The 203,791-nt window shown below is 40.6% G+C and overlaps 2 protein-coding genes and 1 long non-coding RNA gene across 11 annotated transcripts; all 3 read right to left on the bottom strand.

Moving 5' to 3' along the window:
- Positions 1–56,056: 56,056 nt before the first annotated feature.
- On the bottom strand, positions 56,057–66,652 carry LEPROT. Of its 2 annotated transcripts, none has more exons than XM_032494498.1 (4): positions 66,511–66,652; positions 62,578–62,653; positions 61,328–61,514; positions 56,057–58,327 (listed from the first exon to the last, which is right to left on the bottom strand). In XM_032494498.1, the coding sequence occupies exons 1-4, from the start codon at positions 66,524–66,526 to the stop codon at positions 58,211–58,213; spliced, it is 396 nt and encodes a 131-aa protein (XP_032350389.1). In that variant the 5' UTR covers positions 66,527–66,652; the 3' UTR covers positions 56,057–58,210. The 2 variants fall into 2 exon arrangements, with proteins under 2 accessions (XP_032350389.1, XP_032350390.1); XM_032494499.1 differs by lacking the exon at positions 66,511–66,652 and adding an exon at positions 65,848–65,875.
- A 4,180-nt stretch (positions 66,653–70,832) lies between these two features.
- Positions 70,833–202,598, bottom strand: DNAJC6 (DnaJ heat shock protein family (Hsp40) member C6). Of its 8 annotated transcripts, none has more exons than XR_004325126.1 (20): positions 153,880–154,096; positions 112,258–112,408; positions 111,117–111,166; positions 110,862–111,010; positions 104,100–104,222; positions 99,781–99,914; positions 99,068–99,262; positions 97,892–98,009; positions 95,433–95,512; positions 94,370–94,563; positions 94,189–94,269; positions 91,523–91,957; positions 88,587–88,721; positions 85,548–85,616; positions 84,380–84,499; positions 78,826–79,089; positions 76,526–76,668; positions 74,310–74,486; positions 71,812–73,158; positions 70,833–71,060 (listed from the first exon to the last, which is right to left on the bottom strand). XR_004325126.1 is itself a non-coding variant. In XM_032494497.1 (20 exons), the coding sequence occupies exons 3-20, from the start codon at positions 112,389–112,391 to the stop codon at positions 73,057–73,059; spliced, it is 2,703 nt and encodes a 900-aa protein (XP_032350388.1). In that variant the 5' UTR covers positions 112,392–112,408; positions 170,346–170,466; positions 198,536–198,648; the 3' UTR covers positions 70,833–73,056. The 8 variants fall into 8 exon arrangements, 7 of the variants coding, with proteins under 7 accessions (XP_032350388.1, XP_014411842.1, XP_032350386.1 ...); XM_032494497.1 differs by lacking the exon at positions 153,880–154,096 and adding exons at positions 170,346–170,466; positions 198,536–198,648 and having other exon boundaries at positions 70,833–73,158; XM_014556356.2 differs by lacking the exon at positions 153,880–154,096 and adding an exon at positions 202,519–202,598 and having other exon boundaries at positions 70,833–73,158.
- On the bottom strand, positions 128,205–142,979 carry LOC116668058. The gene is made up of 3 exons (XR_004325127.1): positions 142,307–142,979; positions 135,440–135,444; positions 128,205–128,215 (listed from the first exon to the last, which is right to left on the bottom strand). It is a non-coding gene; the product is annotated as an uncharacterized LOC116668058 (long non-coding RNA).
- Positions 202,599–203,791: the final 1,193 nt, after the last annotated feature.

The raw sequence follows: 203,791 nt of genomic DNA, 5'->3' as shown, positions 1-203,791 counted from the left end.
GGAAAAGACCAGAAGCAGTGAGGTATTGAGTTTCCTGTCACCAAGACTGTTTCGGCTGAACATAGTTATGCTTGTCAGGAAGCCTAAAGAGTGCACACATGCTTCTAGTGAGGGGTTGAACTACATGACCACTTCTCTTTCAATCTTGGGATTCAATAGAATTTGACATAGTAAGGAAAAAAAAAAAATCCGTCCTTAAACAGTCTGATTCCAACCCCAAAGTAATAAGCACTTTCTTGCTCTCCAGTCAAAATGTTTACACATTGGTTTGTTTATTTAGTAATATACTTTTACTGAGGACCTACTATGTGCCAGACTATATGCTAGGTGCAGTTATTATTGAACTTGGAGTTATGACAAGCAAGTATTCATATAATTACTGTGTGATGGGTGAGATGAAGGAAACCAATAGGGTGAGGAAGAAAGAAAATTGAACTACTCTAGATTGGGTGGATGGTTAATTTTCAAAGATCTCTAGAAATGAACTTACCTGACACCCTCATAGAAAGAGACATTGGAAACAGAGAGAACCTAGCCCAGAGATGCATAGAACTAGAAGCAATGTCTGCCTGCTCCTAGACCCTGCCACTTGGCCAACCTGTGAAACTTTTCCCCCAGACGAAAATCCTTCCAGGAACAATGTCACCTAATAAAAACAAACGTCTTCATTGGATGAAAGCAAGAATTGGAGTAGATACTGACTTACCCAAATTATTGTGATATAAAATAACACAGCAGAATCCTTAATTAGACAGCTGGTATGAACTGGCATATAGTTTTCTAGGGCTGTCTTAAAAAATGACCACAGATTCAATGCTTAACACAACTGAAATGTATTTATTCACTCTTCTGGAGGCCAGAAGTCCAAAATCAAGGTGTCACCAGGTCCAGACACCTCCCAAAACCCTACGAGAAAATTCTCCCTTGCCTCATTCAGCTTCTGGTGGCTCCAGGAATCTGTTGGCTTGTGAATTCATTTCTCCAATCTCTACCTCCATCTTCACATGGCCTTCTCCATGTCTTTGCCTTCTTCTCTTCTGTCTCCTGTAAGGACACTTTTCATTGGATCTGGAATCCATCCAGATAATCCAGAATGATCTCAGCTGGAGATCCTTACTTAATTAAATCTGCCAAGACCCTTTTTTCCAAATAAGGTCACATTCACAGGTTCTGGAGATTACGATGTGGACATATTTTAGGGGGAAGCCACCATTCAACCCACTAGGTTGGAAAGCTAGGAAACTAATGGGGACCAAAATCATTGTCTACTGTGGTATCAGGGTGTCATTCCAGCACCATCATTCAAAACTGTATTAATACTATGTATGTTTAATTATTTCACTGTGAACTGCTAAAAATAAATGTCCTTAAACCTGGGGGGAATAATTATAATAAGGAAAAGCAGTACAGAGGCCCAAGACTTTAATTAATGTTTGAGTCACAGGCAATATTTGAAGGTCAAGCATGGCTCCCCAGAAGCTATCATTGTTAAATTAATACAGAAATACACCCCACATCCGTATGTATGGACTTCTGATAATGTGATCCAGTACTGAATGTCTGCTGGGCACCAGGCTCTGAGTCATGAGCTCCTGTGGAGCTTACATTCTAGGTTAGGGGACACCTTTGAATCTCATTCCCTCTGGCACAATGTGTGCTGCATATCTGAGTTCTAATAAAAAGTTGTTGAATAAATAGATGAGTGAAAATAAATCACTACAAATCAGGTAGGCAATTATCACCACATTGAAAAACATCTCCATAATAAGCAGATAAGCTTTACTAGAGCAAAACATATTAACACCCTGACTCATTCAGTATTTTCTTAAGTGAGAAAAAAAAAAAAAAAAAACCCTGAAAGGAAACCTTTGATTTAAAAGAGAAAATAATGAGATTACCTGTCTTCTCTTTCTAGAAAACATCAATATATGCCTATTTACACAGATACAAATCCTGCTGGGAATAGTCAATCATAAGTGAAGTTATAGTTCCTTAAAGTGAATAAAATAATTTGTCCAAGTATTTTGGTTGATAGTTTCAACTATTAATTTCATAGTATTGATGCATGTCTTCTTGAAACTCTTTACAAACAGTAAGTTCATGACTCCACTCTCTCCTGATTCACCTCTTCCCTCTTTGAGTTTCCTTCTTACTCTTCCACTCTTACAAGTATAAACAATCAACCAATATGTTAACATCTACCAAACTGAGTCTCATTCATTGACTTACTTGGGTCACAGGCCTGTCTCTGAACCAGTCATGGTGGCCAATGAGTTAGAATATAATGACCATACAGGTGTGAGTTATTTGTAAGTTACTTGGTTAGGGTGAGATCAACTCTCTTCCCATCCCTTCTTTTCCAAGAGTGCACAGGTGACTTACACCTGTACAGTCATCACGTCCTAAGTCATTGGTCACCATGATAACTCAGAGTGAGCGGAAAGGGTACCTCAGAATAAAATTAGGGTGATCTTCCTGAAGGAGAAGTGGGCAAAGAAGCCCAGATATCTACTACAATAGACACCTAAAAAGTTTTGTTGTGAGCTGAATACAATTTTAATTGAAACAGCACTTCAACCTATTTGTGGTATTCTAAATGTCTTCTAGAAAGTTATTTTTAATGAAATGATAATTATAACTTGATTGTATATCTGATTACCACACAAATCTTCAAGTTTTAAGTTTATAAAGGACTTTGAAAAATTCTTTGGAGGCCGTATAGTCAAGCACAGTGGGCTCTAGAATCTGATTGCCTGAGCTTTTGTGCTCACGTATTATGAGACCGTGAACAAGTTCCTTATCCTCTTTCTGCCTCCATTTCCTCTTCTGTAAAATGGAGATGATAATAATCAACTCTCTGAATCGTCATCAAAAGTCATGAGATAACAGCTATGAACGGCACTTGTTACCTAGGACTCCATTGCGTTTGCTTACTGTTCATCTCCTTTAGTCGTCAGGCATCTCTGGGAAGCAATCTGGTAGTCACACTTTGATCATTTACTTTTCTCTTAATAGATAATCAGTCTCTGTCGTGTATCAGGGACAGTTACCAAGATAAACAGCATGGGTTCTTTATTCCCGAAAAGAGTCAAGTGAGGATTCTCAAAGTTCAACCACTCCAGGCTGGGGAACAAAGTGTGAAAAGAAAGGCACCGAGGAGAAAAGGCGTGGCACCTTAGGGAAATGTAGGTAGTGTAGTGAGAGCTCAGGGTATGTTCAGAAAAGTGTGCCCAGAAAAGTACATAGACGTCTATTAGGAAGACCTTTGAAGGTCATGTGGGTTTTGAAGGTCATCTGGACTTTAACCTTTATGCGTGATGAAATGTTGGAAACTTTTAGACCCAGGAATTAGTGTTTTCAGGTTTGTAGGAAGGAAAGCGCATCATGGGTATGTGAAGTATGGCAAAAAAAAAAAAAAAAAAAAAAAAAAGATAAGCCTAAAGCCAGAGTAACAGGAAACTAAGCAATTGCAGTGGACCAGTGTTTCTCAGACTTCAGTATGCAACTGAATCGAACTTGGGAGACTTGAAATACAGCTTCTGACTCAGGAGTGTTGGGGTCGGGCCCCGGAGTCTGTATTTCTAATAAGCTCCCGGGTGATGTCAGTGCTGCTAGTCCAGAGTAGGGCAATAGACTATTTAAATGCCACCAATGCCATTGCCAACAAAAAGAAATGTATATGTAATATATATCAACCTTTTAAATCCTCACGGAGAAATAATTTGCAGCTTGTAAAGTTGCAACTGCTGATTGAAGAACTATTATGTACAACCAGCCAATAAGAAATATTTTATCTTAATCCTTAAGATATCTCTGAGAATAAATCCTTTTATAGCCTGAACATGCAAATGAAAATTACTAGGTTATATGTGAAGAGGCAGCTGTGGTTAATGGACGAAGCATAATACAGGACACAATGATGGTCTTCTTGATGTGTCAGCTTGGCAAGGCTACGGTCCCTCGTTATGCAACCCAACATTAATCTGTGTTGCCATGAAGATATTTTGTAGATGTGATTAAATTTAAGTAAGACAGGTTATCCTAAATAATCACGATAGATCTGTTTTACTCAGTTACAAGGCCATAAAAGTAGAGCTGGGGCTTCTCTGAAGAAAAAATTCCACCTGTGCACAGAAGGTTCAGCCCATGACCAAGAGTTCTAGCTTGCCTTTCCTGATAGTCTGTTCTATGGATTTTGGATTTGCCTAGCCAGTCCCTACAATCACATAACCCTTGCAATAAATACCTTAGTATTTATCTTCTACTGGTTCTGCTTCTCTTGTTGAACCCTAACAAATTTTGGTAACTGGAAGCAGGGTGCTCCTATTAAAAAGACCTAAAAATGTGGAAATGGCATTGGAATTGGGAAGTGGGCAGAAACTGGAGGAATTTTGAAGGACATGATGGAAAAAGCCTATCTTGTCTTAAACAGACTCTTAGTAGAAATACGAATGTTAACAACTCTGCTAGTGAAGCCTCAAAAGGAAATGAGGGAAATGGGCCAGCCATAGAGTTAATGAATAAAAGCCTCATGTGGAGATGAGATGGGGAAACAGAACTCTGTATTCTAACAGGCACCCCAAATGAAATTGGAGAAAATTAGCTTTAAAGGAAGGCAAGAATCATAGTTTATTTCAAACACTGGAAAGACACCCCTCCTTTAGCCTTTACCCGACACCATCATGTGCTGGTTGAAATCCCAGCCATACACCAAGATCCAACTAAACTGACCATTTTTGTAATCTCCCAAATTGAAGCTCTGCTATCTATGGTCTATGATCATTTGGAAATTTAGTCTCTATTTTATAATGAAACACTTTCTGATTAACCTAATGATTAGCTGTGCATATATGTATATAAAATGCTCTGAGGATAAAGGTTATATCTTATAAATGTTTTGTTTTGTTTTGTTTTTAATACACTAAAGTGATTATCACAGTATTTCGGATGTAGAAATTGCTCAATTAATATACATTGGACTGAAATATCAAAAGCAAATCTTACAGTTTTCCGTCTGTATAATTAAAAAGAACAAAAATAAAAATGCTTTCTATGAATAAATACTTTACAAAGATTATTTACCTATAGTACTGTTTAAATTCACATACCAAAGAGAGATTTTTATTCTAAATTTCCATAGCATATGTGTTATAGGAGTTATGTATATACAGCATAATTTTAGTGGGATTTAAAAACTATATATGCATAGGGAAAAAATGATGAAACATACACCAAAGTGTTGCCAGTGACTATCTTTGGACTGGGGAATAATCAATGAGTTTGTTTTGTTGGTTATGTTTATCTTTCCAAGTTATCCACAATGATTACATGTTACTTTCACAGTCAGAGGAAAAAAGTTTTAAGAAGGTACCTACATAAGATCATCTGTTCTTTGAAACTATGCCTGGGAACCAGAGCCATTTAGATGCCCCTTGAGGCCTGGGGTGGCCCAGGCGCTATCGGGCAGGCTCAACTTGTAATCCATTTAGGTTCCTAATCTCTTGAATCATCTTTCTCTACTCTTTAAAAAGCAACTAGTATGAATATGGGAGAATTATATTACCCTGACTACCTAAAAAGCCAGATAGCACCAGTGAAACTCACAGCAACTATTTAAATTGCAACCAAGAAGTCTTTGGCATCAGGGTGGGAGGAGTATGGAGTGAAAAGATAAATTGGGAGTTCAGGATTTGCAGATACTAACTACTATATATAAACTAGATAAGCAGCAGAGTTCTACTGTATAGCACAGGGAACTATTCAATATCTTGTAATAGCCTATAATGAAAAAGCATATGAAAAGGAATATATATATGTATAAATGTATCACTAGGCTGTACACCAGAAATTAACACAACATTGTAAACTGACTATACGTCAATAAAAAAAAAAAATTTAGAGTTGAAAGGCAAATCAATTAGATTATTTGTTTACAATTTAGTACCAAGAATAAAAATCACTTCACTCCAGGCTTAAAATTAGTACCAGAACCTAGACTAAAATATGACTTTTTTTCCAAGGAATTTATCTTTTACTTTTTTTTTCAGTACTTCCTGCTCTTTCTTTTTTATCTATTTACCTCTTCTTCAGCAGCAGTGGGCATCAGCGTGTAAGAGAAATTACAAAGTTCTCCGAATTTTATACTTAAGCCAAAGTAGTTATAATTTCCTTGCATCCGAAAGAATACAATAAGAAGTAAAGTTAAGGGAATAAATGTGGAGAAGTTACTCCTGGACAGTTGCCTGAAAAGCCTGCTATGAATGAACAGTTGACTAGAATCATTTCAGAATCATGCAGCTAAATGAAGTTTTCATAGAAATGCGTTTCAGCTTTAAGTCCCTATGGACCTTAGAGGGAAGTGGCCAATATTTCTAATAATCCTGATGATTCGGTACACACATGCTATAAACCAATTTTCACATAGCACAAAGCACGTTGTTCTCCACAGGAGTATAATGGGATTTGAGAGCAAAAAGCGCCAGGGCTACTTGCTGGCCTGTAAGCCAAGTCTCATAGTTAAGCTGTTGCAAAGTTTACAAATTTACAATGAAAAGACTGTGTTGTGAGATTTTTTGCTTGTTTGTCTTTTTCAGAGCCCAGGTACTAGTTCTGAACTAATAGGTTGTATAAGACAGAGGCAGCATCCTATTAATTATTTTAGTTACTTGCCTTGATCATATCAATGCGACATTACAGAAACCTTTATTAGTATGGTCCTACCAGGCAGATACTCAATACACAGGTTATAGATGACACTATTTGTCAGCAGCTCCCCTTCTCCTCTTTCTGATCAAAGCATTTCCTTTTGGCTGAGGAACAGCTTCTCCTGGACTCCAGGCACATGGATCTCGTTGGGGCTGTCAGTTACAGCATCCAGGCTTCAGAGGCTACACAACACGTGGTCCAAGTTGGATCTATCATAGAATCTTATTCGTCATTGGTCCATGGGACAAGAGCATGACTAGAGGAAGGCCATTCAAACATGAGCTAGGATGGAGTCCAGAAGGTGGAGTCCCCTTTGGGGTAATAAAGAGCTTTTTTCCCTCACAGTGGTGAATCTGTGTGGTTGCAAGCTGCCACTGCCAGCAGTCAGGTTCTCCGTAATACGGATGAATACAGTCTGCCGTAAAAAATAGAATTTGAATTTCAGGCCGCACAAGCAGGTGTTGAGAAAGTGTGCCTTAATTTTTTTTATGCCAGGAAACTTAATTTCTTCAGTGAGATCTTGTTTTACCAACAATAGAAGCTAAACCTCAATAAATTCCTGTTCCTATTTCTTTTCCTTAAGTTTACTTCTAATTTCTAAGCAGGAACCAATGGGCAGGAAAAGAAAAGCAGGGCCCAGGATAAACAAAGGTTCTGATCCTTGCTCATCTGTTGAATTTGGCATCTAACTCTTCGTCCTGTCTGTTTTTCAGGTGTTGATCTACATGGGTCCATGCCAAAGGTTACTTTAGAATCAATGACTTTCCTCACTTGCCCCTAACACCTTTCTGAAGCTCTCCAAACACCGCTCTAGGCTCTAGGCACCTTGGTGAGGCTTTACAAGGTCCAGACCCACAACTACGCTACTCTCAGGAATTATTCTAAGGCTCCTACACCTTGAGTCAAGTTGGAACTCTATGAGGCTGCTTTAGATTTGACTGCCTTCATCACACAGTCATTCCTATGTACTGTCCCACGCTGCCCGAAGTTGCCAAAAGCCCTAAGGTTTTCTCTCCACCCCTAGTTCTATCTAGGTTAAAGGGCAATGACTCCTTCTACTCCGTGACTCTCTTGGCTCTTGGATTTCCACCAGATTCACTGTGAGTGTCTGTTGCTGCTCCCCTATAGGGTTCAGTCCCGGATATAAACTTCATAGGGTGCTTCAAAATTTTTGTTTCAGTTGTAGATTGTCTGTACTTGATGTGATGAAACATACTCAATTTAAAACAATGAACACAAATGGCCACTGTGTGCAGCTTTGTGATGGAGTCACCTACTGGGTGCAGAGCCTCCTTCTCAATGACGCTCCTTGCTTCCTTCTTGACATTCTTCTTTTCCCCCTAACTTGGGATACCTCTCTTAATATTCAGAGCTTGAAATGGCTCCTGGTTAGAGTTTTTGAGGCTCAAAATACAGTCTGCTATGACATCTTCTTCTGTGTCAATGGACACAAAAATGCTCATGAATGGAAGAGGGTTATGAGGTAAATAAATGAAAGTGCTGGGGAAAAGACACAGCAGGTAACATATCGAATTATTCCACATGAAGGAAACTTGAGTCCTGATGGTACCTAACTCCTGGCCGTAGGTTCTGGGTCCCTCCACAAATGTCTGCTCCTGCCTTCTAGAAGCTTCATTGATCAACTTTAATTCTGCAAGCTACCTCAGGTCTTTTCTTAAGTCCCTCTTTTTATTTAAGTTACTTCAATCTTAATTAGCTAACTCAACCTAATAATAACTCAGCCCAAAGGGGGAATTTTTATTTCTGGAATCAGGTAGAACTGAACAGTCAAAAAACAGGAAGAGCAGACATAACAGCTAATCTTCAAGAACTCTGAAAACCACCAGTAACCTTCTCTGTCTCTTATCTCTGCTTCTCAACATGAGTGAGCGTCCTTCCCTCGTACTGACTAATTGGCTCCACACAGTAGGAAACATACTGACTGACCATTCCCAGGCTTTTCATCGATTGGTTTTCACCACCAGATAGAGGAGAAAATATATCAAGGTTTAAAGTTTCTATTAAGTTGTTTCAGTAGTAGAAATGCAAAGAGAAATAGTTCTTGAGTTGACCAATTCTTCTTTCATGCTATATGGACAGCAGTTCACGTTTGGATTGTAACCTCTGTATGGCAAGGCTATTTAATCCTTCTAGAGCTCCCTTTTCAAAGTACATAAAAGAAAGAATGAATTTTAAAAGATTGCTTTGTGCCTTTTCTGATGCTAAATGAAGAAAAGAGAAAGTAAGGAAAATAAAAACAAAAGAATGTTTTTAAACAAATGAAAACAAACAAGAAAACCCAATCCCGTGTTAATGCCTTTGCAGTCAAAACCAAATGTGATATTGTTGCCAGAGAATAGCTTCCTGCCTTGAGCAGGAGAGAATTCAAGAGCAAGGTATAGAGTGAAGGCAAGTTTATTTAGAGAGAGAGATACATACTCCATAGACAGAGTGTGGTTTGTCTCACTCAGAAAGGAGATACGCACTCCGTAAGCAGAATGTAGGCCATCTCAAAAGACAAGAGGTAGAGAGAGGCTGAAAGGTGTGGACTGTTTAGTTTAAAGTAAAAGTAGATTCACACTCTATAGACAGAGCGCGGGCCATCTCAGAAGACGAGACAGACAGCGACCACAAGGTGCGAGGTTGTTTTTATAGGCTCGGGAATTTCAAATGCTAATGAGTAGGAGGATTATTCCAGCTATTCTGGGGAAGGGGCAGGGATTTCTAGGAATTGGGCCCTACCCACTTTTTGACCTTTTATATAAGTCAGCCTAGGAACCGTCATGGCACCTGTGGGTGTGCCGTGAGGTTCAAGGTCTACTGGAAGTCAAATCTTTTGCCATCTTGGTTCCAACCAGTTTGTCCTGTCCTCAGATGCTGTGTCATTCCTTCAATGGTTGTGCTCCTTCCCTCCTGTCTCAGTATAATGCAACAAAGAAGGGTATCACGTTCTCCACATAGAATAATTGTAAAGTCAAGGAGACTGAACTGTGGTAAATATATACCCTATGTTCCTCTACCTTACCCAAGTGTAGGGCACTTCAAAGATTTTGTTTCAATTGTAAATTGGTTGTACTTGACATTATGAAACACATTCCATTTAAAACACCAATAAACACAAATGTCCAATGTATGTTGCTTAGTGATGGAGTCATCTATAAGTGAGCCTTTGTAATAATGTCTAATAAAAAAAAAAAAACTTGGAACAGTGCAAATACAAGTGTTTCTGGATCTGTGAATATGGAAGTTGTAAATCACTGTCACCAAAACTTCACAATTCATGGAAGAAGAGCCCTCTCAACTTCTTGCCAAAACTTCCAGATGCACTCATATCTTCTTCCATATCCCTTCCCCCATCAGATCTCCAGAGACATGCAATCCTGAAAGAGGCAGAAAATAAGCACTTTAATTTTTTAAACGCCTTCGGTTTTCCCCTGATACCATTTCCCTCTTTAACAGGAGTGGGACAATCAGTTACCCAAACATCTGAATCCCAGTAACCTGAGCGCCTGCCACAACTTTCACATTGGCAACTTTCACTAGATTTGTAAGATTCTTGTGGTTAAATTAATTACAGCTGAATTCCCTGAATATTTCAAATACTCATTTAGATCAATGGTTCCCAGACTCTGGATTTCAAAAGTGAAATTTCAAAAGTGTGTGGTGAACCAGCATAAGTTTGCCAACTCTCTCTTCTGCCAAGTAAGGATTTATGGAAAATTATGTTCTCTACTATCCTGATGCTTTCACAAAATAAAGGGCATTTTTAAGGCCAAAGAAGTAAGCAGGACATTATCTCTAGTTTTTTTTAAAAAGGGGGAGGTAGTTATCATTTCCAAGTACAAAGAGTGGACAATTGCACACGGATTGTTTGTGTCATAATCCTGACAGGAAACAGATGGCATCTTCTAAGGGTTAAACTAAAAATGTTTCAGTGAAGAGACTATTTATAGAGGTGCAGGCAAATTTTTTAAAAATCCAACAAAGGATGGTGAGTTACCCTGAGACTAGTCACAGTAGAAAGCCATTACTTCCCCGGGGCCTGAAGAGGTAAGGAAAGGGAATGGTGTTTCCAGAGCCAAGTGAGAGCTGGAGGACACAGGAACTGGACCTGGGACAAACACAGCTACTGCCAGAACCATGACGAGGAAGGGAAAAAAGTTGGGCTAAAAATACCCCATCCATCTCTTCATCCTGCCTGAACCCAATTGGAAATCAGAGAGTAAGGGGCCCTGAGGGTTGTAATCCACAGAGTTAGCCTCAGGGAGCACAGAACAGGTCATAAAAGGGTGGAAAACAGATCCAGGGTCGGAGTCCACTAGAATGTGTTGATCATAGCCTGGTGAGGTGGCCTGGGACCAGACAGAGGAAAGAGTATGCCTGCAAATATCCTTTTTCATTTCAGTTGCAGAAATTTACAAGAGAAGTTTTATTTTAAGATATAATATTGTTTGTAATTAAATGCTTGACACAGTTGTCAATTAGTGGCTCAGTAGTCAACAGTGTAACATCAAGTGGTGCTCAAATGGGCAGCTTGTTCCAGGACTTTATTTTTACCACATTCATTATTAAAAATTCCACTTCACGTAGGTATAAAATAGAAGCAACCTTCAACACTTTTATTTAGTTTGGAACATTCTGAGCGAATTGAGGAATGCCAAAATATGACAGCCTCCATGCCTCAGCGACTTTTACCCCAGAGATTCCCAAACTTTGCTGCACATTGTTACCACCTGGGATCGTCAAAAAAAAAAAAAAAGTACTGATGCCTAGCTCGGGGCCAAGATGTTCTGATTTAATGCTGCAGAGTGAAACCTGGAGTAGGAATTTTGAATTCACTTTCTATTTTAGTTTTAGATTTAAAGAAAAGTTGTAGAGATGGTAGAGTTCCCACATACCTTGTACTCAGTCTCCCCTATTATTAACATCTTACATTAGTATGATCATCAGTCACAATCAATGAGGAAATATTAATACACATTTTTTTTCACAGTAGAACTTTTAATTCAGGGTGTATCATGAACCATTGTTTCATCTACAAACACTGCACAGCTTTAAGAATTTTCTGAAACCCAACTATTCTCACTATATGTGATAAGTGCAAAGTCTGATTACAAGCATTCAAATCCTAGCACCTAACTGAATTGAGTGAATAGATGGTCCCAATTTTACACAATTTTTTTTTTTAATGGAGGTTCTTGGGATTGAGTCCAGGACCTCATGCATGCTAAGCAGGTGCTCTACCACTGAGCTATATCTACCCCCCGATACACAATTTTTAACTAAAGTTCATACTTTACTCATATTTCATTAGTCCTTAATGTATGCTCATTTTTTGTTCCAGTATTCCATTCAGGGTAGACATTATAATTAGTCACCACATCTCTGTATTCTTCTCTTGGCTCTGATAATTTCTCAAAATTTTCTTGTTTTTGATGGCCTTAGTATTGAGGAGTATTAATCAGGCATTTTGTACAATATCAGATCTGTCTAATGTTTTTGTCAAGCTTAGAGAATGGTTGTATGCTGGGGGGGGGGGACATCACAAGTAAAGTGCTATCCTCATCACATCATATCAAGAGTACACACCACCAATATGACTTCTCACTGTAGATGCTGATCACCTGGCTTACACAGTGTTGATCAGGAAGGAGTAGAGAGTAATGTTCTACCTCTCCAAGGACAGAGGATCTACACAGATTATTTGAGATTTTGCATGGGAGATTTGTCTATTCTCTTATGATTATTTACTTAATCATTTATTTATATTAGTATGGATATTTATTTTTTTCTGGATTGTAATCCAATGTTATTTACTTTATTGCTCAAATTGTTCCACCTTTGGCCATTTAGAACTCCTTTCACTGGCTCTTGTCTCCTTCATATGCCCCATCATTGTGGGTATTTTTTTTTTTTTAGCACTTCCATATTTTCTTTCTGGCACTATAAGATACTCCCAGCTCATCCTGTGTATTTCCCTGTAATCAGCCACTTTTCCAAGGATTCCTGGTTCCTCTTATTGGAGAGTAGTATTAGAAACAAATTTATCGGTGATAGATGTGATCTTGCTTCTATTTTGGCTGACAGAACACAATAATAATAAAATATATGTGCACATAGCTAATTCATACATATATACACACATATGTGTGTGTATATGTAAACATCTGTATCTGTGGTAAGGTAAGCATGAGTTCATACTGATGTCTCCAACTCTAATCCATATCCACGGGGATCATTCCTTCCTTCTCCCCTTGCTTAACTATAAGCTCCCATTTCAACAGTAAGAAACCTGGCTCCTACTATCTGACATCCATTTACTTAATTTTTTAGTTCCAGTATGCAAGTATAGTAGTTTCAGAATTGTCAACCCATTCCTTTATGGAAGATTTTATCAACTAGAATGTAGTGGTAACAAAAACATACATATGGGTCAATGGAACAGAACAGAGAGCCCAGAAATAAACCCACACACTTACAGGCAATTAATCAAAGGAGGCAAGAATATGCAATGGAGAAAAGACAGTCTCCTCAGCAAGTGGTGTTGGGAAAGCTGGACAGCTGCCTGTAAGTCAGTGAAGTTAGAACACTCCTTCACACCATACACAAAAATAAACTCAAAATGGCTTAAAGACTGAAACTTAAGACAAGACCCTACAAACCTCCTAGAAGGAAACATAGGCAAAACATTCTCTGACATACATCTCATCAATGGTCTCCTAGGGCAGTCTACCCAGACAGTAGAAATACAAGCAAAAATAAAGAAATGGGACCTAATTAAACTTACAAGCATTTGCACAGCAAAGGAAACTATAAACAAAACAAAAAGACAAACTACAGAATGGGAGAAAATATTTGCAAATGATGAGACTGACAGGGCTTAATTTCCAGAATATACAAACACCTCATAGAACTTAATAACAAAAAACCAAACAACTCCATCAGAAAATGGGTAGAAGACCTAAGCAAGCAATTCTCCAATGATGACATACAAATGGCCAATAGGCACATGAAAAAATGCTCAAGATTGCTAATTATCAGAGAAATGCAAATGAAAACTACAATGGGGTATCACCTCGCACTTGTCAGAATGGCCATCATTAAAAAGTCTACAAATGATAAATGCTGGAGAGGGTGTGGAGGAAAGGGAACCCTCCTACACTGTTGGTGGGAATGTAGTCTAGTGCAGCCACTGTGGAGAACAATATGAATATTTCCTTAAAAATACTAAAAGTAGAGTTACCATATGATCCAGCAATACCACTCCTGGGCATATATTCAGAGGGAACTCTAATTCAAAAAGAATTAGAATAGTTCATAGAAGCACTGGTTACAATAGCCAAGACACAGAAACAACCTAAACATCTATCAACAGATGACTGACTAAAGAATTTGTGGTACATATTTACAGTGGAATACTACTTAGCCATAAAAAAGAATAAAATAATGTTATTTGCAGCAACATGGATGGACCTGGAGATCATCATTCTACATAAGCCAGAAAGAAAAAGAAAAATACCATATGATATCACTTATATGTGGAATCTTAAAAAAAAAAAAAAGACACAAATGAACAGACTCACAGACATAGAAAACAAACTTACTGGTTACCGGGGCGGGAGGAAGAGGATGGGAAGGCATAAATTGGGAGTTCGAGATTTGCAGATACTAACTACTATATATAAAATGGATAAACAACAAGTTTATATTATATAGTGCAGGGAACTATATTCAATATCTTATAGTAACCTACAGTGAAAAAGAATATAAAAAGGAATATGTGTATGCATATGTATGACTGAAACATTGGGCTGTACATCAGAAATGACACAATATTGTAAATCGACTATATACTTCATAAAAAGAAAAAAAAAGAATAGAGTGCTTATGTACAGTTGCTTTTTTTTACTCCACTCATTTCTAAAGCTATTTAGATCAGCCAACTTCTCCCCTAATCCTTACAGTGAGGTTTTATCCATATATTTGTAACAAAAATTATTTTGTCATGTTCTGCATTTCACCCTGAGATCCTGCAACCTCCTACATAATTTTTTTTTCATTTGCATACATTAAGGCTCATTCTTTGTGCTTTAGAGTTCTATGGGTTTTGATAAATGTGTGATGTCAGGTACCCACAATTACAGTATCATACAGAATGGTTTCACCAGCATTATTCTCTTACTTCACCTATTCAACCTTCCTTTCTCTCCAAACTCCAATAATGACTGATCTATTTATTGTCTATTTAGTTTTGCATTTCCAGAGTGTAAATAAAGTCATGGAGTATGTAGCCCTTTCAAACTAGCTTCTTTCACCTAGAAATATGCATTTATCATTCATCAATAACTTGTGTGACTTGACAGCTCATTCTTTTTTATCACCAATAGTATTTTATTATATGTATGTACCACAGTTTGTTTATCCACTTACCCACTGAAGTACATCTTGGTTGTTTACAGATTTTGCTGATTGTAAGTAATCTGCTATACCCTTTGCAGGTTTTTGGGTGGACATAAAGTTTCAGATTCACTGAGTAAATCCCTAGGAATTGATTTCTTGATCATATGGTAAGACTGTATTTAGCTGTGTAAGAAACTTACCCTAATCCATCCTACACCTCATGTTGCAAATTTGGGGCTATTCAGAAAATTTATTAAATGAGACTCCGAATGTTTTTCAATTTAGCACAGCCCCTTCCAGAAAGGGAAGAATATTGTGAAAAGACAGCAGTTCTCTTCGGGAAATGAACTATGTTCTTGGATTGCAGTTGGTTTGCCATCTATTGCCCTCCCCCCATCTTTCCTAGCTTCTAAAAAGTTTCCTAGCTCCAATGTTTCACTATCATAAGCATTTAATAGCTTTCTTTTTCCCTCTGGTACCCGAAGGCATCAGGTGCATTTTGACATAGCAAAGGGAAGTACCCCTTTTGAACCATCAATGAAGTGCAGCTAGTCAATACATGTTGATTTTCCTTTTAAACTAGAATCACTTAGTGTTCCTCTGTCACACACTCACTGATGACCATTTAACCTTGAGACATACATGAATGAATCAGACAATTCTTTAATGTTACCGAAATGGCAATAAACCGTACCTCGATTCCTACTTGCAAGTTTATTGTATGAAAATAAAAATACACACTTTTAAAGAGGGCATTCTGTGCTTGACAAAATAGGACAGAAGCTATCCTTTGATGAGCTTTTAAAGAAATCCTAGATTTATTTATTTTTAACAGTAAAATACTAAAGTCAGTGCATACCTGCATATTTTGGGCATTTAAGCAAGTGATCAATGTCATTACAAGGTAACTGGCTGCCATCTTTTGAGAATCTAAACTAAACCCAAAACAGGAGAACCAGAGGATTCGGAAAGAAGAGCACAGAGACCAAATAATTGTCTTTCCTCCTTCTGTTTATATAATAAATACACTTACTGTTGCCATGGCAAAAGAGCCAGTCTGTTTTGCCCATTCCTCTGTTTCTAACCTTTATTATATCCAACACCAGAAAATGTCATATTTCACCAACATCCATCTTGGATCATTATGTTTACCCATGTACTCTGCATTTACTACTATTCCCACGGTCTTTTCCATAGTTAATATGTACTTAAGAGAACTAGTGATTTCAGGTGAGGGAGGTGGTTTCAGACAGAGTTAGAGGAATCAGGGAGCAAAGAACGAAAGGAAGGAGATGGGGGGAAATCCCTGGCAGTGTATTTAGCCAGGAGAGCATTCCTAATCTTGGAAAGCCCCTCAGATCCAAAAGGAAAAAAGAAAACTCTAAAAATGCCCTTTAAAGCAAATTCCACCTTGTTGCTAAGCTAAATCAACTTTGTAGAGTTCTATTAGGCTTTCTAAACACAGGTAACCATAATGATCGGGGTCATAATCTATTTTGTCATTATTGAGCTGACCTCATCAGCACATGAAGTCCAAATTAGGGGAATAATACCACTACTCTAAAATAGTCATGTAACACATAGAGTATGATGCCACATTTTGTGATGCCACATTTTGTCAGAGACAATAACACACTAATGTGTTTTCGAGAGATGGTGACCAATTTCTCAAAAAGTTCCCATTCCAATCCTGCCATGCAAGAGGGTAGTTAGATGTTTGTGAATAGGGTGTTTTTAGTTCAGAAAAGGGAAGACTGAGTTTGAAGAACTGTCCCTGAGAAGATAGTAAACTTAGGAAAATGCCACAATCTATAGGAAACAATCAGTAAGGGTGAGAAACGTGGTTTTATCCTCTTTATATGCCCTGAAGCGTGAGTGCATGAATAATCAGCTTAAATGTTCTTTCTTGTTCATTGCTTTCCACCAATCACGAGGGCAAAGGGATGAGGCAGCCTGCCTTTCCTGTCATAAATGTTTCAGTTACAGACTGACACTCTTGTTACAACAATCCTGCAGGACAGAGATACTATGGGAAAGCTCAGGACAGTAACGGTTCCAGCCTTAACGATCTAAGAGTCCAGCTAAGGAACAACTTGGATTCTGCCTTCAAACATTTGAACAGCTGTCTTGTGGAATAAGGAATAGATTGCATTTATGTAAAGTTACAAGAAACTAAATTGAGACTAATGAGTGGATACTGTAAAGAATAAACTTTCAGGTTGATATTGTAAACCAAAAGTCCAGGGCAATACTTCTCAAATTTTAATGTGCAGATGAATCACCAAAGGACCCTGTTAAATGTAGATTCTAATTCAGGTCTGGTGTGGGGCCCAAGATTTCTTCATTTCTAACAAGATCCCAGGTTGTGCTGAGGCTTCTGGTCCCAGGACCACATCTCATGTATCACTGCTCTAGAATTCTCTGACAATAGGGCTCATTAGGACAGATGGGGTTGCTAGTCACTGGAGCTATTCAAGTAGAAGCTGAATAACTATTTGTCAGGACTGAATCAGAAAGGATTTCTGCAACACATGGGAGAGCAGGCTAGATGTTCTCTTTTAAATCTAAATGATTTGACTCGGCTTTTCATAAAAGAATTAATTTTACATGTGATTGTTTCTTTTAAATATTAAAATACTTGCACATAGATAATGAAGAAATTAAAATGAGTCTTTTCTTCCCACTTCAATAGATGTGGAAACAGAATCTTAGGCATTAAGTGACTTGTCCAAAATTCACTCTGTCGTATAATTATTGAGCACTTACTCTCAAGCCGAGACCTGGCATAGGGCTGGGTAACCAGCAGTGAACAAAAGAGACATGATCTCTGCCCACCAAAGGTCACAGCTGAGCTGAATAGCACATAACACACCTCTGTGATAAATTTCATTTCCTGTTAGCCCAGTGAATTGTCACACAAAGACTCTAGGATCAGGAAAAACTGATTATAATGACAGTGAGATTGAAAAGGTGAGGGAAACAATGGATCATTTGAAGTGTCAGGTGCCAGGGAAGGGCATTGCTAAATTTTACAAGCAGTTTTGGCTGTATTAGGATGGACAACATGACTCTGACACTTGGACAGGCCAACCTTTCACCCCACCCCAAGAAAGTATGATATTAGCAAGGATTGAAGCATTCCAATGTCTACAAACAAAACAAAAACTCTCAAACTCCCACCTACTCCCTTCCCCACCAGCTGACCTACCCTCTCCACCTCCTGCTTTGTAGGACAGAATAGAGACTTCCCATTAGACCCTCTAGCATTCTTCATGCGGCAAAAATAAGCAAACTGAGAAAGGGAAATAAATACCCACCAAGATGCTGCAGGCTGCTAACACTCGTGTGTTCAGTTTTGGTGTAAAGTTAACGTAGAAATTTCTTTCTTTCTTCAACAATCTGGTCCATTCACCACCTCAGTGTTACTCTCTTTCAGTCCCCTCAGTTATTCCCTGGATGATATCCATCATATTTTATCTGTTTCTTCTAAGACTCAGAGTATGGCTAGGCCCATTTTGGATTAATGTCCTCTGACTTTTGTCTCATTCTTACCGCAGATTCCAATACTTTAATTGTTTCCCTATATCATCTTTATCTTCTATCTTTCAACCTACCATTCCTGGAAAGAAAATGAGTAATTCTGGACCTGGAGTAGGAAATGTACAAGATAGACCAAAATATCTTTTAATGCCAGAAAATGAGAAGGTCCTAAAACATTAAAAAGTCCAAAAACAATAAATGCTGGAGAGGGTGTGGAGAAAAGGGAACCCTCCTATGCTGTTGAGAATGTAGTCTGGTGAGGCCACTATGGAAGACAGTATGGAGATTCCTTAAAAAAACTAAAAATAGACTTACTCTATGATCCAGCAGTCCCACTTCTGGGCATGTATCCAGAGGGAACTCTAATTCAGAAAGATACATGCACCTCAATGTTCATAGCAGCACTTTTTACAGTAGCCAAGACATGGAAGAAACCTAAATGTCCATCAACAGATGACTGGGTAAAGAAAATACACACACACACACACACACACACACACACACACACACACACACACACACTGGAATACTACTCAGTCATAAAAAAGGAATTAAATAATGTCATTTGCAGCAACGTGGATGGACCTAAAGATTATCATACTAGGTAAAATAAGTCAGTCAGAGAAAGACAAACGTCATATATCATTTACATGTAGAATTTTTTAAAATTACACAAATAAACTTATTTACAAAACAGAAAGAGACTCATAGACATAGAAAACAAACTTATGGTTTTTGGGGGGAACGAGGGGAAGGAAGGATAAATTGAAAGTTTGGGATTGGCTGATACAAACTACTATGTACAGAATAGATAAACAACAAGAACTCACTGTATAACACAGGGAAATATCTTCAATGGGTTGTAGTAACCTATAATGAAAAAGAATATGTATATGTGTGTGTATATATATATATAGAGAGAGAGAGAACTGAATCACTGTGCTGTACACCAGAAATCCAAAAAAATTAAAATTGTAAATAAAAATAAATGAATAAATAAAAGAAACAAACAATAATTTAAAAAAAAAAAAAACCTACAATGATAGCAGTATGTCAAAGAGAACCAGGAACCCAGGAATCCAAGGTAAAACTCCCAACGACCAAAGCTTGAACAATTTGAGCAACAAAATAAGTAGAATTGGATTATAGCCCAGACCATAAAATAAATATCCATGCATCTATACTAATATAAATAAACAATTGAATAAATAAATTTATGAGAGAGAAGAGACAAGTCTACCATGCAGAAGAACTCTGAATGATTTATTTAGCTCCTCTAATCTCGAGGAGGCGGGGCAAATTCCCCATTCCTTAAGTGAGGGCTACACACAGTGGCTTCCTTCCAAAGAATACAACATGGGAAGGAGGGAAAAAGAGTAACTGTGCTGTGGGGAAACCTGATAAACACTAGCTCAGCCAAGTGATCAAGGTCAACACCTACACTCATAAGTCACATTGATGAAAACCATGCTTCACCTTTGTGATCTTCCTCCAAGAAACAGATAACTCCAGAGTAGTCATGAGAAGAATATCAGACAAATCACAACTGAGGGACACTCTACAAAATACTGGACCAGTATTTGCCACCTCAAAAGTAAGTTCACAGCTGTGAAGAGTCTAAGAAGACATGACAACTAAACATAATGTGGCATCCTGAGTGAGCTCCTGGAGCAGAGAGGGGACATTAGGAAAACATTAAGAGACTTTGAATAAAGTATCCATTTAAGTTATAATCATATATCAGTGCTGGTGCATTGAGGGGTGGATATAGCTCAATGGTAGAATGTGTGCTTAGCATTCACGAGGTTCTAGGTTCAATCCCCAGTACCTCCATTAAAAAAAAAAAACAAAACTGGTGCATTGATTGTGACAAATGAGCCATACTAATGTAAAATCTTAATACTCAGGGAAACTGGGTGCAAGGCATATTGAAATTCTCCATACTATAGTCACAATTTCTTTTTAGAGCTAAAATTTTTCTAAAACAAAAATGTTTTTAAAACTAAATTCTTTTTAGGAAGATAATTATCTTTTTAGTAAAAAGAAACAAACAAAAAAATTTGGCCATTATAATAATGGAATGATAGTCCCAGGGCATAATAGATAGAAATTTGGGCAAAATAAGCAGAAGATGAGGGGTGGGAAATAGCTCAGTGGTAGAGCGCATGCTTAGCATGCACAAGGTCCTGGGTTCAATCCCCAGTATCTCCACTAAAAAAAAATTAAATTAAATTAAATTAAAAAAATAAAGAGCAGAGGACAAAATTTGGTGGGATTGTGATATTCCAAGAACTAACTAGCAGAAGGAGATTAGGGGCCTGGATATGAGCAATAAAGGAAGTGGAAAGAAATCAGCAATATTGCAGGAGACCCTGGAAAGTGAAGAGTGAGGTCGGTCCCCCAAATATTTTCAGTGGTAAAAATGGCTAAGAAAGTTTAAGAACAATTTGCCTAAAACCCAATTTTAAAATGTTTTGCTCTATTATTATGATGGAAGGCAACCTCCACCTTTGTGCTACCTCTTTCTCCACTTAAATATCTCTTCTAGACAATTACCTTAAATAAGTGGTGTGTTTGAGAAATCAACGTAAATGGGTTGCTTTGGGGCACATGTTGGGTAGAGGATAGAAAACAGCCACCAGAGCCAAAATGCAGACAAGAAAAAGAATTCCAGAAGCAGCAAATCTGAACTAGAGGCAACTATAAGAGACAGAAGCCCTCAGAGAACCTTCGGAGAGATGGAGGGGGAGTAGGGAGATAATGGGTTTCGCCTAAGTCTGGAGAACCTAGGTGATGTGTGCAGTATAATACCGTGAGGCGGTTACGTAAAGAAATACATTACTAGTAGAGTATAAATCATTGAAGTATTTGTCACTTGGCCAATTTCATGAGTGTAAAATATTAAACTCCAGTTCACATCAACTGTTTCAAACAAATGGAAGTTGCAAATTATTTGTTACCATCTTAGTTAGAATAATAATATGCCAGCACAGAAACATCCTTTCAGTTATGTGCTCCTGGCTTCTTGCCTTCTTAAAACAAATAAAACAGCTTTCCCACCTCCCAGAACAAAAACAACAGCACCACGTAACAGTTAAGCCAAAAAGCAAAACCTCCTAAACAGATGCAGTATTGCTCAGGCCAACTGCTAACCCTGCTGACACTCATCTGCCTTGCTTACATAAGTGGAAATGTTTTCAAGATGCACCCTGTTTCATTGACTGGTCTGTTAGCGGAGCAGGGTTCCTGTGGAGAGGACATTAGATGAGAACATAGGGGAAACTTGGGTCAATTCAACTTCGTGAAGCAATTATTTGTTGATTATAACAGGGAGTTTGATAAGGGATACAAAAGTCAGCAACATAGCCTTGGTCTCAAGAAATGTTAAGTATAATAGGCAAGGAAAAGCAAGCAAATAAATGACTAATTAAAAATACAAAGGAAGTTCGGAGGGGGTATAGCTCAGTGGTAGAGTGGAGGTTAGCACGCATGAGGTCCTGGGTTCAATCCCCAGTACCTCCACTTAAAAAAAAAATACAAAGAAAGTTTGCAAGATGGAGAGAGTTCTGAAGACTAGTTGCACAGTGACATGAGTATACTTAACACCACTGAACTATACACTTAGAAATAGTAAAGATGGTAAAATTTTATGTTATATGTATTTTCCCATAATTTTTTTTTAATTTTAAAGAGGAAAATCAGTTTTAAAAAGGATAATTGAAACCGACAACATAACGCCATTTGCAGCAACATGGATGTTCCTGGAGAATGTCGTTCTAAGTGAAGTAAGCCAGAAAGAGAAAGAAAAATACCATATGAGATCACTCATGTGTGGGATCTAAAAAAAAAAAAGAAAATACAAAACAGAAACAGACTCAAAGACATAGAATACAAACTTGTGGTTGCCAAGGGAGTGGGGGGTAGGAAGGGACAGATTGGAATTTCAAAATGTAGAACGGATAAACAAGATTATACTATATAGCACAGGGAAATATATACAAGATCTTGTGGTAGCTCACAGTGAAAAAAAAATGTGACAATGAATATATGTATGTTCATGTATAACTGAAAAATTATGCTCTACTCTGGAATTTGACACATTGTAAAAAGACTATAACTCAATTAAAAGAAGTTAAAAAAAAAAAAAAAGATAATTGACTGACCACCCCCCTGCCTTGGGAGAATAGAGAGGGGAAGGTTGGTGTTGGTTTGGCCCCAGGCAAGATTGGTCTTTTTTTTTTTTTTTTGGCATTCTTTTATATTGAAGTATGGTCAGTTTACAATGCTGTGTCCATTTTTGGTGGACAGCATAATGTTTCAATCACATATATTCATACATACATTTGTTTTCATATTCTCTTTCATTATAGGTTACCACAAGATAGTGAATATAGCTGGATTTTGAAGAGAGTAGAATAAAAGCAAGATCTTACCCAAGAATATCCATTTTAAGGAAAAAAAGCACACAAACTAGTTCAAAATCCACTATGGAGAATCAATCATCAAATGCTAAGAGAAGAAGTAGAAATACCTAAAAACCAGGATTGGTGTGGAGGTGCGGGGAAAAAAAGGACAAAGATGGGCAAAGAAGTGGCAGAGTCCAAGGAGAACAGGCAGAGTACACCAGTGTACCAGGAATGAGAGGGCAGATGCTGGAGCAGCTGCTGACAATCGCTTTGGGCAAGTCTAGCGCCCTCTCTAGGTTGCTAGGTAAGCAATTCAGAATGTGTAAGCACAGAGCCTGGATAGCCAGAGAGTAAGGAGCAAATCCCAAGGATCTGCCAAAGAGGAAGGAGGAGGGAGAGCAGGGAAACCTTCCTGAAAAAAGTGATCATTAAAGTGAGCTTTACGAGTGGATGGATTTTTGTCGTATGGGATACGGGGTGGGTGGGTGGGGGTGCATTCCATATGAAAAGAACAGCATAACCGCTGAAACTGGGAAAGGTAGTATACCCCGCAGATGAATTTGTCCAAAGTATAGGAAAATTAGAGAGTAATGTGAGATACCCCTGCAAAAAATACTAGGGCCACACTCTTAGTCTTGCAGGCCAGAATGAAGCATTAAACAAAATTAAACTGGCAATAGTGTTTTTGACGTAAGGCAGGGAGAGAGAATACATAAAAGACCCATCTGAAGGTAAGAAGCTTATAACCAACATGAGATTTCAGCTCAATTATTGCTGGTATTTTCAGCTGCTAAATTCTAATACAAAGTATGTAAATAATAAATGTTTGTTGAATGAATAAATTAATGCATAATAAACATTTAATGAATGAAGAAAGAAGGCTTGGGCTAAGATAATGACAATGGTAGTGGAAAATGGGGAGCAAACAGAAAAAATACTAAGACAAAATTAGTATGATTTAATATTAGATTAGAAGTGGAACAAGAACTAATACAACGTTGTCAATCAACTACAGTTCACTAAAAATGTTTTTAAAAGTCAAGAAAAATCATCACTGGAATTATTTCAAAAATATTTTTTAAATGAAGTGGAGAAAGAACATATGATTTTGAAGTCAGGAGCCTGGGTGCTTTGGGGATGAAGGGAGAAGATAGTGTCTTCCAACCCCACCTGTGCATAAAAAGACTTTTTACTGTCAGTCTTTCTCATCTGAGGTATAAACTATGGTTGAGTTTGGTAAATACCCACGGCACAGAAAGGAGCTTAATAAGTAGATTATAATTGACCTGCAATTGAATTTACAAATTGTCTAGCTATACTTTTTAGAATGGCTGTAAACAGCGTTCTTAGCTAACCTAAAAGGATTCTAAGCAACCTGGATGCTCCAGCATCCCACTCCATTTTTCTCTGCAGCAAATACAAAAAGAAAAAGGCCAGTTAAATAGAAATGCTGCCCTATAGCTCATCTCATAATTTTAGAAGCAATCCATTTGACTTTAACTACACCTAACAGGTACTTTCTAAAAGGCAAGAATACCAGTAAAAATGAAGCTCAGCGTTCCCAGCTCATAATGTTTCCATCTCTGCCCGAATGGACGGTAAAATAAGCAAGATGATCTACATCCTCCCTACGGTCATACTTGGCTATTTGCTAAAAAGGATGTTTGCTCTTTGCACCGGGAATGTCCCGAGGCTCCCCTAGGCAGTCAATCAGAGGACAAAAGGGGCTCTCTCCTAGCAGAGGAAGTGAATCACACTGATAAATCTGGCCACACTTCTCTTTGAAATCTTAAACTAAAGCGCACATAAAGGCTGATCCTTGGTTATCTGAACAGGGGATTACTTAGCAATAGTGAGCTATTCACTCAGAAATCTCATTTCTTGCTTCAGAGTAACATGAGCATTGGAGAGTTTTCTGAAGGTTTACAGGCTAAGCACAGACAGACGCAGACCTGTGAGCTGGAAAGGGGGCTTCTTCTGAAGTTCTTTGATTTCCTTAATACATTCTGGGTATGTGAGAAATTAATTGCCTGTGCCATTTTACCATAAAAAGATTTTAAGTACATGACAAATATTAGCCAATTCACAGTTGAACTAGCAGCAGCAAATTTTGAAGACCAGACTGATTCCCCTGCCAGCAGCAAGGACTTATATGGGGTAAGAAAACAGAAGCATATCACACACCCATACGTACAATTGTAGATTGTTTTCTCTTGGAATAGTAACTTCATGGTCACTTGGTCTAGCCAACCCCCTGCTTTCCAAAGAGTGTTCTAGTATATTATTAAAAACCAGCAGGCACCTAGCTTCCTCAGCCTCCCCGACAGGTTTCGTCCAGTCTTCCAAGAACTTGATCAATGACCCACACGTCTGAAATCAGCCGTATCATCACGGTCCTTACCAGGTCTTTGTTTAAGTCTGAGGAAACGCACTCAGGCATTAGATTGGGAGCTACGTCCACAAGTCACCCAAGAGGATGGAGACCAAAATACAAAGCACTTCACCTTTAATGGCTTAGCAATTGGCTAGAAAGAACTTTTCCTTAGATCCAAGGATTGACAGAAAACACACAGGACAGGCCATTTTCCACAAAATGTCCGAGGAGGACAGTATTCGGTGTAAAAACTGCCATTTCTCGTCTCTTTCCTCTAAATACCATTCTTGCCGCAGACCCGATTAAAGCTACTCAGATTGAAAGGGGAAACGTTGAGAAAACCCACAGTGCATTAGGGAAAATAACTCTCTACCAAGAAAACAGAAATTTAAGAAGCACGGGGGAATCTGTTCTCACAGAAAAAGAAGCTTGGGGTAGTCCTCTTAGGAGAATTCATGTGATCTCCCGGACGGGCCTCCAGATAAATGGTGTTACCACTGACACATTTTTAAGATTTTTTTAAACTAGAGCCAGGATTATCAGGCTTTTATACATTACTTCTCTCAGTACTCTACCTCACACGTTGTCTTCTGTGTTCCTCTTTAGGGGCATAGACAGCAGAATCTCACAGTAATAAAAATAACAATAAAAGCCACCATCTATTGAATACTTACTGTGTGCCAGGCATCATGTTAAATATTTTATAGACTTTAATAAGTCTTTTAACCCTCACACCAATTCCTGTAAGTTGGTGGTGGTGACCTCATTTCAGATACGAAGAAACTGAAGTGCAAAGAAACTGAGAGACCTGCGAAAGGTTGCACAGCTGAGAGGCGGCAGCGCCAGGGTCAGATCCCTTACCCGAGCGCTGTACTCTCCTTGTTGCTAATGAAAACGGACGTGGACCGGTTTCAGGCACTGCCATTTGGACTACAAAAAGGTCTTCCTCCTCATGTCCCCTCTTGCCCCTAAAACTGAACCCACAAATGACGGGGGCCAGGAGGGTCCCCTACAAATTGGAATTGCCGAAAAGCAGCTTGGGGATGGGTTTTCAGTGGTGGTTAATTTGATCAAAGTAAAGAGTGGGGTGGAAGAGATGAAGTCAAAGCCCAAGGAATGGCCAAGTTTAACCTTCAGTTTTACTCACGGTGCGTAATCAGGAAAAGTCTCTAGTACATCTGCTGGTCCGTAAACGTAACCAATTTTATTTACTTACGTGATCGAAGTTTCCTCATTGTTGCATTCCGGTAGAAACTCTACTCAGTGTTTCCCTAGCTGTGCCCATATATTTAGACAGAAGTTTATATAAAGTATGTGTGTATGTATGTATGTATAAAACCACACGTAACACTCCAGTTATCCACTATTTATTTACTATACCTTCAACAACCCAGAATCTAGGAGGAAAACAGAAAGTAGGCAAAATGTTCTCTTTGCACCCAAAATAGCTAGAGTCAACATCATGTACTTTGAGCCCTGCGTCATCCTCGCACAAGCCCACACTAAGAGCTTCTGATCTCCCATTCGGCTTGTTCCTGCTCACGACCTCGGCATTTGGTAAACTGTTTGTATTTTTTCCAGTGCTGATAAGAAGCAAATAGGAAAGGAAGGTTATTAGAGGCCACGGTCCTTGTCAGTAGCAAGCAGTGACAAGTGATAGGCAAAAAGCTAAACTATAAACAGTACATTCACATATAGTAGTTGCTTAAGATGCAGCTCCTGCCGAATGAATGGATGAATGAGCAAACTTCCAGAAAAATCTATCGCACTTAGAACTGCTGAATTTTAGCAGGAGTTCATGTGAAAAACCTGGACCTTTTAGTTATCTGTGTGCAGAATATGAGCCAAAAATTAGTGTTATATTAGGTTGATATAAACTGTTACTAGGCAATGATAGTTTGATTGGAAGGAATAGAACCTAAGCAAACTTCAACAAAGATGTGTGTGTGTGTGTATGTGTGTGTGTACGTGTGTGTGCATGTATGTGTGTGCGTGTCCCTCTGTCAGTGTGGGACAGTGATTATTGTAAAGATTCAGCGATCTCACAAAGTGGAGGCAGCTGACCCTTATGGAAACTGGAGCCAGGTATTTGGGGGCCACGTGGTTCATAGGCAGGTATGCGGGCCTTTTCTCAGTAGCGCTGTGTCTCTCCTCTGCGCTTCTCCCTGTGGAACTGCACTGTTGTTCTTGGCCCTGTTCCATGGGGCTGTAACTAGTCATGTCTTTACTTTCAACCTCAATGCCAGACCTTTCAGCTCCTCTCCTGGGAGATAGGCCTTTATTCCAAATTCCCGGGAGAGGAATCTAACTGGCCCAAATAAAAGCAGATATTTAGCATTATTCCAACAAGTTGTGGCCAAGTGTGATAGGGTCAAACATTATACTATAACTGCCTAGAGCAGCCCTTATGCATTTATTCATTCAACGGCTCACTTATCTGTTTATATATAATACATGGCCCCCGCATAGAGCTCACACTTAAGAAGAGTTAATGGTCACATTTCATGTTTCACAGTCAAAGAAATAGAAAGATATCAAGACACTAGACGATGTTCATAGATGGATCACTAAGTCTATGAGAAATTTAGAAGCCATAGCTCACGAAGAATTGTTCAAGACTTAGAAGCTGCTAGTGTAGAAAAGAGAAAACTCATTCAGCCATTCATCAAGAAATTTCATGAGTGCCTACTTTATTTCCCACACTGTTCTAGATTCTGTGCTTATAATGGAGCACAAAATGAGACCCAATTTTCTCACATAGGAAACCTGCCTCAGGAAGGAAACATGATTGCTGTCTTCAAATTTTAAAGATTTGCTGTGTATAAAATACACACTTATTCTATGCTGCTTTAGAAGGCAGAACTCATCAGAGAGTGAAAGTTACAGAAATGAAGATAGAAGAATGAATTAGCTAATTATTAGTGGAGTCTAGCAATTGTGAGGAAAGAATTAGATCAGTGGTAGAGCTCATGCTTAGCACACCCGAGGTCCTGGGTTCAATCCCCAGTACATCCATAAAAAGAAGAAAGAAAGGAAGCAAGCAAGCAAGCAGGAAAGCAAGAAAGATCCCAGGAGATTACGCCTCTCTCCCCAACTACAGCAAGTGGTGATAACTCTCAGGAATATTGTCCAAGTGATTCTGGCAGAGGAGAAAGGTTGAACTAAGGTACTCGCTAAAGTCCCTTATAATTCTAAGATTGCAAAATGGAGTGGAGTTCAGAAACATAATACGAACATCTGAACCTCCAGTTTACCTCAGAGAGAGGGCTTCCCAACAGGCTGAATTATTCCCCATCCTCATTCTTCCCAGATGTACTCTTTGCACAGATGGCATTGCAGATATGTTCAAAGAGACCCACGGTGGCTCCAAAAGAACATTTTTATGAGTAGCGTTGTAAGCTGACTGTACAAACTGGTAATAGAAGCACTATAGGATCTGTTGTCATGAATCTGTTTTTAGAACAATATTCAAAAATGACGCAAGTCTCAACCAGAAAGGGAAATAGGCTGGCCCTGAGTGTGTGATTGTGCGTGTGTGTGTGTCTGTAATGTCAATAAAGGATTTATGTAAGCAGCCTTGAAGGTCATCTGTATCCCCCTAAGATGCAATGCTTGCTATGGCAACAGTGGGAGGCAGTAAAGACAAGAGCTTTACATGCAGACTTCGGAGCCTGCCAGATAAGGGTTTGAGCTCCGACTCCCTCATCCCTATGCCTGTTTCCTCATTTGTAAAATGGATATAATCACAACACAGGTGATTAGAAGAGATACTAATACACCTGTGGCTCCCAGCCCAGTGCAATGCCTGGCCTGTAGTAAGCACTCAATGTACAGTAGTGACAAAATTTACATGACAGTAAACAGGGAGTGAGTGTTCCTTTACATGCCAGCCAGTGTGTTGACTGCTTTGCACACATTTTTTCATTGCTTTTCTCTAGTTTTATAGATAAGAAAATTGAGACTTAGAGGAGTTAAGTAAATCGTTCAAAGTCAGACAGCAAGTGACAAAACTGGAATTTCAACCCAGGTAGTTTTAAACCAAGAGCCAAAATTCAACTCTAGCTCCACTGAATATAGCTCCACTTCAAGTGCACGCTGTCTGCCTGGCGTCTTTGATACCAGGCTTCTGTCTGAAATAGTATCTCCTTGTGGTGTTAATTTGCATCTCCAAGGTTACTAATGAGTTTGAGTTCATTTTCATGTTTTTTTTTTTGTCTTTCTCTTATTCATTTGTAGAAATACTGTATATTCCAAATACTAATTATAAAATTAATTGCCAGATACACACACACAAATACATGTGATGTATATATATGAACTATGTATATATACATATATAGTGAAATTACACATTAACATAACATAATATATAACATAAGATTTGCCACAACAGTTTGTGTGTGATTTCTTACAGACCAGATAACTTTATGAGGCAAATAATCTTGTATCAATTCTTTCATATTTTTTTATGAAAGGAATTAAATGTTGTAAGTAGTTGTTTAAAACCAAGCTCCCAGGGGGTGTGTGTGTGTATGTGTATAGAATTGCTGCTGTAAATAGAATTGTATCTTTTAACTGGAACTCCTTTCCTAAGTTTTTGTTGCTATTGTACAGAAACACAATAGATTTTCTATATTAATTTTTATTCAACAACTTATCTAAATTGTAATCCATTTTAGTAATGAATTTTTAGACTGTATAATCATAAGTTCCTCATAATTATAATTTCCTCTTTCCTTCTAATTCTTATACTACTCTTTTTCTAGTTAGTTTATTTTCTTCTGTTTATTTCTAGCATTAAAGACCTAAAAGCTAATGTGTCTAAAGTTGTACCATTAAGTGTGGTTTGCTGTAAGTTTTGGGGAGATACCCTTTATCAGGATATGAAAATTTCCCCTATTCCTAGTCTTATACGAGTTTTTTTTTTCCCAATCATGGACAGATATTGAATTTTATCGAATGCTTTCCCTACACACATTGAGACAGTAAAATATTTCTCTTCTGATTTGTTATTGTGCTGAGTTTTATTAACAGACCTTTCCAAAATTGAAGCATGTTTATATTCCTAGAATAAATTGTACTTGGTCATGATGTATTAATGTCTTATATACATTGCTGTTTTTTTAAAATATGTATATATGATATACTGTTTGGGATTTTTGCACTTAGTTTTTTGCACCTTGGATGATCTGAGGAAGATTCAAGGAAGTGGGGAGTCGTTCTAGATGGGGTGCTTCCAGGAAGTAGGGTCAATTCTATGACTGTACATTTTTAATATGCAATCTATGGGGAACTGGGTCAAAGACTCCCTCCTTCCTTACATGTAACCCTGGGTACAATTTTATTAACCCCTCTGTGACTCAGTCTCCACACCTACATAAAGGAGATACCTACTTCACTGGGTTATTATGAGGCATAAAAAGAATAATCCACGTAAAGGACTTAGAACCATGACCGGCTACAGCAAACGCTTCATCAGTAGTAGGCAGTATCATTACTATTGTCTAACCATGCTCTTACCTTGTGATAACCTTTAATGAAAAAGAATATGAAAACGAATATATGTATGTATACGCATGACTGGGGCACTGTGCTGTGCATCAGAGATCGACACATTGCAACTGGTGGTGCTTCAAAAAAAAATAAGTAAATAAGGCTGCTGTTGTGAAAAGTGCTGTGTTCAGATATAAATCTATTTCTATCTCTTTCAGCTAAATAATTTTCCTGCCCTTTCTATTGAGATATAATTGGCACACAGCTTTGCATAAGTTTAAGGTATACAGCATGATTTGACTACATACATCATGAAATGATTGCCAAAATAAGTTTAGTGAACATCCATTGTCTTACAGAGGCACAAAATAAAAGAAAAAGAAAAATGTATATTTTTCCCTTGTGATGAGAACTCTTAGGATCGACTCTCTTAACAGCTTTTATGTATAACATAAAGCAGTTCTAATTATATTTGTCAGGTCGTACAGTACCTCCCTAGTACTTATTTATCTTATAACTGGAAGTTTCTACCTTACAACTTTGAGCTTTATTTTCTTCTCTGCACCTTAATTTTCTTGTTTGTAAAATTACGGTGTTGGGATACATAATCTTCAAAATCCTGCCTATCCTGACATAGTAAGATTCTGTGGAAGCCATAGCAACGCTTTGTTTCCTGCGTCCTCTGGGAACGGAGATCCTTTATAAGAAGTCTGTTTTAAACAAACACAAGTCTTTAAATCCCACAGAGCAGAACTGCGCCTGGCACAAGTACTTTAACACAAAGATCTGTTTGTTCCAGTGGCCCTGATCAAACATATGATGCTTTCGCAGGGCATCTTTTCTTCTTCTTCTTCTTTTTTACCTCCTCTCTGAGGATCTTTCCCGCTGTCCTAGTCAGCTTGGGCCACGATAACAAAATAGCATAAGCTGGGTGGCTTATAAACAGCAGAAATTTACTTCTTACAGTTCTGGGGGCTGGAAGTATGAGATCAGGTGCCCACGGTCAGGTTCTGGTGTGTGCCCTCTTCTGGAGGGAAGTTTGCCACTTCTCCTCATGCCTTCACATGGAGGAGAACAGAGGGGAAGCAAGCAATCTCGTGACTCTTATAAGGACACTAATCCCATTGGCGAGGGTTCTACCCTCATAATCTTATCAAATCCTAATTACCTCCCTAAGCCCGGTGCCCCCATAATGCCATCACATTGAGGGCATTGGGTTTCAACTTGTGAATTTCAGGGGGCACATAAACATTCAGCCTATAACATCCTTCATTTCAAATTCCTGGGTCCTTTTCCTTATCAACATGCTATTCCTCCCCTCCAGTTGACATAGTTCCTATATGAATTGATTCATTGACTTTATGAATAATGCTTGCTAGGCATGCACTCTACCACTGATCTATACCTTCAACCCTCCACATAGTATGAACACTTTAGTCATACGATTACATCAAAATTTTCTCATTCACTATACAATGTAGAGTTTTGTTTCCCTGGTAAAAAAAAATCCCAGGCACCACTAAATAGGTGTGCAAGGTATTTGGTAATGGAAAGAGATGAAAATAATCTTACAAATCATACACATTTTTATAATTTCTCCTACCAAGATGAGGCTTTATCCTCTACATTACCTATGTCAGGGCCTGACCCCATGACATCAGAGTATTTTTTACCAGGTTTGAGCAGAACCTATTGCGAGACCACTCAGCCAGACTCTGCCTGGTCCAAACTGCCAGAGCCCACTTCTTTACTTTCACTGCCTTAGCACAGATTGTACCACCATCTTCACTTCCCAGAATCATAACTCAACTCCATTACAACCTACTGTCTACTGCAAGAATTCCAGATACTTGAAATAACTTCAGAACCAGGAGTCAAAGGAGGATCTGTCTGATCCAGAGCCAGTGGCCTTGATCATTCTTCACTGCATACTTGGGATCTGCATTTCCCAAAGTGTATTCAGCAAATGTCTAGTTCCATAAAGTATAAGTGGGCTTTGTGAAGGAGTATAGTGAAAGGTACTATGGTCACAAAAATTTGGGAAGCACTATGCTTAGCAAGATCAAACCAGTTTATTCAGACCAGGAGTTCGCAGAACCTTTAACATGCCATTATGTACTGGGAGTATCTAAGAAATTCCCAAGCACTTCGAAACATGTTCTCATTTTTTTCAAAGGACATCTGTGAAAGTTTGGGTTAATATTTAGCAAACAGTCACTCCCTTTGCCCCCACTGTAGGAGAAGTACACTTCCCAATTCCATTGACATTGGGCTTGGCCACGTGACTTGCTTTGGTCAATGGAATGACAGAGGTGTGATTAGAACAGAGACGTTCAATTTTCTTGCATAGATTAATTTCTCTCTTGCACTTCTGCCTCTGCCCCGAGAACCTATCTTGGTTAGCCACATGTCCAGAATCATGAGAGACACATAGAGAAGGTCTGAGCCCATGTCTGTGAGTCAGTAGCTTGGAACCAAGCCTTAGTGACTGCAACTTTGAAGCAGAGCCACCCAGAAGAGACCAACCTAGATCAACTGAAGTGTGGCTGAACCGCAGACAATAAGTAGGAACATGAATGCATATGGAGGATAAGCCACTGAGATACTGAGGTTGGCAGTCAGCAAAAGCTGACCAAACACATCTCACTAAAGTAGTGCTCCATGCAAAACAGTTTGAGAAAATGAGCTCTAACGTCCTGCAACATCCCCTCTTCTACCATTCTACCATCATTGTCCAATGCTTAAGGAAATTAGTGCAGCTTTTTAGATGTAATATAATTTTGCAGTCTTCGTTGTGATTCACATTATGTAAATATACATGTGGAGAACTATAAAGTTTCCCCAAAACCAAGCTTATGAGTTAGGATGAGCAGCCCTGTTTCCCAAAAAATGGGGGACTTGCAAGGCGAATAATGGGCAGAGATGCCTGTGGGACCCAGATCTCCTGAGTCTTGCCTTAGTGTTTTTCCACTAAACTTTGCCACCCCTCTTAATTTTTATAAAAAGCCCTTCATGATCTTCTGCGTAATTAGTTCCAAATTTCTATTTTCAGGCTCTGATTTGGAAATTCTGTAATTAAAGACTGACTTCAAAACATCTCCAGCTGAATAGTATGAATGTGGGTTGCATGTTTTGAACATCAATAATACCAAGAAGCCTCCTATTTATTTAGTTGCACAAAAATAGTCATCCAATGTACTCTAACCAAAATGACCCAAGTGCCTTTAAAAGCTACTCTAAAGGGATAGAGAGCTGTGGGAACTGACTAAATAGCACTGAAAGCAGTACTCTCCTCATAAAAAGTTCAAAAATTAGGCAATCTGGGTGGCAGAAAGAAGTGAACTAAAGGAATCAGAACATAGTTCCAACAAGTCTCCAAATTTATAATGTGGACGAGTTACGTGCTCAAGTGCTGAAACCCACAGCTGGGCATGTTTTTTAAAGTACTCCTGTTGAACTTGTTTCAGGGCAGGTGGTCTCTTCAGCATGGCGTCGGCCTCGTGTGTGGCGCCCTCTATTGGCTGAGTGGCGCCAGGTACCGCTCGCGGCTTTAGGGTTGCAAGACTCCTGGCTCCTGAACCCCTCCACAGAGATCCTAGGAAGTCTTCAAGCAAGACCTCATGGTCCCACACATCAAAAAAATTTCTCTAACGTAGACACTGCCTTATACTTCTTGTAGGAGTGGAAATAATGCAGCATTCTTGAAGAACAATTTGGAGATTTCATTCATTCATCTCTCCATCATTCAACAAAGCAATATTAAGCTCCCTCTCTGTGCCAGGCACTCTTCTAGAGGCTGCAGATACAGCAGTGAACAAAGCAGACAAAACTCTCTGCCCTTTTGGAGCTGACATTCTAGTGGTAGGGATGGGAGGTACAGCGGGAAATCAGATGTGCTGGGAGAGAAAAATAGGTGAATTAAAATGTCATTAATAAGTAGAAGGTAAGAAATTAAGTTTCTCTATGGAAAAAACTTAATTATAATGGGGAAGGGAATGGAGATAGGTTATAATTTTAAATAAGGTAGTCAGGGACGATCTCAAAGTTAAGGTGACGTTTATCCCAATATTATATTTAAGATTTTGTAGTTGCAAAAAAGAAAGACTGACTGGAAACATGCCAAGTGCTATTTGTGATTATCTTAAGAAGACGAGATTTGGGGTAAACTTTTGGGTGCTGTGTTCTGTCTTTGTGGGCTTGTGTGTTTTTAGCTAATTTTTTTAAATTGAGGTATAATTGATTTACAACGTGTTGATTTCTGGTTTACAGCATGATTCATTCATACATATATATATGTTTCTTTTCATATTCTTTTTCATTATAGACCATTACAAGGTACTGAATATAGTTCCCTGTGCTACACAGTAGGACTTTGTTGTTTATCTATTTTATATATAGTAGTTAGGATCTACCAATCCTGAACTCCCAGTTTATCCCTCCCCACCCACTCCCCCTTTTCCCCCTGGTAACCATAAGTTTGTTTTCTATGTCTGTGAGTCTAATTGAAATTTTTGAGAATGTACTTAGACACTTCTGTTATTTAAATGCACACCCAAGGCAATTCTGATGCACAGTTAGATATAAAACTCTTCTCTTCCCACCCTATATTTTAGATTCTATAGTCAAAAAGATCTCAATAATTCTGAGCATTTTGAATTCAATATTTTAAATTAAATTATTTATTTTTAAATTCTTCCTGAAATCCCCATCAACTAGATTACTAGAGTCATACATAAATACCTCATAGTGCAACGTGACAAATAGATGACATAATCCAAGTGAAGAGACTGGCCACTGCTCAGTAGACGTTTAGCTACCATCACTGTTGTTATTATTGTAAGAGGCTTAATGGAGAATAAGCTATTTGATCTGGACCTCGAAAAAAGACTGGGATATGGGTCAAGGGTAGGTAAAGGATGTGGTTAAAGGTCAGATATTGGATTTTCTAGGCAGGAGAAATGCATGGCCAAAGACATCGGTGATGAGCCGACTGAGCAAAGGCAACTCTTCCTTTCGTTCCATATACATTACTGGGTTATTAGACCACAAGCATCCACAAGTGCTGGGACTGTGTTCGCCTTGTTCACAGCTTTATCCCAGAACTTGACACAGCACGTTACACAGAGATGGAGACATCTGTTGAATGCTCAAAGTATTTTAACCAGAACTGAAAGGTGTCCATTTAGGATGCATCCTAAAGCCATTCTATGACATCAGTCATCATTTTGCTAAGGTGCTAACCAGAGAGTCATGCTGAGAAAAGGAGATAACCAAGATACATTCAAGGTATAAAAATAAAATGTAATCATTTGTTGGATTTGTATGCAATAATAATTCAATTTATCTGATGTGGTTAGGAAATCAGTAAACTCTTTTTATTTTATTTTATTTTATTTTATTTTATTTTATTTTATTTTATTTATTTATTTATTATTCTTTTAAAGTTGAAGTACAGTCAGTTAGAATGTGTCAATTTCTGGCGTGCAGCACAGTGTCCCAGTCATGCATATATAAACATATATTCATTTTCATATTCTTTTTCATTAAAGGTTATTACCGAATATAGTTCCCTGTGCTATACAGAAGAAATCTCCTTTTTCTCTAATTTTATACATAGTGTTTAACATTTGCAAATCTCAAACTATTTCTTTTTTTTTAACATTTTTTATTGATTTATAATCATTTTACAATGTGTCAAATTCCAGTGTTCAGCACAATTTTTCAGTCATTCATGGACATATACACACTCACGGTCACATTTTTTTCTCTGTGAGTTATCATAACATTTTGTGTATATTTCCCTGTGCTATACAGTGTAATCTTGTTTATCTATTCTACAATTTTGAAATCCCAGGCTATCCCTTCCCACCCTCCACCCCCCAGTAACCACAAGTCTGTATTCTCTGTCTGTGAGTCTATTTCTGTCCTGTATTTACACTTTGTTTTTGTTTGTTTGTTTTTGTTTTTGTTTTTTAGATTCCACATATGAGCGATCTCATATGGTATTTTTCTTTCTCTTTCTGGCTTACTTCATTTAGAATGACATTCTCCAGGAGCATCCATGTGGCTGCAAATGGCATTATGTTGTTGGTTTTTATGGCTGAGTAGTATTCCATTGTATAAATATACCACATCTTCTTTATCCAGTCACCTGTTGATGGACATTTAGGCTGTTTCCATGTTTTGGCTATTGTAAATAGTGCTGCTATGAACATTGGGGTGCAGGTGTCATCCTGAAGTGGAAGGAAATCAGTAAATTCTTTAGAATGGAAATATCCCTTTAATGCTAAAGCTTTTTAATTTTATTTTGACAAAGTTGAATGGAAATATTTAAAATTTTTATAAAGATACATGCATCCCAATATTCATAGCAGCACTATATACAATAACCAAGACATGGAAGCAATTTAAATGTCCATTGACAGATGACTGGGTAGAGAAGTTGTGGTGTATATATACAATGGAATACTACTTAGCCATAAAAAAGAATAAAAGAATGCCTTTTGCATCAACATGGATAGACCTAGAGATCGTCATTCTAAGAGAAGTAAGCCAGAAAGAGAAAGAAAAATACCATATGATAGCACTAATAATGTGGAATCTAAAAAAATAAAAAATAAAAAGGACACTATGAACTCATCTATGAAACAGAAACAAGACTTGCAGACATAGTAAACAATCTTATGGTTAACGAGGAAAGAGGGTGGGAAGGGATAAATTTCGGAGTTTGAGATTTGCAAATGTTAGCCACTATATATAATAATAGATTTTTTAAAAAAGTTTCTTCTGTATAGCACAGGGAACTACATTCAATATCTTGTAATACTTTAAATGAAAAGGAATATGAAAACAAATATATACATATATATATATATATATATATATATATATATGCATATGCATGACTGGGACATTGTACTGTACACCAGCAATTGACACATTGTAACTGACCGTACCGCAATTAAAAAATAAAATTAAGTAAATAAATAAAATTTAAAAATTTAAAATATAAAAATATAAATAAAAGAAAAGAAAATTTTTATTACAAATACCTGTCACATATAGAACAAAAATTGAGCCTTTCCTTTAATGAATCTTTATCAGGTATGAATCACAAATTGGGAGCAGCCAAAAAAATTCCTTGGGTTAACTTAAGCAAGTTAAATTTCAAATTCCTGCAAGAAGTCAGCTCAACCAACTCAGCTGCCCAGCTTGGATGATGTGCTCAACCTTATCCAAGAGAGAAGAGAACATCTTAAGTGAAGTTTCTGCTGGAACTAAGTACCTCTTGGGAAAGGTAGTTTTCCAAAGGAAAAGCACAGTGTTTCTTCCAAAAACGAACAGGATGAAAGCTGGACACGTGGAAAGACAGAGGTCCAACACAAGAATTAGTGATCATTTTAAACATCAAAGGTAGTACTAGATTATAATCCAGTGATGTTCTTGGAATCTAGTCAGCTGTTCAAGGCTACTTTTCCTCTTTACTTAATGGTCTCAGACTTCTGTACTTTTGGGGTTTCCAATTTTTACAATTTTTTTATCTCCCTTTTTCTTTTAAAATGGTTGTTTCTTGCTACTTTCCTTTCACCTACTTTTGGTGCTTTCAATTTACCTACCTCACTACTTTTAATGTATCTGCCTTCCCCACTTGGCTACGGACTAGGAAATGGAAGAACCAAGCTTGTTGGACATATGTGCACAGTAAAGCTGTAAGTGAGAGTAGGTCCTCGAGTAAATGCAGACTTGGTGTCATCTGCATTGCTGCTCAGAGACTTATCTTGCCAACGTTTAGTTGTTCAGCTGATCTGATGGTGACTAAGATGAGGAATTTCTCTATAAATGGTAGGCTGCCATTTTTTAAGAGCACAATGTTCTTTTATAATTATTTTTTATTTCATCTTCACCATAGCACTGAAAGGAAAAAGGGGGCAAATATTTGCTCAGTTTCACAAGTAGACAAATGGAGCTGCAGAGAGTTTGAAGCACATGGATGGAAAGGCTGGTGCTAAGCCCTAGGTGTCCCAGTTTCCATTCTAGAATTTAGTTAATAGATTCAGCTATGTCAATATCAGGAGATCTACTGCGTCATAGGTCAGAGGCAGCTTAAAACTCAAGGGATCACTAAGGGACATAACAAGTGTATGATGCAGACAGAAAAGCACAGGGAAAATTCCATATGTTGCTGCTGAACATGGGCAAACTCCTGAGACCAGTGTACGTAAGTGGAAACAAATATAGAACAGTGCAAGTTAACTAAAAGGGAACAAACAAGGTCTCATTGTGCAATCACTTTTAGCAACAACTTGGATGAAATACTGAAAATATGTTTACCAATTTTCAGGTGACATAAAACTTGGAAGTATTACTAGTATATCAAATAACAGAAACAAGATTCAAGGTGGAACTATTGGCTAAATGAAATTTAACATGAATTTTTAAGAACTTCTTATATACGGATATCTACAATTTAAATGTACAAACATGGTATGAGGGAAGCCTGGCTTGACAACAGTCATAGGGACTTTGGTTAACTGCAAATAAAGAAATAATACTAATATTTACCACTTATTGAACATAATGGTAGACATCATATGAAGTCCTTTACATGTATTACATCAATTCTCACAACAATTCTAACAAGTGGCCATTAGCATTGGCAGCATTATTATCATAATCCCCGTGTTATAGGTGAGAAAAGGAATAATCTGGAAAATAAAATGCCCAAAGTCCAGCAGCTTTGTCTGTGTTAAAACCAGGAGTTAAACCTACCTAAATCCATGTCTTAACTAGTATGCTTCTGTTCTTGTTTAAAAATAAATTCCATTAATAAAAGACTCGAGGAAGTCCCTTTGCAATGTTCACATCTCTATTGGAGCACTGTGTGCATTTTTCTGGGGATCAAAAACTTTTATTTTGATCTATATTTACCTATTATAGAGATACAGTCACAGTTGATCCTGAAAGCACTAGAAAGCATGCATAGAGGATATGAATGAGGAAACTAAGAAGAGTTTAAGAGATGCTTTAAAATACACAAATTTGAAACAAGAACTATGCTTGGTGTTGAGGAAGGGGACTCGGTGTTGGATTTAGCCAGACTGGGTCCACCTTTCTGACCTGTGTGACCTCGAGTCAGTTTCACCATCTGTAAAATGTGCATGATGGTCCCCTCCTGCCACTATTGTTGGGAGCCCTAGAAACGACGCCTGTGAGGCTCCTTGGCGTATCTCTGGGACAAAGATGTGCTCGAGAGATAGTGTCATGACTGTTCTTTAAAGGAAAATGGGCTTTACCTTGATATTAGGGAGAACCTTTAAAGACGGCCGCTGTCAGCAAGAGAATTAGCCGCCTCATGAAATAGTGAACTGTCATCCTGGGGAGGCGGGAGGCGGGTGGGGAGTGGACGGACGGCACTTAGTCAACGTATAGATGCGCTTTAGGGGAATGGCGCACTGGGTGAGAGGAGTTTTTGGATTAAGTGTTCTCCGAGGTCCCTCTTACGGCTGAGATTCTGAGTAAGCACAGACGTGCTTTCTTCCATCTACAAAACGTGCTGACCAACCAGCGGGGGGACCCATACTTTGAGATGCAGCCGAGGGGTGAGAGTACACGGAGACACTGTCACCACCTTCCCTACTCCCCACGGGCTCAAGGACACACGCTTTCCAGAAGTCTATCAAAATAAAGGATCGTTTGTAATCCCAGGTTAGCAAGTACTCTTTGTATTATGAAGCAGGTGACTTTGGTATCAATCATGGTTAAATATAAATAAATATATATACATCGGATTTTAAAAATATTTACATAGCTATATGTAACTTACAGCCACAGCTAAATGACCCAGAGGAGGAAAGCTAGTAAATAGGGCAAAAATGGAAAAGGGAAGGACAGACTGCATGGCTGCATGTGAACTGCTTTGGCCACCCTTCACCCTTCTCCCAGATGACAGCTCTGTTTGTGAATTACAGCATCTGGTCTGAGTTGCTTCACTTTACTATTTCACACTAGCATGTCATGGGAGTATTGATTTTGCCCCTTTTGTTTTTAATGACCGTTTGGGAGTGCCTCATTTTTACACAATGTTTTGAAGACCTGAGTTGATCTTTGCTTTATCTTTTGAGCCAGATTTCATAGTAAGTGTCTTTATTTACAAAGGCAGAAAAAAAACATTTACTAGGTTACTAAAGTCTGGGAATTCATCTGGGATGATGATAAAGAGTAATTACAAACTGACCTCAAGTGCTGGGGAAGTGTTCTGAGCATTTTGTTTATAAGCCAGAGAAATGGAATCGTCCCCTTTGAAGGTTTCTTCCTGACACTTTTCTGGCCAGTCTCAAGTAAAGTGATGAGATTTTCTAATACCATGGGAGGCTGAATTTCTATTTTGGACTTTGAAAATATTTCACAGAATGAAACTTACTAAAGTCAAAATATGCTCTGTCCCATGCTGCTCCTCCTGTCCGGGAATGGCTTCCCCTCACTCTGGACCTGACCATTTTCTACTTATTCTTCAGGTCTGCCTTAGAGATACCACCTCCTCATAGAGCCTTCCCTGTCTACCCTGCAGTAGCTCTTTCTGTTCCATGCTTTCACGGCACTCTTCCATTTCCTTCTCTTGATGACATTAAATAAAAGAAAAATAATTCAGTGTTAATTCTCTAATAGGATAAGTCTCCTCTAAAAGTTAAAAGTTCCACTCATCCCCTCACTACTCTCAGCTTTTTGTTTTTTCAACTTTAATCCACGTGTCTTACTCTAAAAGCATGACAGTATAGAATTTTATTTGTAAGTAGATCCTTCTTGAAAACATGATTCTCTGTTTGTCCATCAAAGAGTCAGACAAAAGTCTTTCAGAAAAACAGGCCAACCAGATCATTTTTTGACTGGCCATGCAGTCAAAAGTATTCTTGCACAAAGGTCATGAGCAAGACAAACATTATAGATGGAGAACTGCCACAGTTTCTTTACTACTTTCCCTAATATCTCCTGGGACTATATTGTTGTCACGATAATGTTTTGGGGAAGAGTAAAATTTAATTCAAAATATGGGCATGTTTAACCAATAGTAGTGGTTTCCAGTTTGCCTCAAAGATTTCTTTTTGTTTTTTTCCACATGCTGACCTCATAGCCCCACTCTTACTATAGATCCTTGAAGGCAGAGACCAAGTTCACAGTGTTCTTCATCTTACTCTCAGTGCCTGGCACAGAGAAGGTGCTCAGTTAGTAATCACTGAGTAATGAGTAGATCCTACCACAACCACAAGTATGTCTCCTTGCACAGAAGCAAATTAAAGCATGATCAAAACAAGAAATGATTCCACTCCAGGGTAAATATCCAAAAAAAAACCCAAAACCACCAATTCGAAAAGATACATGCACACCAATGTTCATAGCAGCACTATTTACAATAGCCAAAATATAGAAGCAACCTAAGTCGCCTTCAACAGATAAATGGATAAAGAAGACGTGGTATATATATTTGCAGTGGAGTACTACTCAGCCATAAAAAAGAATGAGATTTTTGCCATTTGCAACAACATGAATGGACTTGGAGGCTATTATGCTTAGTGAGATAAGTTAAATACAGAAAGACAAATAGTGTATGCTATCACTTATAAGTGAAATCTAAAAATAAGACAAACTAGTGAATGTAACAAAAAAGAAACAGACTCACAGATATAGAAAACAAACTAGTGGTTACCAGTGGGAAGAGGGAAGTGGAGAGGGGCACAATAGGGGTAGGGGATTAAGAGGTACACACTACTATGTACAAAATAAATAAGCTTCAAGGATCTATTGTACACACAGGGAATATGGCCAACAGTTTACAATAACTTTAAACAGAGTATAACCTTTAAAAACTGAATCACTATGTTGTACACCTGAAACATACAATATTGTAAATTATACCTCGATAAAGCATAATAATAATACTAAAAATAAGTAGAAATGTTTATATCAGCAGGGAAGTTTGATTATATAGTAGGTAGCTCTTTAATCCAGCATTACGTGATTACCAATCACCGTAAGTATTGTATCTCTTTACTACCACTTACAAAAAACACGTTGACAGTTCCTCTGTGTGAATTCACATAGCCTTCAGGATCTGTTTTTGAACCTCATTAAAAAAAAAGACTGTCTTGCAGGGAGGGTATAGTTAAAGTGGTAGAGCCCGTGCTTAGCACGCAAGAGGTGCTGGGTTCAATCCCCAGTACCTCCACTGAAAAACCAAATAAATAAATAAATCTAACTACCTCCCCTCTGCAGAAAAAAAAATTTTTTTAAAGATTGTCTTGATTATTTCTTGTACCCTGTTTACTGCCCTTAAAAGATGATCAGATGTCTCAATCATCTACTTTAGTCATCATACTTGACTTCAAATAGTCCTTGATAAGTGTTCCCAATTATTTAATGAATACAAAATATTTTGGACATTTTTTAAATAAGGGTAGGATCTTTTCCTCATGCTATTGCTTGGAAATAGGAAACACTCCTTTAGATATCAAGAATGCTCATGATTTAAGTTTTTACATGAAGTTTAATGCTATTACATGTACATAAATAAGTTGTCATTGTAAATACAAACAGCAACGTCGTAAGCAACTTTGGGTTATCAGTGGTAAATCACTGTGACTAAAATCAGAATTTTTCCTCTGTTTGTTTGGTAAGGAAGCAAGTGGTTAGAGAGCCCCATTAGGGATTTACACTATTCATTTAGAACTTTATGAAGGTTGCTAATAGTTGCTGTTATTTAATAAATGATCTTTCATAGACTGGAAATGAAATTAGAGCTGCTCTGAGTTGCCTCAATGGACAGAACCAGAACCAATGGGTGGAGTAACAAAACACCAACTTTAATTCTTTTTCAGAAAGGACCAGCCAACCATTAGCACAATTCCACCAGAAACATGTCGCTGCCAGTTTCCCGGCCTCTGGTGTTTGTGCTCTCACCGCAGTGAAAGGGTCTTATCATAAGTCCTAGAAATGACATTTGATATCCTCCGTGATGGCGGTGAGGTGAGAGTCGTTATTTCAGCCTCTGGTGCGCTATAAAAAGGCCAGCATGAGAACAATAATAGCTTGAAACATAATCCTATTGTTTAGGGAGGAATGTGTCCATCTAATGGCCCCGTGGAATTTGAAGAGTTTAAAATAAAAATTATGGGCTAGAATTTAGGGGAAAGGATGCCTGAGGGAGGGTAAGAAGGGACAGCCAGGCAGAGAGGGAAATGTTTCCCCCAAAATAAACTCTTTTTTATTTTGTTAGCTGTATGCTATACTCAAGAAGGCTCCCTAGCTGAGTCGGACCTAATCTCACAACAAATATCACTGCCGTGTGCTGTGTGCACAGGTCAGGCATGGCTTTCTCCATTTCAGCAGCTCTGGATCAGCACAATAGCCCTTGGAGAGGTTCAAGAAACACCAAGAGAGGAGTGAGAATTAGAATGAATCTAGTGTTTGCTTGTGTTATAAACGGGGTGCCCACGGGAGCTGTTCCACATGGGCCAGCCTAGCCCAGTTGGAAAGGTCATATATGCACTACATAAAGTCACATACATACACACATTCTCTTGGGCTAAATGTTATTAACAGCCACTCTCACCTGAACCCAATTACTCTAACTGACTCAGCATATTAATTTACTCTTTGTTCTTCTGGTTGGAAATTCCAGCTGTTAACATCAGATTTCTCAGTATAGTGCCTGACTTCTGCTCTGGGCTTTTCCAGGACAACCTGGAGATAGTCATTGGTTGCCAACAGCACAAAGTCCACATGCCCAGGCTCAACATAATCTAGCTCCCACCTAACTTTCTAGCTCGGTAACCTCTCTTCATGAATCTTTTCCCCCAATCGTCCAGTTCCCTAAACACACACTGTGATGTTCTAACCCTGGACCTTTGCTCCTGCTACATGCCACCAATACCATCCAGCTGTGCTCTCCATCGTCCAAAACTTTCAAGAACATTAGACATTTATGTCCATTCATTGATCTAGTCACAGCCCAAGACACAGACCAACTCCATGCTTTATGTCACACAGACAAAGCTCTGGCTCCCCAGACTGGTCCAGGTTTATAGACAGAGACCAGGTCTATGGACAGGAGTTACCCGGAGTGTGAGGACCATGTTTACAGGAGTATTTCCTTCAGCACAGTTTGAGTATGCACGATGTTTAACAAAAACTATCGGAATTAGTTGCCAACATTTAAAAAGTAAGTGAGTTAAATAAATGCAATCCAAATACTAATACTAAGAAATCACTTTCCTTTTATTGATAGTTTAAATGTAACCAAGCGTGAGCTCTGACAGCAAATATACCTGAATCACACCGAAGTCAACTTACAGGATCACCACAAGGGGGCGGTAACACCAAAGCATTTGTACGTTTCTGGACTATGTCCCACCCACCCCCACCGCGGTATCCCAGCCCTTGCTGCTAAATCAAATGTTAACATCCTCAGTCTTTGTGCCTCAGGAACACACAACGCGCTGCTGGGGATGTGGAACACCAAATGCCACATTATTAAAATATAGTTTGGGTTATTTTGGTTTTATACAGCATTCTTTGCCAACTTTACTGAAAACATGTTTTCATAAGAACCCATCTCATTCCACCCACTGAGGGCTAAATTTATCTCCGCAAAGTTTAACAACATGGAATGATTAATTAGGGACCAAGCCATTTCCTGAGTACTTTGGACATAACTGATTCTGTGACTGTGATTCATCCTCATTGCTTTAGCCATCTGTCCCTGAATAAAATGCATTTATTTATGTTTCCTGTGGTTTGTTGATCTCTTTTTCCCTTCTTTCAAAGACAACGCAGTTAATTTGGAAAAGCAAAATTGTTTATTCCTCTCTTTAAAAAACAGTTTAATTAAAACACAATAAAGGAATCCCATTAAGAGTTGTCCTAGCACATCATGTTACTTCTGCTCAAGTCCCTCTAGTGACTTCTCATCTCTAAGCAAAAATCATATCCTTACAATGACCCATAAAGCGCATAGGATCTGTCTAGCCCTACACACACCATCTTATCTCCCTCCACTTTCCCCCTGAGGGCTCAGCCAACAGGCATGCTCTACGTCAGAACCTTTGCACCTGCTTCTTCCTCTTCTAGGATCATCTTCCCCCAGTGCCACCCCCATAACTGCATAAGTCTTCCTTCATTTCCTTCAAATGTCATCTTCTAAGTCTTTCCTGTCCTCTGTATCTTAAATGAAAACCACCACCCTCGCCCATACATGTATGCACACTCATCTCTCTGTCCCCTTCCTTTATTTTTTGCCTTAGCATTTCCAGTAACATACCATACCTTCTACTTACTTATGAAGTTTATTCTTTGTTTCTCTACAAAAAAAGTAAGCTGCCTGGGGGTACGCTTTTAAAATATATTTTATTCACTGCTATTATTCAGCATCTAGAGTAACATTTGGCTTATAGTAGGAGCTCAACAAAAATTTATTGAAAGGATGAATAAATAAAACAAACAAACAAAACCAGAACCACACACTAAAAATAGTCTTAACATGTTTGTTTCTTCTCATTATTCACATCTCTGCTCAATAATCATCTGTATCTACCCTTTTAAAGTAGCCCTTCTTGCAAATCATTTTCTATGCCTTTAACCTGATTTATTTCTCCATAGCATTCACCATTGTCAAGTTTTATTACTCAAATATTTGTTTTACTTTAAGCAAATTAATTATTTGTCTTATCTGTGAAATCTAAGAAAATGAGACAAATGAACATATTTACAAAACAGAAACAGACTCACAGACATAGGAAACAAACTTAGGTCACCAAAGTGGGAAAGCGGGGAGGGATAAATAAGGAGTTTGGGTTTAACAGATACAAACTACTATATATAAAATAGATAAACAATGACGTCTTACTGTATAGCACAGGAAACTATATTCAATATCTTGTAATAACTTATAATGAAAAGGAATATGTATATATATATATGACTGAATCACTATGCTGTACACCAGAAACTAACACAACATTATAAATCAACTACACTTCAATAAAAAATAAAAATAAAAATAAATAAATAAAAATAAATGGGCAGAAGAAAAATAGACTTTTTTTTTTTCCCAAAGAAGACATTCAAATGGCCAACAGGTACATGAAAATGTGCTCAACTTCACTAATCATCAGGGAGATGCAAAATAAGACCACCATGAGATATTATTTCACACCTGTCAGGATGACTATTATCAAAAAGACAAGAGATAACAAGTGTTGGCAAGGATGTGGAGGAAAGGGATCCTTGCCAACATTGTTGATAGGAATGTAAAATGGTGCAGCCATAATGGAAATACCATGGTGGTTCCTCAAAAAATTAAAAAGTGAACTATCGTATGATGCAGCAATCCCACTCCTGAGTGTGTATCCAGAGGAAATGAACTCAGTATCTCAAAGGGATATCTGCACACCCATGTTCATTGTAGCGTTATTCACAATAGCTAGGATATGAATGGATATAGATGTGACATATATGTGATGGAATATTATTCAGCCAGGAGAAAAAGGAAATCCTGACATTTGCAATAACATGTATGAACCTGGAGGACATTGTATAAGTAAAACAAGCCAGGCAGAGAAAGACAAACACTGTATGGTATCACTTATATGTGGAATTTAAAAAAAAAAAAAATCAAAGGCATAGAAACAGAGAGTAGAATGTTGGTAACCAGGAACTGGGGGCAGAGGAAGGAGTGCAGGGGAGAAATTAGGATATGTTGGTTAAAGGGTAGAAGCAGTTATAAGATGAATGAGTTCTGGAGACCTAATGTATAGCAGGGTGGCTATAGTTAATATTACTGTGTTCTATACCTGGAATTCGCTAAGAAAGTAGATCTTAGTGTTACCCACCCCACCTCCTCCGCACAAATGGTTAACACTAGGAGGTGATGAATGCGTTAATTTGTGGTAATCATTTGCACAACACACACATATATCAAAACATCCCATTTTACACCTTAAACATATAAAATTTTTATTTGTCGAAAATAAATAAATTTTTTAAATCAAAAGAAAAGAAATCGTTATGCTAAGTGCAAGCAGCCAGTCACAAAAGATGATATATTGGATGATTCCACTTATATGAAATATCCGTGGTAGGCAAATCCATAAAGACAGAAAGCAGATTACTGGTTTCTTAGGGCTGGGGAGAGTTGGGGCAGGGGTGTGGGATGAGTGACTGCTGTTACGTACAAGATTTCTTTTGGAGTGATGAAAGTGTTCTAAAATTGATTGTGATGATGGTTGTACAAGTCTGTGTGTATGCTAAAAACTACTGAATTGCACAGTTTAAATATTAATTAGGTGGTATGCGAATTATGCCTCCATAAAGCTGTTTTCTTAAGAAAATCAAAAAGACAGCACAACACATCATATATATATGTGTGTGATTAATTTAATTCACTTATCAATTCAGGCGCTATTTATTCCCATGTTGCTAAGAGTCTGTCAAACCCAAGCAAGCTACAAAGGAAGAATTTGAGAATTTCTCATTGGGTTAAAAGAGGCAAACTTAAAAAAAAAAAAAAAAAAAACCTTTAATAAGAAACCACAACCCTAAATTGCCAAGGACTGAAAACAGGGCTCAAATATAGGTCACAAACTAAACACTTTAAACAAAATAAACCAATTTTTTTGCTAAAGCTATTTGATCTTACTCCACTACCCTCTGTAAGAGACTCCTTATCAATTAAATTGCCATTTCATATTGAGTTCCTTCTGTGTGCTAGCTCTATTTGTCCAAATTAAAATATTTCTCAGTCCAAATAAATCCAAACCAAAATCAAGGTCAACTGAAGAAACAGGTGAAATTAACCTTTTCTAACTGCTAATGCTGCCTTCAGATAGAAGAGCTGAGCCTTTCTCTGAAAGCTTTTGAGCACCTGGATAATCATTTGGGTTATTGTAGATACAGTGGGGTTAGAAATCCAACTGATTCGGTTTAAAAGAGCCTGTAAGAATTGACTGTTTTTAGCAGTTTCCAACCAGCAGGAGGATAATTTCAGAGAAAGGAAAAATGTATTAAGAGTAGAAAAATAAAGAAGAGAAAGAAAACAAAAACATTTTCTTGTCTTGTCACTGACTTACTTAGTCCTATAAGTTAATAGTCACTGCTGCAGCTGCTACTGCCTGTTCGTCTGTAACAACCACCTTATTTCCTCTCCAGCTCAACCCTCTCTTCTCTTTGGATGCCCGTAGCCTGGCCAGCACGACTAGCACATAACTCCACTTTTTCAATCAAGAGCTATTCTGTTCATACTTTTTATTTCTCAAGCTGTAAATGCCAAAGCTAGTTGGAATTGTTTTTTTTTTTTTTTTTGAATGAAAAAAGGAAAAAGAAAAGGTAGTGCAAATTTATTCTACCAAATTTTAAAATGTTCTTATATATAAAGCTACACTTTTTTTTTTTTAATGTGGTACCAGTTCAGGAATACATAAGTCAAAAAGAACAGAAGAGAAAATCTGGAAATAAACTAGGTGGATATAAACTTCTCCTATATGTCAAAGGTGATATTTGAAATTAAATGATTTAAGCAAGTTACCAGCCAGCTGAGCTACCTGGCTAAAAATATCAGGGGAAATACTCTTACTTGATCTCATTCACCAAAGTAAATTCTAGGTGAATGAAAGATAAATGTTCTTTCAACGAATCCATTGCTCTAGGAGAAAATATTTTTCTTCTCTTGGAATAGAGAAGACATTTCCAAGAATACATACAAATTCAAATTTTTAGAAAAAAATTAATATATTTGGGTACACAAAACTCAGAAAAATTCTGCAGGTAGGAAATTCACAGGACTACCTTTTGCTGGTCTATTATCTGATATTATCTGATTAAAAATATATATTTGTAAAAAGAAGTGTTTAGAATCTTAATATGTAAAGAACTCTAACAAATCAATAAAAAAATGATGAAGGCCCTAAAAGAAAATATGTAGGCAATCCATAAATGAGAGAAAATGGTATTAGAAAAAAAATATGAAAAAGAATTCAGTATCACCAGTTTTCAAACATACATTTAATTAAAAATAACAATGAGGTTGGGATGTTTTTTCCTGAAAAAATTAGTAATTCTTTTGAAATATAAAAACATATTTTTCTGGAAGAAAGAGCATTCTCAAGGACTGCCGAGCAAGAACATGATCTGGCACCATGAGAAATACTCTTTAACCCAACTTGGCCCCTCTAGAAAAGCATCTTAACTAATCAAAGATGTGCTCAAAGATGGACTCATCCCTCAAACCCACACAGCTCTCTTGCTCACCTTGTGTGGGTCAGCACTCAAAAGCCTTTTCACAGTGAGGCAAATGCTGCCTGTCCTACTCACTCTCCTTCTATATTTTCCCCTGTGCCACCCATCGTATCATGTATTTTACTTTTTACCTAGTTTTTATTCTTTTTCCACTGGAATATGAGTTCTCGATGGCAAGTATTTTTGTCTCTTTTGATCACTGCTATGGCCAGGGACAGGCCTACATTTTCTGACGCACAATTTGGGGGCTCTCCTTAAAAAAAAGAAGTATTTTCAAATAAATTTTAAAATTTCAAATTTTAAAAATCTGAGAAATAAAATATATATTATAAAACCTAGAAAAATGATAATTAATGCTGGCAAGTTAATGCTTATAATTTGAATTATTTTGATATTGGCTGGATTCCTAGAGATATTTTCCCACTAAGCCTGGGAATAACTGATACACCTTTTTTTTTGTAGTTCAAAGAGTTCACTCATTCATCCATTCATTATGTTTTGCTGGTTTACTGAAATACAACTCACATACCATAAAACTCACCCCTCTCAAGTATGTAGTTCAGTAGTCTTTAGCATAGTCAAGAGTTGTGCAAATGCCATCATGATCAATTTAGAACATTTTTATCACCCAAGGTAAGTTTGTACTACACTTTTCAGTTGATAGACATTCAAGTTGTTTCCAGTTTATTTGTTTGTTTGAGTTTTAGTTTTCTGTGTTTTTTTTTTTAATGGAGGTAAAATTTACCTGCTACACCATTCACCCTTTCAAAGGGTGCAGTCCAACGGCTTGGAGTATATTCAAAATTTGTGCAACTGCCACCACTAATTCCAGAACCACTGTCATCTCCCCAAAAGGAGACTCGTACCCATGAGCAGCCATTCCTCATTTCCGCTTCCCTCAGCCCCTGGCTATGTATCTACACTCTACTTCTACAGACTTGTTTATTCTGGACATTGTATATAAATCGAATTATAAAATATATGGACTTTTGTGACTGTTTTTCCCCACTTAACATCATGTTTTTAAGGTTCATCCATGTTGTAGCATTTATCAGTACTTCGTCATTTTTTATGGATGAAAAATATTCCATTGTACGGATGGACCACATTATGCATTCATTAGTTGACAGACATTTGGATGGTTTCCACTTTTGGACTATTGTGAATAATGCTGCTATAAACATTTGTATACAAGTTTTTGTGTGATATATATTTTCATCTCTGTTGGGAATGTGCCTAGGAATGGATTTGCTGGGTCATATGGTAACTCAATGTTTAAAATCTTGAGGAACTTCCAAAATTTCCTGCAGTGGCTGCACCATTTTACATTCCCACTAGCAACTTACAAGGGCTTTTTCCAATGCTTGCTAACACTTGCTATTGTCTATCTTTTTTATTTTGCCATTCTAGTTGCTGTGATGTGATATTTATTTTTTTTAGTAATTTTTCTTCTTTTTTTTAAGCCAGCATTTTATTTTATTTGGTGTTTGTTTGTTTGTTTTTTGGTGGGAGGGAGGTAATTAGGTTTATTTATTTTTAGAGAAGGTACTGGGAGTTGAACCCAGGACCTCGTGAATGCTAAGCATTCACTCTACCACTTGAGCTATACCCTCCCCCTGTGACGTGGTATTTCATTCTGGTTTGGATTTGCATTTCCCTGATATGTAATGATGTTGAGCACCTTTCCATGCATTTATTGGCCACTTGTACATCTTTGGAGAAATGCTTATTCAAGTCCTTTGTCCATTTTTCAACTGGGTTGTGATTTTACTATTAAAGTGAGAATGAGAAGTCAGTGGAGCAGAAGGGTGACATGATCTGATTTACATTTTACAGGCTCACTCTTACTGCTCTGTTGAAACTAGCCCGGAAGAGGAAAAGGACAAAAGCAGGGAGACTAGTTAGGAGGCTAGTGAAATAACCCAAGTAAGACCACAGAGTCTTGGACCACTGGTAGCAGCAAAGGTAGGAAAAGTGTTCTGATTCTGGATACATTTTGAAGCTAGAAGCAACATGCTTTCCTGGTGGAGGGCCTGTGGGATGTGAGTAATGAGGAGTTCTGAAACACCAGGTCTTTTGTTCTGGGGGACCAGGAATAATAGGGGCTGTCAGGAGTTTTGATTGTGGACATGCTAAGTTTGAGATGCCTAATAGGCATCCAGGTGGAGAGGTGATGCTGGTAGTCAGATACACAGTTCTGGGATTTAGAGAAGTCTGGGCTGGAGATTAAAACGTGTGAGTCAGCTGCCTGCAGAAGGTAATTAAAGCCATGAGACAGCATAGACAGCATGAGGTCAGCAAGTCAGTGAGTGTAGATACAGAATGGGAAAGGTTTCTGTTGAATAAATGAAAAGTTTATGCTTGATTATTATATATATATATGTACAATTTTCTGCTAATTAAATTTGTGGGAAGTATATTAATTCTGTAGCTACTTATGCCACTAACTAGCCCTCATAAATATGTTTTATGTGACACCTTGCATTCATCTCTCAAAGATGTGTCAGAAAGTCCCACCTTCAGCCTGTGTGTCTGCCCCACAATCTTCAACTTCCTCTTATTGATAAGCTCTGGAAAATGAGGAGATAAATGTTGATGCCAGTGCTTGGTGGGGACCCTCTGTTTCTGGGCCTCTAGCTAGATGGTCTCCGGGTGACAGAAAACCTCCAAACAGGAGACATACGCCCAGAGAAAGTGAGCAGATGACAGAAGTGCTCTGTGGCACACTGCTGGGATGTGGGTTAGAGAGCTTTGGCTTAGGCACCACTGCAAGAGTCACAGCGGATACTAAGAGTGGTACCTTGCATAAATCAAGCATCTGATTAAAACCTGTGTTTAAAGCTCATTGGACTCATTTCCATCAGCAGCAAGCGGATTTGAGCATAGAGCACCGCCAAGGACCCACAAATGGCGAGGCCGCAGCAGTGAGAGCTGGAGGTGCTGGAGAATTCTGGAGTTGTCGGCGGAGCGAGCACACGGGTTTGGGGGGAGGACTGTAAGAACCATGAAATTTTATAGAATGTGGCAATCAAATTTGTTTCTCAACAGCAGAGGACATGACAGTATAGAGGCAGAAGCACAGATGCGTGTATGCTTTAAATAATTCAATGAAATAATTATCCAGCTGAGGTTGAATTGATGATTTGATTATTTCATTATTCTGAGAACGAAAGAAATGAATGCACAACTTTTGATTTAATAACAGCTAATAATTAATTTGGAAGTGTGTGAAACAGCTATAATTATCCAATTTTGATAAAAAGATAATCAACAGTGAAGAGATACTGCGCCAAGCCTTCAAGTGTGTTCTTTCCCAAGTGAGCAAACTCAAGACCAAGACCACTTTGCCTGTATGCCCAGTACTGAAGATGAATATTTGTTTCAAAATGGTCAGTTATTAGTCTTGTGCTATTCTGGGTGACTACAGAGAAATGGAAAGGAACTGAAATTTACTTTCTACGAGGGTACACTTTTTTTAAACGTGGGGAAAGGATTGAAATTTAAATTCTTTGTCAACTTTAGTGCTTAAAAAAAAAAGATAATTGTCTTCTACTTCTGCAAAAACAAGGAAAAGGAGAGTGAAACTTGACTGATAAACCAAATAGAAAATTTTAAGAGCCACTGTAGGAAGCACAGAGGAGAAAATAATTTCCCAATTACAATTACTGGATACTGGCTAAGACATTTTTATTTACATTCAGCTCAAAAAAAAAAAATAGGGAAGTTTTTTTTTTTTAATCTCTAGACAGAAGATGCTATGTTTCAATATTAGGTACATGATTTCTCTAGATACATCCATTCCTAGCCCTAGACGAGGTGCCTTGATGCACCTAGCATGCTTTCTAAATGAAAGTGCATACATACAAACCCTTGAACTAGAGACGTTCCTTTGGGAACTGTTTTTTTCTTAAGGACATTTTATAGTTATGTTGGTGTTACCCAATTTAGTAAGAGTTTAACTTTACGCTTAGTTGAGCAACATAATGAAATATCTAGCTCGGTTTCTTTATAATCCGACTGCCTAAATCCACCTGCAAAACTCAGATCTTCCCCAGATGTCCTGAGAACAAGGAGGACATTTACTCCTTAAGCAATGCTTTACATGTGTGTTTTCTTTCCTGTCGTGCACAAAACGATTCTTTAGAACATGCACAGCTACTTTTTAAACTGTTGAATTTATCTCCCTTTTCCAAGACAGTGAATTCTTGATGAACCCTGCCCCCCACACCCACCTCCAACCCTGGGAGTATTGGCAAAGCTGTAATTAGGGACTGGATTCCTCCCAGTTACACATGTTCCTGGACTGCTTCTCTTTAACTACAACAAATATAGGCTCAAAACTAGTGAAATTCTCCAAATTTGATTATTAAGATTATCCAAACAAAAACACTGGGAAAATAAATCTGCTGGTCTCCTTTCCAAATATAAAGCATCCCAAAGCAAAGTATAACCATTTTAGTTTAATAAGGTATGTAAAGTCTTTGTTAAAGCACAGGTGACAAGTTTCATTGAAAAACAAATCACCCTGGTCAAACGCAGACAATGCATTCTGAAGCAGTCTTGCAGATCTTTCGCATCATGTTTGGGGTTACACGTGTCACTGCCCTACTCCGGAAGCATGGCCACTGGAAAGCAGATTGTAACTCATGAGTTATTACACACTGGGATCTTTGCAAATAAGGTACTTCATGAGGCAGAATGGCAAAAAGAAATTTAAATGCACAACTTACATTCATTTACAGAAAGAATATTTCCCAGTTGTGAATGAATTACTTACTTGGAAAATGTTAGCATCCTCATAAATATTTTGGTCAAATTATGGTACAAAATCTGAATTTTGCAAACTTGAAAAAGGCACATTTTTGTAACATCTCCTAAGTATTTCTCTGGGAGCCTAAGGAATGCTGTTCACTGAGTGAAACATTTCAGCCTCAAGAAGCATCTTCATCAGGAAGCTACCTCAGAGGTAAAGATTTCCTGGGGACTGTAAGAAAAATCTGTGGGTTCCTAAGTCAGGGAAAAGAAACAACTATGAAATGTAGGACCAGCTGAGAATTCACCCTGAGGAAGGGATGAGATGTGAGGCAGTTGCCACTGGCCCCAAATATTATCCTTCTGTAAACTGCTGGAATGCTTTTTTCACTTTACTTTGAAACACTGCCGGCTTCTGTGATGGGCCACAAGACCTGCCCTCGTGAGAAGGCAGCGGCGGCACCACGAGCTGACGGTGCTCCAGCTGTAGGGACGGGGATCAGTCATTCTCCCTGGGAAACAGTAGGACCAGACTGCTCGCTTCTTAAACATCACACGCTATCAGCTATACTAAGAAAACTGACTGGTCGGAGTAGGAAGGTGGGTGACTTTGGAATAAGAAGAACCTGGGGAGGTGGGGCAGGCGAGGAGGAAGCCTCGAGTCCAGAGAGGAGGCCAGCAAACCACACACGTTTAATGGACCCCAGGGCATTAGGCGATGGAAAGGGCTGCAAAAATTGAAGTAAGAAAGACCCTGTTCTTAGGAAAAGAGGTGGAAATTTACACTTTCCTTCCTCTAAACTGTCCACACCACCCTGTTTCCAAGACCCAAAACTCAGGAGCGTCCCTTGAGTCTGCTAAGTCAGGGTTTCGCCCTCTCCAGAAGGCGTGGCTTGGTAACCCCCTAACCAACTCATGACACCGTTTCTGTGGGAAAAATGTTTCAAAGTGTAAGCCAATTGTTTGTAATGTGATAATCTCTTCATAAGATTACTCGCTGTGGGCAATTTTTCCTGTCCATTCTCAGTTTTAGAATGGAATCAATGTGCTTGGAATCTCCGAAATATATTCTATGGTCTTTGGGGAAAAAAAAATGAAACTTTTATAAGGAAGAAAAAATACCCAAAATTTGTATTACCAAGAACGAAGCTTTTGTATTGCACATTCATATTCAGCAATATTTCCTACTGACACTGATTACCTAAATCATACTTTGGCGCTGCAGAATAAATGCCTCTGTTTCATGACACGTAGCAAATCCAATAATCTACCATTTCGATAAACCATTCCATTAACAGGGAGTAACTACAAATATTCTATACACAAGTACTTCGTATCATTCTGGAAATACAATCAAGAGGCAACACTTGAAGGCCACATATTAAGGCTATCTTGGTTATTTAAAACGTTTATAAGCAACAAAGACACTTTTGCAAAAGATAGTACAAAGTAAACAGCATTTCCATCTTAGGAAAAGAAAAGCCATTATAAAGCCAACAACACATCCAAAAGGTATCTTACAACTTATTGCTATTATTCTGATGCAGGACAGATTATTGCTTAAAACTGCACATTTCAGAACAGCAAGAAATTTTCTTTTTTTGTTACCTTTTAAGCAAGGCGACATCAGAAGAAAGAATTTTAAAATTAAACTCTTCTTTTGTGTTAAAAGTGAAATTTATTACAATATGGTAAGTGCAAGTATTAATTAAAAATGTTGGTTAAAATTACAAAGTGTCTATAGAATTTTTCTAATATAAATATTGGAAATAACCTTAACAATTCTATACACACATAGAATATTGAAGACATAAACTTGTGCACAAGGCTAAAGTATCACTTTTATTTTCTCCTGATCCCAGCATCATGCCAGAATCTGAAGGGGTTACAGTTCAGAGTTTCAGTGTTTTGAATGTACGTCAGTCTTTACACATTAACAAGGCTTTACAATCATTCCTTATGTTTTAATTAAGCAGTTCTATTTCCTATATTTCCCTTTCTCGATAGGTCTTGGATAAAAAGTTGAACTAGAAAAACTGTGATTACGGGACCCAGCCTGACATGAGTTCTCAAAGATTCATTTAAAAGTGGCACAAAGTATTATATATATATTTTTAAAGTCCTACAGGACAGGAAAGACAATAAGTACACCAACATGTAAATAAAATTAAGCAGCTCACCTTCTGCTTGCTTACTTGGTTCCAGGTCTCTGTTGAAAGAAGCCACAGCCACAAAGAAGTGAGGGCAAATTAGACTGCTGGGAGTGTGTGTGTTGGGGTGGGGGTGGGTGGGGTGGAGAGCAGCCCGGGGGAAGGAACTGGGGAGAAACGTCAGATTATAAAGGGAAATTAAACACAGTGTTACGTATCCATTCTTCCCCCTCCTGCTAAAGCAGGGGCTGGTTCCAGCCCAGCCCCACTCCCCTGATTCCCAGTGGGGGCTCTGTCCCCCCAGCACTGTGAAGACAACCACTGCCTTTCAGACACTGTGAAGCCACAGCTGTTCCCACTTCACAAATGTGAGGAACAGCCTATATATTATAGGTTCGGACACTTCACAAATACCAAAGAGAGGCTGAACTGGGCCTCAACATGAGGGGCAGGTGAAACAATGTTTACAAATGAGCAGCTAACGCCCAGAGAGGTTAAGTGGTCCGGCCAAGGGGAAGCAATACTTATTCCTCCATGACGGCGCTTCTCTGACTTTAACGTGCGTACGATTCGCTTGGGATCTCATCAGAATGCACTGGCTTGGGGGCAGGGCCTCAGATCTGCTTCTGTAATAAGCTCCTAGGAGATGCTGGTGCTCTTGGCCTATGGACCACACTTTGAGAAGCACGAGTCTGCAACACGAAGAGGGAGCCACCTCTGTCTCCCCGGGCCACAAGTGTATCTTGGCAGTCCTGAGCGGAACTGAGACAGCCCCAGCGTTCCGTGCCCGCCCAAGCACATCCCCGGGCCTAAGGTGGCGAGGCAGCGCACAGCTGTCTACAAGCCTGTGTTTGTGAACATATCTTCTGAGAGCACCGTTGTTGACTATACGAACAGCTAAACAAGTAACATAATTCAACGGGATGGAGAGGTCATTGGCTGGGAATAAAACTAACCTTTTTCCCATGTAGTCCTCCTAAAAGTGAACCTGATTACAAAGGTATAAAAAACCAGCATATTAAATTTCAGAGTAAAAGGCCACATGTGCACATGTATACATATAGTATGAATTCTAAGATTAAATGCATTTTGTCAGAATAAAGTGCGTGCTACCACTGCTCCCAGCTAAAATCATCTCCTCTTCCAAATACAAGGTAAAAACCTTGAATTGTAAGGAAAATGACCGCATTGCCTGCCAGCACCAGGCCACAGGCTCCCCATTTGATCTGAAACACAAGAAAAGAGGATTAAATCTTACTTTCTTCACATTGCACCTTTTGCATATCTATTTCCTGCATTAGAAACATGCAATGAAATATTACATAAAACTGCTAAAAGGCTTGATAACGTAATAGGCAGAAGACAGTGAACTGTTTAGTAATTAGTCCAATTATTTCGTGATGCTTGTTAATGAAGTCTAGTATCGTCCTTAACATTTTCCCCATTAGACGTATTTCCCTACTTGTTTTCAGTAGACAATGGTGATCTCAAGTAAAATACATGAAGCAAGATTACAAAGGCTCCAGTTACAATACTGGGCACTGAAAGTCCTGTATGCTTTGCCTTCTTTCACAAAAATAGGAATTGGAGAGTTATGGGATGATCTGTTTCTTTTCTAGGCAAGAAAAGATTTTAAATAACAATCTGCATGCAAACAAAAAGAGCTTTCCAGTGTGGCAGATGGTTTCACAGAGGCACAGCTGGGGGTGAGAGTACCCTCTAGTGGGCATTTGTTTTGTTTTGTTTTAATTCAGCCAATAGAAAACAATGAAAGTTTCTTCATAAAATGTGGTAGGGTACTGAAAGGTAAAAACAGAAATCTTTAGAGCAGAATTTAAGTACTAGTCTAAGGTACAAGAAGAGTAAGATCATGACAATCTTACATTCAAAAACCTTCACTGCTTCTCTGTTATCTGACAGAGTCCAAACTGGCATGGCCTTCCAGACCCTTCCCAGCGAGGCTTCCCCAGCCTTCCAACCTCAGTTTCAACCACTCCCTTTTTGCTCCATCATATTGGACTGTTCTTTATTCCATGTATTTCATTTTCGCACTTGGGTACCATTCCATATAATAGCCTTCCCGACTTCAATCAAGACCCTATTTATCCTTAGAGGGGCACATCAAATCCCAGCTGTAATTTCTCTCTTCTTCATGCTCCAGTGACATTCTGATCATTTTTTAATTACCACACAGAGCACATTTATAGACCACTTACCCATCAGGCTAGTTTCTGTGCTCTCTGAGAACAGAGACAGTATCTGGTTCTTATTCCCAGTGTCTTATTACAAATAGCATATGTTCCAAAGATGTTTACTGTATGAATAAATAACACTTGTGCAGATCTGATATTCAGTGACCCACACAAGAGTTTCATGAAATTGAAACAGTATGTAATTGGGTGAAATAAAAGCAAATAGTATGAAAGACAGTGAACATCAAAGAACTTTATAAATTATACCCATAATGTGTGTTTTAGAGATGAAAGAAAAATTTTTATATTGGATATTGGTGAAATAAAATGCACATTTTATGGCAAGACAAGAAAAATTAAACATAAAAATTTTCTCTGCCTGATTGTGTCTTCTCTTTCCCCTTTAGTGCTTACTGTGCATCTGCATTAACCAGGCCTCCTTAGGAGATAACGTTCCTTCTTAATCTCATAAAGGGTTACAACTGCTTAGAAGATAACCTTCCATCTTGTCAGGGGCCACGATGACCCATGACCCACTACTTGCTTTATACATGCCGATCTGGATTGTGTAAACTGTCAATAATACGTTATTTGACGTATAACCCTTTATCTCAAAACCTTTGACCTGGAACAGGTGGAACAGATGGAACTTTCTTTTCTGGAAGACTGTCTCCCCAGTTATAATCCTCAGGTCAGCTCGAACACAATTTTCCATTTCTTTCTTAGGTTGACTATTGATTAATTTTTTTCATCAACAGTATGAAGATGTTCTTATTCATTGTATTTTCTAGTTGCTATACAGTTTTCCCTCAGCATATGCCTATTGTGTTGAGAACTGTGTCCATGATCCTATTTGCAGGAGAAGAATTTGATATGATGTTGAGATGTTGTGATTTATAATTAGAAATATATATTTGGTCTTTGTCCCCATTTCTTAAACAAAGCTTCTAAAACCCTTGGAATTTCCTAAGTGATGAGAGTAATAAAGGTGACTTTTTTTTCTGTGAATGAGGTGACTTTTGGAAAGCACCTAAGGATGGAAGCCGGTTGCAGGAGACAACCACGTGACTAGAGAGTTAGACCTTTCAGTCTCAGCCCCTAATCTCTGGGGATGTGAGGGGAAAGGAGGTGTAGGAAAAGGAGAGGAAAGGGGCAGGGGGTTGACTCGATCTCCAACGGCCAATGGTTTGCTCAGTCATGCCTGTGTAATGATGCCTCCACAAAAACTCAAAAGGATGGCACTCGGAGACCTTCCAGGTTGATGATCTGGTGATCTGGGGAAAGTGGACGTGGACGCTCTGTGCCCTTCTCCCACACCTAGGCCCATGCATCTCCCCAGCCTGGCTGGTTCTGAGCCATATCCTTTTACAATAAACTGGTAATCTAGTGAGTAAACAGGTTTCTTGAGTTTTAGCAAATTATCGAACCCACCGAGGGGGTTACCGGGAACCTTTTTATAGCCTGTCAGCCAGAAGCACAGGTGACAACCTGGACTTGTGATTGGCATGTGAAGAGGCGGGCAGTCTTGTGGGACTGGGCCCTTAACCTACGGAATCTGCTGCCTCCAGGTAGACAAGAGTCAGAGCTGGCGGACACCCAGGTGGTGTGGAAGAATTGTTCCATCGTGGTTTGGAGAATACCTCCGCATCACACACACATGGGCACATGTATGTGTACACACACACACACACACACACACTGGAACTAGGTAATCAGGACTCATTTTGATGTTTGTTGTGGAGGTATAAGAGTACTAGTCTCTGGATTGCCCTAAGATCAGAGGCAAGGGTTTCAGAACAACTCCAGAAAATAGGATACTATAGAAAAAGCAAGAAATCCCTTGGTCAGGCTAAAAGCAGTAAGGGAAACAAAGAAAGCACTCTGAAAAACACGGGCAGGATGCTGACAGGGAGCTCTAAAATGGGGGATCAGAGAAACCAAAAACAGTGATGGAAATAAAACTGTGGTTCCAGGCACAGGCCTTTGACGGAAACTCAGCAATAACTGGGCAAAACAACAGACAACCAAACTTACCACAGCCACCCGGGCAAGAATAACAGGAAATCCGAAGGCAGAAACAACGATTCCAGTAGTGAAAAAATAGGCCAGTTCCCGACAGGCACTGCTTGTTGCATCGGAGTCATACGTTGCTCTCTTGGCGATGAAATAGGGAATGGGAGAGATGGCATGGAAGATCAGGACGAACAAGGGCCAGTAAACGCTGTCCGTTGGACCCAGAAGAAACCCAAAAAGAAAAGATGCAGTTATATGATATTTAAAGATACATTACTGTTTCAAAATTAATATTATTTTAAAGGTCCAGGTCAGAAATTATTTATTCAGTTGTCAATATGAGTACATAAAATGATTTCTACCAGAAATAGATAAGGAGTGATCATTAAAAATTACTAATCCATTAATGTGTAGATAGCTTACATTGTGTGAAGGAACAACCACACAGTGTAAAATCTAGACTCTATGGGTTTCTGTATTACTGAGCTGTAATTTCTTTAAGGGCAGAAGCTTCCCTTAGTTATCTTTGCCGTCTCTATAGAACACAGTACAGTGCTTTGCACACGCTGGTTCAGTAGTGATCTTTGGAGTGTGCACACATTGGAAAGCTTTCAGATGTTTGGAATAAAACCCAGATGCCTTATCCTGGCATACAAAGCCTCACATGATCTATAAGGCCAATTTCTTCCATTCATGCTGGGCCATCTTCCCTCCATTCGCTTAAACTGTAGCCACAGCAGCCTTTCTGTTCTTCGAACGCTCGGAGCCCATTCCTTTGTCTGGAATGCCCTCCCCCTAACTCATCAGCCTGATAAATTTATTCATCCACCAGGTCTCAGCTTAAAGACAACCTCTTCCCCGCAGCCCTCCCTGACGCTCCCTGGGGAACTCGCTGGCTTGAAGCTCTCACTGCACTTGGTACATACCCTCCACCAGAGCTGACTTACTAGCTGGACTGTTTGCCTGTCTCTCACTCCCAACTAGAACTGTAAGCTCCCTGAGGACACGACTCTGTCTCTTCATTCTTGAATCCCTACTGGTCCAGAGGAGGTTTTCAATAAATGCTCATTAAGTGTTTACATCAGTTTTAAAACGAGCTTTTCTGTGAACAAATACAACTCACCCAGGATGGGACTTGATTCAAAATTTGGGCTTCATTAACTCATTGGTTAGAGCTCAGTGCTACACTGACCAAACACTCTAATACCCACAGTATTGGTAATAGTGACAAAGACACAAAAAGAATAGTTCTTTTTGAAATGATAACTTACCCATAATCCTCTAAGGCACATCCCAGCATAAGAAAAGTCAGCCCAATAGCCCCACTGAAGGACAAAGCCACAAGAGCTGTGAAAAATAAAGCCAAGAGTTGTTAAGCCCCAGTGGTTGCCAGGGGCTGAGGGAGGAGGGGAGGAATGGGGCGGGACTACTACTTGGTATAGAGTTTCTTCTGCGGATGATGAAATGTTCTGCAATTGGAAAGTAGTAATGGTTGCACAACCTTGAAATCTACTAAAAATCACGGAATTTTTCACATTTTAAAAAGGTTAATTTTATGGTATGTGAATTCTATCTCAATTTTAAAAATTAATTAAGAAAATAATAAAAGGTCCTAAATTGAAGTAAGAGAAGTGATTTCCTTATTTCATTAGTTGATGTTACATCTGACTAGCAAATGACCACCTGCGTCCGTCACTTCTGACTCATCAGGTGGAGAAAGAGCTCAAGCACGCCTAGAACTCAACCCCTATCTAATGGGTGGGTTCCCCCCACGTTTGTGACAAGAGCCAGCCAGCCAGTCGATGTAACTCCAGTGAAGGGAAACTCACTACCACCTGAAGCAGGCCATTTCATTCTGACGGTTTTTAAAAGCTGAAAACCCTCTTTCCTTAAATTGCAGCCCAAACTGCCTCCCTGTAATATACACCCTTTGATCATTTTGCCTCCCCAAACCACAGTGCTTCAGGTGTCTGAAGACTGCGTTCATGGCTTCATAGAAAATGCTTCCCAACTAGTAGCCACTGAATATTCATGTCCCCGCATCTGTTGGACATTAATCTTTGATAGGGTAGGAACATGTCCGTTTTGTGCTGCTGAGTGGGAGACAATATGAGAGTTGTTAAAAAATCTTGAGCTCCGAGTCACCAACATGGGTCCAACATGGGTTCAAATCTTAACTCTCACTGACTGGTTGTATGACCTTGGGTAGAAGCTTTAAAGCTGCTTTTTTTCACCTGTAAAATGGGAATAATGGTGCCACCTTATTAGGGAGTGTGTGGGAGTTAAATGAGACAATCTACGCAAGGTGCTCAGTAAGCAAATGTTGACTGTGGCAGGAATCTGCTCACTTTAGCAGTGTTCTTTGATAAAGGGAGAAATCAAAAGCACAGGACACTGAATTACCCAAAGATTCTTCTGAAAAAACTCCTTAATACTCAAAATTAGTAACTGATTAAACTAATTAACGCTTTGAGTGCTTCCTTTCACTATAAGAGGCAATTTGTGGAGACTATTATAGGAAGATACTAAGGTTCTTTTTACAAATATCTGGGAGTGTACAGACATTAGGAGGCAAGGAAGGACTATCAGTTTCATATATTATTTTCATTTCATGTCACTTTTGAAAAAAAAAATGTACAAAAGTAACTTTCCCCATATTGCTTCCTTGTAGACAATCTTTCCCTCAGTGGCTTTGTGCCCAACCATCTGCACGACTCCCTCCTCTAGGCCATTCAAAGCTAGGAACCCTACACCTCTTCTGTGACACCAGTCTCTCAAAGTTCACAACTCTATCCCTGGTTGATGCTCTTTACCCCCTTGCTTTTTCAGGAATTGCATCTTCCACCATCTCTTAAACTTGGAGCCAAGCAGGAATCCAACTTCATCTCTCCTGTCACTCCACACTCTTGCTGGGACATTGTATTCAACCCACAGCTCCCCAGTACCACCAGGGCCCGGCCACAACTGATGTTGCAGCCCAGAGGAGGTCCTAAGAATTAGGCCCGTGCCTCCAACTCCAATCTGGACTTCTCTGTCTGGGGAGCCAACAAGGACCTCAAATTCAACCTGTGTAAAATTGAAACATCCCCACCTTCTCCTCCAAAACACACACTTCTTCCCTTCGAAGGTTCTACCTTGAAAGATTGACACCAACTCTATACTCTGTTTTCTAGAAAATCAGTAAGTCAAGGTGACTCAATCTCCCAGACCTCATTCAAAACCACTGCAAAAGATGGAGTGACTTTGTCCCACCCCCCTCAAATTCGTATATTAAATCTTAGCGCCCAGTGAGATGGTATTAGAAGGAGATTAGTTCATGAAGGTGGAGCACTCATGAATGGGATTGGTACTCTAATAAGAGGGACCCCACAGATCTTCCTCGTCCCTTCCACCATGTGAGGACCTGGAGAAAAGACAGATGCCTAGGAACCAGGAAGCAGGCCCTCACCAGACAACAAATCTGCTGGCATCTTCATCTTTGAGATCCCAGCCTCTAGACCTAAGAAATAAACGTCTGCTGTTTAAGCCACCCAGCTGACAGCAGCCCTAAGGGACCAAGAACCACCTCTTCCCTCGCCTGCAAACTCAGCCCAAATTTCCCTTTTCTTATAAGGACACTAGTTACTGGATGAGAGCCCATCTAATCTGGTATCATCCTGGCTTGATTACAACTGCAAGACCCTATTTCCAAATACCATCAAATTCACATATACTGGGGAGTTAGAACTTGAACATATTTATTTGGGGGATACATTCAACCTATAACACCACCTAGTGCTCCCACTGTATCTGAGCACACCCCCTTTAAACAGTAACAATTATTTCTAGCTCTGTTACCCAACAATAACCTCCCATTTATCCTTTTATTCCAGGCCTCAGGCATACAGTAGTCCTTTAAAAGTTGCATCAAATTGTCTGTAAAAAGCTTCCATTCCTTAAGCCCTTTTCCATTTCACAGCCTATCTTTCTTTCTACTACATCACAATTTCTAACACATTCTCACATAAACATCATTGTTTGATAGTTTCTGAGTATGACTAAACACTGTGTAGTGCTCTCACTTGTCATCTTTTTCTGCATTGGCTTCAAATGGATATATTACACAAGGGACACTGTCCAAGTAAATCATGTTTTCTAAATTAATGCTGAATATAAAAGTCAGCCAGAAATAATTTTAAAATGTGTCTGCTACTAACAGCTTACACATTCAGATAAATTTCATAGTGAACACACGCATGCGGAGAAATATATCCACACTCATGTTTATAGCACATGTTGATCAACTGGAGAGGGAAGATCTTTGGGTACAAATGTCAAGGATAGGAACTCCAACATGGAAACAAGTTATGCTACTCTATTCAAAAGATTAGAAATCTAACGGTGTCCTACGAAACCAACAGGAAGCCTTCCAATAACCTCTCCCACCGCTGCCGGCCACCATCCCTCTGAAGGCACACCGATGAGGGAACTGGTGTGCTTGGTATCCCCCCTTTTTTTAATCAACTGTCCCATTCAAAAACACATACTACACAAAACACTACCTTCTTTGTCCATAAATGAATAAACGCTGATGAGAGCAACGATAAAATCCCACCTAATCTACTCTCCCCAATTACGAGAAAAACAGCATTTCAGGGGGCTTCCCGTTGACACCGCCTGCAAACTCTGCCCAACTGGAAAAGCCATCAGGAACAACAGATGTCGAGAAGACTGGAGACAATGGCTCCTTTGCAAGAAATGGGAAACTCAGCAAAGTGGCAGGAAAAGGAAGGAGAGGCGTTAGAGTGGACATGTCAGGAAGTGGAAATCCAGTTTGAAACTCGACAGAGGAGGGGGTGAGGGACGATCCAAGGAACTGAGAAGGAGCCGGGAGGTGATGCCCTCCGGGGCTAGCCCGGGTCTCCCAGGGAGGGACCGCTCCCGGCGCGGGCTCCGCCTGGAGCGTCCGGGAGACGCCGGGAGAAGGCGTGAAGGCCAGCAGCCTCGCAGAAAAAGGAGTGAGGTTCCCCGAAACACGCCTCCACCCGCACCCCAAGGGGCGATGGGAGCAAGAGAGCTCCTTCCCACCCGGAGAGGCGGGGAGGGCGGCGGGTCTCAGGGAGGCCGGTCCCCGCCCACGCGCTGAAGGCGCAGCTCCAGGATTAACCCCGAGCCGAGGCGGCGACCTCACCGCAGGACCAGCGAGCCGGGGACCTCGGAGGTACCTTTAACGCCCGCCATGTCTCCCAAGCTGGAGCCGCGGCTGCTTCCGGCTTCCTGCCACGGCCCGGGCCCCCGCCCAGACCCGGCCCCGGGCCGCGAGCCCGCCCCGCCACGCAGAACCGCGCCCCTGCCGGTCCGAGCCCGCCCCGGCCTGGAGCCCCGCCCGGCAGTGGCGGGGGCTGGGGTGGGGGCACGAGAGGGGAGCCCCAGAAGAGCTCGTTGTTTGCATGGGCTTGCCCGGCTTAATACCAACTTTAGCGCTTTCGAACACTGGCATTTTCTCCTTCACACCCTGGTTTATCTATACAGGTTTTCACAAACCTTTAAATAAATAGCTATTATTTAAAAATCTGATGTAATCTGATCTCCCCCAGCCTAGCCGCTCAGAGCCCCGCCCCCGCTTTCAGAGTCCCGCCCCTACCGGTCCCGAGCCCGCCCCGGACACTCGGAACCCGCCCCCGCCGGTCCGCATCTCCTCCGGCCGCGCCACTGCAGAGCTCCTGCCCCAGCTAGTTCATAGCGCCGCCCTTACCCGGATCGCGCTGCCGGGTCCTCCCCGCAAACCCGCTCTCAGGGTAACGTCGACGCCCGAGCACCACTCCTAGTTCCTGAGTTTGCAGAAGCCCCAAACCAGCCCCACGCTCCTCCCTTCCATCGGTCTGCTGGGACCTCGGCTCCGCCGAACCTCTGCGTTCGCGGGCCGAGTCCCTTCCCCGCAGCCCACTCGCGGGAGACCCAGTACCGCGCTTCCTGGCTACAAAGAATCTCTGTGCGAGGGCGGAAAAAATGGAGAGGGGAGGGGAATTACTATCGGTGGAGGAGGAAGGGATACCCAGTTACTCTGATGTTACATTCTCAGCCCCAACTGCGCTTGTGCGCCTGTTTGCGTTTCCGTAGCAGCGGCTGCTGCGGAGGTAGGGTTGGGGCACCAGACACCAGAGAAGAGGCCCGGAGAGATCCCCTTTGTATGAGCTTGCCTTGCTTAATACCAACTTTAGCACTTTGCGAACACTAGCATTTTCTCCTTTATACGCCAGGTTATCTATAGAGACAAAGACCAAAGTATGTGCCTGAGGCTTTCATGAGCCTTTAAATAAATAGCTCTTATTTTTATACCTCAAGGTCTGCAGGTAACCAAGGCCAATTTAGACTTCACAGGGCAATTTAGCACTTTCTTCACAGGAACGGAGAGTTTTGTCTTGGCGGAGACAATCTGAAAAAGACGTTAAAAACCACCTGGTCCAAGTGCTTCTTTATTTTACCTCTACAGCGAAAGGCTCAGAAAGGACAGAACTTGCCTGCTTCACACACGTCTTTGGAGGAGGTTGGATTATGGGCCACTTACCCTTATTCTAGCAGACAACCCTTTCACCTTATGCTGCTGCTCCTCTTGCTTTTTCCTAATTTTCAAAAGGGCTGAAAGATAAAGGGGTTCGTGGGAATCCAGGTTCCCTTGGCTACGTAAGTACAATGTCTCACCATCACCACCTTTCAGGATCCCTGTTCAGTTTCCTTTTTCAAAACCACACTGAGCATATTATTGTCTCAACGCATGTTTAATTACTTGTGAGTTTATCTTCTAGCTCCTCCCACTTCTCATAAATGGAAGGTACACTCACTAAGAACATTGTGTTGCCAATCCCTGGCTCACTGCAGAGTTTACAGATCCAGAATCACACTGCATTCTTTATTTTGTAGTCTTCAATCTATTCAAGAGCGCTGATAACTTCTCTTTCCCCACGTTGAGTTAAAGCACTCAGGGGAAACTGCCTACCACCCAAACCCTGGAAGCCTGGTGTTTTTTTTTTTTTTTTTTTAAGTTTCCTTCCTGAAGTGCAAAGCTGCACCCATGAGGAAGACTCTACCCTTAATTGGTGAGGATTTATGTGCAAATTTCCCTTGCATTTCCCCTCCTTTACCCCTCCATTCCCAACCACCCAGCAGGTGTCTAGAAAACCATATTTAAGGGTTTGCTGGAGCCTTCCACGTCAGTGTGAGGCCCGTCCCATGGAAGGGGAATGGTTCTGGAAAAAAGTGACATGACTTCAGAGGCACAGTTTGGTTTGAGAGCCTCAGGCTTAGCCATAAGAAACTGGAAGATGGCGAGGAGCACAAAGATAAGGTGTTTGCCCCAGGGTAATGTCTGGAATCAGAAAAATGCAGAGACAGTATTTGTCTCCAGCAACTTTCCTGCCCACACCAGCTGTCTGTTCCAGTTTTTAAAGCACCTGAAATTTAGCCATCTTGCCAGAGGCTTTAACCATCTACTGAGACAATCTGCATTTCTCTTGCCAGATGTCCACTGGAAAATTGTTCTTCCACATAACCCATTCTATGTATCCTCAAGAATGAAAGAGTTACCAAAACCAGGAAGTAAAACTTTGGAAGCTGAATCCTATCCCCAACTTGCGGTCAGTGTGTTACTTGGAAGTATAAGGCCTGTGTCCTTTGTCACACTGCCCAGGACTCCACAGGACTTATTTGGATAAATTTTTATATTCTCTCCTTGCATTCAATTCTCTCACACTATGAACTAGGTTTTATTATGTTCATTTTACAGATGGGAAAACTGAGGCTGAGATAGTAATTAGTGAGTAGGGAAGCTGAGATCAAGCCCCAAACAGTTTAAATCTGAAGTCAGACAGTCAGCACTTCAACCATTCCCCATAGTAGATCTTACGCACCAAGAAGGCAGGAACCATCATAGTAATCAGAAATAACCCCTTATTGTTTAACAGGGCAATCAAATCCATTCATTAATTTAATTTCCCCTTACATCTCTGTTAGTATCTTGTATAAAGTATACACAAAATATCAGTCAAATTCACAAATATTAATAAAGTTCACCATATATAGTATCATATCTCCCTATACTACAGAAAAAAATCTAACCTCAAACTTCAGCTCTGGCAATCTCTCCATGCTTCCATTTCCTGAGCTAGGATTTACAAAGTTTGCCTCTCAGAATTTTTTGAAAATTAAATGAGAAAATGAATATATATAATAGCACCTAAGGGCAGTACATTCAAGATGGAGGCAGTGGCATCCTGTCCGCACTGGGGTGGCTCTCACGTTAGCGCTTAAGTTAAATGCAAGTATCATGCAGCACTACTGAAATCAGTCAGTGTTAGTTTTCCTCCCTAACTCTCAACCACCACTTCTTTATACATAGCCATTCCCTTTACAGAACCTACAATGTAAGTCTACCATTCTATGCAGACAGATTTCTGTTAGTCCAGAGAGAAAAAAGGGCCAAGGCACACTTTACTTTTGGTTGCCTTTTCCTACTCACTCCCCACAACCTGAGGGTTCAGTGTAATTCCAGCCCCATACTGACCCCAATACCTATCGGCAATAGGCTTAAATTCTCCCCGCTGGGGAGGGGACATATATACTCTGTCTTACTGACTATCAGTTACAGTAACTAGTTACTATTTAGTGAGTACCCACTTGATTACAGATGGTTTATATACACAATCCCCAATTCCTCCATTGCAGGGTTGTTAGAATCGTCTCTGTTTTACAGGTGATAAAATTTAAGACTCAGAGAGTTTAAGCAGCTTGCCCAATATGATAGTCCTTAAGTGGAAAAAACAGGATTCAGATCCAGTCTTTTGGTCTCCAGCCAACACTGCATCACAACGCCCAAACATCATGATTTATGTGTAGAACCGCCAAAGCCTGTCTACTTGACCTGAATTTCCTGACAGACGTTTCCAGCAGGAACGGTCCTGTTGCTGTGATAACTGGTTCTGGAATTCCACCTGTGTGTTCACTCCTTAAACAGCAGGGTTTCATCGGCAGCATTAGGGTCCAGTTTGAACGTTCTTCCAGACAGAGACACAACAGTGACAGTTCAAATGCTTTTCATTTGCAGCACTTGCTTCCAAATGAACATGCTGCTTCTCTTCTTAAAGACCTAAATGATCTGTTTCCTATGACAAAGTCTCGGACTCCCAGGCTCAATCCCTTTGCCTCAGCACACAAATGCATCTTTGAAAGTCCTGCAATGGAGGAATTGGGGATTGTGTATATAAACCATCTACTATCCTAGCTAGAAGACCGGGATTTCTATGCTGATTGTTTCTGAAACATAGCATTCATGCAGCATTATCCAGTGTGTCTACACATGAGGGAAGAGTGGCAGTGGGGGTGGTTAAAGTATAAACCAAGGAATCCTGCCAGATTATATTTTGGTGCAAATGTAGTACATGCTTCTCGTATTCTTGCCCCATAACTTCTTAAAAGTGAATCTGACAGAGGGTGTAAGTCAAGCTTGTTGTTACATTCCTATGAAGGCAAAAATAACTTACGTTTCTACAAATATTTTTGAGCCTTTTAATATACATTACAAATATTTTAGACCAATCACATTTTGTTGAGTGTAACATATTTACAAAACAAAAAGTATATTACAATAAATATGAATGAAACAGTGAATCTGATCAACAGCGAGCTCTGTCACAACCAGATGTTTAGAAGGGATGCAAAAACCTGCTGGTCAGCGTATGTTAAGAGTTTTGATAAATACGGGTCCAGAATTATAATGTATCTGGAAAAGAGATAAGGGACATCCCAAATGTAAGTTAGGTAAGATTCTTTCTCATTGCTAATTACGTAATGTTTAATGATCTTTTAAATTCTGAGCATTGATGAATTATGCAAACATGGTACAAAGCTAATACAGTTCTATCATCTCAAAATGTACGTGACATTCACATAATATCCTTTTAATTATTATCATTATATACTGTAGTTCACGCAGTATCTACAAATGTGAATGAGAAAAAAAATCACAGCAACATGTCTCACATTCCAATTTTAAATAAGACAAGCACATACGGCATCAAACATTATTTTATAATATGTTAATAAATAACATCTAGTTTGTTATGGTTACTCTGAACAGTTTACAGCTGTATATTTAAAAAGAACATTTTCTGCGAGTTTCACATTGTCAGCAAAAGGTAAAATAAATAATGAAGCTTTGTAACAAAAAGAAAAAGAGAACAAGAAAGAAAAGGAGGGAAAAAGAGAAAGAAAGAGAACGAATATAGAACATAAAGTATTTTTGACATGCTGCTTTTCCGGTACAGTTTGTCACGAGAAAATAAAAATAGAAACCAAAAACATGATTGTCTTTTAAAAACAACTTTTGAAAGCTTTTCAGGATATTGAGCATGAACCTTTTAAGATTAGCATGAAAATCGTTTTGCCATCTGCTTTGCATATATCTACTCTGCGCACTGTGGACGTGCACACCAGGAGAGCTTTACTAAAGTCGCAGGACAGCAACTGCTTACCCCTCCAAATGAGAAACAGCCAAAAATGAACCGAAATCCAACCAGTCTGAAGTCTGCGAAGGTTTCATTCTTGCGTTGCTTTCACAGATATGCCTGTGTGGACCCCCAACAACTTTTAAAACAATAAACTCCACTGCAGTAATCCAAGGGGTCCAATTTCATCAGGTGGGAAGACGAACCTCAAAAAAGCAAATCCTGCCAAGCCATCTGACTCTGTCTGAAGTGAGCGTGGCGCTGTGGCTGCAGCTGCACCTGTCTGGTTACCAGCAGTCAGTGCGGTCTTCTCTTCCCACAGCCCTTTGCAAACCCGGAGGACCGGGAGTCCATACTAAACATCCTTCCTGATCAACTGTGAATGTGCCAAACTGCCTTCCAACCTGCTCCCAGCTAAGAGCATTTTCTCTGCTAAACAAAAAGAAGAGCATTAAGCCTTATGGCAAAATTAGAAGTTTCTTTTAAATCAGGTTTAGGGTTGTTATGGTATTAAGACTTTTTCTTCAGGCAACCACAGTTTTTTTAAAAGGAGAAGAAGGTAGCAGCCCAACTTTCCGACCAGGAATACAGATTTCTACATCCTCAGAGTCCCTGTTTTCTTTAGTCAGCATTTTCACTAAATTTTAGCTCATCCAGGAAGCGTTGGTAGTAATCACTGGATTGTAGTCTAATTACTTTCCACAATCCAGGTTCTTTTACATTGGTTAGTCCTCTTGACCAAAAGAAGTGAACAGTATTATGCTACAGACCATAGTAAATTTCCACTAAAAAAAAAAAAAATACTTGGTGGTTGTGTTCCTGGAGTCTATGTAAAGCCATTGCTCAAATTACATCTTTCCAAGAAAATCTAAAAACCATTCGCTAAAATCCATTGTGTAATCCTACCATAACTTTTGCTCGTTAATCCTATCCGCAGACAATGAGATGGGTGTTATGCCTTTGGTGGCCTCTGTTTTCCATTTCCCAACAAAATGCTAAGTAGGCTCCCCAAAGGGCAGGCTGGAATGTTGTAAAACTCTGCAAGGTCATCTGACTAAAAGTTCCTCTCCTGCTTTGGACCTTTTACGGTGGGGACTTGAGAAAATAAACATCCACATTCCTTATCAATGAGGAATTAATTCACGAGTTACTTAACAGTTTAGTACTGGATACACGTTACTGGAGTTTTGGGTTCACCTGTGAAAACCTCAGAACTGTGACACACACTAAGCATTAACACAGGTCTGTAGCAGAAATGGAAATGCTCGTAAGTTAATACAAGGGCTTTTGGCCTTGATTTTCAAATTCAGACCAGGCGTCATTGAGCTCCATGAAAATCATCTTTGCGTATTGTTCATAGGGCTGCCCGGTAGCCTACGGAGGAAAAATAAAACACGCGTTAAATACCACAGACCAAAGTTTTTTTATATTAAATTTTTCACTGCCACTGTGTGGGCTCTAAATAATTGAAATGTTTTTCTATTAGGCTACTTCTCTTTTTTACAGCCCAATCCACCTGGCCCTAATGACTATGACCCCCACAGAAAGCTCACCATTCACATATGGCAGCAGGAAACAGTCACAGAGCAGATACCAAAGGCTTGTTGGGCAGCGCAAGATGCACCTGCATTCTCTAGAATTACCCCCCAGACGACAAAGGTTCATGACTGCCCATCTCCAATGGATTGGCTGTCTTTCAAAACACCCATTTTTCCCATTTCTAAAAGAAGTTAAGTTCCTGGAGACCCAGAACGCAGGTATACAGTTTGTAGAGTTCTCTGGGTTGTTTCTTTTCCTCTTTGATTCATTGAAACACATTGTTTTGTTCATTCTATGCAGATCAGTCACAAAAAGTGTGGCGAGATGAAAATCAAACACGTTAGATTCAAGCATGTGTTCCCAAGCAGGACGCCAGTCAGAGCCTCCCATCACAGGACTGGGATGTTCCACACAACAGCAAGTGGCCCAGTTCTGCCAGGGAGGGTTCTGTGTATTATGGTATTCTGTGCATTAGTCGAAGTTTCTGACGATGTACAGCATGTTTATGTGTAGGTACGTCAACGAAAACATAAACTAGCATACTCAATATAGTGACGAATTTAGTTCCATTTTGAATATTTGGCTGATCCTCACCAATTCTGCCAACTGCATTCTAAAGCTTTGTCACTATAATCCCGGCTAAAGATTCTACTGTATCTCTGTAGGAGAGTATTTTCCTCTGTCCAGCTCTTAGCCCATCCTTATTATTGTAAGTCAGGACACAATTTACATCTGATCCCTAAAAATTAGTCAGCGGTGAATCTGACACCTGTCTAAGGAAAGCCCCCAGTCCATTATTTGTAATACATGGTTTGGTTTATTTCCTTCTGCTTCATAAAGTGTAACTATTTGTTTAGCCCATAGACTATTTTATCACATAAAAGGCCTAATAACCAGCAAGCTGAAAGCCTGACATTTTGACACATGCTGATGAACCCAGGACAGGAGGACCAGACAAGCGATGCGTGCAGGCAGGTTCTACTCACTTTATCCGGGTGCACCACCAGCACGGCCCTCCTGTACACCTTCTTCACCTGCTCCGGCGTGACCAGGTCTGCCATGCCCACTGGTTTCCATTTAGTCTCCCCAGCCCACAGCACGGTGTGCATCGTGGACAGAAGTGCTCGGATATTTCTCTCTTTGCCTTCAATCCATTCCAGAATCTGCAAACACAAGGGGAATGAAGAAATTCAGATGCTTTGAAGTCCAGACGGTCTCCACTGAGACCCTGGAAACCTCTCCTGCTCCAGCAATAATCGAGAACTTTAATGCTCCAAACCTTCCCTCCACCTGGAATGCTCTTCCTCCGCCGCTGCCTGCCTTGTCTTTGTGGTTAACACTTCATCATCATTTCAAAAGCTTGCTCAGAAATTTCATTTGCCTTTGAGAGTTTGAATTCCTTCCTCCTGGCCCGCTGAGTTAATTACTCCTAAAGTATAAACTCCATGAGGGCACAGACCACATCTATTCCGGTCCCAGCTATCTGCTCTGTCCAGTATGGAGTCTGACACATAGACACTCAAAAAATACTCCTTGAAAAAAAGAATAGATTTCTCTGGGCTACCTTTTAAACATGTTTCTCTCATGATATGTGCCATATTTTATGGTAATTGTGTGTTTGTCTTTCCCTGCCACCAGGCAGACCTGTTTGAGGAAAGATACTGCTTCCCCCATATCACTATGACTCAGCTTCCCCCATATCACTATGACTCAGAAAGTGAACAACATGCCTGGCACGGAGTAAAGCTCAAAAAGGTGTGTTAAATCAACAAATACACTTAGTCGTTCATTCAAACTGCAAGCATTCATAGTTTGAAACTTCATGGTTGGAACAAACGAGGTGATTAAACCGAAAGGTTTGGAACAATATGCATCGGCATTTAATGCATAACAGGGACTCAGTCAAGGTCAATGATGGCCACTCTCCCATATGGTTAAGTACCTTGGACCAACCAAGCAACCAAGCATGGTTTAAAAGACATAAATGACTTTCTTTCATAGAAAACTGTCAGAGTTTATCTAATGAACAAAGGTTCTTGAGAGGGAGCACAGTATTTTTGGAAAGAATAGGAAACCTTTGTGCTGATGTACGGTGTGAAAAGGAAATGCAGACAAAGGATCCTGCATCGTGCACCAAACAGTATCAACGGGTCTGTGCACCTTCGACAGATGTCCGCATCTGGGAACACGCAGGGAAATCTTGGAAGACAGTGGTGTATTTTTTTCAAAATGTGTAAGCCTGACTGGCTGTGCTAGTCCTGGTTTTGGAGTAACAGACTAGATCCTCGCCTTCCTCATCTGTCACAGGGTCGCTTATTTTGTCTTCCGCCCCGTGGGAACTCAGCCTCTCTGTCTGCGACGCATTCCAGTTCCCCTGATCCGCACAGTGTCTTTCACCACCTCACACCACTCATCACCATAACCACCCCCTTGTTCCAAAACGAACCACCCTCCTCATACCATCCGCATGTACGAAGTAACGTCTCCATTTTCTCAGCTATGAAACAAGGGGGTTAGAGTCACTGGTTTGCAAACTTGAAAAAGAAAATGGGGAAACATGCTTTTTCCCCAATCAAATCTTACCTACATTTCCAGAATCAAAGGCAGATCAAAGTGGAAATGTTCTGCTTAAAATGGAAGGAAGCAGTGGGGAAGCCAGGAACCCCCTCCCTCAGCCTCCCTCTCAGCCACCTTCCCAGACCTCCAGGTCTAGTGGTGCAGGAGCGAGTCATCCCCACGCACATCTATATTTCTCTCTCTATCAGCAAAGAAGAGATCCTGGGGGCTCCGGTCAATCTGCTCTAATATAAAGCTCTCAAGGCAGAAGGAGAACATAAATAATGAAGTCTTCTCACCACCAAATCCTGACGACTCACCTGTAGCTCAGAATGCCATCGGAAGAACAAAATCACCTCTTAAAGCATGCCATTGCTTATTTGAACACACAAAGAAAATCTATACTACTATGCCATGGAATAAAGTGCAATTTATGACAGAAATGAAACAGCATATGTAACACTCCCCAAAACTACTTTGCTATTAAAGGACACAGATGTCCTCCAATCTCAGCTGCAGGGACCAAATGAAAGCCCGTGGGTGGAGAAACCCAGCGTGGCGCCCTCTGTTGGTTAGTCCCACACCGACAGCTCCACACGCCACCTTGTCAGACAGGATAATCACACCGGGTCAGGGGCTCACTCACCTTTAATTTCTCAGGATCCATTTCCTTAGCCATTTCCTCCTTTCTCATCTCAGCTATTGTTCGAGGCCCCTTTTTGTCTTTGTGAGCGTTAAAACCTTGACCAGAGAGCAGGTCTTCAAAGTCAGCTGCTTTTTGTTTCCCTTCTACAACATATTTGAAAAAACATGACAGTTTTTATTCTTCAACATAATATCATTATGTCACAGCACTTAGTGTCTTCAAGGTGCTTTCACGTGCATTAAGCCCCTTAGTCCACGGGGTGAGTGGGGTATGGGAACGTGGGTCATGTTCATCTTACAGAGGAGGAAAGTGAAGTCTGGAGAACTTACAAGATCTGTTCAGAGTCATATACTGTGTCCATGGCAAAGCTAGGACTCGAGGCTGGATTGCTAGACTAAATCTAATTGTACAATTTCATTCCACTGGTCCATCTTTTTACAGGGGAAGATACTCTTGATTCTACCCTCTGCTCCCTCCCAGCCCCTGTCCCCCAGGCCCCAGTCATACAACTAGTTAGTATCAGTCACAGGACTGAGTCCTGGGTGTTGGTACTTGAAATCCATGCATGCCACTGCCTTCCTGCCCACACTCAGCTGACACTTTCAGTCCATCATAGTCCTCTTTTTCTCCAAAGCTGGTTTTGGCCTCATGATGTTTCTCAGTCCGTTCAGAAAAGCAGCCTAGCGTGGTAGCAAAGGGCAAATGCTCTGGAGACAGACTCCTTGGGTTTGAATTCCAGCTCTGTCCCTTCTGAGCAATGTGACCTTGGGGCATAAGTGCCTTACCAGCTCCATACCTCAGTTTCCTCATCTGTAAACTGGGCGTGGTGTTAACAATACTACTTACCTCATAAGGTTTCTGTGAGAATTGGTAAATTAATATTTTAAAGTGCTTAGAAGAATGCCTGGCTATTTAAATGTTTAAGTTAAAAAAAAAAAACCAGAACCAAAACACAGGAGTCCATGCAGTCCATGCCCATCAGTCAAAGTTGGCGTCTGCATTGAAACCCACTTGCATCTCTAATACTGCAAGGCAGTCTGAACACACATGCTCTCACACGCACACCTAAAACGTGAGTGCTCTGACACTAGGGGTTTTGTCTGTCTTGTTCACTGCCGTATCTCCAATGTTTTCTACACTGAAGATGTTCATCCACCATCTACTCAAAATAAAAGTGGAGGGGAAGCCACGCAACCCTATGGAATTGCCCAGGAATTTCCACTGCCAATCAAAGAACAAACATGATGTTACGTATTCCCAGCAAGAGACTCCCTGTCATGTTAGAATTGTGAGAAGTCACCTGTCCAGGAGACTGGTGAAAAACAGGGGTTCCACAGCCACCCTGCCTAGGTTCAAATCTTGGCTCTGTCACTCCCAAGCTGTATGGACTTAGGAAATGACTTTATCCAGCTTTATCACAGATTCCTCATCTACAATGTGGGGCTGGTTTTGAAGATTATACGAAAAAATACATGAAAGTGCTTAGACTAGCTCCTGACGTATAATAAACACTTAATAAATGTTAGCTACAGCTCCTAGAAAAAGTGGAAGAATTTCCTTTTCCATATTCCACAGAGGGAAAGGCTTGTTTCCTTATCATGTGTGTGTACATTTCATTCTTGGGTATGATCAAACCAACTGAAATGTAAAAAGAGCATAACAGGCCTTTTCACAAACTCAAATTTAATCATCCCTGCAAATGCCAAACATATTCATTTTTCTACATTATCAAAAATCTCACTCAAAAAAGAGAGAGGAGAAGAAAAAACCCGTCACAGGAAACCCAAAGATCTCAGGAACATCCTTCAAACAGAGCATAATCAAGACCAAACATCCAAGATATGTCCACTCCTCTAATTGGGATCCAAGGGCAAATGTGAACCTAATGCTTGAAAGGTTCCCAGCCTTTCTCTTCTATCTCCTCTTCCAAAGAAATGACAGCTTCAAGATCCATCCATCCCTCCACTTACGTCCATTCAATACTCAGTGTCCACTACATGCCAAGCACTCTGCTAGGTGCTAATGACAGTGAGGCAAAAAAAAAAAAGCCACGTTCCTGCCCGCCATCTGGTCTCAGTGTGGACAGCGGCAGACAAGTGAGCCCACGGTCACAACACGACAGAAGCGCGAGGAGCCGGGCAGACCCAGGAGCGCCAGCCACAACGCGGGCGTAGAGATCCTGCTGTGTCTCTGCAATTAAAATACTGCCTCAGAAACCACTGGAAGTGTTTTCTGTCTCCTTCTTCACACATCCATCCATCCGAGTTTCCTATAGCCAGGCTCCAGACCACCATCCTTACCCAAATTAGTTGCTCCTTTGCCACGTTCGTTCTGGCCCCCAGGCATGGATGAGAAGCTCACGTTGTAGTTGGGCCGGTTCTGGGGAGAGGAGTGGGGCATGCCGGGCTGGGGCTTAGACTGCGTCTGCTGCCAGCTGTAGCCACCTCCCTGCTGCCACCCTCCACCCATAGGCTGGGGAGATGCTTTCTGAGGCGAGCTGAGAGGTGGAAATCCTCCACCCAATCCAGTTGGTGTGGAGGGTTTGCTGGCAAATGAAGAACCACCTATAAGGGAAAAGAAAGGCGAGGAGAAAGAAGGCAATGCTATTTTGAGTGGCCTCTCACTCCTGTGTCCCAAGTTACTGTTTGCAATGACTTTAGTGGAAATTCCCTTGACTAGTGGCACAATTAGCCTTTATAATAGTTAAAGAAATTGCAGGCATGTGTTTCCTTTAATCCTCACAAGGACATTTTCGGGTATGTATTAATAGCCCCATTTTTTTTCTTCAGATGAATAGACTACAGCTCAGAGCAGTTAAGTGATTTTTCTCAAAGTCACACAGCTAGAAAGTGGCAGGACTGGGACCTGAATCCAAGTCTTTGTCTCCAAGCTAGAAGGGCCTTGGCTCTTCCCATTGTGCCATCCTTCCCCTCCTTCCCACCTTCTCAGCAGATTCTGTTTCTTCACTGGAGTAAAAACTATCAAATGACAAGAACAGGGAATAAAACAAAATACGTTCATTTCTGAAGGTACTACTTAAACTGCAATGATCAGGACTGTTGATTGTCTGTTATAAATACAAGCATGTTTAGTGCCCAGGAGTAAACAAAGATGTTTGGAAATTTCATAAATAGGTTTCAATTTCACACCACTTGCATTTCATTGCAGTAGAGTAAACACAGCCAACACTCTGACAACTTTGAACAGGGCAACAAATTTCATTCAAGCCTTAAAAATTGATGTTACTTTGTGCAGGAATTTAAGTAGAATTCTCGTTCCGTAACTCCTGTTTTGAAGTACTCACTGCATACATGCTGGCTGTTTCCCAAATATGAAGACCAGTTGTGGCTCATGTTTAAAGAGGTAAAATGAGAAACTGAAATGTGGTGATCTCCAGGGAACCTTTCAGGCACCAGCCCCAAAGCAACAGTGATAATAAAATAACTAACGTTTGCATAGCTCTTTAGAATTTACAAAATATGTTTATGAACATTACTGCCTTCAGTCTACACAACACCCTTAGGAAGTAGGTAGTCTTACTCACCCCACTTTCAAGATGAGGAATTCAGGGCTCAGAGAAGTATACTGCCATGCCCATGATCACACAGCTAGTTAACGGAGCTAGGACTTGACTGCAGGTCTCCTATCTCCAAATGTCATGCTCACTTGCTGCGTCCACAATCCCTAATTCCTCCCCAAGTCTCTGAGTCTTTCATCAAAATTCATCCCTCACCTGCTGTCTCTTCTTTCTATAGAGATTGTTCTTCTGTTGTGATCTGAGATCCTCTTTTCTTCCCCACTGGGGATGTGGTGTTATGACCACCGGACTTGAAGTCAATCTGAGTTTGAATCTCTGCTCTATCACTCATTCATGCATTCATTCTTTTTTTTTTTTTTAACTTTTTTAATTGAGTTATAGTCACTTTACAACGTTGTGGCAATCATGCGTTCATTCTTGCATGCATGCATGCATTCATATATTCATTCCTCAGTATTTGTTGAGCATGACTAAGTACCAGATCCTGTGCTGGTCACTGGGAATATAGCCAAAAACAGTCTACAGAGAATCCTCACTCTTCTGAAGTTTGGTTAAAAACCTTCACCTCTTTGATCTCAGTTTTCTCACCTGTGAAATCTGAACTATGTCTACCTTACAGGTATACCATAAAGGCACAGTGGCTATATGAAAGTTCTTCAGAATCCCTAAGTTAAGCAAATAGGAGGTATTTTTTTTAAATAATGAAAGTTCATATGCTCAGCACACACCACTACACCATAAGAGCTCAATAAATACTTGGTAGTAGAAAAAGGTAATAATAACAAGGTTGTATCCTGAAGTTTGGCGTTGCCCCTATCGGTCTCTAACTCAGATGAAGCCCCTCTTCACAAGCCCCTGGGCCCTCCTGCCAACAGCACATCAGCACATGCCTTAGGCTGGGTATGCATTCTGCACTGGGATCTCATTTTACGTTTTAAGGCTGCTCAACATCTTCTTTCTGAATATGTATGTTTATTATTTTAAAATTCAATAAATATGGAAAGGCCTGAAAAACGTAAAAAAACACTTCCATAACCCTATCACTATGTCATTTATGAAACCTCACTGAGTAGCTTTTACACGCCAGGCTGCAGGTACAGGGGGGACATGGTAGACGCTGACTCTGATCTCAAGCTCACCAACATTGCAGGACTTTCTGATGTCTACCCTTCCAGAATATTTTCTACCCATGTTTAGCAATTCTAATTTTTAATGCCCCTGAAGCAGAGAACTGACAGAAATACAAAGCAGCAGCTAAACCCAGAGGCCACTGCTGTCCTCATTAAACACGAAAGCAGTGGCTACCAAGCTTGGCTGTGCATCAGAACCACCCGGGGAGCTTTAAAAACCCTCTATCCCCAAGCCACAGCCAAACCAATTAAATAAAAATATCTGTGGGAAGAACTAAGGTGTTTTTATCAGAACTGCTCAGTGTGAAAATACCTTCAGGAGAAGGACACCATCTTTTGTTTTTTCTTAACTGCAGCTATATAATTGGGAAGTTTCATTTTTACTCTAAAGCAACTGCCTAGGAGTCAAACATCCTAGCTTGTAGCTCTTGCTCGTGTACCTGTTCACTGTGTGGCTTCAGGAAAGTCACTTGACTTCCCTAAGTTATGTGACTTGGAAAATGAGGAGGTTTAGGAAACCGTTTTCCCCGGCAGTTTTGAGAAGCACTGCATTCCAAAAACAGCAGAGAACTCTCGAGTCCCTCTTAGCAGGCCTGTTGCTGCAGCGACGTGGATGCAGCTACTCTGAGACTATTTTTGTTGTCTGCTGATGTTGACACTGAAGGGAATGGAAAATGCATATATGGGATAGGGGGAGGCAAGCAAGCACCATGTGGTATTGGATGATATTTTTTATATATATATATATATGAATGGCCATGCATCACTTATCTCTATCTCCTCAAAGGCAGAGCAATGACAAGCCACCCTAGCATCAAGGAACACACTTGGAGCACAGATTTTGGTTTCGAAATAACCATTACCCACAAAAGGGAATGAAGATTCTTGGAAAGGCCTGATACCAGGACTGGGGTGTAAAAAGTTCAAGACAAGCCTAGAACATCTTGTTGTGCCATAAAGAAAGAAAGTTCTCAAAAATGATGGGATCAAATGAAAAGGACATAGAAGCCAGAACAAAGAACTTTCACAAACCAAATGTGGGACGATGTGAACATGACAGTAAGTATCAGTACTATTTGATGACTAACTGAGTCAAAAAAGAATCCACTAGTCAGCTAGGAAGCGAGAGAGGGAGGGCGTCAGCAAGGAAAGGAGAAGAGATTCTTCCTTAGAGGGAAATGCTAGTTAATATATATAGAAAGAAGGACGGAATCAGAAAATCACAATTTTGCAGATACCATACTAATAACTGCTTCAGGCAAGAATCACTAATGAATGCTCAAACCACTGGGTAAAAGTCAGATGGAGAACAGGATATCCTCAAATAGAACAGTCTCAAATTATTTCCCCCGGTTACTCATTAATTACGAAAGGGAAAAACGGTAACTTTACAGTGAAGGAACCTGGCAGACATCACCTTAACCAAGTGATCAAAGTTAACCAGGCAAGACTTCCTCCACTGGCCTGGACCCTTCAAGTATCAATGTCATGAAAGGCTGAGGAATGATCCCAGATTAAAGGTGTCTAAAGGACATGACAACTAAATGCAAGACATGATGTTGGATTTTTAAAAGGAGCTTCCTATAAAGGTCACCTCTCCAGTGAGGCCTTCCCTAACCAGTTGATCTCTGATATAACACCCCAGCCCATCCATCACCCCCCATCACCCCCCATCACCTTCTGCCTTATTCTTTTCTCAGCAGTCTGCATGGGGGTTGCAGTGCAAGCTCCAGAACTAGTCTTCATGGTGCTGAAACCTTGCGCTTTGGGCATATTACTTAAACTTCTGTGCCCCTGTTTCTTCATCTGCAAAATGAGGACTATGACGGTCCCTACTTCAAAAGATTATTGGGAAAAGTAAATGAAATGATGTATGTAAAGCACTTCATATAGTGTCTGGCACATAGTAAAACCTCCAGATAAATACTAGTTATTTTTATTATTTGACACTATATGTTTATTTGTTTTGTGTTTCCTTTCCCTTCTAGAATGTAAGCTTTAGGAAGGCAGGAATTTTGTTTTGGTTTTGTTAGTTTGGCTGGTTGGTTTTTACTAAAATAGTGTTAGCACATAGACGGCACTTAATAAATAGTTGTGGAATGAACAGTGAGTAAGATTTTATTTGAAGTAGAACTTTGCCTATTTTATACAATGTTATTATTTTAAAATCTGAGGTTGATATTAAGATACAAAAATGGGAAAATAATTTTGAGGGTTCCTAAAAGGTCTAAAGAGTACAAAAGGGAAGGTCAGGATTCTGACACAATTACCAGCAAAAAATAAAATGGAAGCCATGTTCTCATTCCCTGCAGACAACTTGGCTCTTAAATGGCTCAGGAGGGCTTTCTGAGAAACCAAATCATCTACGTGGCTCATTTAAACCTTTGCGTCAGGACTACCTTCCCCTTGTTGAACAACTCTGCACTGCCCAGAGGAGGAAGGAAAAGGAAGAAGAAAAGGCTTCAGAACTCGCCAGTCCAGTGAACTGCTCCTTGAAGAAAGGTTCCTTGGTGAAATAGTTTGAGAACCCTGCATCCTGTATCCCAGTCGGGATGGGGGCATCACCGTGAGCACTGATTCTCAGAAGTTTTCTCTGTAATCCAAGTCCACTGAACCCAGTGTTTCCAAAACTACTTGTCCGTGAAACACTTATTCTATAACAATGATTAAACGTTTGATGGAAAAGACTTTGGAAATACTATCCAGAGAGTCTATTTTCTGTATGGAGTTTTACAAAGTGACCAGAGGGCACTGCAGTCAATGGAGAGAGGAGGGGTGCAGTGTGAGGACCTCACTGGCAACGTCCCAGCAAGGCCGGCGCATGGCTGCCCCACGTGGCACAAATCTGCCTGAGCAGCCTCGCTTCTCAGCGCTTCCCTACATGCTCGTGACTTCTGCTGCAGCCAGACTCTGCTGTCAGATGTTCCCAGAAGTCCTAATTTCATTCATGCTACTACTCCACAATCAGGCGTTGGAGAAATGGATTAACAAGGGTGAGTTCCAACCCAGTATTTGAAGTCTGTTGCCTTTTTTGAAGAGCCAATCTCGGGTCTTAGAGTACAGCTTAAGAATACACATGATTTTAGATCCCTGGTAAAAATACCAGCTTATTTTAACACCAAAGGTTTAGATTTGAGGCTTTGCAGCCATATGTGTTATTTATATCTTAACCTGCCACGTGTGTACCTAATGTCCCAAGGTCGGCAAAAGGATCCAGCGTCTGGGGTTTGCTTTGATGGGTGGGAGTGCCGTGCGACGAGCCTGTTGGGCTGGTGGCAGCTGACTTGCTCCCCATCCCAAAACTGCCTGAAAAAAATAAGATCATTGAAAATGAGTTAGTTGCCCAAGGCTGAACTCTGAAATTCAGAAACCCAGAGCTACTGCTCACCTTGTCTCTAAAGGCAAACAGGGACAGGGTTTGCAACTGCGTGAGAAGCTGCTAGACCTTGTTCCCCTGACTTAAGTGAATAGTGGCCTGGAGCAGGGACAGGGAACAGAGAAGGGATATGCTGTGTCCTGGCCACCCTGGAAACTGTTAGGTCTAGCGTTTACCTCACGTGTCACTTGACTTCGTCTGAAGTCAGGTCTGAATGCTGGTTCTGCCACTTCCTAGCTGAGTGACCCTTGGCATGCTGTTTAACTTCTCGGGGCTTCATTGGTTAAATAAGGAAACAGCAACTGCTTTAGAAAGTTGCTGTGATATATAGATATATAAAGATATATATATATAAAGATAGATGGATATAATATATATATATATATTGTGTGTGTGTTGTGTAACTTGCACAGCATCAGGAACACAATCACACCAGACAGCTCTCAAGAGATACAATACTAGCCATGAGAAAGAGAGTTGATTTGTTACAGAAAAATCCAGCCCTGAAACAAGTTCTTCGGGAAGAAAGAAGTCTATTCAGATTATTCAGCATCTACTCTGTGTGAGAAATTTCAGATAAGTTATTTCACTTCAACTTATACAGCTGTGTGGGATAAGAATTATGAACCCTGTTTTACAGATAAGAAAACTGAGGTTCAAAAAAAGAAAAAGAAAACTGAGGTCCAGACTTGTACAGAAAAATCCAAGAGCTTCTAAGGGGTTGAGTTAGCCAGATTTGTCAGACTCTAGCGTCAAGGCAGACATTCAGCAAATGAGACTTAGAAAAGGTAAGTAACGTGAAGTATGCCGCACTGTCGTGTCACTGAGGGCAACGTGAAAAGCCCAGCCCAAACGCGGGCTGTCAGGAACTTGCACAGCTGAGCTATGACACTCTGTAAGTACTCACTTCATCTTGGGTGAAGGATTATGTTTAAGCAACCGGTTAAATATGCACAAAATTAACCTGCTGACCTTTACCTGGTTTAGTGTGCCAGTCCCACCCTCCCGAAACATCCGGCTGAATGTTCACAGCAGGTGTACTGGAGGCTGCAAATGGGGAGAAGAAAAAGAGTCAGTACAAGATAGCTCGGTGTCCACTTTTCTGAGTTCACACGGGAAAACACTCTCCCTTTCATGAGGCCCACGTGGCCTGTCAAGGTCCCAAGTGATTCAGCTCTTGCTCTGAGCTCTCTCCACATTCTGCAATGTTGTTATTTTGTGCCAACATCTATGGTCACTTACATCAGCGTGGGTGGAAGCCATACACTGCTTGTCTCTGTTCCATCCTTGGCTCACCTTTATTTTACCTCCATAGCTACACTGTGAATTATAACTGTGCATATGTCTGTCTCTTAGGCTGAGTTCCTGGAAGGTGAGAACTCTCTTATTCATCTTTGTCTGTCCCACCTCTACACTGAACACAAAGTCAGTAGACAATTTTAAGAAAAGGTGAAATTAAACTTAAATTGCTGTAAGGTTGGCATTAACAAGTATATGCGGCACGAGCAACTTGGAACTGAAATTTTGTTTTCTCCTCTGCTATGACATGAATGGAGAGTGATGAGTCAATCAGAACATGTACTAGGGACTGACTACATACCATCCCCCTTTTATTATGGTTATTTGTTTAGACTTCTCTCCAAATTATGCCCGAAGTGATTAGTCTCTTCAGAGTAGATGTTCAATAAATGTTTGTAGAACTCAAAGGCAATATTTCTTGATTTTCAGAAGAGACTGAGGGTGCCTTGTGAAAATCAGAGGTGGGCAATCTGACATCTGAGTCTCAGCTGTACATGAAGAGGATGCAAATGACCCACTAACAGCAGAAAAATTCCCTTCTCAGCAAGGATAGTGGAAACTTCTTCCATTAAACTAGCATGGAACAGATTAAAGTAAGTGTGGCCACAAGGAGTGTTGACTGGCTGAAACCGGGTAATAAACATCTCCTATCCTGCTCACTAGAGAGCACCACGTCCGGTACCACCGTGCCTAAGCATGAAATCCATGCCTGTGGGACACAACGGGCAGTAGTCATAGGCAAACAGTAAATTCAAAGTATTAAAGTCAGGCAAATACTTCACCTTATTAACAGTACCATTCTGCAACAAAGACACTTAGGGAAAAAATGAGTGAATTTATTTTATAGTTACACATTCCATGGAAAGATAGATAAACCCTACTGTGGGGCCATAATTCTTCTAGACATGAGGAAAGCACTCATAAACGAACAAACAAGAACCCCTGCCTTTGTGAGTTCGTGTTCTAGTGGAGAGAGACAGACAAGAAAGAATGAACAACCCGTAGTAAGTTATTGAGTATACTGGAAGTTAACAAGTATAATGGAAAGGAAAATGCAACGTAGAGGCAGGGGGGTGGGTTTCAGTGTGAAATGGAGCAGCCAGAGTAGACCCACTGAGAAGGGGACAGCTGAGCGAAGATCTAAGAGATGAAGGAATTAGCCAGGCCGATCTCTGGGGAAGAGGGGGCTCCTGTGCAAAGCAGAGAGGCCGGTGTGGCTGGGAAGGAGAGAATAGGAAATGAGGTCACAGCACCGGGCACTCAGAGCACACAGGGCCTACATAGGCCATTCCAAACACATTGGCTTCCATGCTGAGTGAAACAGGGAGCCATTTTGAGCAGAGCAATGACGTAACCTACATTTGAAATAAGTGAACAACAACAACAACAAGGCTTTAACCTATCTCCCTGTATCTTTCCTCTCAGAGGAGCCAACTTCCAATCAGGAGATTCTCAGAAGGGGGCACTCACTACTCAAGGGTCGGAGGTGAATTTCTTCTATGTTGTCCTGCAGACCCACTTCAAGTAGTTTGAGACTTAAGACCAATAGTAAATCAGCCACCAAGGTTGTTTCTGAGCTGCTTTCTCATTGTCGGCCGTTACAGTTTGACCAGAGTTGCACAACGCATCTAACTTGTGCACTTGTGTGGCTTCCATGAAGTCAAGCTGATGGCTGGACTGTGTTCTCCAGGGTGGCTCAGGGTGTCTTCAACAATACATGGCCCTCGAGGTTGAGGCCAGTGGTGTCCAATAGCCTTCAACATCAGGCATGAGCATCAATCCTCCAGCTCAGAGCCCTCTGTCCTTCACTGAAGAGCTTTGGTTTTAATCAGTGTTACCTAAGCGATACCCTCTGGCTCTCACAAACGGATGCGATTACAATTCTTTCCACAAAACCTGTCTCTAACGTAGAAATATAATGTGGGCCATGTGTGATCAAAAATTTTTTCTAGTAGTCACATTAAAAGGGTAAAAAGATACTGGTAAAATTAATTTTAATAAAATGTTTTATTTAACCTCATATACTCAAAATAGTTTATTAAGTGACCAATATCTAAAATATTAATGAGATAGTTCACATTCTTTTTTTGTACTAAGTTGTTGAAATCTGGTATGTGCTTTACACGTAGAGTACATTTCAAATCAGATCAGCCACATTCCAAGTGCTCAGCAGCCACACGTGGCCAGTGGCTTCAGATCAGACAGAACTAGGCTAACATATCAGGGTGCTGTATTCTGAACTGTTCTGTGGAATCCTAATTGTGTGGAATGCTCATCACATCACATTTTATTAACTTAGGACTCATATTCTTTCACATTTCATAGACTTCAACTAGTACACATCTTCCAATCAACTAAAAGTGGCAATGTTTTCCTTCTTTCTTAACAGGACGTAAAATAAAGATAAGTCTTACAATCAATGGTGCCCTAAATTCTGTGCATGTAGCTGTAATGCAAAAAAAAAAAAATCCTACAGTCAAATTAAATTTTAGGAAAGCTGAGTAAAACTAAGTTAGGCAGGCTTCCTCCCTGTAAGACAGCTCAGAGCTTTTAATATGTGAATGTAGATTATTAATTTCCAAAGGAGAAATGTATTATATAGCTTTTCCAAGAAAATAAAAATAAAAAACACCTACAGAATGCTTTTATATCTGAGCACCTACTGACATCTTGTGGAAAACACTGTTCCACTGAACACAATATAAAATGCTTCCTTACCGTGCACTGTGGGTGAAGGACTTCTCGTAGGCTGAAGGAAGGGGTCACTGGAAGCACTAGCTGTGTTCAGAAAAGAACCCAGCAAATCTTGACCTGCTGGTTTAGCAGGTGCTCCGAAAGGGTCAAAGGTGGCACCTAGAAAACAACAGGAAAAAGGTGTTTGCACAATGAGTTCATTCATTCAGTAAATATTAAAGAGCTGTCACTCTTGCAAGGTCCCAGGCCAAATACTGGAAAAATCAGGATGCTGCCTGCCTTCCTGAGGTGCTCCGCAGGCCCAGCCTATCCTTAAACTGCCACCAGGGTTAACAACAGATGAGCCCAAGGATTTCCAACCACACAGGAATAATCCCACCTTTGTGGACAAAGGAGAATTCTGGACTTACCTGATGGACTTGTGGCATCTTAACAGCATGAAGTAAGTCAGACTAAGAGGAATCAGTGAGCGGCAAAACCATGCCTGGACCATAGGAGATGCTCAGTAAATAAACTGTCCTCATATTAAGTGAATTAGTGGACAAATACCAGGCCGGGGAGCTTTGCTATTAAGGTGAACAGTAGAAAACCTCGCCACCAGGTTTTGTTTAGTTTTGTGTTTTTTGTGGTCTCTGGCTCATTGAAAGTTGAAAAGAGAAGAAAATGAGTGTGGCAAAAACTGAACTGTCATCACACCTTGTGTCCTATGACACTAAACTGTTTCCAAAACACTGCCTGTAAACAACTTGCTAGAAACTAGACACAGATGTGGTGAAGCGAGAAAAAGTTTGTGAATGAACTAAGACAAGAACAAAGCAGGCAGCTGAGGTTTCCAGCAGCAATGCAATAACGTTAATAATATATCATTTCTGTAGGGTTTACATTGTCTTTCATAATACCTCAGCTGACCCTTAAAATCTCCCTGTCAGACAGAAGCTGTATTATTTTCCTTCTACAGACAATGAAACTGAGGTTCAGAAGGCCAGGTTTCTTGCCCAGTATTAAGTAAATAACAAGGCTGGAGTCATGCTCCAATTTTCCTACTTCAAATTCCAGGAATTTCCCAGCAGCATTTCACATTCCTCACAGGCGTGAAATAAGTGTGATGAAAACCAGGCAGGGTGGCATATATATAAAGGGGTTTAATTCCTCATTATTGGGCAACAGACAAAATTCCCTTTAGCTCCCTGTAGTGAGATGTCACTTCCTAATTTGTAAGTATGAAGCTAATCAGCAGAGGATGCTAACGTCTTCTCAATATTACTTGGTATACTTTTAATAGCACCTTCTGTTAAATTAACAGCATTCTCCAATAACTAAAAGTGAACTTCCCAACACAAGACCTCAAAATTTAGTCTTTATAACAGTGCTGATAGAGAAGTGTTATCCCCATTTTACAACAAAGAGGGTTAAGGTTTTTTAATAAGGCGACACAAGTATGTGTCGGTCCTTGCACTCAAATCCAAGCCTGTTAATCTGGACTCAGTGTTCTTTCTACTTCCTCTTGGAGGACAGACTATTTGAGTTCCAGATATAAGTTTGCCCTAATCAGCTGTGTATCCTTTGACAAGTCAATTCATATATTTAAGCCTCAATTTCATAGTCTGTAACCCGAGGCACAGATTGAACTAATGTCTGAAAGCAACCCGCCCCCTGTGCCGGCTCTGACACAGGAGCACAACTCTGTGCATGGGCCTATGATGAATTAAATCACTGAAAGTCACACAAGGTGCATGGTCTTAAAATGTGACCATCAGTAAGTACTATGCTGTTCTGGATCATGGGGACTTCTTTCCTGACAGAGCTTTTGTTCACTTCGGTGAGTGAGAACGGCTGCGGCATGGAGGAAATAGCCTGGATTCGGGGCCCTGGCTTCACACTGCATCACTAACTCACGAAAGAGCCTGAGCCTCAGCACCGACACTCCATGATTCTGAGGCTCACTCATATGCAGAAAGCCTCCAGCTGAACTACCTTCAATCAAGACCAGCCCAAAGCCTTCTGAGAACTGAAGGATGAGCTTGGGAAGGGAAGTTCCTAAAGGTTACCACTCGGCTGGAGAGCTAAGGCAGCCCTCTTTATTCTTCCTAACGTGATGCCATCTTGGTTAATGATGACCAAGTGACAAGGGCAGCTGGTTCTTTAGATTCTCTAATGGACCTCTGCTTACCCCACTGTCCTGCAAATGTCAAAAAACTGTGGGCGACCCCCCACACTGGTTGTTGAGTCTGTGGCAATGAGCAGAGTGAAACTAACTGAGAGCTTTATGGGGCTCAGTCTCTTTATCCGGCACCAATTGTTCTGCTCCATCAGCTGGGCTGCTGGCAGGAGTCCCTTAAGTGTCTCTTGAAGTAACTAAGTACTTCTCTGCACAGCCCAAGTGTATTCAGAAGACTACAATTCCAGGAAGGCATTACAGGAAAACTGAGGGGAAGCTCTGGGGTCCTAGTTTTGGACCCCAGCCCCGTCAATTACTAGCCGTATAGAAGTATGCTACCCATTTGACCCTAATCCTCTATTTTCTCAACTATAAAATGGAGATAATAATAGCACCTATTTACTGTGTTTGTATAAGACTGAATTCATGGCTAGTGTTAAATTTCATGTTTGGCAAATAGTAAGCACCTCACAAAGAGTAGCTGTTATTATTAATAATAATTCACCAGTCTACACATCCAAGCAGAAATAACTAAAGCAGCTCAGGGATTGAAGCCCTTAAAAAAATAATAATAATAAAGGAAGGGCGACAAGCTCAAATATTCGTTCTTAGACTATCCTACCAAAATGGACAATATTTCTATTTCCTCCTGTAGCACCCATTCAAATGAAGATACAGACCTTTCGGGGACTTTCAGGGAGATCAGAAAAGCCTAGGTTATTAGGGAAGTTCGATTCTACCTGCTTGGCCCCAAAGTTATCATTCAACCCTGAGAGGCACAGCACAGCATGGAAAAAATTACCTTCTCCTCCTCTTAGCGTTGGAGACGCGGAGGTGGAGGTGGCAGACCGGCGTGGCGTTGACTGGGTGGAGGTAGGTCCACTCGGATGAAATACGTCTTCCACCCCCGACTGTCCAGCCTGGGCAGGGCCGGCGGCACCTCCACCCCCAAACAGGTCGCTCAGAAGTTCAGAATTGGTGGGAGGAGCTGCTGGCGAAGAGAAGTTCTTACTCACTGCAGACCCCTCTAGACCCAGAAGGTCCACATCCTCGGGGGGCGGAGGGGCAGCCGGCTCCTGCTGCTTCTTGCTGGGCTTCCTGGCGCCGTGAGGCTTGTCACCACTGGCATTGCCGTGTGGACTGGAAAGGGTCAGAAGTTCATCGTCCGACTGCTCGCTTTCCTGATTCACTAGGGCAGCGTGGTCCTCCTCACAGAATGATTTCTCCGATTTCTGATCTAAGGAAGGCCAGCATGCCGGGAGACAGTTACTTGCTAGCCACAGAATGAATGCTTTTTGGTAGAGTGTATGCACACAACTTCAGACAGAGAGAAGGGGCAGCCTGAGAAGGCAGTGCTTTTAGACCCTTACCCACGAAAAACTTGATGTTTTTCACATTATGTTCGATTACTACCTGTGGAGCACCCGAGAGGCAGCAGATCATAGGAGAGAAGAGCAAGAACTCTAGGGTCAGCCTGGGTTTGAATCCTATTTCCACTATTTACTGGCTCTGTGACACTGAGAAAATTATTTTACTTCTCTGCACCTTGGTTTTCCCCTCAGAAAAATGGGTAATAAATAGAACCTAACTCACATGATGTGAAAATTATATGAGATGATATATGGGAAGTGCTCAGATGGATATAGTAAGTAGTGCTTCAGTGATTTTTATTATTTTTTAAATTATTATTGTCATCATCATCATTACAATCGTATTCTTTTCCAAGTACTATGCTAAGTGCTTTGGAAAAAAACTATCTCCTGGTCCTTTACTGCCTCCTCTCACTGTCTTTTTCTTCTCCATGTGGCCTGCAGCCCCAAGCAAGGCCTTTCTCCCACAGTCTGGAGCAGAAGGGAATCCCAGACCTAGTAAGTGACTAGAGGGAATGGCTCTGCTCAGGCTGGTCCTTACACCAACCAGGGAAGAGATACTTTCAGCATAACATGGGCAGCAGGAAAGAGGCCTCTTCTGGGGGAGGAATGGAGAGGCTGGTGAGTGAATTCCAGGCCCTCCTTGAGACAGACCCCCAACTGAAATTTGTTATTTACTGTCAGGTTGAGCCACATTCCAAATCAAGCATGGATCCACATCCCTCATCCCCAATTTGGAAATGCAAAAAAGCTCTGAAAAAGGAAAAGTTTCCCTAAGCGTGGCGCAAACTCAGCTGGTGGAAAAATCTGACTGGAACTGACGTGAAAGTATTTACAGTCTCCACTGATTTCACTCAGGGTTATGGGTTATGTTTCACTGCAGACATATTAACGTGTTTGATTACTAAGAATATGCAGTTTATGTACCATATCACCTTCCTAAAATCAAAAAAATTCAACGTTCTTAAACCCACCTGGCTCTGTGGGGTTCAGATAAAATATTGTGCATTCATCTGAAACCTATTTCATAGCCTGGTAGGAGTGATTTCTAAATTACTTACTAGAATAGCAGTGGAGAGTAAAAGCGAAGTTTTATTTAAAGCCCTTATGTGGGGAAGAAAGATTAGGGGAAACCAAGAGGGGACTGGGACATCTATCTGCTTCTAGGTTTCACTGGGTTTTCCAAATTTTAAATGTTGATCTCATTTCTAGTAGAAAATTCTGAAAGTAAGCCTTTCAATTCAAAGGAATTCTATGAACAATTTTTTTCACCAAGTATGGAAAACTCTGTGTAGGCCACAGAAATACTGCCTTATGTTTACACAGCAAAGGCAGGTCAATCAAGAGGATTTTAAGTAAACCATCCCCAAAGCCAGCTTCCTACCCCTTTCTTAGAGAAAGTCCTTACTAAGCAATTCTACATGAAGACTTGCAGTTAACCTCAGCAAACTCTAAAGCAAGGATGGCAAACAGGTATCACTCAGAATGCCAATGTCTGAAGTGTCACATTGGGAAAGATTCTAAACACATCTCCAGGTTCAGCAGAAAAGGACACTGCGATCAAGCCCAATTTCTGCCAAGGTTGTTAAAGCAAGTAGCAGAGATATGTGGACAAAGTGTCTGCCTTCACTGCACCACAGAAGCTCAGCTCTGCCCTGCTAGTGGTTAGAGCCCTGAAGGCGGGTGGGGGGGAATGCCAGATTTTATATTTTTTGAATATTTATTTAAGGGCAGGAGATAGAGTCCTTTGTTAAGTTCTTTGTTTGTCAGCAGCCTAAAGGGAGATCCTAGAAAACATCGTGCTTGTTCATAAACCCAGAACAGATGTGATCTGAAACACTGCATAGACAGAAAAGGTAGGGTTCAGCTTAAGATGGCCTTTTGCTTCAGTCTGAGAGCATCTGTGGAGTTGAAAGTAGGGAAGCTGCTGATTTGGAAAAGGAATGAGCAAGGAATGTGAAATACAGAGGACCCTGGATGGGTGACAGAATTCTAAGTGCTGCTTTACTCAGGCTGCTTTAAGGACTAATCCCCTTTATAGAAGAACCACGTGACTTAACCACCTAACCACGTAACTCAAAGAAATGCTTGGAAGTACCTTGCCAACAGAGAGTGGAAAAGAAGCCACCTTGCCCAAAATGCCTGGGGTTGTCTGGAGGGATGTCTATCGGAGCCTGTCCTGCAAGACCAAAGACATCAATGAAACGCAGGAAGGAAGTCAATGTGATAAATAAGCCAGAGGCTTCGTCCCAGACACAAAGCCACCAGGTGACTCATACCTCCTAAGACTAGAGTATCTTGATGCTCCTGGTGAGAAGAGAAGAGGATGCTGGGGTTGACGTCTTTTGTGCAGTAATGTTCCCACGGTGGGGTTAAGTCTATCACTTTGTCGTGGGGCTGTAGTTCTACATCCAGAGTCACCTGAAATAGCTGAGGGTACTTTTCTGGTACATCACATGCATCCAACTCAGGTCTAGATAGGGGTTTAAAAGAGTAAGATCAGTGAAAAACAGTGGAACCAGTATGATGATCAGCACAGAAACCACTGAAGGGTGATTCTTAGGTGAACTCTGAGTCTCCTTTCTAGGGAAAAATCAACCATTAACCAGAGAAGAAACTTTGCTTTCCTGAGCGTCAGTTTCCTTATCTACAGAAAAGAAGAGAATATTGCCTACTCATAGAATTTGAACACTGCAGCATGTGATCGCATTCTACAGAGCAGGGTGGATACACCCAGCCAGCATGCACCGACATGGTCAAATCAGTTGTTAAAATAGTGAAACAGGCCCACAGCCATCATCTTGAGCTCTTGAGTGTCTTCTCTTATCTTGACCCCAGCAACTCCCACCTATCACCCTAGCTTCAGCCATTCCTTTGAGTTTCCTAGACCACATTATAATATAGCAGCTAAGGGTTAGTATCTGGTGCATGGGGGTCCCCCAGGACCCTGCTTCAGCGCTATGGCCTGGCATCCATTCTGATGGGTCACTGTTCCTATCTTACTGCTAATGACACTGCCTTCCCTTTGTGAAAAACACAAAAGGATATATAGATGCAAAGGATCACAGTACTGAAACTTTGTTTCCTCTTTGTTCACTCTTATCCCCTCACATGGTATTTTAGACCTTTCTATTTGAAGGCTGATCCACTTGTGTTTAAGATAAATCATACCCAACTGAAAGTTATAAGATGCAACCAGCTTCTGTGTGTTCCTCAGCCACACTCAACAGTCCTGCAGCAGAGGATTCGAGGGAAAGCTGCAGCACAGCCTGGGACATGTGACTCCCAGCATCTTACAGCAGTTTGGATTGAAAAGGGTTTTTTTGTCCAAACAGCACTCACTTGGTGAACTTTAAAACAGTTGTGTCCAGTGGAATGAATCCTGTATGAAACTGAAGCTGGAATATCTGCGTGTTGGTCACCTAAAAATATGAGAGAAGCACATTATAATCAATTAGTGAAAAGGGAATCAGATCAAAAGATTATACTTTGGGAAGCCACCCACTGTCAACTGATTCTACATCTGAGCCTTTGTTTCCTGTGATTATTAAATGATCTCATCTGAGGCTGGCCCAGCTTCATTTTAAGCCTCTCCTCTCCATGAGCTCTGCCTTGGCAAGCCACTTCCTCACCTGCTAATGCCCTGTGTTCCTGCACCCTGCCATACTTTGACTCATCCCATTCCTTCTGTCCAGGATACCCCTGCTCCAATTCAATGAACTCATCCTTCAAGGCCCACCTTGAAAGTCCACATCCTCTGTAGCCTTTCTCAGCCACCACTGGATAAAACAAACTGCTCCCATGGTAGCATCTCACCCTATCTCTATAATGTTTGTACATATGTGAATTTCCCCTGCTATGCTGAGCTCCTTAATGGCATGGATACTGTCTTATTCTTGTGGATCCTAAACCCCTAGGCAATGGCTGGCACAGAGCATGCCCTTAGCAAATATCTGATGAATTAAAATGCAATTACTTGCTATGAACTAGGGTACCTATTATCTTTTCAAATTAGTGTTTTTGTTTTTTTCAGATAGATACCCAGAAGCAAAATTGCAGGATCATATGGTAGTCCTATTTTTAATTTTAGGGGGAAACTCCATTCTGTTTTCCACAGGTGGGCTGCACCAATTTACATTCCCTCCAACAGTGCACAAGGGTTCCTTTTTCTCCATATCCTTGCCAACACTTGCTATTTCCCATTTTGATAATAGCCATTCTGACAGGTGCGAGGTGATATCTCATTGTGTTTCTGATTTGCAGTTCCCTAATGATTTGTAATGTTGAGCTTTTTTTAATGTGTCTGTTGGCCATCTGTATATCTCCTTTGGGAAAAAAAATGCCTATTTAGATCTTCTGTCCATATTAAACTTTGGTTGTTTGGCTTTTTGTTAGTTTATTTTTAATACTGAGTTCATAGCAGCATTATTCACAATACCCAAGATATGGAAGCAATCTAAGTGCCCATCAACAGATGACTAGGTAAAGAAGATGTGTGTGTGTGTGTGTGTGTGTATGTATGTATGTATAAGCCATAAAAAAGAATAAAATATGTTATATATATACATACATACATACATATATATGGACCTGGAAGGTAATATGCTTAGTGAAATAAGTCAGACAGAGAAAGATAAATACTATATATTTTTACTCATATGTGGAATCTAAAACACAAAACAAATGAATAAATATAACAAAACAGAAACAGACTCTCAGATAGAGAGAACAAACTAGTGGTTGCCACAGGGCAGAGGGGTGAAATAGGTGAAGGGGATTAAGAGCACAAACTACCAGTTATAAAATAAATATGTCACAGGGATGTAATGTACAGCACAGGAAATATAGTCAATATTTTATAATTACTTTGCATGGTATGTAAACTACAAAAATATGGGATCCCTATGTGGTACACTTGAAAATAATGTAACATTTTAAGTCAACCGTACTTCAATAAATTAAAAGAATTTTAATGCAATTACTTGCAGCATTATTCGCAATACCCAAACAGTGGCAATAACTCAAATGTCCATCAACGGATAAAGAAATTAACAAAAGTAGTACAGCCAAACAATGGAACATTACCTGATTATATAAAGAAATACTGATACATGCTATAACACGGATGAACCTTGAAAACATCAGCCTAAGTGAGAGGAGCCAGTCACGAAAGGCCAGATATTGTATGATTCCATTTATATGACATGCCCAAAATAGGCAGATCCATAGACAGAAAGTAGATCCCTGGTTGCCTAGGGGATGAAGGAGGAGGAATGGACGATGGATGCTAATAGGTGTAGTGTTTCTTTGCAGCTGATGAAAATGTTCAGGAATTAGATAGCAGTGCTGTACAACTTTTTAAAAATACTAAGAATAACTACTGTACAGTTCTAAAGGATGAATTTTATGTTCGGTTAACTTTATCTCAATTTAAAAATTGGAAAAGTATAATGACTTAATCCCACATCCTTAATAGAAATATCTCTGCTCACACTGATGCAAAGGGGGCACTTTAAAAAAAAAAAAAAAAAAGCACAACCTTGTAAAAAGCAAGGTTTGCCCTTCTTTAGTTCTAGGGTTGCCATCTTCTGGCAAAAATCACATGGGCAAGTCACCACCTCCGAGTCTTAAGTTTCCTGCCCTGTAAAATGAGGGGGATGGGCATAAGTAATCTTTTCATGCTTTTTCTGATTCTAAAACTGGAAATCACTCAAGCCCAAAGTGACATAGAGAAAAGACTCTGAAACACTCCTATTAAAGGATCAGATGAGCTTAGGTCATGATTCTTTCTGAAATCATACCTTCGCCTGTAGCCGGCTTCCAATGGTTGATCTTAAGTGATACATGGAAACAACCACATCTCCTTGCACGGTGATGCTCAAGGGAATGAAGATTTTCCCATCTTGCACACGGTATTCTCTTTAAACAGAGACAGAAACATACACTGAAAAAGCGACTACTTTGGTGCAGTAACACAGGTATAAAGGTACAGTCCTCTGTGGCTCTAGCCAAGGGACCTGTTTGCCCAGGCCTGAACCCAGGAATCATTTCTATCTTTTTTTTAAGGAAGAAATGCAAAATTTTCATTCGAGCAGAACTTGAATATTATAACCCAGGAAGAGCATCTCTGAAAGCTCTGAGAACTGTTCTGCCTGTTAGAATTCAAGGCACAGTTGTGTATGTTTTCTGAGACAGAGGGCTCATGGATGTGCACATCCCCGTCCCATCCTAAGCAAAGTCAGGAGCACAGCCAGTGCCAATCGGGTGCAAACTGGTTCCGCCACGGGATGCCGGTGGTCTTATGCCAGGCCCCCCTCTCTCTATCCTATCCAGGCTTCCGATAAATCAATTGCCCACTTGCAAAAATCATTTTCCTCAAATACATGTTGTCCCGGTGTATTTACCTTTCCCCAACTTTGAATTAATAATGAAAACAGAGAGAGAACGAATAAACCCAACCAAGATCAATACAGAAACAGCAATGAAATGCTCTGTGAGGGTCTTGGATACCAATCCTGAAATTCAATCTATTTCAGACTAATTTCATTTTCTGTTATTATCCCCTCCCTTCTCTCCGCATCCCCTACCACCTCTCACCGGCACCTGCTTCTATTACAGATTATGTAACTTTTAAAATTACATTAGCATCCACCCAGCTGCTCACCTAGAAACCTCATTCATTCCTGATTCTCCCGCCATGCTCACCAAATCTCCCCAAGGTCATCTCCCCCTTAAATGTCCAGCTCTTCTACCCCACACCACTGTCCTAACCCTCACTGTAGCTCATGTCGGTCCCTTAGCTGTATCACCATTTGAAAGGGGGCTGTGTGCTTTTCTGTGATTACCACCTATGTGGAACTTTTTTTTTAATATCAGCTATTTCACAATGATGTGGTCCTCAAAGGAAGAATGGGACCCAACTTACATAGGAATTGAGCAATTTGCAAGAAGAAGTCAAGGAAAGTATCATGACCTACTTCATTCGTTCAAAATCTGCACAGGTTGTATATATTTTGGTTTCTCCAATCAGTACATCACAGTAAGGGCGACATCCATTTCTCTGCTTGTTGAAAAAGGGAACTGGACTGACAGTGATGGACTTAATCGTGAGAGGCTTGAAGTGAGGGCGGTAGGGTTTGTCCGCGAGGAGGTCACACATGTAGCCCAGGTACCTAAAACAGAAGACGTACTGTTGGTGCTGACCACACCGGGAGAGATAACCAGTTTGCTATAAAATTTGTTCTCATAAAATATTAACCTATAATAAACATTTACTGTGTTAATTCCTTAAACATTAACTAGCAAAAGAGAATACTGCCGAAAATTTAGGAAAATTTTTTAGCTAGTGGCACTGCCACACTTCCCTCCAAAGAGCTGATAAAGGGGTATTTATCAGATGAAAAAGTTTATGGTGGTTTTATATGAGCTCAATGTTTGAACATCTATCTCTGTTTGATCCAGCAGAGTAAATGTATCAGTTAAGGGCTGGCTTTGGGAAAAAATCAGACTTCATCATCAGAATGATAATTCAAAAGAATGTAAGGAGATGCAATTTAAATAAGAGAAAGAAGCAATTGTCACTAAAGGAAAGATAATACGTCCATTATCTGAAAAAGGTTTTTTCCCTGTTTTAGCTACATGATACCAATCAGACCACGTCTGCACCTGCCCTGCCTCTAGCTTACATTACCTCCTGTGAGATGGTGAAAGTCCGATTCCTGGTCGCTTCGCATACAGCAATCGAACAGCTGGGCCAGGAGTCGAGTAGAGATTACAGAAAATGAACATAGCACCAACCAGAATTGACGATGCTGCCCGTCCATCCTATCAGAGAAAATGTATGAACTGGTCATAACCAGGACCAATCAGCCACAGCACTGAGAATGGCTGTGCTTGCAATTAGAAGAGAGAGACTGGGGGCGAGGGTTGGAGGGGAGGAGAGAAATCTTCTTAACTGGGGGTGCGTGTTAGTTCATTAACATAGTTTTCATGAAAACCAGAATCCATCCCAGCTATTTAAATCACAAAGCAGCAAGGGAAGACGTATTCTTAGGAGACCATCAACTCTCTACTACTAACCTAAGAAACCCAGCAATATAAATTTGATTTGTAGATATTTACTGAAAAATAATCTAGTCTTCAAAGTAGCTTTGGACTTGTAGGATCAGTTGAGGTCTCTCAGTTGAGAGCCAAAGGTAGAGTTCACAGGTGAAGCAAATACTGCTTTTTGGAATATGCTGTGTGTATATTTTACCCAAAGTATGTTCCTAGATTCATATAAATAAAGAAGCTTCACCTGATTCCACCGCAGCCAACACAGGAATGCACACAATAACATTCCTGACAGCTTCTTCTAGAATACTTTAAATGACAGGGAGCTTCCTGCTACAGTCTACAGCGTTCTTCCTTACTGAATATGCTGAGTTGCAGTCTATTCCACTGAACAATCTTCATTCTCCCTTCAGTCAGTTCAGAGAGTGAACCTACTCCTTCCTCCCCAGGACAACCCTTCACATTTCTGAAATACTCTCCATGCCATCAACTTTTCTATTTTCTACGTTTGAAAACATGGCCGATCTGTGATGGTTAATTTTATGTGTCAACTGTGCTGGGCTAAGGGATGCACAGAGAGCTGGGAAAACATTATTTCTGGGAGTGTCTGTGAGGGTGCTTCTGGAAGAGATCTCAGCACTTGAATCAGGAGACTGAGTGAAGAGATCCCCCCTTATCACAGTGGGCTGGCATCACCCAGTGTGTGGAGGGCCTGCAGAGAACACAAAGGCAAAGGAAAGGCGATTTCTCTGTCTTCTTGAGCTGGGACTTCCATCATCTGCTGTTCTTGGATATTGGAGCTCTCAGTTTTTGGTTCTACACCAGCAGCCCCTCTGGTTTGCAGGCCTTCAGACATGGACTAAATGTTACCACTAGCTTTCTTGGTTCTCCATCCTGCAGGAGGCAGACTGTGGGACTTCTAGGCTTCTGGAATCGTTTGGCCAGTTCCTATAATAAATCTTCTCTTACATGTATATCTCTACACAGATCCTATCGGTTCTGTTTCTCTGAAGAAACCTAATACATAATCCCTTCCATTCTTCCTTCCCTGATATTCCACTTTAAGAGACGTCATCATTTGGCGTACTTCCTCTGAACAGACTCGTTTTAAAACAACAGCCCTAAATGTGCTGCACAGATGTGAAATGCAAGACATAAGATGTGTTCTGACCAAACTAGGGAGGAAGTATCTTCCTTCGTGTGGTTAGAACACTATGCTTTTATTAGCATAACCCCAGGCTAACCCAGTTTAAATGCAAGGTAAATCTCACCGTAACCTCTTATTGCTCTTTCTATCCACTAAAACCGTTAGCTCTTCTTCAGATGATGTGTTAAGCTAATAGACAAATACACTTAATCTTTTAGAACCAGAATTCCGGACTTTACATTTATCCTGTGTTTAATTTCACACTGGTAGTTTCTCCTAGATGACCAACCTGCAAAAATTTTAAAATCCAGATTCACTGTGTGATCCTCCCAGTCTGAGAAAACTAAGCTGATCTCCACGTTTTCATCAAAGTTGTTAATTAAAAGGTCAACCAAATGCAACCTTTCCCTGGGAGGCTGCTGATCCATTAACTGCCTAGATTTGGAAGCAATATGCAGCCAGTATTTGACTAAATGTATAACAATCTAGCCCAAATTTCTCCATCCTGAATATAAGAAATTGGGAAATGTCTTGCAGGAATCCAATAAACTATCTCTAATAAGCTACTAGTCATGTTCTGAAAGTTCAGTTGGTTTGATACATGTGTTCATAATGAACCAATGTGGACTCCCTTTTTCTAAGAGCTTAAAGTCATTTGTGCAGAATTTATATTTGAATTTTGCCTTGAACTGTCATCAGGCTCACCAGCCTGTAACTTTCCAGTATCAACCTCCCCTGTCTTTTGGGAAAAGTCTCCTCTGCTTGTTTGCCTGGCACCTCTTTCGGTTTCCTCATGTTACATAAGGAACCCATAATTGCTTTTCCAAGTGCTTTTAGCATTCTGTCATATAACTTAAGTCTAGAGAGTGGATTATCTTTAAGTACTGCGATGCTCTTTAACTGTCTCACTATCAACTTCATCTTCATTATCACTGTTACTCCCTTTCTAGCCTAAGATTCGTTCTCCCAATGAAGGAACAGAATGAAGGATTTAAGATTATACCATTTGCCTCAAGTATCTGTTGTTGTCCTTACTCCAAGGACTGTTTTTTTAAAAAGGCATTTTTCTCAACCTTGTTTCTTTTTAGAATGTAGCCTTCCTACACTCTTTTAACAGGTTCATGGCTCTTGGATACAATTCCCCTCCTTTTTCTCTGCCATGCAGGTCTTTTTTAAAGTTTTATTCATTTTTTAAAGTTAAAAGATAAGTATATGCTTGCTATTTTTTATAAAACAGCAGAATATATAGGATAAAAATTTTTATTTTTTTAATACATTTTTATTGACATATAGTCAATTTACAATGTTGAGTCAATTTCTGGCATACAGCACAATACTTCAGTCATATATGAACATACATATATTCATTTTCATATTCTTTTTAACCATAAGTTACTACAAGATATTGAATATAGTTAGTTCCCTGTGTTATTAGAATAAAAATAAAAGCTCCCACCTCCAGCTTCAATTCCATTTCCAAAGACTCAGTGCAGACTTCCAACTCATATACATCCTTTTTTAGTAAACCTACAGAGCAGGCTACAGTGTCATAACCCTTTGCCTGCCTCTTCTTTCGTCTTCATTGGGTTTTTATTCATTATAATTGCATCATTAGAAATGGGAGCCTCTGTTCTCTCTTGAGTGATTGTCCCTCACTAAGTTGCCAGACCTAGGCTCTCTGAATTTTTAGAAAGTTCTTGAATGAAGAGAAAAGTACCTAAAGCCTACTTAGTTTCTAAAAATAATCTGTCCTATTACACAGTCTGTTCTGCCTCCAAAAGGAAAACTCTTTGGTCTTTCACATTAAACTCCAATGAACGCCAAGTGTTCTTCCTTTAATGTCAAGAGTTTGGGGATCAGAAATGGAAAGAAGTAAAAATGTTCTTCAGTTTTCATTCCTCTTTTAGCCAACTGGCCCTCAAGAAAGAGGAGGAAAATCACCAACTAAGATTATAGCAAAAAAATATATACCCTGAAGTTTATAGAAGTGATAAACAGTTCCAGTATTTATGCTCAGATTCCATTTGTGTGTTCATTTGTTCATGGATTCAATCATTTACTCAGATCTTTCACCCCTGGGGTACAAAGGTTAAAAAAGGCACACTTCTTACCCACAAGACGCTCATAGTCTAGCAGGAAAACTGGCAAGTCACCAGCTTTTGATGATGCAGTGTATTAAATGCCACCAAAGACAAAGATACACAGTGGGAAGGTCCATATTGTGAAAATACTCTAAAGAGTCAGAAAGATTTTACCTAAAGTTGAGTTTTAAACAATAGGTAAGAAGCCTCCAGAGGAAGGACTGGGGAAAGGGACTCTAAGAAGTCAGTGGTCAGAAAAATCATCAGTCCCACTGGGAACTGCTATAAAATACAGTCAGTCTATGTGACAACTTACAAGGGTACAGGTGTTTTTATTTCATTTTTATTCAAACATAAAGGTAAAAAAATATTCCAGTGTGTTTATGTCAACTCTACTCACACAGAACTCAGTGGCATTTTTGCCTGTGCACCCACAGCTCTTGTTTCTCCCATTTTTATAATAGTTAGCACATTCCAGAGGCCCTGCAGGATGTGGGTTGGGCACATATCTGCCTCTCCCACTGGTATTCAAGCTTTAAGGCAAGAATAATCCATTTCCCTCTCATTTTTCTATCCCTCACATCACCTAGTTCTTAAGTAGAGTCTTACTAAATGCTTATTCAACTTATGCATGACCCATTCACCAGTCTGTGTTAAAGTCATTTGTATTTGACCAAACCAAACCACCACAAATGACAGCCACAACAGCCACGACACAAGGGCACTCACCAAGCAGTGGACAACACAGACGTTTTTGGGATTCTGCAGTAGCCAGTTATACATATTCCGACACACAGCGAAGAGGTTGTGCAGACTGGGGGCCTGCCTGATGGGCCAGCTGCACTCGGAGACCTGAAGGAACACAGCAGAAGGAAATTAATCTCCTGAGCCACTTCCTCCCCATGTGAGGGCATCACACTGAACAACTTCTGGAAGTGACGCTAAGTCCTCTTAGCATAGCCAGGAAGAGCCGGAGACAGGGTCTGAACATAGGAAGACTTGTTTAATCCAGTAAATTTTTTTTTAATTAAAAAAATTCTGTTTTAGTAAAGCTATGAAAACACATTTTGAAATACATTTTAAATTAAATGAGATGACTTAAAGCACATATTTGTATTTTTAAAAATTCTGTGAGGTTACATTGAATTTAATTTCTATTTAGTATAAAATGTTTTGACCTGCCTACTAGATGCTTAATTATAGGATTATATTATAAATCCTGCACTAACCCTAATTTTATCGCAGCTGATGAAAGTGAAAACGTGCAAAGTGCTGCTGAGGGATCCAAAGATATGCTTTTTCAGGGGATCTTATTTCTTTCTCTTTTAAAGAAGGAACCCACAACTCCTTGGGGGCAACCTTCAGCATTTTCATTCATTTAAACACACGTTCATTTAGCACATTGTAGGAAGTGGGACAGTCACTTTGTCCATTTTCATCCATTACGGCTTATCAGTAGGGCAAAATGGTTAAGCCCACAAGTTGGGTGTCCACCTCAGCTTTACCACTTACTACCTGATTAGCCTTAGATAAGTTATTAACCTCCCCAAGCCTCAACTCTCTCGTGTATAAAGTAAAAACGGGCATTACAAGGTTGCAGTGAGAATTAAGTAGCACAATGGAAACACAGTAAGCGGCAGCTTCTTGTCAAGACATATTCAAATCAATTGTTTATATCTGCCTCCCCTCCGGACACCAAGCTCCACGAGAAGAGAGACCGTCGTTCACTTCTGTAACCCGAGTCCAGGGTCCACGCACTAGTCAAACAGCAGGTACTCAGTCACCATCTGCTGAGTGAATGAATGAGTGAAAGAATGAAGGAACGGCTTCTATTTGGCAATCTCTTCTCACAGTACAGTTTGTCTTTGTCTACATGGACAATATCTTGAGGAAGGAACGGTGAACCAGTTCTGCTGTTTTTTTAGATTGCAGTCATGCAAAAGTGTAGGAAATGTGTTTTCTCAGGCAGAATTTTTAAACCTTCTAGAAACTGTATGTCCCCCATACAAACACTAAATGCAGTATCTCTAATGAGTCTCAGCTAAAAGCTGGCTAAATTGTTCTTGCGCAATAGGCTCATTGTTCAGAATCATTAAATCAATCGAGTAAATAATATTAATTTAAAGTACTCTGTAATTACATATTTACTTGATATATAATTATACACCAGTAAGCAAACATACAATTACAATTTTTTAAAAGCATGTGCTCTGTCTAAAGGGGAAAAACATTAAGGTATAAACAAAACCAAAAAAAATTTTTTTAGGGAATTCAACCACTGTAAGCTATTTTTGTAGCTCTCTGGGTCTCACAGCTTCATGCAGTAAGCACAGTTCTTGGGCAGGTGACACTTCACGATGCTATCTGCCGTCTCTTTGAACCCCTCCCGGAGATGCAGAGCATCAGAAAACACCATATGGATTACAGGGCTGCCATGATGCCACCCAGTGGGAAAAGTGGCCAGAACAGCACCAGGGCTGGATGCTGTTTGGCTTGCATCTTTCTGTCTCCTCAAGCATGAGAGAGGATGACAGAAGCATCCTCTCTGCTGAGCATAAGAGCAAAAAGGTGCTGTGGAGAATCAGACTGAGGAGTCATACCGGGTGTTCTAAGGATCTGACACCATTTTTGGAGGACAAAGGTCCTTCAGTCAATCATTTATCTGGCATTTTATTTTTACTGATGGTAACCATTAGCTGCCCCTTACTGAATGCTCACTCTAAGCCAGACACCGCTATCAAAAGCATTCCTTACAGCAAACCTACAGAAAAATGTTCGAAGTATTTGTGGGATAGTCTCCTTATTGTTATTTCCATTTTCTACAGGGGAACACTGAGTTTTAGATGAGGTGAAGTGACTTACCCAGGAAGAGGGACAGCTGAGATGTGACTCTAGGGTCCTTTTTAAAATTCAGAATTTGTGCATATTATATGAATTTCACCTCAATAAAAAAGATAATAAAATGTGTATACCGCCTGATGATTATTAGCTACAATTCCATCTTACATTTGCGAGGTGGTTATGATATCAAGTGATGGCTATTTTTTCCAAGGTTAAGACATTCAATTCACTGAAGGCTCCAGAACCAGAATAGGGGGGCTTCCTGATTCTCTGGGTCCCAGGCCAGGGTTGTATTCTGCCCCATCACTTCCTGTCCTGACACTGACTGCATGGTAGCAGAAGAGAGGTGAATACCATCTATAAAGTCACTCCCTTACGGACAACTGCCATCGTCACCCAGCAAACCCCAGCAGAAACAACTGGGAGCTATGGTGATCTCTTTGGGAAGCTTTGGAAGGAAAAAGAAAAGAAAAATTTGACCTTCAAATAATCATGAGCCCTTTAAGAAAACCAAGTTGATCATATATTTTCCAAAAATTAAGTTGTTTGCAAAGAGGAAGAAATCCTACAAGATTATGCAGCTTAGAAATAGTCAGAATGAAGGAAGATTCTAAAAGAAGCAGCTAGGTTTCTCTTTTCTATGCTGCTAACAGGGTTCCTCAGCACACTTTCCTTCCTGGTTGGGCAGAGGAAGGAGGAGGCTCAAAGTGGCCCTGGAATAGCATTAGAAGGAATGTAAGAACTTCAGGGCAGGCTGGACTTGGCGTCCATTCATCCACTTGTTGCCAACAGCAACACCAAGAAACGTGCAGAGCAGTGGTTCTAGACATTCTAGGGCATAGCTATTAACTTGCACAGAAGTGGAACTAGTGCACACACGTGTACACACACTCAGAGTGGATGGGTGTGCTGTTTATGAGGGATGACGAGAAAGGTTTGGGTGTAGATATCGGTGATGGTTACACAACATTGCGAGTATATTTAATGCTGCTGAACTGTACGCTTACAAATGCTTAAAATGATATGTTTATGTTATGTGTATTTATTTTACCACAATAAGGAAGAAATAGGAGTGGAAGCAGATGGTTAAACTCTCTGAAGCCTATGCATGGATCTAAATATATAGTGGATCCATCTAAGTTGAAAATGTCTTTTTTAACTCAGATTCAGAACATCTGGTTTAGATGGTGCATCTCATTGGTCTCCAGGACTTTGCTGTCAACATCAGGACTTTTATTTTCTCAAAGTGGATACTGGCTAAGAAGAGCCAAAAGACTGACTGAGTACCTCCTCTACAGTCCTGCATAGGTGTTCTAGCTCTGAATGCAGGGCTATTTGCCATATTTTGTTTTGAGTCAAATCCTCTGCTAAAACTGAAATTAAACACAGAGTCCTATTTTAACATTCCACTACATATGCAAGTACTAAGAAAACTGCTATTAAATTATTTCATATGAGTCCTGTCAACCCATGTGGCTTCTAAGCATAAAAGCTAATCAAAATACAGAATGATGCCCATCAGCAAAATAAAAATCTTCCTGGAAACAGCCTGTCTCTGCCACCACCACCTGTATCCCCAAACACGCATCACATAATAAAAAGGAAAAGTGACTGAATTCAGGATTCAAGGCACAGAGACATAGAAGATGGAGCTGGACTCCTGTGACTCTGCGAATAAACCAGTCTTGTGTTTGGTCTTTTCCAACACTGACATTGATGGAAGCTTCAGCCATCGACATTTATTAAAATAAGATTTAATTGCAGACCTAGCAGTCCACTGGCCTGGAAGGAGGAGAAATTGGTTTTCGTCTTCACGGACCAGAAGATGAGAACCAAGAAAACCTTCCTAAGTCAGGCAACAATAAGTTGCAAGTCGATTTGCAGTGTCGGGGCTGAGGAGAGAAGGGACTAGGGGCTTGAAAAGAGATGCAGTCACATGAGAAACAGAGCTAAGTTGAAAATACTAAGGCCATGGGACTGTTTCCTTGGGATGCAGCTGAGGCTTGAGGGAGCTAGGTCAGAGGGTCCAGTTCCATTCTGTAGAGTTCTGGGACTATCTGTAAAGGGCTAAAGATAGAGTGCAATCCTGCATTTTAGGGGAAAGAACTGGAAAAGCTTTGTGACATGTGGGAGATCGTCCCCTTAGTGAAGTGAGAACAAAGAAGGGGTGGAGGGTGTGGCATGGGTGGCCTTTCAGGGAGTGGGAACAGCTCATGCAAAGAGACGGTGTCTCCCCCAGTGGGAGCACGGGGTTCTCAGGCAGTGGGGAGCAGTGAAGGCTGAGGCTGGAGAGGCACAGAGGCCAGATCCCGAAGAGCCTGGGAAGACAGTCTCTAATTTGCATGGAGAAGAAATAAGCCTCTCCTTTCACCTCTACAAGACTGCCTCATGCTTCCAGGTCCAGCCCCCACTGCTGCCTCCCTTCACTAAACTCCCTCCATACGTATTGTTACTATTATCTGCAATTAGAACATCCTGGGTTCTCCCTGCTACTAGGCTTAAGTGCCTTGAGAACAAGAACCAAATATGTATGTGATGGCTACGTGTTTAACAATTCTTTGCACGTTCATTCTTCTGGGCAAAATTGACTAGCCATGTCAGGCACCATTCCAGGTAGCAAATAAAATAAACGTGCTCCCTGCTCTTCTAGGGCAAGTGAGAGGAGCCGAGGGCAGGTGCTAAATGTGTAATTCCCAGTTCCTTTGGTAAGACTGTGGATTCTGGTCACAAAATACGGAGTTACACTAATAGATGCCTTTCTTTAAATATCTGTATAAAGATCGCTTTTATAAATAATATATGAGACATCTTTATATGCTTGAATGTGTCTATAATGATATTATATCTTTGTTTACTTCCAGAGGGAAAATTTTCCAGACTACCACAAATACTTCAAGATTAAATAAAATTTCCACAAAATATTATGCAGGATGTTCCACAGTCCTTGAATTATGAAAATGATGGCACCGAGTCCCCAAACGAGACAAAAGTCAATTCAAAAGATTTGCATCTGAATTAGAAACAGAGCATCTACCCCCATTTTTGTTTGATATTCATTCACTTGCTCTGAATTAGGTAATAGACGGAGTAAGAGTTGGAAGGGCAGTTGACTTATAGGGAATTTTAAAGAGCTGCCTTTAAAATCTGCATTATAGAATGGGAATTTAGACCAAACCACCTCAGGATGGTTTTACCAGAGCTTCTCCGAGAGTGTGGTCCCCAGGGCAACTGCGGGAGGAGTGCCCAGGAAGTTGTCAGCAAGGCAGAGTCTCACCACGCCCTGCTCTGCTGAACCAGCAGTGCTGGGCCCAGGGGTCTAACAAGCCCTCTAGGAGATTCCCATGTACACGAAAGTTTGAGAACCACTGGGTTACTGCTTGCCTATCCTGGGAACACTCTGGGAAAAGGGTCCTTCACAAAATTCTCCCCTATCTTACTGAGCTTTGGGGCAGGAAGTCTGGGAGAGCATACAGACCAACCTTCGTCTAGCTTTTAGAGATCAGGAAACAGGCCCAGAGATTATCATGGCCAACTGAAATTTAAAGCAAAGTCTGACATCAAAGTCTTCTGACATCAAAGCTGAGACCCTAGATACACAGTGAGAACAGAACAGGCGGCTATCACTGTGCATGTTGGAGATTAAGATTCACTTTTAGTAAAGGGTCCAATGTGTAGAAAACCCTCTCCATTTATTAACAAATCCAAATGGAGTTGTAGGACCAGCCACGCCTAAAGGCTAAGTCAAAATATTTTTAAATGTTCTTCAGAGAGAAAAAGCCTCATTTTAATGAATAATGCCAAGAATTCAGTGGCCAGAAATATCAGCTTTGACATCAGATTTAAACCAAAGCCAGATCTCATAGCTCCTTAACCAGCCTGAAACTAGAAATTTTTCTTTCTCTAAATATTTAGCTCCTTAAGAGGATAATCCAGGTTTCCAGGTAATACTGTTATTCCACGGTAATGGCTAAGAACACATGCCTTAGGCCACTTCGTAGTTGTGTGGTCTTGGGCAAGTCTGCTTACCTCTCTGTGTCTTAATTTCTCCATCTACTTCAGAGGACTGTTGAGGGAATCAATGAGGCATTGCCTGTTAAGTTCCCAGCACAGCATAAAGGCTCTAAAAATGTTGCTTCTGACTGCTATAAATATTAGCAATAGTATTACCAAACCCACAGTGTGGATGGCTTATGTGCGACACCCTACTTACGAAAGATGTACTTTCCCGAGTGTCAGAAAGCTATTTCCATTAATACCGGTGTGTCTCTACTGGTCCGGCCACACGGCCTCATCGTGATGCCCAGCCAGCAACAAGGAAGGGTTAAAAGCATCATTCGTGCTACAGTGTAAGGTCACCAACCGCCCTGTGCGGCAATTCCATCTCCAGCTGAGCCTCGCAGCAACATGCCCTAACAACTGAGCAACCGGCCACAACTGATTGGAGGCCCTCAATTTGATGGTACCTCACTGACAGAGAACCTTCCCTGCCAATCTCGCCCAAGAAAAGCTTCAGAATATCTCATAATAGCCTCATAAAATTTTGTGGATAGAGAAGTGTCCAGAATATACAGTTGTTTTTTTTTTAGCTCCCTGGGCCTGAGGGCAGAGGCTTTGAGGATAGCTCTTATGATCAGGGCGAGAATTCCTTACCCTGCTGTGAAACTTGGCAGTTCGGTAAGACTTGGGTGACAGATTGTACACCGTGTAGTGGTCAAGGTGTCTGGAATCCAAGAAGCTTCGAATGTCATCAACCTGATTCCTGAATCCGATGTCAACATTGTCCAGAGGAAAGGACATCACTGGGCAGGGTCACACAGAAAGAAAAGAGGTTAAACAGGTCTGCTGTCACAACGGGCAGCAGTGGAAGCTGAGCTACTGAGCGTTTAATACACACGGGAAACTTACCGATAATTCTGGAGGTAACATAAGTGAAGTCTAAATCTCCTTTTGTGTAGCTAAAAGCAAGACAGGAAAGGGCACTCATTAAAATCATCCATATATACCAAGATCTCTCTCTAAATCAATTGCTCATCGTGACTTGGGACATTTCCACCCAACGGGCATATTCTGACCTCCCTCAAGGCTTTCACTTTAACAAGGAGGCATCGTTAACAGAAGATAAGCCGTACCCTCAGGAGCATACATCTACCTCCCCAAACAGGGTACCCCAATACCCTTTGAAGATGCCACTTTATGAACGGCATCCATCTCAGAATAGAAGACACTGCTTATTTATTGATCCCAATTGTCCCAGCCTCTTTGCCTACAGCTGCTACGTGTCAGCAGCTAGGAAGTAGGGAAGGAAGTGATGGAGAAAGAACAAAGGATCCTTTTTTTAGCCTCTCAGGCCCAAGCTGGGGATTGAAGGTAAGAGATAAAACTACCTTTGAACAAAGATTAAAATGCAGGTTAATATATTGGACTTCACATTTGAATCTGTGATTTAAAACTGCATACTGTAACTTAAAGTGACCCTAGAACTTTCTAATACTTAAGAATAAAAAAGGAATTCACATGACCTGCTTGTAAAAGTTTCATACGGTAGAAGGGTAGAAAGCTTCTCCCAGTAAATAAATTTTAAAGGGCTATTAAGATACAAAACCAAAATTCTGTTTTGATTACAATCCATGAGTACTGCTTATTTAAATCGCCCATGCATTATTATCTCATGTTAATTCTCAAACCACCTAAAGACATAAATCTTACCAGGATAAAAAAAGTAAAGCTCAGAGAGGTTAATTAATTTGCCTTAGGTCACTTGGTTAACAAGGGCAGATATTGCATTAGAATCCAGGACGCTAGATTCAAAAGCCAGGGATGGCAAACACTATCCTCCAAAGTACCAGTGAGCTGAGTCATCCCAGCCTGGGCTTGTAGCTTCTGAAGGACCCAACTTCATGGCTTCAATGGCATTTCTCAGTCAATCAGATCCCATGCAATTACATCACAAAACTGACAGTCTTTGAGGCAGACAAGCAGCTGGCAGGTACCCAGATCCTTTGGGGTCACAGAGGTCCATTAACTTAACCGGGAAAGATGCACATACCTGGTAACAGATTGTATAACTCTGGAAGATGTGTCTTTGAGGGTGTCTTTCAAGTTGTCCTTCAGGTTACTAAAGAGCCTCCCCGCACCTCCTTTCACCATGTCAAAGAGACCTCCCCCGTAGCTGGGCTCCATGTCTGGAGATGAGGCACCTGCCAATGAAAATCAGAAAAAGAGGTAACAGCACGGAATACACAGGACACCAATCCTTTGTTCCTGAAACATATGCAGACCACCTTTGGGAATCTGGAGCAGATATTCCTGTCAGTTACATCATGTTCCCAGGACGTACTGACTCTGGGTTACAGTGCTGCTGGTCCTCAGAGGGGACCAAGGAAAGTCCCTCACCAAGTTCCAGGAACAGAAACCTTCAGAGCTGCACGTCCAGTACTATAGCCACCAGCCCCATGTGCAACTGAGCACTGGAAATGTAGTTAGTCGAATTGAGATGTGTTGCAAGTATAAAATACATATCCAGTGTCAAAGACAGTGCAAAAAATGTAAAAGATCTCATAAATATTTTTGAATGATCACATGTTAAAATGATAATATTTTAGATATACTGAGCTAAATAGATTACACTATTAAGTTAATTTCACCTGTTCCTTTTTACTTTTTTAATGTGGATGCTAGAAAATTTTAAATTGTATACGTGGCCTGCATTAGACGTATACTGCTGCTCCAGAGAGAGGAAATGAGTCCAGGGGCCACCTCTGCTCTTTGATGGAGTTAACCGTGTTAGAAGACTCCTTCCATGGCCATCCCGCAGAGTAATAGCTCACTTCCATCCTGAGGTTGCATGGTGGTCACTGATGTTATTTGTCAAGTATGTCAGGTTCTCCTCCCTGACAGTTTCATACATTTGTATGTCGTAGATAATACTATTTTTCCACTTTATACGTCAAAAAACTGAGGTGAGGCAGCTTCTCTAATGGTATAGAGCTAGTAAGGCAGTGGCAGATCTGGGATTTGGGCCCTCCACCTTTACAACCATACCCCTCTTTCCTCTCCTAATGCTATCCTGAATTTAATATTTACCATTCCAAATAATTTCTTTAAACTTTCATTACATATGTCTGTTCCATAAGCAATATATGAATATTGTTTTTCATGCTTTCAAACTGTTATATAGATGGTTTTCTGTTTGCAACTTTATTTTTTTTGCCCACCATTATTTAAAATTCTTTCAAACTGATACCACATGTGCCTTTAGCTCACTCACCGTCTGCATCCGTTACCCCACTGATGGATACCAAGGTCGTTTCCTATAACAAACAACGCGGTTATGAACACATTGGCTTGACTCCATGCGAGGGAGCTCTCTAGGATACACGTGGGAGTGGAAATCTGCTGGTAGGTAGGATATGCACATCTTCAAACTTCTAGACAGTAACACAGTATTTCTGAAGTAGTTGTATCGGTTTAAACTCCTACCAGTAGTGCCTCTGAGCCCCCTCCCTGCACGCTCTCCCGAACACTTTATACTGTCAGACTTTACAGTGTTTACCAATCTGGTGAGTATGAAACAGTATCCCCTTTTGGCCTTATTTTGTGGTTTCCCCAATTACTAGTGAGTTGGGGTATCTTTTATTGTGTCTACTGGCCAGGCAGTGCTTCTTTAAATCATACGTCATGTAGCTACTAAACTCCTATGAGCCGTGTAGATGTTCACACATATACCTATCAAAATGTGTTGACTGCTATGTACGTACATCCTAATCACAAAAGCTTTGATGCCTGTGGCCACAGGCATCTATTTGAAAATGAGGCTCTATTAGAAATTGCAAAGAACAATTAGTGCTGGTGAATAAAGGAATGACTAGACACATGGACAGACACTGATAACGTCTAGCACTCACGGAGCTCTCCCCCGCACCAGGAACCCCACTTGGACTTTGATGTTAGCACAGTTTCACGTTGTGGGAAGCAGGCAGGGGGGTTATTATGCCCATTTTATAGGTGAAGAAATGGAGGCTCGAGGAAGGGAAGCAACTCCCCCAAGATCTCAGCTAACGAGCAGCGGAGCCAGGGATTCAAACTCAGGTCTGTACAATTCCAAAGCCACTGCCTCTGTGTTCCACACTCCTCCCCAGCCCCACGTCAGCCCGCGGTTCCCACGGCTGTGATCAGGACAGTCCTTAACTCCTGTGCACACAACCACCCCTCTCCCACCCCTCAAGCCCCTTCACCTCCCACGTATGTGCCTGTCATCTGGCTGCTCTCAGCAGCGGACGTCCTCGCAACAAGCACTCTCATAAATCACCGCATCTGTCAGACCAACCAGACCGATCTCCCCATGCATGCAGCCCAGCCTCTGCACCCCCACTGCTTCACAGCCCCGGATAACTGCCAGGAACGGGTCCGATGAACAGTGCCACAGGCCAGGGCGAGAGCTACAGGTCTGAGAATATCCTCGTGTTCTGTTTCCCTATGACATAAGACGTATTACTTCCCTTTAAACACACCCTTGTATAAAAATCTGTATCGTGTTTTCATTTTAAATATATCCTTATACAGCAAGGCCAGAGCAGCATGTTTCTAAGTCCTCATTTCCACTCCAAGTTACCAGTCAGGCCTGGACACCCTTCAGATACATTATTGTTCGAAGAGATGACACCAGCTTGATTATCCAGACTTCTCTCTGACTCTCAATTTCATGCTGGAACAGAATTCTGAGGCACCAACCTACTAAAAGATATAAATATCCTTGATTATCTAAAAATCAGACTCTCAGCATCACTCAGGCTGCACGCTGCTCATTAGCACCTTGGAACCCTGCAGAAACCAGAACCATCTGCCAGAGTGACAAAGTCTGTAACCTCCATAGACCCAAATTATATGTCAAAAAAAGGGGAGAGGGCCACTCTCTGATTTTGCCCCTGCGGCTCTCTTAGGTGGCTGTTCTGGCTCTCACAAACGAGCCGAGCCGTGGGAGTGTCAGAGGCTCAGCTTCTTAAGAGGATGTTGGAGCCTTAGCCAGTAGACAGAAAGGACAGAAAGGCTTCCAACAAAGACACAACAAAGAGGAAAATGGTGCAGTCAGAGCGTGATACGCAGAAGGGAAACAATGACTAGCAGATCAGGGGCTGACACACCACGGCCCGCAGGCCAGATCCAGTCTGCTGCCTATTTTTACAGTCTGTGAAATAAGAATGACTTCTACATTTTTAAATGACTGAAAAAAGTCAAAAGAAGAATCATGTTTAATGAGGTGAAAACTACCTGAAGGTCAAGATTCAACGTCTATCAGTGACGTTTTAGTGGAATGAGCTACCCTTACTCATTTAAGTACCGTCTACGGCTTCTCGCCTGCTATGCCAGCCGAGCTGAACAGTGGTGGCAGCGGCCTTATGGCCCACAAAGTCTGAAAGTACTTACTATCTGGCCCTTTATGGAAAAGTCTTCTGCTCTTTGCCCTAGATGGTTCAAAGATTTTGCATTCTTAGGAATCCAGATCTTGCCACCTCTGACCCTTTCCTAAAGGCTTTGGCTAAAATGGCACCTAGTGGGAAGCACATATTTTGAAGGTCTAAGAGGGTGGGAGCAGGGAGGGCAGAGTTGAGAGGGCATGAGAATGCCACCCAAGGGGAAGGAGTCCAGGTCTGTGCCTCTGAGGCTCCAGGAAGATTCTTGCTCTATGATATCTTGTCACTTTAAAATCTAAGAGGACCCAAGCCAAGCATCAGAGCACTGTGCTCTGCGCCCTGTGACATTTCTAAGGTTGTAATAAACAAGTTTTTCTTGTGATTCCTAATATTTAGGAAACCAAAAGCAACATCCTACCCCTCCCAAGTCCTGGGAACTCACCATGGATACGACCTGACCTGTTCTCACTCACAGAGTGACACAAAATTTATATCTCCTGGGAGAGAATCTGTGTCCTACTGGGCTGTTAGTTAGCTGTTTTGCTCATTTACTTATATTAAGCTTTATTCCAAAAAAAGATTTGAGATGATTCAATAGTTATTCAGAAAAAATATGTATCATTTTAAGAAAACCAGCAAAAAGTTAAGGCTGGTCTTGACTGCCTTAATGTAACCAGAAATACAAGAAAAGTAAGTCCAGCTACTTTTCATAAACATCTTATTGATTTGTTAGCTGTGGGCAAAACACTGGGAGAAGTATTGCAAAAGAGGACGAAAGATGTTGACAAAGGCCTTGCCCTGGAAAGTCCACATTGCACAGTGGTCATTCCTGACACCTGCTCCCAGTGCTCACACAACCAATATATATGCTCATCAACCCTGGGCTGCAGATAGTTTCACTAGGTGACCCCTAAGAAAGGATGCTTCCCCCAAAAGCACAGTCCTCAAAGGAAAAGGAAGGTATGCAAACATTTACCAAAAAAGACGTTCATCAAGCAAAGCCAGTGACCCTACTCAGGTACTGTCTGCCTCGGTGGGCCTTCCCTGATCAGGCAACCTTCCTACTTAGGTACAGAAACCATTCCTTGTGTCTCCTCACGCCCAGTCTCCTATCCATCCTCGCCAGAGTTCCTCCCTCAGTTACTTGGCTTAATAGTTTTCTGACTAAAAGAAAGTTAGAAAGAAAAGAAAATTTAAATCCAGTTTCTGAAATGTCTTCAGCTCTTTACAGAGATCTCTGACTTTCTCAGGACACTCTTTAGGAGACAAGAGGATAATCGCCAAGGCAATAATGTTATGGATGAAAATATGAGGCCCGAAGCTACAGAAGTGTTCATCCCTGGAGACAGAAGACAGTTCCCTGTCCTGCCCAGCACCGTGGCCAAGGGCCGCAAGCAGCCAGTCGAGCACTTGAAACGTGGATTGAGATGTCTGTAAGTCTTAAACACCCACCAGATTTTGAAGATTTAGTTCAAAAGAATGAGAATATCTCGTTAATAATTTTGTATTGATTAATGTGTTGTAATGATAATACTTCTGATACACTGGGGTAATTAAAATGAATTATTAAAATTTTAAAAAAACACATGTTCCTTGAGGTGGTGCTTAAAATGGCAAGAAACAATAAAGGATGTATTTTCCCATAGTAAGAGAATTGGTTGAGTATCTCTAAGGATGCCACATAATTAGCTATCAAAATCACTTTTTAAGAGTACAGATGCTCATGACAAAGGGCTAAGTGAAATATTAACAGGATACAAAACATGCACAGTATAATCTAATTCTTGTAAAAGAAAAATATTTGAGTTTACAGAAAGAATTAAGACAATTTAATAAACATCAAATATAAATAACAGCAATTCAAACTTACCGAATGCCTACTATGTACCAGGCACTAATCTAAATTCTTTACAGGGAGTATTTAATCTTCACAACCACCCTGTGAAGGAGACACCATTGCTATCACCATTTTCCATGTGAGGACACTGAAGCAAAGATACATCAGTGACCGGCCCCAGGTCCCACAGTTAGTAAGCCAAGATTTGCACCCAGGCAGGCTGCCCCAGGGTCCAGACCTCTGGCTGCTACATTTTACAGAATAGTTACAGCAATTATATCTAAGTAGGATAATGATAAGTGATTTTTGTTGTTGGAATGTAATTTCTAAACTTTCTATAATTTACTCTCATGTATAGTTAAAAATACATCTGAAAGTCTCAAGTTGTTTTTTCAGAGTACACTTCAGCTCTTATTAGTTAAAACTTTGTATTTACATAACATAAAAATTAAGGTTTCAAATGATTTTATTATAAGCATTAATCCATCTTCACAATTGGTGTTATTTTCCCCCCATTTTCAGACACAGAATGTATTTAAACTTACAACAGAAATAAAGAATTCCAAAATTTTGCTTCCCAAAAAAAAGTTATATAAAATAAAGATAACAGCCAAGTGCTATGCCATTACAACTCAATTTGTCCTTCTTCAGTAGCTAGAGAGACCTCCCTCCTCTGTGCATCATTTACTGTAGCTTATAGTCACACAGGGTTTCTCAGCCCGCCCTCTGAGATGTAGGCAAATGTTGCCCATCAGCCCTCAAGTAGCCCTACGTGGATCTTTAACTTCATGTGGGCTAGAAACTTGCCAGGAACACCTTTCAGTACTTGACTCTTTTTCTACAACCTGAGACCCTGCTTCCTCATGGTAGTAACCACGTCAGCTTTGGCTTAAATACTCCAGATAATCCTGCACATTAACAACAGGGAAGAGATGACAAAGGGCGCTTGGCAACAGTTGAAGTTCTTGGAACATCAGCCTTCCTCGGTGGGTCCTCTGGTCCTCCACAAAGACACTGCCACAGACCATCACCTTTCCCATTTCTGGAAAGTCTTTGTCACCCAGTTCTAATAATTGTGGGTTATTATTCCATAGTGTTCGGGGTCAGCCTGTATGAGGGATAACTGATAATCTGAATTCTGGCACGATGATTTCTTCATATTCATGTTCTTTTTCACCAATGGTACATTTTCCTCCATAGTTATTTAAGTGCCATAAAGCTACAAATGCCCTTCCCTGGCTTCTACAAAGTTGGCAATTGCAGGTTAGAAATTCCCAAAACTAAAGGGACCTTGCAGAGATGCACCATTAGCCCCTGTGCCAGGAAAATACTATTTCTTCTCTAAAACACTTGGCAAGAGACAAAGAATCAGTGTCATCACCACATAAGGCTTCATCATCCTTGTTTACAGCAGATTTGTCAGCTCTTGGCTTCCCACAATTTAAAAAAATGGATCACATGGGGATAACAACTAGATAGATCACGGAAAAGCCCACCATCTTAACTCCCAGACTCAGAGACTGCTTAAACCTCATTCCCAGTTCATCCCAGTTCAGGGGAGCTTAGAGAAAAGAGGATGGACTTTGGGGAGAGGGGTCTTAGACAAGAGACTTACTTTTTTCACATAAAACCTGTGTGACCTTACGCATGATGTTTTACTCCCATAAGGGCTTCTTCTCCCTTTACAAATTGGAACAAATGGAAGAAAAATAAACTGTCCTACATGTCTCATGGCATCAAAATGATCAAGGGAGGTCATGTGTGTCAATGTGACTTTTAAGTAGTGTGATTTCCTAAAATAACCAGGAATTTTCATTTTAATTCTTAGAAATTCATCTCTCACGTAAATGAGTCACTGGATTGCCAGCCACAGAATGCACAGGAATCCAATTAGAAATAACAGTTCCACAGAAAAAATAATTAAGTGAAAAAACGGACACCCCCTATGCCAAACAAGAGGCTAGGCATGGAACAAAGCCACCACAGTCAAAAGACGGGATTTGGAGTCAACTTCCACTACTAGCTGGATACATTAACGTGCAGCTGAGTAGCTGATCAAGGTCTTCACTTCTTTATCTGTAGATTGGAAGCTTTTAATAGAATCCCACACAGGACTGCGGTGAGGATTACATAAGGCAAGTTTCTATAAACTCTTCACACGGTGCCTGGTGTGTCGCGCACTTAATAAATGATAGCTACAAGGCAGCTCTGGGGAGTGGGAAGAATAAAGCCAGAAAAATGCTGTCTCCAGCAGAGTTAGGCAGCCTCAGCGAAAAAAAAAAAAAGAAAAAGAAAAAGGCCACGCTGTTCAGTTTCAGGGGTGACGAGGGCAGACAATAGGGACGTGCGCAGCAAGGACAGAATGCTCGTCTGGAGCTCCTGCTACAGCACAGGTAAATTCTTCACTTCTGATAGTTCAGAATCAGGAGTGGTGAACAGAGGTGAACCTCTTTATAAGCTCCGGGGTTTCCTCTTCCCATGCTGAAGCGCTCTAGCACCTACTATGGGGGGTGATTATGTGCTGTCTGCACGGCTGATATTCAGGTTCACACAGGTCCAGGGATCCTGGCTTCTGAAACACTGAAATACTTCTGTGCTATCTGGCACATAACATGAGCTATGAGAACTACAGGTCACTTGATGGCATTGCACAGCAGTGGCCCTAGACACGGACCAGCCTGGTAGCTGCTCAACAGACCACAGGGGCAGAGGTGTGGGGTGAGGGGTGTCCACCAGCAGTTCCAGAGAAGCTCAGGGCCGGCAGACGCAGGCCACGAAGCAGATCGTGCCGATGACTCAGGCGGGTCCAAATAACGCGGGGTCCTCAAAGTGCGTCACCACCCTGACAAGTCTACAGCATGCCCAGTCCTTCTTAGGGGGGAATAAGCTGCCAGGGCCGTTGCGACAAGGGGTTTAACAGGGATCTTGCTGGAAGGATCTGGTACCATTTCCTACATCAAACTACAGCTTGGAAATGGAAATCATTTAGCAAGTGACAAGGATACTCTGGAGAATGTCCCAAATCAACAAAACAAATGGAAATTAGAATGGTAAATAATGTGTGCTAAAAATATTATCACATGGTAAACAATTATATGTGACGTGTAGGTGCATATTTGTATAGAAAATAAAAGGGACTATACCTCACATTTTATACATATTTACATATTAATTTGCATTATTATAACAGCTATTAAATATCTTACTATTACTCCAGATACCATCAAATCAGTATGGACAGTATTTCTGTACCCACTCTCAGGACTTTGATGGGAGAAGCAACCCTAGCTCCTTCCTGAGCTGTGTGGTCATAAGAGAATCACAGACTTGGGGTCTCAAGAAGATAAAAACAGGGTAATGGATTTAGATGATTCCCTAAGTCCCTTCCAGTTCTAAAATTCTTTGAGACCATCATCATTGTAAAAGGGTCATCTGTTAAGCACATGCCCTAGACTAGCCATTCTGCTAAGCAGTTTGCATACACCACTAAATCAGACCCTCACACTAAGCACAGTGGCCCTCAGGCATCCCACTGATAAAACTGAGACTTTGGTAAAATTAACAATAGTTATGGTGGAATGAGATTGGACCTAGGTTTGGCTGGCTCCAAAGACTCGGGTCTTACCCACCTCCCCATCCTGAAGTCTTTCATAAGGACTTCGTCTCTCATGCCCCCATTCTCCCATCTGACTGTGCACCTCCATCCTAGGATCTGAAGCAGTCTGACCTACACAGAATTATTTGTGAATGGGTCTGACCCATCCACCTAGCAACTCTGGTTCCTCAATAACAGGGACAATGTTTCATGCTTCTTCATGCCTTCCTAAACTCTTAGGGTAATACTGGGCACACAGTAAGCACTCAATAAATGTATGTGAAATGGGGCTGCTGTAGATTACAAGAATCAGAAGATGGCAGAGATGGCATGCAAGACCAAACAGATCAACCTTGGTAGAGACTTGGTCTTGGCTTAACTGTAGACAGCAAATATAACCAGATGCTTTCACTGTCTCCTCATATTTCTCTGAATTTCTGACTAACACTGTACCATCCAGCACCTGCTGAGCACGCTTGCCTAAGAGATGGAGATTTCATGAACAAGAGCTTTATTATACAGAAGACTAACACTTGACAAGAAAACCAGAGAGGCATTTTTATATTCAGACAGATAAAAGGAGCTAATTAAGTAACCACCTCAAGCTCCTCTTTCCAAAGGGATCCAAGATATTTTTTTTAATGATCAGAGTAGAAAGAATAAGAAATAGAGTCAAAATGAAGACCACACTGAGACCAAAACTGACTCTGTGTAGAATAAGGGCAAGGCATAATGGTCACTAACAGGGCTAGGGAAATTCCAGCTAAATGGATGTAACACATTTGGTCCCTTCGTGGATAACTGGAATCAGGCTACAGTTGCCATCCAAATTCTACACAGTAAATTCTCATATAAAACAATACATGGATATCGCTTACTTTGATTCAACGAACATTTTAAGTACTCCTGGTGTGCCAGGGAAATAGATCTATCTAAGAGATCCTTGCTCTCCAACATTTGGGCCAAATAAAGAGGTTCACCCTCATGAAATAACAATGATCAGATCTACTTAATGAGATCAGAACTTTCAATGGAATTCTGAAGAACTAGGAAAGGCTCTGTTCACCACATGGCCTCTCAACCCCAGGGAGTGAGGGACCGTCAATCTTGTTTCTTCCTTTCTTTAATCAAAAGGTCAGGGCTTAAATCTCATTAAATGGACTATGACATTTCCCCTTAATGGCTAGTTTTGTTGCCTGGAACAGAGAAAACATCCTCACTGTTATCTGACCCTGTCTGTGATGGGAGACAGAGACAGCAAAGGATAGCTGGCCTGCTTAAAGAATACCACAAAGAAAAACGTCAAGCAAAAATCTTCTTTTCACTGTTTTGGTTCCATTCAATGGAGAGAGGGAGGCAATAGAGGCCTCAAAGATTGACTGAGAACTAACCTTCCTCCCAAACTACTCCCAGATACACTGAGAACCTTAGGAAAGCACTGTTTGTTATGCAAATGAAGTTCTAAGAGGCATCTCTCAACCCTCCTCCTTCCAACAAGATTGTCCTTCTCGGCTCCTCCTAGACAGAAACTCTAGAGCTGCCATTGCAAGCAGATTTCTCAGAGAAAGACCCCAGCACTGCTCTCCAAAGGAGCAGCAACTGTCATGGACAGATATTGTTTGTTACTTACAAGATCAGAGTACATGCATCCCACACAATAAAACTGAAAGGTATTTTTGCTCTTGTTTTTCAGACAAGGCAAGTATGTCTCAAAGAGGCAGATTCATTTGCGCCAGGATTCTTAGCTAGGATATACAAACGCCTGTGTGATGCCAAGACCCATGCTCCTTTCCTATCATCAGTGACAGTCATCTATACTCAACCACAGAGGTGGAAGTCCTGCTTGAACCATGAGAGGAAGCAAACCAGACTCATACCATTTCAAAACTCAGTGGGATATTAGCAACACAGTCCCATGCTTCACATGGATACACCAGGAAGATAAAATTATTCCCCACAAAGCGTTGCTAGGATTGACTTTGGGGAAAAAAAATCAGCTTTATTGACATATATACAATTGATCTATAATGAACTAAACATATTTAAAATGTAAACATTTAGTAAATATAGTAAGTATTAACATATGTATATGTGGGTGTACACATGTGTGAACGCACACACACACACACAGCACTAACTCCAAAACCTGAGTCCCTCTTGTATTACCCTTGAATGGAGTCCAGACTGTCTGGGAGAAGACAAACACATGGGTCACCACAAAGTACCATCCTTGGTCCCATTAGACTGTCCACCTTGCCATGGCCATCCTCTGTCAAAGCTCTGTGCTGTGCTAAGAAGTAGGAGGCTGGCTCAATCACTCCGGACAATTCAGAGAAAACTCCATGCATCGCCATACATCACAGAGCTCAGGGGAGGGGTTGACCAACAGACGCAACAAAGAATCCTCAGATTTTAGATCCAGAAGTACAACTAACTGGTCAAGAAACTGTCATGTGTGTGTGTGTGTGTGTGTGTGACTGTGAGGCTGAGAGAGGGAAGGAAAGGGGGAAAGAAGGTATGAGACAAATGCACATTCTGGTTTCTACTTTTTAAAAAAGTTTTGTTCAGATTAAAATACAGTATATATAAAATATATGTGTAGATGTTATATATTATTTTATATTATATTTTGTTATGTATCATTATACAATATATATTTTATTATAGAATAATACATATACTACAGAGGTCATTCATACTCAATACAGAAAATTTAGGCACATCAAAGGAAACATAGCAAAAGCATTAGGAAGAAAGCAAGTAGAAAAGAGGATATGATAGGGGAAAAAAGGAGAAAAATGGAAAATCTAGAATAAAACCAGACAAGGGCCAGTGTAATGCAAAGACCACAGAGCAGTATGGTGAACTCACTTCTCTGCACCTGCGGTCCACCAAAACCAGAGAAGATGGAATTAAAACAGAAGAAAATGAAACAAGAAAACAAACAAGGTGACCACTGTTAACATTTTGCAGAACTGCTCACATTTTCAGTTCTGTGTTTCTGTGGACATGCACAGATACATATTATATGATCTGTGCACATGTACACAGAAATAAGATCATACTCTACAGAGGTTGGACCTGCCACTTTTTCCACTTAACAGTGAAAAGCATTCTTCCAAGTCGTGAGGACCTTTTCTCTGCCATCTCTCACTGGGCTGCACCAGCACTGTTAACTGCTTCTCTCTTGCTCAGACTCGCCAAGTATTATTACATATATACATGCATGTAACGTGAACAGGACTTCAGAGGAGTTTATTTCCAGCTCGAGGAGAGGGATGCACGTTGCTGGGAGGAGGCAAGAGGAAGAGGTGGTGCGGCCGCCTCTTGAATTGCAGTTTGGGTAGACCGTTTCTACCCAAGGGCACTTCAGGCTGTGGGAGGAGAGCAGGCACAGACCAACAGACCGCCAAGTCAAGGACATACAGAAGGAGGAACAGGACCGAACCTGGGCCCCAGTTAGAACTGTACTGGCGACCGTGTCAGAGATGGCTGTTACAGTCTCCATCCACTAAGTGGATGAGGAAGGAGGGGGACTCGCGATAGCAAGCAATTGGTTTGAGGCAGCAACTATAGTGCACATTGCAACCAAGAGAGCACACTGTTTCCTCGGGGAACTGGGAGGAGGCAGAGGGTGTTAGAGAAAGAAGGGAGGTGAGACTGGGCAGGTGAGTGGTCCTCAGATCCCAGGGGACTGAAGGGCAAGCAAAAGAGTAAGAACTTTTACCCGCTCTCTGTATAACTGCTTGAGGGATATGGTCCTCACACTGACATAAACGACAGCAGATTTCCAAGAAGCCCTTCACAGAGCAGATTAATGCTGCCTCAGACAAGTGGAATTCCCCAGGGATAGCACACACTTTAGAACATATTTCAAAAGCTGGAATTCTGTCTGAGGGCACCTGAAGGAAATTTCAAGGCAGTACCTTCAGCATCTAATTACCAGATAAATGTATTCGCAGGAGCCTCTGACGCGCAGGCTCTGGAGTAGGTCATGTCAAGCATGAAAATGCTCGGTGAGGCTCAGTGAACTTGGAGTGAAGACACATCTATCTGCTAACTACCCAGGGAATGCGGAAATGCTCTGAAGGTGAATCCTGGGACAAAAGCAAAACAGTAACAAAATAAAACAAAAACCCATAGCAAGCAATCGGAGGAAACCCTGCTACCTAAGTGCAAAGAGAACCTACAGCGCCTCATTTCACTGGTCTCAGGACAAAGCTTCTGGCCTGGACTCGCCCGAGAGACATTCTCATAGAGGTCTCACCACTACCCTCTCGCATGGGAAAACCAAACACTGAGCCAACTCGACCGAAGTCAGTGATGGGGGTTGGCTTGGCCAGAACTGGGAGACCACCTGGGTCTGGCCTCGCGCACAGCAGACGGGAGGTAAAGCTCAAGGGCACATCCTCACCTGTTGGATAGAAGGCTGGTTCCTAACCTCTCTTCAGACCCCCTCCACTCAAAAGGAGATGCCCCTCTGTGTTACTTGTCCCAAAGACTCTCAACTCAACAATAATCACTCCTGGAGAATTAGGAAAAGAGAAGCAGCATTTGGTCCCAGCGCGATGTAATTGAAAGGACCCAGGCTTTACAAATAAGCAGACCTGGATTCATGACACTGACCCTGCTTCCTTACTCCCTTTATAGCGATGGGCAGGCTAATTCATCTAAGCCTCAGTTTCCCCAAGTGTAAAATGCGGGCCGATAGTACCTTCCTTCCATGCATGGGATGGGGTTTAAACAAAATAATGACAGATAAACATTTGTCACCTGGAAGGCAATCATAAATAGTATTTTCCCACGCATGCCTGTCTTCTTATTCCTCTGTGAGAAGTAGAGGAGACTCCCCTGAGAAACGCAACCATGAGAAAGGGAAGGAAACAGACACTTGAGAATGGTCTGCATCTAGGAACTGCCACCGTCTTCCTCAATTCAGTGGAAAGGCTACTTACTATCTGTGTAACCTCATGCAGAGAGAAAGCCCATGACACCTTCCTCACAGAATCAGCACAAAGATTAAATCCACCATCTGTAAAAGCACACTGTCTGCTACATTTACAACTTAGTAAATGGTAATGTGAGGTGGAGATGTCTGTGGTGGAACTGAATTAGCTAGAACATTGTTCACAATGGATCTAACAGGCACTCTGAAATCCTCTCCCTGTCTGGAGTTTTTCTGGCTTTCTGTTTTTTGTTTTGTTTTGTTTTGTTTTTCATCATATGCAGATTTGAACTGCACAGAGATCAGACATCCAGGAAATGGTTCTCAGATAAAAATCTTCACATGTGGGCTCCATGTCACCTGAGGCAAGCTTATCAAGCAAAGGAAGGGGGTCCCCACCTGGCTCCCATGTTAACTAGCTCCTCTGACTGTCTTTCTGGCTTAATTATGCTCCAATAATCCTGACAAGACTGGCTGGGCTGCACTGTAAATCATGACAGTGGAAATCCTACAATAAAAGCAAGATTAATGATATGACCTCAATCTTGGCATGCAGGCCCATTAATTGGAAATTATGGACTTAATTGAATTCTGGGCATAGCACAGCTAGCTGGTTTAAATTTCCTGAGACCTGTTTCTTCACCCACATGAAGATAACTTGAATGTACCAATGACAACTAAGCCAAACAGTGGGTATTGCTGAAGAGACAGATAATTGATTATTTCCTTGGCACATTAGCTACCCAACCATTAGTCATGCTTTGGAGGGGCCATCACCATCATCTCAGCCACCTCCCTGTCTTCTACATGTTTGAGGGTGAGGCGTAACCTCTCCAAACTTCAGTTTTGAGATAACTGTTAATTTATCTGACACACACACACACACACACGAAGTACCCAGTAAGAAGCAGCCATTATCATTGTCCCTTATTTGCCATCACCTGCTATGATAAGGAGCCTGGAGGTGGGGAGGGAATGGGAAGGAGCCGTGTGGCTTCTCCTCTGCGGGCTGCAGAAATAGCACCACAAAGGGCCCTGACAACGCACTGTACACCCAGAGCCTCCCTGAGTTCAAGGCAGCTTCGGCCCCACCTTGGCTTTCGACAAGTGCGGACTCTGGTATGTCTCTTCTGTTTGCTTCAGTCTAGTCTGTGTGAGGCAATCTGCTCCTGGGACAAAGGTTTACAGACATGAGTCCTCCTCGCCCGACACGGAGATGGGTATCAGAGTCTCCACTATGGAGGAGGAAGGGGGGGACTCCTGGGATGGTGAGAGGGGTGTCTAAAAGTGATCAGTGACTCTAGAACATGCTGGAACCAGGATATCACGCTGTTTCCTCAGGGAGTTGGGGGGATGCAGCGAGAGTGTTAGAGAGGGTGGGAGATAAGGCTGGGAAGGTGAGTGGTCCTCAAATCCCCAAAGGCTTGAAGGTCCAACTGAGAACCTTTAACAGAAGAGATGGAGTTATTTAGAATTATTGGGAGGGGTGTGGGAATGCTTTTGTTGGAAGCTGCACATAGACAAGCTAATGTGCAAGAAAAGCTTAGTGAGAACCGAGACAGTGCTTAATTTATGTCTGTACCAAGCACCCAGCAGGATGCCTACCAGGGTAAACAGTCCAAAAGAGGACGCTGAATCAAACGGAATTAAATCTGTCCAGAAACCAGGAGCGCCACTTCACTCTTAAACCAACTGCAATGGCTTTGAAGTGCCGCAAGGCGATGTGGCAGTGCCTACAAATCACCTTCTGATTGCTGGGAACCGGGACCACGGGCTTTATGTCCATTAGCTCTTTTAATCCTCACAAGCATGTTGCCAAGTGAGCTCTATCATCCCCCTTGTTCAGGTGAGCAAACTGAGGACCCAAGACACAAATACAGTCACACAGCCAGGGCTGTTCCCCAGGTCTGCCACCTTCCAAAGCCTATGATCTTCTCATGACATTTTATATATTAATCAAAAGCTTAAAACAGAAAGGGAAACAGTCAGGAGAATAGAGAAGCCAGATCCTGTGAGGGACCCTGTGCGTGAGCGAAGGATAGTTTTAGGACCAGGTGCTAAGGCGAGGAAACTGCTAAACGTCGCTTGTTGGGAAGGCACAAATGAATGGAAGCCGCCTTGCGGGACCTGAGCAGGCAGGAGAGGAAAGTCATGGTCTCTCGTGGGCACTGGGTAGTCACACCCAGGGGTGGGGGCAGTGCCTTCAGAGGCTCTTCCCTCACATGTGGAATCTAAAAAAGCCAAACTTGTAAAAACAGAGAGTGAAATGCCGGCTCCCGGGGTCTGGAGGGTAGGGGGCAGGACTGATGTTTAAAGGTATAAACTTGCAACGAGTGGTAAATAAGTCCTGGCAATCTAATGCACAGTACAGCGAACACAGATGATAATATTACATTTTAATCATCAAGCCTGCTAAAAGATTAGATCTTAATTATTTCAAGCACAAAAGAAGTGATAGTTATATGACATGACAGAGGCACTAACTAATGCTATAATGGCAATCGTATTACAACATATAAATGTATCAAATCGGCATGTTGTACACCTTACATGTCTGTAACATTATATGTCAAATATATTCCCATTTTTTTAAGAAAAAGATGCTCTTTCCTAAACTGACCTCTTCCTGCTGCCCAGTCCTACCCACCCTCCAGGCACAGGCCCTCTGCAGGGTCAGCAGCTGCTCAAACTTGGATTCTGATGCTCACCAGGCATGTGTACAAGCATCCCAGCGAAGGCAGCGGAGGTCGGCCACGTATCTAGCCAACAGCAGGGTGAGCCATGAAGCAGGCCTGCCTGGCTCTAAATCCCACACCCTTTCACCATCACGCTCTTCATCTTCCCCCGTAAGAGAGACAAGTAGGGGTCTCAGTGCAATTGCCAACAGTGCACGAGGGGAGGTACCTCTGAAAGAGCCCCACAGAGACCCTGCCCAACAAAAATCAGATATCAGAAATGCCTACGTCCCGAGATGCCCAGCTCTCCCCACAGCAGCCATCATCACTGTGCTTCTCACAAGAGTAGAAGACTGGACTCACCGAGGACAACGCAGGGGGCAGCACACGCGGAGCCAGTATCTCTCCTCCTCGCCCACTTACACTTGAGTCCTCTCCCTCCCAGGCATGAGTCCAGGCATTTGGGAATCCACATTATCTGACCATGACAGTAACCAAAGGTATTCAGTTCCAAATATCAGCGTGCCCTGAAGCACACGGCTTTTCCTCTCTGGGCAAAGCCTCTTCCCCTTTAAAATTAGGGGAGGTGGAATTGGCTGCTCCCTAAGGTCCCATAATACTGGGTGACTCCATGGGTCACAGACTCTATAAAACATGAGTGTTAAATTGTGATGGATGCAATTTGCTACAGGGCAAGGCACTGGTAGGAGCGCCACCAAACTGGACGTGGAGCTGAAGTCTTAACTGCTGCTACAGGGCAGCACCGGTCAAACAAAAAACATTCCATCCTCCATCGTGGCTTTCGTTTTCCATATCTGTGTGGGAAGCCCTGGTGAGGACTGTTATGTAACAGGCTGGCCAGCTGCAAGCTCATTCTGTCTTCTTTCTCTGCACTTGGCATTAATCTCAGAGTGACTGACCTCTCCCCGGCTGCCCTTTTCTGTTAAGCTTTAAACATCTGCATCTTGCCTTTATAACTGTGAGCTTCCAGAAGGCAAGCTGGGTGGTGAGACAAGACTGCAGACACAGTGCAGCGCACGGAGCTGTGGACACAGCGCTGGTGAGAGTGTTCCAGTATTCTGCTACTGAAAACAACAAACAGTAACTGAAATCAGCTAACCCTTGAGCACCTACTCTGTACCAGGCACCATTCTACATGCTTCACAACTCTTCGAGGTACGCATTATTGCTATCTTATATTTTGTACACGTGGAAACACATAGAGAGAGGCTATCAAATCTGCTGAGGTCACACAGTTAATAAAGGCAAAATGTGGACAGGCTCCCACAAGCATGTGTTGAATGAAATCACCTAGAGAACAGTTGGGAACATGTTCCTTTGGCATCAGAGAGACCTGGATCCAAATTCTAATTCAGCAGTTTACTCGCTGTTTCTTCAGATAAGCTGCTTAAGCCTTTCTGAACTTCAGTTTCTTCATCTGTAAAATGGGATAACAATATCTACCTTATGAGGTTACTCTGAAGATCAGAGACAAATGCCTCTGAAAGAACCTTGTGCGGTGCCCGGCCTAGTGATCTAGTCATGTGTGTGCTAAGCTCCTATGGTGTAGAAGGCGCTGTGGCAGGTGGTGGGAAAACAGAGGAAAGCATGGTCCCTGCCCACAAGCTGCTCAGAGTCTCCTGACCGGGCAAACATAAACAAAAAAAGTATATCCCAGGAGGAAAGGACAGTGTTACGCAAAAAAAAAAAAAAAAAAAAAAGTGTCCTTTTTTTTTTTTCAAGATTTTTTTTTCAAGATTAATCTTTTTAATGCCATCCTAAAACAGAATGGGCCAGCAGGGCCTCTGGGCTCAGCAGCTGTGGAGGAGGAGGGACCCCCTCCATACCTCCTAAGGCAGGTCACTGCACGAAGGCACTCATGAGGGGGACTTCAAGCCCCTCTTCTATTTCTTCATATAAAATTGGAGGAGGAGGGGAAGGGCAGGAGCCTGGAAAACATTCTTCCCAGCCCATGGGTAAAGGAAAAACTCAGGGAGCAAAACACTGCTAACTCAGGGTCTACCCTCACACACACACCCATCTTCCATCCCTCTCTAGAGTCTGCAGTGGAGACCTGGGGAGAGGACAGCCCGGGTTCACCTCTTCTTCCTTCTAGCTGGTACGAAGTTGATAATCACCACTCTGAGTGATATAGCAGACCCACGGCAGGGCCTGGTAACCACTCTTCTCGATGATCTTCATGTATCGGACCTGGATCCCGGAACACAGCAGAGAGCACCTGAGGGCAAGGAAAGCTGAAGAGAGTCTGGGCGGATTGTTCTTGGCTGATGAGGCCATACCCCAGGGTACTGACCTTGACCCTGTCCTCATATCTCACATTCAATCGGTCAGAAAATTTTGTCCAGAATCCAAAATGTGTGTAGAGCTTCCACTTTAAGAGGAAACGGAGGAGCTATGAGGGAGGGGTATATATTATACACACACCCTCACAGTCTTATATTGTTTCTAGCTCTGTCCACTGAAAAGGGCTAAACACAGAGGCCAACTCAGTAGCCCCGGCACACCAAGATTGTGGTCTTGAAACACCACGGCCCTCTAAAAACCACTAGGGCCCTTTGGAAAGTGGCTGATTCTAAGATCGGGGCAAAAAATATACAAGATGAGCCTGGTCTGTGATATGAGAAACTAAAAGAGAAGAGCACGGTATGAAAAAGACTCAGATGCCAACTTCAGAGGCTCCCACTTGCCAGAGACGGGTCCATGTGAACGTGAGTGAGAACAGTCCCTGCGACAGGCTGAAGCATAAATACATGTTCACAAACAGGAGTTCATAGTGATAAAATTACAGAAAGAGAGAGAAGCTTCATCAGCTACCTTTGGAGAATGCTGGGGAACCAATTTTTTTAATTTTGAAAACTAATAAGTAAAGGGAAAGACTCAAGACTTTTCGTGCCTTTGCCATATGAGCTGTACTTCAGGGTAACCCAGTATCTGATGAGGGAGAAATACTTCTCTTCATGGAAGTACTCCCAGCTCACAGAGAAAGAGTGGTAGAATTTACCATTTGCAATTCCTCATAAAATAATGGAACTAGGTAGTGATCACAAAAACAGAAACAGCCATGCATTATGACCCACAATGGAAATACGAAACACAGTCTATGAGACAGTTCTGATCTGAATCTAAACCTGATCAAACCTCTAGATCTAACTACCAGGGGACTCAGGGGACACAGGGGACAGAGGAAAAGGTAAGTGCTACCACAGGGGTGTAGTCAGCAAAATCCGGACTTTGGGGAAAACTTAAAATGCAAATCACCTAACTTATATTAACAAAGACATTGCAAAGGGACAAAAAAAGAGATGGAAAGGAAACTTTGGAAAATAAAGAGAATTAAGACACATGTCAGCCAACTTCAAGGCATGAACATTATTTGAATTCTTATTCAAACAAACTGTAAAAAGCGAAAAATTAGACTCCCATTTTAAAAATGGGGATATTCTGAACAGGCTGAATATTTGATATTAAGGAATTACTCTTCTAGATGAAATAAGGATGGGTAATGTTTAAGAAGCCCTTCTATTTTAGAGACATATTGGATGACATGATTATTACGACTGAGATTTACTTCACAGAAATCCATAGGACCAGGTACAGGTACAGAAGAAATGAGACTGATCAGGGGTAGATAATTGTTGAAGCTAGGTGACAGGGACATGGGTTTCCACTTTGCACTTAAGCTGTTACCCCTTCCTACTTCTATACATATTTGAAATTAGAAAGTTATATATATTTATACATTATGTACATTATACACCATCATATATAATGTATATATTACTATATGCAAACATGCATGTAGCTATAACCCGCCTTTCCTCACTCCCTGCAGAGCCACCAGTCATAGGTCTAAGTCATCATTCATTTCTCACCTGAATCGTTGCTATAGCCTCTAAACTGGTGTCTTTGCCTCCACCTTGCCTCCCTGCAGTCTGGTCAATAAAGAGCCACAAAAGCGTTCTTTCAGGAAATAAGGCAAGTCATGTCAGTCTTCTGCTTAAAATCTTCCGGTGCATTCTTATCTCACTTAGAATAAACATCAAAGTCCTTACTATGGTCTAAAGGCTCTTTGGAGTTGGCCTCTGCACACCTCTCTGGCCTCATCTCACACCCCTCTTCCCCTGTCTCTTTGTTGTAGCCACACTACTCCCCTATTCAACATACGCCCGCCTCAGGGCCTTGGCACATACCATCCACTGTCCCCCCGGAAATCCACATGGCTCGCTTCTCCACCTCCTACAGGTCTCTGCTTAAATGCTTCTTTTTCAGAGAGTTGTCCAGATCACCCTATATAAAGTAGCACCCCCAACCTTCTTATTTTAGTTACTTTTCTTCATCGTACTTTTTAATCCTGATTTTTTTCTGTCTCCACCTACTAGAAAAGAAGCTCTATAAAAGAACACATAGAGTTTATTCTAGGCACTGTTATTTCCCAAAGTGTCTGGCTCAATCCACATTGTTGATTTTGACCTTAAATTCTGAAACATAAACTAGCCAGCAAAACTGCACAGGGAGTATTGAGCAAAGGGTGGTAGAGCAGGTAGGAACCACAGTATGGAAAGCTGTGCACCTGTTTAAGACACTGAATTTTATCTTGTAGGCAATGGGGAGTCTCAGACTACATATAATAGGCCTTTGAATATTCCTTTTGATACAGTTTTGTTATTGCCCTCTCCCAAAGCAGATGTAGTTAAATTAACTTAAAAACAAAATTGCTTCTTGATTATCTAGTCCAAAAGATTCAAAATATATCTTCAAAATAATCTCTTATAATGAGTGAACCAGATATGAACATGGCTGAAGCGTTGGTTATTTCATGAAATAGTTTATTTTAAATTTCTATTCATATCTATGTTTCTTTTTAAAAAAAAAAAAAAAGGAGAGGTCATTTAAACAACCTCCAAGTCCTTAATAATGATTCTCAAGGCTCTCTTCAACATGATGTAATCAAACACAAGGCGATATTAAAGACGAAGCTCAGAAATAATCAAATAGTCATGAGGAATCCTGGACCCAGGGATGTTATAGAATGCATTATTAGGGATATGGAACAGAATTTGCAGTTATTTCCTTAAAATGTTTAAAATAATACCTATAGGGGAAAAACCCCTAAGTCATTGTCCAAAAAATGGCACTGCTGCTTTTCAACATGTTAAAGCTACTACGTTTTTCAGGAGTTATGACTGTAAGTGCACAGTATCTGAGCTGGAGTCCTGATTCTGTCCCCTGTTGTGATCTTGGGCCAGCCTCTTACCCCTTTTGAGCCTCAGGCTCATCAGCCATAAACTGAAGATAATTATATTCAGCTTAGAAAGCAGTTGTAAAAATGGAGTAAAATGATGTCCGTGGAAGCACTCTGCACACTAAAAATAAGGCAAGGATGGTGTATACTGAGGCCAATGCCAAACAGCATTGAGATTAAAAGATAAAGCTCTTCCCAGAACTCCAGGTCTCCACCTCAGAGTCTGCTTATTTCTCCAGGCTGTTATTTTTATTGCTATTGGAAGTACATCAGAAGGATCACTGCTGAGCCTGGGCAAACACCAAACAAGTCCAGAATGTACTATCAAATGCCCACAATTAGTTACTGGGCTTGTGTGCTTTTTGCCTTTTTTTTTTTTTAAAGAGCCTCTTGGTATGTTACAAACCTTAATGTGAATAGCTGAATTAACATGAGATTAAGAACCCAAGTGCCCAAACTGGAACCACATGCAAATCTGTAGGGATGGATGGCCTGCTGCCAGTGGATGCACATCTGGGAGGCTCTAGTCACTGTACATAAAAGAATCTGCCATTGTTCTCAGAGTCACTCAGCCCCTCTGCCAACAGAACACCCTTTGAGTACCTGCCAACTTTCTATGCATTCCAGGTTTGAGATTCTGTTGTCATCATCTGATTTCTAATCCTTTAAGTGCTTGAATGGATTTTAAGAGGAAAGGGTGATCTAAATATTTTTTATCCACCACTGCTAATATTAAAAAACAGCACTGCTTTCTTATGTTCAAAGCCTCTGGGAGATCTCAAACAATTTCTGAAAGGAACGCTGTCAATGTAGCCACTTGTAAAGATGAGTTTAATGAAGCAAAAGAATAACACTTCATCAAGGAAGCTGTTGATCACGCTCCCAAAGATGCCTAGGCAAAGCAGAATTTGACCAGCATGAAGGTATCTGCCCCAGCATCACTGATGCTTGTCCAAAGTATAGCCATTGATTCTCCACGAGGAGGTGGGATGGGCACCACTGACCATGAGCTTCTGACTCCTACTCTGCAATGAACAAACTCTAAAATAGATGAGGCTTGAGCATATTAGTTTATTTCTTGCCTCTCTTCCATTACGTCACTCAGGGCATTTGCCTCTGCTATTCCTTCTACTAGGAAACTTTCCTGGCTCTGTGCTTGCTTGATTCCTTCTCATGCTCCAGAAGATCCTACTATAAATGCTACCCATTCAGAAAGGTGTCCCCTCCTACCAGCTCTAAAGCAGCCCCTATCACCACCCCACAATTCATCAAATGTTTGTTATTCTGAAATATCCAGGTTTCAAGTGCCCCTCCTGTTGTCCATCTATGCTGATTTGGAGTTGGAAAAGAGACTTAACCATAGAAATATGGTTCCCTCATAGACTGCCCCACTGTTAATATCTGTGGTGTACTATCCATTTACCATACTGATGAGAAAAAGCAAACCAATGACAAAAAGTAAGGTTATCTACAAATAAGGGTCTGTGATAAATTGGAGCCTACAATCTCTAACCAAGCACAGCAAAGCCAGCAACCTGGGCCTGGCATCAGGTCCCAGGACACACTGAGAGACTCCAAAACATGAGGAAACAGAGTTCAGGCTCACCAAAGTAATGGACATGCGGCAGCAGGCAAATTAAGATTTCCAGCTTGGCATGAGACCCAGGTGGAGTCAGATGTCAGCTCTACCACATGTCGTAAGCCCTGTGATATCTCTGTGCGTCTGTTTCCTCACGCAAAAGAAAATATTCCCAGAAGCAACGGCAAGACGGAACGCAACGACAACAGCTTTTGCCATATTTGATCACCAAATATTTTCTTCTGACCTGAGCTCATACTCAGCCAACCGGATGTAAGACCAGTCCTTTCAACTTGGGGCTCCTAACCTACTTAATACAACACTTCCTGCTCAGGTTATAATTAGGAGTATCTGATGATTATGAGGAACATGAGAGTGCTTTATGAAGTGCTAATGAGCAACTCTGATTTGTCTGGCATCAGAGTGGAGAGGACAAGGACCTCCAGCCACAAGAGCACTAAGATAAACAGGCAGCAGTTTCATTATGTATTTGCTATGTGACCTCGGGGAAGTTACTTCACTCTCTGGAAAATTTGATCTGCAAATTGAGGCTTAATGACAAAACTTGCCTTCTAGGAATCTTCTCAGAATTAAATAAGATAATGTATGTTAAGTATTTAACACATGCACGGCAAATAAACTGTAAGCCCCAAACAAATGTCAACTATTTTTATGAGTGTGACCTCCTCATTAAGATGAAGTTCAGTGTTTCATGAAATTCTGAGACTTTTTCTTGACTACACTGGGACATCCTGCTTTGCCATCTTACCTAGAAATGGAACTTCCTAAGTCTGGGAGGCCAGCGGCTGCAGAGTACCAATGAAGGGCCTGTTTTCCTGAAGCTGAAACACAAGGAGGTGGGTGGCAGGAATGCTGTTTGTCAAACGAATGTCCATTCTCCCCTTCTTCTTCCTTGGAACTATTTTTAATCTGGTCACAAGGCCTCCCAGAATAAAAGACTACATTTCCCAGGATTCCCTTCAGCAAGACGTAACCATGTGATTAAGTTCTGACCAATAAGATGTGAGTGGTGGTGAGAGGGAAGAGGTACGCTGGGAAACAAATGTGTTGGTATCTTAGACAACGAGGAAGAGAGTAACACCCTAAGAAGCATAAAGCAACCAGACAGAAGGAGACTGGGATCCTAGTTATTTCATGGAGTGAGGCTGACACATTGCAGATCAGGCTTTTATATGAGCAAGAAATAAGCTTCCATCTGCTTAAGCCACAGTTATGATGGACTTTGTTACCTGCAGCCAAACTTATAACTCATATATATTATAGACAACGTGGAGAAAGGAAGAAGAAAGGCAGAATGTGGTGGAGGGTTACAACATGTCCCAGGCACATAGTGGGTTCCCACATTTACTTGCAGAATTAAATATGCTCTCTAGGACTCCAGGCAATCAAACCCAATATGGACTACTGACGTCAGCTCCAAAAAAACAAAAGGGACAGTGACCAGCTGGAGAGTGTCCATAGGAGGATGACTAAGGCAACAGAAGCTTGAACAACCCCATCTCACCAGCAAAGACTGCACAAGCTGGAAGGAAAAGGTAAACCAAAGCATCAGGACTAGGCTTCAAGTAACTCAAGGGTAGTAAGTTGAACAGGGGTCCCTTCTTTGCACTCCAGTTTCCTCATCTGTAATAGATAAGACCAGAAAATTATTATAATCCCTTCCAGCTATATAATGAGGGAGCTACAGATTCAGAGGAATTTATGTTGCTTCAAAGGACAGAAATACAACCCACCTAGATATAGCACTGAGAGAGTGAAGGACAGATTTCTGTTGAACGTTAAAAGACAATTTCTAAGTGATATTTCTTGTCCAGCAATAAAATGGCTGCCTTCCAAAGTCCAGAGTTATCTTACGGGAAGAGTTCAGTCAAGGGCTAGACAGGTTCCCAGAGGAAATGCTGAGTTTGGCAAGGACCATAGAGTTAAAACAGCTCCTTCTTACAGACTGGTCAGAAAGTGGGCTTTATAGTAGACAGCCCTGGATTTTAATCCAGTTCTGCCACTTGCTTGTCTATATTAAACAAGTTATTCACCTTTTTTTCAGTCTCAGATTCCTCATTTTAAAAATGGGGAGTGTAAGGGGGAGGGTAGAGCTCATGCTTAGCATGCACAGAGTTCTGGGTTCAATTCCCCGCATCTCCACTGAGAAATTAAGAAATTAAGAAAGAAAGAAAGAAAGGAAAGGAAAGGAAAGGAAGAAAGGAAAGGAAAGAAAGGAAGGAAGAAAGGAAGAAAGAAAGAAGGAAGGAAGGAAAGAAAGAAAGGAGGAAGGAAAGAAAGAAAAAGAAAGATGGGGAGAGTAAGACATAATTTAAAAGTACATTTGTGTTAAAAAGAGAAAACACATGTCAAGCACACAGCACAGTGCTAGACTTAGAGCTGCTTATAGTGGTCATCGTCAATATCACTCTAACTCTAGAAATGGGGAGGAAAGGAGAAAATGGGAGGAGCTCAGAAGATGAGAGTCATCCATCCTGATGGCAGCATCAGCAGGTAGAGGGGCTGAAATTTGTGGACTGGGCAGGCAGTTGCACTGCTAAAGTAAACCCAGGCTTAACCCTATGAATGTGGTGAGTGCAGGCGGAATCGAAAATACTCGAAGAGCAGGAGAGGAAGGAGAGCTGGCAGTTGGAGACTCATCAGAAACTGGGGAAGGATCCCATCTGGATATCATCCACCCATCTAATATTTGTTGATTATCTATGAGCAATTATAAGATGAGAAAAGTGCCACAATAAGGAAAGTATGGAGTACAGGCAGGGCACAGAGGAGAAGCATCTGACCCAGAGGTAGACGGTCAGACGGGGGTTTCCAGAGACTGTGAGAGCTAACTGAACACCTGCACTACTGAGACGAAGCCGTTTGGGGTGAAGGGTAGGGAGAGAGCTCAAGCTGGTAATGTGTTTGAAGGAAGGGGTAGATCATAAACCTCTTCACCACCCCTCTAAAATTCCCACATTCTGAGTGGCCAATCAGATGGGGAAGTCCTTTCTAACTCTAAGGTTCCACAGTTATGGCTTCAGATGAAAAAGCAAAATAAAGTAAATGCCCTACTCATTAGAGTTGAATACTTTTTTTTAAAGAATAGTGGTGGGTGTGGATGTGGTTATAAAAAGGCAACACGAGGGCTCTTTGCGGTATGTTGGAACTGTTGAGTATCTTGACTGTGATGGTGGATTCACGAACCCACACAGGTGACAAATAGTATAGAACTTACGTGTGCTGCGCGCGCACACACACACACACACGTACAAATAAAACCAGGGAAATGTGAGGTAGAACGCATCCATGTCAGTATCTCGGCTTTAATACTACACTACAGTTTTGCAAAATATTGCCTCTGGAAGAAATGTGCCAAGTTTACAAGGATCTCTCTGTATTGTTTCTCCCAACTACATGTGAATCTATAATTATTAAAATAAAAAGTTTAGCTACAAAAGTAGCTACAGAAAAAGAACAGAGTTACATAAAATTGCAGTGATGAAATGTAAATTCATTGTTGAAACTGCAACAAAATACATAAAAATAACCTGTTAAAATTACTGGCAACCTACTATTCAAATGTCTTTTCATAGTATTTTGATCTAGTTCCTTCATTTATAGACTATTATATATCTTTATAATGATTTTTTCTGTATTATATATATATACAAACATATGTGTGTGTTTTATATTGTTTAATTCAGCATGTAGTTTCTCTTATTCCATGAATTTTACACTTTAAAGATCTTCCCATTATAAAATATTCCTTGAACAATTATTTTTAATGGCTGTTTAGTAATACCATATAGGCATATCATAATTATCTGAACCAATCTCCTATTTTGGAACATTTTAGGTTGTTTTTTCTATAAGCAATTCTACAATAAATCAAATCTAACTGGTTGCTGACATTACTGAGATGAAAGAAAAGCAGTCCCTGAACATTAAAATGTTAGAGTCAGAAAAGATCTTAGAAATCACCTGCCCAAACAATCCCCCTAAAACAAACATACACTCACACAGAAACCACTTCATAGTTACGGAAACTATGTGCCTATTTCCACTTTAGGAAGTAAGGAAAACACACAATTTCAACAGCTATTTAAAAAAAGAAAAAAAGCATGAGCCGTCAACCTTGCTCTAAGTCATTTTTGACCTTGTAGGATCAAGTAGAAAAAGCATCAATGAAGAAAGTATAAAGAAAAAAATTTTAAGACTAAAACATTCTAGATGGTTCCTTCTAGACGTCCTGGATGGACATTCTCCGTGACACTGGGGACACAGTTTATTACAATTTTGTCTCTTCATCCATTATCATATCCTCCTCCTAGAGTCCTCAATAAATACTTGTTATCTGAGTGAATGACCCAAGTCACTGGCACATATAGTACTCAACGCTCACTGTTACCCGAACATTCCATCCTATTCGGCTCCCCTGTGGCACGTCCTCCCTAACCCCTTCTCCATCTGAGGAAATCTTGCCCGCCCTTCAGAGCCAGCAATACCGTCCCTCTTCAGAGAAGCCGTCATCAACCCCTAAATCACTTCTTGCTCATATCCTTCATCTCGTACTTTGTTGCAGATACACAGACACCTGTCTCCACTGATCATAAAGGAGCAACTTGAGGGTCAGGCTGTCCCTTTTTCAAGTGTGAGCAGGGCTCTGCCAATCACACTGACAGGACAAGACAGACTCCTGACGTCCCCCACTCTGGCCACCGCTACTGGATGAGAGGCACATAAGCAACACCTAGTAAGCCCACTGGATTTTCTCCTCCTGGAATTAAGAGTTGGGATTCACAGACAGATGATCAGTGAAGACCAAATGCTTGAATTAGTGACACGTAAACCTGGAAACTTTGGGGGAACCATGTGCACAGAGAAGATAAGAAAGCTGGTCTAAGAGAGAGAATAAAGGGTGAAGTAAATACACAGGAGGAAGCAAAATAAGAACCATGAAGCACCAGAGGGAGAGGCTGCCAGGTGGCTCTGGGCTCTGGAGTTCCAGGCACGAAGAAGGCAGAGCTCCACTCTCTGAACCTAGGACTCAGAAGGTAGTCTGTGACTTTATAACAACTCCCTTTCTTTGGCTTTCAATTAAGATGTTCTGAAATAGGCTTTTATTACTTGCAACCAAAGATAATTTACTAAGACATGGAGTCTTCACTAAAGACACTAATGATTTTCCCTCCAGCCCTTTATCATCTATTTCTTCCTCTAAAAATATTCTTCCCAACTTTATCTGAAAGCTCAAATTCTACCCATCCTTCAAGACCATCCTTTAGAGCTGCTAAATACAACCCAACCAAGGAGGAGTCTGTCTCTGCCTTCTCCAAACTCCCTCCAAGAGCACTGGTTTTGTGCTTGACACACACACATATCAGAGTGATTCGTGTACTTTCCTTATCCTACCCCCCCCCCCCATTAAACCACTTCCTCTCTCCAGGCCTCAGTTTCCTCACTCTTAAAATGAGTGAACTGGATGAGATCAGTGGTAGTCAAACTGGATTCTTCTCAGGTTCTGCAGTTATGCGTAAGAAACCACGGCTGGGGCAAGCGAGGCAAGTGATCCCAAGAAAGCAGTGCCCTGGCCTCCCATCCTGACCCTAACCAGAGTTGCTCTGTTTTCATGTATTTCACATAGTAAGAATCTGGATAAGGCTTTATTGAGAAAAGGAATCCTAGTACTCATCAAACTTGAAAGCCCTAAACTAGGTAATCCATAGGGCTCTAAGATTCCAGCCATAGTAGTGAAACAAAAAACAACAAGAACTAAAATTTTGCTGAACTAGACACTGCTCTAAACACCCTGTGTTTGTCACTATTTTAATCATCACAGTCATGTAAGGTAGGTATTCTTAACTTCATCCTAAAATGAGGGCCCGATCAAATAAATTACAAGTAGCAGAGGCAGGATCCGAGCCTGGGTCACAACCCAGATCCACGTCTGAGTTCTTAACCACAATACTGTCTTCTACACTCCTCTAACTCTTTCTTATCTCACAGCACTGTATTTGGGCTGACGGTCATTTAATAGTGTTTGCTGAATGAATAAATGCTTAAATGAACAAAGGAAGCCTATCTTGGAGTCCAGGGAAAGTGAGACACAAAGGTGAATTTTCTAGGACTTCAGCTGCCTCCAGGTAATAATCTCAGTCAAGCGAAACTATTCTATAACTTAGGCCTTTTCCATGCCATCTCCCTGAAAAGCAAAGGAGCTTCTTGCAGCCAGGAAGAAATTCCTTTTAGGTTCGGTTTAATTTGTAACACTGACTAGTTCCATCAGCTTGATGGGTCCATGGATGCAAACGTCACCATATATGCCATCTGTAACTCATAATCAATCTACTCACTCTACGAATATCAGTTTCTCAGCCTTCAAACTACTGACATTTGGGGCCAGGTACTTTTTTGCTGTGTGGAGCTGTCTTGTGCACAACACCCTGGCCTCTACCCACTACATGCCCACACTGTGACAACCAAAAATGTGACACCCAAATTTGATTAGCACTAGGTCCCCCACATTGTGACAACAAAAAACATCTCCAGACATTGCCAAATATCGACGGAGTAGTGGTGCATGGAATAGTCCCTCATTGAGAACCACTGCTTTATAGGGACTAGGTTTTGTCGCAACACTGGGGGAAAATAAAGAAAAACAAGCAATGCCTAATCATGCTTAGAACAAGAATAATAGTTTCCTTTCATCCTTGGAAAGCTCCTGGGTTTCATCCTCCACCCTGAAAATTCTCCTTCAACTGAGCCGTCCTGAGCAGCCTGTAATGTACCACGCCTGCTGACCACGCCCACGGACAGTTCCGGTGGTAACAACCCTACACATTTGTGAGGGCTACGTGGTGACCACACACTGTCTTAAGTCTTATGAACAGTCCTGTAATGAACATAACAAAGCAAACAGTCAGAATCTTGTAAAATAAAAAAAAAAGCAAAATAATCTACATTGACGAATACGCAGGATAATAAAATATTCCCAACATGGGCTCGCAGAGCTTCAGCCTCTTGGTGAAGTCAGCGTTTATCAAGCGTCTGTTACAGGGCAGGGAATGCACTAGGCATATTTCTATACCTTAACCCCTTTGACTTTCCTAACAATCTAACAAGAAAAGCATTATTCGTTTTACAGAAGGACTCAGAGGAGTAAACTGACTTGCCCGAGATCACAAGGCTAGTCATTGATGTCAGAACTGGAATCTAGAATAACCACCAGCTCCAACTCCAGTGCTCTCTGCTAAACTGTAGTTCCCTTCAAGAAGTCCAGTCCTCTCTCCACTGCTATGCTGCAGTATCCTACAGGAAAATTAGCAGCTCCAATTAATAGAGAGCCCAGAAGGTAACAAAACCTTTTCGTTCATATTTTTACACATAGGTAAGAGACAAAAGGATAAATTCCAAAATGTTAACAATGGTTATTCACGGAAAACGAGTTTACAAGTTATTTTGTGTATGTGTGTGTACCTTTCTGCATTTTCTAAATTGTTTTTCCCTAAATATGTATTACCTAAGTAGTGAAAAGTAATTAGAACCCCTTTCCAAAAGCAAAAATAACTCATGGAAGTATCAACATGTAATGCCAGTTTTAAACAAACCATTATCACTATTTCTCACTTACGAGACTGCCCCAAATTAAGAAGTTCAACAGTACTCAGCTTTGACAAGGATGTGGGAAAACACGTAATCTCACACGCTGTTAGTAGAAATGTGAGTTAGTACAGGTTCTTAGAAAGCAATCTGGCGATATCTGTCCTAATGTGAAATGAATATGCGCTTTCTCCTAGCAATCCCATTTCTAAGACTTCACCCCACGGGTATACCACACATACAATACACAAAAATATATATTCAAAGACATCTACTGCCTATCAGTAGAGGAACTGGGGTGGTGGAATTCAAAGCAGTCATTAAGGAAATGAGGTACATCTCCAGGTATTAATGTAGAAAATTATCCTAAGACACAGTATTGAGTAAAAACCAAGCTATATAACAGCATGTAGAGAAGGCTGCCAGGATGTACAAGTCTCCATCACATATGGATGTGTGTACATGCATGTGTGGGTGCGCAGGAATCTGCACCTGTCCATGTGGTGGTGTACAAGTTTGCATATGCTTGCATATTCTGTAAACACACATAAAAAAATTAATGTTAATTATAGCTGGAGAGTAAGACTAAAAACTGGGAGAAATAAAATGCATCTTTATTTTCACTTTTATACCACTCTCTGACTTGTTTTAAATTTTCTTTCTCATAAACATGTATCCCTGCTTTAAAGAAAAAAACAGGGGCTTTTGTTTGGATTTGGTTTTGGTTTTTAAGAGACAAGAAGCCCAGATCTCACGCAAAGGCTTGAAAACAAAGCACCATATGAAATAGAACTATCTTCTGTTACAACTGCAAATGCTCACAAAACAAGACAGTGTGAAAGCCTGCCAGGCTGTGTGTGCCAGTGAGAGGCATAATGGAGACAGCTCTCTCCTGGCACATTGAGAGACAAAGCCAGCCTCCTGCCTTATGAGGAGATTTAATGGCTGGATTTTAAGGCCAATAATTAAAGAGAAATCTTGCTATACCTTTTTGAGGCAGCCTAAGCCAATTTCCCTAACAGCTAAAACCCCATGTTTCCTTTCCTATCCCTCCAGCTTGTCTCCCCCTAAAGTAGCTGACACAGCTTGGCCATCGGGTACCCGAGATCTCAGCCCTCCTTCTGTTCGATCCCTGTCACCCTCCAGTGTGTCAGAAGACTCGGGCCCTGCTGCTGGCTTGGCTGAGTGTCAGCTCACTGAACTTAGCTCTATCTCTAAAACGTTTTGTAAATGTCACCTACTCTGATGGGTAATTGTAAGTACTAAATATGACAGAGTATTAAAATAAATGTTGCCAACACTACAATGCTATGAAAATGTCATGTGAACTTGGGAGGGAAAAAAAAAGGCTGACCCTTGAACAGTATCGTCGCTGACCTCACCCGTGGTGTCTAAGTCCTGCCTACAATCAGAATACCTACGAAGCCACCTCAAATTCTTTCTCAACACAAGCAGCCAAGTGGTCTCAAAAACACAACTCAGACTTCACGTGTCACTCCCTCCTGGCGCTCTACATGCCCGTTACACCACTACTCCTTTCTGCAACGCTTTCTTCCTCTTCCAGGTCTTTGCGTTTGCTGTATGTAGTACTTGAAACCTCTGCCTCCAGCTCTTCTTCTTCTTTTTTCCCTGTTTGCTTCCGTTTCTTCAGGGGTCAACTCAAATGTTACCTCCTTAGAAAAGCATTCCTGATCACACTCTGGAAAAGAGGCCTCCACCACCCTGAGTTAATCTCTTCTCACTCTCGTCCCTCCAGGGCACCTAACACACCATATCATCCTTTATCTTTGCTTACTGGTGTGTGGTATGTCTTCTGCACTAATAGCGTACGCCCCTAAGTGCCGAGGTCTTAGCTGTCTCGTCCTCAACTGGATCCCTGTGCCTAGAACAGGGCCAGCAAACAGCAGGCAGTCCAGAGACACATGTGAAATGAGTACATGAAGAGATACTCACTGCTAAGTGGCTTCACCTACATTATCACAGTTCGCCTTGCCTGTGAAGCAGGGAGAGGCAGTGGGATTCCTCTCACTTGAATTGCCTGTCCAGGGTCACAGCTGGCAAATGACCGAACCAGAGTCTGGATCCGGGGTTTCTGACTTGTGACTCCCTAATACCCCGACGGCTCAACGGCATCCACAAAGTGAACTTGGAAAGGATGAAAACAGCAGTTTTTCAAGGCTTCCGCAACCCGGAAGGGGAAGAGAAAGATCTGCTTTCCCGCAGGGGTGAGGCAGGAGAGACGGGGAGCGGTAAGTGGGGAGCTCTCACCTTGCACTCCCTAGTTGCGAATTGGTAAGTAAGATTCTGTCTTTCATCTCAGTGAAACACAGCTGCCTCTGGGATGGAGGCTTATGAAACCTCTCCTCACCAAGTCACGGTGTGGAACACTTTACTAATCGAAACAGCAAGTGAAATTTTAGGTAGGTCAGATGAAATTACCCAACTGGAAAGTGACACCACTGTTCACACCTATTGGACCACCCACAGCAGGCTGGAATCTAAGTCACACACACATACACACACCCCCAAACGACAGTCATCCACACACCTTCCCACGGCACGAGGCTCCAAGTCTCCCAAACATGCTGACTCACTGTCTGGGGAGGAGGGAGGAGACCCGGACAGGAAAGGGGGAAAGAAAGAGAAGAAGGGAGCAGAAGAGTAGCAGGGGCAAAGGAGGAAAGGGGAAGGGTTGGGGGGGGGCAGGGAAGTTAAAGATGGAGGGAAAGGAGAAAGGGAAAGAAAGAAGAGACGACGGACGGAGGACTGCAGAAGAGGAGAGAGAAAGGAGAAATGAGGGCTGCTAGGACTTGTGCTGCAATGCTCAAATGACCTGATGCTGGGACAAGGCAGGCCTTGCAGATTCCTAGGGTCAGGGCTCTTTTCAGGCACTTGTCTGTTTCCATAGAGACCAAGAATTCCTGCTGCAGTGATCAGCTTCCAAGTTTCTCTGGTGCTTGAGCTTTCTCTTTCTGTGCCTCCATCACAGGCAAGGAACCGAGAGCCTAGAGCTCACCCAGTGAGAATGGTCATAAGCTCAGCCCTGGACTCAGCCCAGCACCATAGAGCTTCAGTTCTAGCATTTCCACTGATTACCTTCCTCCTCCTCCAGGCAAACACAGGTTCTGCTCCTGCCTCCTGCCTCCTGCCCCCTCCACAGCAGTCCCCTGGAGGTCTGCACAACCTAACGAGCAGCCCACCAAAGCTAAGAGCCTGGTGAAACCTAGTGACAAGCTGACAGCATATTTAGCCCTTCCTCGAGCATGCCCATGGTGCATTTGCAGCAGAGAAAACCAGTTGGTCATATTTTCCACTTCTGGCCAAGACCACAAGTACTACCTTCTCTCCTCCTGCCATCTAGGCTAGACATCTCTAGCTCTCCCCATGCCTCCCACCCCACATCCAGTCAGCTGTCAGTCTGTCCATTCTTCTGTGCGATGGTTTCAGGAGCAGCCTCTTCCTTCCAGTTGCACTGGCCCTGTCCTGAGCCTTAGTGATTTCTCAGGTCTTCAACTAAACTGATGTTCTCCCTGTCCACTGGGTGTATGCTCTCTCTTTCAGTACACCGGCTCCCTCCTTACTAAATCAGAAATTCCTGCAACCTAGGATTCAGGAAAATCTGATGCAGCCAGGACACAGGTGGGACCCACAGATGGCATCGATCCCTTACCCAGCAGCAAATTATCCCCAGGATTCACACATTACACTCTTCTCTCTGGAGCTGCAGGAGACTTTGTGAGCCCTGGGCACTTCTGCCTTTCTGTGCCCATTCCCTCATTTTAAAATAAAGTTTACTTTTTTTTTTTTTTACTGCATTGATATAAAGATGAACTCCTTACTGTTATATTCATTTATTTTATTCTGGTTGTTTAAAAGATACTGAAATTAAAACATTTTTTGTGGGCCTTAAAATTATTGTGGTCCCTACACACTATGCCTGTTGGGTAAGTTGGTCTTGGCTCCCACTCCCAAAGCTTCAGCGCCCTCCCACTGCCTACAGAATAAAGTCCAACCTCCCCAGCAGGCTCACCCTGATCTATCTTCCGGCACCACCCCCTAGAGCACTTCCCACCCACCTGGGCTCCAGCCTCCAGGTCTAGACGCAGGGCTCTCAACACACCACGCATAATGATGCCACTGTGCCTTAGCCCTCGGCCCCCCAAAATTTTCCTTTCCTTCTCCACCTACTGACTTCTGATTCAAACATCACTTTCCACTGTGACCTTCTCTAGTCTTCCTGCTTGAAACGATGGCTCCTTCTTCTGCACCCGCATCGCACCTTCCATGTCTCTTATTATACTCTTTATATGCCCAGTCCCAACATGCACTCCTTTCACAGCATAACGCTCCTAAAATCAGGAAGCGACTTACAGTGTATGCTAAACTTGCCAGCCTCCAGGTAGAGTACCAGCTGCAACATGCCAACAGTAATTTTCTGCACATGCAAACCCAGCACTGCACAGAAGGTACTGGGTGATCTGACTGCTTCCATGTTGGGGTTATCTGCATTGTTAACACAACAAGAGCTGGATTTTAATTTCTATCCCCAGGACCTATTAAAAGTATGGTTTGAAGCATTATTGATATAAGAAGATATTTTGGATGTAGACTCTAGCCTGTGACATGTCAGGTAAAGCAATCAAAGGTAGTAGAAACTGCCAGGTCTCTTAGCACATGTCATGAAATTTCCTACTTCCTTGAACTGGGAAGGACTAATTCTCAGACACTGAGCTGCTCTGTCAAAAGCTTCCAAGTAGATTCCAAGAGAAATTTTTCATATACAATAACTGTAATCTAGTTTTTTTCCCCTGAGTCACAAGTTTTGCCAACAAGGAAATGCACAATCTACACTGCAGGATTCTTCAATCCACCTCAAAAATATAGATTCTTTCCAAAAGGAGTTCAAGATGGTGAGTACAGGTTATAAAAAGCAGTAAGTCACCATAAAGCTGTATGTAACTGCATGTGGCCAAGGGAGATACAAAAAAAATGTTTAACACTAAACCTGAAGAGAGCTAAGATTCAAACCTTGTGATGCTGAAGAAGAAACACACAGATCTACAGGGGAAAGTTACCTATTGTTAATTTATTTTTTTAATTGTATGTATTTGCATTTCTTTTTTTTTTCTGCTGGAAAAGTTACCTTGATGAATCACACAATAGATTGCATGTTTTAGTCAAGAAATCACAGTCTTTTGGTAAACTAATTATTTCTACATTAGAAAATCTCAAGAGTCTGGGACTATGTATTAATCATCCTTCTCCCCCCTCTCATGTCCTTGCATATGAAAAATGCTCATTATTGAATTGGTCTAGCTTCTTGCCAACAGTTTCATTTCTTTCAAGTCTGGCCTCATTTCTGTGAAAATCTAGCTGTATGCTTATTTTTAGGTTTGGATGGGCATATTTCATTATAAATGCCCTTTTTAAAAATTCAAAATCCGTTCATGCTTTCATTCATTCAAAGAGTATTTATCAGGCTCCTAATAAATGCCAAGCAGTGACAAGAATACAAAGGTGAAAAAGACACAGGCTTTCTCTGAACTTTACTTACTGTCTGGAGGGAGAGACTGGACAGGCAACATATCACAACTCAGCGTGATGAGAGCTATGACAGGGACATACAGGCTGCTGGAGCAGCACGGAGAATGGCCATATGCAGCCTAGATAGGGTTTAAGAATATCAAAGCCAAATCCTGAAGAATGAGCAGGAGATAACCCAGAAAAGTGGACGTCTAGATGGCTATGGGGTAAGCTGGCCTAAGCTGAGGGGCAGTGTATGCAGAAGCATAGAGATGGAGGTGGGAGGCAGGGTTCCTACCAGGAGAGGAAGGACAAGAAGTTTGATGGGGCTGGCTTGCAGAGGTGCCACCATGGGCTTCTGATGTTCAGTTAAGAATATTTTGGACTTTACTCTGAGAGCAGTGGGAACTCATTTTCAGATATTGTTCCATAAATTTATGAAGCTGCACCAATCATACTGTTTTCTCAGTGTCATAGCAGGATTTAATAAGCCTTATTCAATACTACTTTTACTCTGTCGCCTTCATTTCCAGCATTTTAAAATTCTTTATGTTATATTTAAGTCAAGAGGAGACATTTGTCTGGTTTCAGGAGATTCAACGTGAAAAACAACCACACTCATTTCCACTCCCTCAGGCACTCTTGTGTCGTCTTGCCTCAGAAAAAAAAAAAAACCTGATAGAAACGTTCACTACTAAATTCCTCACTTGCAGTCCTTTAGGCATTTCTCCATGGCACTTTACTCAATATAGAATGAACAGAGCCTGTGTAACCTCAGGCAACTCACTTAACTTCTTTGTGCCTCAGTTTATTCAACTATAAGAGGAAAGTAACTATCACCTACCTTAAAGCATTCTTATGAGGGCTAAATAAGATACCACATGTACAATGCTTAGCATGATGCCTGGATTGTAGTCATTAAATTGTAGCTATTTTTATCATTAAGCATCATTAAATAATGTATGTACATGTTTACAACTTTGAATCTGTATTTTATTACAATTTTAATCTCATATATACACATATATATACAATATATATTTGTTTACACAAACGTTCAATAGGGATTATCTCTGAGGCAAGGGCCTAAAGAATCAGGGAGGGGGAAAGGTACATTTTTACCTTTTTCATTTTATTCCTTTCTGAAAACTTTTATTCTCTTTTAACTAAGAGCATGGAAAACTTTAATAATAAAAATCAATGAAAAAAAACCTTGTTACATAAAGTAAATTTTAAAAGTTATTCTCAAAGCTAAGGATAATTATATGGAAATCAACTTACACAGGGGGGAAAAGAGGTAAAGAACCAGGTTTGATTAGCCTAGAAAAGAAGAGAACTGGGCTAAGACAAGAAACAGTACCTGTCCTCAAATTTTATAAGGGCTGCCATGTGGAAGGGGATTGGGTTTATTTTGTACCGAGAGGGTAGAAACGCTGATTTTTGCATAAATAAAAGGAAGAACCCTGTACCAATGAGAGCAGTCTGCCTTTCAGAAGGCAGAGAAAACACCCTCACAGAAAGTGTACCTCAGGAATATATTGCCATCTTGAAGAGACTGGGTTCAAGGGAGCCCCCTTCTAAGTCTATGAAACAGGGCAGTCTCCAAGTATTTGAAATTTGACACAGCTGCATCCTTAAACGGTTATCCAGAAACATTCAAACATTAGTCACAACTAAGTAAGTTAGATGAATCAACTTTGTCTTCAACCTTCAAGACCCTGAAATGGGCAGGTTTTCCTAAAGTAAGTAATATTAATACATATATGCTGATAATATTTCAATGAATTAAAAAGTTATCCAAATAAATATTGCATAATGTTAAAGCCAGATGCAAAACGAGGATGCTGTGTTTAAACACTACCCCAAACAGTATTTGTTAAAGATAATTTTTGTTTCCAGTCAGAGTCATACTAAGCTGGAAAGCATTTTTGCATTCTTCATTATCCTTAAACTTTTAAATTCCATTAAATCTGGGAACATACTTTAATTGGACTACTGTTTTATGGCTTATCATTATGAACTTGGTAAGTAAAGTCTAATGTTAGAACGCTTTAGTGACTCAAGATTAGGCGTTCCACTTTTGTGGAGTCTACTTTCCATGGAAGGTGAAATGCACACAAGAGAAATACGGAGTTTCTGAGCTAATGAATTGGGATAGCTGCAAGGCCATTTGGAATATGAGAGGATGACCTTTGAATGCCAGTCTTCTACAGAATAATTTGAATGAAGAGAAGGTGAGCCAGGATAGGCAGGGAGCTCTGCAAGACACATCCAGCAAGGGGGCTGCTCTGGAATCTACCACTTGAGAGTCTGTTAACTTAGAAAGCCATTACTCTTCCTAAACATCTGTCACTCTTTCATCTAAGAACAGAGGGGGAAATCAAAGCTTATCATATTGTTTCCATTTCAACAATGATATTATGCCTACGTAGAAAGAGAGCTCTGTTCATTGGAGAAAACCTTAGACCTCAGAGTCAGAAAACTCAATCTGGCTGTCACTAACTTGCTATGTTACCTTGAACAAGTTTCCTGCCATCTGTAAGAATAAGTTTCCTGATCTCATAAACTGGAAGGGCACAGACAGCAAAGTGAAGAAAACCTGCTAATGTATTATCATGTTGTTTCAAGGCTCAAACTCAAGCTATGGTTAAGAACAACTATTATGAGTCTCCTTTTGTAAAACGAGAACAGGCTTAAAACATTTCTAGGTTTTTGCAGCTAGTAACAATTGTGCAGAGGTTTGATCCTATGTCTCCAGACACAGACACATGCTGCTTACCCTATCTAATAGAATTCTGGGGAAATCAAATAAGATAAATATTCAAATGTTCTACCTATTATAAATAACTATACAAGTGTAAGGTATTGTTAAGACTAAGCTTTAAATTCTCTAAGGGACCTTGGCATATTTTTTCCATTCTTAAACATTTCTGTTAGAGCAAAAGCCACATGAACCACCTATCCTATCTGGCATGTCACAGTACAATCAGTTGAACAAAAAGGCAGATTATTGCTGGTTTAGAAGTGATCCATGAGTTCAATTATATATCTTAAACAAATGAATATATTTACAGTGCACAAGGCCATTCTGAAAATCTTAGAAGAAAGAACTAATTAGACAAGACATATATGGTTGCACTAGTAAATGAAACCCACTACAAGAAAGTCCACTCTCAAGGCCCAATCCGTCATCCAAACAGATTCTCCTGAAATTCCTGCTGAAACAAAGCCACAATATTCTCCTAGCCTAAAGGGGGTGCCTGGTGATCTCTGCAACCTCTTCATATAATGCTAGTTTGACCAAATTGAAAAATCAATTCCTAGCAATAGCACTTTAGAGATAACAGTATTCTTAACACAAATGCTTTTCCCTTACAACAATTTACCAAGGCAATTCATTCTTTTTCTCTAAACCTACTGGAAAAGCCTGACTTCATAGAGAGAGAAAAAAAAAAAAACCCTCAAAAATCCAGGACTTAGCATAAGCTGCTCTGTGTTCAAGTCACTGCCTCTATTGTATGATGGCCCCCTAGAGGTCAGAAGTGTCTCATTTACTATTATATTTCTTATAGTGCTTAGCACAGTGCCTGGCATATAACTAGACTCAAGAAATATCTGTTGAATTTATTCTAGACTGTAACATATGTTTTAAAAAAACAAATTTCAATTTTTAAAATGAAAATTTCTATGAAAAATGAAAACATAAAATTTCATATTTCATTTCCCTGAAGTGGGGCTCTGCTACACTCATTTAGAAATGTTTATTTTCATTTTATTTATTTGTTTATACACACACTATGTTCCAAAAAAGGATTATAGTGATATCATTTAGAGTACATCAATTTTTTTTAAGATTTAAAGGAGATCACATCCAAACAAAAGATGGTTTGTACTTTGATATACCACACATTTGCAAAAACATAAATCAAATAACCATAAATCAAACACCAATACCAAAGCCCTTGAAACCATTAGCCCCTTGGGGATAATTTTAGCTTTAATTTTAAATGAGTCTGAGAAAACATCCCCCCAATACCTCACTTAATTTCAGTAAGAGCTTTTATGGATAAATTTAGTTTTCAGCCTGGACACAGGAACATCTGTGAACAATATTTCATTCCACTCATGGGATGAGGAAAATAGAAAGTGGTAGCCCGGGAAGAGCCACTACACAATTAAAAGAAATAAGCATTTGTTTGCAAAGTGCAAGAATAAAATTGAGTTTGGTTTCATTACTGTCCAAACAACTCAACACAAATCTTTCCTCTGAAGTTCTCAGTTCCAGTATTAAAGTTACCAATACAGAACAAATCACTGAGCACATCAATTATAAATTATCTTTATGTGAACAGTTCTCCTATCCTGGTTCCTTGAAATGGTAAGCAAACAGTGATAATAACATTCCTGGTCCAACAGGGATATATTAAATAACTATTTTGCTACAGAAATCACTAAAAGAGCACTTGCAAGAGAAAATCCAACTTGCTAAAATGATTTCTAAAAGACGGTTGCAAGCCCAGATTCAAAGTTTAAAGGCATTTCCATTTTCCTTACATGAAGAGGTTTATGAAATATTAATACACTCAGTGCAAAAGTGTAAGGATAAACAAGATCAAAGCCAACAACAGATGAAATAAATTTCATTGTGCAAATTATAAGAGCTGTGTAAAAGAGCTCTAGATTCCAGGTAAAATTTGCTCAAGAAAGGTAACAGCATTAACCCTAGCAGGTAGTAGAAAAGAGGCAGAGCTTTGCAGAATTGCAAACACCATCAGCATTACGAAAATAATAATTGGAATAAATACCGTCAGCAGGCTGCAAAAACAATCAACGCACTTGGTCCTTCACCTCTCTCCGTCATCCAGCTGGGTAGTGAAAGCAGCTGCCTCTCCCCTCCTCCCTTTCCTAGCCGTTCCTCGTGCCACCCCCTCCCCTATCCCGTCCACCCCTCCCCACCCCTTACCCCTCCTCTCCCCGCCCCCAGCTGGTGTATTCAGCAGCGTAGAGAGATTAAGAGGCGCTCGCTACGGTCACTGGGCCTCCAGAGTAATCTAACCGTTTCTTAGCTCCCTAGACTAGAGAAATTAGAGACGCGACACCCTGGTGGCATTAGATGCCTTCGCTTTCATCCTATCCCCTCCCAGGCCGGGGCTGGGGTGGGAGCCTCGAGCTAGTGGACTGGGCCGCAACTGGAGGGCCCGGCGGAGTTCAGCGGGGCTCTGCCCGCCCGCTGCGCTACCTGAGCTGTCCATGGTGCTGACGCGGTTCTGAGGCTGCCGGGCGGGACTCCGCGCCGCCGCCGCCGCCGCCCCGGCGTTCACTCTCTGCTTGCCGCCTCCCCCGCCGCTCCCCGCACTTAGGTCCCCATTACTGTCCACCAGCTGCAAGGATTCATAACCATCGTTGCTGGTCTTTTTCCGGTAGCTTCCGAGGAGGCTCATGGGCAAGCCCAGAGGAGAGGGGAAAAAATCAACCTGAGGAGATGACGGGGGAGGTGGAAGGTGGAAAGGGCTAAAGGAGGAATTTTTTCTTATATTAAAAAAAAAAAAAAATCAAGTGCCCCACATGACGCAAAGAGGAGGGAAAGAAGGGGCGGCTACCGGAGAGGAGCTTTGCGGGGCGCGGCGAAGCCACCGCCCTGGGCAGAGCGCGGCTCTGGGCGCCAGGCGCGAGGAAGGGAGGGAGGAAGGGAAGGAGGACGCGGGCGGGCGGGTGCGCGCGTCCTCGGTGCAGACGCGGTGGAGTCGCCGGCCCTGCCAAGCTCCGGACACCGGGCCAGCCACCCTCTGGCTGGGGAGTGCCCGGAAGCAATCCTATAGGTGTCGCCGCGTCGCCCCACCGCGCAGCAGGGCAGCTCCAAGCGCCACTGGCCCACGGGGAGGGAAGGAAAAAGGGAGTAAGGGAGGAGAGATTCTGGAGGAGGGGGGCTGAAGGTGGAAAATGGGGCGGGGTGGGAGGGGGAGGGCCCTACTACGACTAGGATAGAGGGTGTTTTCGCGCACGTGAGGTAAAGAAAGGGACTGGGTGTCTCTGCCTATTATGCTTTGGGGACGAGAGGGTCTCTTGGTAAGATCCAGACACGCCCATTTTGTATAACTTAGCCTATATTTGCTGGAAGATTCGGCCAGTCAAAGCCACTCCGACAGTTGCCTTCCTGGAGGACTGACTTGTAACTCAGTTGAACAGAAAAAGAACGCATGTTGTGCCAGGCTAAATGTATGCCAGGACAGAAAAAAATAAAAAATAAAAAACAGCAGTATTGTGCACATTTCCCAGAATGGGGAAGATCCCTAAATGAGATATCAAAGACCTGACTATTCTAACACTAGGAGGCAGTTATGGTCCATTCCACTCAGTGAGTAGATATGACTAGTAACTATTTGTTGAACGAAAAAATCGGCTGGGGGGCATGGGGAGCAAGGCTGAATCAGGTGCAGTTTCAGTTCTGGTATCATTTACCTTGGTACCTGGAGAAAGGTCTATACCACTCAGCTGGCTTGAAGGGATGGTTGAGAAGCAAGCTGGTCTATTCTAGTCTCTAGCCTCTCCCCCTTTTTTTCTTTCATAATTCTGGGCAAAGAGAGCAGTCACTAATTAATCAAAGAAGAATTTATCACAAAGTTAATGAACCTTAAGGGTCAGGGCCCTTTTTTGGAGAAGCCCCTTTCAAGGCTGTGCACCTAATTTTATATTCCTGATTTTGTATTCTTATTCTTAAAGAGGACCCCAACACTGCATAAGTTTTAAGCCTTTGAAATCTGGATATAACTCTATTAAGTCTCAGAATGCAATTACCAAATGTTCATTTTCACCTGAAATAATAAGACTGCAGAAGTATCTCTCATTCTCATCATTTCAGGTGAAGACCAGGTGAAAATTTTGTTTAAAAAATGATCTTTTTTTCCCTATTAGGATTTGGAAGGACTAAGTAAGGTGCTTTTCAAGTCATCTGACAGAGTTTTATCTCCAAAACAAGAAGAAATAAGTGCATGTATGTAAAATTTGCTTAAATCCGTACACAAAGCTAAATCTGCCATCTCACCTTTCATGACTCGCTATTATTTTGATATCTTCAAGGATGCAAAATCAAACTATAGCATCTAAGAGGCTTCAGTCTAAATAATTTGGGACCCTAAGAGTTTCCTGGAAGCTCTACCTCTACATAGGTCTACATAAAATAAATTAATTGGATTGAGAGTCATTTTCCTGTTCAAGGATCACCCAAATGTGAACTCGTACAGGAAGGGGATAAATCAGTAGAGGTCAAGAGTGCTTGCTGTCTTCTAGATCCCTCCAATCCCTCTGGGAAGAGGTAAATTATCTGACCAGTTGCTTTCCTAACTGCATTATCTGATGAATGTGTTGTCTCCCAAATCACAAATCACAGTTAATGCTCATTTACAAGGTCAAACAACGAGTAATGGCAGTTAAAACTGTAATAAAATTTAAACACAAATGTTATACTTTCAATGTTCCAAATCTGTCGGTTTGAGCTATTTTAGACACCTGACTAACACTATGTAAATTCTAACAAATAAATCTTTTCCAATAACATTTTAAATAATCTTTTTCTATACCTTTCTTCTCCTTTAATTTATTACTGACCCACTGGAAAGAAAATACCTAGATCTATCAAGTGCCTTGACAAATTCTGGGTTCATACTCATTGGATCAAGAGAATTTAGAAAAGACCATCTCTGAAAAGTGAAAATTATTATTTTCAAAAAAAGCACTCTCCGTTATTTTTGCTCAACTGTTTTCAGAGTTGCAGTCATATTGCTCTAAGAAATTATAGATTAAACATACGCCTTTGTATTTTAGGGTATCTATTTCCCCAGTTTGCAAATTTAAAAAGAAAAAACCATGAGTGGGCTACACGAACCATTTTACTTTTTATCTTTACACTTAATTTAACATAAATACAATCAATTAAAAAATTATTTATAACCTGACAAAATTAGGGATATAAAGAACATAATAAGGCAGGAAAATTAGTTTACAACAGTCTAAAAACTAGTTTGGGGCTTAAATTGGAATATACACCAATTTCAACACTAAAATTTTTACTATCCTAAAGATCAAATTCATATTTGACCTTTCATGTATCCATGAAGATCTCACTTCTATACCCCATAGAGCATAATAAAAGTATCATCATTATACAGTTGAAGTAAGAATTAGATCAGTACCTAAAACATACAGTAAGTACTTAACAAACATTCTCTATTATTACTATTATTAGTCTGGCACAGCTCTATCCTCAGTGCTGACAGTCCGACTTCCTCCCATGGGAGGAGCTCAGTAAAGGCTAAGTATTACTTTCTCTAGGACTTTACTAATGGAAATTTGTCTGTGTGGTTCAAGAACTTAAATTTAAGAAAGAGGGGTGGCACTGGTAAAATCCAAGGTGAACATTTAGAGTCAAACTCTGTTTTTCCAAGATCAAGTTTGCTCCATAATTTATTTTATTTCAAGAATATCACATTACATATGGGGCAGAGCCAAAAGATTAAATGCCCTGTTTGGGAAAGAGTTCTTTTCCCTTGCCCTTTCTACTGCTGACTTCAGTCACTTTTAATAACTTGATGAAGATTACCCACACTAAGGAATATTTGAGAGCCACACTCTATTCCTCCCCAACCCTTCCACCCTCTAAAAGCCCTCCTGTTGTAGCAGGTGTCACACAACTTTTGTGGTGGTGGTAGAAGATGAATATACGCCACAACGTAACTGGGATTAGGCTCTGTGCTGTTTGGTTTCCCGGAACTATAAAATACTGGTTACGACTGAGATTCTGCAACATATTTCCTAGGACTGAATCCTAGTTCTATGGACTATTAGCTCCATGTCCTTGGGCAAGTTACTTAACCTCTCTGCCTCAGTTTCCTTCTCTATAAAATGATAATATCATCATAATAAGGTTTTAGTGAGATTTAAATTAGTACGTAACACATAGTAAGTGCTTAAATGGTATCTATTATCATTATTATTGTTCAGCTATTTTTGTAAGTCATTTTTTCAAAACATGTTTTCTTATCTCTAAAATTAGGCTAAAATCTGTCCTGCCTACTTAAGAGACATTGTCATTATGATGCATGATAATATAAGACCATTATATATAATGTGAAGTGATTATTCTGCCTTGAATTTTTAGATATTTTCATGTATGTCTTTCCTACTAGATTTTGGACTCCTTAATGAAAAAAATCTATATTTTGCTCATGTCTCTACCCCCCATGACACTAGAAAGACCACCACACACTCATTAGATATTGATTATCTACTGAATTAATAAATTAATGAATAAACAAAAATGTATTAGTATCACCTAGTCCGGGGTTTTTTAAGCTACACGTTATGGTCTACTAGTGGATTATAAAACAAACTTAGCAATTCATGACTATTATTTTCATAAAAATGAAGTAGGTTGGAAAACATCAATTTTTAGCACATGGCAAGACATTGTTTTCTTGAAATATTCCTTTGGGTTTGTGTAGTGAATGTGTGTGTGTGTTTCTGGTCAGTAATGATATAAATGTATTTCTCATTATAGGTCTGTTATGTTTGAATGTCTATATATGGTAAAACCTCCATTACTAAGACTGAATTTCCAGCTGTGAATGTCCTACACACTGTGACATCTGAATTCACTTGGATAATTGGACAACAAAGAATTCTGGCTAATCAGACAGTAACTGAGGGCAGAACTTCTGCTCTCTGTTGCAAAGTGTATTATTATCTGGTTTCTAAAATAAACTTCTTCAACTTTCCACTTTAACTAACATAAATTATTGAATAGCATTAAAACTTTCTTTGGCAACATGTCTTAGGTATATGATTTGATTATCTCCTTACTGAATATGGCCTATGGATATAGATGGTGCAAGGCATTCAAACTGGGGATCAGCAGGCCACATCTGACCCCAGACATGTTTTGTTTGTCCTGTACTTTCTAAAAAAAATGTCAGCTTAGATGCCTTTACAAAATGTACACAGGTTCCAGTTTGAGTGCCACAGTTCACCACCATTTCCCAACGTGGGATCCCCAGCTGGCCCCACTCAGCCCCATTATGTCAGCCCTGCAGGCATATGAATTTGAGACCTGCAATGTAGTGGCGAACCTGGAGGATGAGCAACATCAAGAGAGATGCCAAAGCCATACCTTCAATCCAAGTCCAGGAGAAAGAGCAATGGACTGGGAATTCTCTCCTGATTCTATTATTACCTGACTCTATTATGAATCAGAAGAGTGGCCCTGACTCCTGCTTCTCTTAGCAGTAAAATTGAAGATGTTAAATTATAGGATTCTCTCTACCTCTTAAATTTTCCTATTTTTCTCAACACTTGAGTTGTCCTTTCCCTTCTTCTCTGCCAAATGAAGCCCAAAGGGAAAAACCATGGCCATTGAAGTGTTCCAGATGCTAAGTTCCATTTAATCAAGGTTTTACCATAGAACACATACATAAACAGTGGCAGCTGTCAAGAGTTACACGTAGAGCAATAGAGAAGAGGAAATATGCTGGGAAAAACTGAGTGAGCTGATAATATTTAACAGAAGAAAATCTCAATTATTCCTATAGTATTCGTCAGAAATGAGGTAGTCTGTTCTGGTGCCTGATGGAGTGCTGGGTCTCCCAGAAGATAGGACAAATTTTCCAGGAAGGGCAAATTTTCAAAGATAACTCAATACCCTGCAGCCTATCCTTCCTTGAAGCTCAAATCTAGTAGTAATAAAAATAACTGGCATTGATTACTTACTATTTTCCAGGTACCTTACTCACCTTAACTCTCACCTTCCCAACAACCCTGCAAAGGTGTTATCCCTATTTTAAGGCAAACTTGGAGATGGTAAATAACTTGCCGAAGCTCACACAGCTAGCTATCAGTTGGGATTCAGACTCCCATTCAGAAAGATTATGCTTTGGCCCTGCACCAATCTGAAGAGGCAGCTGCAGTGGTCAAAGTCAAAGCTGGAGGACATTTGGGTCATTCCTTGGCTCTGACCTGCTTTACTAAGTGTGATCAGTGAAGATGGTCAGGGCACCTTATGGGAGTTACCTTGCTTTACCTACCCCCAGAGCAGGTTCTATTCAGTGAAATCTGAGAGTTTTAATTAATGTAGGTTCCCAGTAGGCAATCTTGTTTTGTAACCATCTAAATTAGAGGATATTTTATGTTGTGCTCCTGAAAATTGATAGGTGGCTATTGTCTGGCCTAGTTTTAAATCACCGGAAGGAAAAAAATATATTTTCTTTAAAAGCAAACTCCTCACTTTAAAAGAAGCTTGACCTTCATTGTACTCACACACATGTATGTGCACACGTATGTGAGCATGCAGATTAAAGAGACATCAAGGTACAATGAAAAACCACTAGCTTTGGAGAAAAAAATACATCTATGTTTGAGTCCTACACCTGCCACATATAAGTTTTCTACAGTCTGCTTACCACTCACAGCCACATTCCCTTTCTGTAAAGTGAACTACTCAACCTCCCTCACAGGAAGAATCAAATGAAATAATGCACATGAAAGCACGTAATAAACACAAAAGCCCTACGCAAATATGAATCTCATCAAATCTAACAAATCATCCAGTGTAAGTCACAGCATTGAGAAAAATGTAGGCAAGGTACAGGATACAAGATTAACATACAGAAATCAGTTGCATTTCTTTACTCTAACAATGAAATAGCAGGAAAAGAAAGTAAAGAAACAATCCCTTTTAAAATCACATCCAAAACAATAAAATACTCAGGAATAAATCTGACCAAGGAGGTGAAGGTCTTACACATGGAGAACTACAAAAGCACTGATTAAGGAAATTAAAGATGACTTAAAGAAATGGAAAGATATCCTATGTTCTTGAATTGGAAGATGCAATATTGCTAAATTGCAATATTGCTTTTCACTAGAACAAATAATCCTAAACTTCATATGGAATCACAAAAGACCCAGAATGGCCAAAGCAATACTGAAGAAAAAGAACAAACCTGGAGGAATAACCCTCCCGACTTTAGACAATACTACAGAGCTACAGTAAGCAAAACAGCATGGTATTGGTATAAAAACAGACATATGGATAAATGGAACAGAACAAAGAGCCCAGAAATAAACTCACAAATTTTTGGTCAATTAATCTTTGATAAAAGAGGCAAGAACATACAATGGAGTAAAGACAGTCTCTTCAGCAAATGTTGTTGGGATAACTGGACAGCAGTATGTAAATTAATGAAGTTAGAACACTCCCTCACACCATACACAAAAATAAATTCAAAATAGCTTAAAGATTTAAACATAAGACAAGACACTATAAACCTCTTAGAATAAAACACAGGCAAAACATTATCTGACATAAATTTCAGCAATGTTCTCCTAGGGCAATCTAGACAATACAAATAAAAGCAAAAATTAACAAACAGGACCTAATTAAACGTAAAAGCTTTTTGCACAGCAAAGGAAACTATAAGCAAAACAAAAAGACAACCTATGGAATGGGAGAAAATACTTGCAAAAGATGAGACTGACAAGGGCTTAATTTCCAAACTATATAAACAGCTCATACAACTTGATTAGAGAAAAACCAAACAACCCAATCCAAAAATGGGCAGAAGACCTAAACTAGCAATTCTCCAATGAAGACATAATGGTCAGTAGGCATATGAAAAAAATGCTCAATATTGCTAATTACCAGAGAAATGCAAATCAAAACTACAATGAGGTTATCACCTCACACCTGTCAGAATGGCCATCATTCAAAAGTCCAAGAACGATAAATGCTAGAGAGGGTGTGGAGAGAAGGGAACCCTCCTGCACTGCTGGTGGGAAAGTAGTTTGGTGCAGCTGTTATGGAAAACAGTATGGAGATTCTATGAAAAACTAAAAATAGACTTAACATATGATCGAACGATCCCACTCCTGGGCCTATATCCAGAGGGAACTCTAATTTGAAAAGATACATGCACCCCCAATAACCTAAACGTCCATCAACAGATGACTGGATAAAGAAGTTGTGGTATATTTATACAATGGAATACTACTCAGCCATAAAAATGAATAAAATAATGACATTTGCAGCAACATGGATGGAACTTGACATAATCATTCTAAGTGAAGTAAGCCAGAAAGAGAAAGAAAAATACCATATGATATCACTCATATGTGGAATCTAAAAAAAAAAGGAAAAAAGGGGACACTAATGAACTCATCTACAAAACAGAAACAGACTCACAGACACAGTAAACAATCTTATGATTATAGAGGGAAAAGGGGTGGGAAGGGATAAATTGGGGAGTTTGAGATTTGAAAATAAATGTTAGCCACTATATATAAAAGTAGATTTAAAAAAAAAAACTTCTTCTGTATAGCACATGGAGCTATATTCAATCTTGTAATAACTTTCAATGAAAAAGAATATGAAAATGGACACATGTATGTATATGCACGACTGGGACATTGTGCCGTAAACCATTGTAACTAACTACTTCAATTAAAAAAAAGAAAAAGAAAAATGTATTACTGACATACTATCAGTTTTAAGATGCTTCAAGATTTCATAAATATTAATATATTTTGAAAAACTATTTTAGAATAGATGAAACACATGTTATTATTTGACTATATGTTAGACTGAGAATATTTTTTGTCAATTTATAATTCAGGTATTTTGATAACTCTGGTAGGTAAAGGCAGTATTCACCGTGACTTGCCAGGCCTAGTACAGTGACTGCCAAGCAGTAGGTGCCCAATAAGCATCTCTAATTGAATGAAAATGCAAAACATTGTCTGGGAGGCCATCTTTAGCTTACAGGAACATTCACCAGGGATTTTCTTAGTGAGCTCACTGAAAATACAGTTCCATTTGCTAACATTCAACTTACCCTTGACTTTTCAAGGACATGCTCATAGTACAGCAATGTTACACATACATTATCATTTCAAGAGTAACTCATGGAAGCACCTGTCCCTTTCATCTGCCATTTTACATGCCGGGAAACTTCACCCTCCTGGACAGACAAGGACAGACTACTAAGAACTGGCCCTGCACTCAACTGGTCTCATTCATTGGGAAAATAGACTGAAAAATTCTATATGGTAAATAGTTCCCCAAAGTCAGGTGAAAATCTGCACTGAAGTGAAAGTTTCCCTAAATCCTGGATATCCCCATGTTTGGCTCTGAGCTCGTTATATGCTCAAGATGATTAAAATCTCTCGTAACCCCACTGTGCCTAAAGGTTCTGGGCCCTCGAGCATGCAGCAAATCCCCTGGTGAAGAGAAGGGCACTGACTACCTCAGATGCGGGTAAAGTCAATTCTCGGGGTTCTGAGTCTCTTGGACAACCAACCACTGCTGCCCACTTGACCACATCTATCTATAGGGAAGGAACCAGCATTCCCTAAGCTCTAAATTAAGTGCCTGGGTTTTTCAGGAATTTACTGATTCAAACATGAAAGGTCTTTTGAGAAGAATTACCATGTCCATTTCATACCCAGAGACCAGAGCTCTGAAATACAGTCGAGTGTGGGCTAAGAGTGAGTTCTAGTGATCCCCAATATTAATTATCATCTTCTATGCTAATAGAACCCCTGATCTTTAGCTGGGCACAGGCCACACAGTTTTATAAAGAATGTACTTTTCAGTCCTCATTCATATCTCGGACTTGCCACTTGCAAGTTTTCTATAATCTACTAAGTATGTTCATGGGGCTAAGTAAAGGTCATATAATATGAGCAGAAGTGACATGTGCAGTTTCTGGTATGCATCCTTAAAAGAGAAGATGGGTGGTATGCCCTTCTTCCATTCCTTTTCCCTTTCTTCAGGTTGGAATGAGGCGCTCCAGCAAGTATCTTGGACCATGAGGTGACCTTGAGGATGGCAAACACTCACAGAGGAGCAATAGGATAGAAGGACTCTGATCCCCAGAGAACCATGGCAGCCCTGGACCAATTATCTGTAGACTTCTTAAAGGTGAGAAAGAAACTTTTGTCTTAAGCTGTTATTATCTTGCTTTTTTCTATTATGTGCATCCAAATATAATCATCTCTGGGATACAAATTGAAACCTAACCACTGGATTTCAGTTATTTATTTATCATAAAATTTCCTAGGAATTACATAAAGCCTATGTAATCGTGGAAAAATTATACAACCTCTTCATGCCTCGGTTTCCTATTCTGTAAAATTGTAGCATCTAACTAATAGGGCAGCTATTAGAATTGCATTAGACAAAGCACACACAGAGCTTAACACAGTGCCTAGCATACAGTGAGAGTTCAATGAATGGTAACTATTTTGTTATTTCTTGTCATTGTCCTTCGACTGATAACACAGATGAGCTTATCATGCCTGAGTCCAAAACCAGTCATCTCTCCACCTCACCCTGCTATCCAGAAACTGCCTTCCTGGGCACACCAAGCCCAGAGCCATAGAGCGCTTGCTTGTGTCATTAACAAAATCCCTGAAGAGCTGCCCCTTCCTTAAAGTGCAATTCTCTTTCTGTGATCTGCCCACATAATCTGAATGCAGTCTGGAATATTTTAAGCCATCAATGTTGATAACAAAAATTTAAAGCCAAGTGTCAGTGTTTATGACACAGTGGTTCTGAGTCTATTTATTTCAACATGGCCAAATGAGAGAGTCTGACTCTTTCTCCACTTGTGCTAAAAGTAAATAAAGCATTTGAGTAATAAGTTGGGGCATTTTCATATTATTATTTTACCTTTTATTTTACATTGTGAAACTTTTCAAACATATACAAAAGTAGAGAAAATTCTATAATGGACCCTTTTTCCCATCATTCAGCATCTACAATTGCTAAGTCATGGTCAGTCGTGTTTTATATCTATGAACCCCCAACCACTTTTAAGTAAATTCCAGACTCCATCAGCAAATACCATTCCATCAGTAATATCTTAGTAAGGAGCACTTTCATTTCTGGAAAACAACCATCAGACCTGTGCTAGAAGCGGGGCAAAGAGCCATTCCACCTGTCTGCTGAGAGGCTAAGCTGTCCACCTGCTCCCTTTCAGGAGACTGTCAGAGCAACCTGCACAACCTCTCTGCTTATTTCCCCACAAAAATCACCTCTTCAAGCACCAGTAATCGTAGACCTTACTACCCAAGAGATCTGGAAATCAGCATGGAATTAAGTTTTGCCAGCACAGCAGAAATTTATGGAATATTAAAATTGGAAGGAGCTGTAAAGGCAGACTATCCACTTCAATTTAGAGAAAAGAAAGTTGAAACAAAGACGTGAGTGAACTGATTCACATTTGAGCTTTCTAAAATGCAGATCCAATTATGTGACTCAGCTGCTCAAAATCATCCAAGGGTTTCCCACTGTCCTCAGTCTGTGGTATTCAGTGCAAAGGACCCTCCACATTCTAAGATCAACTACTTCCCTCTGGAGATAGCTCTCACTTCTTCTGCTTTCCCCATTCCTCTCTCTAAGGCCAAACATAGAGCTTCTTTAAGATCCCCTGCCTAGCCAACCCTGCTTGCCCTTCAGATCCTTCCACAGAAAGCACCTCCTCCAGGAAACCATCAAGGTTCTCAAAACCAAGTTAGGTGTAATTCCACGTGGTCCCATAGAACACTGTATGTCTTCTAACACAGCACTTACAACATTACACTGAAATTTCCTGTTACATGTACTCCTCCCCACATCAGACTGTAAGCTCCATGATGACAGGACTGCGTTTGGTACCTAACTACATGCCTGACACAGAGCAGACACCTGATAAACACGTGTTAAAAAATGAACGGCTACTGCCACTGGGAAGAGTCTACAAAAGACATAAGGGGAAACTGGTCTATGTTTAATGCCAAAGATTAGCTATTTCATTTATTACTTCTTAAGGCCACAGAACTACATATAAGAGACTGGTTTTCTGACCAGTCCAGGTCAGAACTCTTAGCTTTCCATCACACTGCATTAATATGAATTCAGCCAATAAAGGTGTCACACTGCTTTTTTCCTATGTAAATGAAATCATTTATAGAGGGTTAAGTAAAGACTTGTAGACTTTTGAAGTCATTTTTGTTTGAAAAATATTTACTTTTTGACCTGAGTAAGAGAGTCACAGACTCTAGATCACTTTTTTTCTGAAAGATCGTCATTTTTAGAGAGTATTTCCTTTGGGATAGATATTGTTGATGAATCATAGAACATAACTCTTTCATCTTTGCCTCTGAAATCACTATGCCCACGTGGTACAGACTGCGGGGAACCACGCGTTGGTGAAAACTGAGATAGGGACTAGGGAGGTTTTCAAAAGAAGGCAGATGATCACAAATTATGAAAACAAAATACCCAAGTGGTGGTATGTTTAAGGCGTATTACTATAAAGGTAACTATTGTAGAGCTTTTTTATGCCTTTAAAATACTGACTGTAAGATGGGAGAGCACAGTAGTACTGGTTTTCCATTCAAGAAACCCTTACTGGATGTTTCCATGGGCCACTTTCCTTACACTCATTCTCACTGTAAGTTTCAAAGGGAAGCAATCTAGTATAGAAAAAAAAACAGCAAATTGCTAATTCAGTAAAACTTAAGTTAACACAGCCCCAATTTACTAGAACTCTCTCAGTGTAGTGTTTAAGAACACAGGCTCTGGAGATGGGCAGACCTGGGCTTCCAGCTGGATGTTTGTACTCGGACAAAATATGTAACTTCTTTTTAGTCTCCTCATTTCCAGTTTGGTGTATTACCCCACAGCATGGCTATACTGATTAAATTCATTAGGGTAGGTGTGGGGCATATCCATTCTCTTCTCAGCCCAAAGCAGCACTCCCTTTCCCAGGGAAATCCTCCTCCTCTATGGTTGAAACTAGAGCTGCCATGGCCCAGAGGGGGGCACCTGAAACCAAGCTAAGTCAACCATGGCCTGTTCACAGGACTTCTCAATTTAAAACCAGTGAGAGAGTAAGTCTGAGTCTTTCCTAGAGCAAGGAAGACAGGCAGGATTTGTAGGAGACATGCTTTCTGACATGTGGAGATAAATGATCCAAGAAAACAATGTTGCTAAGGAGGAAGAAGTGACTTTGAGAGAGGAAGCGAAAATAGCATGTACATCCCAGGAATTCAAGATAATCAGTTGCACTCCTACTCATTTCATGGTTACAAAATCCCCCTTTTTCAATTCAGTTAAATCAAATTGGTTCTCTGTCATTTGTAACCAAAGGAATCCTCCCTAATGTAGTACTGAGCACCATCCCTGCATCATCTTAGCTCAATGCACTTAAATTATTATTTACTCCCCCGTCTACTTCCCTGCTACGAATAAAAAAGAAAAATTAAGATGCCTAAATAAAAGCTTGCTAAGAAACTCGGTAAATATAATAAGCTTCTTGTTCTCACTTGGAATCCTTATCTATTCAATTAAACCGTCTACACTTCCTGGCTATAACTAACACTTATTCTTTGTACGCTTTGTTCTATCGAGAACTTTCAAGCAGTTTAGCATTGTCCAATAAAAATACAATGCAAGCCACAAATATTAGTCATATATGTAATTTTACAATTTCTAGTAGCCACACTTTAAAACAGAAAACTAAAATGAAATAAGTGAATTAATTTTAATAATATCTTTAATTCAATGAGGACAAAATATTGCCATTTCAACATATAGTCAACCAAAAAAAAGTAATCAATGAAAGATTTTTTTTCATACTAAGTCTTCAAAATCCAGTGTGTATTTTACACTTACAGCACATGTCAGTTTGGACTAACCACATTCCAAGTGCTCAAAGGCTGCTTACCACTCTGGCGACTATTAGACAGTGCACGTGTTAACTGCCTCAATCTTCACAACAGCTCTAAAAAAGACTGAAGCTTTTGTAACTGAAACTCAAAAGAAATTAAGTACAGTTGACCCTTGAACAACTTAGGGGTTGGGGGGCCAACCCTCCACACAGTGGAAAATCCACATATAACTTTACAGTAAGCCCTCGGCCTACACAGTTCTTGCATATCTGCGGGTTCAACCAACCACAAATCTTGTAGTGCTGTGGGACATGTTTATTTTTAAAAATCCATGTACAAGTGGACCTTCCCAGTCCAAACCTGTGTTGCTCGAGGGTCAACAGCAATTTAATCTCGGCCAACAGCTAGCCAGTGCAAAACCAGGCGCAAACCTTGGACTTTGGCCTCCAAACTCTATGCTCCTTATCACATTATGTTGCCTATACAGTAAGAACTGATGTTCAACAAAACCCGTTTTGAAATACAGCCAGTTCAGTCAAATAAACTAATGTGATGTGGCTTCACCTATCAAATGAAAGGTGTGGACAGGTGGTCTCTACGTAAAAGGGGCTGTATTTTCTAACTGATTCCTCAGGACACAGAGCCTGCCAATGGGGCTCTGTGGGAACAATCCCCCGAAGTCCACCCTTCTCTGTATCCACTGACCCATGAGGCTCGTGCTGTCACAGATGGATGTGTTCTCTCCATCACACCTTCTTCTCTAACAAGCTATTCTTACTCTATTCACAGAATCAATATCAGAATCTTTGCAAATAAAATTGTTCACTGAGACAGTAGGTGACGGCCTGCAGTGTGGCTTTAACATGTTAGCTGGTCTAGCAAGATGGTTTCTTTAAGCAAAAGGGAGAAATGGCCCTCATTTACTGCCAGTGGCCCGACCCTCCCACCACAGCAGGGAGACGGCCCTCTCCAAAGCAGCTAGAACTGACAGATAAGGCTTTCAGGACAAAAATAGGCACTGCTGATATATCTTAACTATTATAATTTTCTCTGGATCTTTTATTCAAAATCCACTGTCTTTTCTTTGCAGCAGCAACTGAATTCTTTGTTTGGTGACAGAATGTCAATCCTGCAAATTTGTTTTTTAGTGAAGACAACTGTGTGAAAGTGCTTAGCATGGTGATCTGGAACATAGCAATTAACGTTGGTTTCTTTTGCATCAGAGGGCAAACCACACTGTGAAGGAATATTTAATGTCTGAGAAAATGCCTACAATATAATGTTAAGGGAAATGAATAGAACACAAATATTATTCCAAAATGTGAATCTACAAGGAACTATGCTGATCAAAATATATTGTATTTGTATCTTTGTCTATTTTTATACTTTTTATAATGTTTGCTTTTTTCTGTATATATTGTATAGTATACAAAGTTTCTTCCTAAATCTGTCAACCCTTGAATGTAGTTTCACAGAATACTTATGTTTACTTTCTATTTTCACAAACTTACTATGGAAAATACTCTTTGGAAATAAATGTGTTATATGTGCAAAAAAACTGATCAATGATCAAATTACTGATCATTCAAAATATGTTCAATATCTTGTAGTAACATTTAACGAAAAAGAATATGAAAATGAATATATGTATGTATACACATGACTGGGACATTGCACTGTACACCAGAAGTTAACACATTGTAGCTGACTGTACTTCAATTTGAAAAAAGATGTGAATCGTATTCTTTAAAAACAAAAAAAAGAAAAGGTCTACCTTTATATGTGCATAGACAAAACAACGGAAGGAAATACACCAACATATTAACAATGGTTATCACTTAATGGTGGTATCAGGAATGATTTAAAGGATGTTTATTTTTGTATGTTCTGGATGATTGTTTGTAAAAATGGCTAGTCATTCACCCCACCCTCACTCCTTGCCATCCACACCACTTTGTAATATTACTTCACATTTTCTCTCACCAAGAGGTAGAGTTAACTTTCACATTCCTAGACTCTGGGCTGGCCCTACAACTGCTTTGAACAACAGAGGGTGGCCTGAATGTGCTCCCCTCCCCCAGTTCATATTTGTAGCCCTAAACTCTAATGTGATGGTATCTGGAGGTGGGGGATTTGGGAGACAATTAGGAGTAGATGAGATCATGAGGGTGGGGTCCCCATGATGGGACTAATGTTCTTGTGAAAAGAGGAAGAGAGACAAGAGCTCTCTCTCTCCCTGTCGCGTGGAGACACAGAAAGATGGTGGCCATCTGCAAGCCAGGAAGAGGGCCCTCACCGGGAATTGAATACGCAGGCACCTTGCACTTGAAATTCCCAGCCTCCAAACCCTTGCAAAACAACTGTCTGTTGTTTAAGCCACCTACTTTATGACTAAGACAGAAGGGAAATGACATTGTACCAGTTCCAAGGCTAGGCCCAAGAGACCCTGTGAACCTGTCCTTGCTCTCTTGGCTTCCCTTCCCTTCCCTTTCCTTAGGAGAACCCAACGTTAGATGGCCTAAGGATGGGAGACCACAAGGAGGAGTTGGCTCAGTCATCCCAGACATGTAAGCAAGCCTCACTGACAAGAGCAGAGCTTGGCCCAGATCAGAAATGCCCAGCTGGGCCCACCTACTGGCCAAAAGAACTGTGTTAACTGTCTTTAGTAAGTTTCGGGGTGATTTATTATACAACAAACCTAATTGATAAATATATATTTTCCAGAGTTTCTACCTCATTAAGCATAACATTCATTTAAAAGACAAAACAACCTTCCTTGTAAAGAAGAAAGGAAGAGATGGAGGTAAGGAGAGGCAAAACTCAGATCTGGGTTCAAATGCTGACTCCACCATCCAGCAGTTGTTAGCTAAGCTATCCAAAACATACCCAACTTTTCTAATATTACCTTCTGCATAGAGTTGCTTTTTAAATGCAAGGTGAAAATATGTACAGCATCTAACAGAGGAGCTTAGTGGGCACTCGGTACAGTTCAGATCCCTTCCTTACCTTCTCCCTCCTTATATTCCCAGCAATGCCTTAATTGTATGGAAACATCTCAGCTTTATCTCACTTGAGCGGGCAATGCTGTAGTTCACTTTTTATTCTTAATTCATTTGCGTCTTCTTTCCTAGACAGAACAAGCCAAGTTACTCAAAATCCACTTAATTATGTCCTTATGTATGTTTGGTTTTGGAAAATATGTTAAATCATAGAATGCTATAGCTTCATTAATAGCTAACATTTTATTATGAAAATTTCAAACATGCCAAAAAGTTGACAAAATTTCACAATACCCACATAATCTAATACCTAGGTTCAACAATTGAAAACATATTACCAGTTTTTCTTTATCTAGATATTTGAGGGTTTTTTTCCTTTTTGCTGAACTTATTTCAAATGAATTGAGAAGTCATATTACTCTACCACTCATTTCTTCATCATACATCTCCTAATAAGAACATTCCTCTGCACAGCTACAAAGTTAATAATTCCCTAATAACCAGTCTACATTTAAATATACTGAATTGTCCCTATAACATCTTTTGTAATAGTTAACTTTTTAATAACGGTTTACATTTAGACGTGATGCTCACAACAGTACTTCCAGGTGGATATTATTCCCATTTATAGTTGAGGAAATTAAATTCAGAACGCTAATTTGCCTTGGCAAAGATCACACAGGTAGGGAGTTTGTGGCAAAGTCATTATTTTATACTATTTAATATTTAACTACTTTCAATAGATCAAACTGACATGTGGACAAATGCATTTAAATACTTTTTAATCAATACATTAAAGCTTTTAGAAGAAAGCACAAGACAACATCTTTATGACGTTAGGGCAAGCAAAGATTTCTTAAACAGAACCCCAAAAGTAGTCACTATACAGCAAAAGTAAACAAAGACTACTACGTTAAAGAATTTCTAGTCATCAAAGGATATCATGAAAAGAGTAAAAAGCCAAGCCACCTGTGCTAGAAGATTTCTGCAATACAAGTATGCAAAGGATTCATATCCAGAAAGTATAAACCAATACGAAATATTCAAATCAATAAGAAAAAGACAGAAAACCCAAGAGAAAATTTGGCAAAAATCATCATCAGGACTTTCACACAAAAAACGATATGCAAATGGCCAATAAACTTCTGGAAAGATGTTTAACCTTGGATTCATTATGGAACTTCAAATTAAAACCACAGTGATCTGCCACTACACGCAAACCAGAATCACTAAAATTTAAAAGACTAGCAGTGTCAAATGTTGCTAAAGATGTAGAGCGACTAGAAATCTCATTCACTGCTGATGGGAGGAAAACTTGCTATATTCACTTTGTAAAACTGGCAGTATCATCTAACGCGATCGTACATATATGCTGCACTCCAGTCATTTTACTCTTAGACTACAACCAACAGAAATATGTACAGATGTGCACCAAAAGACACACAAGAGAATGTTCACAACAGTACTTTTTGTAATATGCCAAAACTAAAAATTACCCAAAGTCTGTCAAAATTAAAATGAAAGAAGTGAAGTGGCATATTCACTGGATGGAATACTGTATAGCAATGAGAATAAATGAACTACAACTACCACATTACAAGGATGTATCTCACAAATACAGCACTGGGCATAAGAAATTGGAACAAAAGATCACATACTGAATATTTCCATTTACATAAAATTCAAAAACAAGCAAAACTAATCCACAGTAACAGACCAGACTGGTAGTTACTCAGTGGTGGTAGGGTTAGTAGTGACTGGAAGAGGACTTCTAGATTGCTAGTAATAATCTATTACTTGATTTGGATACTAGTTTCACAAGTGTGTTAACTTTATAAAAACTCACAAACTTGTGTACTTAGATGTTATGTGTACTTTTCCATATACTTAAAAGTTTGCTTAAAAATTCAGTATTTTCAGGGCATAAACATACAAATCAATATGAAGAGTTTTGATGTCAGTTTACCAGTTTGTCTCCTGAGAAGACTCTAAGTTGCCTATTTATGTAACGTCCTGATTTACTTTCATATACTGCCAATTTGGCTTTTCCCTGTGCTGTCTTTAGTCATAAATTTCTCATTAGAGTTCAGCTGTCTTTTTATTATATAAGTTTCAGGTGTACAACATTATAATTTGATATCTACACACATTACATAGTGATCACCCCCAAGTCTAGTTACCATCCATCCCATATACACATATACATGGGGGTTTATACCCAGGCTCCCAATTCTGTCCCACTGATCTGTGATTCTGTTTTCGTACCAGTGCCATACTGTTTTGATCACTATAGCCTTGTAGTATAGTTTGAAATCAAGGAGCATGAAACCTCCAGCTTTGCTGTTCTTTCTCAAGATTGCTTGGATTACTTTGGATCTTTTATGATTTCATACAAATTTTATTTTAGAATTATTTTCCTAGTTCTGTGAAATATGCCACCAGAATTTTGATAAGAAGCGCTTTGAATCTATAGATTGCTTTGGGTAGTGTGGACATTTTTAACAACATTAATTATTCCAATTCATGAAGATGAAATATCTTTCCATTTGTGTTCTCTTCACTTTCTTTCATCAGTGTACTATAATTTTCAGTGTACAAGTCCTTCACCTCCTTGGTTAGATTTATATCCAAGTATTTTATTCTTTGCAATGCAATTATAAATGAAATTGTTTTCTTAATTTCTCTTTCTGATAGTTTATTATTGGCATATAGAAATGCCACATATTAAATTTGTATCTTGCAACTTTACTAAATTCATTGACAAGTTCTAACAGTTTTTTGGTGGAGTCTTTAGGGGTTTCTATGTATAGGATCAGGTCATCTGCAAATAGTGACAGTTCTACTTCTTTTGTTCTGATTGGGATGACTTTTATTTCTTTTTCGTGCCTAACATTTGTGGCTAGGTCTTCCAATATTATATTGAATAAAAGAGGCAAGAGTGGGCGTGCTTGTCTTGCTCCTGATCTAAGAGGATATGCTTTCAGCTTTTCATTGCTGAATATGATGTTAGCTTTCGGTTTCTCTTATATGGCCTTTATTATGTTGAGGTACATTCCCTCTATAGCCATATTGCTGAGAATTTTTATCATTAATGGGTGTTGAATTTTATCAAGTGCTTTTTCTACACCTATAGAGACAGTCATCTAATTTTTATCCTCCATCTTGTTAATATGGCGTATCACACTGATTGATTCGTGAGTGTTGAACCATCCTTGCATCCCTGAGATAAACCCCATTTGACTGTGGTGTATGCTACTTTCAGTGTATGACTGGATTTGGTTTGCAATATTTTGTTGAAGACTTCTGCATCTATGTTCATTGAGAATACTAGCCTGTAATTTTCTTTTTCTGTTGTGCTCTTATCTGGTTTTGGTATCAGGATGATGTTGGCCTCAAAAAATGTGTTTAGAAAGCATTCCTTCCTCTTCAATTTTCTGTAAGAATTTGAGAAGGATAAGTATTCTTTCACTGTTTGAAAGAATTCACTAGTGAAGCTGACTAGTCCTGGACTTTTGCTTTGGGAGAAGTTTTTGATTACTGATTCAAACTCCTCACTAGTAATTAGTTGATTTAGATTTTCTATTTCCTCATAACTCAGTCTTGGTAGATTACATGGTAGATTACATGTTTCTAGGAATTTGTCCCTTTCTTCTAGGTTGTCCAACTTGCATTCTTTCCCTATGCCTTTGAGATATCAACTACCTGACCATAGCAGGAAACTCTCAGATTCTTTATCTAGGTCATCTGTTTAAAATACCAACTTTAGGGAGGTAATTCCTATCAGAATAAAAACAAAAGGGTGAAAGGTAATTTGGAACTTGGGCAAATGAAAAATCTTTAATTCCACTCCACAAATATTAGTAAAAAGCTGTAACTCTGAGCAAGTGAACTTAACTAATTCCAACTGCCAAAACAGAATTTGGATCCAACTGCTCTTTAATAAACTAGTGAGTTTTGCATTATCATACACATTTCATGTCTAAAATCTCAAAACATGGGGGATGGGAAGGGACAGACTGGGATTTCAAAATGTAGAATAGATGAACAAGATTATACTGTATAACACAGGGAAATATATACAAGATCTTATGGTAGCTCACAGCGAGAAAAAAAATGTGACAATGAATATATGCATGCTCGTGTATAACTGAAAAATTGTGCTCTACACTGGAATTTGACACAACATTGTAAAATGACTATAACTCAATAAAAAATGTTAAAAGATAAAAAATAAAATAAAATTTAAAACAAAAGCTATAAGGTCACTATTTGCATCTGTCAACATAATTATGTGTGTCTATATATATATATATGTTGTCTATATATGTGTGTGTGTTATAGATGTGTGACATGTTTCTACCTCTGAATGGTATTGCCAAAATTAATGTGCAAAAGAGCTCTATTTAGTTTGGTTGAAGCTCAAGCACTTGTAGGGACTGGGTATTCCAAAACTCCCAGAAATATAGAAACTAACCCAAATGTTTTTTAAATTCATATGATCTAGGATAGTCTTTGGTAAATAAGAACTAGTTTAAGTTCGTTGGATTAATTAGGTTATGTCTTCAGAATTATCAGCACTAAAAATAATGTAGATGGACAACTTCATTTTACTTGGGTTTATTGGTCAAATAGATTCATGTCATCTCTGGAAAATTTGTCAGCAAGAAAAAATAGCTTGCAATGATGGCTGACTTTGTCCAATGTCTCATGAAGTTTTTGTGGGTAGCCTAAAACAATTAAAGAGAGAAAGTGAGTTAAATAGATATAAGCAGGATATAGGTTTTTAGGTGAACTTTTTCAATAGTTTAACTCTTTTAGGTAACATGAAACTTAAGAGTTTTGCTAAGTTAATGGATGGAAATTCATTGACTATCTATCATTTCCAAATAAGATAAAATAGTAAAGCATTAACTACTGAACATAGATCTATCTTTTGGCATCCTATTGCAGAGAAACTAGAAATAAATTTGAGTTTATTTGTAAACATGTCTGTTCCATGTTAAAAGGCTGTATATGAGGAAGCATATGTTTCTTAGAGATTATGAAATGCATTCATAAATTTGCCAATCTAAATAATGCTGGTATAACATAATAATTCATAACTGTTTACTTGTTTATTTTCACTAAGGTTTTAAGGGTTAAAAAAGTCTAGTATATGTAATTAAAGCTACTAAAAATAATAATAAAAACACCTCAATATACAAGGAAAGTAGAATGTGTGTTTTTGGTAAAAGAAAGTATGAGGAATAGAGACGCATTTTTTGTTAAGGAAAAATTTAAGGAAATCTTTTCTCTTAAGCTATCTGTGACTTAACTACGATTTAGTAAAGTATATCTTTGTACACAAAAATGGAATATTTCCTATTTCTCTCTACCTGATCACTCCAGAATTCAGAAACCCTTAACTATTCTTTTCATGGCAATATAGTTAGTTATTTGCATAAGTTCAAAAAGAATCTGTTCTCTTTGTAACAGGAAACATTGGTTATATTATCAAGACTTCGACTGAAACATTATACTTAAGAGAGATGTGCAGAGGCTCAGATATGACCAGACAGCTTTAAGGAACTAAGATTGACTTCAATGAAGTCAATAAAGCCCCTTGGAAAAATTGGCCTGATACTCTGCTTACAGGGTTCCAAGCAGCCTTACCAGGTCCTTGGCTTGGCTTGGCTCCCTGGCTTCAAGAGGCTTTTTGAAAGTTCAATCTGTGATTCCTTATGAAAGGTTCCAGCAAAGCAGATTTAAAACAACCTATATGGCCAATTACTATTCTTGCAGCACTTATATAATCAGGCCAAGTTTGATACAAATAAATTTACTTTACTGTGATAAACTTTAGTAAAAACGGGCTAACCATAGAGAGAAAACATATTTGCACCTTTGTGGACTAGATTCTAATCCTGTTAATTGTCTTTGAGGTTTTGTTATATACCTACAAACTGATCCTGGATTCTTCTAGTTTCCTTAACTATCTGGCTGCAACTTTACAAGCTAACATTTCCAATTTTCTCCCTTCCCTCTGATTTGGAATCCTTAAGAAGAAAGACTGCCCTTGAGTCTCCTTGGAAGGGACCACCCCAGCTCCTCCTCAATACCTGTATGGCAGCCAAATTTCAGGGACTTGAACCTTGGATACATATCTCACCGCTAAGGAAGGCTCCACCTGTGCAAATGCTGGAGACCTCTGAATCGAACTGATGAGGAAGAGAAGTAGTTGACCTTGATGTAGACTGCTTCCACCCAAGATGCTGGATCAAGACTTGATATTTTAACCTAACATGGAATTCTTTCTTCTCTTTTTTTCCTTTCTCTGGCACTGGCCTGGAAATATAACACCACCATCCATATCTCCCAGGCCAATGTGAAGATGGGCAACCTTTCAGACTGCTGAATTCATCAAAAACTCCAATCCATCCATTAACAGTGCCACCATAGCAGAAGTGGTTTATGCCCTGACAGGATGCATCTGTGCAGTGGTTATCATTCTCCACAGGCCTTGAAGGCCTATATAGCTGGTGCATAATGGGAAATGCCACTTAGGTTCCCTAACTGTGCCCCCTAACTGTTCACAAACAAGCTGGGACATCTCATGGGTCAACTCCCCTGAATTTGGATTGTCAAATTAGAAAGGACCTACTGGGAGGCTTTCAAGATTCAGGATTAGCTTCCTTTTGCAGGGCCCTACTTCCATGACAATAAATACAAAGGAGGCTGTAATCAGGAATACCTCCTCAATTCTTGAAAACAATGCGGAATCCCCTCCTACAGCGATAGCTGCCCAACAAAAACCCTTAGACTCTCTGGCCAAAGTTGTTCTTGGTAATAGGATAGCCCTTGATTCTCTTTTAGCCGAGCAAAGAGGTGTCTGTGCTGTGGTCAACACCACCTGCTGCACCTGGATTAACACTTCTAGGAAGGCTGAAACTCAAATTACTTAAAATCACTGAGCAAGCCACCTGGCTTAAAAAGGTAACTCCTTTAATGGGATCTTTCTTTGAATTATTTGATTTTGACTGGTTTGGGTCATGTTGACCATGGCTCCAAAGTGCATCCAGACATTGGGAATTATTCTGCTTGTAAAAGTCATAGCATTCCCCTCAAAAGTTTTAAAGGCATGTTTGCAGCTGCTAACCACCACGCAAATAATCTCCGTAAGACTGGAACATCAAAAAAGGAACAAATGACTGACCTTAAAAATGTAAATCTTAAGTGGTGACCCGTGAATACCACAGACATTCAGCAAAAAAAATGTCATGACCTGTGAATATCACACCAAGGATTAACAAAAGCTGTGAGAACTACAGAGCAGTAGTTAAGAATGGTGCTAATGCCTTAAATTGTTATCACATCTCTCAGGCTAAGAGTCTGATCAAAAAGAGAGGATTATTTAAAAAGAAATAGCAGGCCCCAAATACAGTCACTTGTGCTACGCTCCATGTCAAAACTTTAACCAGTCAATCTGGAACTACCTGGTTGGCACTAGTGAGGTAATCTGCCTGACAGACTCCTGCCTTTCCCCCAAAGGAAGGTGACCTTCCCTGAAATAATCCACTCTTTGGAAACTTCCTTTTTCCACCTTCTTCTGCCTATTAAAGTCTTCCATTTGGTACAGCAACTCAGAGCTCCTTTCTGATTTTTAGATGGAATGCTACCCAATACATTGAATAAAGCCAAAAAAAAAAAAAAAAAGCTTCAAATTCACTTATCTGAAATTTGTTTCTTTAACAAAGTCAGTCTGTACCCTAGCCACTATATTATTTGTTTACCCTGGAATTTGAATTACCCTCCTAAATCATAAACATTGCCCTGCAGAGTTTGAATGGTTGAAGTACCAGTTTCCAGATCTTCTTTTAATAGCTGAAGGCCTGGTTACTATTATGAAGTATTATGACTATAACAATATTTTGCACACACTAAAATGTGGAAAGTAGGCAGTCACACACACAAGAAGAAAATATGATCTCAAAAAGGTAAAGCACATATACAGAAATAAAAAGATTACATAGAAAGGGGATACACTTTCTATGGGGATGAAACTGTTTTAACAAAAATTATCTCAAAAGCATGGATTGATGGTTTTATAGGTTTCCTCTGTGCTTTTCATAACTTCTTTTTGGGAACATATATTCATTTAAAATATACTATGTTGAGTACTTACTATGTGTCAGGTACAACGCTAGGTGCTTTTTACGTATTATTTCTAATTTCACAATATCCTTTGAGTTGGGTATAGGCATTCCTCGGAGATGTCACAAGTTTGGCTCCAGGGCCATCACAATAAACTTGAGTATCATAATAAAGCAAGCCATACGAGTTGCATATAAAGGTTATATTTACATTACACTGTAGTCTACTAAGTGTACAACAGCATTATGTCTTAAGAAAGCAATGTACATACCTTAATTAAAAGATACTTTATTGCTAAAAAGTGCTAACCATCACCTGAGCCTTCGGCTTTCAGCTAGTTGCAATCTTTTTGCAATAGTAACATCAAAGATCACTGATCACAGATCACCAGAACAAATATACTAAGAAAGAAAAGGTTTGAAATATTGCAAGAATTACCAAAATGTGACATAGAAACACAAACCGAGCAAATGGTGCTGGAAAAATAACGCCGATTAGGCTTGCTCAACACAGGATTGCCACAAACCTTCAATTTGTAAAAACATAGTATCTGCAAAGTGCAATAAAATGAAGTACTCCTGTATTACTATTTCACTTTTGAAAATGAGGAAATTGAGGCTCAGAGACTACACCTGTCCATCTTGTTAGCCTAAGAGGAGGGATCCAGACATGGCTTTCTTTACTTTTCTCTTTCCTCTTGCCCTCCCTCCTTCTTCTTTCCTTTTTCCCTCCTTCCTCCATACTCTAGTATATGTTCAAGGCCTACGATGTGCCAGGATTTAATCTAGTAATTAAAAGTATGGGAAGTGACATAAAAGGGAAAACACAGGGTGCTTATAAGGCAGGGCATGGGGAGAAAACCTGGAGTCAGAGAAGAAATCTTCTAGAGGAAGCTACTACTTGAAAGTGGCATAGAACTGAGAACCAGGCAAAAAGGAAGGTAAATATACTCCAGGCAGAAGGAGCAGCATGTCGGCAACTCAGAATCTAGCCTTTGAGAAAGTAAAATGTTTTCAGCATGACTTAATGACTCACTACCAGTTCCAAGGTGTACATGCCCATGTACGTGTGTGTGCATACATAGAGCATCCTCACCACATCCTCGGAGGCCAAGTCTTGCAGAATTCTGCAGGAGGAATAACGAAGATACCTCCCACTGTTTCTTTCTTCTTATCACTACCCCCCATCCCAATTAAGGCAAGTCCCCTCCCCTGCCACCCACCTTCTTGAGAGCCCTCTTTTTTTTAATACTGATTCCAGATTTTCCCATTTCACAGCAGCAGAAGTCACAGCTGGGTTCAATCTCTGCACCACCACCCCCAGTTTGAAAAAGGTACTCTAAATTTAAACTATAGAGCACCAAACTAAAAATGGCTTAGAAAGGAGAAAAAATATACCTTGTGCTGGGCTCCTGTTAGATTTCACAGGAACAAATTACCCTTTTTTTTAAGCATACATAGTCAAATGATTCTTAGGTGATAAAATAACCATCTCCAAGTTTGCAGTGAGATAAAAGTACCTGTTTTTAAATGACCAGGGAAGAGGTTGAAGAGGGCAGAAAAAGAGCAGGGAGCTAAGTGCTGACTCATGCAAGATGCATTTGGGGTTCTGAGAATGTCATCCAGCTCCAATGTTAGTGCATGCTGGATTTTCCCTCTTTCCTATTTCCTGAACCAACTAGTTAGAAAAGTAAGACAGAACTAGAGTCAGAAGGGCTTGAGTGCCAATCATATTTGAATTTGGGAAGTGAGAGTTGACAATTCCAAACCATAAAATCACAAAAGTATTAAACATTTAGATGGGGGACCAGACTCATGAAAATGAAAAAGTCATTCAGGATACATATCATCTGGAGCAAAGCAATATAAATGTGTAAGCGTTTCAGAGAAAAGGGGGGATAGAAGATACAAGCTTTTAATAAGCAAGAAACAGTAACTAGAAACCACCTGCACATACCCTTTATTATTTACATAAGATGTTTAAAATGTCATCAATATAGCAGGTTTTTTGCTTTTTTAAAAAAATAGTCCACACTAAAAAAATTATCTGGTTCAGTTTCCATCTATAATAGAGTGGGATGTAGCAGACCAACATTTCTGCTGAGGGTGATTAACTTTAAACAAACCAGATAAAATCCAAAAACACCTATTGAGTAATAAGAGAGCTACTGATCATGCAGGATTTGAGGAGCCAGATCTTGGAGAGACAGAAGGCTCACTGTGGCAAGCTCAACTTTCCGAAAGCTCATTTTTCCCTCTAGGGCATTTGTTGATTCTGAGTATGGGGCAGGAAGCGGAGAAGCCAGGCAGAGAGCAGCTGCTAAGAGGCAGAGAAGCCTGCAGAAGTTCAGCCACTCTAATGGGTCTGTAAAGATAAACAATGGAGTTCAGGACTGAAAAGGTACATCCTGGAGGGACTCAAAGAAGTGAGCCTGAAGTGAGCTTTCTCCTTGAAGAATCGCTAATTGAGGTGCATGGGGCAAGGGGCTCAAAAGTCAAGGAGAAAAGAGATGAAAAGCAGAATGAACATTTTTTGCAGAGCAGAGTTTTCAGCAGACTCACAGTATAGGAAGACAAAAATTGGAGTTTAGATTCCACTGAGGGAAATATCTCAGGCGCTCAATCTGGTACTCTAGGAATGGGAAAACCCAAAAGTGGACCAAATCGTAAATATTATCTGCAAAACAGCCTTAATTGGACTGAATGCCTGATTGGATTGAAGTGATCTCCTTACTGTGAGCAATGAATAAATACTCTCATAAGAGAGATGACATCATCCAGAGCACCTTCATACACAATGTTGGACATTTAATAAAAAACTGTCAGAAATATGAGGAAAGAAGCCAAGAAGAAAAACAGAAAAGGTAAATATACAAGTGACCCATGCTGGAGTTATTAAACGTCATCTTTAAAATGACTATGATTAATATACTTGAGGAAATAGATGACAAAGGTGAAAGCATTTTAATAATTTAGTTAAAATTCTAAAACTGAAAAATATAAAATGAAGTTAAGAAATTAATAGATTGTGTAATAATAAATTAGACACAGCAAAAAGAGCTAGTGGGCCCTAAAATAACAAAAATTAATCAAACTGAAAAAGAGAAATAAGGAGTAAGAATACAGATAACAAAGTAAGGGATGTTGGAAGAGAGTAAAAAGTTTTAATGTAAAAGACTCAAAAAGAGGAAAGAATGGAGCAAAAATAATATTTGAAAAGATAATGGCAGAGAATTATGAGAATTACAAAAAACATCAGGTCTCACAGATTCAAAAAGGGCTAAAAACCCCTAGCAGGATAAACACAAGGAAAAAAATCACACCTAGAAAAACTGCTGAAAATCAAGTATCTAAGGAAAAGACTTTTTTTTTTTTAAGGAAGTCTTAAAAGCAGTCAAAGATGGTTACCAAAGGGGAAAGGAGGGGGGTAGAAACTATTATATGCAGAATAGATAAACAAGGTCCTACTGTAGAGCACAGGGAACTATATTCAATATCTTATAATAACCTATAATGGAAAAGAGTCTGAAAAAGAAAAAAAACATATATAGAGTATGTGTATTGAATCACTGTGCTGTACACTAGAAACTAACACAACATTATAAATCAACTGTACTTCAATAAAAAAAAAGTAGCCAAAGAAAAAAGATGCAACATCAAACAGCAACAGTAAGACTGACAGCCAACTTTTCCAAGAAAGGAAAAAAGTCAAGAGACAATGGAATGCCATCTTTAAAGTGCTAGGGGTGGGGGCAGTGGGAGACCACCTCTCCAGAATTCTACAGAATTCTATTCATCAAATGAAATTATCTTTAAAAGCAAAATCAAAGTCATTTCCAGACCAAGAACCTGAGAATATTCTTTTATAGCAAATATGCACTGCAAGAAATATAAAGGAAGTCTTTTTTTTTTTTAAATTCATTAAGAAAAGATCCCAGAGGGGTCTTCCCACTGCAAAAATTCAGGAAGTAATGAAAAGCAATGGATAGGGTAAATATGTGAGGAAATCAAAGTGAAAATTGATCGTAAAAATCAATAATGTTAGTGTCTTATGAGGGGTTAGATATAGTTAAAATGAATTATAATAATGGCACAGAGGCAAAAGGTGGCGGAGGGAGGACTGGTAAGGGGAGGGCACAAGGTAAACAGAGGTAAAGTGCTCTCGGAGCCTAACATTGTCTGGGATGTGACAAGTAAAACTAGCACTGGAGTAATCACATACACAACATGAAAAGTAAACAGGAACAAATGTGTAACATGCTAGTAGAGAGGGAAAACGGAAGTTAAAAATAATGCTTGATTCGTCCAAAAAAAGTAAAAAAGAAAAGAAAAAAGTGGTACATAAAACAGGTGGGACATAAATAGGAAACAAGGTAGCTACAGATCTTAATACATCAATAATTATATTAAATGTTTTAAATACTGAAAGATCAAAACTGTTAGACTGGATTTTTAAAAGCTCATTTATATGCTGCTTATGAAAGATTCACATTAAACATAAGGGCATAGAAAAACTGAAGTATGAATATAGAAAAGACATACCATATACATATCAACCCAAGGAAAGCTGGTATGGTTCCACTAATATTAGAAAGATAGACCTTCAGGCAGGAAGCATTACTAGAGAGAGAGAGTGTTCACAGTAAAGATATAGCAATTCTAAATTTGTATGGTATGCACCTAAAAAACAGAACCTCAGAGTTAAAGTAAAAATTAGCAAATACAAAAAGAGACACAGGCAAATCCAAAATCAGAATGGGAGAGTTTAACCCTTTCTCAGGAACCAATAGATGAGAAAAAAATAATAAGTGGGTATATAAAAGACCTGTATTACAAGATTTTAAAAACTAATGTAATTGACATATATAGAAACAAAGGGCAAAAAGATAACTAGAAACACCCCAACCACTTAGAAAATAAGAAGTATATTTCTACATGACCCTGTGTCAAAAAAAAAATCAAAATGGAAATTATAATAATATAAACTAAATGACAACAAAAATATGGCAGAACAAAACTTGAAGGAGACAACAAAAGCATGCTTAGAGGAAAATTAACAGCCTTAAATGAAAATTTTTTAAAGAAAACTGAAAATCAAAGATATAAGCTTCCATCTCAAGAAAGTAGGAAAAATTTCAGAATTAGAACCACAATTTCAAAATTTGTAAAAGTAAATAATAATAATGATGAAAGTAAGAACTCATGAGAAAAAAAAATGTATTATACTAAAAACAACCAAATCAAAAAAGCTAGCTCTTTGTAAAGATTAACAAAATTCACAAAACCTTGGCAATATGCATCCAAAAAATGAGAATAACCAGTATAAAAAATAAAAGGCAAATGTCAATATCAGGAATAAAAATAGGGACAAGACCATACAACCTACAGACATAAAAAGATCTTAAGAGGATATAAAGATAACCTTATGCCAATAAATCTGAAAGTGGAGATGAAATGGATGAATTCTTAGAAAAACACAACTTACTGAAACACAAAAAGAAATAGAAAGTCTGAATAAATCTATGCCTATTAAAATAAATGAATCCATATTTTAAAACTTTCCCGCAATAAAATGTCCAGGCCCAAATGGTTTGACCAGTGAATTCTTCCAGACATTTAAAGAATAATTCCAATATTACAAAATTCTTTAGTAGAACAGAATAAGGAATTACTTCCTAGTTTGTTTTATAAGGTCAGCAAAACCTTGATGTCCATACCTGGCAAGAGCACCACCACAATAGAAAATTACAGGTTAATCTCTCTTGAGAACAAAAATGTTCCTCAACAAAATATTAGCAAGTCAAATCCAGCAAATAAATACAAAGGATAACATACCACAACTAAGTTTATTCAGAAATTCAAAGTTAGTTTAACACCCAAAAAATCAATATAAAAAATACAACTGAATGAATATAACAAAATAGAAATAGACTCACGGATACCAACTAGTGGTTACCAGTGGGGAGCGAAAAGGGGAAGGAGCAAGATAGGCGTAGAGGATTAAGAGGTACAAACTACAATATATAAAATAATTAAGGTACAAGTGTATATTGCACAGCATAGGCAATGTAGCCAATATCTTGTAGCAACATTCAATGGGCTATAGTCTATAAAAATTCTGAATCACTATGTTGTACACCTGAAACTTAGGTAATATTGTAAATCAACTGTATCTCAATTAAAAAAAGAACATTCAAAAAGAAAAGTAATCCGTGCAATTCACCATATTAACAGAATAAAATAGAACAGTTGTATGATCATCACAAAACAGGAAAATATTTTGATAAAACTCAGCACCAATTCATGAAAAAGACTTGGCACACTAGGGATAGAAGCCAGCTTTCTTAATCTAGTAACAAGTGTCTAGGTAAATCCTACATCAAATATGGTACTTAATGGTGGAAGGCTGATAGCTTTTCCTCTGAGATGAGGAACAAGGTAAGGATACTCACCATCACCACTTCTATCCAACACTGTGAGAGAGTACCTAGCTGGTGCCACGACGCAAGAGACAAAATGTATAAGGACTGGAAAGGAAGACATACAACAGTCTTTATCTGTAGAAAACCAACTGCCTTCCAAATATCTAAAAACTATTTAAATAAGTTAATTTAGCAAGGTCACTGAAATAAGATCAACAAACACAAATCAACTTTATTTCTACGTCCTAACAACAAACCATTAGAAAGTGAAATTTAAAAATGCCAGTTAGAGTAGCATAAAAAAAAAACCTACCAGGGATGTCACTTTTTATAAGATTTATAACACCTATATCCCAGTATTTCTGTAATTAAAGAGTGCAGTTTATGCTCAGCTCAATCTCATTGTTGTCGATTGTTCTAATTTTTTAAAGGAACCAGAAATACAGATTTGAATATATAACCTCCAAAAGCTTTCATGTTGGCTGAAATTCTCTTAAACTAATAAGGAGGTCAAAATAAAGTCATTGTGTACACTCTGAGTAACACAAACCTATGCAAATATTAAAATATTTTTTATTTCCTTGTTTGGTATTTCAAGATGAAGTCTAAAGAAAAAATAACCTACCTAACACACAATTAAAAATATGTACACATACCAACAATAATGTAAAAGAAAAGGGAAAGAAAAGTTAATAATAAATAAAAAAAAAATATGGATTTCAAGATGCAAATGCTCAGGCAAGACTATGTTAGATGACACCACAAAGTTGTTAGATACAAGTATCAGTACCCCGCATGCAGACTGAAAGAGACAGGTGTGTTGCATTGATGTCTCTCAAACCAATTGGTGCTTTGGGTAAGTGACTTTTCTGAACAAAATGGAGTATAATCTTTCCTTGATTTACACAAAACTTTTAATCCTGGAAATTTCAGTGTGAAACTAGCTTATGTTCTTGGCTCAAAAAGGTATAGAGGGCTTTCACTTACCTCTTCAGCAAAACATCTGAAGTTGCACAGGACACGGAATAATTCGTCATTGAATGGAACAGTCCAGAATATTGCAGGACATCTAGCATTTCTGGTTTCTGCCCAGCGAATGCTTCTACAGCCATTTGCATATTTCCTGTATGTTCCACAGGAAGCAGTATCATGCCCATTTGAGAACCACTGGCATAGCCCAGGCTCTAAACCTAACTCTGTCACGTGTTGGCCCTGAAAGCTGAGAACTCACTCAGCCATTTACACATCACCCCAACCAAAACATCATTTCCCCAACCTGCCCAGTCCCAAGCAGCAATGACAAAAATCTTGAAAGAATTTGAGTTTTCTCTAAGGGCATCACTTTTTCTAAAAGTAGTCATTAAAAAAAAAATCAGTATTTTTGTATTTCCTTGCACTTATTTCATTTTGAGTTACAAATTGGCGGATGTACACCATAGTCTTTTAAATATTTAGGGCGTAAAAGTGGGGGACTATATTCAAACTCCCAACCAGATTTTGTAATAACTTTCAGTGAAAAAGCAAATTCTTTCAGGAATCACTGGGCTCACAATACTCTAATCCTAGCTTTACCGTGTTAAAATGTTATGCATTACTTCAGTAGCTCACAAAATGTCATGTCTGTCATTCTGAGACAAAACATAGAAAAATAACAGAAAATTTGAAAAGAGAATTATTTGTCCTGAACTCTTGTAGGAAAAAAAAAGTTTCCACTCAGATTTTCAGATTCTCCATTCCTATTCTTTTTTATTTCTGCTCCTAAGACCTTACTGTATAAAATACTCAGAGAACTTAACTAAATAAAAGGAAAATGTGTGCTGACCTTAAAGAGTTAAAATGCCTATTTTTCCAAATAAACACAATCTAGAAAAATAAGCAAAAGCCATCATTTTCTATCATTCACATTTCCCTCTGTAGAATAAGTAAATTAATTCCAGTAATAAATGATGCTGAATATTTTATTTAAAACTCTGCAATTTTCCCATGCTACTTATACTCAAGCCCTTGCCTACCATGTGAATGGTTTTGGAAGTAAAATTACCTGGGTTTAAATCCTGACTCTGTCACTTACTAGCCATGTGTCCCTGTGCAAAATGTTTAATCCACTTCTTTACATGTAAATACCCCCTACCTTGCAGTGTTGGGACAATTATGTACAGCACCTTGCAGAGAGCTTTTCACATACTAGCTGTTCATTAAATAGAAACTATGGTTGCTATTATTACAATTAGCTGTCATGTTTGCTAATACCTACTTATTAACTCATTCAACTATTTTCTTCTGAGTTGCCTCATGCAGAATTTTTTTTTCCAGGCTTGGAAAACATTTTGAGATATGCTGGGTAAATGTTACACAATGCCTTTTGTGTTTAAAGGCCTCACTGGACTGTCTTAAGACAAGATGTGCTAAAAAGAGGAAAAAGAAAGAAAGGCATTTATTAAACCACAAGCCATTTATGAACCACTAGTCATGTGATGGTAGCTTATAAAAATTCAGTTTCTGCCTCCCAACATCCTGATGATTTATCTGTCCCTGTCAACCTCTTAAAATTATACCTGGTTCTTGTCTTCAGTCTTTTCAAGGAGCACTGACTTCCAAACAATGCATAACATTCTAATAGTTTTTTCTGTGGTACTTTTCAGCACAAAGACTTTAATTTTTAGATATTTATGTTTCATATTCAGGTCACCAACTGGCACTTTGGAACCTACAAATAGTTCTCAGGGTCTGGTTACCATGGTCACTCCTTCTCCTCAACATGCGCACACACACCCTACCTCACATCTCACTCTCAGCTGGTCCTGTCCACACACACCCATTTCCTAGCCCTGAAAGGACTCTCTGATCCCTAGGAAGTAAGCTTGGAAAGGGACAGGGGGAAACACAATAATTCATAATCTGTTTGGGGCCTTAGACCCCTTTGAAATTTTGAGGAAGACTACTGACATTTGCAACATATACAGACAAAAATAGACTTTGCATGTAAAACTGCATCTCACAGACTCCTCGACAAACTAAGCTATGACTGATTCTCATACTTTTTTGACTGGGATTCACAGTGAGAAACAAGACCTAATATCCAAACAGCCCATGTCTACATACATAAACAAACATAAATACCTAAAACAGAAGTTACAAGAAATACCATTTACCCTTACCAAATGCAATGGTCTCTGACATTTTCTACTGTTTCATCTTTCTAAAATGTTGCTTGAGACACACTAAATTGCTTATCACCCACAATCTAATGAACAGTGATCCCGTCTAACATTTCTCCATCTTAGAGATAAGGAAATAGATCCAAAGAAATTTGTGTTCTAGGTCACAAGTAAGTTAGTGGCAAAACAAGCCAGAAGTTCACTATCCTGACTTCCAACCAGAGGCTCCTTCCAAAACAAAGTGAAACAAAATTTCTATATGCCTACTCCTCTCGAAAAAGCAGCTGGGGATCTGATATTTAAAGCATCCCAATACACTGAGAAACTGGGAGGGTTTCAATTCCAAACCATGGTGAATATTAACCTGACCTGAACCTACAATTCCAGCAGTCTTCTCTTTTTCTAAACCATGCCACTGGCCTAGCATGACATGGCTTATAGGCACATTTTTTCTTTCCAGAAACCTTTTCTCCGGCCACTGAAAACCACACAGGAAAGGCCAACATTCTCCCTAAGTTCATTTAAAATACCTTGATTGCACAAACACACAGGTTTTATTCATTCGTGAGAGCCTGGCTTAGAAACAGAAGGCGACAGGCCCTCTTTGCACTTACAGAGCCGTGCAAATCTGTTTTCCTCCCTGCTAAGTCTGCTTAATTAAAATTTAAACATCAAACCACATAGATCGATTTGTGGATGTGAATGATCCAGAGCCTATTAGATGTTAATACTACTGACACCAGCTACCTGGCCCCTTTTAAAGCCTCAGTATAGAAAGCAGGATTGCTTAAGAGCCTTCAGAACAAACAGCTTGATAGATTAAAATACCACTCTCCCCACTGGCATCAGGCTGTGTGTGGTTTTGATTTGATAGTCTGTTGGTTGTGGGTTTTGTGGGTGGTTTTTTTTAATATGGACTAAACATCATTGCCCCTTACAAGGTGAGAATCTTATAACAAGCCAGAGAGAGTAGCTGGGAACCGGTGGGAGACCCCTTGTGCAGTTAGAAGGCTGGGGAGTGTGTGTCTTCACTGATCACCAAACAGCTTCGCCCGGGCGTCGGGGAGGGTCGGTGGGCGCGGGTAGCCTGCCCGGGGGCCGCATGACAGCCTCCACCAGCGCGCCCAGGTCCGGTGCCCAAGGGCAAAGTGCTGGGCTTTCTTAAAGCAGAGCGCACTGGGAGGAGAGGGTGGGGTGCAAACTGCTGCGCAGAGGCCCCAGGGTGAGATCAGTGACCGCCCGCCGGGGAGGAGCGGGGGGAGCGCGCAAACCCTAAAATTAGCGCTCGGGATGCGGCGGCAGGGCCGGGCCAGGCCACGCGGAGATGGCGTCCTCCCGAGCTTCCCCGGGAGCCCCGCAGCTCTGCACCTTCCTCCTGCACCCGGGCCAGGCGCAGCACCGACGAAGGGCACCCTCCTGGAAACAGGATCGGGGAAAACGTGAAGCCTCCTGGGACCTTGGGCTCTATCGCTCCTCCCCCAACTGCGGCAGAAATGTAAGGCGCCTCGGAATTTAAAACCCCAGAATCCTCCAGAATCGTTGTTGTTTAACTTAAAATTTGGCTGGCTCGTTTTAGAGTACCCTGTCCTTCCCTGACTTTTCATTTGAACTCGTTTCACTCCTCCCCCAGGCCTCCAGAGGAATTAAGAGTGTTGGGGGTTGGGGGGCGGTTTCCAGGGATCTAGGGGCTGGAGGCAAGCAGACTGGGGGGAGTTTGCATCGGAATCTCTCTCTGCAAGATGAACAGGCCTAAAGGTCAGTGACGGCTCCCCGTTGGGTCCTCCTGAAAGGTTAATGTTCATTAAAGGATACTCATGAACTTTTTTTTTGAAAACCCAAACTGTAGAAGTCCGAAGTATTTCAGATATTCCAATGCCAATAATGCATTGAAAACCTACATATTAATTAACTATCGTGAACACTCTCAAAATAAAAGGGAACTATTATAAGGATATCTGTGAAATGTAAATATGTTACTCAGCCAAGATTAAAAAAATGAAAAAAATGCAAAAATGTTACTATATTTAGTAGCCTCCCCCCCAAAAATGGAAAATGGAATGACACAATATTTGGAAACCAGAAGCCAGTTATTTTTTAAAGTCATGTTTATTATATAACTAGAATTTTTAAATAATATATGCACAGTAATTTTAAATCAGCCATTTAATACACACTAAACATGTCCATGGAGTGACATCTTATCCCTAGCCTCTTAAAGCCTCCCCTCTGCAGTCAGCCCCTTACCTTTATTTTCAGAATCTTTCATTCTCTCCTTCCTCCCTCTGCTGCAAAGGAGCAGGAAAGTCCGGCTGATTCTGCAACCCTGACTTTTGATTTATCATTCACAGTCAGCGGTCTCGGGGGCGAAGTCCCTCCACGGGAGGAGCACCCAGGCTCTGATAATTGCATGCAAAGTCAGTGTGCGGGGTTATAATTTTGCTTATGCTAGAGCGGAAAGGATGGGGATGAAGGCAGACGTAAACACAGATTCCAAAACATGGCATGGAACTGGATCTGGAGCCTAGGCTTGCCTTTCATTGCAGTAAGTTAGGGCACCGTTTAGTGCCTCCTTGTCTCTGGAGAGATTTGATTCAGGTTGCATGAGGAATGTGCGTGCCGGGTGCCAAGCTTATCCTCAGATGGAGACCTTAACTTTGGAGGGGGATTAAGAGCCCTGTGCTTCTTTCCTCCTACATATTCATTCACTCAGCAAACATTTCTTTTACCTCTCTGTGTGGACCAGGCTTTTTCTAAGTACTGGGGATACAACAGTGAAGGGGACCAGCCCAGTCCTCAAGCTGTTACAACACAGAGACATACAGTGCAATACAACGACCTATGTCTCTGCATGGACCCCAGTTGCTGAACCCATTTCGCCCAGGCGTTAAGTTGATACTCAAGGCTTTAGTGATTGCTTTTAAGCCACTGAGTGGCTGAGACAGAAATGGATCTGTGGAAGCAAGACCAAGACCCCTCTGTTAGGCAGCAAGGAACAGTCAAGCAAATCTTTCCATCATTCAATACAAGCTTCCTTTTAATCACTGCATAGCTCAGAGTCATTCTTTCATTCATTCACTCAACTAATGGTTATTGGAGCCAGGCACAATTCCACCTGCTAATAATTCAGGAGTGCAGGAGACAGACCACATCCCTGCTCTTGTGGCTATCACATTTGGGTGGGAGGATTCAGACAGGCCACAAACAAATATAAACATATAATAAGCAGCAGTGAATGCTGGGAAGAAAAATGAAGCATGATAATGAGGTAGCAGAGCCGCCAGTTTAGATGGCATGGCCCAGGGAGCTGCCGTCTAACTTAATTTATGGAAGATGGATCAGAGTCATCACAGTCCCTTCCAGACACCTTCACTCAGAAATTGTTTTTTAAGCTCTGAGCCCTCACAGCTTCCTCTGCTCTAAGTGCACTCAGTGATGGCTGGTGTTCATTCCCCATTGTACAGACTGGTAAACTGATATCCAAAAAGGTTAACTGTCCCACTCCAGGACCTCACCAAGTTGGGAGAAGAGCCCCAGAAATACACCCACCTGTGGCTCTCATCCCCAGAAACTGCTAGGATAAGAACAATATTGATGTGGAAAGTCTGCTGGCATAGGAGTGCAGACAGTTGAAGACCTGTCTCTACCACTGTTACCTAAGTGCTATAGGGCAAGTAGACCGAAGTCCTCTGGCACCAGTAAAGTGGGGCTACTCACACCCGCCCTGTGTGGGTTTCAGGCTGTTCAGAAGATCAAAAGAGAGAATAGATGCAGTACTTTGTAAAGTAAGCTCTGTATGCATGTGAAGTGTAATTATCCACATACTTGGGCACACTGAAGAGAACTAATTGCTAGTGTTTACCTGCCCATTACTGCAGCCCAAGAGTCAAATATATCTATAGAGTGAGAGCTTGTCATGGCCACAAGGTTTCCTGGAGTTGATTTCCCACTGCCAAACTTTAAAGACTCCCTGAAAGTTTGGGGAGATTTTAAGTATTTGGTTTTTGTTCCCGTCTTTTTGCCTTTGACACCTTAAGGCCCCTTGGGAAAATCTGCCTTCCTTGAAACCCCTCACTGGCCACCAAGTAAGCCATGTCGGCCCAGAAGCCACATCAAAGAAACGGGCATCTCCATCTCCAAGGACCAAGGCCAGGGCAGCTAAAAGATGCCCAGTTAAGAGCACCTTTAGGGGCAGGTAGGGTGAGAGAAGCAGGGGGCTGAGAAGCCACCATCTGGGCACTCTTTCATTCATTAAATAGTCACTGTGCCAGGGGTCTGCTCTGAACACTGAGAATGACACAGTGCTGAACAAAACATTCTGTCCTCAAAGAGCCTGTGGTCTCAGGACAAGAGGTTTCCACAAGCTATGCTAATTTCCTGAATTAGGCCACGGCCTGGGTTTGAATAGCTGGGCAAGGGCTCTAGGGCAGGACAGACTGGGTTCAAACATGGGCTCTGCCCTTTCCTGGCTCCTACAGGACACTGGGCTATGTCCCTGCACCACTCCAAGTCTCCCTGTCCTGATCCGTAAGATGAAGGTAATGATGGTACCTACCTCTTAGGGCTGCGTGAGGCTCAAATGAGATAATACAGGTAAAGTACGTGTCACAAAGCCTGACACATGAAGTGTCAGGGCTCCATAAATGCTGTAAGATTAATATTATTACCTACTGACCTGGATCACGTCTACACCTCTGCACCTCAGCTTCCTCATAAAATGCAGAAAATAATAACTAGCGTACGTGGCTATTGTGAGAATCACCCATCAGGAAGAACATAAAGCCCTGGCATAAAGGATGAGCTCAGCCCCTGCCAGGCTCACTCCAAGCCCTCTTTAATCAAGCAGGCTTCCCAGGAAAAAAGACTAAGGCTGAGGGAGAGTGAGGAAGTGGGAGAGGGGCTGCCGTTCATACTAACAAGGAAGCAAGTTTGGTTTTTTTCCCCCAAGAGTGTGGTCATTTCTACTGCATTTTATCCAACATTGTATTTTGAAAAGATTCAAACATACAAAAAGTTGGAAGAATTGCATGGTGAACATCTTCAAGTACATTTTGCTAAATCTACTTTATCACGTATCTGTCCTATCCATCCTTAGCTGATTTTTTTTTAAATTAAGTTGAAAGAGATTTGAAGTCTTCTGTTTTCCGTCCTGATGCAAATTTTACAGAAGCCTTAGACCGCCTGATTCTGTGGCTATTCTAAGCAGGGTCAGGTGAATTCTCAGAAGCCTTGTCCTGCCCACAGTAAACCTCAAGGCCACACTAAACTGAGGGACAAGGAAGGACTCAAGCCCTGGAGCTTTCCAGAACCCAGCAGTGCCTCTGGCAGACCCCATGCTTCTAATAAACTGGTACCAAGAACCATTATAAACACCCATTAATGGAAATGATGCCCCATCTCAATAACTGGGTTTTGGGAAAGCATCAGGCTGGCTCCGCTGGCTGCAAGTCCCTTCACAGCTCTGCACAGTCCTTGTCTTGTTAGATGCCACTTCTGAGTCACTAGACCGGTGAGTCATGCCCAGCAAGGGAGGCCATCTTGAGAGCAAAACCAAAGAGAATTTTCGAGAACAATGAGTGAGACTCTGAACTGAAAGAGAATAAGGCTTTTCACTGTCCTAGCAAAACAAAAATGAAAGAAAAAAACACAGCTGTTAACATTGTGGGTTTAACTTCCCAGCTGTAAATTTTACTCTAAAGAAAAACTAAGCAAAAAAAAAAAAAAAAAAAAGCTTTTTCTATTCCCTGGGAAGTTTTCGAGGAAAACAGACTTGGAGGATATGTCTCCAATTAGGCAGACCTAGTGATCTTTCACTAACTTGCACGGCCCCTCCTCTAGCTTAGTCATTCACTCCCAAAACACGCCAGGGTGGGGAGACAGGAGAGGCGTCACTTCACCTGCACCACCACATTCGGTCTTCCTTCCTCCCAGCCAAGCCTCTGTTTGGTTTGCTCAGAGCATCCAGGTAAGAGAGATGAAAAGGAGAGAGAAAATTGCTGACAAGGGGGCAGAGGAGGGGATGGAGATTTGTGATTAGGGTCCCCGGAGAGTAGGGCAGCATGACTATAAGAAAGCAGGGTAGATTCCCATAAAACCAAGTCCACAAGGCAAGGGGAAGAGAACTAATATGCGGAGTACCTGCTGGGTGCCAGGCAATCTTATCATCATCACCATGCATTTAAAGAGAACTTATTATTTGCCAAGCATTGCCTTTAAAGCGAGGACTTTTACAGCACACTGCTGGGGTTCGAATCCCAGCTTACTCGTTGTATAACTCTGGAAATGTTACTTATCCTCTTTGTGCTTCCAATTTCTCACTTGTAAAGTAGAGACTGTAAAACAGGGTTGTTTTAAGAATTAAATAAAATAAAAAATATCTACAGGTTTAGGACAGTGGCTGGCACACGGTAAACAGTGCATATATGTTAATGATTGCTGGTACCTCTTTTGCAGATGAGAAAGATGAGGCAGAGAGGAGACTTGCCAAAGGACACATAGCTACAAAGTAGCAGAGCCAGGATACTGCCTGTCCTTTATTTGTGAGGGAAGCCACATCATCTTCCTTTTATTGATGAGAGCTTGGGAGCCCAAGAGGGGTCTAGTAACCTGCTCGTATCACAAGCTGGCAAATGAGAGAGTTAATATTTACAACCCACATTCGCTGACTTGAAAGCCTTTTCACATCCCGTTAGGCCAGTGGTTCTCAAATGTTAGCATACATCAGAATTACCACAGGGCGTGCTGGGCCCCACCTCCAGCGTTTCTGATTTGGTAGCTCCGAGGTGGGGGGCCAAGAAATCGCATTTTTGACAAGTTCCAACAGACACTGATGCTGCTGGTCTGGAGACCACAGTTGGTGAACTGCCACCAAGAGAAGGAAAAAAATGGGAAAAGATATGAACAGGAGTTCACACATGTCCTATTCACACATGTGAAAAGATCTTCAGCTTCATAATGCTCATCAAGGAAATTCAATATAAGACAACCATGCAGTACCACTTCACCCCCATCAGAAAGTGCGACAGTGCTCAGTATTAGCAAGGAAGGAAGGAGTCAAGGATCTCACACACGCTGGTGGTAACTAAATTAGCACAAATGTGTGGAAGTCAACTATCTTTCAAAATTAAAAAAGCACATACATTTAACCCAGTAATTGTCCCTCTAGGTGTTTATATTTATAGTCACAAGTGTTCGGACTGTAAATTTCAGATGTCTTCTCTTTGGATGGAGATATAGATAGATGATAGATAGGCAGGCAGGTAGGTAGGTAGGTAGGTAGACAGATAGATAATCTTCTAGAGGATTCTTTCATTACAAACATATTTACTAAATATCTGTTATACTCAATACACAATGTTAGGCTGAAAAGATACCAAGAGTCTCCAAAAGTTATGCTTTTCACTTGCAGCCTCCTAGTGAAAAAAAAAAAAAGGTGGGGGGGGGCAAGGGGGAGAAAGAAGGATCCTGACGTGGAAGACCTTCTGGCTGGTCCCTTAAGGAGCTTTCGGCCACTCTTTATTTCCACAGCTCGCTGAACTTCCCAGCCCCACGGCTAACTAACTCTACTTGGAATGTGATCATATGGTGGAACATCTGGACTAATATTAATAAAAATAACAACAAGCCAACCTTGTAAGCCACTATGCATGAGGCTCTTTACATACATTAGCTCATTTAATCATCACAGTAATATTATGACATCGGGATTATCATCCCTATTTTACTTTTGAGATATAACTGAGTTTTATCTGCAGCACCTGCCCAAGATCACATAGTTTATTAGTAGGCCACTTATTAGTGGCAGCTCCAAATCATAGTCTGTCTGGCACCAAAGCCTATGATTCTAACGCCCAAAGTGATGTTGACATCACCATGAGAAATTTAGGCCCCCTTTTTAAAAAAATCAAATTAAACTGGGATATGGATTTCTTTCACTCCATAAATATTTATTAATTTTCTGTCTGTCTCCCATGACTATAGATATTGGAACATGTTTACTTTGTGCAGGGAGATGTGGCAGAAAGGATGCTGTGTGGGTAGTCAGGCCTGGGTCTGGCACACACCAGTCATATGACCTCCTCAAGCCGCTCTGTCTCTTGCTTCACCCTCCTCATCTAAAAAATGGGGGAAATGAATACCATTTGTCCTCCCTCCTTCCAAGGTTTTGTCAGGATCTAAATAAGATCTTGTAGTCGACCTATTCTATAAACTGTAAAGTATCATGTAACGTAAGACATTATGAATGCCTTATCCCCAGGTTGGATGGGGGAAGGGGAAGTAGAGAGATACAGTGGGCAGCCAAGATCTTACCTAAGAGAAGAGAGGTGCAGTGTGGCCATGGGCCACAGGAAGCCACAGGTGAACTCGAGGACAGGATCAGAGAAGAGAAGACAGAATGGCTGTCTATTCAGTATAGACCTGGTTTTAAAACTAATAAAACTAGAAAACTTATTCTAACCCAATTTACTACAACAGGAATATCCATTTATTCCTCTTTTGTAAACATTCATACAACACCCGGAGTAACACAATGCATGTAATTACCACTCAAGGAATATTTGTTGCAGTTACCAACTTATTCAACTACTCAGGCAGGCTGAAGAAAAGAGTAGTCAGCCTTCAGACCTACATTTCAGCAACAGTTCTCAATGCAGTGGGGAAGGAATTTAATTGGCACATCGATGAAAAGTAATAACCCAACCTTTGAAAGCCAGCAAGATAACCATGCCAAGCCACAGAGTCTCCCTAACTGTCAACAATATAAAAGACTGTTTCTAACAAAATAACTAAATATTTGAAAGATAATTATTGCTGCTCTTCATCAAATTCATTTTTAGAATGCTTACTATGTGCCAGCAGTTTACAATTATTAACTCATTCATACATTCAATCTTCAAAACAGCCCTGGGGCAGAGGTGGGGTGACGAGCATACCAGTGACAGGGCCCTGGTACAAACTAGCTTCTGCCCTGGGTCAGGTCGGCCATTTTAGAACTCAAGGCATGTCAGCCTCGAAAGAAGAACACTCAGATGATGGAAACAGATGAAAAAGACAAGACAGGACACACACACACAAGCAAACAGGTATCTACAAAGTACATAGCCCTGACTTAGCCTGGTGGGGGATGCAAAGATGAAGTGATGAGAACCCGCCCACATAAAATCTGTAATAGCAGATGAGCAGTGACAAATGCCCTGTGGATGATGAAACACCAAAAGAGAGGTTACAGGTGGCAGGAACCTCAGGAAGGGCTTCACGGAGGAGACAGCATCCATGCTAGTCCTGACAGATGGGTAGGCACTGGCCAGGCTGACAGACGAAGGCAGGGCCACTGCAGGTAGAAGGCAGTGAGCCAGCAGGTTGTGTCATGTCCCTGCTCAGAGCACACCAGGGGCTTCCCAGCTCACTAGGAATAAAATCCAGACTCCTCATCATGTCCTACCCAGACCTTGACCAGGGCCCTGCCTCCTTCATCTTCCCCACGCTAAGCTCAGGCACACTGGGAACCTTTCCACCTGTTACTGCCTCTGACAGTAAGCTCTCCCCGGGCTCCGTGCTGGAGTCACTCCGAATCAGTCTTCAGGTTCAGCTTCCATCACATCGCCTCAGAGAGGCCTTCCCTGTCCACCTCTCCTCTCCCAGCAAACGACTTGATTTCTTCCCAGCATACATAGCAATTTGTAATGGAAATTTTTACCTGTCTTATGTCTGTTTCCCCCTCTAAAAGTAGTTCCATGAGCTGTGGCCTGCCTATCTTGCTCACTCTGGGCCCTGACACACAGGGGACTCCATAAAAATTGTGGGATGAATGAATGCAGTGAGTCAGTGGTTCAGTGAATGTGAGTTAAGGCCCTGCAGGTTGCGGGCCTGGTGGAATGTGTTGGGAAGTAGTTAATTGTCCCTAGAGCTTACAAGATAACAAGGGCTCACCCAGACAGGTCAGAAAGGGGGTGGGTCCAGTTGGGGAGGCCCTTGAAGGCAGACAGACTTGGGTCTGGATTAATTCCCTCAACGGGTACTGCATTGCAGGTGCCTGCCGGGTGTTGGCCGGAGGGGTGGGGGTGGGGGGCGGCAGGCAAACCTTCAGTGGACTGTGCTCCTGAGGCACCCTGCATTCCCTCTGTCCAGAGCCAAACGCACAGACAGGGACTTTGGCGAGAAATAAATAAGCTGCAACCACCTGGGCCAAGGGGGATGCTCAAGAGGAGGAGTGGTAGAGGGGACTGTGACAAGACCGGCCCCTGAGCTTGTCGAGTGGCTCCTGGGAAGCTCGGGACTGAGCTAGTCCCCGCGGGCAAGGCTCAGGATAGAGGGTCGCCCAGACAGGGTCGGACATTCAGGCTGCGCCGCTCCCGCCCGGGGGTCCTTGGGGACCGAGAACCCAGCGGGAGATGCCGCCTGCCGCCCCCGGAGCCCCCGCCACCCACCTGCAGCCCGAGGCCCGCGCCGGCCGCGCGCCGTAACAGGTCCGGCGGCCGCGCCCACACTCACCCTGAGCTGCCTTGGGAGCCGAGCGCGTCCGCCACAGCCGCCGGGTCGCCTTCCACGGCCGCAGCGAAGAAAACAGCCTCCGGCTCTTCTTGCCGCCCTTCTCAGTTGCTCCCATCTGTGCGCCCGCGCCCCTCCCCCGCCTCCCGCCGCCGCCGCCGCCGCCGCCGCCCGAGGGTCACCTCCCGCTTCCCCGGCCGCCGCGCGTCTGCCAGGTGCCCGGGCCGTCGCCGGGGAGGACGCGGCCGCGGAGGGAGGAGCTTGCGGGCGGCAGGGGGCGGGGCTTTGGGGGGGTGCACCCAGCGCGAGCCGAGCCTGCGGGGTGCGGCCGGCCAGCCCGGGCGGGGACGCTGCCGGGATGCACTAGCCGGGGAAGCGCTTAGCACCAGGCAGCTCACAGGCGAATGCTTTAGTCATTCGTCCGTCATTCCGGAGATGTCGATGGAGTACCCAGCTACTGCTACCCATCATTAATTAACACAGAAGTCCCCTGGGATGAGCACTGATTTTTTTTTTTTTTTTCATCCCCAAACTACAAATGATAACACTGAAGCTCCGAAAGGTCAAGTAATCTGCCCAGAGATCACACAGCCTGTAAATCGTGCCGATTCCCAAGTCCTGGGCTGTAGCTATTTTTTTTTTTTTTTTTTTTTTTAGTCCTTTCTGCTGCCTCAGAAAGATTACGCATTATGTTAGAATTAAAAAAAAAAAAAAGTCTGATATTCCTGTTTTCCTCATATAGCAGATTAGGATCCACCTTTTTTTTTTTTTTTTTAAGAGCCTGTTCTATGCCCAGGCACTTTTACACACATACCTTTACATCACAGCTCCCCTTTGGGTTGGGAGGCCTTTCCCCATTTGCCAGACGAGGAAACAAATATTAGAGCTGAAGCTGCCCAGCCCCCACCTATTTCTTTTGTCTCTGTCGTGATTTTGCTTGTAGTTGGAAGAGTCTGGGAGGAAAGCAAAGCCAAGACCCTTTAAACACTGCCTGGCTGCAGTAAATAGCTAATATTTATGGAGTGCTTTTCATGTGCCAGATTTTACATACATTACCTTATTTAACTCTTTTAATGATACTCATGGGAAAGAAATTATTACTATCCATGCTGAACAGATAGGAGAAACAGCTTCAAAGAGGTCAGGTTACACATATAAAACCTTAATAGAGTTATATGTTAGGTTGAATCGTGATACTGCCATTTTTGTAGGCTCAAACAAAAGGCTCAGTTTGTCGCGCAACAGTTTCACCAGGTGATCAAAATTAGGGTCACCAATGGAGGCAGATGCTAATCCAGTGCATCCAGATGATACACTGAGAAAGATATATCAGCTCTGTAATATTCTGGCCAAGAACACACAACCTGAATCTAATCATTGGGAAATATGAATTAAACCCCAAATGAGGACTGTAATATTAAAAATGGAGTACCAGGGTTGGGGGCAGAGATGGCATGTTCTTTAAAGTGCCAACAGCATAAAAGATGAAGAAAGGCTGTGGAGATGTTCTAGATTAAAGGAGGCAAAAGAGATATGGCAACTAACTGTAATACCTCACTCTGCAATGGGCTGTGTCGGAGTTTTGAAAAAATACTCTAAGGGACATGACTAGGTTAATTTTTAAAAAATATATACGGATAGTGGATTAAATAAGAGTTTTTGTCAATGATAAACGATTAAAGTTGATGACTGTATTGTGGTTATATAAGAAAATATCCCTATTTTTAGAAAATACACACTAAGGTATTTAGGAGTAAAGGGTCACGATGCATTTAATTTCGTTTCAAATGGTTTACAAAAAAAAGTTTCCTATATATGCTTGGGAAGATGGGGAAACAAATGATAAAGCAAATACAGTAAAATGTAAATAATAGGTAAATCTGGATAAAGAGTATATGGGTATGTTTTGTACTATTCTTATTCTTGCAACTTTTCTGTACGTTTTCAATTTACTCCCAAGTGAAAAGGTAGAAAAATCTTGAAGTTTCACAGAAAAAGGAAATTAAGTGGGAAGACTCACTGCACCCAGTATTAAGGACTACTGTACAGCTATAGTTATCAAAACAATGTGGTCTTAGCAGAGATGGATTTATAGGTCAATAAAGAACCCAGAGACAGTCCCACATGTATATGCCCAGCTGATTTTTGACAAAAGTGAAAATGCAATTCAGTGGAGGAAAGAGGGCTGTTTCAACAAATGATGCTGGAGCAATTGGACATGCATTGGCAAAAAAAAAAAAAAATTAACCTCGACCTAAACCTCACATCTTATGCAAGAATCAAGAAAAATGTATTATAGACTTAAATGTAAAATTATAAAACTTTTAGGAAAAAAATAAGAGAAAATCATCTAGGATCTGGAGCTATGCAAAGAGATCTTAGACTTGCCACCAAAAGCACGATCCATAAGGGAAAAAAATTGACAAATTGGACTTTTGTTTGTGAAAGACCCTATTAGGAGGACGAAAAGACAAGCTACAAAATGGGCAAAAATATTTATCCAACAAAGGATTAGTATTTATAATATATAAAGAATTCTCAAAACTTCACATTAAAAAAAAATTCAATTAGAAAATGTGCAAAAGACATGAGCAGATATTTCACTAAAGAGGATGGACATGCAGATATCCAATAAGCCCATGAAAAGATATTCAGCATCATTAGCTATTAAAGAAATGCAAATTAAAACCACAGTGAGATATCACTGCACACCTATCAGAATGGCTAAAATGAAAAATCGTGACAACACCAAATGCGGGTAGGGATGCAGAGGGAGAAACAGGATCACTCATACATTGCTGGTAGGTATGTAAAATGGCACAGCCACTCTGGAAAAGTCTTTCGTAATTTCTTATAAAACTAAATACAACTACCGTAAGACCCGACAATTGCACTTTGGGGTACTTATCCCAGAAAAAAAAATGAAAAGTTATGTTCATACGAAAACCTACACACCAGTGTTTATAGCAGCGTGATTGTAGTAGCCCCAAGCTGGAAACAACCCAGATGTCCTTTAAAGGGTGAATGTTTAAGCAAGCTGTGGTACATCCCTACTGTGGAATACTACTGAGCAATAAAAAGTAACAAAGCTGTTACTACAGGCAACAAACTATACTAATCTCCAGGGAATTATGCTGAGTGATAGAAGCCAATCCCCAAAGGTTTACATACTATATAGTTCCATTTTATATAATATTTTTGAAATGACAAAATTGTAAAAACTGAGGACAGATAGTGATTGCCAGGGAGGAGGGAGATCAGTATGGCTCAAGAAGTCCAACAGGAGAGATCTGTAGAGATGGAACTGCTCTGTATCTTGACTAAATCACTATCTCTATACTGGTTGTGATATTATACTGCAGTTTTGCACAATGAGTCCCTTAGAGGTCTAGATGAGTGACATTCTAAAAGTAATTATGGCCTAGACTTATTTTATTCTTTCTCTAATCCAGGAGAATAGGAAGATACAAATATGAAATGAACAGGGAAATAGGACAGCCTGGGAAGAGGGTAGAAATTGAGGGGTGTCCTCTGTCAGCAATAAGCTGAATTTTCCTCTACACCAGCCTCCATTCTCCATGGCATCCAGACTAAAGTCTAAAGAAATAGACCCTTAGAAGAAATGATCTAATTAACAAAGCTACTCAGAAATAGTGACCACATGCCAACAGCTAATACCCTAGACAAAGGCTGCCCTCTGCTCCTGGGACTTTTAACCTGGCCTTGGATTTAGAACACTTAAAATCTAGTTCTCACTACCTGAACCATCTGTGGAATATTGACTATGTCCTTTCTCCTCCTGGCTTACTATTTTCATCACCACCATCATCCCTACTCCTGTTAATGAATGGGATTTAACCGGATGACCCAGATGTTTCCTTCCAGGATCTCCCACCAGCCGTCCCTGCATGTCCTAACTCTCACTAACTGGTTTTGGAATACTATTTAGCATCAGGAGGCCCAGTGGGCCTTGTTTAGAGACTCACCTTTTCATCTATTATCCCAGCACATCCAATGGATTACAGTAGCTCCTTGGAGGGGCCCATTTGTTCTCTGCTTAGACCTCACAGATCAGGGCAGGATGAGAGATACATTCTTCAGCTTGCCCTTTTAGTCCAAATGTCATGTGATTTCATGGCAATTCTCCAGCTCAGAGCTGAAACTAGGCCAGAAGTCTCGGGCTCCCACAGTCACAGCCTGCTCCAGGCAGATCCAGCGGGAAGCCTTCTCTGCAGTCCCTGGAGTCCAGGGGAAAAGAATGCAGCCTAAGAGAAGATCTTCCACCCAAGTGCCCTTAGGCACATTCATGGACACTCGCAACATGGAATTTCTTTTTAAATGTTAAAAATACAAAACAAATATTGGGCATAGGACAAAACAAAAAGACCAAAACAAACTCTAAATTCCATTCATGTCATTGTGTTTACAAAACTAAGTCCAGAAATCGAAAATGACAGTGCTCAAAGTCAACGGGATACAAGATTCTTTGTGTGTGTGTGTGTGTGTGCGTGCGTGTGTGCGTGTGTGCACACGTGTGCACCCACACATGCATGTGCAGTGTGAGGGGAGAGGGGACTAACAGAAAGAACCTAGGCTTTCCGGCTAGACAGAGCTGTGTGAATCCTGGCTCTGCCACTTACTAACCATGTGACCTCATCCAACTCGCCTAACTTCCCTCAGTCTCAGTTTCCCCAACTGCAAAGTGGAGATAGTAAATAGTACCTACCTCACACGGTTGTGATAAGTTTTACTACCATATGTAAAGAATCGACTAGGCTCAGTTAAATAAAGGAGCTTATTATAATACTCTGTCGATTTAGAGATAAGATGACAGATTTTTTTTAATGGCATATTCTTTTGCACTGAATAAATAAATGTGTGTGCGTGTGTCTGCAATGTGTCTCAAGAGAGACATGGGAAGGTTGATTATTGGTGAAGGTTACATTCCTCAGACTTCATGATTTAACTCTGAGTCTGTCTTTTATTATGCCTCAGGTGTCCTGTTACCCTCCCTTACAGAAAATTCCAGAATGTAAGCTAAACTGTGTAACCTAAAGGCATCTCAAGTGCCTTTGGAACCACTGGAGCCAATGATGCTGTTCCATGTCACCCAGGGGCAACGCCAGTAGGACTATTATTAGTGCAGGAAACAATTCAGGGCAATCTCCACATTAAACTTGTTTTCAGTCTAAAGTTCTGAAGTTCCTATTGTATTGAAAATACATGCTTAAATACAGTCTTTCTTCCATAGAGGAAAAC

This window comes from Camelus ferus, chromosome 13 (assembly GCF_009834535.1).
Source record: "Camelus ferus isolate YT-003-E chromosome 13, BCGSAC_Cfer_1.0, whole genome shotgun sequence".
Classification (NCBI taxonomy): Eukaryota; Metazoa; Chordata; class Mammalia; order Artiodactyla; family Camelidae; genus Camelus; species Camelus ferus.
This window is presented reverse-complemented; position numbering and strand designations above follow the sequence as displayed.

Bases quoted from the DNA above. Each gene is read 5' to 3' on its own strand.
- LEPROT (XM_032494498.1), bottom strand. The intron at 61,515-62,577 runs GTAAGTTATCAT...TCCAACGGACAG, and splicing joins TGTGCCTTAGAGGATTATGG to CGTTTACTGGCCCTTGTTCG. The intron at 58,328-61,327 runs GTAAGTTTGGTT...CTTGTGTTTCAG, and splicing joins TTCTTGCCCGGGTGGCTGTG to ATCAAATGGGGAGCCTGTGG.
- DNAJC6 (XM_032494493.1), bottom strand. From the start codon at position 154,081: ATGAGCCTCCTCGGAAGCTACCGGAAAAAGACCAGCAACGATGGTTAT. The intron at 99,263-99,780 runs GTAATGTAAGCT...CTTCTGTTTTAG, and splicing joins CTTTCACCATCTCACAGGAG to GTACCTGGGCTACATGTGTG. The intron at 95,513-97,891 runs GTATGATTTCAG...TCATATTTTTAG, and splicing joins GAAGCCGGCTACAGGCGAAG to GTGACCAACACGCAGATATT.